Below are 244,757 nucleotides of genomic sequence, written 5' to 3' on the forward strand. Positions count from 1 at the left end.
TATTCTCCAAAGGAGAGATCCTGACAGCTTGCCTTGGGAAAGCATTGGCAGCAGATTGACTAAGTGCAGGAAGAGAAAGACTTATGATTTCCGTACAATATGATTTCCATACAAATAGATGCAAGATTTTCTCATCTATGGCCTTGCTAATATTTGTAGAAATGCAGTTTGTTTTCAGTGCTCTCAGTGTGGTGTACTATCACTTGTCTTGGTTTAAAAGTAATTTTAATGGGACAGGCATATAACATCAAAGCATGTTTTACACAAGGTAATGCTGTGTGCTTCCTCCTACCCTCCAGCTCTCTTGCTGTTGAGCATGGACATTTGTTCACAGGAAAGGAGCCATCTTTTCTGCTTCAGTTTTGGTAGACMCTCTGTCAAGATGTTGTAAGAACATCTTGTCTGCTCTCTGGTTTTATCCTTAAGAACATGGAATGTAATTGTAGAGTATAATTAACTGTGAAGGACTGAAAAAGCCCAAAAACTATCTGCCAGAAACTTGCTGGATTGGAACTAGAATAGCTGTGATTTCTCTCCCCTATACTTGTTATTTCTTTGGGAATCTGTGGTTTTTCTTGARCATGTAGATTCTGCCTCCTAAGCGGGGGAGAAATATTTGATGTATTACTCTAAAAACAGGTGGGAGAGACAATGGAAATTCTGTGGAACTTCCTTGACGTTTTTGACAGCTATTTTTGTCTCAACAGTACATGCCTTTGTCACCATCAAGGCAAACTTTTATGCCCTGTTCTCTTTGGTGTTGATGGCCTCAGATAACAATCCTTAAAGCAGAACTCTGAATYTTTGTGTGATAGAGAAAAAGAAGTGAAAACAGAGGGATCTCACAGGTGCCAAATTTCTATATTGCCCTTGTATTTAAAATTCTGTGAAAAGTACTTTTTGTTCGAGATGACACATGCAGCACATGGATTGASCTCTGAATTCCTTTGCCTGTGAATGAATTTATATTTTAAATATGCAGAGGAAGGAAATTGCCATTGTAAACAATGGCGGAAGGAAGTAGTACTTTCTGTTTTATGTAAGTTTGAGGTCTTTTCTAATCCATATTGGTATTATACAGCATAGAAGGTAAATACTTATTCTGAACTGTGAGGTATTCTCTATGAAAAGTGCCATTTGGRGACCTTGTCTTCAGTGTGTGATCCTGTTTGTCATATGCGACTCTTTCTAGTTGCAGCAGTGAAACTCAGACTGTTGTGGCTGCCAGAGATCTCAAGAGACTTCTTAGTCATATTCCAACTTTTAGTCATCATACACAGAGTATCTCTGATATGGTGAACTGCTGTTAATTAATTAATTACTTCAATAGTATTTTCAAGTAATTTTATACTATTTTGACCATCCTTACAATCAGCTTTCTGTATAGTCAAGCTCAATCTTCTTCATGCCTTCACTGTAGCTGCAACAGATAAATAGAAATGGCCATTTCATTTTTCAAGGCTTTTATGTTTTGGTAAACTATTTTCCTGTTCCCTTTGAGCGTTCTCATTTTTGGACTAAGCAACCCCACCCCTTTTCTCTTGTTTTTCCTGTTGGTTATATTTTAGGAGCTCCTAAYCCAGTCTAGCTGCTTTCTCTAAATTATCACCTTTCCTTTCAGGTTCTTATTTATTTTTTTTCCCCTGCTTTATGAACTATCAGTTCCTATGTAGGATTTTTGTATACTAAGGTAAAGGTTATGTAGCTGGGAACAGTAAAACCTGCCTTGGTACATAATTTTTATGGGCTGCCTGAAATGGCCTAATTTTTGTTTTCCCATTATTTTCACTTTCTTGAATCTTTGTTGTTAGTCTGAACTTGAAATAGAAATAAAATTCTGCAAAAGTTACTCTCCTAAAATATTTGTCTGCAGGTGAAAGCAATTCTGGGTGCTTCTCGCAGCATTTCAGAYACCTAAATTTTCTACATTTCTCTTGCAGTTAAAACCCAGTGCTTAGACTTGACCACAGGCAAAACAAAAATGCTGTAAAGGCTGTCTCTAAGGAAAAAAATGTCTTTTCGTGTTGCTATGGTCGAGGCGTAAAGTGGTTGCATTGGTTTGGACCAGCAGGTTTGGACACTGTGTAGTTAAACATGTGATGCCATGGTTTGCTGATGGCACTGAATTAGGAGCTGCAGATTCTATCAAGGGTAGAGAAGCCTTACAGAGAGTTCTGGACAGGCTAGGAAGCTGGGCCATCATTAGCAAAATTTAACAAAAGCAAGTGCTGGACTCTGTCCCTGGGATCAAATAATCCTGCTTATACCACACAAATTGTGAGGTGAGAGACTGGAGAGCAGCACTGTGGAGAGAGATCAGGAGGTCCTGGTCAAGAGTTGACCATGAGCCAGCCAGTGCCTTGGCCACCAGGAGGGCCAAACATGTCCTGGGGTGCATCAGGCACAGCATCGGCAGCCGGGCAAGGGAGGGGATTGTCCTGCTCTGCTCTGACCTGGTCAGCCTCCCATTAAATATTTTGTGTACTTTTGGGCACCTCAAGGACATCAGACTATTAAAATATGTCGAGGGTAAGGTGACCAAGTTAGTATCAGTGCCTTCTAACTTGAGATATTCTATGATTCTACAATTCTGTGATCCAAGATTCACATTATAAATTTTCTGGCTTTAACCTAACRATTAGCTGTACAGCTTCAGATGCAGGGTTTTTATATACCTTTATCAATAATTCAGAATGGGTTGATTTCCATGCCTTAAATGCTGGAACTTTTTTTTCACCTCTCAAATTAGATTCATCATAAAATAATGAAGATGTTGATTTTCAGTGCTTTCTGTTGCTGTGTGCAAAACCATCCAGTATGATGAACAGATTTGTCCTTGAGAATAAACAGATTATGCTCTTTGTAAAAGACTCACAAATTTGCTCTATGCTCAGCAGTATGCACTGGAAGGGCAGAGGAATCCCTGTGATTTTAATATTCTCAGAGAGGAAGCTCACATTGCAATGAAGTATGAGACAGACACATTTAAAACCTGAAATGTAGCTCTTGCAGAATTTCATTTATTTTACTGATGCTGCTTCCCATCAATTAACAGAAAACACTATTTCTGTGCTGAACTCTTATCATTCAAGTCTGCTGCTTTTGATTTGCATCATACTACATTCCATTTTTAATGGAATAGCTTGTGTCATGTGCCATGATTCTGGGGGCTGAAAGAGCATAGAAGAATGCATAGAAGAATGACACAAGAGCCTGGTCATTGACTTCTCACATCGTAGGCTGGGTCAAACTGAGCAAAAGGGCTGAAACGTTCTTTTAAAGTAAATTTATTTGACTCCATGAGGGAAAATTCTTACTTTATTTTAGGTTACAGTTCATTCTAAGACAAACAACACAGCTCTTTTTTTTTTTTTTATTTTGGTAGTTTGCTCCATCAGTGAAACTGAAGTTATTGAATTTTCTATATGTTGCTGAGGCTGCTGATACAGAGGCCAGCCCAGATGAGGATCATGTAACTGAAACAAGTACACTGAAAATCTAATGTCAGTATCTAGCGGAAATTTCCACAGATTTCATATCTGTTTCTGATTTCTCTGTTAGGCTTTAAGGAATTTGCAGCCTTCGACAGGCATAGAAGAAAAATCTGTAGGTATGATTTCTAGACACTTAAGTAAGGAGTGGTGGTCTGTACAGCCATAATCCCCAGGGATCTTCATATGGTTTTGTCACACTAGAAATCTGCTGATGCTTGAGAAAACAACTGTGCCCCCCCCCCCCCCCCCAGTGGTTAAGGCACGTTTTCTTTTATTTAATAGAATTTTTGTTATGTTTTGTTATGTTTTACTTCCCAGGTAGCAGCTGCTGGAGGACATCTGAAATTTACAGTCTCCTATGATATCACAGAAGAGGAAGAAGAAGAAGACACAGCTAAATTGATGGTTCAATCTGATGTCATCATAGAGGTAAAGCAATCATATTTTCAGCACAAGAAAGAAAGAGAAAGAAAGAGAAAGAAAGAGAAAGAAAGAGAAAGAAAGAGAAAGAAAGAGAAAGAAAGAGAAAGAAAGAAAGTGGCCTTCTCCAGATGTTCAGTGTGAAGTGGTTGAGGACACAAAACAGAAGGGTGCACATACTTTCAGCTAATACCTGGTATCAGAAAATGGACACACTTTCAGAGAACTAAAAGATTTAATATCTGAAGGAGTCTGGTGTTATTACATTAGTTTAGAAAACTGTAATACTTCTTGTTCATCAGGAGGAATGAAGAAATAAAATAATTGGTCATTTGAGGTAACACTTCGACATTCTTTCAGCAGATTTGTTCTTGTGCACCTTAGCATTGTATGAATTTACTTTTGCCTATGCAGAGCCATGACACCATGACACTAGATTTTATCTGAATAACCCAAACTTTCTTTTCCACTGCTTTTCAATTCTATCAGGCAAGGCCATTTCAGGTTTATGAAAAGTGAATATTATTCCTGATATTTGTTATTCTTGTAAAATACATCATTCAATAAATCATGTACCCCAATGGGCTTTTTTCCATGGCTTTTTTCATATTTAAATCTCTCTCTTTCATGGCTCTCTCTAGGGAGGTGACTTAAAAATCAGCACTCCAAAAGGGATAATTCACCTGCAGCCTTCTGAAGAGCACACTGAAGAAATTGTGCTGAAACCAGAATCTTTCTCAGTGCATGGCTCCGATGTTCCAGTCAGCAGGAGGGAGTTCATGACTATCCTTGCAAATGTAAAGAGAATCCTCATAAGAGCCACATACAGCAATGGGATGAATGCCATCTACAGGTGAATATGTGGAACGGGTCCCTTTGCTACAGGCAGCTTCTCAAGAGTTGTTTTCTCTCTTCAGAGAACGAAGCTGATATAATTTAAAACTCTCTAATTTATTATGATGAAACCCATAGCATTCATTTACTCTTTCAAACTCTTGTTAGTGTGTTTTTCATTTCGGGTAGGCAGGAGGAGGAAGGCAGCAGAAAGCAGCAGCATTTTAAGAAAATGAAATTACATGGACTATTAAGGCATGAATGACAGTTCTATAAATATGTTTGTTTTGTGAACACAGTAATTCCCATGTATATGDTAAATCATGGACTGCAGTAATAACATGTTGAAGTAGGAGATGATATATTGCTTATATATTGTTTTCCTGATTTAATGACCATACAGGGCCACATTAACAGTGGACCAGAGAATAATATCATGAGTCTCCAAGCTGGAAAAGTGCCTCAAGGGGAATTTTCTATGTTTTTAATCAGTACCACACACAGAACTGGCTAATCCCAAAGCCTTTCCCTTGATTTATGTCAGGRTGCTGCGTGGACTGCTTAAATCCACTGATTTGATGTGAACTCTTCTGAGCCCTCTGATAAAATTAAAGACATATGAGATGATGCAGTTGTTCTATTTCAGTGGCTGCAGTGTGGCTGAAACTGTGAAGCTCATCTTGCATTTCAAATTTCCATAAGTGCATGAACAAATACTCCAGATGGGCTGGAAGACAACCTCTCTCCTGATACTGTGTGATTAACATTAATAGTTAGGTGGCATAAGTAATATTTTTAAAATGTGCAATGGAATTGATTGCATAGTAGTTCTTTACTCAGAAGGCATGAAACCTGAAATGCTCTCTAATCTACACATCAGTTGATTCAGTGGCATAAGCCAATTTGGAATGGAGGGAGCTGATAGCACATTTAGTGATTATTTGCTGAGAGCACAGACACTGTTTTTGCTGCTGTGAAATTTCTTAAGCAATCTAACCATCATTTGAATACTTAGGTAATTAAAATATATCCTAAATTGAAAGGCAGGTTATGTCAACAGTGTGCAGTTTTCTGATTTGAGCTTTGGCAGTGTAAATTTCTTCCCTGCAAAAAGAATTAATATTTCTTCTGTCTCTGTCTTTTCCTCTAGTTAATTAGTATGTATTACATCTCTGTAAGTAAGTTTGTGAATCATAACTAACTTGAGTTTGGGCCAAACTKCTTCCTAATTTGCTCATTTAATCATCCACCTTGTATTTCTTTGCATCTCCTTGCATCCAGTTTGAAAGCCTTTTATGGCCCATCAGCTTCCCACTCTGGTGCTTGAGGAGAGCCAAAACTGAAAGTAGTGGGAGCTCAGTGAGTGATGATCCTCTGCTCTCCCCTCATTCGAATWAAAAAACCCTGAACCATTAGTCAGAATTTTCCAAACCAGAGGAGTGCAGGAGCAATTTTGGGGTGAACAACAGGGGCTTTCATACTATAGTGTTTTAAAGGAGRTATCTAAGTTTGACTTTCTTTGGGCCAGCAGTCTTCCTGAGTAGCATGGGAAATGCAAACTTTTACAGGAGATATGTATGATTGACTTTCCATAGGCCAAAGGTGTTACTAAGTATTGTGGGAAATGCAAACTTCAGTTATCAGAGGTKTACGTGTATTTGTGTACTGACACTGGTGCCTGTAGGAGAAGGGGGGCTTTATTACAAAAAGCACTTTGGCTGGGCAGTTAAAATCTGTGAGCAAAGTGCAGTGCTGGACATGTAATGGCTCCATCCTGCCTGTACTGTGGAACASTGGGGGTGGGATGGATGAGAGCCCCTCTGGGCAAGTGTAGAGCTCAGGTAAGCACACACATGCAGAACTGTCCCAGTCTATAGTGTGTGCCTTGTAAGTAAGAAATGCAAAGCTGCTTGTGGCACCTTTGGAAGGCTGTACATCACTGGCTGCATCCCAAATTACTGCTTTAGCCCTTTGGTCATGTGTGGTGCCTCACTGTTTCGTAGTCTTGTTCATATTCAGCCTTTGGAAACATTTTAGAGGTGTGTTGTAGCTAATTTTCTGAAAACATACTTTTTGGAAATAGTCTTTAAGAAGACCTCTGCAATACACATAAAATTTATGCTTTGCATGTTGGTAGCCACCAGCTTTTAGATGTAGTRACATTACAGTTAACATGAGTTAAAAGGGGGTTAGGTGAAGAAAGTGGAGGCATTTTGAAGAGGTTTTTTTTTCTAGAAATGTTCTTATATTGCTGGTACATTTCTAGCTCTCCCTATGATACCTCTTACCAGAGAAGAATGCAGTGGTTGCTGTATTAGTGTGATTGTTGTCAGCATGCCCAMAAATCTAAAATAAACCATTTTATTGAGTGCTGTCAGGGTGCTCATTGCAGTTTAGCATGACAGAACAGAGGATCAAATTCCAATCACAGTTAAACAAAATCAGTTTTTTCTCTTTGATTTATCTGTGGAAATCATAGTTTCACCCATTAAGGTGGGATTTACTGAGTACAGTTAAGTCTTCTGAAAACAGTTCATGCTCATCTGTTGGAGTAGCAGCAGCATCTACTGTCATCCAACCCAGTTAATGATCTGTTGTGTTGCTTTTTTAGGATGTGCCTCATTGCTGACTGCCTTATATTCTCTTTGACTTCCACTCATGCTAAAACATACTAAGTACAAAGCTGTGCTCATAACTCTTAAGATCATGCAAAATAACCCTTTTCTCCATAGCCTGCCCATTGAGTTCTTCAGGAAAAATGTAGCCCCAATGAAGAAGATATTCTTTGTGRTATCTAAGGCTGCTTAAGGACTGCTGTTGATGGTTTCCAAAGGAAGACATTTTTGAAAAGAAATAAGCCTTACATGGATAAGTTGATACGAACTAAAAGGTTTTTATTGTCTTTAAGCAGGTATGTGCAGTGGACAGATGGATATTCCTCTGAGAGGGTTAAGAGGGTCTGGCATAGAGACAGAAATATTACAGGGTTGTTAGATCCTTCATGAATGACAATTTCTGCCTCAAAGCACCAGTCGAATTATGCAACATACTAATTAGAGATTGCTATATTAAGCAACCTGTTCATTTGAATACTGGAAGTTTTCAAAATGGATAATGTCACCACATGTGTAAGGATTTCCAAGGGTGCTGTTATAATCTGTGCTTTAAAAGAGACCAGAATGGAGGCATAAAGTAACTTTCTTGTAGTCATGTAGAGAGACTTAAAAATTCAATGGAGCTGTCTGCAGCTGGGAAGAGCTTTTATTTAAAGATTCTATTTTTAACCCTTGTTTAGTTTAACCTACTTGAAGCATTACTWAATTGGTAATGCTTTCAAGTAGCCTCTAAACAATATTAATTCAGTAATGCTGGGTTTGACTCAACTGTGTACATTTTTGGGGTAATTTTAAGCTCGCCCTGTCGCTCTATGGCATAATTAGGAAGCTTTCTTATATGAGTGGGCAATTAGATGATCAAGTAGGCTAAAAAATGAGAGTACAGAAATGCAGCAATCAGTCTGAAACTGAACCCAGCTTCTGGGTTTATGTCCTAATCCTCTGACTTGACAGATCTTCCATACTGTTGCAGTTAAGTTCATCTGTGGTTGAAGCAATGGGCCAGGAAAAGATAACTCTGTCTTACTGTTTTCTTTGATCTAATACTGTTATCTTGTGCTTCAAAGAAAGTTCACTTGCACTGTTTATTCAGTTTAATATTCAGAGTGGTCAGTGGTGGYAAGTGTTGCAAACATGCAGATAGGCACTGGAAATTGTGGTGGTAAGGAGAACCACATATAGAAGAGTCAGAGGAGGAGGGAGAAAGAGGGGAGATGAGGCCAAGGGTTATTTTCCATATGCAGAATTGGCTTCAAGACAAATGAGCAATGATTGGGTCACTACTTCATGTGCCTTATGTAGCTGATGTGATTCAGATGCCTGGCACAGCAGACAGTAAACTATGCTGATACTGCCTGAAACGTCCCCTTCCCTTTTAATCTTGTTTGTTTTTAGAAGTCAACAGTTGCCTGCTGACAGTAACAGTCAGCTTAAATATTTGGTCTTGATGTCTAATCTCAAATTGTTCATGCATCTCCAGGATCCAGTGCCCCRTTACTGCCAGCATTATGTATTTTAATGAAGGCAGAATGGCATCGAGGAATCAAAATTGCAACATCAAAATGGGGGAAAAGAAAATCGCTGCAGCTTTCTTCACTGAGTAACTGTTAATGCTAAAAACTGTTAAACACATTAAAATCCCATTTAGCAAATAGSAGAACGTAATGAAAATTGGAACAATTCAGTGAATACAAATGTGGGATAATACAGGGTGGGTTGTTTCTGTGTGTTAGTGCTTCTCTTTGTTCCAGGATCTGTGCTGAGAGAGAACTAGCTGTAGTTCAAAGGAGAAATAAAATGTGGCCTTCTATTAGAAAAAATGCTTCTTCATTTACAGATTTTTTCCTTGAAATTTTAGATTTTTTATACTGGTAAAGTAATCACTATTTGATATCTAATATCGTAGTGATTGGTTATCTTACTGTAATGAAAACTCAAATGAATGATTGCAAAATAAATGTAAAGCACTRGAGTGAAGGGGATATACTGAAAAGCAAGAGAGAATTTCCTGAAGGTCTGAATAAGAATAAGCATCTGTCTCTTAAAACACTGTCAAGAGTCTTTTACAGAGGTTCTGTTATCACCAAAATCACATTCAAGTTTGTAACTGCATTATACACAATGGTMGTCTCTCCAAAGTCCAGTCATATTCCTAGTGGTGGTAAAATTTCTGTTTTTCTGAAGCTTCTGTCTTAATTTCAGAAATCTTCCCCTTTTTTCCCCATTGCCTTTCATGTGTGCCTCATTTGGAGTAGTGGTAAAATCGAGTGGAATAATATTCTGTCTTAAGCTTTCCTCCAACTTCTGCAGTAACAGCAAAATATTTTTCTTGGATGTTTTCTTGTCCAAGGTCATCCAAATAATTTTCAAGTTTTTTTTTTGCAGCCAAAAGATAAATGCTTTATTATGAAGCAAGGGGGGGGTGTTTAAAGTTTTCCAGAGAAAATGGTTTATTTTTTAACAAAATGTATGTCACGATAGAAAGGTATTTTCTATTTTCTGCTGAAAAAGACTTCAAAACAAGCTCTTCAAGTAGCTCTGTTTTTCAAACACTCTGTTACTGAGTGAAAATAGAAGCCATTTAACCTCTGTAATACCTTAATTTTTCTTCAAATTCTCATAAGRATTAAACTCCCAAATCCCAGTTTCTTTCCCCAAAAGGATACTCTCGATGTGGACAGTATCTGTTTCTGATAATAGCTATAGGATTATCAAAAGACTTCTGTTGTTTCTGTCATCCTATTTCTATGCTTTTGAAATAAAAATCATGGTCAGAGTTTGCCTAAGCAGCAGCTGTTTTTTTTTTTTCCTCTGGCATTGGGGAGACCAGGGTACTACAGAAGGTTTTCTTTAATGTACATACATTTTTCTTTCATATGCATAATACTTGGATCCTCAGTCGTTCTGGACAGTGCTGACATCTTTTCCAGAGGTCAAATCTTCAGAGTAAAAATACCCTGTTATCCAAAACTTGGTAATGTAATATTTTAGAAAGCTGGACTGGTGGCTCATAAATTTTGAAGACCCTGCTTAGTGTCAAATTTGCTCTGTCTGCAGCTGCAGTGCAAGTTGGCACATGTGGCTTGCAGGCCAGGAATAGCCTTCCATCTCCTGCTACAGTGCTGTGAGACTTTTTAAATCTATTTTTATCAATGTGTGTCTGACCATAGTCTCCCTCACATGATGAACAAAAATASTAACCAGCCTACAGACATGTAGTTTAGGAAAAAAATAGATGAATATGGAAACCTCCTTATTTTTAACAGGGAAACAGAACAAGCCACTGAATGTCACTATAAAATGTTTGTTGCGTTCAGCTACACAAATCCATCTAATTTGCTATCTTGCCTGTTTAATTCCTGTTACATCCAGACTAAGAAGCGTTATTATGGAAGCTGCTGACCAYACTTCAAGGGGGAGAAGAGTGGCATCTGCAGTGGAGTTGTGTGAGTGTCCTGCAGGCTATGATGGTACCTCCTGTGAGGTGAGTATCATGATGCAGTCTAGTTCAATTTTGCTAATGCTGTGATAGCTGGAAGCAGACACTGGACTTGTATTGGTAGAAAAATAGTAAGAGAGCTGTCCATTCCTGTTAGGAGTTTGCCATGGCTTGACTGGTTACCTTTATTTACAGGTGATGGTTCATTATATTTGATAATGTTTAAAATCTGAATTTTACACCTGTGTGGTGTTTTCTAAATTACGAAAACACATTTCAGTTAACGAAAAAGAAATGAAACAGTATTTGTACTCTTCAGCCAGTTGATGTTACAAATGGATGACTGTATCACATTTAGAAGGAAAATGGCAGTTATCTGACCTGTGCACAACAAAGCCGAATCAAATTATTTGAATTAATGAAGTTGAGTTTCCCCTTTTGTTTTTCCAGGGCTTTGCCATTTGCCTTGGATTGCTGAGAATTRCATGTGTGCTCTTCTGAGGATTGTGTCACTTTATTTTGCTCCTGTTACAGATAATGATGTAGACACATGCTCAGAAAATACCCACTTCCCTAACAAATTCATCAATTCACACAGAATGTGTTCATACAAGTATATGTATGATTAACTAGCTCAYGTGGGCATAGCTTGGGGTAAATAAAAACCAAAAAAAAAATGCTTCAAAAGCTTTGCCTTTAAGGAAATAGTTTCAAACACCAAGATGCTCTGCTTCACAAAACTACAAACAGTATGCCATTTACACAGGCACTCTAGGCATTTGCTTGTCAACTCTCTTTTTCTTTAAAAATTTTTATGCTTATATGTGATATTTAGGGCTTAGAGTCTAGTCTCATGCCAAATGTGGTTGCTTGTTGCTGGGGCTACATGAACTAATGTAGAAAGAAGGCCTGAAGGAATTAATGGATATTCCTATCACTTCCAAAATGGTACAGATGGAAAAATAACTGGCGAAGAACAGTTCTTACATGGGCTGAGAAATAATTTTAAAGTCTGGCCATTGTCTGTTCAATTATTTTAAGAAAAATGCTGGATGCAGTATCATTGTGCTTCACACTTTTTTTTCACTTGTTCATTTATTCTCCCAGTGCTGATTTAGGTGTAMTGTCCAAGAGAGCAATTGGAACAACCTTGATTGCAGATATTTCAATATCTACATTTGCTGTAGAAGCTGAAGGACTTCGRTAGAATGCCTGTTTTGGTTGCTGAAATTCTCTGTCCAACATTGTGTCCTTCAGTGTTAAATCTTCTCTTTGATCATAAATAGTCCCTGAAATTTGATAAATTAAGATCACACTCCACAAGAGAAAGCACGTATACATATATATATGTATATATATATATATATATGCACATAGCTGGAAATTGAAAGTTTCTATGCATGTTAGTGGGCATAGAAAAAAAAGGTGAAGTTTTAGATTTCCAGACAGACAGTAGCTATGATAGCATTGGTAGAGAGGTTGAAATTTTTTTTTTTGTTGTTTTTTAATTACCATTGTTATTTCTTCTTCCAAATACTTTCAGCCTTGTCTAACGTGTTATTTCTTCTGGTTTCAACCTAGTAGAGTTTCATCTTTATTGATTTTGTGCATTTTTCAGTTCCATTTTCCCTTCATTATTTAATTTAATGTATGTRTTTATCTCCTGCATAATGATGTTGTGGTACCTGGCATAGATGCTGCAACACTAAAACCAACTGTTACTTACTTATTTTCTTGTTGTGAATGTTTTGGCATAATCAGTCTTCCGAACACAACCAAGTCCATTTTAATTATGCTGTCACTTTTAAGACTGTTCTATTACATAAATTTGGAATTTATGTTTTACAAGATTCTGGCCAAATAAAATTCTTTAATTTTTGCATGTATATGAACACAGAATTGCATAAGCACAGRTAAAGCAGATAGAATTTTAAATTTCTAATACCAATTGGACTCCTTTGTTACCTTGCTCTGATTTTTCTTGCCTTTGTCAACATCTTCACGTCTAATTGCCCATTTCCCTCAGAGTTTTTCCCATTCTCTTCAGTACCTTTTTACTTGTGCTTCAGAAAAGGTTGTTTTTAACTTGTATTACTATGATAGGCAAGAACTTTTGAATGTTACATAATTTCTTTTCTTAAGATCTCAATCTGTAATCTTTTAGTTCTTTTCTAAACCTTGCTATTGATATTCCATGTCTACATTCTTAGTGACTTTTGGAGCTTTGTCTTGTGCAATATCATGTGTATCTTTGCATAAGACCATTATTATCAGTCACCAAAAGAGGGAGAAGATTTATAGATTTATGCAGAAACCACATGCCACAGAAAGAAAAATATACCAATTTCTTTTAATCTGTTTTAGGTTTTGGATTTTATAACTCTAGATTTTTATTTTTTGTATTTAGGGGTTTTATTTTAGGAATATATAACCAAGAATGTAAAGAAGGAAAAACAAGGATAATATCTCAGGTTTTGGACTATTTTTTTAAGAACAATTYCAATTAATATTTGGATTACTTCCACATTTTCAATAGTAAGACAAAAAGGGAAATCTTAATTTTTGTAAGAAAGAGTCTGCTACCTTTTTGGAGAGTGTATGTGAAGAGGAAAGTATTTTCTTTATTAAATGATACTTCTAATATTCTGTCGGTGCAAAACTTTGTATTAGATGCTTTTGAAGGTCATAACTCTGTCATACACTTTTTTATCTTATGCAAAGTCCTGGGATCACATGAGCAGTCTTACTGTAGAGGGATATAAAGCCATTGGTGAGATATATAGTAAGGAAGGCTGCTGCTTGACATCTTATTATGAGCAAATGGAGCGGCTGAATTTTYGCTGATGAATCACACTTGTGTGGTGTCACCTTTCTTACAAAATAACTGCCAATATATTTAATATTGATTTGAATTTTACATGTAAAAAAGAAAATTAAAAAAAAATCAGATCAGYTTCTTAAAGGGAAATTACTATCCTTTAAGGAGCACAATTTGTAAATAAAAGGATAGCCTTGTTTTCAGCCTGTGCTTTGTATCAGTGTAGCCTTTTGCTGGAGTCCTAACAAGACTAAATACTATTTTAATTGCTCTGAACTTCTCAGAAAACATTTTTTTTGTTCTCAGTTTTTTTTTTTTTTTCTCCTTCTCTCTCCTTCAGTATTTTACCTTCTGGCTGTTTTTCAGTCTGTACCTCTTGCTTTGATGCTGTCATATTTCAGTTCTTCATTTCTCTGCTTTATTTTACCATTTCAGAAGAGCGATCAAGTTAAGGCTTCCTCTAATCTCACACCTGCCACTAAGGCTAAGGTCAGTGCAAAGCCGCAGCACCAGAAAGAAGAATTTTCTAGAGCAATGTTGGTATTTTAATTCATTTGGCAAGTATGTTTTTTGTGTGTGCAAGCATCAAATCCAAAATTTTAGAAATCCCATTCCTTCCTCTGTTCAAGCAAGAGTTTAACTTTTTATCTAATTTGTCTTGCAGTCCTGCTGGCCTCGACACAGGCGTGTGAATGGCACAATTTTTGGTGGAGTCTGTGCACCATGTACATGCTTTGGTCATGCAGACGTGTGCGATGACATCACAGGAGCGTGTCTGGTAAGTGGCACTGCAGGAAACAATTGTCACGGCCAACATCAATTCAATATACCTGTGCATTTGAATTGGTGACCTCTGAGACCTGAAATCATCAAGGAGATAAAAAAGCCAGTGAGTAATAAGAGATCTTTATGTTGAAGTTAAGGATCCCCTCATATCAAGATATGGTGTCTTTAATGGTTAAAAAAAATCATTTATCGCATAGGATCTATGTTTTAAAATAGAATCAATAGTATTAGGGTATGACATGGAGAAAGCAGCAAATATATGAATGCTTTTTCATGTAAGATTTTTCTTCCYCTCCCCTTTGACTCCTGCAGTATATTCAATTTATAGTATGTATCAGGTAACTTCGTAAATTCTCTTCTTGTTTGATGAGAAGATATTGTTAAYGTCTTCTAAATTCATAGTAAACCTTAAAGGAACACTCAATGAATTGTACTTCAGAAAAATAATAAGACCATATGACGTCAGCAATTTTTTTTTCTTGGGTATGGAGATTTTGTATACTTACTTACTAATTCAGCAATTAAATCTGTGATATTATCCATAGCAAGSCTACCAGCACACCACTATTTCTAGCCTGTTCAGTAGCCTTTTGGAATGGATGAATTATGCTGAATATACTGTTSTGATTGACTCAAGGGCATTTTTAGTTTTATATTGTCTGACATGGCATGAAGCTTGAAACAACATGTCTAATTTCATTAGTCTTGCAGAAGCACAATTTAAGCCAGTGCCAGTTTAGTGGGATATTCTCTCATTTCCCTGCTGAATTTCAAGCAGACTCTGTAATGTGCATGTTTCTAAATGTTCYCTTTTATTTCCTTAAGAAAAACCTGCTGGGGAAATGCCAAAATGAAAATTCAGGCTTTTTCCAATGTAATTTGGCACTTAGAATTATTACTGTTCTTCCTGTTTTGCTCATAGAAGATGTTTAATTGCATTGCAGTGCAAAACAAGATATCCTTAATGTGTGGATCAGTGAATTTTTCAAATTGCTTTTTCGTGAATAGAAGCTTAAAATTATTCTCAATTTAATTATACTCTAAGCCTCAAAGAAGTACCTGGAATGAAAAACATGTTTGACGTGACAGTCATGTTTTGAATCCTTTGCTTAAGACTCAGTGAAAATGTTTATCACTGGGGTAATACGGATTTGTRTTTCCTGACAAAAATTTTTTGCATTAATGACCGTATTCTCCAGCTACAATGTTTATAGCATSAGTGTGTCATAAAATCAATTTACAGGAGAGAAAGGGAAGGAAGAATCTTGTTTAAGATTCTAATTTTAAGGTGTGCCGTAACTGTTGACTTARGGGTACATTGCCAGATGTAAGTTCTGAGGCTGTTAGCGTCTGTGTCTTCAAGTTCTAGCTCCTGCACAGCTTCCCTCTTTATTTTTGTCTGTAGCACCAGCCTAGATAAAAGAGAAGGCCACGTAGCTGCTTACTGCTTTTGGTGCTTTTCAGCTGATGTGAACTGTTGACTCAGACAGTGGAGCTCCCCCTTCTGATGTTTCAAGGGTGCTGGAGTAAGATAACACAGCACTGACAAGGAAGTGGAAAATAACCAGMTGAAGATGCACTTTCATCTATGCACATTATCAAGCACTCTGCATTTTATGTGTTCTGTAGCTTATAGTAGATCAGGCTGTAGAGTAAAGGCGCACTGGGAGCTTAAAATCAGTTCTGGATTTTCTTGCAACTTTGAAAGCGCTGTAAGTCAGATCGGTTAGTATCCATGCAGGCTATTAAATGCTGCTATTCAATTTGGATCATAAGCCTTTTGAAGTGAAAGAGAGAGAAGTCTGAATGCTGAAAAAGAGAAATGTTTCACATCAAAGGCATTCTTTCTATTGAGGTTTACACAGCCTTTTGGCCTCCTTATTATTATTCATGGTGTTTTTTCAGTAATACAACAGACAATTTAGGCACCTAATTTACTGATATGATACTTCTTTTTGCTCTTCCTTAGCTTTGAAATGTAGTTGAAAAGAAGCTGAAATGTGTTTTTGACTCGTGATAAAAGCTCAAATCATCTGCTTCGACACAGGCCTGTATAAAAAGCTCATTTTAACGTATATCTTGCAGTAACCTGCAAAGCCCTTTGATCCCCACAGCAGCCACAGAGAGCTGCACGATACCTCGCTCTCGTTACCATTGTGATATACATAACTGCTTTGGTATGCAGGGCAATTTCTAACATTCAGAAATAGTCTTTTGTACTATTACACACACACATTTACAGGAGCTTTAGGAGGTTGGTTAAAACTAAACCTTCTGAAAAGCAAAGCACATTTCAAGGTGTTTCATTAATTTCAGAATACTGTGTTCCTAATAGTAAGGCCAGACAAAGCAGATCTTTCTCCCCAAAGATACACCCAAATTGCTTAAGTGGACTGTCCCCAGTGGCATCCTTTCCATATTGTACTCCTCTGTGTATAAACAGCATATGCCATGGAGGATGAGGCCGGTGTCAATACTGCTGGACCTCTGCTTCAGACAGTGTTCATTACAAGAGCGACAAAATGTCKTTCCCCATCCTCATGCACACCCTAACAAAATTACATGTTCTAGCTAAATGCAGTACAGACTCTTGCTCAAGTGAAGATACGTAAAGCCTCTGCAACATCCTGATTACATTTGTAACACCAGGAAAGGGAATTGTCTGTGTCATCTTGACATTAAGGTAGTTTGAAAATGCTTGAAGAGCTTATTCATGCTTCCAAGGACGGAATACCATTGTCTGGTCTAAATGGCTCGGGAATATACTAAAATAGACACCCAGACTTACTTWCTATAGCTGGCTTTAACAGCTTCCCTGGCTGTGAAAGGTATCCAGAGGAAGGACTCTGTCATACTCCCTGTATAAGGTTTTATTTCCATCACTAGCAGTCTATTCTGAATGTTTGTTTCCATGTTCATATACACTCAGCTGCATATGCAGGAGTGGTTTTCAGTGTGAATTTAGGGTTCCCTAGTACTGAGTATAAAGAAGTTTGTTTGGTTTCTTCCAGAAAAGGACAGCTGGCTCAGTAGGAAATGGTGGAAAACACATTCCAGGATATCACCAAGGAAGTTTTTAGGGAACAAGGTTTGAGTCATATATAAACTTTTGGTCAAAAATTAAWCCTACCATTTTAATTACACAGAGGTTGTCTAACTGAAGTTGAATTACAGAGGTAAAAGAGGCCCAGAAAATCAATGCATTCAAAATAGTATGAGATAGAATATGTGGAATTTGGAAGCACAAGTATTTGGACATAAAATTGTTCCTGGACACGAAGTCTATGAATTCATGGAAAAAAGCATGGATTTTACCAAACCACTAGATCAATGTGTTGGAGCAACTTCTATTTCCATCAGAATAAMAAGAAAGCTGATATAATGTACTGAGCAGGTTAGAGAAGTTGATCACRTACTATTTTATACCCAGTGTTGTGACAAGAAAAAAAGGGTACAGTTTTCCTATGAATATGAAGTTAAGTCATCATAAGCTTAAGCATGCTTTAAGGAAATAATCTCAGTATAATTAGACATTGCTCAAACCAGATGATGTTCAAAACCATTGCTGTACATTTGGCAAGTTTCAAACTGAGATGCAGCYAATTGATATCAAGAAAGCACAAATGTTTTCATGGGTGTCGATAGTATTTTTAGCAGGATTTGTCTACTTCAGTACTTAAAGTACTGATCAGTAAACGTGGCAAATTAGCACGAAGCTTAATGCATCACTGAAGAGAACAGGCAGATCAGGTCACATCTACATACTACACAGTTCTTATTCTTTGTCCTGTAGGGTCCAAACTGGCTCMGGGAGAAAAGTACAGGATACACAAGATCATTATTTCTCAGATAAACTCTAACATACAGAGTATGGTATGGTCAGATTTTGGTACTACGTATGTGGGGCTCTGTTTTTCTGTTTGTTTTTAAATGTATTGATTCATTGCTTTTGAATATCAGTGGGGAAAAATTTGCGTGGCCAAAACTCAATTGGAGTTGAAGCTGGATGGAAATATGGTGGACAATGAAAAGAGGTTTTTAAATAGGTAATCCTAAAAGGCAGTTCAAAAATAGCATCAGCCCACTACAGGATGTGGATGGTCCCCTCAAAAACAGGGACACAGGACAGGCAGAGATGTTTAATTCTTTCTTTGCCTTTGTCTTCAACATTGATGATGGTCTAAAGGGGTCCCAGTGCCTTGAGCTGAAGAACCATGACTGTGAGCATGATAAATTCCACGAGTTAGTGTGGGGTCTACTGGATCCATATAAGTCTGTAGGGCCTGATTCATCCAAGAATACTCAGAACTGGCTGATACGATCATGAAGCCTCTCTCAATAATTTCTGAACAGCCTTGGGAATATGGAAAGGCCCCAGTAGAGATGAAGCTGGCTAATGTCCGAATTTTTAAAAAGGTCAAGAAGGATGGCATGGAAACTACAGGCCTGTCAGTCTCACTTCAGTGTGTGGTAAAATTATGGAGAAGATTTTYCTGAGAGGTATTGAAAAACACCTGAAGGATGGTGCAGTCATTGRTTACAGCCAGAATGGCTTCAAATCCAGCTTATAAAACTTAATTTCCTTTTATGAYAAAGTAGCCCACCTAGATATCAAGGGCARCCAGATGGTGAAATCTTKCTGGATTTCAGTAARGCTTTTCCTGCTGTTTCTCACAGGATCCTGCTGGACAAAATATCCAGCACRCAGCTGGATAAACACATCATGCAGTGGGTGAGCAATTGGCTCATGGGTAAAGCACCACAGAGGGCTGTAATGAATGGGGAGACATCAGACTGGGCACCTGTGGGGTAACACARGACTCSATYCTTGGCCCTGTGCTCTTATTGATAAACAACTTGGATGCAGAACTGGAAGGGGTGCTAAGTGASTTTGCTTGTCTTACTGAATTGGGTGAAGCTGTTGACTCCCTTGAGGGCAGGGAGGCTCTGCAGAGAGACCTTGGTGAATTAGTAAGATGGGCAATACTAGCCAAATGAAGCTTAACAAAGAAATGTGCCAGATTCTGTACCTGCCATGGGGCAACCCTGGCTGTATGTACAGGCTGGAGAATGAGGGGCTAGAAAGCAGCGTGGAAAGGAACCTGGGGGTCCTGATACATGGCATATTGAACATGAGTCAGCAGTGCCCTGGCACCCCGGGAGGGAGAAACATGTCCTGGGGGGCATCAGGCACAGCATCACCAGCCAGGCAAGGGAGGGGATTGTCCTGCTCTGCTCTGGGCTGGGGCGGTCTCACCCTAAATATTGTGTTCAGTTTCGGGTGCCATAGCATGAAAAAGAGCTATTAGAGCTATTCAGCTATTAGAGACTGTCCAAAAGAGGACCAAAAGGTGGTGAAGGGTCTTGAGGTGAAGTGTTATGAGGAGTGGCTGAGGTCACTTGGTCAGTTCCTCCTGGAGAAGAGGAGGCTGAGRGGACATTTCATTGCAGCCTGCAACTTCCTTTTGAGGGGAAGAGGAGGGGCAATTTCTCTGATTTCTCAGAGAAAAATCAGAGTGCTGATTTCTCTCTGGTGCCCAGTGACAGCACCCAAGGGAATGGCCTGAAGTTGTGTCAAGAGAGGWTTAGATTGAATATTAGATAAAGCTTCTTCATTTTCCCCAGGGCAGTGGTCACAGCAMCAGCCTGRCAGAGTTCAAGAGGCATTTGGACAATGCTCTCAAGGCACAGGGTGTGACTCTTGGGCTGTCCTGTGCAGGGTCAGGAGYTGGACTTGAAGATCCTACYAGCTGTGGATATTCTATGATTATATGATCGTGAGGAGGTGGACACAGGGATCTGGATTGAGTAGGATTAGAGACAGTACATGGAAGTGCTGATGTTAAAGTGCCAGAAAAGGTTTCATCAAAGTGAAGGTGGTCAGGTCTTTGTAATAAGAGTTGCTTTCCTACAAAATGGAAGGTTTCAGGTTTTTTACTTTAAAAAAAGCACAACCTGCAAATACCACTCAGCAAGAGACATGAAGCTTAAAAGTAGTGTATTAGSTTTTCTCACTTTAATAACATCCTTGACATATAAGCTGTTCATATTCTTCAAAAACGTTAAGATATGTCTGAGGATATTTAAAGCTAAACTTATCACAAAAGAAGAATCCATTATTTTTCWGAAAAGGTACAAATAATTTGACATGATGTCTTAAAAAAGTTGAATTGCAAAGGATTTTTCTTTTGAAACACTTAAATTATTTTTGTCACATCTTCTTTTAAAAGCATATTGTTCCTGGCTACTTTTTAGGTATGGCTGCTAGATTCTTTTTGCATGTCAACGCTTGAAATACCAATCAAATGGAATAATTTACTTATGGAAGTTTTTTTTAACCCAGCTGACTTTTCCAGAGCGTAATTTTAATTGGTTGTTTCAATATGTTGGTATTAAGGCATAGTCTACAAATTATGATAAAATAGAGTATTGTGATTAATGTTTTCATTTCAAAAATATACTTGGTTGTATGCGCTAGCAATAAGAATGCACCTTTTGAAACAACAGCTTTTTTGGGAGGTAGATGCCTTTGACTCCAATGTACTCGTGACTGAAAGGKTGTTGTGCTTTTTCATCTGCCCAGRTGCACAGTAATGGCTATGCAGAGCTMAGTGCTAAAAAGCTTTGTACAARTCATTGCAATCCTGTGAAGGAATCAGTGTTCCTTAGAATAGTCTGTTTCCTTATTGAGGATAAACTATGTCTTTCCGACAGTTAGGCTGTTAAGGAGCAATCAGTACCATATGCATAACTTACTAAAATGATAAAACAATTTTAAAGTGTTCCTAAAAAACAATTTTAAATTAAATCACAAGTTTGCGAGGGCCCACGCTTTAAAAAATACCCCAAGGTAAACGAACAAAAACAAACCTTCAGAGTTCTTAAGATRCAGCTTGGATAAAACATTGTAGATTTGATCTGACCCATTGTCTAAAACACAGAAGAACATTAAATAAAATATCTCCTGTGGCTTTCATTTTGGCCTTTTGAAGTTGACATATGCTTTTTCAATCCTTTTTTCACTCCATACCAAACATATCARTATGGCATTTAACATCCAAAATCATTCATACTGGTTTCCCTGTTTTTTCATTGTGAAAGGACTACACTTGGGTATCTTGTGGCTAATAATAGTGAAAGGAATAGTGGGGTATGCTAATAATGTGGGGGAAAGAAAGGAAATAGATTAAGCCAGAAAATTCATTTTCTGAATCTATTATGGAATCTGCAAAATTATTTTGAATTTCTAAAACCTATATGGTGAACGAAGAATAGAAAGGGTAATTACTCGTTAAAACTTGGTTCTTACAAGTCATCATGGGAAGCCTTTTCTCACAGGACCGATTTCCATTCTGCTAAAAGATTGTTTAATTCGAGATCAGCCAAAAGCTATATACAAAAATGCAAATCTCACACTGCCATTTTTAYACTGCATGTTTCATATGCTCAGCTTAATTTCTCTCCTATTATGAAAGCCAGTCACGTAGAGGAGCACAAACTGTCTGATTGCACCCTATACACAGTATATTTGTCCTTGCTTCTACTCATGAAACATTGTCTGGATTCTATTCTAGCAAATAAGTATTAATTAACTACTTCAGCTTTGCTACTGTTTATAAACACTGCTAGCCRTATACTTTGTGAAATGAACATTGCACTTACATGTGAAATGTAATAATTGCTTTTTATAAATAATATAGCCTGGGCTGTATTTTTGGAATCAACGTCTGAGAACAGTTGTCATAAAATATGGCCTGTTGCAATATTGCAATACTAAACCTGCTTTATGCTGCTTTGAAGGCTGGTTTTCTTTAAGCAAGCTMAAACAATAATACAGTTGTTATTTGCTGTTAAATATTGGTTTTGTTTTACATAGAAAAGAATTAKCCACATGAACATGTGAAGCACTGATTGTGACAGCTAACCTGTGGAACTGTTTCACCACCAGCAGCAGAAAATTACATTCTGTGCTGCAGATTGTTACAGTCCTGGTGTATGAGGATGAGCTAGGTGAATTTGTATGTAAGTTTCCATATGTAAGTTGCCTAACTGTCAGTTTGTATTTTCCATCTTCTGTTTAGGACTGCMAACACAACACAGGGGGTTCATATTGCGATAGGTGCCTTCCTGGCTTCTATGGTGATGCGACAAAAGGGACACCAGAAGACTGCCAGTTGTGCGCTTGCCCCCTAAATATACCTTCTAACAAGTAAGTTGTATATTTACTTGTATATTTACTTGCAGTATACTTTTGTATATTGCACTTTTTCATGTAGTAAATKACTTAGTTTTAAATTAATGTTTCTACATGTATGATTGAGATATTTTTTGTTTCAATAAAATAATATATTCTGCRATATAAACTTTTATTTTTACAATTGTGCAGAATGCTTAATTCCACTGACAGGCAGAKGAAGACAAAAGCTGGATGAGACAAACTAGAAAGAACAACACAGAATTTGGTTGACTGCTTTTCAAATTAATAACTAGCATTTGCTTTTCTGTCCTCCTTAAGAGTAATTGTTTCTAGTTTTAAAGCTGAATGTGSAGCTGAATATGCAGATTTGACATGTGGGTTTTTTCTGCTTTTTCTTTTACTTTTCTTCCAGTCTACATTCAGTGATTTGTTTGGATTTTGAATTCATCTTTAGAGCTTGCAAGTGAAAATATTTTGTCAGCATATCTCAGAAAAATTAGTTGACATTTATATTATTAAATAAAAATAACTAGTGAAAAGTTATTCAAAATTCTGATCTAGGAACCAAAGTTTAGTGCATTACAAAAGCTTGTCTATGCTGCTCGATAGCTTAACTTGATAGATCAAGTGGCTTTAACATTTTTTCATTGGTTTTGTCCCAGAAAACAGTACCTGGAAAATAACAGCACCAAAAGCATTTTACATGTTGTAGCTGAATAAAACCGTTCTGAATCTTGTCTGTGGCATTGCATCCTATTAAAATTGCACTATCAGAGCAGGAATAGTCTAAGCACTTACAAGYGGAAATTCCAGGGGATTGCAGAATGGGAGCCTGCCTTCCTGTTAACACAGCTCTTGAGTTGGTTTTATTTAGATATTAATATATATATGGGTTTATTATATCTGATGCCCAGGCATGGTTCCTCTGACATTCTCATTACTAAGTATTTCCTTACTTTGGTAATTAATTTTCTTTCTCTTGTTTGAGAATACTGTGCTCACAAAGCAGGAAAAACACTGTCACATTTCAGTCTTGCACAGATGTGCAGTAAATGAAGCCAAATAGATTAAATTTAGGTTTGACTGGTAAAATGCCTAGACATGTTCATTATGTATTCATCATAATTCTAGGTGCTTTAGTTTTCTTTTCTGAAGTTGAGGGTCCCCATTTTATTGTTCAGTTTCCTTGAAAAATACAGGCTACAAAACAAACACACAAAATAAATGTTCTTTGAACTGTGAAACTATGTGAGTCCTGAATCCTACAAAGTTTAGCTTTGTAGGACTCACTGTAAAGTTCAAGCTCTCGTGACATTACAGTTCTAGACCAATTATAAAATTTGTATGTGAGGAAAAAAGAGATTTTAAAGATTTTATGTGTTACCTGTATGCTGTTAAAACACTTCTTTTGCTTTCTTACTTAGTTACCAGTGAGTTTGTTATGCTAGGGATAATATTTGCAAACAATTCAGATTCCTTCACATGAAGAATAAACTACCAAGTTCATGTCACTGTACAGATGTAGCATATGTCWTGTTCTTTCTGAGTAACTGAATGGGGGAATAATTGTATGTACAAATTATTATAAATAGCTGGGTACAGATTTTGATTCCTGAAGTATTTAATTCCTAACATGACAGGACAGGATATTTGTAGGTTTCTAAGTTTAATACTAAGTTTCTGCTGCAAAGAGAATATTGTCCATGTCATGAGCCTGTGAGATATATTTCTATTAAGAAATACACTTTCTATTTAATAGCAGTGTCTTGTTTCTTTATGATGTTTATAGTGGTTCCTGTCACTGTTCTCATTGCACCTGGCTTACTTTCTTTGCAATGCCACTTTGCAATGAAGTGGAGAGCTGTTCTAACCATTGTAGAAATRATGTGGTGATTGTGTTGTTCTGTAGCTGATTTCAATGGATTTTGCTGCTGCTAATTCCCTTTCCTGTTTCCAAATGGCAGGAGTTTCCATATGCAGTCATTGAAGCCAGTCATGTGCCTTCTGAAGCACAACAGTCATAAGTGGCTTGCCATAAATCAGGAAAGAGCTCTTGGCCAAATCAGGAAACTAAATTTGAGCTGTCTAAGCTTGTTTTCTGTGTCCTGGGTTGTATTTTCCTGTTTTTGCATTTATCTCCATATATGTGCTTATGTGATGGAGATAAAATCAATACTCATGTTATAAATGGTCTGTGCAATGGACGCTTGACTTCTTTGTCCTATGTCTTCTATTAGCATATCACTTTTTAAACTGTTCTAACTTTCTTAGTCCTCAAGGAGTTCCAAATGGACTGATTTTTTCCCTGTAATTTCTAACAAATATAGATGTTAGAGATAATTGCTTCTCTTCTCTTGACATAGCCATAAATTTAATATGGGTAACAAAGACTCTGACAGGAATCCTCTACCACTGGAAACAGGAGATATATGGTCTCTCACTCAGCCTGGGAAGGAGGGGAATAAACTCATAGCATGGAAACTGGGAATTAGGGTTGATCTCAGAATTTCAATATTTTTGTTGAAGAATTAAATAAAATCACATATTGTCAGGGGTTATTTTCTATAACATACTAAGAAACTTTTAGGAAGCCCCGTCTCCCAGCATGGACTTATCACATACATATCCATACTGTGTATTCATACTTGTGCTGTGTCCTGATTGGTATTAGTGTTGTTACCCTATGTGAAAATTGCAAAGGGTAATGATAAATCAAGAGGAGGACTACAATTTTTGAAGCTTATTTTGACAAATCAATACTCACAGTTCATTAGTATTTAGCACTAGTGAGTAATGGTATTCTCAATAATCAGGAAGATAAAATCTTCTCAGCCTGCTCTCATATATTTCCTTTACAGCATGCAGACAGAAATTTCTCAAAATGTTAAGTGTTGAGATGTGAACTAATATTAAGTCAGAGAAAGAATCAGGGAGGTTTGGTTTTAGCATAACCCATAAACCATGGAAATTCTACTATTCGTAATTATTGCTTAGTAATAATGTGTTACATTATCAATGTGCTACATTATCATTATTATTATCATCATTATCATCCTTATTAATTATTATCATTATTATATTTAAAATTTATGCAGTTGAATTCAGAGCTCTTGGTGGAACTTTGGCACAATACTATAATGAGCTGTGATAGCATCTCTACAAAGTTTCCCRGGAAGCTCTTGGAAAGAGTGAGGTTGGGACTGACAAGTAGGAACTTACTTGAAGTGAGTCAAGTGCTGCTGATTGTATTCAGTGATAACATGTGCTTTCATTGCTGTTAAAGAATGGAATGAGCAATTATTGTTTCTTAACTGATTCTTCATCCATTTGTGAATCCRTTATTAAGTAAATGACATTGCAAAGTAGCACAAATGTAATTCTTATGGAAAAAGAAAAATCCCAGCACTTGTCTATGTTTATTGGACCTGACCTTCCCACATTTTTCTTACTGATCTCCTATATTTGTGGGATAACACAGAATAAAGAATAACAGGATAGATCATAGGATGAATGAYTCCTCAGAAGTCTGGTCACTAGCAGCTAATCACATCAAATGATGCTAATTAGGCTTTTCTGTCCTCCCTGAGCCTATTACTTTCCAGAAACTGTAATGGTATATTCTGCTTTAATATGTCCAAGGTCAAATTATGGCTGTTGGTTATTATTGTAGCATGAACTGTTACCTTGAATATACTTACCTTCTGATGTCTTTGTAGGAGCAATTCTGTTGCTTCTCAACTTCTCTTTTCCAAGGTTACAAAAGATAACTTAGTGGTTTTTTTCAGATAGGTGCTTTGTATTTCCCTTTTGAATAGTCCTCCAACTATGCACTTACTCCCATTCTATTTCTTTTTYYCCCCCTTTTTTCTATTTTTCTACTTGGTTGCCCAGAATTGATTACCATTATTTAAATGAGGCCTTATAAAGATGCTCATATGTCTCTGTCTCTAATAATCCTTACAGAATTACAGAAGAGCAGATTGCCTCTTCTTCTGTGTAGTGTCAGGAGGTTTCTTCAGAAAAGTGTGTTAAGGGAGAAAGATTATGGAAAGCAAAATGCTAAGAGTGAAGGAACACAGTTCAGAGTGAAACACAGGCATTGAGAAGTGGAGCTTGCAAATGGCTACAGTATCCTTATTTATAAAAAAGAGGGAAAAAAACAAGCCAGCCAAAAATAATTAGAGCACACCAAAGAGGTAAAGCTTTCTAGTCTGAAAGCTATTCTTAAACTTCAACGTGCCTGTGTGGCCTGTTGCTTGAGGTCATTRGCACTCGATTAACTCAAATACACTCTCTGGGAAGCTGTACCAGATATTTCCCATTTTGCCCCKCCCCTTTCTTGTTCACTGGGTTCCTTTCAGAGTTGATTGTAGACAAAGTTAACTGAGCTTTTAATCGGTTGTCCTTCAGTAGGATTTATATAGGGGCCACATTATGGCATAGATTGTTTTGCCAGGCCCTCGGGGGCACAAACAAACAGCTGTACATTCCTGCCTTTTTAATGGTATCCAGACCACTTGCTGGCAGGCTCAAGTCCTGTAATAACAGGCTATTGGGATGCTGCCATCCGCTGCTCTATATTCAGTGTCGCAGAAATAGCAGAGTCATTCCAAATTCAATTTGCTGGAGTCGAACTTAAGCCTGATGTCCTAGACCAGAATCACTTTTGCTGGGCGCTGTTTTGCAAATTAACAATCTCTGAAGTGGGAAGASAGCTATGCTGCTAACCATCTTTTCTTTATGTTTTTTCTTTGTTCCTCTTCTTTCTCATTATCAACAACACAGCTTTAGCCCAACGTGCCACTTTGACCGACATCGTGGATTAATATGCGATGAATGCCCAGCTGGCTACGTGGGACCACGCTGTGAAAGGTAAGCAGGCACYGTGCTTTTAGTCATATGAGACCTGAAACAGAAGTATTGATCACATGGAACTGTTCTACCTTTTTATTACCTCCCCTTCTCATCCCCATTCCTATTCTGAAACTTACTGAAAAAATTCCAATGCCTTTTCCTCTGATATTGAATTTGTATTTTYCTAATGCTTGTTTTGTTTTGTGGTGGAATGTAAAGTTTCCAAGAAGCATGTGCTTCTGAGAGTTGCAAATGCTACTCATAAGTAAGAGTCTTTGTTCAAACAGTTTCTAATAGCATTTCTGTCACTCATCCTGAAATTCTTATGAATTGTTTGTCTCTTTTGTCATTTGAATATTTAGGGGATAGTGAATCAAATATGCAGTAAACTACTGATGCTTCATTTAGAGAAGTTAATATGCAGCAAAAATACGGCTCCTCTAATAAGTTATTTGTGGATTTTAATTATTTTTAAAAGAATATTTTACTTTTTTGTTGCTTCTCGTTTGCCATTGCAGTCTTTATTTAGCAAGTAGAACAAACTAAAAAGATAATACTTCTTTGTCAGATACATAGAAAAGTCAATATATATTTGCTACACTTACTCCTATTTACAAAGGCATTATGCTGAAAGGATCCTATGAACAATTTAAATGACACAGAGAGCCAGTGTGAGTTCTAGTGCTAAGCTCCCAGGAACCCCCTTCCACAGGAGGTGAGACCACATAGKCAGGGGATATCACCACTGTGTCTGAATGCCTTTGATCCCTTGGGACTTCACATGGATGGGACAGAGCAGTTTGTGTGCCAGGGGTCCGTGATAGTTGATGATTCACTGTTGGCTTTGTCTCCATGATCTCAGTCTCCTGTGACCCTGCCAATGACACCTTTTAAGGAGGGGCTGGGGAAGCTGGATGACCTTATAGCTTTAGAGAGTTAAGGTGCATGAAAACATGGTGCTTGTGTTTCTTAGTAGGCTTTTGCCATTTGGCACTGAGCTGCCTGAGGCATTCTTCAAGGCAAGCTCTAAGAAAAGATAAGGCTTCTGAATGAAGACTTAAAATATTCAGGCTGGGATGAAAAGAAGTGGGAATAAACCAAGAGACAATGAGAAAAGCAGAAACCTGACCATACACTGTGAATCTCCCTATAGGCCCATCTTTCCAATTTACAACYACTTCCTTTGAAATCCCCTGTTGTGCTATATCTGTCCTGAAGTGAGAGTGCAGGCTGTCACCTGTTTCCACCCATCATCACCGAGTCTGCTCCTGCTGCTGCTATTTCTGCCTGTCTTTTCCTGTCTGTCTGGGAAGTCATCACCTTCTTTCAGCTAGTGGGCTGTGAAGTTAATGACGGCAGGAATAAATCACATCAAGAGCACTTTGGTGGCAGTTTGTCAATGCGGGGTCATTGACAGCTTCCATTAGCAACAAGTGCTGTTTCTGAGGGGAGCACAGGCTGTAGATGCAGTAGGACAGAATCTGAATAAATGGCTGGCTTGGATTTTAGCCTGAACTCCTAAGGAGTTCATTCCTACTGTCATCATTTTGTGCGTGTCTCTCTGGCTGCCTGCGAAGTCATCTGAACTTGTAGGTCGGTTTCAACCAAATTTGGCAGAAGGTAGGAGGTCTCAAAGATGATAATTGTTCCCAAAGGTTTTATGGAAAGAAATGGCTGAATAGAGGTTAATAAATCAGGACATGTCATAGCTAAGGGGGAGAACACTGTGTGAACTCACACCTGATTAAACAGATAGAGAGAGAACAAGAGAGATTACTAAATGTTCTGCCCATAAGAAAACTTTCACAGGGCAAGGAAAAAGTGCTGCTGTAGCCTGAGGGATTATTCCCTGCTGAATAGCAACATCCTGGAGCAAATAATCAGCCCTTAGCCTTGTAACCATGAGATATAAATCCGTTGGAAATTAGGCCATTMATTCCAAAGCTCAAAGAACTATTTGCTTTTAATTGTAACAAGTTGTTCTGAAATGTCTGCAGCTGTCAATAATAATGATCAGGAGAAAGCMTGTTGCCTTTTGCTATTAGCAGTGGCTGTATAATTGCTGAGAGAGTTTACATGAAATTCCATTTCATTTTGGCAGCTACAAARTGACAAGTGATCTGAGCCACGTGATTCATTAGCTGAACAATSCTAAATTATCATGACATATATTATGAAGTGAGCGTGCACAACACTGTACTTATTTGGCCTAAAAATATATCCTCTTTCCCCTAGGGAGACACATATATATATCTGATTTGTAAAATGTCAAAAAAAATTGCCACTTATCTCACTGGAACTCTTCAGGAAAATGGTTGCTCAATATCCTGAGGGGTCCAGCTCATAACACCATCAAAATAATTGCAGGTATGAACTGTGTTGAGAGTTACCASATAATTATAGAGAGAGCCCAGCTTTCCCATTTAATGTTTTTCCCTAACAAATTAGATATAGAAGTCTTTTCCTTTGCTCATTGTTCACTTTTTCAAAGGCATATGAGGTAGGATGGACATTCTCTTAACTTCATTAAAAGGATGTATGAGAATGACAAAAGATTGTCTTTTTAGCCGAGCACAGTTACAGGATGACAAAATCCATTTTCCAAATACAGTCTTGCCATGGAAAAGAAGCAAAATATGTGAGAGTCTGGCTTTTCCTGAAGCACTCCATTATTTATGTACATGGTTCCAGAGACCTTTTCCTCCTTGAAGGAGAGATGAGAGGTCAGTGTGCCTCATGTGCGAGGRGAAGAGTGAGCTGACCCTGGTGACAACACTTCTGCCCTTTCTTGCCCCCACCTCCCCCATTCCTCATCTAGCACACCGTGCCACCAGCCACAGCCTCTCATGAGTACTGTGCCTTCAAACTGCTGCYCACTGTAGCTAATATAATTCTTCCACTTGTGCCAGAGCAGCAAGTCTGTGTTGCTGTACTGATGGGAAAAGGGTCAAACATTTCAGGAGATTTGATACAACAAATGTGTTAGGCAGGATTGTTTGCAGCTTGCAAGAGCAGGCATTCTGCCATTCGAAAAGGCAAGATTTATAGTTGGTCACACAACAAGAACATCTGTGCTGTGCACCTGAGTTAAGATATCTCACTGTGTGCTCACAAGCCATTTCTCCACAGGGCTTTTGCCTGATTTTGTGCACAGGTTGAACCCACATAAATTTCAAATACTGTAAAAATARTGTTTCCAGACTTTAAAGTGTTTGGATTTGCAGGCTTAATTAACTCTGTCTCAAGGGCTTTTTTTTTCAGTAAAGAAAGGTATAAAATAGATCTGTGTTTCTGTGCATATATGTGTATATACAAAGCACTGTAGAGACTGCTATGGGRAATATTAACTCCACACTGACCAGGCCCAGTACACATTCATGCACATATATTTTGGCAGTAGCCCTGTATTTKGCACCACTTACACTAAATAAAACCAGCATCAGTCACAGATATACCTGCATTTGAGAAGAGGAAAACAAAGTGGAAGCAATGTTTTTTCACTGCTTTTACTTCTATTTTTGTTTATTTTTTAATCTCAGAKGTGTTATGTTATAGTTAGCAGTCATTTATTTATAGGTGCATTTTGTGTAATGCATAAAAGTAATTTTCCATGCTACATACTTATTGGTGTTTTTTAATCTAAACCTTGCCAAACATATAATGCCTTGGACTTAAGAAGCTGAAGTAGGAGGGATCAAAAATGGAACTAATGAAAGTGCATTTTTTTAATCTTCCCCTGCAACTTGAGGAGAAGTGGGAGAAAAAGAGCAAGAATTTACATAGGTATATGTACACAATTCTCTTTTAAGCTTTAACTGGTTTGCCTCTACTTTCAGAAYCATTTTCAATTGGATTCAAAATGATGTATGTGCATAAGTAGAATATGGCTACATGATGTTGGTGGGTTTTTCTAATTTCAATTACCAAAGTCTAAACTGATGAGAATACAAAGAGTTATCAAGGTCTCCTGCTATTAGTAGAAGGAAATTATTACCAGTGTATTTCACACAAATCTTTGGAGTATTCTTTCTGCGAACTGCTTGGTGAGTTTCTGAGAATGCTGTTAAATACTGAACTAACCCCTAAATGGAAGTGAAGGAGGAAAACAAACACATTAAGTGAAGTCAAATAGACGAGAAGGACCAAGAGATACAGCTTTATGACAAACACAGCAGTAGTAAGTTAGCAAAGCATGGGTTAACCTCAGATATAATCTGGTTTAGGTAAAGTAAGATAACTGCATAAATTATCCAGATACTCTTTCATTTTAATTAAGTGTGGCTATTAATTATTACATGTTAAGATACATTCCTGGCCTTTGTAACTAAGTTGTCATCACTTTTAAAAAAGCAATTTATTATGATGAAATTAAGCTAAAAATTAGTCTTTTGTGGTTGCTGAGATATCCTCCATGAGGGAAAAAATTATCTATTCCTTTGCAGGAAATACAATAAATTGGTACATTTATGACAGGTTCTGAAAATAAAATACTTAAATTATTCTAATGACAAGATTTTGATGTCTTGTTGCTTCGAGGAGATAATTTTGAGAGATGACTGTGCTAAAGGAGTGGGCTAGATTGTAGAAATTTTACTCATGGTCTTGAGTGCTTACATGCATCCAAACCACTGGACTATTTATGCATATTAGTTGTCTATGGTCTGCATGGTGGATATTTTGAGAAAATGGAAAAAAATCCTATTTTGTGTAAAATTACCAAAAGACATTCAATTAGTTCCCACTATTTTTTCGTCCCTGCTCTCAGTTATCCAGTTTTTATAATCTTTGTCATCTTTGCTAATATTGAGATTGAATAATATTTAATAAATGTTTAGACAGCTTAGCTTAGGATCAAATTGAAAGCTTCATGAGATATTCTGGAGCCAAGACAGAGGACAAGCTTGATGCAAATAAAGGGACAAGAGTGAAAGCATCGTGGAGCGCTGCATTCCTGTATTAGGATRATACACAAAATCTTTGTTCAACCATGCCATCCAGTACTGCTACAAAGTAGAGAGGGTATCTGTGTACATTGAAACTGCATTTAAACTGACTAAAATTGTAGGAAAAATTAATTTATGCAATGTGCTTTATGTACTTTGTTTTTTATTTATACTAATTGGAGTTCATCTGAGATGCACATGAATGAATTCATTAGCTAGAGCTGTGCAATTTTCCTTCTTTTTTTCTTCACTATCTACAAGTTGCTCTTACGATGAAGTGTGAGCAAATGCAATGGAAAGGAAAAGCAGACCAGAATATAAATAGGAAATAGGCTGTGAGATGAGTGGAAATTTGCTTTAAATACAGATTGATGTTAGGTCAGATTCAGTAACCTGCTTTACATGGTACTCACAGAAAACTGCAGGTGAGCAAGGTGGAAAAGAATGTGATATTTTCAAACAACTCTCTTAAAATATGAAAGGTACAATACAACCAGCATAGTTCCTATGATAATGAGCAATCTTTTTGTTACCTGTCCATACACAGAGATTAGCAATCCGTTAATGAAGCAAATATGAATATGCAGTAGATTGGGGAAGGCTAAATCAGGGGGGAATCTTGTTAGGTAAACAAATTTATGTCTGTACTACATTCCAAAGGTGTTCTTCTAAACTAAAGTTTTTAAGGCAGGGGTTAAAAAGTYGTCAGGCTTGCTGGTGATTGAGTAMAGAACATCTATACATAATGTGCTGAAATACAAAGTGTATCTAACATAGAGTCATAAAATATAGTTGGAAGGTCATCTAGTCTTTCAAGGTCATCTAGTCCAACCCCCCTTCCTCTAGAGTGCCACTAAGATTTCTTGCTATGCTTTGTCTCACCTTCAGTGCCWGTGACAGGATTTTTCTCCCACTGAAGTCTAATTACTAGCAGAAGTGGCAGGATTTCAGCTGGTACTGTATCYACAGTGTTGTTAAAATAGAGAAGGAGGGGGAAAGAAAAAAGATGCTTGAGACACACTCAAGAGAAGATCAGATTTTTTTTGTGATTAGGGAGGCTACAGAATTATGTGTTTCTAATGAGAAGATTATTTGAGGGTCCTAACTGATGATGTCTTTTATCTTAGGTGTGCAGAAGGCTATTTTGGACAACCTCTAATACCAGGGGGATCRTGCCAGCCATGCCAGTGTAATGACAACCTCGACTTCTCCGTTCCTGGCAGCTGTGACAGCTTGTCTGGTGCTTGTCTGATATGTAAGCCAGGTACAACAGGCCAATATTGTGAGAGGTGTGCTGATGGATATTTCGGTGATGCTCTTCATGCAAGGAACTGTCAGCGTAAGTCACGAACTTTTACAGCTTCTGACAGTATTGATCTATCCTGTAACTTTGTTCCTGAGAGGAGACTGTGCCTCTGTATGTGTGAGCAGGAGAATGATACAGCGTGCTCACAACTCTAATAATGATACTGTGCATCTGCATCTGGAAAGGGAGGCTTTAAAGTAAATAGAAAGAAGAACTTATTAAAAAAGCTGTAGTTGAAGAAYAGATGGAAAAAAACAATGAGCGCTGCATGGGTGCAAAAGGTTATACTSAATGTCAGATCTACAAAAATAAATACAAATAAATGAAAACTATTCCCTAAAAATGCTATAAACTATCCAGAAAAATCCTGTTAATTTGTGAGACTGAAAGCAGGGAGTGATATTTCAGTTTCAAGGTCTTGCTCTGGCAGTGTTTGTAGCCTATTTCCCACTTATATAACCTCGGGAAGAGCTGGGAGCTGCTGCTGCTTACAGGTCAAGATTCTCCCTCTTGCAAATCACACTCCAAAATCCCCAGACAATTTTTCCAAAGTGCTCTGGAGGAAGGTACCTGGCACTCCAGCAAGCTACCAATTCTCAGCTGAGCAGTGGCATGTTATTCAAATTCAGCCCCAGCACATCCTTTCCCATAGTGATTGCAAAAAATTATTCAGAGATGGGAGATTTGGAATGAACAGGAGCTTTTCCYTCTGTAGGAGGCAGTGGCGGTCTCTGAGCCATTGCTGGCACAATTCRGAAAGCAGAACAAGCACTTTTAACTTAAAAACATTCTTCACGTACCCTTCCTTCCCATTCTGAGAAGTGGAATGAAACTGTCCTGAAAGAGCACTGTCACAAGGATTTATTCCTCCTTGATCCACTGGAGTAAGTGTAACAGTAACTCTAATGAGTGCAACAGTGTTACAGCAGGATGGAATTATGCAAGTAAAGGAGTTGTGGCATTGTCTTCCATGTGTGGAAACGCGGGGAACATGTCTGCAGAATGTGTTGCCAGCACAGAAGTCTGAGGCACTGCCATCTGTTTCCAGGACTTGCCCTTTTTGCCGGTTTCAGTCTAAAAGTGAAAATCCTAAGTTCTGTTGGACCTCCTAAGAGTGTGTGGGAGCCAATGAGATGCAGAACAACACTGGGTTTCTCAACTAAGGGCAATAAGCACTGATGTACACAAAGTCATAGATAACCATGAAAACTTACCTGGGTAAATCCTTTCTGTACCTACTTTACACAATGCCAGCAAAAGGTTGGACAACCTTAAATATTCTCTCCCTTACTTAATAGGTCGTGATGAGTGATATCGTATAAGTTAGAATGTTAGGTGTGTAAAGTRATTTAAGAAGTGTATTTTAAAAATCATGGTTTCCAGTAGCTTRTCACCATTTTTGGGGCATCACTAGGAGTGCTGCTTTGACCATTTCCACATTAGTGAGAYGTTCATGACGAAGGTACTTTATATGAGGAGAGTTTAGAAAACCTACAATTCTAAAAAAAATATTAAAAAGAAATATGTGTTTTATGTTGAATTACAGGCTTTGCTTTTGTTGTTAGTATCATTGACAAAGAGAGCCCCTAATGTATTCATATCCTTGTGCTTGCAGTTACCTTGTATTCATCTGCTCTCTGCCTTTCATGTGGGTTTTCTTCTTTGCATATGATTTTTTATTTCCTTTGCAGACTTCCATGAAGTTTGCCCTGCAGCTACAATATCAGAGGGACTGTGCTTTTACTTTGYTGTTTTCAATTTTGTTCCTTATTAAAAAGCCAAATCCAAGAGTATTGCAAAGCATGAATTTGCTTTCAAATTATTGTTTGAAATGTTCATTGGTCTTTCACAGTACAGTGCTGTTGTGTGCATTAACCATTTCAAATGACAGCACAACTTTATGTCATTATATCAAGTCTGAATTTTTTGGTGTATCTGTACAAAACCATAAATATGAGAACAATGAGCAAATGTCCTGGGCTTATTTGATTTGATTCTAGTAGGTTGTTTTTTGGAGTGAAACTTCACAGTGTGCTGAAGCAAATACCTGGAGGTTGAGCTGATGGTAATAGAGCTCAGTGTCGTGAGATGAATTAAAGCAAATATTCAAGTCTGCCTATGTTCCAGTGCATAGGTACTGCTGTTGTAGGAGAGTAAGTGTGTAGCTTGATCATAAATACAAGCTCATAAATATTTATAGAAGTCTAGAGAGAATGAAGGGTCTTGACCAGTGTCATTTTGGAAGAAAGTAAGACAAATTTATCTGACAGAGAATAATGGTGTTATAACAACCATGTGGAGGTTTGGACAAGAGCTAATTTTCCCAGTAGAGGGGAATGAATGGAAGGCTTTAGGTGAGATAAATGCAATTTATTAGATTGAGTAACAGTTTATGAGATGAATAGCCCTGACTGTATGTTTCTTCTCTGTGTATGTTCTGCCAGAGCTAAGAAAAACARTCACAGTCCTGATATTCCAAATTCTCCCTTATCGTTGTGTTGCACCCAGTCATCTGTGACTGARTTAAGACACCATGGAGTGCTGCTTGTTGTAATATGTAACATAAATAGAACAAACTCTTCTGTTTATAAAATTAGTGTAAGTTTCCCTTGTGATTTTTATGTTGTCATATGCCTGATAAGCAAAACAATTCAAATCAGACTGAGTTTGGGTTTTGAGGTCTGTATAAAAATATCAGGGAAATACTTTTAATTTGTATTGAGGATTGTAGTTTGTTGAGTCTGAACTTTAGCATCATCTTTCCCCACGGACCATTTAATTAGACATATACTCAAAACATATTTATATCTGATACTCATTGCTGTGTATGGTTTGGAGTGTCAGCAGTTTTAAAACATGAATATCATGGTAAAGAGGACTGTATACAGGATGAAAGAGGTAAATTGTAGATTAGCTTTCAATATAGTATTGAAAGCTTAAAGTGAAAGGAAAAGATAAGCAATGTAATTACATCAGGAGGGTTTTCCAATTTTTACTTTTAAAAAGTGTATTGCAAAACAGAAGGAGATCAAAATTTTTGAAGGTATTGCATGACCTGAAGSTATAAACAGCAGAATCAGCATGTTTTTGTTACTTACTACAGAATTTTTGCAAACATTTGAGAAACAATGCCATGAACAGAATGGCAAGTCATAAAGCTGCTTTCATAAAAAAAAAGCAACTTTTACAGAATACCTCAAAAGCAGGGAGAAAAAACCCACACCATTCCATTTATAATTGGAAATTGTAAGTTCACAAGTCCAATGTAGTAATGAGGAAGGTTCTGTTGTAATAGTCTATGTATAGGAAAAATGTAACTGCCTTGTCTCATATAGCACTTTCTGACATAAGTATGTGACTGCCATGTGCTCGCTGTTGGGACTCAAGTGTTTCTTAAAATGAAGATATCAGGTTGAGAAAAAAAAACAGCACATGCAGATAGGGCAGTGCAGGAAGGCAAAATGTGGACTGGAGCACAAATTTACTGAGTGCATTGATAATTGATATAGAGATGTGGATTCATTCCCTTCTGGGAGGAAAAAAAGGGTGTGCAGGAGCCAGGTCATTGTGATGGAATCAAGGACTGCATGATTATAGCTCCTGTGACACCAATCATATCCCTGTTCTCTACTGAGAAAAATGCCTGCATCCCAAAAGGATTGAACAACGTTCTTCTTGTGGTTGAAGAACATAAAGGGTGATAGACATCTTCCCAAAAATTTGTCTTCWCCTAAAACATAAGAATTTAGGAGCAATAAGCATTGCTTTTTTTTCCTCAAGAAACAACATTTTTCATTGCCTTTTTAAATCTTTAAGGGAGCACTGTGATGACTTAGGCTGGTCAGTTGGGTTACATTTCCTCTGGAAACTGTGATGCTGTTGCAGAGACAGAAATCCTGGAGAGTCATGGTAGCAGATAATCCTTGGTATGTTTTTCAATGCAGCCTGAGGCATGAGAACATTAYTGCCCCTCTATAGAGTCAAACTTGTCCTGGCCTCTCAGCCTGCCAACATTCCCTGATTACATTAACAGGGAGTGAACTCCAGGACAGCAGAACCAGCATGCAGAGCAGTAACACTCCCACTGGCTGTAACTACATCYTGTACAAATCCCGTGTAAGGGTCTGTACCCTTTTTGTATTTTTCTCTCAGCCCTGCCCACTCTCTGTAATCTGCTCTCAACATCCTGATTTGATCTGAGACGAGCATCAAAAACAAGTTGCTAATGAACTTGAGGCAAAATTTCTGACTGCAATAATTTGGAGCAAAGTTCTGCATTAATCTGAGCAGGTTAATGTGTCTGTGTATGGGAGCAACACCTTCCTGCTTTACCCAGGCTGGGTGTTTCTCACGATGACAAAAGCTGCACTGGAAACATTTGGCTATCAGATTTAGCTTCAGGAATCACATTAACATCTCCTTCTTCTTCCTCTGCAGCCTGTCACTGTCACATGAATGGCTCTTTCTCAGAGATCTGTGACTCTCGGACGGGCCAGTGTGAGTGTAAAGCCAACGTCATCGGGCGCCGCTGTGACGTCTGCAAAGTGAGTGAGCAGAAATGGGGTTCCTTTCAGCTTTCTTCCCTGATTGTCATAACTGAATATCATTTGGTTCTGGATATGGTGTTTTTAATTCTGTTGTTTATTTTTCATTGAAAGAGCATATATGGATTTTTCTTGTGTAGAGAAAGGTAAAATGGTTGCTTTTTAAACGTATTCTAAGGCTTTTTAGAAAAAACACAAGACATTGCATTTACATACAATGAATACATTTTAAGCTTCACTGTATCTATGCATTGTATATACGTATATATAGATACATATATGTATATAGAMACATATGTATATAGATACAATGGTATCTATACCGTTGTATACATGTATATACACTTTATATTCTGAATATTTGTTATAAATAAATTAGTTTAAAATATTGCAGCTTTGCGAGATAATCCCTCTATGAAGAAAGTTGCAAAATATCTGGTAGCATCTGATTTTTTTTTAAGAAAAAAAAGCAGAATTCTAGTTTAGTTCTRCTGCAATGTTTTGCTTTTATAGTTTTTTTTTTCTTAGAGTTTCTTCTTGTGTTGTCCAAACAATGTATTACTTTTTGGTGAAAGTGTTTTTTGCCTTGACATTGTTTTCCTGTCTCATAAATCACTGCAGAGAAATATTGTTTCATAAACTTTCACAGAGTTGTCTTCAGGCGGCTAAGGAATATGCTATAGCTGGCTGCACATTTCTCCAGTTCAACATAAGGACTCCTGAGTTAGGCCTGTGTCCTCAGAACACCTCCACCTGTGTGCAATTTAAAGCCCATAAATAACTCTGCAGAAATCAAAAGGATCATTTTCATCCTTTAAAATTATGTAATTTCTGAAGGGGTTTGCTCACACTCCTCTTTCAACAGTATTTAAAGAGCCTGTTCAAAGAAAAATTGCTGATATCAGTGGAATTTGCAAATTGCATAAGGTACCCAGCAAAAGTCTCAAGCTCATAAATACAATACTGGTGCTCAATTGGAATTAATCTTTGTTTACTTCTGTGTTTACTCCTGTCTTTATTCCTGTACTCTTTTTATGTGGTGTTATCTTTTATGTGGTCTGTCTCATTATCTTCACTTTCTAACAGTCTTTACTTTTAATTTACTTTTCATTCTTTAAGCCCAACTACTTCTGGGCCYCCGAGAAGCTGTTTTGTATACCCTGTGGCTGCAGTGCTTTAGGATCCGTGTCACTGCAGTGTGATGCGTTGGGAAGATGTGTCTGCAAATCAGGATTCACRGGCAGACGCTGTGAAATGGGCACASAGGTGCCTAAATTGSAAGMAAATGCAGGAAGCAGTCAGCAGATTCGAGTACCCCCRCGGAGGTGGGGCACCGGCAGCGCCGGTGGGTGCCCACGAGGYGCTTACCGTCCTGCAGCTCTGGTAATGGGCAACTCTGCTTTGCATGGGCTGGAGTCCCTGTTTGCTTGTGTTTGGAACTCACAGAGTTTGCTTGTGGTTTTAATTTTTATTAATGTATAGTTATTTTAATGTTACAATATGAGAAGTTCTCGAGGAACAGCCAGGCTTGGAAGACAAGCGGCGTTTTAGGATGCTTCCCCAATCCTAAGGGTTCATCGTGCAAGTGGTGATATCAGAGAGAAATTAGATACCAGAATAAGTCCAAAACCAGCACCATCAACAGCAGTATGCACAAAATGCATGGGAGATGTACATAAAACAGTGGATTTTCTTGGACTTTGCAGCATAAGACATCCTTTTCTAACAATTCAAGTATCAATAGCTTAAGGAGTTTGCAAGAAGGATCATCCCCACAGGCAAAGAGTTAAGATCTAATTTTAAAATATTGATCATAACTGGTGTTAAAAGTTCTCATGAGTGAATGCAGCAAGTTGTGTGAGCCATTTTTAACTCAGTGCAGTGCCAGTTATGTGAGTGTAATGCCCAAAATGACAGGAGTGTTTGTTCCTTATCACAAACCAACAAAGCAACTTATTTACTAAAATTAAGTAATTGTGATACAACTGCTTCTAACAGAGCAGTATTTTAGGAATGTTGTTTGCTCCCCCTGCAATTCAAAACCTCCACACATATCACACCCTCTTTGAAAAATACCTGGCAGTGTTTTTCATCCTCAGCTAGACTCTCAGACCCATGGTGTATCCATTCATATGGATTCCTTTGGAGAAATGAGCTTTTTCCCATTAAATGTGTGTTGGCTTACTGTGTTGCCCACACAGCATACGGTTGTAGACATGATATAATACATTGAGAAAATCCACTATATTTCCTAATTGTAATCTAGGATCTTATCTCTTGTTCAGTAAAYGTAATTCTTAGAATTTCTGTGTGTAAACAAACTTTGCAGAGAATTTTAACTTTGCATGTCTGGTCAAAATATCTTTGTGTTAAGCCCTCCTCACAGAGTGCAACCCAGCATGCTGGTGGCCTTTTCCAACTTAATGCAGTGTGSAGTGCTAGTATCAGACCTTTTCTGACTGTCGCCCTCTCAAACAGAATTTATTAGATTCTATCTACATTGAGAACTGAGATGCATGCTGTGCATTGGTTGCTTCACTGCATTAATCTGAGTATCTGTCCTGAGATTRTGCATATTCACATTTCTGTGTGTTTCTCCCTGTGTAAATGAAATCTTTAGACACAGTCAGGTAATTTATTGAACCTTGAGTTTAATTAAATGAATTTGATGCACCATGTTTTGTCATGCAGAAGTATAACATTTGCAAAACATTTCGATATAGAATTTGGAAATGAAAATCAGTGTAGTTCTTAATTACATGTAAGATCAAGCATTCGCTTATGCATTTGCTCATATGATTCTTCAGGCCAAATTCTGACCATAGATGTGGTCCTATATTCTGACACCTATCAGCAGATTCTCTTATGTGAATGGGGAACTTCTGTATTAACCTCAGAGATCAGATTTCAGGACTTTTTTGTGGAAAGCTTCCGAAGTTTCAGAGAGTTCACCAATACAAGGGGTCCTACCGTGAATTTGCATATGAAGTATGATTTGTTCCAAGGAGCCTCCGTTGATTGGTGCAGTGAAACCCACGAGGTCTTTTGGTTGAACGTTTCATGCAGAACTCTGTATCACAGTATACAAATGAATGTGTCATTCACACACACTTTTTGCTCTCCACTAGTGAAGTTAAGGAGAAAATTTATTACTACAGTTGATAGCATCTACTCTGGTTCTGTAGAAACTATATTGATCAGTGCAAAAAGAGAGAAAAGGAAGAAAATAGAAGAGAAACAGAGGTCTAATCCAGAGTTTTTATCTTAAAAAAAATCCCCATTATTGTTTGTATTGTACACAAATACATTATCTCTATGTTGTTCTAAAGTTATTCCTATATATCATTCTAAAGAATTGCCCTCAAGTTACTGGATACAGATATTGCCTTTGCTCAGAGGAGATAAAATCTCATTGTTCAGAGGCTTTCCAGCTGAATTGATCTCCATTCATAGCTACAAATTTAAATTCACTCTCTTAGCAACAAACTCTGCCTGACATAACCTTACAGCCAGGGACAGGGTATGTATGCAGTGCTGACATACATTCCATTCCAAGTGAGARTTGTACTTAGGGAAACACAGCCTTGTAAGAAATGTGTTACATTGCAGCACATTCATGACAGCATCAGGTAACATGCTGAAATCTTTATTCTTTCTCAGTAGTGTAGGGCATTTAGGGTCCTTGCTCCAGGGTTTTACCACTACAGTTTCATTAAAAGTACTATTTCAGTGATGAAGAGGAAAGAGCAACCCTTTCAGCATTCCCTCTTTTCTCCTGGTCATCATTCCATGTACTAACTGCTTTTCCCCACTCTGTGGCAGCCTGGAACATTTGGCTTACAGTCTTCAAGAGGATGTGTTCCCTGCAACTGCAACTCTTTTGGTTCCAAATCCTTCGATTGCAATGGAGAAGGACAATGTTTTTGCCAGCCTGGAGTGACAGGAAAGAAGTGTGACCGCTGTGCACATGGATTTTACAACTTTCAAGAAGGAGGATGTACTCGTAYGTAAATTTTTTGCACGCAAGTGCAGATCGATTTATTTGTTTGTTTAGTTATTTATTAAATTATTCCTAAGATTCTAGTTTTGCTGGGTTTGGATTGCCTAACAAATTTTCCTGACATTTAGGGTGTTCATAGACATCCTTGTACATCATTCAGTTGGCAAGGGTGGTGATTGGCAAGKATGAAAGGCCCAAGCAATTTCTGCTATTTTGTGGGCAGTTTATGGCTAACCTGCTACATTTAGAAGGAACAGGAATGTCATTTACTCCAAGYAGTGTCTGCCAAAAATATCCTGTGCAGCTCCTATAATTTAGTAAAGGTGTCATAGAACTCTAATTAAAATTCTTGCCAAATCACATCAGCTTGAAGGGGTGTGAAAGGAAAACAACAACAAACCCTCTTTGCTTCTAGTTTTATCCAAAACCTTTTCATTGTCCTTATATGGCTGATCCTCTTGCATTACCACAATCATTTTCTGTATAATACTTAGTTTCTTGCAGACTTGTACTTTTTGTGTACAAGATCTTCAAGTAAAACTATCTTCAGTGTCCCTTATGTGAAGACATGAAAAGTCTTCTTTTCTAGATGCTGAAACTCTAGCATTGCACATAAATGTATTCAGCCACTTATTTACATTTATTTTTGTCCTTTTGGAAATTAGTTCAAAAACTGAATGAATGCTTCCTCTCCTTGAAGTACTACAGACTGCTATATCATAAAGAACTCAATCAATAGGTTTCTTCACAGGGAAATATCCATCTTTCCTGATAGAATTGTGTTTTTCAAGTCTCACAGAATCATTTAGGTGTGATCACAGGACATGTAGATAGTTGTCCAGTGTGACTGACTGCTRGGAATAATAGTCAGAATGCTGCTATTATTCTTCAGGTATAAAGCATATTTTTTCCAGAAGCAGAAATCACAATGACTGGTAACCTCTTCCTCCTTTCCTATCCAGAATGGCAGCAGAAGCAGCAAGCTTAGCTCTCTGCCTTTTCTTACTCCTCTTTTTTTTTAATGGAACGAGCATCAAGTCCTTAAGACCCACATTTGTGCAGCAAAATTCAATTTTACCTATGGTGTGGCTAAACCTTGAAACAGGGTGGATTATAGATTATGTTTGAAACCATTGCTCTGTGTTATTGTCTCCCATGGGAATGAAGGGTTCAAAAACACTGACAGGCCTGAAAAGTTCAGATACCTTGACACCTGGGAAAAGGGACAGATTGATTCACAAGCTCACTGATGATAGAGGTTGAAAGAAAATGCAAATGATATCTGCAGTCCTTTAGCACTTACATGAAGGGAAAAAATATGATTGTTTATGAATAGCATCTTATTTTAACATTCCATGGGTTAAAAGTACRTCACTATTGTGAAACATGACAAAAYRTTGATAGCTATAGTTGGGGAAAGAAARTGAGAGGSCTGTTAATAAAATTGCTCATTAGAATTTTAACTGTTCTCTTGGCGAACTTTGACATAGTTTAAGAAACAATGATGCAATGGTAAAGTACTGTAGATCCAAGCAACATTTTAAATAGAAATGTTTCAGCCTGTGGYCATCAGATGTTGAAAGCAACAGCAGCAGCTATAGATGATCAGAAAATTCAGATTTTTAAAGGTTTCAAAGTTAATAGAACAGATGGAGAGGAATTCTGTTTTCAATGTGCTGTTTTTTCCACAGTTATTTTTAGTAGGCTTCTTATGTATACCTTCAAATGACAAAAAATAAGAATTAAATTATGAATCACAAAGAAAATCAGAAATTTAATAGAATTCTATCAAATTGTGCTGGGAAGAAAAGTACAGAAAAATTAATTCCATTGTGACAGTTAAATATCAAATAAAATATTGGACTTCTTTTATCTAGCATTTATCCAAAAGGAATATAATTTGATTTTTTCTTGTCCAAAATAAATCCATGAAGTCTGAAAAAAAMCAAACACTGAAAGCATTGTCAGTGTTGACATTCTAGCAGAAAAGATACAAAAGAGATTTCTRTTTCATTATTGCTTGCAACARTTGTGTTGTATTTTTTCCTCTTAYTTAGAAAAATAATTTTAAAAGTAAAACCAGAAAAAAACTATTTGAGTGTCTCCTACCCCTCCATGCCTTTTAAGCTAATTTTGTTTAAGACCTGGAAAACCATACAAGAGCTGTCACACATGAAAGCCTCAGGCTCCCATTGAAATGTATTCTGAAAATTCAAGCTACAGTCTGTGAAAATACTTTAAGTAGRATGCAACACATTGTGTTCTTGGCATGATGGAGGCAAAACTTGTTATCTTCTTTGCATCAATTACCTTATCTTGAAGGCTTTGGTGGGGAAAAATAAAGGTCACTTCTTATTTGAGCTATCGATAGGAGCACATCCTATCTTTGCATATCCCTTGTTTTCTAGTTTCAATCTGAATTGAAGTATTTCAYAGTAAAGGCAATGAACAAAAATGAAGCACTCAATAATGAGGTTACATTGCCCTTTAACCACCCCAAGGAACAGGTTGTTTTTCTCTGCATTACCTTATGGGAAGTGTGGATGGTGGGTGTGAAAGCAACCWTGCACCAGTTCTGCTCTTCCAATTACTTATTGTCTTGTGCCCCATAACTGCTCATCACTTACTTGCCTTAAATCTGTATTTATCTCCAAAGAGTTGCTCACTTAATAATCCTTTAAGAGCCAAGACCGCTTCTGGAAGCACTTCCAAACTTGAAGTATTTTTAATTTAGTATAATCTGCAAAGAATACCAGTTTTCCATAGAGAGGAAATATCAGTTCGTTGATATCCTCCCAAGTCAGAGGATATGTAAGCTGAAAAAAGAAGGAACAGAAAGGGAAAAAAACCTTAAACTACCTTTTTTGCCCTGTAAGAAAAGTCTCTTTAGAGCAGCAGAAATTTCAGAAGGTATTTGTCAGGTTGCTGTAAGAGGTTAAATAGACTGTAAGTTCCCTGTGTGGATGGCTCTGAGGCACTCAGGTGTCTTCTTAGAGGAGACAGCATGGGCCCAGGAATTGTATAGCAGCACTCCTGCAGTTATGTCACAAGAGTGCACCATCTCAGAAGTCTTTGCACTCCTGGAGTTGGTGCCTTTATTTTTCCCATTCTGTTMTCATTGCAGTTACTTCGACCACAGTTAACCTGTGTTCCACTGCTACTGGTTTTGGTTTCTTGGGGTTTACCCTACCTTTACTGTCCCATTGTGTCCACTGATAACTGAGAGTTCACTGTACAGTAAAGAAATGATCCCTGTTAGGATTTGCTGTCCAGATGTCACATAAAGGGATGACTTTTCCTCTGCTGTATTTTTTTGTCTCTCCCATGAAGCCTGTGACTGTTCACGTTTTGGCAATAATTGTGATCCCGTCAGTGGACGCTGTATCTGCCCTCCCAACACTGTTGGAGAGATGTGTGACAAATGTGCACCAAATCACTGGGGCCATAACATTGTCAGTGGCTGCAAGGTGAGTTCATTTATATTTTCTCTATGTGCATTACCCCTTTCACAGCAATTTATAGCTGGGACAGAATTTTTGGTTTGCAAATCATGGTTTATCTCCATATTGCAAGTGTTGGTGTCAGACTGGTGCAAATGTTGGCAATCTGTTACTGTTACTGCTCTACAGATCCTCTGTCTCAGGTTTGCAGCCTGTTATACAAAACACCCTGTTGATTCTGCTGTCACACTGAGTCAGTGTCCAGTGCTTGAGCCTGGTTTTATTTTATTATAGCTGTGTTTAACATGATTGAGGAGATAACCACAGTATTGAATGATGTCTGTAGATGTATATTTACAGGTAATCAGCAGTGCCTTTGGGGGACAAATCTACTTTGGCCTTAATGGTGACACCACTGGGAATTTGTACACAAAGTTTTGCTTGAGAAAGGCTTCAATTTGTACATAAAAGACAGTCAGGAGAAAAGAAACACCCACCTAAGTTGTAAATTGCATTTTCTTCCCATGTTTTCAAAGGGAAAATAAATGTTCACATGAACATTTAAATCCTTCATATTCTAATATTTGACACAGAGTTAAAACATCTGAAGAGAAGGGAGAAGAAATAGGAAAACAATGACAGAATGTCAAGGAGGCCATGAAAGCCCCTGGAGTTGAGGGGTGCAGTATTTGATTAAGGTTGCAAACTGGTGACAGTGGACATCGTGCAAAGTTCAAATGCTTTCTTCCTCCCTGCTGGAGGATGATGAGGGATTTATAGCACTGCTACAATTGCTCAAAAAAACTGTATCTTTTCAGAACATAGTCATACACCATTAATACTTGTTCTTAAAGGCTGTTTGCCATGTAGCTCAGGCTGCAAAGCAATTGTCGAGAATGATTTCTTTTTTGTATGTATGAAAAGCTCCTGTGAAACCTCAGTGGTGCTGCTGTGATAGAGGCTCCTGGCTTCTGAAACCAGCCTAATGAGGTTGAAGACCTCCGTTTGAGCTCTGGAGTATATTCTCTGATTGTCTTTTATGTGAGCACATTAGTATGACAGTTCCATGGCACCATCTAAATTAATGATGATCTATCAGCCCACATCTCTTTCAGTATGTAGCTGCTAATTTCTKCAAAGTAAGATGTGAATCTCCTGCTTGCAGTCTTTGTTGAATATTTCCAAGGCTGTTGTAGTCTGGGGTAGAGAGCATTGCAGAAAACTGCATAAAACAAACACAGTGTCTTATTGTAATTTAATTTTTATATTGCACACCAAGCTATTTTGGAGAATGGTGAACTGTTTGCTTTCTAAGCTTTGTGTTTGTTCAAATATATCTTGAAGTATTAAGCTCTTTCTGTCAGAAGGTTTTATTTTTTAGGTTAGGTAGTAGTCTAGCAGACTAAYACTTAATCAGAGGTTAAATAGTTTTTCTTGCATTCACTAAAGATTTCACCTGTATATTTCCTGTATATATTCACCTTCTTTATAAATGGTGTTTTCAGATCAGAGGAAAGTTGCTCTTAGTCATGTAATAAGTTTTGCTTAGAAACTGAACCCGCATTTTCTTCCTCTCTTTTTTCAGCTTTGTCTGTAATTTTAGCAAGTCTATCCATGTCAGTTACTGTGGCAACCTCTACTCCTGGCACTGAGTTTGCTTTGTAAGCTGAACTTCTCCATATGACATTCTGGTCACACCRGTGATTACAGCTAGTGTCCTGTATTAACTGTGCAGTGCTGCCACAGTAATAGCACTGAGGGATTCTCCTGTTTTTTGGAAATCTGCAGTTTTCCCTGATACTTACTTCTCTATTCAATATCTAGACAAATAAACCCTGGAAAATCACCTATTCCTATCACTTGCCTGCACAAGTCTTACTCTGCGAGCAAGTTTACTTACAAATAGATCACAAGACTAAATCTCTAGCCCTTACTGTGTAAATTACTGTCATCTAGGAGCCTTRTTTGTACAAAGAGGATAGTTACCTGTCTGATGGATGAGTAATAGACATTGAACTAGATTCCTSTGGAACCACTGAACCAATTGCTCCYGAGCAATTSYAATTTTAGGAAAGTGTTCTGAAAAATCCTGCAGAGAATTTCCATACAAAATACTTTTTGGAGAGCGCTTGTAGTTTCTGAGTTAATTTTGTCTGCAGAGTATTCCAATGTCTTTGACCCTTTTAGGTTTATTTGTTTTCAATGTCTGACTTAGCAGTGATAGGTAATAACAATCAAAAAAAATCCCACCAGTGTTGTAAATGTATTTACTGTGAATGCTTGACCCTTGTTGAATAAAAATAAATTACCAGCCTTATAATTTAGATATGTTATTTATAGACAGTGGAAATTCACTGCTGTATTTGATTTATAGATACTCGAAAGAGGTGAATTGCTTTTTGGTTGGGTTTTGGTTTGGGTTGTTTTGTTTTTAGATTTGGTTGGTTTGGGGTGGGTTTGGGGTTTTTAGATTTGGTTGGTTTGGGGTGGGTTTTTTTTCAGAAGCACTATTGCAATTATCTCCTTGTTTCTCTCCTTTTCAGCCCTGTGAGTGCAGCCTCGTTGGAGCCCTAAGTTCTCAGTGTGACTTGAATACGGGCTGTTGCTTCTGCCGCCCTGAATTCTCTGGGGAAAAATGCACTGAGTGCAGGATGGGCTACTGGAACTATCCACATTGTGTTGCTTGTCAGTGCTTCCTGGCTGGGACTGATCCACAGAGCTGTGATGCAGAGGGGAAGTGCTCATGCACTGATCATTCTGGCCAGTGCAGCTGCAAGGTACGATAATGAAGGTTGTAAACCGATCTTATAACTGCTGAGTTTTTTCAGAATCCATTGACACTTGCACTTWCTTGTTCAAACAATATATGCAGAACAATTTCTTTGGTTTTCTTAGTGCATTTGCAAACTGTTGTGGGAGGAGTCCAACATAAACAAAGCCTTCAGTGCTTACCAGTTGCTTTTTCCTGTACTGGCACTGGCCAGGATGACATCCTCTTAAGCATTTTTCTCCATTTTTTATTTCTTTCTGTTCTTACAGTACTGTTGCCAGTTCCCCATAATACAATTCTTGTTCAGATACTGGGCACAACAAAAGCAAACACTTGAGTAATCACAGTGTGCCACAGTGCTAATTCAAAGTGCATTGACTTAGAGGAAGTCAATATTCATCATTTTATGCGAGAAATTCACTGCAATAGTATCTGTTCTGAGTAGACTTTATCCAGTTCAGGATCACTGAAACAAAGACTTTTGGCATCATCATCCACAACATTCTTATTTGGAAGCAGGCTTGGAAGAACAGCACATTTAGGTGGTTTGAGAATTGGCTGGATTAAAGGGCAAGAATTGGTGGTTTGATGTGCATTTGGTAGACAGCAGAGTATCCCAGAGCCAATACCTTCATCAGCGACACAGATGACAGAATTCACGATCGGCACATTTGAAAATACTGCTGACTTGGAGGAGGTCGAGGTTGACGTGCTGAACAGTAAAATTACAGTCTAGAGGCTTTTTGAAAAGCCTGATGCCTGGGAAAATAGAAAGATCATTAACTAGAGTAGAATGACCTCAAGAGCCAGTAGTTTYGGAGAAAAAAGCCTGAGTAACAATCCTGTTGGAAAGCACAATATAAACCAGCCAGGTTTTTTGGGGTGGGTGGGCTTTTTGCTGGAGAGCTCATGCACTGAAAAATGCTGGTTTAGGGAAGAAAATCATGAAGTCTTTGACAGGTAGGTCACGTCTGAGTAATAGTTACTTGTCAAAAAACCCATAGAGTTTGACTCTGATTTCCTAATTTAGGATATTTCCAGAACTGATGGTGCAGAGTTTATACTGTGATTTACTCTCATGGTAAATAAGRCAAACTGCCCACTGAGCTGGATGCAGTGAGCTGAGCAGTGAACACAGTGGCCAGTGCAGCTGCAAGGTGGACATCACAAGGAGCATGATGWGCAGAGGAAAGGCTTTATCTACTCAGTGCTCTACTCTAACTGCAGTCAGTGCTGGTAAGATTRCACTTGGAAGTGGTGTCCAGTTTTAGGACCTGATTCAAAAGGGTTGTTGAGAAATTGGAGAGGATCCAGAGAAGAATCCCACAGCAGATGATATGTGAGGATGTACTGAGAGAGCTGGACTCTCCTAGTCTGAAAAAAGACACTTAATAAGGGGAAGTGCAATTACAGCCTATATAGCCACTTCAAAGAGTAGTTGATGGAATCAAGTCCTTTCTGATGTTGACAGAAAATGTAACAAGGGACAACAGCTGCAAACAGAAGCTTGGGAATTTTGAGTTGGACATTAGGAAAAAAATATCAGAGTTATGCAGCACTGATACACATTATCCAGAAACATGTGAAATCTCCATTCTACGAGATTTTCTGACTAGAAAGAGGCATGGGTTACTTGAACTATCACTTGTATTGGTGASTCTTGCTTCTAGGAGGAGGTTTTTAAAAGTGACCCCTAGAGATTCTTTCTGTGATCCTGAAGATTCATTCATTCTTCTTTAGGTCTGCATTGAAACAAAGAGCTAGTAAAATGGAAGGATATGAATTTAATTTATTGAATTGCCAGGTAATTGTTTTGTTAAACGGACACCAGTCACTTTAATTCTGGATTTCAAGACTCAGAACTGGAGAACAAATTAGGTTGGATCTATGGAAGTCATTGAGTCCTGCACCTTGTGTAAAAGACATGCTGAGGCAGTGCTTCCAAGGATGGGGACCGATTTCACGACCTCTTTGTGCAAACTGCTTGACCACCCTCCCCTCTTTCTGGTATATTTGAACAGAAAACATCWTGTTTCACAAATACTGATTCATTTSATGATGATGACRCCRTAAGAAAACTGAACTGAGTTGACCACATGGACAGTCTGAATAAAACTCAGTGCTGTTTGCCCTGTGTCAGCCTCTGAAATGAAGAAATCAAAGTATMTCAATTCTTTCAGCCTCTCTGGACRCATGATAAGCAGCAGTCTCTCTAACCATCTTCGTGCCCCATTTCTAGGTTAGGTCCAGTATGTCACAGAATTACAGAAGGGTCAGGAAGGGGCCACTGGAGACCATCAAGTCCAACCCCCCTGTTCMAGCAGGGTCYCCTTAAGCACACKACTCAGGATTGTCTGGACTGCTATCTCYGGAAAAGTGGACTCCACAACTTCTCTGGGTCATCATCTTTCTTGTAGCTCTTGTAAGCACTAAGTAGAAAGAGCGGGTGTTCAGGGCATTTTAAAATGGAAATGTTTCTTTSTTGATTCTTTTAAGTCTGATAATATATTTACTTCTGTGTTTCTCTGAGTGCAGATGAACATCATATATTTAGCTGATGATTCATGATAAGGAAGTGCAACTGACATAAAATTCAAAGTGAGTAAAAATCACCATTTAAGAGAGGAAATGGACAAATAATACTGAATAAAGGAAGCATTTTTCCCCCCCCAGAATTTAAAATAAAGATTAAATTTAAATTTAGGGTTGGTTAATCTTTTGTGTAACTTTTTGGAAAGAGTTATATATTGAAGAAAATAGATTTTTTTAAAATGGTAATCATTCCCATTTAAACCTGCTGTTACAACTGCAGAAATGAGCTTTCAAAGGCTCAGGAGCCTCATTGTCAGCCCTGACAAAAAGCAGCAAAATCTAAGCTAAACACAGTGTAGGCACATTTGTTGATAGAGTTACATGTGGAAATGAGGGTTAAAACTGGTAAATCCTGAGGGATTATGTTGGTTTCTTGTATAAGCAGTGGAAAGTTCAATTTGTTTTTTGGATTGGCTTCTTTGCACTAGTCTCAAGAGAGAAAAAAAGATGTGTGGGGAGAAAAAGCCAACCCGCRCTTTCATATTGGTGTTTTTCTTTCTTTTTAATACCTTGGTCTCAGTATGAAAATGGTTTTAAAAGGCTCTGCATAAATTATTGTGTATCTGCCCTATCTGGAATGGCTTTTTACTTGGACTAATTGAAAAATGAAAATAAAAGCATTGACATTACAACAGTGAAACATTTCAGCCTTGTTAATACTGTTCAATGATGTGGAAAACAATCATGAAGAGGGGAAAGCTTTTCTCTACAGAATTTCCATTAAAATACGTTTCTCAGCAAGAACATTTAATGCTGTACCTTAAATATCTGAACATGTCAGTGCTAATTCCTGTTAAACAGAAGGCTTGATTAACATGGGCAATTTCAGAATAACTTATTTTTCTTATCTTATCAATCAGTTATTGAGCATGTCATGCCCAAAGTGCCATTTAATTTTTCTGTGCTTACAACTTTTAGTGTGAAGCCAGCATCTATTGCTCAGAGCTACTCAGTGAATACAAATGCAAATGCCTTAATTACATTAATTACATATGTTTGCATACACACGTGATGAGAAGCTAGAGAGTTCCTTGAACATTTCCTAACGCTTATTATTATTTCTTTCAGCACCCTGTTATTATCATTACAGTATGATTTTCTTTTTCTATCGCTACTTTGAAATAAGACTTTTTTTTTTTTTTTTTTTTTTTTTTTTTCCCTTTCAAAATATTCTCTCTCTTCCAGGTTAATGTGGAAGGTGTCCACTGCGACAGGTGCAAGTCTGGTACATTTGGTCTCTCTGCCAGAAACCCACTTGGCTGCAGCAGCTGCTATTGCTTTGGCCTGACTACGCAGTGCAGCGAGGCGAGGGGGCTGATCCGCGTGTGGGTGAGTAGGAAACTGCTGAGCCATGTAATGCGATAATGTTGTTTCCTGCTGGCATCTTTTAGTCAGGCACTGAGAGGTAGCTAGAAAATGGCCAAACATTTAAGCAATCACTTTCCTCTTTATGCTTTGAGGAKTGGTGAGAGCGATCTGTTCCATTAGACAATCAGGATCAAGACATTGAAAGGAAATAAGTAGATAAGAAAATGAGTGATAGGATAGCTGACATCCAGCCAAAGTAAAGCTATTAAACCTCAAGAAAGGGCAAGCTAGTCATGTGGGGAAATTATGTGGTCCAGTGCATTGCAACATAATCCCTGGTACGTGATACACAGTTTACCCAGGTGTATTCAGGGGTCACAAATACTTGCTGTCCAGCATAAATTTCCCATAGCTCAGTTAATCTGTTTATTTTCCTTATTGGTTTTGTTGTTTTGGTGGAGTTTTCCTTTATTTTTAAAAAAGAGCTTATTGAAGCTATATTTAAATTCAAGCATGGAAAGGTATAATCCATCAGAGCAAACAAAGAGCTCTACACCTGTTTGTGGAAGAGGACCTTGAGACCTGTGCTGGACTGATAAATAAGGCAGGCTGGATGTCTCTATTTATCTGTACAAGCACAAAACATGCATTGAGAGTGCTGCTGTGCCAGCTCCTCAGCTGCRTTCTGGAGGAGAGATTTCTGATGGAAAATGACCAGTTCTGTCCCCATGTATGGTCAGTGATATCTCTGCTCMAAAGCATGCCAGCCATAGAAGGAATGTCTGCCTAATGTTAATCAGCCACAGCCCCAGACTTGTCATGCACAAGCATCAGTTAGATAAGCATACTTCAGGCTGAAACCAAGTTAATCTCTCTTGCTTAATATAATATGGATAGCACTTATTCTCYCCTTCATTGTTCAGTCCCGTAACASCTCTTTCCCTTCCCAGTGGATGAAGTGATTTATTATGATCTGACCCAGTTTTTCTCATTATTTCAGTTTTGCCCATCATATGCTRCTAGACTGGAGATGAAAGGCTGTAGAAGGCTGACAAGTTATAAAATTTAATCAAGTTCRTACCAGCAACAGTTCTGGATAATTGTGCTTTGACCTTTGTGGCAGCACAAAGCAGAAACAGTTTAAACTGCCTGATTATTTTGTTTCTCTTGATAAATTTTCTTTTGTGTTCATGCTCAAATCTGAAGAAGTGTGTGTCCATGTCTCATCTAGTATTTGGTACTCTGATCTATTTCAGAATTGATACAGAGCTGTGAACTGTAGAGAGACTGTTCTGTGAGCTGCTAGTGGCTGTTTCAGATATTCTCAGGTGCTTCAAATGACATTAKACTTGTTTAAACAAGTCTTACATGACAATGAGGCATGGCTGATAAATGATCTGAAATTCAAATGTGTTGACCCTTTTCTTAAGAATTCTTAAGGTGAAGTATTAAATAGTAAAATTCAGTTGTGATATAAAATTAGTAAATCTCACTTAGGGCTATTAATGTTAGGAGTGCTTCCATGTGTGATCATTCCACAGATCCTGCCGTAAATGGAACTACCAGGATACTGAAAGTACAGTACAGGGCTTGGTTGATTCCTCATTACCTGACTCGTGTCACATGATTAGTTTGTTGAAGGGGTGACTGTTAACCTGCATTTGTTTTCTTTGTCTTCCTCACTCTTTGGGAGAAAATATTGATACCAGCCTTTTGCATCCACACATTCCCTGAGATAATTCCATTGGCACAGAATTACTGAGACACTTACTGCAGTTTTTGGTCAAAATCATTATTTCAGTATAATACTAATGTCAACCAATGTAGGAAAATTACAAGCATGTAAGTGGCAATCACGTGGTTTTTTAGTAAAGCTGAATTTAGAGTTACAGAAACCCTCACTGGGGCCTCACTCTTTGCATATTGCCTGGAGAGCATTTAGCTTGAATATTGCATGGAAGTATCAAGGGATCCAGCACTGTGTTCCACAGCTCCGTGATGTGTAATGACTGGTGGTGAGAACTCTGCTTCTTCGTAAGGTACATTTCTCACAATCTGAACAAAAGAGGCCTGAGACTGAAATAGCACTTTGAAAATCACTTTGATAAAATTCATAGAATCACTTGCTGATTAAAGTATTTTAACCAGTGCTACTACATTCTTTGTTAACRTGAGGACAAGGTGCAAAAGGCTCAAGGGGAAAGTCATTATTAGCACTGTTCATACCTCCAGTAGCAAGGCTGCTTTGTGACAAATTGCTCATGATGTGAAATGAAATTACCTAGAAGTAATTTTTTAAAGAGCTAGAATTTAAAGACTAACACTTCATGGGGAAAAATACAGTTAATTTTCTTCTCAATTTTTTCRAATATGCACAGGTGACCTTGAAGCCAGAGCAAATGATTCTGCCACTGGTGGATGAAAAGCTTCAGCGTAGCACTCTATCAGGGATTGCATTCCAGCCTCCTGAAATAGTAGCAAATATAGARCAGGTGATGCAGGATCTTCGGTCAGAACCTGTTTACTGGAGACTTCCAGAGCAGTTTGAGGGACGAAAGGTAAAACCAAAATTCCACTGAGCACTGACATACTGACATGGATTTTTTTTTTTTTAATCTTATATTACTATTTTACAGCACCTTTTATCCCTCCCAATAAGCATATCTTCACACAGTGGAAGGTTCTTCAAAAGAAAATAAATGCTATTCCATTATTAAAAATTGTGCTTTCTTATTATGGAAATTCATGAAGTAACACAAACAATATTTTACATGTTAATATCTGTAAATATGTATGTTATATGTTCCACAGGATACATTTGCTCATAAGAATGTTATTTGAAAAATTAAGCTGCACATACTTAATATAATACTCTTGCAATTTTTTSTTTCTCTCATTTTTAAACAAAAAATACCTGACATTTGAATATTACATAGGAGGAAATGATTGAAATAACCCTCCTTTTGGATGTTGCTATGCACCTCTGGGAAGATTTATTTTGCACTTATGATATTTCWTGGTTTGGGGGAACACCAAGGCACATACAAAGAAACAAATAACATACTGGTTTTACTGTTATGCAGTAACAAGTTGTTGATGGGTGTTTTTGTCCTTTTCCCCAGATAGTTCCACAATTGTTATGTATTGTGTATTGTTATTTTCTACCATGTATTCTAGCATTCATCAGGCTGCACATAGGTGCAGAGCACATCTAGCTCCTTCCCAGGAATTTATTTTTAGCTAACTGAAAATGAGATTTCTTTCTGTGCCTTGTCAGCTGACCGCTTATGGAGGGAAACTGAAATATGCCATCTACTTTGAAGCACGAGAAGAGACAGGTTTTACTACTTACCAYCCACAAGTCATCATAAGAGGCGGGCCTCCCACAAATACGAGAGTTATCGTCCGGCACATGGCAGCCCCTCTGATTGGGCAGCTGACGAGGCATGAGATAGAGATGACAGAGGTAATGTTTCCATCTGCTTTTTTTAGCCCCAAACTCAAGCATACAGTTCTTTTGAATATTGTTCTTTTGTGTTTCTGTCTTTCAGCATGAMTGGGAATATTATGGTGATGACACGAGAGCCAGAAACCCTGTGTTCTGGCAGTATTATCCTGGTAACCCAGGTCCCAACAGGACGATGTCCCAGGCAGATTTCACCTGGAGACAGTATGGAGATGACTCAAGACCAAGTAGGCCTGTATCCCGGGAAGACTTCATGAACGTGTTGTATGATGTTCATTACATCCTCATCAAGGCGACTCATGGCAATATCATGAGGCAGAGCAGGTAATTCTTTCATGCAGCGATCTGAAATAGTGCAGTAGTCACAGATAACCTCAGAGACCTCCCAGCTATTCCCAACAGAATTTGTATTCYTGACATTAGCTACAAGCCGTTGCTGAGAAAAAAGAGCAGAAGGAATTAGCGTTCGGCAAAGGAAAGACATAGGAGAGGGAAGTTTTATGCAATAGAAGATTTAAATCACAGCAGGCAAGCAGAATCTCTATTTTCAGGATCCTCTAAAAGAAAACACATGTAGGCACACATATTCTGAAACAAACAGTGTATTTTTTAATAAAGCTCTACTTTATGAAAACATGGTACTGTAATTAAATATAAATGTTAGCCTATGAAGGAGTTTTCTTCTGAGTGTGGGAAATAAAAAATTTTGGGGTCAGATATAACATTTTCTATTCCATCTATTAATTAATAAGTTATGCAAGGAAATAAAGATAAAACTAAATTTGAAGTGGACATCAGGCRGCAACATGACAGGAACAGTACCAGTGTGCTCCAGTCTAAAGGTCAGTAGTCACACTGATAGATTTTACACTGAAAGCAGCAGTCAACTGAACAAACAAAGAACAACTGCTTAGTTACCKATTCTTCAAAGAGAAGTCTGATGTTTACAACATATTGAACATGATTCAATAACAATGTTCTTGTTGAGAAACGCTAATTCTTTACCTGTGTGTATAAATAGATATGGCCTGCAAAGTGAAAAAAACAACCTCTTACTTCCATCCAACACCAGTACAGTCTAAACATGAAGTTCTGGTTCATGGAACTCAAGAAAAAAGTTATTAAAGATCTCAGAGGATATCAGTGAACATCATTGCAGGTTAGAAAATGTGACGTGAGAGAACATGTAAAGAAACAGRTATTTAGAAACTAGAAATTGCCTTAAGATGCTTAAAATTTTGTCACAGAGAGAAAGGAAAAAATAGTTCTATGCTGCCATGATGGGTAAGTCGAAAACAAAAATGAACTTAAACTTCAGCAGAAAAGATTCACATTAGACATGAAAGATAAACTGCTGGGGGTAAAGAAGTTCCAGAATAAATTACACAGACAATTTTGAAAAGTTTTTACTATTCAATTCACAATATCCTTTGCATTCAAAATTTATTGGCAAGGACATGGCAATAATCAGAGATAAACTCCATAGGTCTCCAGAGGTCCTTGTTATGATTCTGTCATAAAAGTGATAGGCTAAAATGATACCTATATTTTTAGGGTACAAATAGGTCTTCAAGAGCCTTGCCTTTGGAGTTTGAAGATGAGTCATAGGGACAGATACCATGCAACTTCACAGCACTGTGTGACAGAAAGCATTMATTGTTGCTGCTGTTGTCTCTCTTTAAAATATGTAATTTACAGAAAAGTATTCATGCAGCTTGCACTGGCTAGATGCTAAATATTGGTAACAGATGCCATAAGTGTTTAACATTGCTTTCATTTATTTTTGGCGCAGTCCATTTAGGATATTGTATTACAAGCATAGGGGATTCCCAGGAAAAGTGTTATGAAGGTAACTCCAATGCAATGTGGAAAATTTGAGAAGCATGTTCATGTTTCATGGATGTTTCTCTCTTCCCTTGAAGCAGTATAGATCTTAGTTCAGCTGCAGAAGCAAAAATTGAATACTATCTCAGCTCGAGTGTCAAAAGGAAAGTTACAAAAGCAAAGCTGATTTTGTTCTGGGGTGCGTGTGACTGCACTAGACCTGCACCATAATGCACCATCATTTTATCAAGGCTACCCAGTGTGAGGCAGTCAGAGCAGGGGGAGAATTCTCAGTTCCAAGGCAGGTTTGCAAGGTGTCACTTAAAGAATCAGWATATATTTTTACAGCATGGCATTTCAGAATGTGACATTTTATGACAGCAGGACTTAGCAAACAGTTCATCTGGTCTTTCTGGTAACTCTTCATCTGAAGTCATAACCTTGCATATAATTCTGTATTTGATTTTGGAGGCGGTAATGTTACAATGGATTTTTATGATCTGTCTAGTTAAAAAGTTAACATTTATCACATGGCATCTGAGACTTCAAGTAGAATATAGCAGGAATACATTTTGGGTTTTTTTTCAAGTAAGTGCCTTGAATGATTTCAGTGGAAGTTTTGTGTAAGACTACAAAATAAATCCCAAAAAATGTTTTTAAAGGTTAGTGGAATATTACCTTGCACAAGGATTGAAGGCTTTTATTAAAAATAAGCTGAGACCCTCTAAAGAACAATATTTGTACTCAAATTTAAACATATGTTTGAATTAAGTGACTTACAATAAAACATTTGTTTAAATAGTGTGTGTTGTGCATTCTAAATAAGGGCCTTGTTCTAAACTAGTAAAGCTTCTCTTTCCACCTGACTGCATAGTAGGAAAAGAGATATAAAGCAAAAGCATCTGCRGATGGGAGGAGGAAAATATATATATGAAGTGTTTTTACATTATTTTAGGTTTTAATAGTGCTTTAATTTCAATTGCAAAGTTTAAAAGCTGCAGGTAAGTGATAAACTATAGGAAAAACACTTTAAAATAAAACCAAACTAGCAGCAGCAGTTGGGAATATAAAAATAGTGTTAGCATTCTATTAGCTAAACAGTTTAGTGGCAATGCTAATGTTGTTGCTGCTTCAAAGCTGCAGCATTATTAGTGATTTAGAGGTTTCTGCTCAGAATTGAAACTCAAACATTTTTCTCCTGTATTGTTCATTTTGTTGCCCTCATTTTCACATTCAACACTCTAAATGGAAACATTGCTTTTATTAGATTTTGTTTTGCAACAGGGCTGTGATAATAAATTCCTTGAATTGAAGTATGTGTTCAATTTCACTGCGCATTATTTCAATATTCCCAACCATGATCAGGTTGCAGTTGTTTGACTGCTGCCTAATAGACAGTTTCCAAAAATCAACCAAGCCTGACCTTCCTTAAGTAACAAACAATAGGTAGCTTTGTGGACCTAGAGTGTATTGTTATCTAAATACAGCTGTATGACAGTAAACAGTTTTTCAGCTGTGCCCTCACTCTTGAGGATGATAAAGAGGCAGATTTCATTTTCTTTTCCCATTAAATGTACTGAGTTTTTAAGGTAACTTTACATTGGCATATCAGATCTGAATGGTTTTGTCCTCTTTATTTTCAGTCTTCTGTTTTGACCTGACTTTGTTTGCTTGGGGTTGTTTTTTGTTCAGTTTCCCTTCTTCAGTTTCCCTGAATCCTTTTCTTCAGGTAGTGAGAAGAGAGCACAGGGTTTAAGTTTCTCGATTGATTTGGGGAGTTTTATATTGACTCAAGGTTGTCAGGAGGTGTGGGTCTGGTCATGTAAGCTCAGTCACAAAACTCTCAACTAGTTCAGTGGTGGGTATTTGCTTTTCCCCCATTCATCCTGACATTGCTGCCTATATGCCAATGAGCAGAAGACTCAGGAGTCAAGGTCTGGGAGTAGATGAGCAGGCTGTGAGCACAAGGAGGAGGTGAGCAGCTCTGTGAGCTCCTCTCCATTAGCATCATGCTMAGACACTTGCTGAATAGGCTCTACCTCCATGATTGACATTTATTCAGCCAGTTAGTCAGACAAYCTTTGACATTTTATCTTAGGTTGGCATTATATTTGAAGCTTTATAATTTACACTATTCTGCACTTTTTGTTTCTCTGAGGCTGTAGATTTAAACAAACGAACAAATCCCGAAATAAAGAAGTAAGGTTAAAGTACAGCATTGTGGTACATAAGGATTAAGTGTATTTCATTAGAAGTTATATTTGTTGTCTTGTTCTATTATATACTCKACCCTATTTAGTAGGTCATCATTCATGTTGGAAAGACAAGGAGTGGTTGGGAGGCAAGTATATAATAATTATAAATGCAATAAAACAAATGTTTGAAAAGTTAAAATGTTAGAAATCTATCCCTTTCTGATATTAGCAGTTGCTTCTGTAGTAGGATTTCATGTTTGCTTTAAATTGTTTGTTTATATGTCTAAATAATCCTAAAGAAAAAAAAAAAAGAAATTATACCTGGCTGCTGCTCTTAAAACTCATGCTCAAAAGGCAAATGTCCAATGTCTTTGAAGTCTATTCTAGAGCTTGCTAGGCTGCTTTAGTTGCTGAGGATAGATTTTATTTTATTTTTTAAATAGTTGCCTCATTAAAAGCTCATTAAGTGAACAATTTTACTGCCATACCCCTGAGAGTCATGAATTGGAACTGCGTTAGGTAGTATGTGACTTCAGTTTCTTAATGAAGAATCAGATATGAATGTTTGTGTGTTAACATTTGTTAGTTTGGCTGAGAAGAAATTAAAGAAAGAGATAGAATCAATCTGGAGATTTAGTTATACTATTGTCTGGAACTAGAAAATGAGACCAGTGGTGGTGTTAACWTTGCAGTTTCCTTGGGAGATGCAAAAACTGGTGCTGTTTGTCTCCTGTAGATCAAGAATCCTACAAACAGCCAAATGAGAAWGTTTTCTCCCTTGCCAGCTGACTGAAGTAACTGGATTTGAGTTAATGCTTGACTAATCTCATTAGAGCTGTTTACTCCTCTTTTTCAGGATTTCTGAGATCTCACTGGAAGTTGCTGAAGGCGGCCCCGTGTCTGGGATGGCTCCTCAGGCTCACCTGATAGAGCAGTGTGACTGCCCCTTGGGTTATTCCGGCCTCTCCTGTGAGGTACAGTACTAACCTGACTCCCAGGAAAAGTCTTTGTGCCTTCTCTGGTCCATTCCTTGGCAAGGTGTGAAAAGTAATTGAGTGTGAATTAATTTAACTGGCAACAACTCTCCCTTAATKTAATTACTTCTTTAGTATCACAGGTGTTTCTCTCATAGGGAATTTCAACCCTTTTATTGCCATAGGCAAACATGCCACTGGAGCCACGGTAATGACTCAAATACTTAGAATACAGGAAAGTGAGCTTTGCTGGGACAGCATCACTGAGGCTGAATTGTGTGACTGATGCAAACAGATCAAGCCTTTTTGAACAAATAAGAGTAAAATACTGTTGTAATAGTAAAATTMTAGCTCACTGAACACCAAGACAAAAGTGTTTGTCAACTAAGTGAGGAAGGTGCTCCTTATACATGCACTGTATTTATTTTTTTACTTATGAAAATTGCATATTTCAAAAGTACCTAAGTGTTCTAGAGAATCAGCTGAGTTGTGTGTAAAATGGATTTCATGATRGGTACCAGAGAAAAATGTTAAGACATAATACCTTGCAGTATAGAAGTTAATATTTTTGACTGACTTTGCTCTTGATGATGAGCCAATCTTTCTGTGTGCTAAACACCATGTTTTCATTTTTAATCAGCGCTAGCAATTCTAAATTCACTGGTTGCAGTTGCTAAACRGAGGTAGCAGGGAACAACACCTTAAGTGTTCTGCAAATGCCTCAGACATCCTAAGTGGGATCTGGTAAGGATTTCCCCAAAACTAGCAATGGAAGAAAAATTGAAGTATGTAAATGAAGGGGAAGATGCCTTGTTATCTGTGAGAACTCTGCTCCCTTTGGATGTTATACATGATTGTGTTATGCAGCAAATGACTTAACAGGAGCACTAAGTTCATAGCAAATGTGTGCAAGGAAGCGAATGAAGTAATTTCTTTGCACATTATTCCAATAAGAGAATACACCTGAATTTGTGTAAATACATAAGAAATTAATGGACTCCAACATTTGCTTAGAAGTACAGTTTTTGGTTTTTTTTAATTAGTGTAGCAAATTGAATTTTTGAAGAAAAATATGTGATAATGTAATTAGAACTTTATTTTAATTCACACCCACCAGGGGCTGAATAAATGTCTCAATTGCAACCTGCATACTTCATTCTTAATTGTGTGATCTTCACATGCTCATAACTTAGTTTATTTTTAATGTGCTCACTGAAGGTTATGGTATGTTCTGTCAAGTTTTATTTAATTTTAGCAGGAAAAAACATCTGACACCCTGGTATTTTTAAAGCAGATGCTAACAGGGTGTATATATCTGTTTCATGCTTTATCCATATAATAGCATTGTGAAGTAGTAGGCTGCAAAAGCAGTGGTAAGAATTTTCCTAATGGCTGCTTCTGAAAAACTTCAAAACTGGCAAATAAAAATATAGTCTATTTTATCTTTTGTCTGTGTCTTATTTAATCTCAGAAATCCTTCAATCAAAATAGGTGATAAGAGTGTCAATGGCATATCAGAAAAAAAMCCCAGACATCAATCTTGCTTGAGAATGTACTATATATTTATAATTTGATTCTGGAGTTGCTCAGAACATGTAAAGCTGTGTTTTGCACCTTGCTTGGACGAGTCCACTTGTGGGGATAGAGAGGGAGAGGAAGAAAAGGATATTTTAGTACGAAACAGAATTACTTTCATTTGAGGTTATTTATGTAGGTTAGAATTCTTCACAAACCATGAAAAAGAAAATAGACTGTTTCCATGCTTCAGGGAACTTAGTGTTGTCTAAGTCAAAATAAGAGGGGAAAAGCAGAAATGAGTCAAGATTAATTTCTTTGTGATTCTAAAGAAAATAATTGTGTTTATGCTTTTTCCGTAACCTACTGTCCTGAAGGTTTTGGCAATGATTATAAAACTGTCAGAGTGGTGATGTATGAATAAATCWAGCATGTCAGCTAGTACTTCACTGAAGAATCCTGCTTGTGGTCACAAAAATTACTTACTCCAGATTCTCTTCTGTTTTATTTTGCATCCATTTTATTCCTGTGTGAAAAGTGGACTATTCCTGTTCTTTCCAAAAAGCAGGAAAGTGTGGTCAACAGTAGGGAATGACCTCATCAGAGAGCTTCACAGGCTCCTGGCACCACTAGGTGGTGGGATTTATACGTGGGACAAGTGACTTCTCTGTAGGCACTTWGCCCTAATGGTCTCAGCTGTCAAAATGTTCCTGTTTGTGTTTTTGTGCTGCCATAGCTGTGTGCTTTCTGAGAGCTGTGTAAGGGCTTCCACAGAATTGTGTAATAAGCCCGAAATAAAGATCAAGTGTTTGATTTTGCATGTGTCAGCTTTGCTGGCAATTTTTGAGTTATTCTCAGAACTTTATTGCCGAGCTGCATTGGAGAAGACTTAGTGATGGATAAACTTGGTTTGGAGCTGATAGTTTCAAGACATGGAAAACCTTTAACATTTTGAATTCTGTACTTTTATGGTCTTTAAATTATATAGYTATAAATAATGCAGCCATGCAGCCATTTTCTTGCTTATTACTTGGCTTTTGCTTGTTATCCATCAGGTAGTCTGTAGGTAGATACTAGCTTGTCGAACCTGAAAAAACATACCAGGGATAAAGGAAACAGAATCATCATGTTTGCTCTCCACAGTCCACGCAAAAAAACATTATTTTGAAAACAAACTCTTTTCTTAAGTAATGGAAGGAATGATGCTTGATGCACAGTGAGAAGAGAAAGGTGTTCTGCATGTGAATGAAAGATCTCTCAAGCTGTAGTATAAAAGCCTGATGCCAGTGGAGTGCTCCAGGGATTTTTTCAGCCATGTTTCCAATTAGAGCTGGCTCTTGTTATCTGTAAAGTACTGTATATTGTTTGTAACACAGCTGGAAGCCTGTCAGGTTCTTTTCACAAGTTGTGAAAACTGGTGATTGGAAAGATGAGCTTGCAGTGCACCCCRTACACAGTCCACTCTGTAATGATCTGTTTTCTTCTGCATCTTTCTTTTCTGCAGTCATGCTCTCCAGGATTTTACAGGCTTCCATCTCCACCTGCGGGAAGGACACCTGCTCAGACCTTAGGCACCTGTGTTATGTGTCAGTGTCATGGACACAGCACTATGTGTGACTCTGAAACATCAGTTTGTCAGGTATTACACTTCTAAACTTATGCACCAGATTATCTTAATGTAAAATTCCTAAGTTTTGCTACTAATATAAAAAAAAGAGAATGATATTTTAATACAATTTTGCCTTAAGTGTTAAGTTCAGGGAGAGTCATAAAAGCAAACTTTTGAAGTTTTCAGTCCTGATTCTCTAGAGTTCAGATTATGCAGTACTTTTTCATCCCTGAATTACTATTTGAGTAAAAAGAAAAACTAATCATCTTCAAAACAAAGAAGCAATGTACCATGTGTCATACAGTAGACACAAATATGCTCRTACAAGCAGTGATACACATGACCTGATACAGAAAGACTGAATTTTAATTATTTCTCCTCCAGTGGCTGGAACAAAGGAGGGAGGAAAGGATGAATGGGATGTGAGGTTCTGTAGGATACATCTGGGTAGCTACAAGACCTGTATTCTCTCTTCTTTTAAGCCCATATATTACTCAGCAGGCATTTGATAGATGCTTAAAGCAAGCATCCCCACTGAGAATCATATCAGGGAGAGAGAAATTATGTATTGAAGTAACTTTGAATCCCTAAGGCTGCGAACAAAATGCTGTCTTCTTTCTTGTAATTACCAAATACAGCTTTCATTCTGTCTTTTTCCTTGCAGAACTGTCAGCACAATACTGCTGGTCAGCACTGTGAGAGGTGTGCACCGGGATTTTACGGCGTTGTCCAAGGCTCTCCGGATGACTGTCAGCCTTGTGCTTGTCCCCTGCCCATTTCTAGTAACAAGTAAGTGAGCAAACCCRTGGTGCAGAATTGCCTTTGCAGCAAGCCAGAGCTTTGTTCTGGGCTCCCTCTGTCCTTTTTCAGGTGTCTACAGAATTGCCTCATGAAAGCTACACTAAAATTTTCTTATCTACTTTGGCTAATTGATCTTCCTTTAAAAGTTAGAAATTGCTCCCTTGCTAATTTGTGATGAATAAATTAATAAGTGCTAGAAAATGCAATACTCAAGATAATGAGTGTGTGTTATAAAGGTATTCTCATAATTGAGGCTAGAGCAGAACTCAAGTACAATGTAGCCACAAGGGAGCTGCAAAAAGTCCTATGCTCATATATTATGTTGGTATAAATGTGTTACAGTGCCTTTCTTGCTCCACTATGGAATTTATTGATTCCTTATTTAATGTTACATGAGTTTTAGGCAATTTGTGAAAGATAGAATAATTTAAAAGCAATATAGTTATTGCAGCATAAATTTTATTGGTTGCTTTATGCTAATGGGCCTTTCCACGATGCCTCTGCATGTGTTCCCAACAGATGATACTTTAGCACTTGAGTCTTGTTTGTTGTTTTGCTGAGAAGCTCCTAATGATATTTGGCATCATACTGTAGTAATGCTCTGAACAGGTTTGTGTTTCCTGATTGTTCTTTTGAAAAGCTGGAAATATTCCATAAAACCATTTTTCTGTGCTTCGTCTGGCCTTTAGGATGGTTTAGTGAGGATTTCAGTCAGTGTAGCTGAATTTGGGGGTTTTCTTTTTCTTCTTGCTTCTTCACTTTATCATTTGGGATTCATCTTGAGTTTATTTTGAAGGAGGAAAGTCCTTTCTCAAACATTACTAGATACAAACATCATGATCTTTCATCCACAGAAAGACTTTTTAAGAATACTTCCAAATCTCAGGTATTTAAAGAAATATCCTTTTTATCAGAAAATTATAATGCTGTCTTAACTGCCAGTTTTTCAGAGCTTTACCCGTTTCATGACCCGTTTCAAGTCATCTGCTATGACTTGATTATGTGTTCTGTCTCTTAGTATCAAAAAAGGACATTCAAGTCACAAAGAACAAGATCAACCAAGCTTCTCAGCTTTGCAAATCAGCAAATATATTGAAAAAAAAACCTTTTATGTTATTAACTGGCAGTATGAAGAGCTGAAAATATTCCATCTGGTTTTTGTTTGTTTTTTGTTTTTTGTTTTTTTTTTTCTGGGGCTTAGGGACTTTTGGTTGCCCAGAAATACACATATCAGATCAGAAAATGAGCAGGGGTCTTGACCTGGGTGTTTATGGCACCATGCTGCAAGAATTTAGAGAATATTCTCCACATTGTGCTCCCAAGATCATTTCAATATCTTATCAAAAAGCTAATATAAACTCAGGAAATGGGTGTTGCTGAAGTGCTGTTCAGGTGAGAAATGTGTGGACTGTGGGTAGTATGTGTATCACAGAGTCATGGAATAGTTTGGCTTGCAAGGGACCTTAAAGATCATCAGACTCCAACCCTCCTGCCAGAGGCAGGAACATCTTCCACTAGACCAGGTTGCTCAAAGCCCCATCCAACCTGGCCACAAATGCTTAAAGGGACTGGGACATCTACTACTTCACTGGCCAGCCTTTCCCAGTGTCTCACCATCCTCTGAGTAAAGCACTTCCGTCTAACATCTAATCCACATCTCCCCTCTTTTAGTTTAAAACCATTCCCTGGTGTCTTATCTCCATCTTTTCTTAAAAGCTCCCTGTAGGTGTCCTAGGTGCACACTCAAATTGCTGAGCTGYCTGAGGGAGGGCAAGCAAAGTGCCCATACCTCGTGCAGTCATGCAGCCTGCAGGGCTGTGGGTGTTGTCACAGCCTTTTGTGTCATGCTCACATTAAAGTGATCATGAGACTCTCTTGTTTCATAAACCCTCATGGGAGATACGAGAATAACACCTAGTCTGAATTTAATAAATGCACTTAATTATGAGATAGTCATCCAACTTCTTAGTGCTGTTGAGAAAGGAGTCAGACCTGCCTGTGTACAAGCACAGAAGTGCTTGTGTTTTATAGAGCTTTGCTCAGATGTCTCTAGGTGTCATGGAAGAGATTTCCATTTTTGTTCGCTGCAGCCATCAACAACTTTGGTAGCTGTATATAGTAAATACATGGTCAGATGACTCTGCCTCTCACTCATGTTAAACCTGAAGGAAAACACCACTGGAGAGAGGGCAGGGAAAGAGATGTTTCAAATGTTTGTGTAAGTCTATCTGTGCATTTCCATTTTCCAGTGCTGATGGAGGATGCCCAAACAATTGGTTTAGACTAAATGCCTACCTTCTAGAGTGGCATAGATCCATTCCACAAAGCTGCAGTGTTAGGTGAAAATGAGAGTGTCAGACCTTAGATTTGCATCYTGTGCAGATCAGTTAAAGCTCTTCAAGATGCCATTAAAGAAAAAGTTTACCTGCAGCTATTGTACGGTAGTCAAGTAATCATCATCTGCGTTAAATGCAGATACTAATGAGCTATCTTATTAGYTTTCTGTGTCATGACTCGCATGATAGTATTTTGAATGGTATAATGCAATTATTTTTATTTATGAAATCGTATAAAACTCCACTAAAGTTTTAAATACTGTGTTTACACTGCTGTACAATCAGCAGTCAGCTTCTAACATGATGAGGTGGGGAAGAAAAAAAAAGAACAGAGAGAATGAATTGTTCCTAGCATGGATCTATTTTTATGGAGTTGAAAATGTGTTGGATAATGAGTTTGTGAGTAGATCAATTTGTTTGCRTTTTTTTGCAAAGGCATAATTTTATATACTCATTCAAGCAGTATTGATTTAATGCATTATAAGCAAGTTAGATGAGGATGCTGAGTGTACTGTACTAAAAAGGAGGCATGGGCTCACCATGAGCCCCCTCYGTGCTTTTCTCGTTCTTCTTCCACAAAAAGCTGAAAGTGTTTTACAGTTTTGCACCATCTTAACATTTGGTTCTGTTTTTTCCTCTACCTACCTTTTTTGCTTGTGTTACCTGCCTGTGCAGGTGTGTGATATCCTAACATTTCAACTAAATACTGCTTTGCACAGCGCCCATAGGTACACACTACAATCAGTAGTAAAGTGACTTAGTAAAGATAATCTAGTGTCTTCAATGAAACACCTCTCCCTGATCATGAAGGAGGCAGGTTTTAGGGATTTTTTCTCCATAGACTGGTGCTTTTTCTTCGATACATCATTGAGATCATCTGATGCTGYCTTTTTGGAAGATTCTGCAGAGCTATGACTTGGGTTCCTTTCCCCCTCTTTATGTCTTAACTTGAGTAAACTCTTYGTGGCTTATCTCCTTTAATTCAAAATAAAATTAAATTGATCTGGAAAGGTTGGATGTTCATTAGCTTGGTTTCTAAATCTTTTGTTTCACATGCTACCCAGTGCTTCCTTTTCTTTTCCACTGTGAATGACAGCACCAKTCAATCACACAGGCTACAGCATGGRCATTGGTCACTCCATCCCTTTGGATACAGCCCTTAGAGCCTTTGTCCAAACTGCAGGTATCACRGCAAGGCATTTGCAAAAATTGTTATAGAAAGGAGGGACCTCTCCCTTGCCATTTCATGTAAATGCCATTTACATTAAGAGCRGAACTTCTTGGGCCCTTCTGTACTGCTGATTGAAGTGATGCAACAGAGTAGAAAAAAAACATTCTTTATTTGCTTTTGTTTTAGTTTTAGCCCTACTTGTGTTGCTGAAGGACCTGGTGATTACCGGTGTACTGCYTGCCCACCTGGATATGAAGGCCAGTACTGTGAAAGGTAGGGTGAATAGAAAGAACAGAAAGAGGGACAATGAAATGAGGAAAAAGCATGAAGGAGATGAATGTTTTCCCACATTACAAGTGTGTACTTACTACTGTTTAAATACATGCCTTTGGATAATTTATTTCTTTTTTATATGCAGTTAAAATTCAGSCAACATAAACAGTTTTTACATACAACACTGTACATTTATAATCGATGWAATTTATATCACAGTTTTTGTCCTAGTCTTACTTTCTGATGCGTGAGGGCGTATTTTCCTCCAGGGCTCAGAAGTTAAATGGAAAAATCCTAATTTATCTAAAATTAGCTGCCATGCTAATAGTGTATCTTGATGTCATTTGTACCCTTTGTTTTAGTTGTGTTCTCATGGGCATTGGCTGTGAAAGACAGTTAYATACAAACATTTTAATGCTGAATTGTGAGTTAATAACCTAAACAGCCTCTCTTGTCCCATCCATCACAACACTGAGGGATTAAGATAATCAAAATTGGAAAATATCCACCAGGATCTTTCATGTCTGACACAAAACACAGGTGGCTAGGTCTATAGGCCAAACAATGATGGTGGAWTTTTTTTGTTGTGGTATAATACAAGTTTAACTGAAAGGTGTTAAGGAAGTGGAATCACTTTCACATACTCCCTCCATCCAGACTGTTCTGTGTCCTGATTTAGAAGTCAGTTTGTTGGACAGTTGCAGTATTTCTCTCTTGGTCATGAAGAAAAAAAGTTGTTTTTTTTTTTTTAAATGGTTCATGAATATTCATATAAATGACATTTATAATACTCCCAAGTATTCTTTGTGCACTACATCTCAGCTGTACAAATCCTGTTTTGTTTTTGCAATGTCTAGATGTTCTTCTGGCTACACGGGAAACCCACAGATCCCAGGAGGGTCCTGCCAGCCATGTGAGTGTGATCCMTATGGTTCCCTGCCTGTCCCCTGTGACCCTGTCACTGGACAGTGCACCTGCAAGCCTGGATTCACGGGGTGGAAGTGTGCTGGCTGTGAACATCGGCATGCACGGGATGGCATGAAATGCATCTGTACGTATACTAACGGAATTGTGGATAACTTTTGATTGTTTGTCAAACCTTCTTGTGTAACAGTGAGTGGTGTGGGTTTCTTTGAAAATAATTGCCAGGTTTCTTACTACTTTGGCATCTGGTCCAGTTATTTTCACAAGCCTTGAAATGGTAAGAAAACTCTGAACAATTTTTAATCAATAATTTATCACTGAAAATTGACAACAAAACTTCAAAGGATTTCTTTTTGACTTTTTGGAGTCTGTAGTTTTGCTAAATGTTGTCGCTGCTATTGTGACAATATTCGGTCTTAGTGAACTTTTTAACTGTTGTCCTAAATGTTTAACCAGTAATTGCATACTATGAGGCACACACAAAATCTTTACTAAGGGTTACTTGATCATGTTGATTCAAGAACCATCTACTGGAATTTAAAAGACATAAGCAATGACAATACATCATATCCAGCAAATAACCTATTTTGTTTAAAATAGAAAACTAATAACTTAAATCACCCTTTTGTGTTTAYAGTACTAGTATCTTTGTCCTACCCTCAATTTTGACATGTACAAAGTGATTATCTTGTATTTTTGTTTGGAATCTTTTTTCATGAAATTGGATAGTGCTTGTTTTGAGCCACAATCTCATATCACGTAATGCTGTATGCTTATATCTTACAAAAAAAAAAAAGTAGCAAAGTCTTTCTAGAGCACWTGGTCAGCCCTGACTGAAGGAAGGCATCTTCCTCTTTTCCATCTCCTCCAGATGTGAATAGAYTAACTTTATTGTGATTTTCTTTTCCCCATCAATGCCATGGTTGTTAAATTTAAAGTAGAATATTAGTAGAATTCCAGTAAATCCACAGCATATAATATTTAATAATGTGTGCATATTTGAATTTATTGGCAAGGCACAGTGAACTGGTTTAAATGTTTTAACTTTAACTGGAGCTTTTTCATAGAGATTGGAGTGTCTATGTGAGAAACATGTAACATCCAGAAAAGTAGGTACCATCTACTTTTTTTTTTCATTTGCTTCTCTAAAGAATTCATTTCTTTTGTACTTCAATACCCAGAGGCATACAGGTCTCTAGTGTGAGAATCAAATGGTAAAGTAAAAACAAATTGCTAACATTTTAAAAGCAAATCGAAAAAATAAAATAGGAAGTGTTTAAAATGAAGATATCATATAAGTCAAGAATGGAATGCATGGCTTCTTTGAGTGGTTAAAGAGGAAGATATTAGGCACATAGGGTGAGGAACTACATGGGAAAGAATATTTTTTCACTCATCTTAATAGTTGTGAGCAGCTCTCAGTCAGTCACCCGGACTTAGCAGAACTAAGCTTCGAAGTCTGTTGAAATCAGTGCTTTTACATTAGTCCTGAATCCCAGGTAGAGATTATAGGTTACTGGGAATGTAGACATACCTGCTTCTACTTCTTTATTATTAACAATATGGCATTGATGCATTGATTAAAAGCTTAGTGTACTTAAGGAAGATAAACTTCTAATGTCCTAATGGGATGTAGTTTAGGACTTAATTCTGAACTTAGTATCTGAAGCGCTATTTTGAACAACAGCAAAGTGATTGCAAATAGAGTCAGTAGTCCTTTTGCTGAAATAACTACATTTTGAGTTCCATTTAGTGGCCTATGTGTCAAGGAGAATTGTAATTGTGAGTTAAGTCCGTAAGTGCTGCAGCTACAAAATTTTCAAATAAGAACTGTGTTTTCCAGAGTGGCATCTAAATGAAAATGACTTCGTTTTTCAGTATCCTGAATAGCTCTTACGTTATTGCCAGTATTACCCCATTTTTGCAATCTCAAGCATGACTTACTATGTTTTTTATTAGTCTTTTACCTTATCAGTATTCTGAAAATTCTTTTGGGTATCCAGGATGACAGAGTTTCATTGTACAAAACAGCCTAAGTGCGAGTTATCATTTATAATGGTTTTCCAATTTGTTAATCAGGCTATTTCATTGTGTGGATAATGAGGTTAAAAATCCTCTCTGTGAATGGAAAAAGCTGTTTGCAGGCAAATGAAATTTTCCACCTTTTTGCTTTGAAAGATGTTATTTGCTATTATCTCTGATTTAACTGCAACTTATTTGAATGCAGGTGTTGAAATATATCTGCGCTATCTTTAGTGACATTTTTCTTCTAACTAGGTAATCAGTTTCCACTATTAAAAGAGCCCTTCATGTGTGCATATGCACGTTTAATTTGACCACTACAAGTGAGGGATCAAATAAGACTTATTTTCTTTAGTCATAAAAATTAGAACCACCTATAGGAACAGAAGAGAGGTTCTTTAAATCTCCCCTATCACAGGAAATAGTGTTTTACTGTTGATACCGTATCAATAACAACTGAGTCATAAATTGCAAAAATTGCAGTTAAATATTTCAGTAGACACTTTATATGCCTTTTAGCTCTTACTATATGATCTTCCTCTTGTTTAAAAGTTCCTCAAAATGCTATTACTCCAAATCTGCCTTAGGTAATGCAGTGCAATACCCCTGACATGGTAGAAAATAAACCAGATCAARCACCTGCCCACCTGTGGTGGACACAGGGCTTTGGCAAAGGGCGTGTGGCAAGCATAGATTTGGTGGGAATTTGGCCATGGTTTACATTGTCTAGTGTGTCAAAGCTTCRGAATGCAGCTCTTGGTAGGGATTCATTGCTGCAGCCCCTCATGTGCTTTGATATTCCTTGTCCTGTCAAAGAACCATTAGAAACAAGGTTCTTGCCCCACTTTGGGGCAACTTTGGAGCTTTCCTTCCTTAYGCTCAGAATACTGTTCCAATCTGAGTTTCATGCAGCTGAGAATTTGGTTCTGTATACAATGTATTTTTACTTTCATGTATCAACCAACTTCAATATACTCAGTAAATTCTCTTCTGGCAAACTTCAGTTGTAACAAAACCTTTAAAAACAGCGATACTCTCAATGTACAGAAAACTAGCGTCAAGAGCAGAATCCTGCTTGCATGGAATACCTAAAATGAGCTGAATGCATGTACCTACTTTTGCTCATTTGCAGTTCCTTTTCAACTACTGCAATTGCATTGTACCTGTCAGAATTGTGAAGAAYCCCTAGATGGGTGGTAAAGTGGTCTAACTTAAAGAAAATACAAGCAAATACAGAAAATACAGTCACCCATGTTTGAAAAAGTGTATTTTAAAATAGTATAAGACATAGTGTGTTTAAGCTCTCCTGTTAGTATGRTATAGTTAATGTTTAAGAAAGAGAAATTTTATTTTGAATGTTTAACAAAGAATAACTTTGAGAATAATGATTTTTTTTGCAAATTCTGTAAAAGGTCACCACAGAGTATGACCTGAAAAACCAAACAGWGTATATTTAAATCAGATTAGAGAGGTATTTTAGCCAAAATATGCATTCTTYCTTAAATATAACATTTTGATTTTCACATAGCCCATTTTCAGTGAAAAGGTTGGGGGGAGAAGCAAAGAAGCATGCATGTTCACTAAATTGATCTATTTCTGATGTAGTTGAAAATCTGTTTTACCAGGTTCTTACTGGTTTTTTTTTTTATAATGTGTCATTTTTAGTTGCTTAGTGCATGTCACTTTTCAGTGCTGTGTTATAACAGTTATATTTTAGTGAGCTACAGGTAAAATAGAAAGGGAATATATATATTTTTAAAGCTGCTGTTCAAAGGGGAAGATTTCACTTAATGCTAAATAACAATGATAAGATTATTACGGGTGCATGGCACAGGCATAATCCCATCCCCATTATATTCTTAGAACAGAACAATGTTTTTTTTTTTTTGTCTAGGATACCATCAGGGAATGAAAAGTTATATCMAAAAAGTAGATTTTTAAAAAAATAAATAATATGAGAGTATTGTCTACTACACATCATAAAAATTCTATTTCTTTTTTATTAGTATGGCTAGTRGCTGGATTTTTTCCCCAGCTAAAGTAACCATCCGGGTTGTCTTTTACAGATATTCATAACACTCTGTTGATGAATACTTTCTTATAAATTTTGTAAATTCACTTTCTCTTCTYTTTTGAAAAGGTCAGTAGCCAATTTAAAAAACAGTGTGATGATTGCAAATTAATTGTAATAATGCTGCCAGCATCTTTGTATACTGTCAAGTATGACAAAAGTTCTCCTGAATCTTCTCTCAGATTTTGAACCAAGCCTGTGGCAAATGTGCATTTTCTTAGAACTAGTAATCCTCTTGTGTGTTTTTTGTTACGCCTTGTGACGTTCCACTTCAGTTGCAGAGTTTGTAGTACATAAAATGAGGAAACTTAGATTGCAATGTTATTGGAACAATGACTGTGCTCACTACTGTGCCGTATTTACGGAACAAAACGATCCTGGTGAGAACTTCAAGGCTTTATTGTTGTCTGGCTCTATATATTATATGGCAAGTCAGATCTCACCTTCTGAATGATTTCAGGGTATCTGGCATAACCACATGGAGACTTCAAAAAAAAGTCCTCAATATTATGAGCTTTGTTTTAACACAAACTACAAAACTTTTCCTTGAATGTATGCTCCTGTCACAAATGTTGCTTGGGGTCRAGCAAAAGCCTAAATGTAAAGCAGTTGATGTGACTGAACAGGAACCAACCATGACACAAGGASATCAAGCAGATATTTCATTGTTAGGAGTGTTTTCTTCACTCAGTCCTGTGGGGGCAAAAAAAAGGACCCTTAGCCTTGCTGCAGCCAACAAATTTTCATCTTTATGAATATAAATATTGGTAGAAGAAGAAAATTATAGAATTATAAGAAAATTATATAATGAGATTCTTTTGATACCAGGTCTTGGGCACTTGAGAGTGATGCTTGCAATGAGAGGGTTTTTTCCCAGCTGACAATCAGTCCTAGACCAAGAAAAACAAGGGAGCTCCCAGCCACTAGTCATGGCAGAATCAGTGTTTTCCCTTTAAAAGAGTGAGTAGCTCCACGATCTCAGCCCTTCCAAATTCAGAATTAGGCAGAGATGCTGTCTCTGTCAGAGACAGATCTTGTAGAATCTGTGGAACAAAGCCTCTCCCAGATCCTACACAATGTTTAATTCAGCAGGAGCTGGGAGTTTCTCATTGCAAACTTTTACAGAGTGAGCTGGAAGATCCCATGTGTAACACCACATCTATGAAGCCTTGAATGAGCTTCTGCAGCATTCTGAGTTTGGTTGTGTGTCCTTGTGTCTCAGCTGTAAGGATTAAATTTGCTTCCTTGTTGGACAACTGCTTCTCAGGCTGCATGGGCTCAGTTAGGACATCTCTGCTTGGCCTAGAAGCTGATAAGCTATCACTTGTTCTTCCTTGTTATGATACATGAGCTCCTGCTTAGTTTAGACCCAAACTCCTCTCTTTCACCCAACTCAAGCAGTCTTTAAACTCAGCTGCTACTGGTATGTATTTGAACCAGCAGATGAGGATTTCTAGATAGTAGAAATCAGAAATAAACCTGATTAGGTGTTTTAGACCCTGATCTGGATGTGAATTTGCCCAGATTTTGGAGACTCATTGATTTTGTAAGCTGAAACAGCAGCAGTGGCAAGGAAGCTAAAGCTTTCAGCCCTCTACTGGGGTTTTGTTTTGGAGGGCATAGGAAGGCTATTTTGTTATTTGGTGTGAGACTAGTGCCAAAATGGGAAAAATTATGTAATAGCCAACAGATCAATGAGGTAGAAGTACTTCAGGGCTTTATTGTGAATTGACAGGAAGCTGAGAATGAAGAGTCACTGATTATCATGGGATACCTCCTTGTATCAGAGATGCATGGCTGCCTTTGGACCAAAAATTACCTAGTCATAACACAGTCCTCCAAATCTTCACAGAAATGAATGTATTAAAGCAAAATTGTGTCAGATAATCACTCAGTTGGAGGAACACATTGTGACTCAGACATATTTCTTTTATTGTACATTATCTCTCTTTGTAAGATGGAATAAATGTTTAGAGGTCTGTAAACTTAAAAGAATTTCTTTTGGCATGCATACTTTGGACATCTCACAAGAGGTAAGTCAGAATCCTCAGAGACTTAGTGTGCATGGAAAAGTGTGATGAAAATGGAAAATACAGTAATTTGCATTAATTGCTTGTTGAACTATTGTAATATTGATTGCATGATTTGCCTCTTACATGCTTGCACTTCTGTAATGATCTGAATTTAGTGCTGCATTTGTTAATATTARACACAAATTTATCCTGACAGCTTTATAGATAGACACAGAAGTATTGTATTGCAAAATATAATCAYGCTCTTGAAATATTTCCCATAGCTACAGTATGTTACAGACTGCATGCTGGAGTAGCTTAGTCCTGTCTCATCTACTCAGCTGTGGTCTCATTTGATGCAGTTCCTCTTTTCAACCTGATTATTGTGCAAGAAGTATTAATTTGTACGGAATTCTCACTTATCAATTGCTTACTCATTGGGAATACTTCATCTCTTCATGGGCAGTTCATTTTTTTCCTATTCATGTGAATTGAATTTATCTTTAACACGTAAAAATTTTTTAGAAATTTATTACCAACCACCAGGAAAATCTTGAAGGTGAATAGATTTCACTTATTTCATAAGTGAAGTAATATATCAGAAAAAACAAACACATCAAAAACCAAACTATGAAGGGCAACTCTTTTCAGGCCCAAGGTCACTTATTTTCATCCTGCAAAATGCTTATCAGGTCTCCTTATCATCTTGATCAGCTACAGAACAGGTGTTTGTTACATGAAACATAGTTTGCTGTAAAACTTACTTTTTCTTTAATTTTCTCAGACTGCTAAAGGCGAGCACACAGATGGCAAGAACTGGGATGGTAATAAGTTGGGGGGAAGGTTAAACTTGATGTAGAAGMATAAATCAGCATCTATCATGCCCACAGTTATTGACTGCAATTCCAGTGCAGTTCGGTTTATGTAACAAAATGCTGTGAAATAGGAGGAAGAAGTCTGCAAATGGAAGCAATGAAAATGCAAAAAGAATCTTAAAAYAACAGTAGTATCTAGCTTTCTGCACCCACTTCTTACTACACTAATCCAGCATCTACCTTGTCTCCTTTTCAATCATCACTTGAGTTTCATGGTGTATTGAAATGGTTTTCTTTTTTTCTCCTCTGTATTTGACTCTACTCTTTGTCTTTGCTATATTGAACAGTCAGCAAAATAAAAAACATATTTAGGTAACTGTAAAAACTTTAATGAGCAGAAAAGATTTAATCTACATGAAGAATAGATTTTGGGGAAAAAAGAAGTAATTCTCTTTTGAAAACTACTTCCCCTTTTCTACAAAAATGTACACTTTGCTTAGTGGGAGGTTTTTTAGCTATTAAATTGCCTAGCGTTGCTGAAATGAATAATTACATACTTGTAAAACTTTAGGTACAACTCTCCATGTCTCTTAACATCACTAGTGAATTCATTGTTTCACAGTTTGCTTCATCTCCTGAGATGTTTGGATTTGCCAGTCCTGTGTAGAGTCTTTATGCAGGGAAACTGAAAGGTATTCCCACAACTCAGTTCTAAAGGATAAAGAATTCTCCTGTCTGCTGCATAAATGATGCAAGATGAGAATTTCTTGTGATAGTTAATCGAAAGCAAAGGGGAGAAAAATGCAAACTCCTTTTGATATGTGCAGCACACAACAATATTTTTCATCCTGAAGGATATTTGTAAGGAAAGAAGCATACATGAAAAGCTTAAAAGCTGGTTACTGAAATATGGTAGGGAAAAGCATTTTTTTAAGAAAACTGTAAGTATTTTTACCTGGCTGCATTCAACTGTCTGCATTACAGGTTTAGTATGCTTGACCATGCTGTTATATGGAGATTTCTTTAGATTTTTTTTTTTTGCATTCAAGTCCATAATTATAGTGTGTTTCTTACAGCACTCATTAGATTTTCCAAATTGCCCCTCCGCTTTTCTCAAACTTGATCCAAATTGCCTGTCCAATTTGATATTTTATATTGGGTAGTCCATAATCAACAGCATTGATTATTTCCTCTTTTTGTGAGGTAAGCCTATCAATTTTGATCTTTGTCTTTTATATTAAACTGTCCCAATTGCTAAGTCCTAAGCAATCGCAACTTTCCTATTCCCTTGTTGTTGCTTCCATTTTCTCTCACACTACACTTTCAAGGTAATATATGTTAGGTAATATATGAGGAAACCAGTGTTACCTCCCACAGGTATGTGTGCCATACAATTTCTGAATCAAACATATGTCTCAAATGTTTAGCAAGAAGAAATGAGCTTTGTTGTTCTTCCCGCAGCTTGTGATGATGAATGCACAGGACTCCTTCTCAATGACCTGGATCGGCTAAACCAGATGATCCTGAGTGTGAACCTCAGTGGTCCACTGCCTGCTCCTTATAAAATGTTACAAGGCTTTGAGAACACAACACAGGAATTAAAGGTATGTTGGCAGTATTCATATACCTAAATAACAGAGCTGTACTTGAATCTGTTCAAACATACAGCTCTGAGTAGGTCCAGGGAAGAAGGAAAATGCAATATTTAATTATTTCAGGCTTGCTTTGGTTGATAAATAAGTATTACAGTTCTTAATCTTTGCTTACTTTGATAACTAAACCTTGCAGCAGTAATTTCTGAACAYATGTGCAAGGAGTTATACTTCAGGYGTAGAAAAGCAATGTTGCATACAAATAAAATGGTTTTCATGCTGATGGTCTATAAAGTGGTTATGTATTTTATATACTGTATGTTCCCTACCATACTTACAAGTTATGTAAAGTTGTCAAGATTCCTGAAAAAAGTCTGTTGGATGAGTGTGACAAGAGTCAGTGACAAAAGGGATTGCATATTATAATGAAATGTCTGATGCTTCTTCTCTTCAATATTTGGAAGCACCGACATCCATTACATACCRATTTTTCACTCTCCCATCTCTTTCCCAACAGCATTTGCTTTCACCTCAGCGAGCACCAGAGAGATTTCTTCAGCTAGCACGAGAAAATCTGGATACCCTGGTGACAGAAATGGATGAGCTACTGACAAGGGTATGTCTGTGATCACATTGAGGTCTATGGGTTTGGTTAAGGCTGCATAATGACAGAAATCTTCTGAGTATGAATTAAACATGAATGAATAGATGAATTGTAAGATGCTTCTCAATCTCAGTGTTTGAAATGGCAGCAACTCCTCTAACAGTCTCTTTCTGTGGRCCAATTTATTGACATATATTTTCTGCAATACTTCCTAATAAGGTAAGAAAGCTTTTTCATGTCCGTAGAGATCACCCAAGAATGAGCTTATCTGGAAAAGTTGACACTAAAGAGGTGTGTGAGTTTAGTTCAATATATGTATTCTAGACTTCATTTATGAGGATAGTTAAAGTCTTCTGGATTCCAATAAATGTGCTATGTACTCTTTTTAWTACAAAAGTTTTACTTCGATACTGACCTCATTTTGGTCAGTAAAGACAATGTCTAAGAAAATAATATAAATTGTGCCACCTAGTGGCGCCAAAAATAGGAAATAAACCAGCCTCAGTATAACTAAAGCTGTCCAAACTACATTGATGTGAAGTACTACCAGAAGTCATGCTTGTGAGTAGAAAGAACCAGATAAGAAAGTTGTGGAGTGTTGTACTCATCCATATGTACCTCAGAAAATCACATAAACTCCATGCAGTTTTTGCATCATGTCTCTGAATTGTACATGGCTTAGAGAACTAAAATTCTCAGAGAAACTGTTTTCTTTGTGTGGATTTTATTCAATTTTGAAATGGGTAGTGGGTACGAAAGCATCTGTGTTTGCATATGTAGGAACCCATATGCGTGTACAYACACAAGCATGTATCTGTACATAGCCTGATTGTGGGAAAGCTTGCTTTTCCACTTCTGCTTGATCTTTTATTTTTCTGCAAAAAGCAACTGTGGTAGTTTAAAGTCTAGCTGGAATTTTAACACATGTCAGCTCTACAAGCAGGGGAGATTATATTTCTTCTATTAAGATTTGTCAATCTTAGGCTAAGACAAGTTTTTTCAACTTCTAATATTGCTCTTTTTAGTATCCTTTTCCAATTGCCCCCATGGAGATGACCTAAAATAATGCAAATTCTGACCTTCTGTAGACTAYTCTTGGAAGGAAAAACATATCGAAAGTGTAATCTAAGGGGAGTTATTGTAGTGGCCACATTATCACCACTCTTTTTCTGCAGTTTTTCATCGTTGTGATGTCCAAGTGGCCTTATGATTTCCAGTTGTCCTTACAGAGTTGTTTGGGRTGGGCTTTCTTTTAATTTGGGGACTGGCAGCAGGTGACAGGTCCTACCWTTCTCTTTCTGTGTTTGTAAATAAGAATAATGTTCCAAAAAGAAGCATAAGTCCTGATACAGTGTTCATGTCATTTCCAAAAGAAGATGCAGGTGAYTACTACATAATGGCTGGCATTTAGAGTGCATAGTACTAGCGCAGATACCAAAGTTTTTCCCTGTATCTGATTTGCAGGCTCACTATATTTTCAAAGTGTAACCATTACTGATGAAAAAAAAGGCTGGTGAGGATTGGTGAGGAGTCTATTTCTGTGAAAAAAAAAATWCTAACCATTTTAAGATAAAGTGTAGAAGATTTTTATTTAGTGATTTATTTAATCACTACAAAACCTTTGGGGATTTTGCTTCCCTGTGGTCTCTTTTCAGCCAATGATCTCTTGATTCAGTGCAGCACTCCTTTCCCTTTCTTCACATTATTCTGTGCTTCAATTACTTTGCTATGTAAAACATCCTYATGTCTTCCTTACATTAATAACTTTCACATATTTGCATGCACATTCCCACACTTAGAATCAGAGGAAGGCCTGAGATCTTCTATTCCTCTCAGTTCACTGCATTTCATCAAAACCCCCACTTCCCTTCTAATTAGAGGTACCTTCAGAGCCTTCAAGAAAGACAGGGATCAGAATCACTCATCTTGACTGAAAACATTTACCTTTCTCCTAGAGTACTGAATTTGTCAAACTTGAACATTTCTGGAAATAGTAGCAGAGGCCACTTAGTTTGCAATAGCTGGAATCATTTGGAGGGAGAGCGAAGAACTTCCATCTAGGCAGTGACATCTGTGTTTACACATCCTTCTGTGGTCTGAAGCTCACTAGCTGGAGAAATTCCTGTAGGACACCCTCTAGACAGTATCTAGAGGAGTTCCTTAAGGCTTATTTAAGTCCTCAGACTAAATAAACATAGAAACAAAAACAAAACCAAACAAAAATGTGTGTGCATAGTTGTTAGTAGTTTATAGTTTAAATTGTCTACTCGAGACTGGGACAAGGCCTTCCATGGAACCTCCATCACTAAGTATGAGCATGTTCACTGATCTTACATACTTTCTTTACTGGATTTCTCCTTTATGCCAAAAAGTCTTATTTGTGTCCAGACTTCYTGAAGATTCATTCCAAACCCTTGCTCTCTGTGCAGTCTACCTGACCCTTATTGTTCCCACAGGAAGAGTTTGTTGGGCATGTTGAAAATCTTAGAATATGCTGAAAACTGACCATATAGAAATGGTGACCTGTAGTAAATTGAATATGTAGAAAATTAGTAGGACCTTATTAACAAATGAAAACATTTAATTAGTCATGAAATGGCCASCTACAGTATGAAGGATGTTTGCCATTTGATTTGGTTTACAGAGTTAAAGCTTGACCACATAATGAAGCAAAAGCCTATTTTTCAGCAAAGCAGATTCTGTTAAAATGCAGAAAGCCTTCAGTGGACCTGAATGGGATTTAAGTACTAAAGAGAACTGTCACTGAAAGGAAATGAAAATTGTTCAGTGACAGATTAATTTTCACAAAAATGTAGCACGTGCTATTCRGTCATAAATAGAGAGGTTAAAGTGGTCAACTTGAATTAGCATGAATGTGGAAAAAGTAATCAAAACTAAGAAAGGTACATGTCGTTATAGAACACCATTTGTAGCAGAGGACTTAGAAATATTACAGAATATAATAAAACTAAATGTGAATATTCCAAGCAAATAAAACTCAAATAATTAAAGCCTGCTTGTGGAGGGTTTGACAATAAATAATAAGGTATTCTCAATTACATGAAGAATTAAATGACATCAGAAACGCCAAGCAGGGTTAGAGCAGTGGTCCATCAAGACCGTTTGTAATTTTTGCCTTTTTTCCATCCCAGTTGCCTCTTACAGCTCACTGTAACAATATTTTACTATATCCAGCCAGATAAAAAGCGTTTTTAAATCTCAGGGGAAGTAATCAATAATATGATTAAAGCTGTATAAAGTGTGAAAAGAYATGTTCTACTGATAGAGGAATGGAATAGAACAAACTCCCCCCAGCCTGTATGGGTTCTTAATTCTTCCTGTATGATTCTATTTACCTGAACCATTTTCATATAAATTACTTTCAGTGTAAATTACTTTCGGTGTAACTACTCTGAAGTAGCCCAAAACTGTATGTGGTATGATAATGCCAGGAATTTCATTTCAGAAACCCATCTGTCCTAAAGTATCTCAAGGGCTTCCACCTAGAATCTAATCAGGCAAAAATAAATGCATTTAAGTGCTACTATTTCTCTTTGACTGTTACTGRAAAGGGTGGGGTTTTTTGGTAAATGAGAAACAATTTGCTCAATTTAAGTCAGGGAAAACCTAAGCTCATTTTAAATTATTGACCTTTTAGCCATTTCACAGAGACTGGGAAGTTCATAATGCCATATTTGGAGATACTTTTTGGGAATGTAATCCCTAAAGAAAAAAGCTAGGATTTTATTTGATTGGTTTGTGTTTTTTTTCTTTTTTTGCTTTACAGTACAGATCAACAAGCTTTGTGTCTTGAAATGTTCAGCTTCTTCCTTATAAAAAAGGGTCCATTTTGTACACAGGGACCTCAAGAGCTAAGTGGAAYGTACTAAGATGATTTCTTTCCTCGGCATGTTTTTCAGGCCTGCAGCAGATGTCTGTCTTCCTGCTTCTGCTGTGATTCAATACAATTATAAAACAGTTAGTAACACAAAGCTAAGATTTTACTGAGCACCCCAATATGTTATAAATGAACAACTTCAAGCATTAGAGCTGAAAAAACCTACTTTTTTTTCTCTCTCTCTTTCTTGGTCCAATTAATGTATTGATTTAGCGTTCTTCTTGCTTGTTGGCATGAGCTCTCTCTCTTTGAGAACTCCTCCAGGGAAGAAGCAAAGAGGTCATGATACCTGCTGCACTTTGTCAATCGAAAAGTACACAGTTGTGAAACTATGGAAAGTATTCCCTGAAGAATCTATTAAAAGGTTCCAAACAACATTTCTTTAAGCAAAGATATGTATTAGTCGGTTGATAATTATTTCATCCTGTCTCCATTGGTGTGCTGCTGCACTCATGTAGGGTTTCTAAGAACCTAAAATAAAGCCTTCCAATTTCCATTTAAAGGAAAAGGTAATAAAATTTAATTGTGTGCTTGAAGAGAGCATTTCATTTCCCATGCATCTGATCAATAATTCATTGATTGCCTCTGGCCTGAGGAAAGTTTTGTACATAGACTCAACCAGTAGGAATATAACATAGTGCAGCCTTGTCCTGTTCATTAATTATATTTTTCCTCAATTTGTATCACCAGGCTACTAAGGTGACAGCAGATGGTGAGCAGACCAGGCAGGATGCCGAGAGGACTAATGACAGAGCRAAATCTCTTGGACAGTTTGTCAAAGGCATTCTTCAAGCTGCTGAAGGTATTGGAAAAACAAAAATACTTGAGTTGTTTCTCAAGAAGACTGGAGGATTATMGGGGAAGAGGGTCTGAGGGACAGTGAGGTGCTTTAAATGTTGAGTGAAGAAAAGACAGCAAACTGTCTTAAGATTTTTTCAAATCTGYGTATGCAGTTTGTATAAACATTCAGTGTATTGCTAATTATGAACAAAGAGTATCAGAAAAATAAGCATGTTTCTTCAGGATTTTTGCAGTTATCTGACAAGCTGTTAGGACGAAATAACAAACAGGGCTTAGCTTTTGTTTATTTTCAAAGCAGTTAAAAATACCTATTGGTAAAGCTTAATGTAATTTTAGCACTTGGTATATTAACACTTCATCTTAATTCTCAACTTTACTTCCAAAATGCATTACTTCTTGCAGTTAATGAACATCTGCTGCTTGGAATTTGCAAGTGACTCCTAACCCTACCTATGCATGGAGCTAAGCCAGGTCTGTCTCTGCCACAGACTGATTCACTGCACTTACACTGCAGTAAATACTTGTGRGAAAAACTATTGTAGATGGCCTTAAGAAGCAAGATCTATATATTGCATACAGCTATTAAATAGTGGCTGAAAATATGAAAATAATTAGCAAATATAGGCAGGTTTTTTGCGTGAAAAATACTTGTCAGTTCTTTCCTCCTCCAAATTTTCACTACAGTACCAATTTTAGTGGCTATTCTTCTAAAGACGCATTTCATTGAAAGGGAAAGTTTCTATTTCTGTCCAAGTGCTATAAAATACACTTTGTATTGCCTTTTGTGTAGCACATCCCTGTACATGCTTTGGAGGTGAACTGAACAGCAGTTTARGGTATCTTTAAGACTTGTAACTTTGACAAGAAAAAAATRTGGGAAAAGCAACAAGAAAAAGTGAGCAAGTTTTTGAAATTTTTTTTAAACAGAACAACAGGTTTCTCATACTTTAGGATGAATTTGGGATGATGAGCAAAACCAATTCTTTGACTCTACAAAGTTTATGCCCAGTGTTTGTAACCCAAATAAAATTTCCCTAAACAGGTTTAGTAGTGGGAAATACACAGTTAGAAAACTGAGGGAGTGAAATAAATGTATGTAGTATCTTAGAAATAGACAATCAATGTGTTTGCTTAGTGACCAAGTTAGCATTTTAAGAATACATAAATACAAATACAAGAGCATGGGGTTGAGACATACCTTCTAGGTTAAGGCATCCACTCCCCTCTTATCAAAAACTTTCCTAATCTTCAAAGTAGTTTCCACAAATACACACAATCTGGATAGRAGGTATTTTCAGCAGTCTTCGTAATTACAATCATTCACATTTCTAGCAAAAAATATYCATGTATAGTTTATCATCATGGGTTCATTTGCAAACCTTGTTCTTTGGTACGAATAGATTTTCTTTTCCTCTCCCTAATACTTCTCCTCCCACCACCAACTGTTTGCAGAGAGGAATCATGATCCACTTTGGCCCTTTTTTTTCTACACTGAATCACAAAAAAGCATTTTCTCTCAAATCTCCTACTACCTTTCATGTAATTTCCTTTCCTCTGTTGAAAACTGTGATTWACCTGTGTTTCCTGACCACAGGCAAAAAAGCATGAAATGAGGTTTCTTCAGTGTCTTGCTCTTCAGAAAGAGTAAAACTTACCTGTATCAGCTCTCCTAATAGTGTCMCAATAACTTTTTTTTTACAGCTGGGTGCCATTGGTGATTCATAACACAGCTACATTCTTCCCATTCATAGCTTTTATCTAACTGACAAAACTCCTCATTGAAAGCGAGACGTTTGTGGTGATTTGTTCTAATGATCATACTCTGACCACTTCTACTGAACTAACTGCTGACTTTCASAACATCTGAGTATCTGTAACTAATTTTCCTTCTCAGCTACAGAATTTCCCTGCTTTGCACTTCCTAGCATTTGCCTATATCAGTGCACCCAAACCTTTTACCACCACCGGACTCTGATATTTGCAATACACCAAGATGCAAAACAAAACATGGTTAGGAGAAGAGAAGGCTAAAACTAGGTATGATTTTTTTCTGAACCTAAGAAAAGCTTAGATAACATATTCATTTTCTCTTTTAAGGTAAATATTCAGGGAGGTTACTCATTGTTTTTTTTTATTCCAGAATTTTTTAAAAAAGTTAATATAGACCTATTCCTGGCCTGAGGTAACTTAGTAAAAATACATAATAGAAATATAAAAATAAAATACATATAGAAGTGATCCACAATCCATTTGAGCAAAGTCTAGTCTTCCTTAGTACCTTAGTACCCCCCACATAGGCATTCATGATTAAAGATACAAATCTCTGTTCTCACCAGCTAATCAAAGACATCATTTGATTAGAATTTTCTTCTAAATTTGCTCAAAACCTATGTGATGTGTAGATAAAATAGTAATTTATTTGAAGTTTGAAAGAATTTTTTTTTAATTTCTTTAATTTAAGATTTAATTTTAAATATTCAGAAGTATCCATGTGACCAGGAGCAGTTCCATTTTGGACAAATCAGTTACTCAGGAGCTCTGTTGAAGGCAGCAGTACTTTTCAAAATTGAAAGTGGAACTGATTGTCATAAATTACCTGGTTGCTTCTGAAAGTGTGTATTCTAATATGCTGTGGTATGCTAAGACAGAAAGACTTCAGTCAGTCCTTCTTATATTCCACCTTTCATATTTTCTTTTCCATTTCTGGATGCTGACTTCTAAACACATGAGTGAGTTTAGACATCTGTGGGTGTCTTTCACTCCTCTTCTGCTTCATTTTCTAAAATTTCACAATTGTTGATTCTTCCTAGTACTGTTAAGTCTGAATGCTAAAAATGACATATTTTGAKATTCTSCAAAAGTAATTTAAGTCTAATTTTYGTTGCTTGTACTGCCTGCTCCTTAATTCAACAAGCAATATAGTAAACTATCTTCTGCTTGTTTTGAAGGTTCAGTGCAAATTCTAAAGTGAACTATAATAAAAAGTTTGATGAAACATATATTACTTTCTCATTTGTTACTGATCATTGGATTAACTGTCCTTTATATTTCACAGSAGAAATAACCAATGCAAGTTGTGTTCCACTTGCTGATAGCATTGATGGGCAGATGCTTAAAGCATCTCTATTGTTTTTAATTACTAACTCCTTACATAAGTATGCTTTGGTCCCCTGCAGCTGCAAATGAAGATGCTATAAAACTGAATGAGATACTCAGAACTCAAGACGAGACTTTGGAGAAGAGTCTTCCAGAACTGCAGAGTGAGGCTGAAGGAATGATCATAGAGATGAGAAACAGAGASCTCAATATGCAAGAAAAAATAGCTCAAGATGAATTAAAGTGAGTAGAGAGACCCCAGTCTTCAGCCTCTTAATGACAGTATCTGACTTTTGTACATATAATTTTCGTGTTTGCAGATCAGGTTTTCTCACTGAGGTTTACCGAAATGTGAAAGAAAGTAAAGTCTAATACTTCATATTTGTTAATGTAGCATTTGCACTTTTGGAAATGCTTCCATATGTGGAAATCCCTAGGAAATTACTTTTTTGCTCCACAGGTRCCAGCAACATTTCTAATTGAATTCTAATTGTTCTGGCTTTAGCTTCTGCTTCAGGCGTGATGTATGGCTTTTGTACTAAAAGTCTCATCTGGATGCTTGGGGTTTTGTTCTGGAAAATTAGTTGGTCTAATAAAAACATTATCTGTGTGCAAAGTTTATTCARTAGTGTAGGCATTCAAAAAATTGTATTTTGCCGTGTTTAGAATAAGTGCAGATCAGAATATCCCATCTCTGTGGCATAGTTCAGCAGCCCASAGTTTAGTTATTTAGTTATCTGTAAATGTATGTATATCTATAATTATACTGGCAGCTGTTTTTAAAGCATTTTGCCAAATCCTGAAAACTTATCTGATCCAGGAAAATGCTTGTCTTGAAGTTAGAGTTGTGGTAGTCTGTAACTTCTGTGTAAGATGAGGCATATTTCTAGAGCTAGGCTTTGCTTAGCTCTTCACCAGTGTAAACAACTAGGAGGGAGTCCAGCTGAGCAGCGACATGGTCCACTGAGCTTGTGATGGATCAGAAAACTGTCTGGGATAGAGTTAGTCTGGCCTGAAGATGTCACTTATCAGGTGCGTGAATAMTTTAAGGAGATATAAATAGAATATAAGATTAGCTAACAATTCCAAGCAGTATAGAATCAGATTTGCACTGCCTAYCTTAGGCTTTATAAACCAAATCATTTTCTGGAAATTCTGCCACTRCAGTATTTCTTCCCATAACTCTGATACCTTTGCTTTCTGTTCTCTTGAGAAAGAATATATTGCAAACTTATTTWTGAGCAATGTTTTATTGCTTTTTCATCTGATTCCACTGAGCYTCTTCTACGCATTCTGTACTCACACACAGAAATAAACCAGGAAAAAGTAGGGATGAGAAAAATTTAGCCAGACCTTTGAAAGTGCTGCCTGGAAATTTAGGACAGGCTGGAGAAGGACCTTTCAAACAAGGTGCTATTAGTCCTCAAATGCTACAGCCAACATAAAACTGCCAGACTACGGTGAAATAATTTCCTACTCTAGCCCAACAGCTAGAGTAGAAGATGCAGTAGGCCTGTTTTGAGAGAAAGAACTTTTCTCCTTCTTCCATTCTTCCTAAAATRTAYGAAGTGWGTRTTTAAATTTCTTGATAAAGGAATAYATTTTATACTAAGAGATACATGAATATATTCATTTATTTCAATCAAAGTTGTATGGTTTATCTTAAGGATAGGGTTATGTCTTTACCTCAGGCAGTCATTGAAATCCAAGGAATTTTGGCAGTGAACTCAACAGAAGGAAAACTAGTCACTGTGGATTACAGGGTGCRAAAGAAAGGACCCTAGATGTTGTTTTGTGAAACTGTCTCTTAAAGAAAATGTTACAAAACTATTAAAATAATGTGGTAAGATAGTGGATTCTTCCTCTGCAAGGAAGAAGGATGAAGAAAAATTAATCATTCTTTGAAGACATGCGTGTGTGTGAATCTCTGTACTCATGTATTCTCTACAGACCCATTTAKAATTTCTTTTGAATAAAATAACGCTCTTGCAAGCCTCATGATCAGTTTGAGGTAGYTAATCATGCTTATTCTTAGCTGAGAAATCTTTTATCAGAATTATATTTTGTTTTTAGAATTTTGTCCAAGGACAGAATGACAAGAGTCAGTGGATTCTCTCCTGTTTTGAGTGAATTCTCAAAACTTAAATGAAGAAGACAAATGAAGTTTTGCTTTCATAGATGGCAAAGCTTCTCTTACATAGGCAGTTTTTTTCTCTTATTTTCCTTCAAACTTTTCAAATCCAGATTGTAATCTGATTGCCTTAGTGTACTGAAATGGCACATTAGTCAATAATTTCTCTCTGAAAGTGAAATATATAGAGAAATACACCAGTTGCTTTCTGAACTGCTGTGATTTTCATATTTACGAAATATATCTTTCACTATTTTATAATATTTCTACATGTTTTCTCAGATGCCAGTGAGTTGCTATCAAGGGATGCTGTGAGCCAGAATTCTATCTTTCTGTTYAGTATTTTGAGTAGCTTTATTTTTGTGTGACTTGTTCTCCCACAAATTTGTCTGATGGCTTTTGAGGCTCTGTGAACTTATCCAGTCTCCTGAGAGAATGAATTGCATAACTCAGCAATTCAAAAGTGCAGTATTTGAAGATATAACTCCTGTGTTATGACACTGCTTCCTGATATCTTCATTTTTGTGTTTGGAGAGACATTGGACCGCTGATCACCTTATCCATGCTATTTATGATCCTATAATCCTTAATTCTTCTCCTGATAGGCCAGTTCTAACATATTTAGACTCGAATATGCAGTTGGTGGGTTTTAATCACTTTGTCATCAGTATCTAAACTCTCAAGTTTGTTCTCTTGCACTCATTTTGAGGCTCCAGACCATCTCGTATTCCAGGTGTTAAGCCACATCTCTGATTGCTTCTTCTAAAACTTCAACCATTTTGTAGAAGTTTTGTTCATTTTCTAGGATAGTATCCAGTGAAAGTAGTGCAGTTTAAATGTACCAGAGAGTATTTCAAGAAATGTGGCGCAGTCCAGTCACACAGAAATTCTGAAGCAAGGGATTACATGGAACAGATTGCTTCACACTTCKTTAGAGAGAGCATTGGGAAAAATGCACAACAGATCAATACGAAAGTGTTATCTTTAGAGCACCGAGAGTTTTGAGGTAGACTAGTGGATGGATAAGTTGTTTGAACTATGCTGTGAGGCAAGGGAATAAAAAGGAAATCCATCTGGTTTGTACTGTTCCTCCGYACTGCAGAGTCGTAAGGGTGTCAAAATTTGCCAGAAGTGTAAGACAGGAGCTTCTTATAGAAGAATAATGGAGGAGGTATGAGAGGGAAATCCTGAATTTCTTTCTACACTTGTGTGACAGGGTGTCAATATTGGGATTTAGTTTTTGATTAAATATTTTGTCCTCAGAAGTTGCAAAAATTATGAATAATTCTTTTCAACAGAACCAAAGTCAGAACTGATGGGGAAAAAAACCCCAATCCATCTCAGAAAATCCCAAGGCTAAGATAACAATTTGACTTTCCTTGGCTCCMCTTCAAACCCTTCATCTAAATTATGTCGAGTGTCAACATATCTTTTCCTCCTGTCCYAWATCTTTTTGGTGTGCATTTATTTAWGTGTTTATTTTTACAGCATTCCTAATGGAACYGACTATAGGCAGGCCAAACCGCAGCACTTTTCAGAAAAGTTCTTGTTTTCCACACTTTGGCRTAATGAAACAGGAAGAAAAACTTAATCTGTCCTAGGTGGAAGCSTGATAAATTTCTTCTGTAGTTATTATCTATCCTACACATTCCTGTTTACTTAGGATTTCTCTTATCTCTAAAGCATCATTTTGAAAGTGCCTGAAGTGCCTCTTTTTTTCCCTGTCCTTGACAAATCATTGGATTGACATGGTGGAGTTGCCTTGTGTGAAGCTGATTCCAGGCAGACAGTTGACAATTCTCCAGTCCCTTAAAACGGGGGTCAGCAAAATCAGTTAAAAATATTCCAGAATTTATTTTACATAAGCAGAACTTTTGACTACTGGAAGTCATAAATCCAAGGGTCTAGGTTTGTTTTTTTTTTTTTTTTATTTCACCGGAAAGCCTTTATGATTTTTGACTGTTTAGTCAAAAGCAGTTGTCTGCTTCAAGACAGCTTCAAACTGGGGCTGTCTACAAATTCTCCTCTTTTCAAGGTAGAAAACCATTTTGTGTCACATGTTAAATTAATGTGAGTGAAGGAAATCTTTTAGACAAGTTGAAATGTTTCAGAAAACCTCACTTTGCTAGTCATATCTCAAGAATGGAAATTTACAAAAAAAATGGGAAAAAAAGTCTTCAGTTTAAAAAARGTCTTCATTTGAATATTTTCTGCTTCATAAATAGGACCTTAGTGGAATTGAAAAACCTCTTTTAATAAAAGGGCTTGAAAACAACTGTTTCACTTTATTCAACATATATCATATCATCTTGAAAATTACTTTGAGACTTAACTGAATTTTATTTTCTTTGAGATTTAATTTTTCTATTTYATTTGCATGTTATTGAGACTATTCAGATTATTTGATGTAGGCAATGTGAACACAATGTCTTCATGGGTGGCAATGTGTTGCAGGAATGCAGAAGATCTTTTGGACAAGGTGAAGAAATTATTTGGTGAGCTCGGTGAGAAAAATGAAGATCTAAAAAATGAAGTCCGGGACAAGCTGGCAGATTACCACAGCAAAATTGATGATGCTCGAGATCTGCTAAGAGAAGCTGCAAGTAAAATTTGGGAGGCTGATCGTTTATCTGCAGTCAACCAAAATAATATGACCATGCTAGAGGTGAGTGCTGACAAGTTTTATCCTYGATTACTTGGATTCTGATTAAAGATTGAACCTTTGCATGGTTAAATATTGAAACACAAATATAAGCAAAACAAAAGTATTATTAAAATATAACTATATCTGATGTAATTTAAAAGGAAYATGTTCCTCAGGATGAGGAAATGCAGTGACTTTTAAAAGTAGAGTTACTCCCCAGCTTTATTGAAATAATACCATCTGCTTTGTGGAAGATACATTGGATTTATTATTCTGAGGGAAATTAAATTCATCCCACTATAAATAGTCATGTAAAATTCAAATMGTGTGCTCAATATTTAAATAGGAGTTCAGTTAAAATCTTTGCTGTCATATATTTGCTTCTAGAAAACTTACATTTTCATCTCCCAATCCAACCCCTGGGAAGAAGACTGAGGGGGTATGTGGATATTACAGAGTAATAAATCAAACTCTATCCTCTGTAGTTAGTAGCTGTTATAAATTATTTCACKCATAGAAGAGGGGTCTGCTTGTGATTTAATTTAAATTGCAGAGACTTAAAGAGCATATTATACTGTACATTARCATGGATTTAACCAAGACATAAAGAGCAGAGTCAACCTGATGAAGATAAATGTTCAACTCTATCTCGGTGAGCTTTCACCTCAAGTGCAATGTGAGGTTAGAGTTCCGAGACCTCCATTCTCAGCAGAGATTTCTCARCTTGATTGAATTAAGGAAATACAGTGATTTGGCAAATTTAGGTGATCTCTGTTCTGTGCATTTTCTTCTCARAGGTGGATGGATAAAGGTTGGAGAAATTACTTACTGTCTAAGTTTATAAAATATTCTCTGCATTGCTGTAGCAGAGTGCCTTCCCAGCTGTCCTGCCCACATGGCTGCCATGGCCTCCTATCAAATTGATCTGTGATACTCGGTGGATCTTGTACATAAAATTGCCAATTCTTTATTCAGAAGTGCATCCTCACCACACAATATACAGTATTTTTACTAGTTGRAAAAGCAAGAATCCCTAGGTTACTCCAAACCTTTTATTTTGCATTCAGCAGTTAATGAAATACCAGTGGATGGGAGTAGGAAAGCAGCAGATTATTTTTATAATTTTTTCCTTCATAGTCGGAGGTGATTTACGAAATATGGAACTTACACATCTGCGTGATGATTAGGATTTATAACTTTCTGATTTATTTTGCAATAGTRCTTCAGCCAATTCTCTGTTAGAGAGCAGCAAAATCTCTGCCATGTGGGAGGGCAATACAAAGCTGGGGATAGGAGAACAAAGGAAAGATACCTCACATGTGCTTTAYTGTTGTCACTGTCTGGGCTCTGAGAGCTCAGGGAATTCCAGACAGGGGCATTGTGGCATGGTGACAAAATGCAGTCTTATTCTGAGATGCTGGCATTTGAACTGTTCTAGTAAACAATTCACCCTTTTCTTTCTGTGAACTCATCCCATAGAAAAGGAAGCAAGCTGTAGAAGATGGCAGACAAGATGTGGAGAAGACCCTTCAGGAAGGGAATGATATCCTTGATGAAGCCCATAAACTTGCAAATGACATCAGCCTAGCTGTAGAGGTGAGTATTTTATCATCCTTWCCTGAGAATTAGTACACCAAAGCATCATTATGGAAGCAAAGTAGGTAATTAAAGTAACACCTAATTTTTCATTGTGTTTTTCAATGCTGTAATATTTGACTTGGWATAAATATTTTTTCAGTTGCTGTATGACAGAAAAAATAGTCTGTTATATAAAATTTAATAACTTGGAGTTTTAAGTGAGTCATTGGATTACATATGAGGTAGGTCATAATGTTTCATGGACTCTGCCATTTATAAATATGGTATTCTGATTGTGGTACTGACTTTATCCTGAGAATTACAGATGCAGCAGACCCATTAATCTCACTACGACTCTGTAATCTAGATGTATCTGCACAAAAACTCTGTGTGAATATCAGAAGGTAACTTCAGAAATAATTTGTTGCCTGTGGCCACAATTTAAAGTTTAGATAGATCAGAGAGAGGAGAAGATTGCACTCTCACTTTACATAATATTTCTGAAAATTCTCCCTTAAAAGTTTTATCAGCAGAATTTGAGATCAGTGCCTTAACTATCAAAAAAAACCCCAAAAAAACCACATTTCTTGAAGTATCATTGGTTTTGGAGGTATTTCCAGCATTCAGTGAAGCTTGTTGTAATGAATGGGAAAATGCTCTTTGGAAGATGGGAAATTAAAACCATTGAGATGGCTTATTGGAACAGGAATGGCAGGTCTTCAAAAACTTTGGTTCTTACTAAGATGCTTTAATAAGCAAAAATACATTGCAATCACTCAAAGGGTCCTGAAAGATGAAACTTCTGCCATTTATTAGTTATYATTTTGGAGCTCAGCAACAATATCATATAACTGTGCATTCATCTACATTTAGGAAATAAATCCAGATCTGCATTTATAGGCTTTTAAACTGTGCAGTTCCTTAATTGTAAAWTAAAAGCTTCTAATAAGCTCAAGAGAGGGAAGTAGCTCTTGGAATATTGTTTATCTCCTCTCTACTTTCCAGTCCAGCCATTCCTGTTAATCTTTCTGTGTTAATTCCTGAAGTTTTGATGCGTGAGTAAGTTGAAATAATAGCTTACCAGAAAAGAAAAAAAAGACATTGTATATATGCAGGGCTACAAAATGATTGCATTCAGCAATTTAAAGGCTTTTCTTTTTTCATTTTCAGTATGTAGAAGGTGTTGCAGATAAGATACAGCCAATGTCTGATCAGCTGAAAGATAAAACAGATGACTTATCACAAGAAATTCGTGACAGGATGCTTCCAGAAAAGGTGTTGCAAGCTGAGARCCATGCAGGCCAGCTGAATGAATCATCTGCAGTGCTGGATGGGTAAGGCAGGCACTCTCTGGTAATGTTAAAATCATGAAGCAGGTTTGCAAAATTGCTTCACAGAACTTGAAGGGCATTCTTTCACTTCAATCAGTCACTGGGGGTGTACAAATAACCAGTGATCTGTACAGGTATGCAGCTATTGAGCTGGTCGATTTGTGTATCTCTTGTAAATGGTTTCATATGTTTGGTGTTTCTTACAGGCTGCATGGACAGCAAACAGTGCCCTCAGATGCTCTCATAGCACTTAACTTATCAAATGCATACTACTATATCGTGAAAAAAAATGAAAATTCTTAAAGAGCTCACTGCATGTTTTCATGTTAAAAAGTAGTATTTTCCTTTTTAAGATGACCATTTTGGTAAGAGACTATTATTGTGATGCTAAATTATTTGTTGTCAGAAATTCCCTAAAGTAATGGACAGTAATTCCTCTACTGGTTTCAAAACACTCTCCCAAAACCAGCAGRTGTCCTGGACCAAAATGCTTAAACCTAAGTACAGAAACTTTAGTTTCTGTTTACCACTATCACATTCCTAAATATAAGTGAGAATTGCAGTGAGTGAGAATATAAGTGAGACTGCAGCCCTTTCAGAAGAGTGATACTTTATAACTCATAATGAAAATAGTTTTCTGGAAAGAATATAAAACAAGGGTTTGTTGGTTTTGTTGGAATTTTTGGGTAGAAAGAGAGAGGTGTCTTTTGTTTTATCGCATTCTATGCATTTAAGAGAGCAAGCCATDAATAGTAACTGTAATTTGCAATAGTAATAGTCAGAAATAGATCGTGGGTATTCTGCSTGTTGGATCGGTCCCCAGCATAACTTCAGAGTTCCAGTATTTTCTAGAAGCACTGCATGAAAAAAAAAAARAKWKWTTTTTTTTWWAAATATCAAAAGYATGCTACKTTTWTTCTCRTTYACACTTTATTCAGTAAAATCAACATAGGCATTGGTARCAATGACTACTGAGATAGTTGTCTTCAAGTTCATTCTGTAGGTGCAGTAATTCTTTTTAGACAATGYTTGAATACATCATACAGAGAGAGTKCAAGAAAAGTTGTGTCCCCAGCCTGCTGACTAGAAATTCCCCTAGGAAGGAGGTTAGCTGAGCTCTGTTCCTGAACCAGCAAATATTAACTGTTTAGAATTATCTTTTAATCTATTTACAGCATTCAGTACTGCTTATGTTTTTTATTTTGGTCAGTGAAATTAGCATTTAGGATTTGGACTGTGAGATCTTCAAAACTACAAAACTTCAAAATTCTGTGTTTGGCAGGCAGACCAAGAGATTCTACTTTRGAACATGTCTCTGATGATCCTTCATGTTCCTACAGTGCAGATTTCATTGAATTTGCCTGGTTCAGCACATAGCCTTGAAACCCACTTTATTAATATGTTACTTGTATTAGAGCAGTAAGCACARTGCTGTCTTTTCTCAGTGTCTGATCTATTTTTATCTCACAGGACCTCCTCTTTTAGAGAACAYTATTCTTTATATCTTTCTCCACAGATAAAATGTGAGTTCCATTAAACACGTGATGTCAGATCTCTTGAAATCTCAAGTGTAGCACTGCTCTCTAAAGAAACACCATAGAAAAAGCCTTAGAAATACAGGCCATTGGRTTTGAAAAAGTAGAATACTCTGTTCTGCTGAGCTCTGAAAGCAGGTTTAATGGTGTGTTTACTTTTCCCATTCCAACAGAATCCTTATTGAAGCCAAAAACCTCTCTTTCAATGCCACACGTGCTTTCAATGCTTACACTAACATCAAAGATAACATAGATGAAGCTGAAAGAGTTGCCAAGGAAGCCAAGGCTCTCGCAAACGAAGCCATGCAAGAGGTAAGGWAAATGAGTAGATTGAGAAGAAGGTTTATATTTTCTATGGAACATGTGACACCTTATCTCAGATCCATGTTTTGCCATCGTAGGACTTCAAGTGCAGACCTTTGCCATCAAGCATTCTCATGTTGTGATCAGAAAGCTATGCCTCTCTCAGAGCTACATGTGCCTTCAGACAACATCCCTATTTGTTCCTAACTCACGTTCTTTACTTTTCTTTCCCATTTTATTTACTGTCCTTCCTCCCTCTGTTTTCCACCTTTTGGCCTCTGCATATGGCTCCAGCCAACAACTTGGAGTCAGGAGTGTAGGCCATTTGATATTCARTAATGCTATTTTAGACGTGTGCAATACATTCATTAAAGATAAAGAACTCTGTACCTTAATTAACTCTTCAACCTAGTTCCATGAAAATGCTTGGAGGCACTTCCCTGCACATCAGATGAACTGCATGCACCTGGCCAGAATTCTAGAAATGGAGAATTGTAGGAGGGGAGTGGAAAGTTTTATTCACTTTGTGAACTTTACCATAGTTTTTGCAGAGAAATTTTATTCTCACTAGGAGGTAGTACATGCATATTTTCAGAGAAAATTGAGAGAACTTTTAAAAATAGGGTTGTAAGGTAACACCAGCTCTCCAGCCTGAGTCATAATGAGGATCTCAGCTCCTCAATGCGTATATACTGTGAGCAGAAAACATTCTGAGCATAGCCAAAAGTATCTTTTATGTCAAATATCAAAGGAGTTAATGGCTCATTTGTAGGAGTTGTTCAGAGAGTAACAGACATGCACTTCACAGGCACTCAGAAACGTGGGGCAATGAGAGTATAATATGAGATTGCCAGAACCTATATTTGATATAGAAACATATAGATGAACAGAAACAACGTAGTTACAGCACTTGTACTGTATGAATAAAGGCAGTTTGCAGAAAGCTACTTTAGTCGAATGGATTATGATAATAGCAAAATCAATCACATGCTGTAAAGGTCTGTATTTATCAGAGGGATAAARGGACCTGGCCACTGCACAAAAAATTTAATATTTTTAGGCTCTTTACATTTTCAGTGTTTTTTCAAATAACATGAATTACTATATTTCTCTTTTGGTGAAAAAAATTCACCTCACACATTAGTATCTGCTAGTTGTCTGTAAATAGTTCTTTGTTTCACCAGAATGCCTAATTACACTGCAAAAGTAAATAAGGTCCTGGCCCTTTTTTTTTTGGTTTTTTTTTTTCTCATTAGAATGTAATACATACTGTCTTTTTCTCCTTTGATGACTTGGAGTGAGTGAGACAGGCAGCTGTTTGAAAAGGGAAAAAGCTGATTGAAAAGGGAAAAAAACTACACATAGAGCAGTAAAGAAACAAAGCTGGCAATTACAGGATGGAGACAAAAGTGTATATATCACTGGGTGATTATAGTGTAGAGAGAAAGGGGATAGATAATTTAAGAGATGGAGGTCAAGATGGGCAATATGATGCAAATAGGAGCAAGAGAGTAGCAAGGAAAGAGATGAAAAAATTAAGGTGATGTTTTCAGCATCTCCATTGCATGTATTCATTAGAGGGAGCTTGGTTTTTTACGAGCAGTATATGTGAAATGGGGATCTAGTTGATGAGGAAGAAAATTGAGGCAGCTGATGCCTTTTAAATGTAATTGACTTGATATAGAGGTCATCAGTGGTTTACTGTCAAACTGCTGCAGAGCAATAGATTTAGCTGTTATTTTTTAAATGATCATGTGAGGATTTTGAGCCAGGTTTTAAAAATATGTCAGTTGTGAACTACAGCCATCATTTTGCTATTCTATTTCCTTGTTTTTATTTACAGACTGTTGAATGTTTGCTCATCCTAGGTGAAAAGTTTAACTGGTAACCAGGTAAATCAGGGTCCCACTTTCTAGAGGTCCCAAGGAGCTTTTAGCTGAGCTTCAGCACAAGACCAGCAATGTACCCTCGGTCAGGGCTGTCTGGAGCACAATGGTTCAGTCTCCTAGAAGGCATCATGTGTGAATTTAAGCCCCCTCAGACTGATAAGTCCCTGGAAACTGTGTCCCCAACTGTCTGAGAAGTTGACCTGGGGACCCTGTGTAGAAGACGGAGTTCATGTTTTTCCCCTCCTTTTGAAAGATGGAGCCATGCTCTCTTTTTTATGAGGTTTTGTGGATGCCTGTCTTCTGTAAGAGATTCTGAGCTCCAGCTGCTGGCAGATAATGAAGACAAGTGCTGTAGCTCACATGCACCCCTGATCCTCACCTTTCCCATTCACCAGCTATAATGTTGGGGCAGGGGGATGAAGGTTTCCCAACAGCAACAAGATTGTGTATGAGCCAGAGTCTGAGGGACAAGTTTTCATTTCAGGTTCTGTCCTGTACATCACTGGATCAAATTATTTGCCAGAACCTTAGTGATATCTCAGAGGTTTTTAGGTTTTTGGTTTGTAATGGGAAAAAAACCCTTTGTTTTCAAATTAAGCTAATGTTGCTAAAAGCATGAGTGAAAATATGTTTAAAATCCATCGTGATTATCAGAAGCCTGATAAATGACTGGGAAAAAATGTATTAAAAATATGACAGAAAAATTCCTCCTGAGCTTTTTATGATGGATTTGCTCTCCCCTTTGAAACCAAAATAAATTCATCACAAATGAGAAATCTTTAGCATTCAGGCAGTTTCAGCATTCCATTACTTAGCCAAGGCAGTAACTGACTAGAAAGGAGTCACATTAACAGATTCTGTTCACATCTCACAGATAAGAACCATGCTTTTACAGTATATCTTGAAAAAGTCTGATTATTCTTAGGCTTTTTAGAGAGGACTTACCGGACCTGGAAGCACAGGGGACACATTGAATGTTTAGAGTCCTGCTTCCTTCTTTGATTTTGACTTTCTTTGTAAGTAAACCCCAGCAGTTGTGTTGGGTGTCTGGATTTCCTTGGGTTGGAATGTCTTAGACATCCTTGTGAGGATGTCCTGAGGTGCAAATCACTCATAACATTTTTGGTATCTATCTCCCAGACTGGTAGAAATGAGAGTAACCCTAACTCTTGCATAGGGGAAAACTTCACAACCTAAATGCATGTAAAAAGAAAATAATTTAAGAATAAGGCATAACTATTTTTCACTGATCTACATTAACACTTATGCCTATAAAACCTTGTCCCTGTATAAGTTTGTGATCCTCAAAAATTGCCCCAGTGCATTTATGCCTCTAAACCATGATTGAGACAGCACTGTTTGGATACATAAAATGGTGCCACTTCTGCCATGAGATGCAGCAGGGATTCAAACTGCRCAGAGTTTGCATGGGGAAGGTAGAGGCCATGAGGAAAGGCACAGGGAGATGAAGGTGCCATCCACAGGTTTTGGACACTCTGGAAGAGGCAGAATTAGAACAAATTAGATTCCAGAGACCCTGCAATTTTCAAATTTATTTTGAGTCACAATTTTTTTATCTTTTTTTTTTTTGTTTTCCTTTTTTATTCTTTTTTATTCTTTTTTCCTTTTACAGTATTTGTTTTTTTTTTTTCCTTTTTTATTTTTTTTTATTCTTTTTTCCTTTTACAGTATTTGTCCCAAGTTAGAAAATAACATCAAAGAGTCTTGGCTGTAAATTCTGCTAAATCATAAAGTGATTCACCATAATCCAAGCTTACCACAAGCATACAAACTCACCTTACACAAAATCATAAAATGTTTGTTTTAATTACTGACCGCTTCATAAATTGATATCTCATGAACCACAAGAGGAGCTAATAAAAAAGGACATTTTCTATCAGATGTCTTGATTAATACTCATTTAGAATTGTTTTTTAAAAATATAAAAGAAACCTTTTAATCAATACAAGTTTGTTTATCTCTGAAAGGGCTTTTCTAGTATTTACATCRTGCTGAAATCTGTTTCTGACTAATTGTCAGCACATGCCCAATTACTGTCCTTGATTTGATTAATTTCTTGGTTTTGCATTGTAAATCTGACCTTCTAATTTCATTTTATTGACTCTAAGCTGCTTCAAGAGCCAGTCAGCCATGCTTAGTCTTAAAATAATAACAATAATAATAACAACAATTTTTATTTTGAAGTCCATGGTCACAGAGTGATCATACCCTGGGTACTATTGCTAGTGGGAAAACAAATTTTAAAGTATTATCTGATTTGACAGGTGCATCTGCCACAAAATCTGGCCAAACATTTTTCCTTCAGGATCCATCTTTTGCTTCACTTCATAGTTTTTTTTTTAATTTTTTTTTTCCTTTTTTTTTGTATTTTTCTGTTGCCTGTGCTACTTGTTGTTATGTGGTAGAGAAAATCTACAAGGAACTAATTTTGTTCATCTTTTGAATATGTATGTTTCTACTGTTGTTGAAAGGAGTGTGTACACAGCTTAATATTTCAGGTGAACTTGGAAAATGGCAGTCATGTGTGCCTTAGTTCTTAAAATCCCATTAAAACTTACATTTACATCCCATTTGAACACAGGAATCTTTAATCGCTATATCCTTGTGACATGGCAACATATACCAAGACATATCTCAGAACAAAAAGCTTGGTTCTGAATTTTAAAAGTTTCCAAAGCATTCTTTAAGATTGTTAAAAGGAAAAGAAATGGCAAGTTCATGATACGTTTTTTACAGTGTCATTGAAAAACATCAGAGCTTCAGTAGTATGTGAATCGTCACCTCTGGGCTTGYTCATTATATAAATAATGAATAGCAATAATAATTGTGTCATTTAATTGACACACAGTTAATTTTTGAGTATATGTATCTGCCCTGGAAAATGAAAAGTAGCTGCTTCTTAATTACATACTACTTACAAGGCTATGACCCATGACTAATATAGAATGTTATCTGGCTGTCAGGAGTATTCTCAAAGAAATGTATTCACTRTGATGTGTGACCTGAGTTCAGTTTTACAAACTGAACAGTAAGTGGTTCAGAACCTGGAGCATTTCCTACCGACTGAAAACGCTAATCTAATTTAGAAAAATCATTCCATCTATTGATCAGCCTCTGCACTGAAGGTAGGGATGGATGTCTTTCAGAARAAAGATCTTTAAGTAGCATGATATGATGAAGGATGGTTACTTAGTAATAAAACTCTGTCAGAATAACTGCAGTTTGCCTTTCTTGTAAAACTCTATTTTTTATTTCTTTACTCACCTAGCAATTGTAATTCTTTAATTTAACCACAAATGAATCTCAGTTGTCATTATTAGAGTCATCAGAGCCAATCTGGCCTCTAAAGTTTCTGTAGCTGCAGTTTGAGAGAAATACTGTACTGYATGGTGTTCTGTCCATAGCTGGAMGGATAAATGCACATTTTAARTTGAAATATRTTYTGTTTGTCTRTKKRKAKWKTTTYKCTYWKAGWKYWMAMMCMYWTYKTYWWYAWKRTARWRAWWRTYKYYYYTMWTTRWWGWMKYYKSTKKTCYWMMRRRGRKSWKSTKKCYYMYMAWAAAWAAKAAWWAAAAAAAAWWWRRWYMWTTTTTTTKCTCTTTTAGACCAATATAATGGCAATGGGATGTAATTCAGAGCACAATGATGTGCATTTAAAATTTAGATGGCTGTTCCCTTAGATCATGTTCATATGTCTTATGACCTCAGACTTTCCTGTGTGTTTGACACTGCTTKTTTGTCTACAGACGTCGGGTCCTGAAGGATCGTTGAAGGATGGCGCCAAGAACTCTCTGCAGAAAAGCTTCAGGGTCCTTAATGAGGCCAAGATGTTAGAAAGTGATGTAAAAGGTATGTGCAGTATATGGCATTCAGACACATTAAACAGAGAAAAAAACCCATTGTGAGACTGCTGTGCTTCTGGTATGAAGAAGCTGTATCAGTAGGAAAAAAGTATAATTCATTAATTGATTCGAAATTGAACAGTGTATTTAACAATGAATGAACAAATATTGAACAAATGAATTGAACAATGTATCAGTGAAGAAGATTCTCCTGTTTTATGTCCAGGCATTGTGCAGGAGTTCTTGTCCTCTCTGTCCGTTTCTTGGACARGAAGGCTGAGGAGAAGGGAGCTTAGGTCTGCTCTTGCTAACTACAATGAGGGCAAGAGTAAGTGGGGGGAAGAGGGGCGTGGAAATACTGATTCTGATTTGCTCTAGCAGAAAACTAGTACCAAAATCAAACCCAATGTTAAATTTTTATTCTTGTCAATACACATCTGGTTTTGCAATGGTAGCAGGAGATTCGTCTCTTGAGAGTGTATAAAGGGGTTTTGCCTGGAAATGGAAGCATGGGGAGGTCTAATGAAGCTGTTTGACAAACAGAGTAATGGGCGAGAATTGCTMAACATTTCCTTTAAGAGAACAAAAAGCAAACAAAAGACTGAGAAAATGTCTGTAGAGAAAAAATTTCAAACACTCAAGAAGATTTCTGTTTCTAAAGCATCAACACATGTCTAAATGCAAGCTAACTCATAAGATTCATAGGTGCCAAATCAAATGCTTTGGTTTCCTAGTGAAAAATAAAACATCTTTCATTTCTCTTTGGTATTTTCCACGGGGGACCAAAAAATAAGGTTTTGATCCATGGTGTTCAGTGTGCTGTAAAAGCTAATAATTCAGGTCACACTGTGTATCATTTCCTTAGTATTTTCTCATTAGTAACTGGGAGTATTCCTAATGGATGCCATAGTGTGAGAAGGTGGGACAGTAGTAAGTGGAGACACATAGGAGGTCTTACATGAATAATGAGCTGCAGAAATGCAGAATGGTGAGCAATTGTTTGAGTAGCCTTTCTGTAAAACACAACTAAAGAGATGCATGGATCRTGTGTTGGGTAGAGGTGGTAAAGGCAGATGTCGCAGAGGAATGCATGAATAGGTACATGCTTTCCAAAACATTTGAAACAATACTTCCCGCTGTTCGGGGTTTCTCATGCCTTAGCAAAGATACTGCCTACAGTGATGAGCACTGAACTTTATGAGGGCTGAGGTGGTTGGCAGAGTCCTGAAAACACCATGAAGACTAATTAGTGATCTTGCAGAGGAGAGATGAGGAGAAAGATTGAAATAATGTAGATTTGGAATGTRGCTAGAGAAATAATCAAGAGGGTTTAATATTCTTCAATAAGTCATGGTTTCTCCAAAGCAGATGGGACTGACATATCACAAATGCACTGATACCAAAAACATATTCGGCAAATCTTCATTGTGATTAAAATACAGATGTACTGCATTTGATTGCTGAGAAGATTAGGGAGATAACAACCTTTGAAAATCTTTGAAAACAGCTTAGATGAACATCAGTGAGGAATGGCTGTTGGTCAGAAGAAGAAAAATGATCTTTGGACAAATACTTGTTCAGAGCCTCTGATTAAATTATCTGATCATTGAAACCAAAAAACAGTTTATTTCTTGGGTCTTTATCCAGACAGATTGTTTTATAGGTCCTGTAAGAAAATACTTGTTGCAACACTAATGAAGCATTTGTTTAACAGTACTCAATACTTCTTTCTCCACAGCACTCCTAGGAAGGAATTGAAAAAATAATTCTTTTCTACTAAACCTGAGGGGAAACAAATATGATACAATTATCCACTTTTGAGTAGGCCAAAAAATGTGAAAAATGTTAAATGTTACTGCTTTAATTACTTTAATTTTGCATATAACAAAGAAAGCAATTTAGGAGCGTTGAGTGTGTCAGTGGTATAGYGAAGTCTGAGAGGAGGATCAGTTAACTGAGTCCTCTGTACAACTATTTGAAAGTCTTCCATCTGAATACTAAGTCCAAGTTGATGCTTTTGAGAATTATGTCAAATTAGTGAATTGTAATCCCCTCCTTTTAGTAATTTGAAATTTTGGTGCGTGTATTTTGAGAAGCTTATGTCCTGTAACTGTAGTTTTTGAAAAATTCCTTCATATTAAATGCATTATAGTTCAGTCTGATTGAACTAGCTGAAGCTATAATTGGGTTAACCTGGAGTTAACCACAAGGATGGAAGAAGCACAGCACCTGGAAACTGCTGTGAGAGAACAGATTTAGGACTTGGAAGAAATAAAGACAAGGGGGAAAAAGCAGGTTCTGAAAATCAAGCTGGCCTTTCTCGTGTTCTCTTTTTTTAWTTTTTTGTTTTCATGCATCAGAACTTGAAAAATTGCATACAGTAAATATTAGAGGCTGAGTTTTAAAATAGTCACAGAGATGATGCATGAAGTTCCCTGTCCTGCTAGCTTAGTTAAAATACTTCTTACTAGAAGCAAGACAGATTTTCATAATAGAGCCCTATCTTTCATGTTTTTGCTTACAAAATTCTCTTTGGCCTCCTGGGAGATACATTAAGAGCATACAGCATAAAGGAGGAGATCCATACAGCTTAGTCATCTTTTGGCTATTACTACACTTTAATTTAGTTTTGGCAGMTTTAGGATTTCCAACTGCAGAACTAGTTAACAAGTAAACATTATGTTTAATAAGGTTGTAAAGCATAATGCTTCATAAGGTCATTAATTGCATTTCACTGTCATACACTGTTTGAAAGTGAGAAACATCATTACTTGCTTGTAGCCGAACTGAGGGAGAGAAATGTRTCTGAGTTTCTAGTAAATCTTGGATGTATATTTAGGGTCTTCTTTATTGAGACTCTCCACTGCCAGATTCAGTACAGATTTAGGGCTGGAGGAACATATTTCAGGAAATATGTTATAGAAAATCACAAGAGTGTGAGAAGAGGCCAGTGTGCAATTTCAGTAGTATGGCTGAAGTAGACAAAAATAGAGATGCTTTCTGGAATGCAAACTGCTGCAGTTTGCCATGGCTGGTGTATAAGAAACAGTAAAACAGCCACAGCATTTCAGGGAGCAGACTGGACACCTCACAGTGGAGTCCACAGCTCTCTGCCCCCCAGGCAGRTGTAATGGAGTAAAGCACAGTGCTGTGCTTTCAAGGACAAATTAAAATGGTATCTCTACGAGGATGCATGTGAATTCCATGTGTCCACAAGACTGTTCAATTTAACCCTGAAACAAGAGATATTACAATCATTACTGCAGAAAATTTTGAAAAAAAAGTAAGTTTTCGCATCGTACCAGTGAGAATTTGTGTTGATAACAGTTTTATAATTCAGAAGCAAATGTCCAAACACACCAAAGATTCATTAAGCAAACTTAATGCAAGCAGGCAGCAGTGCTTAAAATTCACATATTAGATCTTTGTCTATGTTTTTGCCCCAAACGGAAGGGTAATGAGATTGAGCTTTCTTAATGCTCTCCAACACATCTTAAAGTGCTTTATAAAGACAAACATTCTGGACTTGAACAGGGTGCCTTTTTACATCTGATAAAACATGTCCGTRCTCCACAGCTCAACCCATGGAGCTCAGTTAACATTGTGCCCAGAATCTAGATGTGTAGGAAGAAAACACAGTGTCAGATTTCTATTCCCCACTCTGCTTTTGCACCAAAGTGGTGATATTATTAGTATTGTGAGTAACATAGAACATATTTTACTATTATTATGAASATAATCCCTTCTGGAAGTCTTGAGTTTCATACGACAGAAAGTGAGAGTTCAGTGGCAAACTAATGGAAAGATGTTTTCTTAGAATCCTTATAAAGCCACCCTTTCAGAGCCTCAGCTGGAAATGCAGGATGGCTAATGGGCACTCCATAAAGATCTGGTAGACAGAAGTAATGACTAGCTTAAAATTTCTCTGTCTGCACTACAGGAAGTACATTAGTTAAAGTAATAAAGACCCATAAGCCACTCAACTAATACACACTCCAAAAATCCAGCCTGGGCCATGGTACAGATGGGGGTGTTTTCTTCCTACATTATGGCATTCGCCTGATTTGTGGCCAATTACCTGAGTTATAAAATAGCTGTTAATCATGAAAATGTTTTATACTAYCACTAAAGACTGCTGAAACAGTCCTTACAAAGCAAAGCTTCTGACAGAAGCTATTAAAATAGAGATTTAGTCATTTCTCTCTCTATGTGGCTAGGAGTTAGAAAGAATAACCCTGGTGGGAGAGGCAAAATCTGTGTGTAGTGTTGTGGCTAAGATGGAATTTTGAAACTTTGGCTACCAGTGAGTAAATGCTGCTGCCTGCTAGCTTCATTTTCTCTATGCCTTGAGGGATTTTTCAGTTTGCCAGGAGCAGTTTTTCTTCCTTATAATTTTGAATTCATAGTTTTAAAAATATACTTACTCCAGTGCATATTTGAGACTGYATACAGACTTTGTCAAAACTGATCAATGAAAAGTGAAAATAAGATGCATAAACTCCTCTTCAGCCAGAGACTGCTGTCAGGTGGCTACTGAAATTCTGCTCRTGTAATTTCTTTTGCTTAAGAATTGCAACTTGAGGAGGACTCGGCTTGTCTGACAACACATGAATATTTTTAACTAAAACATTTTCTAGCTGATAGGCAACATAGCCAGCTGATAGATCGTTGTTTGTGTATTCTCCTCTGCTTTGTCTTTCTGCTGACCTGGCRTATTACATTCACCAGGTTGCTGCAGTTAGTGATGAAAGTACTCTTTTTAAAAAGTTAAACTTAATTAGCTGCATTTCTCTAGTTMCTTCTCTTTCTTCTATTTGTTCCTAATGCCAGTTTCTAAGTCTTGCTTGGTTTAGGGAAGAAAAATTGAATTTGTGACCCATGTTCCTCTTTATAGGATGAGACTGTGGGGAGCAAGAATGCTATTTGGAAGTAATACAAATGTAACAGAAAGGGATGTGTGTAACAGTCAGTTCATTCCTGCAGTTTCCAGTCAATAAAAACAGATGCATTTGTTGCTCCTTGGTAGATTTCCACCTTTAGTCTGATTTTGGGATATGTGCGTTTGGTAGCATAGCCTTATGGATATTTTCTTGGACAGTTTCATGTTGAAAAACTGTGTTTATCCATACCATCACAAGATACCTGTTTCCATCATGTTCCACTATGATGGTGACACATCATCAGCAATTAACCAGTGTCACCTKTGTATGTGATCTGCAGAGACTTGTAAAAACAGTATCTCCTGTAAGAGTAAAGCACTCTGTATAAACAGTAACAAAATTCTTGAGTGCATTTTAAGATGAAATATATGCACACAGTGTTGTTTGGGTTTTTTTTTTCATTTGGCTCACTTCAATTTATTCACTCAGAGGAATAAGGAATGATGGTTTATCCTGTAATGCTCGGTTTAATTTAAACAGAAATTGAAAACCTTTGTTGATGTTAACCAAGCCAGCAAAYCTATAGGCTGATACATGCAAAGTCCTTCAGGTTCCTGCTTTAGGTTTTAGTTTCAGCAATGCATGACTGGTTTTGCTGATTTGAACTACAAACAGTGCATTTATTGGCATCTTGTGCCATCTCTGTGCAGAGCTAATCAAGTGGARACAGGATTGAGAGAAATTTCTCATGATACTCCTCAACCTACACTTTAATGAGAGTTGACAGTGCCTGGMATCTTTCAGTGCAGACCTTCCAACCTCTTCCGAGTCAGATAGGCTCTGTAGTTTGGAAAAACTTAGATTGTAACTGCCTGTATTTTGACTAACTTTAGTGCTTAACTGGAAGATCTTGGGCATTCAAATCATTGTCCCAGCTTTTTTCATAAATGCTAATAATTAAAGGATGTGGAAAAGCTGATGTGAAGTCAGTTTAGTTTGTGAKTCATGGAACAAATTAGTCCAGTGCTTAGTGAAGAGGCTATCTGGATTACAAGATAAAAAGTTACTTYAAAACAAAAACTTAATATCTCTGTGAAAAATCCACTATTTCCTTGAAAAGCTGRCACAGGACATAGTATCTCCTCAATTCTCTTTGTGTAAAAGCCTCCCTAGGAACACTTATTTATGGCTTTATTACTGTAATTTTAAAAAAAATGTATTTGAGGGATTAAAGGAAAAAATATTTAACAGGTAGCGTCTCAATATTCAATTTCCCTAGAAGTGAAACTTCTAGGAAAACTTCCTTTGAGAAATGCCATAAAAACCAGTTTGCTGCCATGGTTACAAAGATGAAAACAGAAGTCTGGAAACATGATTCTTCAGAAATACAACCGGGGGATAATTAGCATGTTGGATATGGCAGAGTAAAGAGGAGAAAAAGAGATAATTTAGAAGTAKTCTACAAAGTTAGAACACCACCACCATGAAGGAGTCAAACTTCTTAGAAATATTGACACACTTTATAAACACTAACATCCCACCAGAGACACCATGAAATATCAGTCAGACTGTAATTTCAGAGTTAGATGGTGGAAATTAAAACAGTTTTGTCAGTATTATTACTTAACAAGAGAAGAGCTCAGATGAAATCTCAGGACATACAGGACCAGAATCTCATGAGTTCATCCTGGTTTAACAATATCACATTACCAATAGCCACATTCAGCAGTGAGGACAAAACCTTTCATTTAAAAATAAAGCTGTTTTTAAGGAGAAGAATGATCATATAATATATGCAATTCTTCCAAACTTTATTCTAGTGCTAACTGTGCCTCTCACAGTTCACAATATTCTGGTTCCTCTGTCCTGTTCCTCGGCAAAACTTTTGCTGGAGTGAAGGRTTATCTCCCAGCACTCCTGCAGTCCTGTATGTTGCTCTAATTTAAATAAAAGAAACAGGTGTCTTCCTCAATGACATTTCAAAAGGTCTAACAACAAAAGTCTAGTTCTCATTTAAATTCTATGTGCTGTTTCAGCCTTGCTATAGCCTTGGAAAATTTAATTAATAATTTCTTACAGGCAATAWAATTTTTGTTTGATTTTTCTTTTTACAAATTGCTTCTTGCACATCTAATTTTAAGAAAWCATACTTTTTTAGAGTTTGTGGAATGTGAACCACATAGATGTTTATTTTCAGCAACCTGTCATGTACCTGAAGGTCACAGTCATAGCTTGTATCCTGAACTCCTTTTCTACAAATTCTTCTTTTCTTCTGGCTATCAAGCTCAGTGATGTTGAATTAGTTTCTCAGTAGGATATGCCTTTAAGGTAAGGAATTACCTGCTGTCTGTTCCAAAGAGCTTCATGTTGATACAAAGAAATAGAGAAATGCCCACTACAATAGTAGCTTAAGCATTAACTACATTTTTTTTTGTGTCAAACTTTACTTCTGAATTTTGGAATAATCTCTGTTTCAATAGCCTTATGGCTTAACTGGGATCTCAGTTTTGATATTGCTGTATTGCTCTGCTGGATACTGTTCAAAGGACCCCCTGTAATTGTTATTCAAAGTAAATGCTGAAAAATAGGAACTTATTTGTAAACGAGGACAGCAGTTTCAACTGTAATGTACCAAATATCTGTGCCTTCGATTTGTACTAGAAATTTGATTTGATGGATGTTATTTAGTAGATGGGCATTTATTTAATAATAATAATAATAATAATAATAATAATAATAATAATAATAATTTTTAGTGCATTCATCTCATATTGAAGCTCAGTGATCTTGTGTTTTCTTCAAATGTTATGTCAACATCTTTGAGAAAATCCAAGAGAACAAGGCTCTGGACACTCAAATTTCAGCAGCAAGCTGGCCTAATCGGTCTTGTCTTTTTCTCAACTCATTCAACTCAGGCAACCACCTTAGAGAGAAGAAAGGCAGTAGCTTAATCTAGGAATCAAAACTATKACTAACATCACAGTTGAATCTATCAGTGCACCTTCATGTGAATTGGTCTAAATCATAACATGATAATCATAAGCCATTCTTTCCTCTGCACACCTTTGAAAAAACTTTGATAAATATACAACAGTACAAGGAACTCAAGCATTTAGATACCATGGAAATAGGGAACTTAAAGAAACCAATGAAGATGATTAGTGAACCCCGCAACAAGTTCTGCTYGACTTCCTTATTTACACAATTTGATATCTCAATGGAAAATGGCCAGCTTATTGTGCATTTTAAATTATGTGCCAAGAAAGGATAGTGAAAACAAAGAGTTAAAGCTTCTATATCATATGCACTTTTTACAGAAGAGGATGATAATCTGGACAGCATGCAGAACAGGCTGAAAGATGCTGATGAGAAGAATTCCATTCTCCTGAAAGCTTTGAATGAAACCTTAGGAAAGCTGTCAGCCATTCCAAATGGTAAGTTGGAAAAGTGTTGCAACATTTGACTCAGTCCTGCTCGTCTGTTTCTTTTTCCATCACTTTACCTTTATCTCATCAGTCTTTGCCTGTATCCACACTGGGTCCACTTTGACCATTGGCTGTTATAAAATGAAGATGAGCAATGCAAGAGAGAAAGCTGAACTGAAAATATTTGCATGGTATCAGTTTGAATTTTGGGATGGTAAAAGGTGCCATGCTTCTGCAGTTTGCAGAAATTTCTTTTCTGAAAGAAAATTATGATATCAGGAATTATGATACACTCCAAGACAGTCCTTTGTTTATACGTGAAAAGTCTTTCTGAAGCTACTGTTTRTGAACCACTGTAATTTCAAGTGTTATGTAAGTGTAATTTAACCCAAGAAGAATAGGACTTACTGACTTTACAGAAAAAGYAGGGTGAAATTTGCTGGGTTTTGTCTTACCTTTTCACCCCACTCTCAGCATTCCCAGCTGCTGTTTGGTGCTGTACATCTTTTTAGCCTGTARATTGCTTAGAACTGGAACAAGTTTTCCTCAATGGGCTCTGGAGTGCTGTGCTCTTATGACCCATTTCTGAAGGCAAGGGTGACTGAGGCTCTTGTTAATAGATCACTGGGGCAGGTTAGAATGAAATCATACTGAATGACCAGTGTTCATTAGATATATAGATAGATGGATAGATAGATAGATAGATAGATAGATAGATACATACATACATACATACATACATACATACATACATACATACATACATACATACATAGATGTATATGTACATAAATATAGCAGGTTTATTTTAGTACAATTGGATTTCAGTAAAAAGGGGAAAGTAATGTAATAGCCATTTTAGTTATTAACTATAGAAATATGACAATATAAAAGTATAAAAATATCACTGAAGAAAATATGTAAGGAAAATAAAGAAAGGAAGAAAGAAAAGGTAAGAGTAGTTAGKGGAGAGGAAAGATAAGATCACATGCAGATCAGTCAGAGATTTGGTTGTTGCAATTTAGATAAATTAGTTCCTTGATCAAAGTGATGRTCACAGTCTTGATCCATCCAAGGTGGGGGAAGCCCCACACAACATAAAGTTCAGTGGGTTAAGATGCCTTCAGGTTCAGGTGGGCACATCCAGGTACCTCCCCTGGAAGGGAGTTTTAAACTGATGGGACACTCCACTCGGGATCATGTTCTGTGCTCTGGTGAAAAGCCCCAGAAATKAGTCTGAGGTCTTTGATGACMCTTTCTAAGGCMTGATTGCTGTTTCTCCCACCAKTGTAGTTGGRYCAGGTATGYCTTATCAGAAGGGATGAGCACTTCAGGCCTATGTGTGAATGTCCCAATATATCCCCCAGGGTATATACCTTACCAGCTGTGTAAGGAAGGATATTGGCATGATAAAAAGCATTATCCCACCTCCACARCATTTGCTTCTTATCAGYCTTTTTCCTTATCTGGCAGAAAAAACATCTTGTTGCTGAGCAAGGGGTTTTTTTTGTTTTAGTCATCCTCTGATGATGGGTGATCACCCCCAGGACACTGAGCTGTTCTTATGCAAATCAGAGGTTTCACCACCACACACSCAAAAACTCCAACCCCATACCTCAGCATAGCAACCTGCTGTGTTTGCCAATGGACATTGCTTGAGTCGTTAACCTTTAACATTTCAGTGTCTCACATTTGTCATTCTAGGTGGACTTTTTTCTTTTTCAAAATGTAGTACACATCAAAATCCCAAAGTCCTGGGATGTTAGTTACATCACATTGTGATAGCAAGGGATAGGGAGCTACAACGCAGTTTCAGTCTAATGAACAGTGAAAGATAAAATGAATGTTTAAAAAAAACAAAAKATTTTAAATCAATGTATTTTGCTGTGAATTTCTCTCCAAGGAGCACTTTATAAACTGAAGTTAGGCCATGAGAAAAGTCTCTGAAGACAATCTRTATTCTTCTGATTTTTGATGGTCTAGAAATTTCAGACTGCAAGTAAACCCTTAGCATGAAAAACAATTTTCTATTCATCTTGTATATTTTTGTGACTTTAAGATTCCAGCTAACTGAAAAGTTTTAGATATAATAATCCTTGAATTCAGGCATTCACGAAATAAATTGTTTAATTTTTCATGCTCATCATGTACCATTCCTTGGATTTTGGTCACAGATATTGATGTGGGTATTTGTCTTCTTGTGCACAGATAGATGTCGCCGTCAACTGAAATGGACCTCTAAGGCCTGTTAACCTTAGGACACAGAATGCTAAATATGGARCAAGTAAAAGTAATGTGAAATATGCAATCATTAGCAGTCATAAACTCTTGGCAGATTAGAGTTACAGGGTGCTTGCTCTTGGCACAAGGACACTCAGAAAAATAAGCACATGAGTATTAAGACTGGAATTCAGAGCAAATAAATGGCATGGATAAGAAAATGCAATAAATTCCAACAGGAAAATAATCAAATGAGGAAGGGAGAGAAAATGACCCTGTCATATATCTCGTTCAAGGATTTGAGAAAACAGAGAGCAGCTTAAACTAATAATTCTTGTGTCCCTGCTATACTCACAGTCACATAAAAGCAGAAAGATTCAGAATGAGATTGACAGATTGCATGTGGGACAAGGACCCACATATGCAGGGATGGCATAATATGAAGTGTGGCTGAAAATAATTTGTAGGACTAATAGAAGGTGGTAACACAGTAACTCCAAGTTTCACTCAACCAGAAAGGTGCATGATCTCTACTAATGACCCCAAAAGGAACTGCTCAGATATGATGAAAAAAGGAAGTGAAAAAAGGCATTCAGGGTTACCTTTTCTTTCTCTTGTCAGGCCTGACAATGATGATGGTTTATTAAAGATTCAGTTGTATTTCTCAGGTGCTATTGTATTTTGAGGGTTTTTCAGAGCCACAACTTCAGAAATAAGGGTGGAGTTTTTTGGACCACAGGCATAATATATCTTTACTCAAAAAGTTCCTTCTTTACTCTGGTCACTCATAATTTTCTACCTACAGATACAGCTATAAAGGTACAGGCAGCCAAGGACAAAGCAAGACAAGCCAATGATACTGCAAATGACGTCCTGGCCCAGATTAAAGACCTCAATCGGAATCTCTTRGGCTTGAGAAAAAACTACAGTAAACTTACAGACGATGTGGCCAAAACAAATGCAGTTGTGAAGGACCCAATCAAGAACAGTAAGTTTTGGGTTTTTTTTTATTTGGTGTTGTTATTTTTTCAGTTTGTGTTTTTCATTTCATATCTCAAGCTGAGACACTCCAGAATTTAACTTCCATGGTATTACTGCAGTATGCTGGGATAAAAGGACTTTCTATCACTTCAGTTTTCTGGGCTTCTTATATGTGAAAAGGGACCAAAGATCCCCTTGAACCCTAACAATTCTGTGATTCTGTGAAAAGAGTTTTAAATCTTAAYGACTAGTGCTAGTAGTTGGAAGAAAAGCTAATGTCAGCGGGATGAACATGTGGATAGATTTGTTCCTCAGACTACTTTTTAAAGTKTTTAGGAGGTGAATAATCAAAGATTCTGACTGGCAATTCACTGCTTGATTCAAGAAAAATACCCCTCACTAAATCTGTCTTCAGTCAATCAGATAATCAGTCCTGGGAGAAATGCATGACTTCTTTCATATACGTTCCTATTTTTGGTAGAACACTGAAGACACTTAAAGAAAAGAAAGAAAGAAGATTCTGGGAATGGGGTTTTGTCTGCATTCTTTCTTTTTCTTTTTTTTTTTTTCCCATGAATTCTTTTATCAAATGTGACAATTACTTTTGTATTTTCACTTCGGTTAGGATGGATAAAAATGAGTTCTAGATTACAATACATTTTRTGGTACATTGCTAGACCATCCATATAATATAGGAGTAGACAGCCACAGARCTAGAGTGTCTTTAGAAAATGATTGAAGAACTAATTTCTCAGCTATTTTGAGTTCCCCAGATTGTTATCAGCTTGATGAAGCTGGGCACCTAAAAACATATAGTTTTGGAGGCTGTCATTCYCGTTCTGTGGACAAATGTGCTCTTCCAGTTGTTGCTGTAGCAGTGAAAGAAGTTAATCCCAGTGGTTGTTTGTCACTGCCTGTCTATTGCAAGTTCCCCATCCCTCATCAGCTGAGATACATGTGTGAGACCCAGTACACTTCCCACTGGGCAGGCTGATCCATACAAGTTTAGACAATATGGAAAGGAGTTATTGATTGAAATAGTGTGGGGAGATTACAGCTGGGTTATAGAAGCAGCAGATCTTTGAGGATTCTTGCAGTGTAACCTCTTGCAGGGTAGTAAGAACCAACAGAGAAACAGTCTTAAAGCAGTAATTTCCTGGCACTGCTGAATCTAGACTAAGCTGTCTGTCCCAGCACAAGTATTCTARTTGAGATTAGGAGTGATAATTTAAAATTTAATCTCTTGACTGTCCCCAGTCACCATTATTCTGTTTGCATTGAAGAGTGGTCTTAACACTTGCAAACCGTTTCATGTCAGATAAAGCTAAACTGTAAAATGTTCTCCAGAAGTACACTTCCTCATTGTCCAAATGTTARTGGATACTCAGATTACAGAATGAAATTAAAGTTATGCAGGGTGAACCATTCCAGATATGTAAAGTAATTATGCTGGCACTCATGATTACATGCAAAAGTAGGCATAGCCTCTCTTCCATGTCAAAATTCAGGCCCTGAATTCTCATTTTGATAGAWATGCAGTATTTAAAAGGCAGAAAGTTATTTATAGGCTCATCCTGTCCCTTACTTTACTTTACTTTTCTGTTTAGGTCTTCAAAACATTCTCTTAAGTTATCTTCTGTCTCTTAYATTATCCTCTGTTTTTTCTCTTTTCTTTGTCTCCATATCTTGCCTGCAGAAATCTGTACGTACATTTTCTTACTTGCAGCTTTTAGTGTGTGTTTTCCAGTAAACAATGATTCACTGCTTACCACCACAGCTTCTGCATGGTGCTCAATGTTTCCCATTCATTGAAATAGCTAAATAATTGTTTTCTGAAAACTTTGAGGTAAAGTGACTTGGTAGCTAGTTTAACTTAAACGTCAAGAAGCTTCTTGAAGCTTTTGGTATGAGTGTTTGGGTCAAAAACTATGCAGTTTTTCATGCTTTATCTAAGCATTATTTTTATTGCTATTATCATGACTATTATTTTTATGTAMTATGCGTCTTTCTGGTGGTAAATGCATGTTTATCCCTTTCAGTGTCATCCACAAACACCCACACCCTCATGTGAGCTGAGTAGTCACTAGTTGTATGTTGAGAGGCAAAAAAAGGAATTTCAGGCTTAAAAAAAAGAGAAGCAAAAATATCCTTGTAAAATTAATTAATTCATTTGAAAAAAATATTATTTAGTTCATTTGAAAAAGAAAAACATTTGTAATTTACTGTCACTGCTTTTAAATCTGCTCTCAGTAACACACAGAATTTTAAGCTTGGAACYAGAATAATACCTTTTTGTATTTGTGCCCATTATAGTTAGTTCAAKAATTAATTTCAAGGTAATTTTAACCCAGTAATTTCAGAAATTACTAATGGAAACTAACCAGTTTTCATTAATCTAGCATTTTACTTCAAAATTTGAGGCTTTTTAAAAGAAGAAAGCAAATATTTMTTTCATAAATGTATTTTGCTACAGGAAATGTTTTCCGTAACTATTATCCTGATACGAAGCATAGTTACCTCTCCAGAATCCTGCTTTAACACCAATGTTTGCTGTTACTGCTACTTTAACTTGATTCTAAACATTCTGGAACTACCTTATTCTGTTCAGGTATCTTCCTGGCCTGTGTGTATCTCATAGTAGCCTAAACAATCACCTGAGCATTGTGTATGCAGAATTTCCTTGGATTTTATTATTGCAATGTGTAATAGACTCTGACACTATTGTCTAAAGCTCTGCCTTGTTCTTTCTTATGAAGTTGCTGATGCAGACTCCAGTATTAAAAACCTAGAAAAGGAAGCAGATCGCCTGTTAGATAAAATCAAGCCAATCAAAGAGCTTCAGGATAATTTAGGGAAAAACATTTCTCAGATAAAAGAGCTGATAAACCAAGCTCGGAAGCAAGCCAATTCGGTAAGTCCTATTTCTCAAAAAAAATGGCCTTTTGTGTATTGATGGGATTTATTTTCTATTTTTTTATTTCTTTTCTACAATGTGAATCCTTCCTAATTTTAAACATGTGTGAAGAGAGCAAATAAGGGAGTGTAATTTCTCAGATAAAAAGAATACTCTGATGATTTTTCACTGTGTGTCTTGTTTCTTCCTTTAAAACATGCACTTGTTAAATGAATAACATCTGTTGGAATGGATCTCAAAAGGCTATTTTCTAAGAAGTACTGTAAGTGATAGTACAGCAGAAGAGTCACAATATTGATTTTTTTGTGAAAACAAAAATGTGTTTTTCTGCTTCAGCACTGATATTAAGCCCCTGRTTTCATTTCATAGAACTTCTATTACTCAAGAATGACACCATCTCAGACTCACTGAAATTGCTGAGTATATCTGCTTTTCCCRTATTTTTGATTTTTCTCTGTCCAGTAGCAGCACTGAGGACTTGAACTTGAGTTAAGAATAAATATATCTCTAGTCCATTTAGTGAGTTTGGAGTCCATCTCCCTGATTCAGTAATCCTATCAACTTAAGGATCATCTGGTTAATATTGAGGTTATTCAGCTTCTGACCTAATTAGCAAAGGAAAAAAATCATGTAGGTGGTACTGGAGAAATGTTCCTGAAAATGGTTGAAAAATAGTTGACAAAAATAATCTAAAAGAATAGGATATTGGGAAAGAAATGTATTCCACATATGTGATGAAATAAAAAGACAGGCTGCAGTAATGATATGTTTGGCACATCCATCCTCTGTCTGAAGGCTATGAAGTATTTAACTGCTCAGTATTCCTGAGATCAGGAAATTTTGAATTTGGTCCTATAATGGGTCTCCTTTTTAGCAGAGCTTGCCYTAAGCAGAAGATGATTATGTACATTATGTACATTTCTTCTAATGCATAAACACGTCTAGCTGGGATTGAAACACCGTTGTACTGTCATTATGTCTGTGCTGGCATCGTGAAAGCAAACAGGGAAGTGTTTTTATCTGTGCTCAGAGCCTGAGGAAACCAGCACATGTATCCAAAYGCATATGTCACTCATTTGTGGAAATAAAACTTAGTTATGAATGCCAATGCCATTAGGGGACCATGTAAAAGCAGTGATAGACATAACTGTTGGTTTAAAAARTAATTGTGAAAAGATGTCTTAAATTGGCATAATCAAAGATATTACAAGGGGAAAATWGATAAATCTTCTCACTAGCCAATAGCAATATGCTGTAATTCCTTCAGGAGAGCTGCTTATTTTCCTAGCATATTCTACTTATAGACTATCTGTACTGCTAGAATTCCACTGTTACTTGCATTAGACCAGTATATCTTCTAGTTATTTTTAATATACGCAGTTGATCCTTTAAATGTGAATGCCGGAAAGAGATTTTATTTCCTTTTAACGAACAATCCCAGAAAGAAAATTCCATTTCTACCTTCTTCGCATATTCAAGCAACTCCCTGGTACATGTAACAAAAAAAAAATTGAAGGACAAAGAAATGTATGATAGTTTTATGATTATTTGGAAGCATCTATGGTTAATTCTGGAATAACAAGCAGTGAATTGAATTCTTTCTGTGGTGCTTTTTTTTTTTTTTTTTTTAGTTTTTTTTTTTTTTTTTTAAGATCAAAGTGTCCGTGTCCTCTGGAGGCAATTGTATTCGCACATACAGACCAGAAATAAAGAAGGGAACTTACAACACYGTCGTTCTCAATGTGAAGACTGTAGTTGCTGACAATCTGCTTTTTTACCTTGGAAGTGCCAAGTTTGTGAGTCTGTCTCCTGCTTTTCATGTCAGAGTTGCTCGATCAAATCAGCCTACTGACAAATACAGATGAGAAAGGCGTTTTTTTCCGCCCAGAGTCTTCAAAGCAGTTGTAGAGGGTCTAAGATAATCTAAACATTTACAGTCTTTGGGATTTATATAGAGATTTCTAAAATATGACCATCACATTTTTTACATAAATCTTTATTTTAACCAGATATGAAATAACACGCTTGTACATGAACTACTTTAGAGCTTTAAAATTCACAGTGCAACCGAGTAATTTTGGAGTTGGTTGTGGGTTTTCCCTTGGGAATGAAGTAGCTAATCATATTGCATCTGTCAAAGCTCCTATTTATTGTAATTTTAAGTCAAGACTACAATTTCAAGCATAATAATGGTGAATGATTCAGTTTCCCATGAGGCCTGTAGCAGACAGTCTTCTAGAATAACCAATAATAATTCACTAAATGGGAAAAGTATTCTATTTCCAACATTTTGAACTATGTATTTTATTTACCTAATACAAAATGAAAAGGCTAGGTGGCATCAGGTATCTCAACATCATTCTGCCATCCAATGGATGTTTCACAGTGTTCCACTGAGTTAAATCCTTCTATGGATGGCTGCAGTATTAACATTTCTGTAAGCCTGGCAGTCATTTATGGCATATCATTGAGAGAAATAATTTTCTGTCTTTGGCTTAGATTCTTTGTTTGAGTCAATAAAAACAGGAAAAAGGGAGTCTCATTTTAAAGCAATGTGAGAATTAATGTTAATACTCTACTGTCTACGTGTGGGTTTCTGATGCTTCATTAGGCCTTCTGAAATGTGAAAAATTCTGGAAAGCTTACTCAATTAAAGTATGAAATAGCTTCTATTTCCATATTTTGCATGTAGACTGACTTCTTGGCCATAGAGATGCGCAAGGGCAAGGTGAGCTTCCTGTGGGATGTGGGATCTGGAGTTGGACGGGTGGAGTATCCAGATCTGACCATTGATGATGGGTTTTGGTACCGGATTGAAGCCTCTAGGTAAGTATRTATTGCACTTCCAAGATTTTAGAAAAAAATTACTAAGATGAGAAATTCTAGTCTGATTTAACAAAAGCTTTTGAACCTGCATCCATTAGTACCAGAAGTCTATACACTACAATTACTATTGAAATGTCAATTGTTCTGTGTCAAGAATTTACTTTAATCACATATTCCCCTCTAGCATCAACAGTCTCTCACTGCTTATATTTATTCCTTTTTGTTTATCTATCACTCTATCTATTGTCTTCTTGTCTTTTAAAATCAGTTACAGGTTTTGGCATCGAATAACTGCCATTCTTTTCTCCTTGAATTTTAAAGAGGAGCAGCTTTTCTGAATTTCTGGTTTTGATACAGAACTGCAAATGAATGGTCTGTCACACAGTAGTATCTTGATTTTTACTCAGAATGCCATTTCCATAGGCAAAATGTCTCATCAAACTGGAAATATTAATAAAATATACAGTTTATGAAAATTGAAGGAGGAGATATTCTGGAAAGTTAAAATATATTTTGCAATTTGAGATCAGCTGTGTAATGTTTTTGAACTTTAGAAATACAGGTATATAAATATTCAAATCCCAAATTTGTTAGTTGAAGCTTGTATTTTCCATTCAAATAGCAAACACATGGCATATGGCCTAGTAATCACAGCATAAGGATTGCATACACAACTTTAGAGCCTTTGTCTTGAATAAATCTTAGTAATTTAGATAACATCAGCTGTACTGTAATTTGGTAGAAAGCTGAGTAATTTCTCTTGCATCATTACAGTTAATTTCACATAGTATTAAACATAGAATGGAAAATATASTCAGAGAATGAGAGAATGAAGTAGGAAGAAAACAAAGCACTCTCATTCTGGTTACATGCATAGCTCCCAGAGGAGGAAATGGCATCCAGTTTAAATAATTTAGTGAAATCACAGAAATCAGCCATTCAGAGCAGAGAATTAAATAAAGTTATGGCAGGGTCTCCAGAAGCTGGCTTAATGAAACCTCACTGCTAGGAAAGTACAAACTGGGGTACAAAACAAATTGTTTAAATCTTTTCCAGTTCATATTATGCATACCAAAGCAGCTTCATGACACAGTAATGCCAGWCTTTCATTTACAGGAAAGCTGTTTCAGCAGAATACGGAGCCAGGACATGGTATAAAATTCACACATCCTACAAAAGCCCATTACCTATTAGCTGGTTGTTCTGGATATATAGGATGTGCATGCCATTAGTTTCTAACAGAGTGCTGGATCAGCAATTTAGAATGATTACAGCTGCACAAATCAGAAGTACAGAGCAGTGTTTAGGAGAATTACATTGCAGAGGCRTTAGTTGGATTTGTGGGATTAAGAGGAAGAGCTTGGGACTGATTTTGCATTCTTAAGGCAGACTTCACAAATCACATACCCTACAGAAGAGTCTTCAACTCTGAACATTTTAGTCCATTTGATAACTCCCCTCTAACTCCCTTCATAAGCTGTTGGAGAGTTTTACTCGTTTCATTTCCTCACACATTTTCTCCAAATTTCTGCTCAGTTCCAGCCACAGACATTTTCAGCCTGACAGAGCTGCCTGAGTAGCTGGAGCAGAGCATGTGCTTAGCATGTGGACRTAGGATGAAACTCTGGTCTTGCTGAATTTTGCCATTGTTTTAGTGGTGACAAGGATTGACTATAATAATGATATGGTGTTAAATCCACCATAGGTTGATGGTCATTCTTAATCAAGGATCCCAAAGGGCCTTAAAAAGATATTGTGGCATAGAGGTTGGAAAATTCTCAAGTTCACTCAGCATTCTGAATGAAATCTAAATATGAAAATCTGACCATTGASTAATGACCAGAGATGGTCAGTTGATGCATGCACCAACATTTTCATTTAGTTTGACTGAATTGGTAATTATTGCATCACTTTTCCAGGGACACTTAATTTTCATCACCTTTTTTATTTAAAGCATACTGAACCTTTCATTTTATTTTATATTCAGAGGTTATAATGGAAATACTTTGAATTATTTTAATGGAATTTTACTTCATTTTTTTCCTATAAGATTTTTCTAAAGGAATTCCTTATACTTTGGTGTAACAGGAGTTTAGCAAATGCACTTACAAGTTACTTACCTGCTTACAGAAGCAAATCTAATTGGCATCAAGAACTGCAGTCAATCCAAGTATCAATTAACAAAGGAAAACCTGGCMTAATAGTATGTGACAAAACTATTTAAAGCAGATTTACAACACACAAATAATGTCAATTTCGTGAGACAGTCAAATGGATGAGAGAATATTTTTGAGACTCACTAGACCAGTGTTACTTGACTTCAGCAGGCCTCAGTTAGGAGCAGGACCTGATTAATTGTGATTTTAATGAACTGTGATTGAAATATTGCCATCGTTTTGATTGTTAATGACAGAGTTTAAGCACTGCCCTTCCTCTGAGGACTGCCTGAATCACAAGTCCATTGTAGACACATCCAGTTTAGCTCAGCAAGAATTCAGTCTTAAACTACTGTAGCACATACAAGCCATGCTTTTCAGTGAAGATTYTCTGAGCTTTCAAGGGGTCAAGGAACAGAGTTTACCACCTGGTGTTTTAAAATTTAATGCTGATGACTTGCACAAGTAATCTCATTTATATCATGCATCTCCTCAGGAGCAGACACTGTGTGGCATTACATAAACTTTTCATAGAATTTTATAATATGCTGAGTTGGAGGGGCTTCTCAGGATAGTCAAGCCCAGCTCCTGGCCCTACACAGGACACCCCTAGAAGTCACACCATGTACCTGAGAGCATTGTCCAAACATTTCTTGAACTCTGCCAGGCTTGGTGCTGTGACCGCTTCCCTGGGGAGCCTGTTCCAGGGCTCAATCATTCTCTGGATGGAAAGCTTTTTTCTGATACCAGTCCTGCCACTGATCACAGGAGTAAAGAGATCAGTACCTGCCCGTCCATTTCCCCTCATGAGGATCCTGAAGTCTGCAGTGAGGTTTCCCCACAGTCTCCTCCAGGCTGCCCAAACCAAGTGACCTCGGCCACTCCCCATAAGGCTTCCCTTCCAGACTCTTCACCATTCCTGCTTTGAACATGGYCCTCATTTGGACACTCTCTAATACTTTAAAGTCTTTCTTATATTGTGGCACCAAAACTGCCCTCAGCACTCTAAGTGAGGCTGTCCCAGGTCAGAACAGAGCAGGACAATCCCCTCCTTTGCCCGGCTGCCGATGCTGTGCCTGATGCCCCCCAGGACAGGGTTGCCCCTCCTGGCTGCCAGACACTGCTGGCTCATGTTCAACTTGCCATTGACCAGGACCTGCTGATCCCTTTCTGCAGGGCAGCTCCAGCTCATTCCTCAGTCTATACACACAACCAGGGTTGCTCCATCCCAGGTATGGAATCCAGCCCTTGCCTGTGTCAAATTTCATATGGTTGGTGATTGCCCACCTCTCTAGGTTGTCAAGGTCTCTCTACAGGGCCTCTCTGCCTTTGAGGGAGTCGACAGCTCTTCCAAATTTAGTGCCCTATCAGTGTCTTTTTGCATATCTGCCACAGAGTGCTGATATGTCTGTAATYCTCCAGTTTTACAGAAGTAACTATCACTAGAACAATATCTTCTAACCTGATGACTTGTCATGCACGGGATAGCAATGTCTTTTTGCTGTCAAGTTAGCCAAGATCTTCCTTCAATCTCCATTGTCCTCCCTTAATAAGAGAGAATTATTTATAGGAGAGACTCCATTGTTAGCATTTCAGTCTGTTTGAAGATTAAAGACATCTGTACTATTTGTGAATTATTAGACACCCTAAAAAGTGTCAGTCTGCTCAGTGACTTTTGCATTATTGTACTTGTGTGTTTTTAAACTGTAATCCCGATTTCAGCACAATATATACTGAAAGTGCCAATAACTTTCTTTCAGAAAGCATCAGATTTCAGCACTTTAAAAAGAGTTTTTAGTGACTTTTAGTCTTTYAAGAACTATTACATTGAAAACTTTCATCCCTTAAAGGGCTTTACATTGGTAAACCTTCTACTATAAATCAGTTGCACCTTAGACCCACACAAGTCCATGGGAATGGGATTCATCCAAGACAACTGAGGGAGCCACTTTCAATCGTTTGCCAGCAGTCCTGTGTTGATTCTGGTGTGTGTGGGATGAAACASTCGTTTATGATGTGATTATAAAATTATTAATAGTTTACTTCCGTTAAGTAAGTAATAACCTTGCTATGGAGAGCTACTATCCATACTGCTGTAAGCTCAATTAATATTAAGCAATTTATTTTAAAGGGTTCAAATTATTCAAGTTTCCTTTGATATACCTTTCTRTATACCTGAAAGACTAGGAAGAATCATATCACTCCACTGTGTTCCTTCTGTTGTAAAAATATGTCAGCAAACTCTTTCCATGCCGGTTGCTACATTAATATAACCAAGGGAATAGAAAACAAACTGATGCAGAAACTGTCAGGCAAAGTCCACTGTTGTTGTTACCCTCAGTATCTGATGTGATTCATAGAGGACAATGAGGTAATATTCTTCAACATAATGGGGTTTTTGCCTGTTTGAAAAGCAACCTTACAATTCCACTGCAGGAAATGCAAATTCTGTGCCTCAGTGAAAGAAACTGAAGTACTTTATCACTTCATTTCAGTTCAAATATAATCTTATAAACATTCTTTGCTTTAGTCAATGCAAGGTCCACATCATGTATATAGTGAATTTTGTTTTAAAAAGACATTCAGGTGAGGAGCAAATCTCATTCTGTGATCATGTCTTTAACTTATGCTGGCATAAGTGTTTGTTCATTTGTACCAAAGTAAAGCATCATCAGGTCACTCATGTACTTCTGTTAAAAGGTACCATATAAAATAGAGTTTTCCTATGTTTGGTGTAGTTACTGACTTTTTATGCTTAAATTMTTTTTTAAAAATCTCTAGGACTGGAAAAAATGGCACAATATCGGTGCGAGCTCTGGATGGTCCTAAAGCCAGCATCGTGCCAGCCATATTCAGGGCTGTCTCCCCACCTGGATATACCATTCTGGATGTAGATGTTAATGCTGTGCTGTTTGTTGGTGGTTTAACTGAAAAAATTAAGGTAATGCTTTGTCCAGTTTTTCTGTGTTAGCTGACTGTTTGTATGGGCAAATTTTGTTATTGCTTAATATAGGAACAGTCAGTTTTTATATTCTGGTGTCATTGTAGTAGGTGCTTTAATTGCAAGTAGTACACCTGCACTTTTGACAGATTATTGGGATTTGCTTCTGTGAGGAGCACAGATGTGAGATTTCACTAGGCATGATGCTGCCCTCTCATCAGAAGCCCTGTAGCTGGCTGTATTGATGCAGCRTTTAGCCCAAACAGCTAATTCCTGCTGGACAGAGGGATGCTTTGCCTTGGACACACTGCTGCCCTGACGAGCTTCCAGTTCCTGAGTGACAGGAACTCATTTCTGTTTCCCTACATTTCTGCTCTCCTAGTAATGTATATAACATACATTCTCCTTTGCATTTGAGGTTTTTCCTTTGTCATGTAACCACAGTATCACTTCCTCCTTTGCAGTCTGCTTTTGGTGTTTCTGCTTTATTTTCTTCATTTTTGTTCCAGTTTCCTCCCCTGTACTACCCATCTTTTTAATTGCTATCTACATCATAGCCCTGATCTCTTTTCTCTTCTTTTTGTCTGTTCATTTTTCTGGTGACTTCTTCTGCCATGCTAAATATCATGAGATTAATAGAATATTTCTACCAAATACAATAGATGGAAATCTGTTTTTAAAATGTTCTCCAATATAAGTTAATTAGCACTTATTTTCCAATTCTTTACAAAACAATTTAAAATAAGTATTTTGTTCCTGATCAGGATTTTAGCATTTGAAAAGAAGCTAAAATTTAGACCTTTCCAAATAGTGAACTCAYTGAACCTCTTTTACTCTAAAGATTGCATATGTCCTCAAGTGTTAAACAATATGCAAAAAAATGGAAGTGTAAAACTCTGATGCCAGAACAGCTCCTTTCAACCTCAGTAAGAGTTSTCCAAATATAATCTGAAGAACTCTSTATTTTTTTTTGTCTTAGCCAGGAAAATCTTCCTGAATTCTTTTTTTCTCCAGGTAGGTAAAGGCAAGGGCAGCAATAGGAAGGGAGTGTGTTGTAAATTTGRTAGGGCTGGTATATTCGCAATTTACAATTTTAAACACTGTCAGATTTGTTTTGTTCAAATACAATCTCTGAATTAAAATATAACTTCAGTTAATTTCTGTCATCATGTGGTACAGTTGTAAGGTTCTCGAAATGAAGACCTTAATGAAGACTTTTCTAAAACTATGCAGCTCTTTGGACATTTAATGAAGATGACTAATATATCTTCAGTCTTTGAGAAATCTGCTTTTTCATATTATTGGGGTTTGGAGTGCTTTAGATTTGTCCTACGATATTGTCCTTATCCCTTTCTACATCCATCTCTGTAGGGTATTCAAAAAGAAAGTTCATTTTCACTTTTTAAAAACATCTTTCATCTTGCTTGTCGACTATGATACTTAGATGTCATGAATTTCTTAGAAGTGACATTAAGTTCATCCTTGTTGCTAATTAAAACCTTTCCAATTACTCTGGGAAATATCAGTATCACATTAAGTCTTTTGAGTCATACTTTTCCTTGAGTATTTTCAAATTACACTTCTCCATATTCTCTTGCAAGATCTTAATATTTGTAATTGCTGTAAAAACAGCAGGTGTTTGTCTATCTCAAATAGCTAAGTATATAGATTTTTAATCAGCTCATATTGATGAACTGAAATTTAAATGAATCACGGTATTTTTAGAAGAATAATTTTGAGCTGAGTACTCTATGTACTGTGAATTATTACCACCTTCATCATGGTACCATGTTATGATCTAAGGAGCATTACTCTATGTGCATGACCCTRGCTTAATGAGTTTTGATGGGACATGTGTTTTAATTGCCTTGCCATCTGCACTTCTTTCTGCATTCAAAATTCAGCATGAGCTGTACAGGTGTAACACTTGGGTTCTCAGTCTTTTGGCTTGGACAGTCTGCTCAGTTTCCAGGATTTTGAGCATTACAAGAGAAACACTTTGCATATTGTGTTGTGGACAAGATGGCTCATAGTCCTTTCTAGAAAGTGTTAAATGAAAACACAGCTAGGCCTTGGGCAGTTGAGAGCAGGCAGCTCTCTGAGCAGACAGAAAAACTGACCGTGAAACCAGAGCAGCTCCTTCTTCTTCAGGACTTGTTCTGCCTAAGCCTTCCCAATTGACACAAAGCTTAGATCACATTATCACTGATCAATTGTTCTATAGGAAGGCTTGTCATATCTAAAATATTAAAAAGCATCTTATGGTGGGTTTTGAAATTATTTTATATGGTACTATATATGGCATTTATTTTTATTATTTTTGTAACAGTTATATTTTCAGATGCAGTAGATCACKTTTAATCCAATTCTAAGGAAGTTTGTGTTTCCTGTTGCAGAAGTCAGATGCTGTAAGAGTCACCACCTTCACTGGCTGCATGGGTGAAACCTTTCTAGACAGCAAACCCATAGGACTCTGGAATTTCAGGGATATTGAAGGCGACTGCAAAGGGTGTGCCGTCAGGTAGGTAAAGAGCTGACTGTTCCTTGTACTTCTTTAGGGAATGACATGATATTCAGCAGATACAGCAGGAATTTCCCCAGTAACCATCAAGTTCCAGTGCGAATGCAGCAGAAGTTACGCTGCAATTACACCAAGAGAGGACACAGCTGGTCTGGGTTGTAAATGGGGTCAGAGCATTATCAGAATTGAGATGGTGCAATAGGGATGTGCTAAAAGGGCTCCTGACAGCCACTAACCAGAAACAGTCAGAGCATGAGAACCACAGTGGGACTGGGTGTGGCTCATGAGCAGCTGGGRTGTGGGTGCCTGCATTTCTTACATGGCAAGGAGCAGAGTCCTGTGCCTCAAGGTGGCTTTCACAGCCACCAGGGTAGTGAGCTGAGACCCCACAAGAAGAAAGTTTTCACATTGTTGAAATAGAATGGGAAATCCTGTCCCTGTCAGTGGGAGGTTTGATAAGCAAACCAAGTTCAGGAAGACTCCCAGGAGGTGACCCCACACTTCCTTAGCCCTGCACTTTTTTCTTATAACTTCACATGGGAAAGGATAATGGTTGGAATTGTCCCTTTTCAGCCCACAGGTGGCAGACAGTGAAGGGACAGTGCAGTTTGATGGTGACAGCTATGCCATGGTGAGCCGCCCAATCCGCTGGAACCCCAAYATTTCCACAGTCATGTTCAAGTTCAGAACCTTCTCCTCAAATGCCCTGCTGATGTATCTTGCTACTGATGATTTGGTAAGAACAGCCAGCTAACTCTATGCTCCTTGCAGGTTTCATGCCATCTTTGCAGTGAATTAATTCATCAGAACATGAAAACAACTTGTATTTTTTGTGTACCACAGTCCTGGTGTGATGTTACATGGTGTGATGCTTTACTGCTGGCCAAGCAAAGACAGTGTGCAGTGTGGAGGTTGACTACCTTATGTTTAATGAATGGGGATCATTATGTTAGTCTGGGGAGAATTCCAGCTTTTCTGAAATTATTAGCTAATTTTCCTTTATCCCAAATGTTCATTTGTGTTGACATTTTAAGTTGTGTTTGTCTATGAGATGAGTCTTATGTAGATATCCCACTAATAAAAAGAAAATGCTTATGTTTTATGTGAGTAGGATAATTCATATGCAATGAATGAAATATAATAGTGATCATGTTTTTCCAAGATCTGCAAATGGTTCCTCCTACAGCTAAGAGAATAGAAACATTAGTTTAAAGTTGTTCAAGGTTTTCATTCACACATTGTATCAAATGTGTGTGAAGAGAAGGCAGAAATTTTTTATAAAGACACCTGTCCAAATCTGAATAACTCATCTTCAGCATCTCTGATCCAGATTAATTTGCATGACTGACAGGGAGCAGAGTCCTTCCCTTAGCTTCTTCATATGGACCATAAATTATGGACAGTAGTTTTCAATGATGTCTTGAAGAATTACTGAGCACCCACTATTTTTTAAAAAATGTGTTTGTATAAATCAGTCTTATTTCAGATTCCTGTATTTTGAAAAGAATTATCAAAATAGCTGGAATTATCAAGGAGAAGGGTGCTCCTTCTGACTAACTATAGCAAAAGCTAGAATTTTATTATGATAATGAAGTAGTTATGTAGTTTTTTAATGAACTTTTATAATTGAATATTTTAAGTATAATTAATGTAATTATTTTAGATTTTGTATAATTATTATTAATCTATGTATTTTTCTACAAAAAATTATTTATTTGAATTCTGAAAAACATAGGCAACTGATCCCTGATATATTTTAGGCAACTGATCCATGATATATTTTGTCTCTTATGATACTGTCCCAGTCCCAGATTGCCATCATTACTATTTTTGTTTTCTACCTTGTAAGTTTAAGTCTAGCTRAGGTATGTAATAAATACACTAGCTATAGTACAAACATATACTCAAAACTGAGTATTAGTTTCAGGTAATTATTATCTATTTTTATCTTCAATCTAAGAAAATAAAAGTACAGCTATGTCATCAAAACTCCAGCTAAAATGCTAGCAAAATTACAACTAAATTAGCAATCCAGAAGAGAATAAAAAGGAAAAAAAAAACTTGGCTTCAGACTTTGTACATGAGGGTCCTGAGTTGTAAATGCATAAGTTGTAGGGGTTTTTTTAAAGCTTAAAAAAAAWTTTGTTTTCCCCCATAATTAGAAAGTGTTTATTTAATGTCTTATGCCACTTGCCAAAATGAACAAGAATTGTAATAGTGTATCTAATCCTTTTCATTAACAGAAGGACTTCATGAGTGTAGAACTCAGTGGTGGACGAATAAAAGTCAGCTATGACCTGGGTTCAGGTACAGCTTCAGTTATCAGCAACCAAAATCATAATGATGGCAGATGGAAATCTTTCACCCTGTCAAGAATTCAAAAGCAAGGTAAGTTCCTGTGGTGTCAGCACTAGAGCTTTTCCAGTTACCTGTGCAATACAGCTAACCATCTAATCACAGAGATGATGCTATGGGAATTATAAGTTCTAGTGATCTAGCAGCTTCTTTTGTTTAGATTATGGATGTGTTGAGTTGCAGGTGAGCAGTTGCACTGTCAAACAGGCCTTTATGAACAGGTAGCGTATTTTTCAGGCATAATTCTTTTATAAGGTTGCATAAATTGCATTCTAAAATTCTTCTGAGTGGGGAAAAAAGAAGCCTTTTCATCAGTTCCCTGGTGTTGTTGCAACTCATGAAACACACTTCTGAGATTTTTGTTGGGACAGTGATAGCTTTCTTGCTGTACAATCCTCTCATGTTCAGCATATACCAAAGTGCTTAAAAAAAAGCAGTGACTTTAGTTCTGACAGTGCAGTATATCTCTAGACAAAAACGACTACTTTATCTTCCCTAATGATGTGTGCCRTGAACAGAATCTGCATGGAACATGTCCAGAAGTTCTACTAATTCTTTAACCTGTTACAGGCACAAAATGTAAAGTGGTGGCATCTGATAAGATCACAAAGAATGGTGGTTGTCATGCTACCCTTTTTGTATTTTGTAATCTGGTTATAGGGCTGGTAGGATCTTACCTGAGCCGAATTAATTTTATTTATGGTAATTGTGACATATTCTGTGCTTTTGCAGTTTGAATTTTTAYTGCATTCTGAATCTTCAGGGTCACCACAAGCCCCTAAACACATTCCTCTACCCCGTGCAGTGCCAGCTCTCTACCTGGCCCTCACACCTCATACACAGTCTCTCTCCCTTGTCATTTGGCTCAAGTAGGCTTGGGAGTTGGGACAGTGGCCAAAATAATTTAGAGATGCAGTTTTTCTGCACCTTTAGAGGAGGAATGCCTTACTCCTAGCCAGTCATTTTAGTTCATACTTAACCCAGGAGGTATTAAGATAAAATAAATTAATAAATAATAATAAAATAAATATAATAAATATAATAATAAAATAAATTAAATGTCATTTAATTGTAATTGTTCAATAGCATTCAAACATCATGTGTTTATAAAGAAAATACAGATATAGAAATGAAAGGGAAATTAATCTGGTTTTGATAAGGTGTAGCAGAAAGCCTGTCCTTATTCAATTCTCAAGGAAGGAAAGAAACCCTTCCTTTTCATCCCTATGGGTAGAACACCTCTTTCTATCTTAGGGCCTGCTCAGCATTTTCACTGAGTCTTATGTCTTTTATTGAACCTTATATTCTGTACTAATCCATATATTAAAAATATATATGGAACGAGCACCTAAATGTGATGGCTGTGTGTAGCACATCACTAATTCCAGACTGAGATGAGACATGACAGCAACTGACTGCTTTGGGTTTGAAAATGGTTTAGAGTGACTGATCACCRATCTCTAAGGCATGTAATGACAATGCTTAACAAACTTTTAYACTAAAAMACCCTGCTCAAGTGGCAATCTYTGGACTGAGATCACAAATTAAATGTAAAACGATCTCTTGTCATGACTTTGTGCTGATGTGTTAGCACCAGATTACAGGGACATAAAGAAGGCACCAAACTGAAACAGGTTTAGAGAATATATAAAAATAAAGCGAAATAAAGCCATAGCTTTTCAAGTTGTTATGGAAACAGAGGAAAGAGCAGCTTTCTTCCCCTGCCCATAACTGACAATGTGGAAATCCAGTATCTTAATTGCAAAATACAGCCCTCTTTGCTTCTTCCCTCACCTGCTAACCCTACAAGTATTTCTCTGTTGGATTCTTACATGAAGACATCATTGTTCATGAYTGATATTTTGTAACTAATCCCAAATGTCTTTTAGCCAACATATCGATTGTAGACATAGACACCAATGAAGAGGAGACCATAGCAACAACTTCTGCAGGCAGCCACTTTGGACTCAATTTAAAAGGGCATGAGAAAATATATTTTGGGGGATTGCCAACCCTGAGAAATCTAAGGTAAAGTGGCTCAAACCAATTTCTTTAATCTTGGTGAGGGGATGTAAATACAATGTAATTTTATTCTCTGCATTTATTTCTCAAGTTCACTTGCAGTAAGCAAATGGTGATTTCCAGTGTACCCTGTACTGCCACAGCAGAATAGTGCTTTACTTGCATATGTTACGTATTCACCTTACACAGATACAATGGAAATAACACTTGCAGTGCAGTGCATCTTTCTGATCCTCTGCAAGAGCCATGATGTAGCTGACTTTTTAAGTATTTATTTAGTTATTTATTTGATGTATAAAATTTGTGGCAGCAGATTCAGAGAACTGGCTCCATACCTCCACGAAATTAAGGACAAGTGTTTACTTTGTGCATGAGTAGAAAAATTGACCTACAAACTACACCTCATGGGATTACTGTTTCATGGGTATTTATGTTTTTGCATAATCGGTGTCAGTATACTTTAAATATGTATTAAAATAGTTTGCTTAGATGTAATTCAAAGTTATTTGTAGTTATTAGTTCTAGGTCTCCTTAGTTAAAATTCTTCCTGTATTGATAACTCAAAGTATATGATATGATACTCTTGATATATTTAATGTGAGTACAATGAAGTATGACAACCTTTTCCCTTCAGAAGTCTGATCCTGAATTTCTTACACAAATAAAATTCCCAGTAATTATTTGTTAAGTATTGCATAGTAATATTCATAAATGTAACTTCAGCTCAAACTGAAGAAACGGGCTAACAGATACTTGAGTTTAGTGACTTTATTACATGCCTTTAAATAGACCAAAAAACTTACTTGAAGTTTAAATGAATATTCAGCAGTTTTGCAATGACAAGAACAAGAGTATTCTGCGCCACAATGAACAGATGAGCAGCMCAGAAACAAGCCCATTAATCTATGTCAGCTTTAACTACATGGCGTAATGAGAGCCTTGAAGTGGTCTTGTGCACAAGGAGCTGTTGTGTTTAATCCACAGACTCTTCTGCAACTAAAAGAATGGACGTATTTGTTAATTTATTAGGATAATAATTGACCTTTGATGTCAAATCACCCAGCAGTGAAAGATCTAAGATCTATTTTACTCATGAAATATAACATTGATAACATTGTATTATGTAATTGTGAAATCACACCAGGGCATAACAAAATGTCCAGAGCAATTATCTTCCACTTCCTTTGTGGTTGCCCAGAAAATCAGTGTACCACATCTACTTTGACCTGTGGTAACCATTTTGCCTACAGCCACGATTCATCAGTGCCTGAGGCAAGATTAATGTTATGGTACATTAGAATCAAAAGTAGTGAAAGGGGGATTAGGGCAAAGCTGAGCTMCTGCAAACAATAGAGACTGAGGTATCCATGACTTTGTAATTACCAGGTCATGTCAGTTCTGCCACATTCTTTTACATGGTTTGCTTTTGCTCATGACCAAGTATAGTATCAAGTTACAAAAGCCCTCTGATGAATTATATTTTAAGGTAGCTGTTTGCAGAGTAAACCTGTTGTTATAACCTGATAGTGTACATAGAGTCTTCTCTGTATTATATGTTGTTTGTAAATGGTGGTTGAACCTCGCTAATAAGTACCACAGAACAATACAAGAAGCACCATTTGCTGTAATTAATGCAATTTTGTTGTTTTCTCTTTTTTGTCTTTCTTTCTCCCCCCAGTATGAAAGCAAGGTAAAAACAGATTATTTGCATGACTTGCATGTGTCTAGTAAGTGCAGCTTGAAAGCACGGGTGACACCGCAGCAGCARCAATGTTTAGAGCAGCTGCTACGCTCAGGCTCTTAGTTCAGCTTAGAATTCATCTTAGAGCTGCTCCTGCCACAGCTTAAAGCTGCTCCCAAGTGCTCACCACCAGCACACCACACTCTGTGCACACCTACATGAGCACCTTCTGTTTTCCTCACGCAGCTGCTTTACTTCAGCTGTGTTTTGCTTGTGACACCGGAACACCTCGGAGGCAGAGCTCCAGCCAGCTCTGGGGCTGACTTTGGCTCCAGCCTCAGGTTGTAAGAGCGGTGTAGTCCCATGTGAGGTGAGGAGTGCTGTGATTGGAGGCAGTGAAGGAGTTACTGAGGAGAGCATGAAAGCAAGGTGGAGATTTTTGTGAAATTTGCCACTTCTCATAAAAACAGGACAACGAGGGGAGAGAGTGGAGGTCACCTATTTATGACTGCATTTTCAGTTTGCAGCTCTTTGTATCCATTGCTTTTGCTTTGGTATGCTCAGATATGAACTGAACTTCACTTTGTTTTGCAGCCTTATTCCTGGCTTGAATTGGAAAAATACAACTTCATCCCCATTCCCCTGCCCTGATCCTCAGAAAGATGATTTCCTCCCAAGCTCCAGAAATTGCTGTTTGTTTTCCCTTAAAATTGGCCCTATCTTGGCAAAAATAAAAACCAACCAAAAAAACCAAAAAACAAAGAATAATGCAAGATCTTAGTGAATTTGGGCATTGTTTGGAATCTTTTGGAAGGGAAAAAGGGAAAAAAGAACTCTTAAGAAAACATTAAGAAAGTGTTCAGTGGTTGCAAAGAGGTTGAGCCAGATGACCCAYGSTGGTCYCTTCCAGCCTTGCCCATTCTGTGATTCTGTGATATGGGTTGGGAACTGCAAGGTAACAGCAGCTTCTTGCAGCAGGACAGGATGAGGACAGTCTGACACTGGACAAGGCAGGAAAGGATTGGAGCAGGAATGGTTTCTAGATGGCAAACATGTCTAGACATGTGGGCACCACTGACAATGATAACAGCAAAACTGTTTTTTCACTGGGAAGATAAGTCCGTAAAGGAACCAGAGAAGAGCTAGGAAAAATTAAAAAAGAAAAATGAAAGGTGACCAAAGCTACTTGACTGCAAATAAAGCAGCATATGGATCATTTTAGTACACCAGATGCTTGCTTTAACTTATGCAGAGGGTACTAATTTGCCATCACGCTTGCTAGGTTGGCTATAATGCAAAGAATGGCTTTCAGTGCCAAAACATGCAGCTGATTAGTATCTGTGTAAAATGGTTTTATTTTGTAATTAATATTCTTTAAYATTTTTTGTTTCCTTYCAGGGAACTGAAGTGTTTGTTCCTTCCCCRCTTCCCCACCCCATCTCAGTTTTAACTCCTTATTTATTTCCAAAGTTAATTTTTCTCTCTTTCAGCTATTCATACTATTCAGATATTCTAGTAAACGCTTATGGGTAATATTTTTTGTGAATTAAATAGTGCTTTTTTTGCTGTTGARATTTACTCTCCATGGTATGAGTGGCAGCTTTTTTTCTGAAGTGACCTTATAAGGCTTTTCTTCTGTCAAGCCTGGTTCAAGTGTTACCAGCAGTTATGGTCTCACTCTGGTGTTCCCAGGCCTGGGAAATCATACTTTTGTTAGCAAGYATGATAGCTTTGGTGTTATTTTCACGGGGTGTTTCATTTCTTTTCATYTGCCAGCTAATGAGTCAAACATGGGACTTGAATTCCATTACAATATTTTCCAGTCTTGGGTGGGCATTCTGTAACAAACCCAAGTGCTTTGTTTGTTTAACTGCCTGAAAAAGTCGGATGTATTGCTGTGTCCTAAGAAAATATTTTTCTTAGCAGCAGTTTTCATAAGAAAGATACTCAAAATATAAAATAAATGTCAGACCCCCTGATTGCATTCCCAAAGTGTATTGGTAAAAACTTTATTCAAAATCTTCAAAATGCTGATAAAGTTCCTCTTTCATTGTCTCTATCATACAAAAAAGAGGAAAGAAAAATGTCTGCCAATTAAGGTCTCTCCTCACTGTTATGATTTCCTAGGTTGCATCTTTCTGCTTTGCCTAAGGAACAATAATTTCCTTATTTCATAGCTCACTGCATTTTAACACCAAAGGTGATAGCACTCCTTTACTTAAGGAAAAACACCAAAAAAAAACCCCAAAAACAAAACAAACAACCAAAAAATATTGAGAAATGAAAAAAAAAAATGAGAAGGGGACTGGTGTCAGTTGGACATGAGATGAACCTCCTTTTACACCTTTGAGTGATGCAAGACAGAGTGCAATGTGTGCTGATAGATGGTAGAAGGCAACATGAATTCATTTCAGTGTATGTGTGTAGTTAAAATAAAAATAAAAATCAAGCATCTGTGCATCTGAAAGTGTATGTATGTGTGTGTGTCTGGCCGACTGTTCTCCCTAAACTCTATCTTTGAAAGCACATTGTACTTCTAAATGTTTTTTTCAGGCCTGAAGTGAACTTAGAGAAATACACAGGTTGCCTCAAAGACATTGAAATATCGAGGACACCTTATAACATATTGAGTAGTCCTGACTTTGTTGGTCTAACCAAAGGATGCACACTAGAGGTTAGTCCAATTTCCATGTATTTTGGCATTAATTTATATCAATGTATAKCAAAACTTTCTGTTTTCTGATTTTATGGCATAATAGATTAATTGTATATAGTCTATTCCTTAGACAGGAATCTACTCTTAAAATCCAAACAATTACATTTAAAGGAAAGACAGATGAACAATTCTAATCAGCAAGTAGACCTGTTTCTGAGACCCTAACTTCTTGCACAGTATCCCTGGCCACTTGTGATATCCTTATCCCTAAAGGGTAGGATTTTCTGAACTGCTTAGCAGTGATTTAGCTTTGTTTCAACTGATTAAAATTGGAATTACTGACATTAATGAGGATAGGCACTGACAACATTGCAAAAACTAAAAAAATTGATAGACATAAACCCCAAGGATTTAAATTATTTTTTAATTGTTATTATAAAAGTCATTTGCTACATAAAACCTCAGGTTTTATGACTTACTGTCATGAGCTACCACTGAGCTGGAAGACATACTTCTTACCAGTCACTCAGAATGTGCAAAATTGGTGTTGTTATTTTAGCTTTAAATGCAACTCAGGCCTGTTTATTTTCAATTATTTCTACTTGCAATTAACAACCTTTCAGTGCATATAGAATTCAAGGAATCTGACCTGAAATTTTGGAGAGAATGTAGTAATTTTCCATGGGAAAAAAAAAATCTGCGTATATAAAAAAATACTTCCAGTGACCTCTATCTCCCAATAAAGAGTTTGTATTTCTTCCCTTGAAATCTGTACTATCTAAGATAGTTTTACAAGCAGATAGAAGATCTAGTGTTCCATGTCAGATACCACTACAGTAAATCCAAATTATTTTTGTTAACCTGATGCTCTCCAAATATTTTTTTTACTACAAAACATCAAAAATTTACTTTGAACAGTAAGTGGAACTTGGCCAGACCACAATAAAGACAAGGGCCCTATTTTGCTGTGTTTGTCTTCTGTACCTCTGTTTTCATCAGAGCAAAAAGTATGAAACAGTAGAACTCAGGATATTAGACTAGATCTGTTATGAGATCCATATTTTAAGATTTCCAGTTTGTGGTAAAGCTAAACCATAAACAAGCAGATTGCTCAAATGCTCTTAAATCTTACAGATTTGGTTTCAGCAAAAATTTGATAGAGAGGTTCATATTTGTTTTGATTTATAGGAGATTCTTTCAGGAACAGGAAAGAAGGATAGTTGTGTTCATTTTCTTCTATTGCTATGAATCTTAGAARGTACTTTGCTTTTCACATTATTTTTTAACACTTGAGGTCTCAGAGTATGAAATCTAATTGGATTAACCCTTTTGTTGGGGAAATAAATAAAAAATTCTAGTTGTACAAAACAATATATGTAGAAAAATTAAAAAGAATTGAAGCAAAAGTAAAYGATAAAGACTGGATATGTGTTCAATTATTTAAATGCCCTCAGATTTCAAAGAAAGGTGAGCACCACCAGCAGTGATTTTATCTGGCATAACAWTTTATATCTAGACCTTAAAACAATTCTACCATACTGAAAAAATGGTGCATTGCTTTAGAAAAAGTCTGTGTTTCTATAGACTGGTCTTCCACATCTGGAAGAATACACAGGTTGGCAGTGAGAATAGAAAATCTTTGGGAGTATGCACTGATTTATTATTTGATGACATATTCTACTTYTAAATTGTGTTAATGACTACCAATATCCAAAGAGTTGGGCCAAGTGCAACAAGTGYTTCATTTATGACTCTGAGTAACCAAGAAAGCCATGGTGCTTAGTGAAGCAGTAGTGACTTGATTAATGAAAAGTATTTTCTCAGCACATTTGATGAATAATAAATTCTAGTTTGCATTCATATTGGTTGTTGTTACCCATTGTATGTATAGGTTTAAAATCAAAATCCAGCTATAGTAACTAAATGGAAAACATTTATATAAAAGAAAACCAACCTTGAGCAGTTTTTTTTTTAATCTAAGAGGATATATCGACATAGAGCTGTAACTTTGCTTCCTGTAGGACAGGGTTCCACAAATACACTAATGATAACAGATGTAAATGGGTAAGTTAGTGTTTGCAGAACACTTTAAGGAGTAAATTGCTAAGTGTTCATTATTTTTTTCCATCTTTTCACACTAGTTGTATTTACATAGTTTATTTTAGTTCAGGAATCTTCCCGTGCGTTCATTCTCTTGTTTTTATTTTTACTTTTCCGTCCTCTTCTTCCTACAGAACATTCATACAGTTAGCTTCTCCAAGCCAGGTTTTGTGGAACTGCAACCTGTCTCCTTTGATGTGGGCACAGAAATCAACCTCTCCTTCAGCACCAGGAATGAGTCYGGGATCATCTTGTTTGGCACAAGTGGCACAATTGTCCCCCCCAGGAGAAAGCGCAGGCACTCTGCAAGGAAAGCTTCCCCTCTGAGGAGAAAGCGCAGGCAGACAGGACAGGTATGAGGAACCTGGCAAAAGATTAAGAAAACCCACAGTTTTACTGATCTTCCACTGTTTGTTTCAAGACACTGTCAGATATTAAAATTCTATAATTGGGAATAAATTATTTCTAATGTTACCCTTTATCTGGTGAAGAATCTACTAGAAGCTCAGAATTGGGGTTTTTTGCCTTGGAGAAATTGTTTCTCTTACAGATTTACAGTAAGACATCCATTGCTTGTTGCTAAGCAGCAGATTTGGTTTTTTTTGTTATATTCTGTGTTGGGTTTTTTAACCAAACCTAAATATKAGAGAATACTGTTCATCACTCATTTTGAGGACTACTTATGCACTATTAGTGCTTGGAAACTCCCTCATTCCTGTTCATAGAGACATAAATGAGGATCRTTCTAATTTCCCTAAGACCAAAAGAATAAAAAAAAACTGGTGAACACAGTGTAAGATAAGCCCCTTGTTTGGGATCACTGCTGTGGAATTTAAGACTTGAGTGCTCTGGYTTCTCCTTCTCTCTCATAAAATACAAATTCGCTGTAAGGGTCTGCAGTGCCTGAGTGGTAAAAGTGTGATTGCTGTTAGAAATTATTCAAGTCTTGATTAAATCTTGATTAAAGTCCTGCCAGACACACTACAACAGCAATAAACAGAATGTTTTGATGCATTCTTTGTTCAGGACTTCTGGGAAATGATATTTCATTATTATCCTTTCTGCCTCTTTTGGAAGAGAGCTCTCAGTGCCCTGGAGTAACACGCACCAGGGACTGCACATTGTAATGGCTCACCTACGTGACATTAACTTTAGGATAGGGGCTTCTTTATCATTTCCCAGCTCTTCAGGTCACAGAAGTGAACATGACCACTTATTGCTATAGTAACTGGAGTTTAGATCCTGAAATCTGCCACAATATGATATTGGTGCTGGAGTAACTACTGGCATTATTTGCCAGCCTTCCAAACAAAGAACTCAAGCCAAAATCAGTGCACTCCAGGGCCTGATAAGAGCAGGTCTCGTAATAATATAAATCAGAAGAATAGTTGGTCAGAAGTCTCCATCCTTCCCTGAAAATAGATAGAGAGTTAAAACATTTTGTTGATGTTCTCCAGCATGACCTCATTTTACCCCTTTCTCGTTATAAAAATGCCAGAATCTGAGTGTAGCAGCAGCAGCAGAACTCAAACAGYGGTGTCTTGTCTGTGGTGASCAAATTGAAAGCCAGTGTAAGACAATAAAATGAGACACTAATATAAAACTAAGTGAAATAATTTCTTTCCAAATGTAACTTAACTTTTTACACCAACATGTACCTTGCAGGCCTACTATGCTGTGTTCCTGAACAGAGGTCGGCTGGAGGTGCATCTCTCCACTGGGATGCGGGATCCCCACAGGATCACCATCAGACCAGAGGCTGGCGAGTTTCAYGACGGCAGAGCACATTCCATCAGGATAGAACGAGCTAGAGGGTAACAAATACCTGTGCTACAGACCACACAGTACAGCTAATCCAACCAAGCAAATGTATTGATGGCTCTGGCAATCCGTGTAAATGCTTCTGCTGAGACAAAAAGAATTTAGTGTAATTCCGTCATTACCCAGAAATTCTTAGAAATAAGTTTCTGACAGTAGTTTTTCTGAAGGGCTGGGTTTACATGCTTACTTAGGCTGTCAGCCTGTTTCTCCAGAGACCTACATTTGTCTGAACTGGCATCTTTCACTTTCTGATTCCTGGCAAATGTATTTTATTAAAGAATCTGTGGATGAGGAATTCTACTGAGGTGCAGTAAATCACCTTTTCAGGACATKTAGAAAAACACCTTTTCAAAGGAYRTAAACTGCAACAGCRCAGCAGCTTGTAGCCTTTTCAAGATGCCACGTGCTGGGCACAGTGGTGCCCAGCTAAATATCATAAAACTGAAAATACACAGTCCTACTTGGACTGGAAAAGCCCTTGCAGACCTGAGCATGTTGTTTGGCACTGAATCTCACTTGAATTTGTTTGTCCTTTCTCAGACATAGAAAAAACTTTTTATTACACTTCCCCATTCAGAAGATTATTACAAACAGCACTGCTGTAGTGTGTAGGACTCAGGCTGGCAGTGTTATTAGCTCTTGTTCCAAGCAGGGTTTATTACAGACATTTGAACATACAAATGAGTACATCCCATACAGACATTCATTGGATTGGTGCACTATGCACAATGTTCTGTGCACTCTTTGTTAAAAGAAATCAGGAAGATGTGACATCCAGCGTGTTACAAAAGGCACTTACCCACTTCACCTCTTACCCCCAAAGCACTGCAGCTTTCTTGACCAACCATTTCTGTCTAGTCCCGAGATGCCCTTCTGTCCTCTCTGTAATTTGCTTTCCTTTCTGTATAATTTTCTGGCTGAATTTCTATTATATTGTTAAAAAAGCTCTTGTTAATAATGCCTCTAGTCAATAAGTCTCCTCTACTTTGGTGACTAGATCAAAGACAAACCGTGAATGCTTTGGAAGAAAAAGTTATTTTGGAAATGGATGAGTGCATTTTGTAATAYGTTTTGTGTCACTGTTACAGAACACAGATATGCAGATGATAATAAAAAGCTTAAACAACAAAGTAAGTTCTTTTATGCAGTGCTGTAGCGAGTACAGTAGCTTGACCCTATGAGGATACATGTGAGAGTACATCAAGGCAAAATTGCTTTACAATGCCATCCAGTGATGATGCTTGYTCAGATGAGACCTCTGTGTTTTCAAAATAGCTTTGTTGCAAAATGAATTGCCTGAACTCTGAAGTTTCAGTAACCTGAAATGGATGTCAAAAGACATAACTTAAGGTTAACCCTTTGATGTCTATTACTCTGGYCCTAGAATTATGAGCCAGACACAGTTAAGGGCATAAAAAAGGGGTTATCTSTTTYAWTAAGGATCCTTAGGTGCACAATTTGTCAAGGTGGAAAATGCCRAAGATGCACACRACATRTGATATRTATAYAATTTTTATAGACTTTGCAAATCAGYGTATCTGGCAAAAATTCCCCAAGGAGAAGCTTAATAGATGAAATAATGTTCCYCCAGTTCTGGTTCTTTCTGGATTCCCCCCCTCAGATGAGGCTTGAACCCTGTTTACAAAAATATGTCTCRARGAGCTGGTTTCAACCTTGGTTTCTATGGAGAACTAAGATAGCAGAGGGGCTTCAGGCYCTCAGCTGGGAGGCTTTCAGAATGTTTTGTCTTTCTGCMTGGAAAAATACCGGAACTTAGTTACAACARTGGGCTATAAAAGCTACAAATATTTGTGCTAAAGATACAGAAAATATGAAAGGCATATATAGAAAAAGGAAAAAAATCAACATGACATCACCTTCCTCTGCTCATCATGAACTCAAGCTTTATTTTTTCCAATGTGAGGAACATTCTGTGAAAACTCTGCAGAGAGATGATTTTCCMTAAAATTAAGAAATACAGTCCTGTTGAAGACTAATGTACATCATTGCTTGGTTCTGCTTGGACCCCAAAATGTTTACCGTGGTTAGCCATGGCTAAGATTCAGCAGCACAAAGGATGACTCAAGTCCTAACAGTCTGATTTCCCTACACTTCCTCTGAAGGYAGACAAGGGAAGTGTCCTCTCCGGGACACTTCATGGAACCTAAATTCATCTTCTGCTCTGATCTCCCTCCAGAGAAATCTCTCTCCTCCTGTTTCCACTATTGAAGGGTCTAGGAGATATCATAGGGATTGTCCTGAAAGAGAAGTCCTTTAATACCTGCTTTCTCTAACCCTTTWAAAAAATTACATTTCTTACTCTTTCCAGACCAAATTAATCCATCCAAAACTATGAGGAAACTGGAAAATTTGCATGTATTAGAGCAGTTATTTATTTTTACAGTTACRAATTCAGGTGCTTAAGTCACTATCCAGTTCTGTCTAGGATGTGTGTAAATAACAAAGCCAAGCATTTTATATTTGAAAACAGGCCTCTTTTCAAGAAAAATTTTCAATATACAGTTGTTAGCAATTGTAATTATAGTTAAGAAAGAATAATGGAGTTCCATATAATTTTACAGTTGACAAAAAGGAGTTTATTTGATAGAAACTGATTGGTCAGCAGTGGTGCTSTGCTTCAGAGGCTCCTACTTTCCTCTCTTCAGCCTTAACAGTAACCATAGGACTGCTTTGTCTGTGGCTTGTGCTGTGTGGAATAATCATGGGAATGAATTACAGCTCATGTATCAGTACATGGTGAACAATCAGCAATTTTCCTACTCTGCCATCTCCCCCAGAAAAAGCTACCAGATCTTTCAAAAGTGTGCCATATGTCTGCAGTTGATCCTGCAGTCAGAGCAGTTGGTAGCAGTGGTGGTGCCCCAGCAAGAAGATAATAGGGAAACAGGGAGTCCAAAYAAAATGTGACTCCGTGCTGTTCCCATCCTGCTGAGCTCAGATGATTATATCCACGATCACAGCTCATCCCTTACTATGCCAGCGGTGCCACACCACAAACCACTTCTTCCTTTGCAGCCACAGTCTGGCATTATCACCCCTCAACAGCACACTTTTGCCAGGCTGTGTCAAGAAATGACCAAGGAAGCAGAGCAGCAGCTGAAAACCCTCCMGTGGTTAATATGCATTTAATGTGAGCTGCCAGTTGCATAATTTGAGTTGCTCATTGTTGCAGCTGGTGTAGGAWTGGGGCCTGCAAAGGGGTGACTTCAATAGAAGCCATAGCCAGAGTAAAATAAATATTTMTTTCAAATCTTTTTCACAGGATGTTCACTGTTCAAGTCGATGAAGACAAAGTCCAGACTCAGAGGTTGCCATCAGACCAGCCCATCTCTGTTAAGAGACTCTTTGTGGGGGGTACTACTRCTCAGTTTCAGACTGCACCTCTCAGAAACATACCACCATTTGAGGGCTGTATATGGAATCTTGTCATTAATGCCACGTAAGTCTCAATGAYGCTGACAAATGTCCAGTTAATGAGATCTGGTTAACGACCTTGTTTGCCAGAAGAAAGCTAATTGTTGTAATGAATCATACTAGCAGCAGATCCTAGAATATAATCTGTTTTCTTTATATGCTATTCCTTTTTTTGTCTACAATATATGCTTCATAGGCAATTAATGAGCTGTTTTACAGACAAGCCAATACTGTTTATCCATGAAATCTGAGAATTTCAATGGTAACACTGCTGTAAGGTGTGCACCAGCGATAGGTATTTACTATAACACTTTCTTTTAGGCAAGGTTGACTTCCAAGAGAAGTCAAAATTCTTCCAAGAGAAGTCAAGAAGTAGTTGCAGAACCACCATGGGAATCAATTTACTTTGTGGAAAGTGCAGTAATCTGGAAGGAACATTTAAGTAAAAGAAAAGACAATGAATAAAATAAAACCTCTATAGAAAGTTTCCATCTAAATCTTTCTTTYACATACCTGAAGTACCTAAATTAGGATTTTATCACTCCACATCAGAGTAAAGGACTTCTCTGCAATACCATTGAAGTTATGTAGGCCTGTAAAGTTTGCCAAAGAGGGTATCTGTCTCTCTGCACTGACTGGAGGAAGGAAAGCCAATGGTCATTATCAACTCTAGTTTAATGAGTTCTGTTCCTGTACCTACTTATACAGGATGGGATGAGTCCTGGCATTTATGTCCTGTGAAGTGAAATTACACAGTAGCATATAGCTGTTCTTTATAAGTGGGTGGTAAAAAGACAGAAAAAGTAAAAACAGACATCACTCTTGTTGTGTGTTCTCAGCCCCATGGACTTTGCCCAACCCGTGTCCTTTGAAAATGCCGATATTGGCCGATGTCCCAYGCTAGAACCTGAAGTTAGGCCACCTGAGGATGAAGATAAACCAACTCGTGCAACAGTTCTGGTCCAGCCTGAACCAGACACTAATGGGGAGAAAGAAAGGCCAAGAATTCCTCCTGCTTCTCCTCCTCCAACACCATCTCTATTGCCAGCACTTGTAAGTATAAATCACTTCAGTCAAGTAGAGTTTGAAAAGTTTCTTTTTCCAGACAAAATTGAAAGGCTATTCATCAAGAATAATGAAGCACTTTGCCACAAAAATAGTAACAATTCAGCATGATACTGTAAAGGAACACCTTGTTGCAGGTCAGTAAAACCTGTGGATAATGGAAAAGTGGTTGATGTTGTTTGTTTGGATTATCACAACAGTAACTTAAAGAATGGTATAGCTTTAGAATTCTCTTTGGCATGCGTGCTTAGCTGTAATCCCTTGCACTTCAGGGTGTAAGCCAAGCAATATCTGCTTGGGATTGGAAGGGAAATCTTCCCACAGGAAATCCATTTCATTATGATGTTTCTTGTGCTGTTCTCAGATGTGCATGATAACAGCCATGTCAGTGACAGGATGAAGAAAAAGATAAACCAGGAGGTCTATTTGATACAGCAATTCCCCCATTGCTATTTCATAACTTTAGTCGGGAGAATTACAAAATGAAACTCCAGTCACTGCTAAATTGAGCACAACTCCCAGAAATKAACCACTAGATAGTGGCAAGCAGTCTTATACAGCAAAATTTAGGGAAGAAACTTCTTCTCTCACTCTCTCAAGTGTAGTAGTTTTATAAGTTGATGCAACATTTTTTTGTTCACAAACCATGTTTACCTATCTGAATATTAAAATGTATAATACATACTCTAAAAGATATTATTGAGGGGAAAATTATTTGCATTTTGGTAGACCTGAATACAAACCCTCAGGTTTATGCAGGCTGTAGTTCAGTATCAGAGAGCTTTCAAAACTGTGTGAAAAGCCTGCACATTCCCCAGTTAGGAGCCTATTTGCATTACTGGAATTTACACTTCAATAAAACAGTTTGAGAAGTTAAGAGCTGTAATTACATTTGAGATACATGACCGTCTTTGTTGGCCAGGTATATATGGCACAGTTTTATCTAGAAGGACTTGTCAGGCACTACTGAAATCTCCAAACCACATGGAAATGGGAGCCTTGGGTTCGAGACAGGCAAGCTCCATCTCAGTTATTACTGTGTCCCAAGCCCCACAATTTAAATATCGGCCTCGCAGTGCTCTGGGGCAGCGGCTGTGATTCGTTCCCACAAGGTGGAGTAGTTGCAGCACAAGGGCTCCAGTGCAGCTTTTCTGTTTGGAGTTCAACGCAAATTTGCAGTGCAGTAAGGCTGCAACAGAAAGGTAAGGAGCCTGACAACAAAAGATAAAAAGGATTATCTGGTGTAATGCTCTGTGTTGTGAAGGAATTTAGTCATAGTATCCCTTGACCAAGCCTTATAAACAAAACAGAAAAAAACCACAGTGGAGCATGAAAGAGCAAGTGAACACTTTCTAAGACTATAAACACTAACTTTAAAAATAGCAAAATTGAGAGGAAGAGATCTCCTTATTAATATCAGAAACTAGTCCCATTGTAACTAGGTAGTTTTGTATATTGCATATCCAGAGCAGTAATAATTGAAAACAGGAATTAAAAATAAAAATCTAAAATAAAAATAAAAATCTAAAAATCTAAAACACCACTACTCCACTTCTCTTTTGGAAATAATGAAACTGTTTTCATATACTGAAGACTATTATAGTGTATTTTAGTATGCTGGAAACTATTTTAAATAAGGCAAACTTTTGGATAGCTGTTGCATTTCATATTAGTCAGTTCTTCGAAGTATTTTTCAGGTGACTGTTGCACTAAAGTAACTACAGTCTGGTAATGAGGTAGCACTCATGAGATGGCACTCATACAACAGTAAATTATACAGAATCTCACTGTAGAAGGACTGTATACGGAAAATGTGCAGCAGAATAAAGTTTTTTCACATACGAGGCTTAAATAAGGTTTGTATTCTATTTAAGTTCTTTTTGGACCTTTTTTATCTACATGTGTCCATCTGCATGTAAAAGGGGAGGGCAGTTAACTCCAAATGAGAAAAATGGGGAGATACTACCCTGTACTAAACACAAGACAAGATCCAGAAGTAGGAGATTTGGGGAATACACCAGCCAGCAGTTAGCTTTTTCTTGCTAGGAATGCCAGAATGTTTCTGAGCCCTGGGTAACTGCTGCTTCTGCCTCACGTTATTCCCGGCCCCTCAGGGTTCGCTTGCCGCTGAAACGAAGAGTGCCCGCTTTACTCCTGCTTTTGACTCCACGACGGTATCTTTGCTTTTGATGCACACATTTCTGCATTGTGTTATTAACAGTGTTCAGTGACCTGTGGGCAWTGCTTCAGTGCTCCCTTTCCCTACTAATTGCTTTCTTTGTAATTACTAACACAGCAAGTGAGAATATGGAAAATGTGTGACAATCCACCGGTGGCCTTTTCTGTTCTTCATTTCCACTGCCGTGTACACTGAGCTTCTTGACCTACCAGTCAAGTCCCTGACATTTTACCAGACTGATGTAAAGAGCAGCTGTAGAGTTCAGGCTCCCATGTAATATGGGAGATTATTAAAGCAGCCAGGGCACATTAAGGCCACTGCTCAAAAAACAAAGCTGACATATTTTAATACAGGCTGATGATCCATGCTTAGTGCACAGTCTTGTGAAGGCTGCAAAGCTGGCCGTCCTTAGATAAAACAAAAGTGAATAAAATATGTAAGATTTTTAAACACACGMTATTGAATTTTTTTTTCCTTTTGCTGGCTTTTCCATATCGGCCTAAAGAATGCTTACTATTGTAAGTAGTTAGTAAATAATCAGTGTATGCTATGATTCCAACCGCCATGGTGTGTTGGCCAGTCCTTGCCCTTTCTTAAAATAATCCTGCTGGAATGAAATAAAACTGCAGTGTTTGCTGATGCYGGGGAGCAACTTGTGTCAGGGTCAGACCCTTTACTAACATACCCCAGCCTAGGATTTAATTTACTGTCAAAATATCTCCTTTTACCTTGAAAAATGTAARAGTGTGCCAGACAGAAGCATGTGAATGTATTTTCCATTTTTTTCCAGTACCAGTTGTTCCCTGTCTTCAAATTTTAGCAAGCTCTAATGTTACCAAAGGTATTATATGCATAATATTGTTATTAACATAGTTGCTAAACTTCTAGATAAGCATGTAAATCTTAAAATAACTCAAAAYTTCACCCTGTATTATGGGAATATATTTTTTTTCCTTTTTGATGATCACTGGAAGACTGGTATCATGCATTCATAACCTTGCTTGGTCCTAGTGAATTTTCATTTCTTCTCTCCATTGCACATTGATGTATCAATTGTTCTTGTCATAATTGCATGGTGTTCTATTCTGTCATATTCAAACCAGAGCATTCATTATGGAAAAATGTATTTTTGAAGTGGTCTATTCTGTTAGGAAGATTTTTGTGACGTGTGAAAGCAAAAAATATAACATTACTGACAAACTCAGTGAGAGGGAAAAGGTATTTCCTTTTTGCAGTTGAAATCTCAGTGCTTAAGCCATTCACAACATTTTCAAAATGTTTCAGAGAAAGAACTCTGTCAGCAAGGCACCACACCTTGTGCGTTGCAGGTCCCTGCTGAGTCAGGTCTTAAATAAGAGACTGTCACCAATCCAAAATTACAGCAGCCATAGTGCTTAAAAACAGAGCTTGCAGCTATCAAAGTTTGTTTCTTTCCCAGCGGTATTGTCTGATATTGTGTTGWGTTAGATCCTTTGAGCAGTTTCTTCACAATACTCTCAGTGGGAGGCAAAAGCCAGACATGAGTAGACGCTGGTAATTACCRTGGTCTCGCATTGCCCCAGGCACCCCCTGTACAAGAGCTTTAGGACCAGAGATTAAAAGACCTGCTGAAATTAAAAGGAGAAGATTATAGTGGATGGAAGATATTTTACCTTGCATTGTTGCACCACTTCAAGATTAATAGAAGTGGAACGACAGGGAGGGGTTTCTGTCTTTGCCGCCTGGGTGATGTCTCTGCATCAGACAGCTGGGGGAGTTCAACAGTTGTTGCGTCTGTCCATCAGTTATTCGAATTCCCTGATCGTTTGTGGGGGGCTTTCAACAGCACCGGGGGAAACAACAGCACATTAGGCAGAGAATACAATTGTAAAACAATATAAAGAAGTAAAATGAAGARCTCATTGACAGCTGCAGGATCTGAAATTACTTTTAACTCATTATTTTTAAGGTGACTAGCTTTCAAGTTGACAACAAAGCATCTCTTTAAAACTTAAATCTTGCTTCRTTTCTGTAAGAGGGCATACTACTGTGTAGAACTCAGTTATGTGTGCTAAGAGTACACTGAGCTGCCTGGAAATCACTTAAGACTCTAGTAAATGTCCACTGGTGAAAGCATGAAAGCAGCAATGTTCATATATTACTTTTATTTGCTTTTACAGCCAGCTTAATGAGCTCTGCTTTTACACCAAGTTCCTGTCRTACTGGTTTATTACTTTAGCTGGTGTGATGAGACATCAGCACACTGGAAAATTGTAGGGCCCGTCTCTAGACTAGGTGCAATATTCTCAGTCCTGAGCAGTTGGAAGACTCCCAGCATATCCACAGCTGAGACAGATACAAAATATGAAGTTTGTATAATTGCTGTATATTTTGCAGGATTCCTGTGCTGCTGACACAGAACCATCAATTTTAGAAGGTGGCAAGCAGTTTGGTCTTTCAAGGAACAGCCACATTGCAGTTGCATTTGATGACACCAAAGTGAAGAACAGGTWTGTTCGTTCCAGCAGTGAGTTTTGATGGAATAATGTCACAATAAAATGTCCCTCCTGATTCTCTCAAAGGCTATGACATATCTCCCAAAACTATGGACATAATCTGAAAAAGATCACATCCCATGACTAATTAATTTTATTAAGCAAATCTAAAAAGGCATTAAAGTATGAAATCTAGGCAATGAATTGCCCACCTAAGTAGCTCTCACAAAAACAGTTTATCTCTCTGTTTGTAAAGGTTTGGGCACACACAGATCCCAGCCTGACTTGCAAAAGATCATACAGAATAATGGCACCAGGTTGTGCAGCTGAGTTCATAGATTGCTTTTTCAAAAGAAAGTTTTTTTTGTTCAGTAACTTGGTAATTTCTTCTAATAAGCAAAACTCTTTCCCCCTTTCTTCCAATAGCTAAGATCGAGCTTGCACAATAAACAGGAAAAATGACATTGCCACCCCAAAGTATAACAACATATACATATAGGCGTTGCCATGCAAAGGAATTCTATTAATTTCTTTTATGAATGTTTATAAAAATGCAGCTTTTTAATGGATTTGTGAAGCAACAACTTGTTTGTTGTTCATTTTTGCTCTGAAGGCACATGGTTATAAACAATGTGCCATGTCACACCACGAAGCAATTTTGCTGCTTATCATTTCCTAATCTATCTTAGCCTCACACTCATTTGTCCCTATAAAGATGTTGCACCCCATATTTCCACATACGCTAATTTTGGAAAACTGCAAGTGATCCTGGACTGATCATTTCCATGCAATGATTTTTCACATTTATATTATCAGTTGCTTTCAGGTACTGACTTTGCAGCTCAGCTTGAGCAGGGTTAGTGATGTGTTGCCAGTATTTCAGCATGAGAGAATCTAAATAATTTCTTCACAGGCTCTTTGCTGTAGAGGAGGTTTTTCAGCATTACCATTCTGTCCAAAGGGTCAGCAGGTTTGCTCAGACACAGCCTCATTTTCTCCTGGGAGAAATCAGGATAAGTGTTTTATATCCTCAYTGTAAACTCTTCTCTCTGCATCTTWAAAAGTTTTGMATCCTGTCTTCAGGCAATACAACTCATTAGAAAGTCAGCATTTGCCAGCTGTCACTACAGCTCTCTCCTCTTTGTGAGCATTATGTGTGTGGATGATGGATAATGCTGCTGGAATTTTACAAGTGCTGGGGTTTTCTRGCTGCTACAGCTGCAGCTGAGAATTATATCTTGAAATTCTGTGCCAAGATTGTAGGTTTGTATCTCCACAGCAAAGGAGCTAATGAATGCTCACTTGCCAGGGATCAGATAGGTGTGAAATGCAATTTGCATRTAASCAAATTATTTTTCTTGAACTCTAAYGGACAGGTAAAATTGGCTRCTRACTRTATAAATTTTTTTTAGCAAAACACAAAAATGTAAAGCAGATGAATTTGTCTAGTGTCTGACTCCAGTTTTCTTTTCCTTTGTTACTGTTTCCTGTGTGTTTGATTTCTAGGCTGACAATTGAATTTGAAGTCCGAACAACAGCTGATTCTGGCTTGCTGTTTTATATGGCCCGCATCAACCACGCTGACTTTGCTACAGTTCAGATAAAGAACGGTCTGCCTTACTTCAGCTATGATCTGGGGAGTGGAAACACCAGCACAATGATTTCCAACAAAATAAATGATGGCCAGTGGCACCAGGTATAATAGTCTCAATGCTAAATTATTCTTTGTAACRCTAATGGTGAGCTTTGTTTTGCCTTGAGATATTTGTAAAATGTAGAGTACAGAAGCCCAACTTTACAACCAGGATTTTCTGGGGAAAATAAAATCATCTAGCAAACTTTGTGTCAGATGCATTGGTACACAGGAATTTATTCTTCAGTAAGCACATATTTTTGAACATATTTAAAATATGTCCCACATATAGTAAAGAACAGCAGAAAATGTTCCTTCMTGCTTAATAGGGCTCATGTGAATATCGGCTCAGGATGATGGAATACATCATTAAAACCAGTTSTTTCTACATTAATAATATCATTGTTGAGCCAGAGTGCGAAGAACAAAGGAAAAAAAAACTAGTTATTTGTAAGTAAACCTACCCTGGATTATTAATTCAGTAGAGAATAAATATGATATTYGTGGATGTATTTGGCAGCRCTTTCTGTGACTTTATGAGAGGGARCATTATATGCAATGCCTGTGGCATTAGGATGCTAAGAGAAGGAATACTATCACAGCCATGAAATATATTATTTGCTGGGCCAAGGGCAACAGGCACACAGTGTATTCATCAGGTGACATTCTGGAAGGCACCATTAAAGACAGAGAAAACAARGATACATATAACTATGTGTTGAATTTATATCCTGTAAGTTACATTGAATTTTAAAAGTACAGATATTTAGAAATTCAGCATCCACATCTCATACCCAAATGAGAAAAAAAAATCTAATTGCATTTTCTCTTACACTTTAATTGCCTCATTCCCACTCTGTTCAGGAATTTTATTTTCATGAGATTTTTAGTCATGAACTTTTTGATGATAGCAACTGCTCTACACTAAGGTATTTCATAAGGGGAAAAATACGAAGTTGTAGTAATCATTTATCTCTTTCATATGATGCCTAGGAGCACTGGCAGCAGACCAAGGCCCCTTTCTGCTGTTCTCTCTGTACATACAGAAATGATCCTTTTGCTTCTTTAGCYATTTCCTCTTTATTCTAAGAGAACTAAATGGAGCATATATTTCTTAATGGACAATTGTGCTCTTTGGGCATGCAGCACAAGAGAAAGCCCCTTGTTGTAGATCCTGTTTCTGTAGGGGAGAATGGAGACAAAGTCACAGTTCCCAAAAAGCACAAAAAAAATTTGAGAAGGGGGAGGAGGGAAAGCTATATTTTTTAGGAAATGCCACAGTCTTTGTTTCTGAGAAAGCAGGGCCTTCTCCTTAAAATAACCCTTTTAGCGACAACCTTTTCTGCACATGGAATGATTTAGGTTAAAACACTTCCATCAGGCTTACAGAAGTCACTTGGTGCTTTTGCTATCCTGGTATTTATTTAGTTGTTCTGTAAGAATGTCTGTTCCCAGGTCCTGCCTCACTCACCTAATCTTCCTTCTGCCCAAGGTGTAGTTGTCCATCTCCAATTTACAGTTGCCTGTAACCACCAAGTTCAGCACCTCACCTTCAGGCCACCCTTGTCAGTGTTGTCATTCCTACTGCATGACAGATAAGCTGTCACACTGGAGCAGAAGCAGCCGTGCTAAAGAAAAGCCAAAAAATGCTGTTTGTCTCTCTTTGATAGTCTGGTGAGCCAACTACTGTGCTGTTTAGAAATCTGCTAACATGCATGATGCATTTTACATTTATGCCCCTTTTTATTCCAGACCATTACTTTTACTGATTTGTAGAGATTTCAGTATACACCTTTGGAAAGACATTGGCCTAGAATTTCCTCAGCTCTCCAGCAACTGCACTCACTCCATGAGATTCACAGCCCATTTGTCTGAACAGAARCCACAATACCAACAGAACATAGTTGGTATTATATTTACTCCATCATGAACTATCATCTGAGGCATGTCCAAGCTAGTGGAATCATAAACTCAATATTGTCTGCAAACATGTGCTGCTATAAAGATTTGCAAACCGGTGCCATAACATTCAGCATTTATTCTGAAGTACTTATCTATTCTCAGTACTTAAAATTACTGTCTGATTCCAGGAAAAAAAAAATACTGTGCTGTGTATATTATAACAATGAAGCATTTTAAARGCATCTCAAGTCTTTTCAGTATTTCTAATAAATAATAGCCATGGTGCTTTCTGACCCAGATGCAATTAAAAGACAGTCAGATGTTGGCACAAAACCTGGCTCAGGAGCTTTGTTCTGTAAATTTTATCCATATGGTACTTCTGTAACCACTCCTACTATTTTCTCATGTATTGTTCTATATTTTGGACTGWAAGATTAGTTACAATCTGGAAATGCTTGGTTGTCAGAAAGCTGTCTATAATTGTATTGCATTTTTCTGTCTTTCCAGATAAAAGTAATGCGAGTGAAGCAAGAAGGAAACCTCATAGTAGATGGTGTTTCAAACAGGACTGTGAGCCCCAAGAAGGCCGATATATTGGATGTTGTAGGAATGCTCTATGTGGGAGGATTGCCCATTAACTACACAACCAGGAGAATTGGTCCAGTAAGCAACTTTGTTTAAGTTATCTTATACTCCTTAAGTATGACTTGATTGGTACCAGTGTTTTCCCAGTTGTTTTTTTCCTTGCTTTTCCCTCAAACTGCTCAAGAATATGGATAAAATGGACCTTAGTGGTACACAACATTCTTTCAAAAAAAAAAAAAAAAAAAAAAAAAAAAAAAAAAAAAAAAAAAACCCACAACAGTAATAGTAGTTATTTACTGTTTGGAAAAGCAGAAAGTCAGAAAGTTGCAAAGACTTGAATCCACTTGGATAACTGCACAGCTAGAGTATAGGTTCCTGGGTACCTCTTGGCTGTAATTAATGTAGCAGCAAATGCTAATAAAGAGTGAAAGAATCTCCTACAAGGARCAGCAGAAGCCAAAATTACCCTGGAAAAAGTACCAGTTCTGCTTACTGTAATAATCAGTTTTGTGTTGCTGTTACTAAAAGAGGAGAGAGTGTTTTTGAAAGAAGGCCATGAAAATTCTGTTGTGCTCTTGCTGTTTCCAAATTACATGTTCCAGATTATCACTGTTTGGTTCAAATGCCCRGCTTCCGTGCATACATGGAAGATGGCAAACAGAGAGCCCAGAGAAATAAACATAATTTTGACCTAAATTTTGTGCAGTTAACTACGAACACTGTATTCTTTCACCCAGGCCATTTACTGTCTCTGCACAACTCCATGCCAGTCACCTCACTGATGCCCTTCCAACCTCCCAAGATACACCAGTACCACAATGGGAGAAAAAACCCTTCTGTGCTTTCTTTTGCTCTCTGTGCAGAAGGKTCTTTCAAAGCAGAAGCCAGAGCTTGAGTGAATTTATTACATTATATATATTTTATATATGTTTGCTACAATTATAATTGTAGCAAACAACATATCAGACATCTAGTGCAGCACAATTCAGATACACAAAACGATGGAATGGCAGTAGGAGCTCTGTCTGGGTTCATCCTGGGCAGCAGCAGAGAATCTATGAAGAGGAGGCAAGACACAAATGTGGGAAGGAAACAAAACAGACTCCCAAAAAAGCTGCACATGAATAAATACCACTGTACCAAGATGTTTATGGAATGGAAAATACCAGTGTGGATAGGCAAGAGTCCTCTTCTTCAGGAGGACAAAATAAATACAGAAAAGGAATTCTAGATCCTGCTTAAGTCCCTGTATTGACTCATAGATAAGGAATGAAGGGGATGAGTAARCACCCTACATCTGAGAGATGTATTCCATAAAGAAAACTGACCTGTAAGATGATATTTCTTAGTAAATAATAGATTGTGCAGAAAGCCCAAATTGAGGCAAATCTACTGATCATTTGGATTTACCAAACCAAATCTGAGGYACTGAAAAGTGAAAGCAATACTTAACTGTCCACAACATATAATTCCTAGTAGTATTAAATTATACTCTCTGAAATATCTGCAATTTACAAATACTAATCTAAGGAGAAAGATGACACTAAGTCCTTACCTATTGTTATTTGTCAGAGGTAATGGAAGGAACTCATGMAGATAAATGGCTCAGTCTGGCAATGAGAGTCATGTCAGGTCCTGACAATCTTATGTGCTTTGGGATTTAAATGAAGCTGTGACTTCAAATATTGTGTGAAAACCAGTGCTTGCTTTCCAGTCCCTCTCAGTGAAATACACCRTGATGTCAGACAGTCTTGTGTTGTACCTTCATGTGAAGGCTCTGAAGCAAACTCAGTTAAAAGGAGGTGTTACCTTAGTTAGGACTTTCTTCAAAATACACATTTGCCTTTTAGACAGTAATCCATTATGTAACCATAGGTGGGTTGGCTTCCTTTTCAGCGTAGAAGACTGATACCCACTTCTTTAGCTTCAGCAGATGTCACATTTTAAGCACTCAAAACTCTGCTTTCATCAAAAGAGGTCATATTACCTGTTACCATGCTAAAGTATAACTGGATTTGCTTTTCCATAGGGAAAAGAAAATTGTAAACTTAGGGAATGTTATCAAATTGTCTACAAATCTTGCATTTCTGTGGTTTATTCTTGCTGTGACAATTTGGGGGTTTTTCTGACATTCCTCTATTTTGATAACAAAATTTGTTGATCTGGAGATGACTTTCACTTAGAAATTACAGAAAGGTCTATTTATGAAGAATGACAGAAAGCATTGTTCAGCTCAGAACTGAATTTATTCACTGATACTGCTCAAGTTCTCATGCAAATACTGTACAGGTGTATTTAGCTGTAATAAGCTATATAATTTCACAATACATACAGTTTTGATTTGCAAGAAAATAAATTATTGGAAATTCTTTCCAATTACGAGTTGGCATATTGCTAGAGGAGGTAGTGTGCAGAGTCAAGTCTTCTCTCTGCAGGTGTGCCTTTTTCCTTTTTGTATTTGTGCATATTTCTAGGCTGGATTTTATACACTGATGTTTATTTTCCTCCTTTCTACTGCACTGCTTATGAAAATATCTTCTTTTTCTTCCTCGAAGTACATGTTCTATCATTTTCCTCTCTCCCAGTGGTATCAGGGATAGATTTTCATAACTCTTTAAGTCAAAGATCAAAGCCTCTCTCTGAATCTGAGAACCAAAATGCAGCTTTGCAGACCTTGGAGGGGAAAAGGGAGGGAGAACTCTGGAGGAGATGCCAGTGGCTTTCAGAGGTCCCACTGGGATGTCCTGGTCACATGCAGGTGCCCCCTGCCCCAGGCAGGATYGTGGGTGCTTACACAACTGTTCTAAGTGTGCCCCTCTAAGAGCCCTGTGGGGGTCACAGTCGTGTGTGCCAAACTGAGCTGCAGTTTGCTAACCTGCACAGGAGCTTCAGCCTCCACAGCACATCCCCCCCTCAGCACATTCCCCACCTCCACGTCCCTCTCTGGCCACCTGAGTGGCCCTGATCACTGCAGGCATCAGACTATGTGCAGTCACCAACCTTTACAGAGGCTTTATTCATTTTAGTAGCAATGTTTCCTGCATTACCTCTGTCTTACCATGCAACATTAGGCCCAGAGTAAAGTGATTAAAGGGAGAAAAAAAGAAAACCCACCTAGTAAAATTTCCAGCAGCCCAGAGAACTATATCCACTATCTTCATCTGCTTGCAAAGCCCATAACCTAGTCAATTAAAAAGGCAAAGTATAGGCCATTAAATTCCTGCATTGCTGATGTAATTTGCTATGTTTCATTATGCGGTGTATTATTTTATGTCTTCTCCATTAAGCCGAATAGATGTGACTCAGATCACATCCCTGAAAAGTAATGTAATTCATCCTCAGTATGACTAAGAGTAGATTCCAATTACAATCAGRTATTAAGGATTAGCCATGTAAAATTCAAGTTTTATTCAGCTCCATAAATCCAGCAGAGAAGCAGAGGAAAAGCATTAGTTGATTGCATACTTTAGGCTTGCTTCTCATAGTTTTACATTCTGTTTGAAATATTGACTGCAGGTCCTTCATAGCATTGATGGCTGCATCAGAAATTTTAAAATGACAGAATCACCTGTTGACCTGGATAATCCAACTTCCAGCTTCAACGTTGGGAAATGCTTTGTCACTGCACAGAAGGGAACATACTTCGATGGAACAGGCTTTGCCAAAACAGGTAATGAACAATTCTGGTGATAGTCAAAGAACAGAGAAAGAGGAGATTCTGCTTTCAAAAGCTCCTGTTGGCTGGAGGCAAATTGGGACCAATCCTTGAATCTCTCACTGATCATTTTTAGTTGTCTCACCTAAGGAGAGACTGTATGACTTCCTGGCAAGCTCTTGCACTAAGCACAATTGCCATAAAAGTTATTTACATGGTTTCACATGAAATGGAGTGCACTAACAATGCTGAGTTAGTTATTTTGCCTTTATCTCAGCATACTTTGAGTGATGATGATTATTAGAAATAATGTATTAGGTACWTATCTTCATTTTATTGTGCTTCCCCTTTTCTCTCCAAGTCGGTGCATACAGAGTGGGAACAGACCTGCTTGTGGAATTTGAATTCCGTACAACACGAATGAACGGTGTTCTCCTAGGGGTCAGCAGCCAGAAAATGGATGGGCTTGGCATCGAATTAGYAGGTGGAAAAGTAAGTAACAAAGCAGTTTTGTCTCTTCATAAAGACTGGTTTCAGACAGCACAGGTAGTTTAAATGCAAGGTTACTACCCCAATCTCAAGGTTTTTGGAACAATGTCAGAACTCTTGAAGGAGAGCTACACTTACAACTTTCCATACATCTGGATGCTCTTAGACTTTTAAAAGATTCTTTAAAAGATTCTGTAACACTTGAGTCTCCTGAAACTGCAGGAGTCTTAAATTAGTGACCGTAGAAGAAGAGGAGAGGCTTTGTCATTAATAATACTAGTTTCTGTTGTGGATATCTTTTCATTCAGTCTGGAAAACCAGTCATTATTCAGTCACTGTARAGGTTTTGAAAGGGTGTAAAACACCATAAAACTAAGAATGAAAAAAGTGGGAAAATGGCAACTTAGAAAGCAATTTTGCATATTTCTAGTTGTGTTTAGCTCAGTGATAGAAGTCAGATCCCAGAGGGGCAGCAGTCCACATAAAGTCTAGTATCAAATCAGTGCTTTGGTGTGTACAGCCAAACCATGTTGACTTCAAACAAACCAAAAGAACTGTAGAACTGTTTTGAAAACTCTCTGACTTCTATGCCATGCTTTTCAGGTGCTGTTTCACGTTGACAATGGTGCAGGCCGATTCTCTGCTGTCTATGAGCCTGACRCACCAGGCAGCCTGTGTGACGGACAGTGGCACCAGGTTCTTGCAAACAAGATCAAACACCGCTTGGAGCTGACTGTGGATGGCAAACAGGTGGAGACTGAGAGCCCGAGCAGGGCCTCGACCTCGGCGGACACCAACGACCCTCTCTTTGTTGGAGGCTACCCTGGTGAGCGTGCAATGCACAAATTGTGCTTTACCTATGCTCCAGTAGCACTGCCTTGGTAATGGCTGAAGTGTAGTTAGGACTGGTGTGCTAAAAATGATGGATAAGACAGACCAAGTTTGTATCAGTTGGCATGGATGCTCATTTCTGCATTCAGATGCATTTCAGAACAAGGAGTTCTGCAACAAGAGACGTTCACAGATACCCCTGCCCCATTTCAAATTTAAGCACTGTTACAGAGCATCAGACAGACTTTGTGCCTTCTGCTGCTCACACACACACACCCTCCCTCTTAAAACTTTCTGTTTAGTAAGAGCACAATAGTTATGTTGTGGTAGTAACAGCATTTGGCATATTTAAATTTAACTCAAGAATAGCAAAGAACATATATATGCCCTTGAGGGGGCAGTGCACAGTGTGTTTAAATCAGCCTGTAAAACCTGAGGAACTGAGGAATATGAACAACAGCTTGCACAGAGCCGTAAGAAGACACCATCTGATTAATTCCTTTGCTTGTGGTCTGCTGGGTTTCAAAGGGAAAAAAAAACATAATCTACATTTGCTAATCAGTATTCTGGAAGCCCTCAAGAGAACTTGCTTTATGCAGAGTTAATTGAACAGTATCGAGAATGGGCTGAGCTCTGTAGCTGGCTTCATCTCCCACTAAGCTGATAATGAATTCTAGTGTTCATCTCTTCATAGACAGTCAATAAGTATTYTAACAACAGTTTACTTTCTGMAAATACAGTTAATATTTTTGCAAAKTACCAWTTTTRTTGCATTTATAATAAATTTTCCCTCTAGCTTGAAAACTAAAAAGCAAAGTGTGTTTGCAGTATGTGTCTGCTCTAGTGCATACTGAGGTCCATGGCAAGACACCTCTGCATTAGTTAATTCCCAAATTTTCTGGAAGTTGTTTTTTCYCCCATTCTAATGTCGGATACAATGCATCCAAAAAGCCTCTCTCCCAAGCTTTGGAACACTTTAAAACATTGTCCTTTGTATGGAGATATGAGAGTTGTGCTTCAGTCACAATGACTACTGATAAAGACCAACAACTTTGTGCCAGAAGGAAGACGGCTTTGTGGCAGCCTTTTTATAACAAAACAAGATTTTAGCATATGAGCCAGCACTGAAAGAACACTGCAGATGGAGTTACTGTCTCRTTCTGGACTGGGTATCAAGAGGAGAGGCACAAATCGCACTAACACTGCAATCTGTACAGAGCAAGCCTACACTTACAACAGGTTGAAGTGACATTCATGAGTTCAGCCACATGGAAAGTTATGAAGTTATTTAATAAACCTACTGCACGTGTAAACACTTCACTCTTCTTTTGCTGTCTAGTCTAGCTCATCCACAATTTGTTTTAGCATTGTCTAGATRTTGAGAATATATTGAGAATATTTGAAATAAAGTATTAAGCGTTTTGTAAAATTAGTATTTGTATTTTCCAGTCTTCTTGAAGGTTCTCATGGCTACATAAACAGTGCAAAASAGTTGTAAACCAGCTAGAATTAGCTGATGGAGAGTTTTCTGTGTAGAGAAAATTTTCACCACCATAGTGTGGACAAGAATTCCTGGGTACCCATAAAAGATAACATTCATCTCCTGGTATCACTCTTCCCTGTGCAAGGAGAGACAGATGGATTCAGCCACCTTATCCTCTGTGAAACAGAATAATGCTATGGCCAGACGTTCTCCACAAGTGTTAAGTTACTTCTGCAACTCTTACTTTATCAATCACATAGATTTGTATCATAGTGCACCCCTGTAGCCACTTTTTCACTTGGAAGAACACTGAGAAATGAGCTGAGCCATGAATTTCAAGCAGTTGAGAGAAGTATTTCCAGCTTCCCAGTCAAACCACCCTCACTTCCATCCCCTCCTTCATTAGTGGAAGAGATTAGCCAGTAAACCCCTGGCTTTGCTATCAGCAAGGGGAAAAAAACCACTTTAAAAAAATGAATACTTAAAAACTGCCAAAACCAGTCTGTAAATGACTTCTGAAATCCATCCTGAGGAACTGGCTTTCGTGTGATGTTAGAGCAGAGAATTGGAACCATTTTGGCCTTCTTTTTCCCTCTGTTTTTCTGTGGATAAATAGCTTGAGACATTGAATATCTGCAGAGCAGCAAGTATGCATCGTATGTACACCGTTTGTAGGTAGCACGCTTCATATATGAGTTACAGTGGCAGTTTATATGTGCTCAGATTCTGCCACTGTCAGAGTAGCATGGAAAAAGAAAAGAAGTCTGGATTGTTATCTGACATAAGCATTCATCATATTTACTCATAATGTTTGTAATTTTTTAATAATGAATATTTGCAGCAGATAAAACATCCGTATATTGCTGGGGACATCTGTTCCCGTGCAGGACTCTCAAAGAACAAAATCGAGTATCAACTCAAAGTAACATAATTCCTTTTTCATTTTTTTCCCTCCTTCAGATGGTGTGACCCAGTTTGGGCTGACGACTAATATCCGTTTCAAAGGATGTATTCGATCTCTGAAGCTCACCAAGGGTACTGCAAAACCTCAAGAGATCAACTTTAGCAAAGCTTTGGAGCTGAAGGGTGTCCAACCACTGTCRTGCCCTGCAGACTAAATGTCATTCAGCCATTATGGGGCTGTTTATATAAACACCTCAGATTTAAAAAAAAATCTATATCTACATTGCATTCATAATAAAATGTCTTTATGCAAATATTTGAGTCGTGTTTGTGTTATATTCCAATGGCTATTTCAGTGTGCCTCCCAGGAATGCATGAACTGATCCCTTCCCTCCATCCCCTTCATTTAGGGAGTAGAACAGTTATTTTTATCTGTCTCTTTCGTTATAGCTTGAAATGGAAATGTTTCATCATTCTTATGATGAGTGAGACCACATATTTTGCAGAGTGTTCCTGTTTCGTGGAACACAGAATTACAGAATATCTCAAGTTGGAAGGGAACCATAAAGATCATTCAATCCAACTCTTTGAAATGCTCCCTAAATGCTTTGGTGAGGTAAATCACTAAATTTGTGTTCCTTCACAATTCTAAATACAATGCACTTGTGTCCAAGCACAACTTTATCCTTCATTAGCATATTAATTTACTTCCAAAAATTATGCTTTGGTCACTCCCAAGAGCTTTTAGAAAACTTTCCTGATCATAATATTTCCCATGAACTTTCACTGAAAAATTAATTTTTTTTGTAGTCTACATGGCTGCTGTGATGCTATAGTTGTGGAACCATGTGCAGGAAGGAAAATGTTAGTATTTCATTAATTTAATGGGGATTATTGACAAAAATATGTTGCACCTAAAATCCCTGCTGTGTCATTTGCACTGAATTTTAACAGAGATTACATGTTTTGGTGTTGGGACATCAAGTCTCCAATGGAGGGAGAAGAACTGAGTTCTATTACTTACCTCAAAATACAGCTTTAAATGATCCTAAATAAATAAAGTTTACATTGCTACTCTCTCCTACATGATATTGAAGTTATACATAGCAAAATCTCCGACCAAATTTCTATAGGGAGATGAAATCTTGTCACTTGGAGCAGAATAGAGGTGAAGCAGAAATTTTCCAGAGATCATTAGCGTGGCACCTACCACAGATTCATAGTGTTATCGATTAGTGGAATTCTTACCTTAAAAGTAGGTTCCAAAGTTCAACTGTACTGCTTCTGCTTGATGCTGTCAGTTTGTGAGGAATACTGAATGAAGAAGCCACCCCAAATCCTCCTKAAATAAAATTTATAGTGCTATGGGGATAGCAGTTTAAATATAGCTGGAGAGAGGAAAGTTGCTTCCTTGATTCCCACTACCATGCTAAATCCTAGGGATWTTCCCTGTGCTTTTTCTGTTTCAGAGGACTATGAAATAATCACTGAAAAGTGGATTATATTTTCTGTGGATTGTTTCAAGTTGTTAAACTGTAGTTTTGCAAAGGTTGTGATTGAACATGCAGAACTGGACATGCAGCTGCTGTACAAATGTAAAAAAAAAAAAAAAAACCCTACCTACACAAAAGAAAAAAGAACAACAGAAAACCAGTATGGTAGCACAACCATGCAATTAAATTAAAGAGATTTTTAAAATTATTTTGTTCTGCCCACAAAGAGCCTTGAATACACATTTTCAGAATTTCTGACATTACTAAAAAAGGCAGCTGCAAAATTTGTGCATAGGCTAGCTGCAAAATTTGTGCTTGCCAGGRAGCAGTCCTGCAGGAGTGCTTTGTATTTTAGAAAAAGCTTTTTTGGCATACAATGTTTCTTAAAACTGCCATGGGAGAAGAAAAAACTTTTACACTGGGAAAGTGCATTAAAGAGACAGYAATAAATATGTATACTGGCACTCTAACAATTTGGGGAGTCTACATCAATCAGATACACCTAAAGAAAAACCACCTAACTCSTGTGAAGTCTTGAAGTAATTGCCTTCAGCAAGTGTTCCAGTTTTAGTTGCAACTGGCCCTTAATGTTAACAAACAGTTAATGGCTGTGCAGTGTTGTCTGTGTTCAAAGTGCTAAGAATTAGGAAAGCGTGCATTTGTCTCTGAAAAAGCCTAATTATTGGACATGKGCTGTCTTTAACTTCTACATGGTTGTGCTTCTAACAAGCACACTGTAAAATATTCATGTGTTTCTATTTTATTTTTTATGCCTACTCTCATCCCTATAATAYTTCAGGATAGTTTGAGCAGCTCAAGAAAAGCAGGCCACAGCACTTCAACTACAGTTGATATTTCCAAAAGTCTTAAAAATATAAACAAATGAAGCCCCAAGACAATGTTATTGTTATGAATTTCTCGCAACACCCAACAGCCAATTGTTGCCATACTACATTACCTAGGCATATTTCGTAGCCTCTACATTCAACATATTGGATTCTTTTTTAACCCAAACTTGCTTGCAAAGTGTTTGGGCACTAGGGGTTTGGGGKTTTTCTTTGGGGGCAGGTTTGAAGACACAAGGGAAATTTGAACAACTCAACCTAGAGCTCCATGAGTTAAACCATGCCCAGCCTCAGAGACAGGAAATTACCACTGCTCTGGCCAGTGCTGCATCAGCAATGGTCTTTCACATAAATATGTCCTTGCCTTTGAAACAATTACTGGAGTTTCTGAATAAAAGAAGTGGAATGGGAAAAAAGAAAAATAGAAGCCTTTATGTTCTTAGCTCTGTTGAATTATTTCTCTCTTGCATGACCTTCCAGGAATGCGTGGGACACAGCAGAAACAATGAAACAATGCACATTATTACATTTCTTGAACTTTCAAGTGGAAAAAATCAACCATCTGCTGTCCTCTGCTAAAGGAAATACACTCAGTAGGCTGAAACAACAGCTACTTCAGCAAACAGGCAAGCTAAAACGAAACAGAAAAACCTGACTAATTTGTTTTCATACATCACTGAGTGGATGCACCAAGTACTGTTAGTAAAGCTTTCTGCCTTTGAAGATTCAGCAGAGCATCTGGGAATGATCCCAGCTCCCTGTTACTCCCTTTTGCCATACTTGAGATTAATAGCTTGTCAGATTTCAGATAAAGACTGAAATTGGCTGAAACCAGCAGGTTATGAGCTTCAGAGCCACATGTGACTGCTAGAGATTRTGCCACTGCTGACTGTGCTGGGAACAATGCAATTGAACACTTTTCCAATTCAAGACTGCAAACTAATATAGGTCTACAAGGCACAAGTATTTTAAACCTTATTTTGGTGGATATTTTGCATGCAGAGGTTTTTACTGCCTTTTTTTTTCCCTCACACTTTAAATACTCAGTTGCTAAATTTCARAACAAAAAACTTGCATCCAGRTGTTYTTAAAATTGTTTTAAAATTGATCTTGTCAAGTGATGTCACTTTTAGGCATTTATGATGAACAGTCACTCTGAAGAGACAAATCAGGCCAACTGCTATGTTGAAAAAAGTTGTGTTTTCAATTTTAAATACAAGCAGTTCTCAACTTAAACTTTTTGCAAAGAATAATTTCATTTTTCATTCCATTAAATCATACTTTCACCTCTTTATAGAAGCTTATAAAGAGAACATTTTTCCAGCTTAGTATTTTTCTTTAGAATGCACAAGAAAAAATGCTAAAAAACCCAAACCATTTTTTCTATCTCTTTTTTTTATGAGAGAAACCACCAGAAATGTCAGTTCTAGGCCTTCCTTTGTTCAGCCTCTGGGCAGTATCAGATGTGTGCTGAGGGGTTCCTCAGCACATGCAATTTGAATTTTTCACTGACTTGTTTCTGACCAACAAGAAAAGTGTATTCCATACCTTTCATAAGGGCACATCTACTGAAGGAAACCAAAAGTTCCAAATGCCCACAAACACACCACTTTTTAAACTTTTAAGAAGACCTCGCAGTTTTCAGCTGTCTAAGATTTTATAAAAACAAATCAAACTCTTCTGAAAATATCCTCACTGGATTTTTAACCTTTTTTCTTCTTTTTATCATGTACATTTCCTAATGACGAAAGTCTACCAGTTCTTTTCATCATCATGTCAGTCAGTCATCCATCAAGTCTCAGAGCATACACACAGGGTGAACTTCTGGTGTAAATAAGTAGAAAGGATTATCACTGTCACCTTTTCAGCCTTCATAAATAGACACAAAAACATACAGACCTTTCTTCAAAAGAACGTAAGAATGTCTTAAATACACAGCTGGTGTGTCATACTATGAAACTGAAACAAGATCCCAAATATTTCAGGTTATATATTTCTATGGAGTTATTCTTTATACTCAAGGGTACAAATAATTTCTTCAGGTACCTGAAGTCCCAGATAATTCCCAATATGATCCATCTGTTTCAACTCCAAAAAAAAATCCTTTCCTGTTCAAATTTACTGGGCAAAATGGGAGCATTTCAGAAACTAAAATATCTAATTTAAGCAAAGGAAGAAAACTCTAGGGAAAAATCTCCAACAGTCAGTGCTCTCATACATTTTTAATGCTCCCACAGGAAMCAACATCATTCTTTAGYCCAAATCTAACACCTATCTCACAGKTCTCACTKGACTATGGACTTGATTCTTCCCTTRTTTTGAAGACACTKCACAAMACTSTCCTAATGCTACAGTCCCCACCTTTTRCTCCATCTTTTTTAAAAGTATGTTTGAATACAAAATTAAACTGCTGCTTCCTGCCTGCCCAGCATTTATCCATCGCTCCGTAATGAAGATAATAATAAAAGTAGGTATCTAGAGTTTCAAAGACTATCTTTTATGATATACAGTATTTGCAAAAAGATCTGCAAAGCTGAATAAACTGCTGTGACATCTCCCCTTTTAAACATAATTTATTTTGACAACTTTGGTTCTTGTAGTTGGCATGAGCAAGGAAGGATGACTGGCAGTTGAGGCCCTAGAGTAGCTACATTTCCTGTGGTTTTCTTCATTGCAATTCTGTACCACAATACAGCATGAATTTGATTCAAACAGCCAAAGGCCTCACTCTTTCACTGAGTTTCATGTCAACAGAATGGCTCTCTGGGAGATGAAAAACTGCCCATCTCTGCATTGAGGGAACAAAGCACAGAGTGATGTGGACTCCTGTGACCCCCAGAGGCAGAGGGCTGAGTGGAATCAACCAGAGTCCTTTTCTCCACAACTTTGAATTATATGAAGTTACAGTCATCTTAAGCACTGAGGTGCCTGGAGGTGTAGAGTGGCCTAAGACAGCAGGGAATGACACCTCTACAGTTTTCATCAGTTTACACCACAGGAAGATCCAAGAAAGATGCAAATATTACAGGTTATTCAAATGTTTCTTATTTAGCACCTGTTCAAGCTACAGCTCTATTTCATTCCTTATTTAAAGATTCTGGTTTTATGTTTGTTTGCTTAAGGGAAAGTCATTGCTCCTCTTACTTTTTTCTGGGMTTGTTTTTTCTCTGCCTTGTGGACAGTTATGTTGAGAGGAGAGTAAACCTTCAGCTGGAAAKAAATATTGCTGCTTAGAAACCAATGACATCATGTCAAACTGTTATTGATAAACCCATCAGACTAGACTTGCTACTTCAAATGACCAGAGGAAACTACAGGCTGTCCTTCACTTTGTCTGCAAATTCCACCTCCAGAGCTCTTCTACTGCCCCAGAATCCAAATTATAAACCTGATCCATCGACTGGAACAGCAGGGCTGTCTGGGCTGACTGTACCCTCGACCAACGAGCAGTAAACTTTGTTCACTGCAGAAGCTGCAGACAGCCCTGCTGCCACCCTGGGTGTGTTGTTTCACTTAATGTCACTGCTAAAACCTTTCTTCCTACTTAGACTCAGTAGTTCTGCTGCAATCTACTACAGCACCCAGTATTAGGGTTACTCTTGACAGAACACAGCAGAACCCAGGTTAAGGAAAAACTTCTGGATCCAGGTAATATCAAACATTAGCAGTTACTTTCCTTCTCCACAAAAAAATCCGACACCTGAACACTCAACCCAAGCTGCAAGCACAACCTCTTACCTCTTTCTCACAGAGCTGCAGCATTAAGAAAGTGAGAAATAAATCTTGTACATGTATTCCCTCATGCCCACTTCTGTCTGTTAATGGCTGCATTATTGCTGCTATTCAGTCCATTTCGACAATCTGAACAAATCTCCCCATTAAATAACAGAAGGTTTAACAAAGGGGGTGAATTTGGCTTGAATAGCTGATTGGATTGGCTCAGAATTCACTGATACTGAGGAAAGCAGGAAAATCTAACTTCTTAACTGCTCTTACAAAGCCACTGCCTTGTGCAAAGTCTCAAGGTCAAAGGGCCTGGGTATTTTAATACTCTGCTGCATCTCCTCCAGGCCGTGGACAGCTGGGCAGAAGAGTGAACATCCCAGCCAAAATCTACTCACGACAGTGGGTTGCCCTAAATTATAAAACCTGGCTTTCACCCCATGCTGCATACAGCTGGTGCACACTGAAGGAAAAGGTTACAACATGCAAAACACTAAAATCACATCTCCAWACGAGAGTAACATTCATGCAGCCAAAGGGACAGCAGGGAAATGAGCAGGTCAGGAATGTCATTGCAGCAGGGCAGAGAAAAAGGTTGCTACAGATAGCAGTAATTCATCGGCAAATCTGCACCAGGGTCAGATACAAAATAGCTCTCTGTGGTTTGCTTCTGGCTTTTGTCATGTAAATGAAATAATGGAAAAAAAAATAAAAAATTATACTCATTGTTTCTGTATACTCTGTTTACTCTCCTGAAGATTACAGCTATTCAACAAGCAGTTAGTGGCTATGGGACTAAAGGTTTTTCAACAGTGTTTCTAAACTACAATAGGCCAGCAAATTCAAGACTGCTTCTTATGCTATTAAGTTGCYTATTGGCCATCCTACAAAGGGAAAACAGAGAGGGAAAGAACCCTGTATCCAGACATTTCACTTGGAAATAAAAAGGAAAGACAGCAGTGCTTTTTCCAGTTACATTAAAGAAGGATTAAGCAGTCATCAGTGATCAAAATCCAACGTATCCACTTTAAACCTAACAAGGAAAGTTTAAAGAGAGAGAGACCTCGATGTCCATCCACACTGTGACTCCAGGTTTGTGAGGTGTGAATACATTCAGTGCAAGACGGAGGCAAGCATGGCCACGGTTCACAAGCACACCGTTGTATACGTTGTCCATAAGGTATCTGCTATTTTAATCCTCCAAGCAGTCTTACAAACTGAACTGCAGCAGGAGTGTGCTTTCAAACACCAGCTGGCAGTGGCACATGGGGTTGTGAAGTCTCTAAAATGCAATTCCATAAAAGACATTGGATGTTGCTGCTGCTTGGAAACTGTTAAAAGTACTAGAACAGATGGAGAATTAAGTTTACCATTTAGCTGCCTAGTTCATGGACTGYCTTCTATTCCCCGCACCAAACATTTTCAAAACTGAAAATCTTATCGTTTAGCTGCCCTTTCTCTTTTCCATGGTGTTTTTAATAAACCATTTCTCTCTGTAATMTTCTGCTTTTTGGTATATAAAACCTGACAGTTTTGTCTGGTAGTATTCTGCACCAATGATCAGATAATCAGCCATCTTCAGAATATCAACAGTTGTCTTTCTTCATAGATATAGAAGATTTTCAGAATTTAAATAAATTCTTAATTACAAATAAAAAAACTGTCCATAAAAAATCTGCCCAATAAAAATCTGATTTTTCTACCATTTATTATTTGGCCTATTTGAGGCAATTAAGAAAGCAAAAAATTCCTGTACCGTGGGGGATACTCTTGAAAGAGGTGTGGATGGCCCTAGCTCTAGAGGAAACAATCACACAGCAAAGAAAACCCCAAACAATCAAAAGCCTCCAGCTCACAGTAGAAAGGGCTTGAAGAGGGTGCCAAGTTCACTCTCATATTTGCAGAGCAATGGCCTAGGCAGTAATTCCCCATTTGTGTTTGAGCACAAGGCTTCTCCTGTGATAATGCCTTTCCCTAACAGGCACCAGCACTCCATGCCTGTACTTGGCAAGTGTTCCACTGAGCAGGAGACCAAGGAGCAGAGGAAGAAGAGATGGGTAGCTTATATACTTGGAAAGATTCTTCTTGTCTTTTTTTAATGTAGTAATTCCAGCTTTGGAGAGATTTCTCTCTCCTGAGCCAGTTCAAGACAGCAGCCATAACAAGCACTTGAGCTCTGTAGCTGGCTAAATGCGAGCACACTTCAAGATAAGGGCAATTTTACAGTCCTGCTTCATTTATCAAACCTGACGTGTACTGCACATTATGATTTCCATGTAATGGTTTGACTGTAAATTTACCCTCAGCAAGATCCTTTTACATGCGTTCAAACTAATTTACCTCTTGCTGATCGAGTCCTAAGTTGTAATTTGCTTAAATGCAGAGCCTAAAATTGACTAAATCAAATGCATTTGCGCAAACTCAATAAACAGAACCATTATCCACTGAAATAAGCAAGTCTCCTAAGAGCGTCAAATGCTTCCTCACAGTGGAAGAGTTGGCTCAGGAGCCAGCCACCACTCCAGCTAATGTTTCTCCCTCTATTTCATTAGCCAGTCTGAGGGCTCTAATGTTTTTTCCCCTCTAAAMGGAAGGGCAAGAGGCACTCATAGCTTTATTAAGTACTGCAACCAAAGCAACTAAAGCTAATTTTCCAGTGTATTAAAAAGGAACCAGTGGAGRAAGATACATTGAATATCCCTGTTAATGCAAATGTTAGTTAGGCCAGCGATCTCAACCTGAAAGATCTCCACCACAAAGATCTCAACCACCCGACACACGAGATCCGTTTGCAGAAAAGGCCATAAAATTATTGTCCACTACATGTTTTATACAGTGCAAACACAACTGAGTCAGACTGAAAGGGACACTGATTTGCAAYTGCAAAGCAACCATATAAAAATTAACACACTGGCATCAGGCAAGAGGGCATTCAGCCTCTTTATGAAGGATGCCCAAACCAGGATCCACCCAAAAGGGATTGAAGGATTATTACTGCAGGGCAGTACTGCTACACTGAGTATTCTCATAAGAAGTTATTGCCACGATAACACCTTCAAGATATGATGCAAGGAAAGTTAAATGTACAAGTTCATGTAAAACTTCAAACCTCGGCTAAAATTCAAACTTTGTGCATCTAGTTGTCATGAAGAAAAAGGTCTTACCAAAATGAGTAAGACAATAAAACATTTTTTGCTGATATGCATAAAATAAATATATAGCTAGAACTGAAAGTCTTAAAACTTGCAAACTAATTTTGGTAACAACTGCTAAGTATTTAATACAAAATAGTARCAAATGATAGTATTCAATAAGTATTTGACTTTAAGATGCTTTAGGAATATTAATTCATCTGTTTTCCTGTTAACAACCCAATGTCATAATTCCGATTTACTACGAAGAGCACACCTACGGCAAATTCATAAAACCAGGAAATTGTTACCCAATGCAAAAAACACCACCATTCTATTTTATTTGTTTGTCCTTTGAAACTTCTGCTTTGAATTCCCCATCTCCTAATTTCCATTAAAAAAATGAAAAAAATAATTAAAAAAAAATTAAAAAAAAAAAATCACAACCTAAAATAACCCAAGACTCTTTTGTGGTTTCCTAGATAACATGTCAAAGAATTATGCACAGGTCTGCCAAAGACAGATTTTCCTCAGACATGCCTGAGTAGCTTTGGTGCAGCYCCATGTAGATTGGCACCGAACAGAGACAGAAATGACAAAGGGTGTCCAGTGACAGAAATTGTTCCATACTTGGGGTTTTGCCTCTCCCTAGCGCAGCTGAAGAACATGAAGGGTCTAGGAATCTAGGAATTACCAGTGCTTTGTAACTACTGTTACTTCTTTTAATATTTCTGTTAAGGATTAAGGCACATCTTTCCTTGGCAGTAGGAAAAATTGCCAAAAGGCAATACTTCTTATAAAGATCTGTGTATGTGGCCAATGTCTTGTATGACAGGTCCTCACCCAGGAACTGGGATTGAAAAGAAAAGAGGAAAGGGACACTGCAAAGACAGGCAGGTAAGGGAACAGGAGGTAAGGGGGAGGCAACTTTGAGTGACAGCAGAGAAAACTTTTATGAAAGAATTTCTTCAAACAGCAGCCACTGAGGGAATTSTGCCTGCTGGACTGAAATTGTAGCTATCTAAACACTAAAATTAGGAAGTCTGAACACATCTTCTTGCTTATTTTGTTTACTAAGTTTGCAGTTAATGTTTACTAGGTCTACCTTGCCTACAAACGGCACATAAATCCCAACCAGCCTACTCAGCAAGGTTCTTCTCTGGTAAATGAGGGAAAACACGACTTCTAAATACTATGAATAGAAATTCACTGAGTCTAGGACTTAGTGTCTTTAGCCACTTAAGACTTCTTAGAAAATGTACTACTTTTCCATACTGATCTTTCCTCTTATTTTTCATTGTCTTTATGGAATTTTACTGGAAATGATTGTCCAGTAAATAGTATACTGGAATGTATCCACTGGAATAGATCCAGGATTAATCRCATCTTTCACAGACCCCAGTCTCAAAGACTTTAAATTCTGGATATGTGCCAGCTGCAATTAGGACAGCTTGGGCACTAGGGGAATTTCATGCATTAAGTTGCTGCATCCTAAGGAAGGAAGTGGGGTAAAGAACCAGCAAAGCCATAAAGAAARCCACAGCAGTGTTACTGCCTTAATGCCAGTGCAGACAGAGGTTTATCAAAACCCATCAGCTGTTCTTCCATCCTTTATGAAAAACCAGTAACCACTCTCAGAAATCTCCTGTCCAAAGSCAGCTCACCTGAAGCACAAGAGGTGCAATAGGTCTAGAAAACAAAATGAGCTGTAGTGTTTTAACCATTTTCTTTTTTCCTCAGGAGTGGCTGCCACTGGCATTACCTTGCCTATCAAAGGCTAAAGCACTGTGTGATCCATGACTGCATTCTGAGGCTGGAAATTGCTAAAGGAGCAAATGCTGCAGCCATGACACAGCTATGAGACAAGATACTCGAGTACCTCTTGAAAAATCAGCCTCTCATCAAAGAGATGATATAGCTGCAGATTTTCAGGAGGTTAAAGCCAGGGAGGGGTGTGTGGGAGTGAGGGGGAGTGTGTGTGAGGAGGGCCATGAGTGTGTGCTGTTTCTTCCTTCTGGACTGCTGCCATCTCTGTGACTACCACGCTGTCATCAGCCACACAGTCTCTTCAAGCACATGGACATCTCATAAAAATGTAACCTCGTGTGACACAAAACTTATATATAACCTCATGTTCCCCTCTCCAGTTGTGGGAAGACAGCTGCCAACTGAGTGACTGTAAAGAATGCCCACATACCCTGCAAACCCTCTTGCACTTGCACAGTACATAACAGCATCGGCTTGAAAAAGAAAATCAATTAAATCCAATTCAACCCCTCTCTTTCCCCATGTGCCTTCCCTCAAAACCAGACATCCGTGTCTACAGCAACGAACAAGAACAAACTTACTTAGCAATGGTGCATGTTCTTCATTTTTCACAGCAGTTAGACACACACGCTCTGCCASTCTGTCTCTTGCTGATCTGCTTATGGTTAGTGCTGTTTCAAAGTAAYAAACAGAATAAATATTCATCACTCWCTCCCTTGCCTTGAAGCCCATTTAGTGTGACTGGAGAGGCAAGGGCATGGAGGAATCAGCCATTGTAGCAGTACAGCTACAATCATTCTCTTCACGGGTAATGAGCAACGGCATTAAGGAACTGGTGTTTTTTTCTAGTTGGCTTCTTTCACTGTAAAGGAGACAAGATTTTTTCACATTGTCTCCAGACCCAATTTGAACGAGCTGATGAAGAGCTACTGTCCCTCCGAGGCAATGATGCAATTAAAGGAAACACTGTGGAATCCAATAAAGAGGCAAATATCTTGGAATTAATTCACTGTGAGAAAGACTCCAGTCAGTAGCACCCATTGTATTACTGCCTTTCCAAACGATCCTCTTGCAGTTCTCTATCAGACACTCTATTCAATCCCCCTATTTTAAACAGACTGTTTAAARCAATGCCAACTGACTAAAACACAATTATTGTATGTACAGCACATGTTAAGCTTGTCAGAGTGCTTTTTTCTCTGGAAGCATCAGAGGCTGGATGAGGATGGAGCTAAGCAGCCAGGCACTGCCCAGGTCTTGCCCACCTGCAAGAAGCACAGTCTGGTTTCCCTCCCCTGCCAAGGGAAATTGCTAGCCCATTCTCCCCTTCTTAGCTGTTAATAAAAAATCAAACACAGTTTAGCCCTTTCAGAAGGAGAAGGCAATTGATCATRTGTCTGACACACAGAAYRCAAGCCTTGTCCCTCTCTGGATTTKCTTAGGCCTGGAGCAAGGGAGTAGGCAAAATGCTGGTGCTTCTCCAAGTGCACTGTGACAAAGCCAAAGCCACAAGATGGAACTGAAACTTAATTTCCTCCCTTCCGCAGATGCTCAGGACCAGGCTTTTTCTTCTGCTTTGCAGCTGGGTGGTACCAGAGTGAGGGGAAGAAGGGTAACAGGTCCTTCCACTGACTTGCCTCCTGAARAGCATTTACTGATGCCACCACTGGCATGGTTCTGTTCTTTCCCACAGCCTGGAAAGGTATATCTCCTGTGCTGATCACGTTAAAGCTGTCCTGGTTGGTTGGAAGTGGGGGGAGATAAAGGTGACATGGGAGTGGCTGAGTGTTCTGGGTACATTAAACTTCTTTATTCCAACATATTATGGAGAAGATTCAACTTTCAGAGTCAAAAAGATTGACATTTATGATGTTTTCACCTTCTCTGTCACCAAAGAAACACAATTCAGCACACCTACAGTGGTTTCATTCATGGATCCCAGACTGGGTGAGGCTTTTCATAAACAACTAATGGCTGTGACCGCCTCTAGATACCCAGCTTGGGACACAGCGAGAAGAGTCAATGAAAAAACACACTCGTCTGAGCCCTGATCTACTGAAAAACCACATCTTTCTGAGGTGCCCTGCTTTGGGGGCCAAGTCAGCCAACTTTAATTACCACTCACACTTTGCAAATTCAGCCAGAGTTTGAAAGATGGATTTGCTTGCCATATAACCCTACAGAAAGGTCCCCTGCTTCATTTTTCTGACATAAATTTCTGTGCATGTCAGTTTGCATAAATATCATCATATTAGCTATATTTCTCCAATATTTCTGCAAACAGACTGCCAAAATATACTCACAAGCCCAGTGGAAGGGCTACTTAGAACCAAGAAAATAATAGTGGAAAAAACCAAACTATTTTCAGGATTATGTATGCGCAGGAGGAGAAGTTTTGAGCAATTCATTAGTCCTCACAAGCAGTTATTTTAGACAAAAGAGAATTAGATTATTTTCTAATGAGAAAGAAAGTTGTTCTGCTTGACAAGGTAGTAATGAGTAGTGGCTTTTCTACTGCTGTTGCTGCTGCTGCTGCTAAAAGCAATATAAATGGATTTAAAAAAAAACAAGTAAGATCCATCTCTTTCACCAGCAGAAAACAAACTAGTAAGTCTGTAAGCAATATCTTCTCAATATTCCTTTTATATATTTTAATATTTCTTGTTCTACTTCTCAACTTTGAGCAAGTGAAAATAATTTTGTTTATAAGATATTGCAAACTTCATTTGAATGGTGGCCAGAAGACAAGAACTGAAAGCACATATAGATACTGTGGAGAGAGTTGCACTGCAAGCACATGGAAAATCAGAGTAGAAAGACATTACTGAAATTAAACTCACTTCAGTATACCTTATATTTCTAACTATAGAAATAACAATGTCATAGGACAAGAAGAACAGGAACAATTTTGTGGAGCAAAAAAAAGATTAAATGCTCCAGATGTACRAACAATTTGATTATACTCTTTTCCAACTGTCTCCCTACCCAATTTTTGGGAGCTGCCAGATGCTACTAGAAATCTTTATACATTTGTACMCTGCATATTTCATTGCTAAATAGAATTAACATATAGAGCTGCAAATAAGGTTATCTGTCTCTCTTCTGTGTTGTACCATAAACAYAACAGATTGCCAGCTGGAAGTAAGAGTTCTTCAAAGTTCTCTAGACATCCACACCCAGAGAATAACAGGACAACATCAACTACATTGAGAAGAAAAGAAAAGCAATTTGGATGCTGTAAAGCCCTCTCAGTGGCTTTGACTTACAGTACACTTTTAAATCTAAGGAAAGAARCACCTTTTACTGACAGTCCTTCTGTAAGATGTTCCATGGTTGATTTTCAGTCTGGTGTTTGGTGACATCAGGTGAGAACCTCCATATTAACAAAAAAAATGGAACTATACAGTTTCTCTGTTCCCAGCTGCAAGTTAGGGCATCACAGATGCAGAATTAAAGGCTAGCATGGCTTTCACCTCTTTAAAGCAATGGCAAATCCTTGCATGAATGAGTTCCAAATACTTGAAGAGAATTTTTTTTCTTACTTTCTTAAGTAAGAAAGCCCTTTTTTCCTAAGGATCTGAAAGGGCCATGAAAGGTGCAGAGTTGGCAGACATGGCAAATATTGTATTCATGAGAGAAATTTTAAAAGCCTGAATAAATGTAGCTCTCTAACTCTTTTGTATTCATTTTTAAGCACGCTGATGTCTGGAAATCTTTGCGGAAAGAGATTTTGGGTCTCAATCTGCATCTCAACTATTTCTCATGATGAGAAATGTGTAATTCAACCCACTCTAAACTAAAATTGCAGCAAGACCATGTCACTGATACAAAGGACATTATCCATGACATCCTCTGTATTACTGCAGCTTGATCCAGTCTAGTGGTAAAGATCTGGAAGTATTACTAATGTGTAACAAAGCTGTACACAGTGTGCATTTCATAATTCTCCTTTCATCCATATTGCTGCAATTGTCTGCAGAAGTAGGAACAGACTGATTTTGTTGTTACAAGATATTTTTCTTATTGGAGGGTTTGAATTATTTTTCCTTCTGGTACATTCTGAGAAGTAGCTCTGCTCCACCATTGGAGGCGGGGTGGGGATGGGGAGCAGAATGTTTGCCCCCTGCAATATGCTGGTCCAGAAGATGCTGGCTCTGTTTCTACCACAGCCTTGGGAGTTKGGCAGGCCAGCAGCTCAAGAGCCCTACAAACACTCTGCCTAGGTCCATTACTCCAAAGGGTCTAATCTTTCCCTGTCACAYTGCCAATGCAGTTTATCATTTCTATCAACTTCTTGCACTGTGAGACATCAGCAGCTCCTCAGGACACAGGAATTGTCACTTTCAGTCACCCTGGACAGAGAAGGCAGCCACTGACACATCCATGTTAGGTTTAAGGATGCTCCAGAGGGCTGACAGGGACTCGTGGGTCCCCAGACTCAGTCGTGCCTCTGGCAACTGCAGAATGGCCCACAGCAATTGAGCAGGGAGAAGGAGCTCTCTTCTGAAGCTCCAACACAGCAGACTTTTAACACAGCAGACTTTCTCACAGACTGGCCTTGCTTCTACTTTTTTCCAAAGACATGGAAATTATGTAAAAAAAACTTCCAGCATCTTTCAGGAAAAGGATTATTGGCATTGGAGGACACACATAACACAAGAGAGWTTATGAAAAGAGATGAAAACCTATACGTACCTTTCCCAGCAGTTTTCATTATGCCCAAAGCTTTTGCTCAAAACCATTTTCTTCTCAGTTGTCTCTGCCATCCTGGTGTACTTTATATCTCTGTGGGGCCTAGAGCAAGCAGGGAGAGCCCCTTCTCAACAGAACGAACACCACAAACCTCCACCTCTTCAGAGAGATGTGTAGAGAAGCTGAACTGGTTCAGCTCCAAGCAAACAAGGTCCCATGTCAGCCTGCTGTCACTTCCAGCTGTACAAACCAGCATTCAGTACAAACCAAAGAAAGTTCAAATTTTCCTTCCTTTGCTACATCAYCAGGGCCTTGTTATTTATATAAACATTCAAATTCTTATTTTGATTGGCATTGATTTCACAGTGTTCAGTTTTGGTGAATGTTCCCTTCTGCCCATRTAATCAAGCAAGGAATGGGGTTGCTTCATTTTGGATTACATTTCACAGCATAAATCTTTGTTTAAATCTTTTTCAGACCCACAGAACTGAGACATAATCTCATTTTCTACAATGCTGAGCAAAGAAAACGAGAAGCTCACTCTGCCATGCAGGCTTTTCAAAGTGCACACCCCTGGACTGCAGGGTACTGTTGATATTTGTTCAATACAGGTGGGTGGTTTTGTTTCAGTTTACTTCTAATAGATTCTGCTAGAATGTGAAATCCAAACATGAACAAGTAGATTTAGAGACAAGGGCATAAACATTTTGAGAAAGTAACCATCTAAAAATGTGGTTAAGTGCCTGTATTTGGAAATTGCTTGACCAGTTAGTTGCCTCCAGCTCCCAAAAATACTCCAATACAATACAAAAAGGAAGCATTTTCCACGTGACATATACAATGAATGAGTGAATATAAAATCAAAACTTTTTTGTGACAACTTTGTAACAAATTATGCCAAATAATTTGTAAATACAAGGAGAGAAAAAGAAAAGGTGCTATTTACTATAAATTGGTTGCTACAAAGAATTAATTGCTTGCCAACCAGTCTCTCATTGCTTAAGCATCAATGTTTAATGAGAGTGTGGGATCAGGGTTTTGGGGAAAACAGAGGCAAACCACACACTCAGAACCAAGTTTACAGTGTGACACATCCAGCATTAAGAAGACATCTGGCAATATACTAAACTCTTTAAAAAAATCTGGCCCACAGAAGTTAGAGCTGGCCCTTCTGTTCCTTAATAAACTTCAGTGAGGCCCCAGAGACAACCAGGTTGAATAATTCTGCTTACTTCATGTTTTTCATTCTTCTGAGATAAGATTAGTCAACTTTTTCTGAGGTCTTTTTGTTGTTTGTTTGGGTTTTTTTCACAGGCAGCTGGCTACACTTTGAGGACATTCTGAAGGAGAATAACAACAATCTATTCCTGGGAGAAGGGACACAAGGAATTGCTCTATCAGGGCAAATTTGCAAAGGTGTCTGCTTCAGAAATAGTATTTTAAATAGATTTAATAGTTCTCTTCAAACTTTGTATCAAATTGCTCTCACTCAGTCTTCTGGAATTGCTGCACATCTCCCAGCTGATGCAGATTTCTACACTAAACCAAAGGGCAAAACTAGGGCTCTGCATTGAAGACCTGGCCATTGCCATGACTTCTGAGATTAGGATGTGTATCCAACACTAAAAACGATTTCTTCCTTGCTCTCACACGCCCTTGCCAGAGGGTAGACAGGAGGTGCATTKATAGGGGACCAATTAAACTAAATGAAGCCAAAAGCAGATAAAAGCCACGCTGAAACCAGTGAGACAAGGCATTCCTGACACCGTAAATATTTAAAAGTGGTACAGAAGGTCAGAAGAGAAATAAATTAATAGCTCAAGAACAGATAATTTATGCCTATGCTGCTTCATTCAGAAATGAATGGCATCTGTGGCAAATGTGACACAGATGAAAAAGGATTTAAGAAAGACTGAGTAATTACAGCAGTTGTTTAACATTTCTAAGCAGCTCTTTGGATGATCATTTAGAAGAATGAAGAGACAAAGCTTAAAGGCAAAGAACTGCTGATGGTTTGCAGTCTCTGAATGTGCTGAAGGTCTGTAGCAGCTTAACTGTGGTGTTACAACATCTGCCCTTCCTCCTGTCCCRTGGGGTGCCTGCCTTCAAGGTCACTGGGATGCTGAAACAGCGTGGATGGACTGGAGCACAACAAAAGCCACGGAAGGAGAAGAAAGATAGAAAACAGAATCAGGTGGGAAAGAAAATACACTGTTCCTAGGTGGGAGTGWCACAAAGAAATACTACATTAGGTTTCAAACAGTTCAAGAAGAGAAAGTGTTCCATTCCATACAGGGTTTTTTTAAAGTAGTAATTAATAATTGAATTGTGAAGGAGCAGAGGATCAATGTCAGAATAAAACTTTGACAATAAAGGCAACAGTCCAGTGAGAGTTTGTGGAATGCTGCCCTGAGGGACCCCATCAAAACACATACACCCTGGAGGGACACAGTACTGACTCCTGGGTGCACCACTGACTCCCCAGACACTCACTCTTCCTAAAAAGTGGTCAGAAAACAGGCATTTGCTTGCTCATTTAGATCTTAAGCAGAAACCCTTGCAGCAAGCTCTTRGTAGGGGAAGAGATGATGGAAGGGTTTTCTGTGGTTTCAGATGTGACCTGGAGCCCTGAATGTGGAGTGAGAGGAGTGAATGCTTCAAAACTCACACCTGCACTTGTGATACAGCCTGTAAGCTAGAAAAACCTCCACCTCAACTGCACAACTGGGGGGAGGGAAAGAAAACAAAAAACAAACAAAAAAAAAAGTACTTTGCTAACCATGATAAATGGTTATAAAATGCTATCTAGAGAGCACAGACGCTCCTGACTTGGTTTACCAAAACACACCATGACATTAAACTGTCAGGTTGCCACAGTGTCAGAGCCCCAGACTYTTTCTCTTTACCTGAATTTCAGGAGAGAATTGATGTGTTTTTGTGAAGTGGGACTACTCCATCAAGGAGCCCAACAGAGACTGGCAGCGAAGCTTAAAAGCAAAATAGCTAAAAGGCAAAGAAAAGCAGAGCTGGCCACATGTGGCAATAAGATCCTTTGAGTAGCACAGTACAGGGAAGGTGTTAGAAGAGAACAGAGATCCTAAAGCTGCACTGATGTTCCTGAAGCAAAATTTACATATATATATATATATATATATTTAGTAGCAGTAGAGGCATGTGCATTCAAAGGCAAACTCATCAGGGACCTGGACACTCTAACTCTCTTCCCTCCCTGTGTGCTGTGTACCACAACACAGCAAAGGCACAGGCCAGCACTGCTGATCCTACAAACAATACCCTAAATGCCAATCATGGCAGCAGCCTCAAAACATTCCCTGTATACTGAAGAAGAGAGAAAAGCAGCTGAGGCACAGCTCAGAGGCCAGAAATAACAATGATTCCTCAAGGGCCCCAGGACTGGGTCCAGCCCGGGCTAGGCATGAAATTTGGCTCCAGGGCACTCTGGCAGTGTCAGCACCTGCAACTTCCCTGGCTCAACTTGCCCAAAACAAAAAAAATAGATAAGCAGCAGCAGCTTGGGTGTCACAGCAGCTTGGGTGTCACAGCAGCTTGGTGTCTATCCAGGTGCTAGAAACTCAGTCTCCCTGAAGTGCTCAGAGAATTCCTCAGCTGAACACTAACAAGACACAAAATCCCAAAGTTGGAGTCTCTCCCATCATGAATAAGCCACAGCCACAACACAGTGAAGGAGAGGGAGAAACTGAATAATCTTCTGGACATCAAATAAAATGAAATCATGATGGAAGTCGATCCCGTGGCAGAAAGTTTCCCAGACATCTGCATAATTGTCACACGTGAAATCTTCTGCTCTGTGGCCAAGTGAGAGGTGCACACTGACAAAAAATCTCATCTCTTTGACTAGCGTGAGAGGAACACAGGGATAGAGATGCACTCTAGAAAGATGACTAGAAATCTCAGCATATACACATATACACACATGCACACACATGTTTGGATTTGATGAAGAATCCATATATACAATTACTATATCCATATAKACTATGACACATGTATTGAGCACCTGGAAGTAGAGGCCAATAGGCTGCAGAACAGTAACAGATAAAAACTCCATACACAAGGAAGTGAGRCACACATGCACAAAGAAATAACAGATTCCCTATCAGAAACACATTGGACTCCAGCTCTAGGCAGAGAGAGAAGAAGAATGTGCTACATGGGACCAATCATGAGCACAACAGCAARAGCCATATCCTGAAAGAGGCTTGGAGGACAGAGGGCTGCAAGCTGAGCAATCGGAGTGCCAGCTACCCCTGAGCTTATGAGATAGGACACTACCCAWTGAAACACATATCAAGCACATTGCCTGCAGAGTGATTACTCAGAAAATGCTCAGAGGCAAAGCAATTCCTGACTTAATTCTGAGAAATGTGCAGGATCCTCCTGTTTCAAATGCTGCAGAGATTCATTCTGCTACTCCTCAGACACGCTAAACTGCAGGAGCARCAACAGTACCTTCCCACATATCATACAATTGCATTTTCTTTAGGTAAGACTAAAGGGAAGAAAAAACTCCAGCTATTTAAAACAATAACTTCAAAGATGTAAGTCAACAGTTCATGTTTGCATGAAGGCTATAATGAAGGCTAGCTGAATTAATATATTTAACCCTTTTGTTATTCAATCATTCTAACAAAAGAATGAATTCCTTGACAATTTAAAAACATGTCCATCTAGGAAAAGAATTTAAAAAATAAAAAATCAAACCAAATCACACGTACCGTCGTATTTGATGTAAGATTATACACAGCAGCCCAAGAAGGGCTTTTGAGGAGTAACTTTCTAAACTGGAATAAAACCAGTTACTCCTTTCCCAGTAGTAGGAGGTATGACAGAAATCCATAGGACCAATAATTAAAATGTAAATGGAGTGACCGAAGAAGAGACCACAACAGAAAAACTATATTAATTTTTGGCATATATCTTTCACACTGTTGCATCATCTGCAACAGTGTGTACTCGCTGCTCAGAAATCCAAAAGTGTCCTGGGCCTCATCCACAGCAGAGTGGGCAGCAGGGCCAGGAGGTAATTCTGCCCCTCTGCTCTGCTCTGCTGTGCTCTGCTCTGCTGAGACCCCACCTGGAACACTGCACCCAGCTCTGGGGTCCTGCACAGGAAGGACAGGGACCTGTTGGAGCGAGTCCAGGGGAGGGACACAAATGATCAGAGGGCTGGAGCACCTCYCTGATGAAAACAGGCTGAGAGAGCTGGGGCTGTTCTGTCTGAAGAGGGGGCTCCAGGGAGACCTTATTGAAGCCTTCCTGTACCCTAAGAGGCTTAAAAAAGGAGGGAGAGGAACTTTTTATAGCACAGTGACAGGACAAAGGGGAGTGGTTTTAAAAGGAAAGAGGGTAGGTAAGGATTAGATGTTAGGAAACATCTAATGATGTGAGGTTGTTGACACACTGGAACAGGTTGACAAGAGAAGTTAYAGATGCTCCATCCCTGGAAATGTTCAGTACCAGGTTGGATGGGGCTCTGAACAATCTAGTCTAATGAGAGACATCCCTACTCTTGACAGGAGGGTTGGAACTTGATCTTTAAGGTCCCTCCTGACCCAAGCCATTCTGTGATTATATATTACCTGTTTAGGATTTACAGGAGTGACTCCAGAGGAGTTAYCTCACACTGAATTTCAGTAAAACGTTGCAACACAAATTGAGAAAAATAGCACTGGCTAATAACCAGCACCAGATGGTCTTCACCCACAAATTAAACAGAGCTCAAGTATRACACAGTTGAATTGTTAACTGTAGTAACCCCTCACTGAAGAGAACACATTTCTTTTATAAAGCCATGACTCATGACCTTATTGGAGAGTTTTTGRGGAATTTTATAAGCATGTGCATGAGAAAGACAAAAAATAAAAATAAACATCAAATTTCTTAATTAAGTTTTCATGGGAAAGAAAAAAAAAAAAAGGTGTTCACATGGATAAACAAGTTTAAGGGACAAGAAAGAAAATGAAAGAATGCACAGTCTCATTGCAGGCAGGTCACCAGGGTAGCACTTTGAGCCCACACTGTTCAACATACACCTGATCTCAAGTGATCCCAATGAACTGATAAGGTAGGTTACTGACACTAAATTATTGAAGGGTTTAAAGAAACAAACTGCAGACCTCATGATACTGCTGTCCTCATGGCTGGCGAAAAAATGGCAGATGAAATTCAGTGTTAAGTACACAGCAACTGAGAAAATGAGAAAAATTTTCATACTGCATTCACAGTGATTGAATCTGAACTACCATGGGATATGAAAGATCATTTACTGCATTAATAACTATGAAAATGTTGACTCGGTGATTAAAATAGAAAAAGAAACCCAAACAAAATAGTATCAGAAGTCATCAAGGTACAGAGAAAAATAAAATTACTGTCCCACTTCTTGGTAAGATGTAAATACAAGGTATATATCTGATTTTCCCTTACCTGTGAAGACARAACAGAGTAAGAAAAGGTTTAAGAAGGGCAACAAAAATGACCRAAGTTCTGCAATGGCTCCCACACACAGGACAATAAAAAGAGCTGTTACTCTTTGCCCACATGTGAGGACAATCAAGAAGATCTGTAAAAACCTAAGTAGCATGGCAAAGAGAAACATGTAGGGTGTTCCTTGAGCAAAGAAATCCCTGCCAAAGGGACAATTCAGATACACCATGAAACCTACTCCCACAGGATGTACTGAATGCCATGAGTTTACAGGGATCCAAAACCAATTATGAAAATTAGTGAAATTTAATGAAAACCTCATTAAACCTCATTACCTCATCAAACCTCAGGYACATGGTGTGATTCCTGGGGCTGTCCTGTGCAGYKCCAAGAGCTGGACTTTGAKGATYCTACTGGATCCCTTCCCAGTGAGGACATTCWGTGATTCTGTAAAGGCTACTGAACACAGGGAAGTGACCAGCTCACCGAGAAAACATACCAGGGAATTACAGCTTGTTCTGTGCTTGTTCTTGTCCAGTGCTTCAACCTTCATAGGTAGGGCACCTTCACAGGCAGGTAACAAAACTATTCAGACCTTCAATTTAGCCAAATGCAATCGTTCTGACARCCTACACGCTTTGCTGAAAAACTCCAATTTGGATTCAGAGACGAGAGAGGTGGCAAGTCACAGCGCATGCCTACACAAAAGTTGTAGTGTTCCAAGCCCAGTGACATCATGCTGAAGCAGCCAGCGCTAATCACTCTGCCAATTCTGCTAATGGCACGGATGAGGTCATTTCGCTCCAGAAACAGTCACTTCACACTCACTCAGCAATGCTGGAGGAATAGTGGGTCATCCTTCAGCACAGCCTACAGGCACACTGCCAGCAGCAAAGGCTCCTACAGACCCAGACTCCCCGTGCTCAGGAACGCCTTTTGCAGCATCCCTAGAGAACACCAGCTCCTCCTTAAAACTGTTTGGAACAGCTATGCCTTCTGGGGTTTCACAGATGAATATTATTTCTGGTGTTTTCCTCTGTACATGGTGTAGGTGAAGCACGCTGGCACAGATGGAAACACCATAAGGGTGGACTTTTTTTACTGACTGCTTAAATAATGCTAAAGGGCCCTCTAAAAGAGTAGGAGGGTTAAAATAACCTAAAAGTAAGGGTACAGACAAGTTAAGAATAGCTACTCTAAACAGGATTGCTCACACTCAGCATTTCTTGAGGAATCTTCAGGAAGTTATTTTGTGACCTTAAGCACATCTCACCAGTACACAGACTTGCAAGACTTGTCATAGACTGACCTGGGACCCCAGTCCCGTCATTATCAGCATATCTAATTATGCAATTYAGCTGTACGGTTTATTCACTAATTATTTTTTCCAAGAACAAAGCATTTTTAGAATTTATTGTGCCACAGTCACAGGTGTACTGGTAGAAAAAAAATTGTTTATTCCTAGCTTTACTGATGGTTTCTCACTTGTTTAGCAAGTATTTCTGTACTTGCTCAATTCTCTTTGTAATGATCCAAGCGGATTTGATATAAGCAACTTACAAATTCTTTGGAAAAAATTCAGAGCAGAGCACTGCAATCCTCTGTATTCTATTCATAAACCCCAAACACCCACATTGTGGTTGTACAGAAAAAAACCTATTTATGCTGAGCTTTCACAATAATTTTCATTATTCCCAACAACAACAGCATTCAAAGAGAAAAATTAGCCAATTTAAAAAGAAAAAAAAGAAAAAGAAAAAAAAAACACCGCTCAGCCACATGCTGTTCTCATGCTGCCTTTGAGTGCCAGCAACACCACCTACAGGAGAACATCTCCTCATTCCAGAGTGGGGAATGTGGGCATTTTCTTCTGATTCTTCCTAGAAGACCTGGGGTGAAACAGTTCTGCATGGAATGACAGATRCATTTGGTCTACAGACTTGGCTGTCACATTTTCTCAACTTTGAGGGAACCAGAATAAAAAAAAYCCTCTTCTGAAGTACTCCATTTCATGTTCACATGATGGCCTATCATTACCTTAACAATACTTTGACAATAAAACTTTTATTAAGTTAAAAAACCCAAACTATCAACAGGGTAATTCTCTCACATTTCCTTCTGCCATCTAGCCACGGCAAAAATGTAAGGAAAATTCAGGATAACCTCTCAGCAGAGATCTAAAAAAATAAAAACACATCACCTTGGTAGAAAAAAAATGAAACATTTAAAAGGTTTTTGATTAGTATGTTTTCTAATATACCTTTTTTCAAAAAATACATCTGAACTCCTAACTGTATCAGAACTGTCTGTTCTCTCACTGCTAAACACAATGAGAAGAAAATTTTTATCTTTTTTTTTTTCAGTTCGCAATGGCACTTTAAAAGCACCAGCAGATATTTTTACCAGTACTCGAAGGTTGCACAATAAGATTCCAGCTTTATCATAACCTAAAAAAAMCCTGCTTATTTCAAGATCAGCAGTATTCCAACGGGTATCACCTGGCTTCATCCTAAGATTTTGCAAYCATGGAAGCAAAATGTTGCACTGAATGAGGCCAATGCCCAGCAGGAAGACAGGAATTCTGCAGTGGACACCTCTCTGTCTTTCTCAGACATGCAAAGTCTCAGCACTACTTCAGATTCCTGCTGGAAGACGCTCTCTTTACAGAGGCTGAAGGAAAATTAGGAATAAAGACAGCTTCTGGCAGACTGTAGCAGAGGAGGAAGATCCAGAATAAGGGCTCAGAAGCTCGCTAGCCTTACAACTAACAGAGCACAATTTATGATTAGAATATAATCAAGACAAATTAGTTTAGACACACTATAAATTTGAACTTACATAAAAATCAGAAGGTGGTAAGATTTAAAACAAAAAAATCTTCTCAGACTAAGGGGAAAAGAGAAGAAGCAAGAAACCAGTTTCCAATTGCACATCCAACAGAGCTCAGGGTTTGAAACCTCAGATGTTTCCAAGCAATTATGTATTCCTTCGTTTATTCTGGATCATTTGAAGTGTGTTGTACAACTGCATCTTGATAACCAGCGAGGCATATTCAGTAATCTTCTCAAGTTTGTGATTTTCTGCTGTGCAAAGATTTCTCTACTCAGTTTCACAAAGAACTGGACATCGCGGTTCTCCCTGCTTGATGCATCATCTCAGATACACAAATTATGTACTGTGTGACCATCCACAGGCATGAGAATAAAATGAATTAAATTAAATACATGGCTTGGTGCAGCTGCCAGGGTGGACGGCATGAAAGCAGACAGGAACACACGGCCACCACTTCTCCAAACGAAGCCTCCAAACGCCCTGATGCCAAATCCCGCTGGCTGGCTCCGAGCTGCAAGCACAGCCTTCCTGCACGGCCAGAGCATGTGCACGGTCTCTCTCACGCTTGTTCTGCCTAAATAAAAGTGGAGCTGATGCTGTCACCCCCGCACGGAACGGACCGGAGCGGGCGGAGCGCGGCCCCTCACCGCCACCTGCCGCCATCCCGCCGGGAATAAACACACGGATCAAGCGCGGCGGGGGCGGGCCAGGACAGGACACCGAGCTACAGCCGCCCCTGGCAGCCTCCAGGGATTTCTGCCCCCGAGGCGGCCCTCGGAGACGGAATAGGACCGCGCGTGGTGTCGGAGTGACCCTCCGCTTGTCCCCTGCAGGCGGTGAATGGCAACGGAGGGCAGCCGCACATCCCCGTGTGGGGACAACCAAGTGGCCGTGTCACCGCTCGGAAGGCACAGGGAATCCCATGGGAAAGAAGCACAAAACTGGCTGCCCTGCAGGACCTGATCTGACGACACAGCATGTGAGCCGACTGCTCACGGGAACCGCGACAATTTGTCCTCAAGTGTAACCGCATTACAGAGTCACAATGGCAACRCAGAGGGCAAAGCTCATTCGATACATGAAATACAGAGACTGTGGCTCTCAGTGCCAGGGAGCATTAGTTACAGGTTTTGCAGTGCTGCAGGGATGATGAAGGATCCTTTCACTCATCCTAAAATGGACTATCAAGGAGTGATAGTATCTGTGGGGCTTTTGAACCACCATCACCACCACATACACATGATCTSTGAGTGGCAGGTTATATTCCCACGATGCTGAAAAACCTGCAAGTGAAGGCTGTCCTTCCATACTGCCCAGTTTTGGATCAGATTAGAGGTACTTAGATCAGAGGTGCTTTTAGATCAGACAAGAGGCACTTTACCCACCTCCTCACCTGTGCCAATGCTTTCAGCCGCAGGTACAGCTCAGGCTGGAAAGGTGCTCAATCCATAGGGAGGGTATGGCGACCAAAAGCTGTAGAGGCTGCACCCCAAAAGCCAGCCCAGGAGAAGAACTGCAGCTTCAGCAACAATCACCCACATCATGTCAACAAAGAAGACTCAGAAAGCAGGTGGCAAGACAAGCAAGTGCTTTCTCAGCCTCCAAAGGCCTGATGCCAAATCCTTCTGGCTGGCTGTGAGGTCTGAGGACAGCTGTCCTCCATGGCCACAGCACATGCAGAGTTTTCTCTCACTCATTCCTCAGTAAAAGTGGAGCTTATGCTGTCATCTCCCCATTGAATCAAGGACTTCTACCCAGTTTTATGAAGTTCGTAGAAGCTTAATTATTTTTTGACACATGCCTTCCCTCCCAATGCATTTGCCAAAAATTACTAAAGTCTGCCAATAGACTCAAAAGTAATTAGGGGAAGACACACACAAGGTAGCAAGATTACCCSAGACAAAATTTCCTTTTGAAACCAGGCTAAAAATTACAGCATTGTATTTATTAAAAGAATCCCCTGAAGCCATATTCGTGATTGCTGTACTGCTGTTACTGGCAATATAGCAGATTTTTAAGGCAATTTTTGGAGGATCATATGTAGTTTCTACAAATCAGATTGATTTCACCCTCCTAGCCACAAACCAGCCATAGATGAACACTTTTCCCATCTGTTAAATGGAGATGATAGGTACTTACCTACCTCAGATGTGGTCTGTGTGTAAACACAAACAGCAGTATGAACATCTTTAAAGCATTGCTTTACATAAAAAATATTATTATAAATATTGCTGTAAGATTAGCACATTGACATTTTATCCTTTTTGAATGGCTGCAACCTTTTAAAGATAGAAGCACAGCAGAGAACTAATCCTAAGACACATTTAAGTGTGACACTGAGAAAATAATTCCTTTAGCAATCTTTCGCCAGGTTAGCTTGCTGCTGCAATTTAACTCAATACTTAGACAGTGTGTTTTATTGGACAATTCCATTGCTTTTAAGAATGTCTGACAAAGAAATAATGGGCTGGGAAAAGTTTCAAGCAGGCCTTTCTCAAACATTTCTTTGTTGGTCCTCATTGCAAGAAAGTGCATCTCCTTATCCTTGAATTCATCTCAGTCATGCTGATGCATTACCCATCAGGCTAACCTGAAACAGAGGCCAGACAAACTTAAGAGAATGAGAACAGACAACTTTAATACAGGCCTAACAGGCCTAGTGGTACATTAGGGCAGACAAAAGCCTCCTCCTGAGGCTACACCCAAAATGGACCCCAAGTCACGAGATCTTCACCTTTTATAGGTTCTGCCTTATTAACATATTGGGTCTTGATTCTCCAGTGATCTTCAGGTCATGATGTCAACCACCCCAGACTTGCTCCCCTCCACAACTCGTTGTTGTTTCCATATTTTGGGGCTCTGAGGCAGTGAGGTGTCCTTGGATTCAGGCTCAGAGAGGAATTGTTTTGTCTAAAGATGGGAGAACAGCAGTTTTTAGTGCTGTACTAGGGAAGTACAAGAATACAGATGCATGAAAATAGAGWAACTAAAAATCCTAAGGCATCAATGCCACTGCATAGTGAAAGGCCTGACAGAAACTCAACCAATATTTCCAACACATCCAGACCCATTCATCTTCCTGCCCCCCACTGTCTTCTTGAAACCTCCATGGAACGCTCACAGACGCTGCCTGCTGATTTGCAACGTGAGATAAACCTGCCTCRCTGCTTCTCACACAGGGGGCAGGTGGTTGGGATCACACCTTTCCTCCTGGCACCCATGGAGATCCAGGGATGGTGCATGTGCTTCACACAAGGTGGGGAAGAACAGGAGATTATGGAAAACGAGTGCAAACTCTGCAGTCTCTGAAGAACAGGCAATGTAAGAAATGTGTCTGTACCCCATATGAGCATTGTGGACCTTTCCCCTCCCTCTCCCAACACACACCAGAAGATGATTTTTGAGCACAAAACCATCCTTACATGCTCCACAATACCCAGGCAGTGGTAAGAGGGTCCATCACACTTAACATGCAAATYATTCATCTGTCAGCTGGGTGAAAAACACCCTGTGTGTGTGCTCCCCAAGCCATCAGTCAAACAAGGGTCCCAAATTACCCCAAATAAACAACTAGTGCAGCATTGTCTTTTTAATTATAAAAGATGCTTATCAGCTTACCTGAWTGCGTTTTGGACTTCCCACTTGTGCCCTAATTTAATTACTTAATTATGAGGAATTAAGAGCCAGTATTTTCAATGAGCACTGAGAAGTCTCCTGTTCCTTCACATATACCCAGTAACTGCTATATTACAGATTGAGCAAATAAAGGTGTATTACAATTGCAGCAAAGTTCTAAACTTCTAGCCAGTTATTTCCTTTTCCAGCAGACATTCATTATGCAAGACTTTAAGTTAATGGCTCTTGTCATACACGAAACTACAAGCTCTCTACAAGATGTAAAATGTGACATTACAGAATAATCATCGCTTAGTGTCATTTGAGTATGCTTTATGCACAAATAGAAGAATTCAAATGAGAAAAGAAGTCAGAAAAAACAACATTTAATTACAAAAGAACTTTCTTAAATTAGAAAAAAAATAATGGCACTAAACCAAAACCAAAGTTATTTAGGAGATCATAACCACAGGTTGGTTGCAATTATATACTGAAAATGTTAGGAACAGCTGTTCCTATCATCTGCACTTTTCTCCTGATTAAAATAACACCTAGAGTTCCAGTAACAAGTAATCTTTTACRGAACTATAATGCATTAGGAAAACACACATCATTTTTGTATTACATGTCAAAAAAACCCTTATATTTATTACATTAGATTCATAAACGTTTTCCTAAGCACTGTACTGTTCTGCTACTCTATTCCTTACATTTGAAGAACAAGAAATGTGGTTTGTTCTGCAGACAAAAGTGATTTGTCTTAGAGGATTTGCCCAYAGTGGCACAGTGCTGTACCACGTGGGGATACCCAACTAGATGGAGGATCGAGGGCAGTAGAGTCACATTAGAACAATTTYCTGTTTTACTCATCCTGCTTTCCAGAGCCAACCAGTGCTTCCTCTTCATATGAAGACAACCTTTGACTCTAAGAAACAATAAATACAAATGGTCCCAAAATTGTTCATATGCTGTGGWTAACTAATCAGCAGATGTCTAATTTTCCTATAACCTTTCAGAATTCTATCTCAATGTTTATATATAAAAGGGAGTCTTCCAGTGGTTACTCTGTCGATACAGTCAGGGCCTATATACAAAGCTCAGCAAAAARGTCCTTTACTCCTTTATTTAGCTTTGATCACTTAAAAAATTTTAATTCAGGCCTTGATTGTATGTAGAACATTCCCTATGAGGTCAATATAATTCTGTGCATTGAAAGGAAGTATTTCATTCCGAGGATACAGTTTCACAGTAGTTACTTCAGGTAGTCAGCACGCAGGTGTAAACACTTGAGCACAGCTGAGCAAGTTTACAAATAAATTGTGAAGTGGTACACAAGCTAGTGAGCCCAAAGTGTYGCTGTGGGACTGGGGCTCTGGAGCTCCAGGCCACAGCTCTTTGTGTTGCAGCAAGCCTCATCAGTCTATAATTCATTATCAGAGAATTCCAYGGGGAGCTTTCAGTCCTTCCCTGCAAAGAGATGGATTTGCAACAGTTCTGTGTTGGACTATCCATTTCTGAAGTGGTTTAGAGAGTATCTATCAGCATGAGGGAAATCAGAACTTGATTTCTAGCCTCATCCAGGATAGACCAGATACAAAGCTGATGGTAGGTAATGTCCACAGCAGACCCTTACACTGGTTTTGAGYAAAAGGTTTAGTGGTTTGCTACCCATGAAGTTTAGACTACAGTTTCCTTCCACAGTTTTGTTTTTCCTGAAACTTTTTATTGTGCTAGTAATCAAAAAGTTTTGGCAGTTCACAAAACTCAATCTATCAGATGTCCAAAAAACCTGAATTTGGTGTATGTAACATGGCWGCATATCACTACTGAAAAACCTAAAAGGTCTTTCTAGTGCGTGATAATATGCCAGAAAGGACAATGCCAAGAGTAGTGAGCTTTAAAAAGACTCACCTTGTCACATGATCTTTGCTTTGCTTTTTCTTTCMTTTTTTAAAAACAATCTCAAGAGTACAATCAAGTGGAGTAAGAACAAAATTACTTAAAAGATCTAGCAAAAAAGCTGCATAGAAAGCATTTTCACAGTTGTTTTTAAATAGTTCTCATCAAACTTTAAATTAGGACTTTCAAAGACAAAACTTATTGCATTGCATTTTTTTTCCCTGTGAAATTCACTTATTTGGGAAATTCATATGACTGGGTTAGGTATTTTTAATACTGTACCATTCAGAAGCGCTGATTGGGATTTGGTTCTCTATTGTACTAGGATTGAAAAGACCTATACAAACACAAAATGCTACACAAACAGATTGTAGATCTCTAATACAAAGAGGTTAAACACCTGTTTGAAAAATAAATCCTTCTTAAACAAGATCTACCAGATGGGAGGTAGATTAGTGCCATTAAAATATTTAAGGTACTTATATATGAAATATATAAGGTACTTATGTTCATTTCAAACATGAGYGGGAAAACGGTGCTATCTCCAAAATTTTGCTGCAAGTAAAACAGGAAGTTAACTGGTTATCACTGGTGGGTCACCACCGCTTTTTTTTTTTTTTTTTCCAACTGGATAAAGTTCTATTAATATACATGATGGTTGAATGCTGAAAGGACACACTATCCCTTTGAAACATTCAKCCTTACAACGTAAGTCCACAGGCTGGAGGTTCTGCCATTAGTTGTGAGCTTAGCTCTGCTTGGATTTTATAACCCACTCAGCATTTGGATTGAGCTGGTATAGGTCCTTCATGTAGGTGTCATCATCAAGGCAGCGTTCTCCTAGAAGGAGAAAATACATGTGGTTATACCAATACCAAAACAGAAACAACAATCAAAGTTCCTGTTACTGTTTTACTCTATTTCCATTTTCCAGGTTTCTCTGTGGTGTTCAACAAAGGACAATGCAAATAAAAGTTGGAAGTGCTCTTACCCTTCCTGKCTGCCTTGAGGAGGAAGGAGAATAAGAGGAAGAAGGAAGGTGAGGAGGGGCTATTCTACCTCTGCGGCACATTCTAGATTAGATTCTTCACACAGGATGGGAGCTCCCCTCTGTGAGGGTTTAGGAAAACAGGAGCAATTCCTGGTCTTCTCATGATTATATGCAAAACTATGTTCATACTATGCATAGAAGCCCATTAAAATTTCAGGTTATTTCCCCCTTTTAAAATGCTAAGTTCCTGCAGGGCTTTTCCTTGCTAAGAAGGTGTTGCTCCGTATCCAGCTCATCCTAAGTCACCCGTTCCGCATAGCACTTGCAACTGTTGCTGTCCTAGGAGGGGAAAGCAGTATACTGCTCATGGTGCATTACAAGCAATTAATTTATGTCTACTAGCTATGACAAAAATAGCATATGCTGATCCATCAAGAGCTGCACACTCTTCCCATTCCCCTTCAGGCAAAGCAMTGTCTCATGCATTTGCAGCTCTACATCACAGCCCCTCTTCTACTCCTCYGTGCCAGTGGTTGGGGCCATGGCTCGTGCCAGACAGTTACCTGTTTCCAGTACTTGCACTCCTGACACGGGACACAAGCATGGATGGAATGCTGCAGCTGAGTTTGTCTGCCAGCAATTTGGGCTCCCTGTGCAGAGCAGGCAAGCAGGCAAGATTCCCTGCTCAACCAGGCACAGMCTCCATCTGCTCTCTCTAGGATTTTGATCCCAGTCTCCGTGGCCAGCACTGCCCATATTGCTGAACAGGGCTGTCTCCTCCACACTGTGCAGCATGTTCAGGCAGTGAGAGCACAGGGACAGGGCTTTGCCACATCCCTATCCAGCCAGTCCTGGGCACAAACCAGTGGCAGAARTCCCATCCAGTGCCCTGGAACCCCATGGTGTACTGAGTACTCAAAAAATGTCTGGAGATTTCAGCAGCTCCATCTGCTAGGGGACAGGATTATAGCACTGTGTGTCGCAATCATGGGTGTAAGCGTAAGGATATGAGTTTGCCATGAGCTCCTTAAGTCTCCCTGCTTTTGGGCTCCCTCTACACGAGTGAAGCACATGGGGCAGAGAGACAGATGGCAAAGGTCCGGAGAGCTGGTTTACTCAAACCTGTACAACAGGTTAAAGGCAGGGAGTCTCTCTTACCTCAACTGAGTATTAATAAGGGCTAGTAAGGACTGATTAAAGTTGGAATTCTCTGGAAGTAAACCATTAAGACAGAGAAAACATAGGCTTTCTAACTTACATCATAACAAAACAAAACAAATCTGCAACTACTCATGCACTTTCTCCACGAGAAGTACAATTTCTGTCACATGTTTAAAGTWACAGTAGTTTGTTTCAGTTTCACTGGAATTCTGTTACGAAACCTTTTTTCTCTGCAATGATTACACCTCTGTATAACAAACAAGATATTCTTCTCCTTCAAAAAAGTCTTACATCTGGGATTGCAACCTGCTTTAAACAGGCACAGGAAACATTTGTACATACTGGATTTGCAAGAGAACGTGTAATACATTTGTCTGGCATCCAGATATCTTGGCAATTTCTTTTTTCTTTTTTGCTATCAGATTTAGTAAAAACACTAAAACATACCTGTTGCAGGAAAGACAGCGAAATACTACTTTTAATTAAGTATTTTGGTTTAGACACACACACAAAAATGATTTATAATAGTGATTAGGTAAAAAGGAAAAATACTAGAAGTAGCAATTTATATACTGGATTTAAACTTGCAGATGGCAGAAGTACTGCATGTAATTTTATAAATTCAAATAAGTGTAACAGGTCACAGTTAAGAAAAAAGTAAATGGAAGTCCAATCTATTACTGTTTTCTAGTTCTCTTTTTGTTTGAGCATATGAAGAATACTGTGATTAGAAACTGATTCCTAATGCAAAAATACTCTTGCATTTGTCAAAGAAAATTTCAGAAATGTGCTCAAAATTATCCTTGGCATTAACTTTGCTGATCTGCTATTTACTTTAATCAAAAGTGTCTGGGATAGGCAGAGCAGGAAAGACTAACAGTTAGAAAATTTTATCGCACCATCATCTTTCTGGCTGAGCTTTTTTTTCCCTCACAGGAACCTGCAGGACTGTAAGTTCACTTATTATGCCTCAATACAAAGATATGAATAATACGAACTTCAAGCACCTTTGTATCCAACCTTTCTGTGCTTATTCACAGGATATTCTGTGCATACATATCAGGAATATCTGTTACAGCTGCCAACTTCCTTGGATAGATAGGATAATAAGATACTACTAATAAAATGATCACACCAACATCTCTGCTGCCTTCTCCCCAAGGTTAACTGTTTGCCTTAGTGTCAGGAGAACTAGGGACATGGATAAAAATGCAAACACAGTTAAGCCCATGTACAATGTGCCAAGGAATCATAATCCAGCAAAAGAAGTTGTTCAGAAACCATTCTTACCAATATTTCCTCCTACTTCATAAAGGAAGACCTCTTCTCTCTTGATTGTTTGGACATTTCCACTGTAAGGAACAGAACACAATGAATGATGATATCATGAAGGAGCTTGTAGATCAGCCACCAAGCCAGGTCTAGGAGAAGTCAYGCTAATTAACATCAGCAGTGTCCCTGTCACAAATCCTTTGTGTGTATGCTTACTGATACAGTCAGTGAACAAGAATACCCTTSCATGCTAGTGCAAATGAACAGTCCTGCAAGTGAACAATACACCACAGAAAAGGCAAAATAAGGCAAATGTGAAGCAACTGCRGTTTTAGAAAGGAATTTAATGGTCATTAGCAAGTAGCTTGATATTTACCCTCTGATTTTTCTTTTACTGCGGCTGCAAAAATAAGTATTTCCCTCAAATACTCCGTATTTCAAAAAACGTGTTATGGTTAGGTGGGAGAAACCACATTCTTGCTGGTTTTAATTGTACTGCAATTAAAAGAAGTAAAAAACAGACAGTGGAAGAATAAAGCCCCTGTGTTACAAAGGGATTCTATTATTCTCACTGCTTAATTGTAATAATATATGCCAAAGCCCAGACAGAAAATAACTTTCTGACAATGGTGTAAACTTCTAAAAACAGCATTTAGGAAAAAAAAACAGCTTCTTAACCTCAGCTAGTATACCACATTATTGCTATACCTAAATATTTACATAAGATGGAGATGTGTGTTAATTTTACTTTTTTTTTTTTTCAAAAGATTAAAATTTCTCCCCYTCTAAATGGATTTGAACAACTAAAATGTAGCTTTCCTTTTAAATCATTTTATGTGCATGATATCTGCACATCACTATGCTCCAATACCTATTATGCTGCTATTTATAAATACATTATTTTTAAAAAATATTTTCTTTCACCTTTCTTCATTCCTTTGTTTACTTGGAGTTCCCTTCTGACATGTCCCCAGAAAATTACAAAACTATTCCTGACCCATCAGAATAAACAGCAATTAATTTTTTACTATCAGCACTCATGTATTCCTGAAGGCTTCCTGAGCTTTAATGACATCAGAAGCGTTAATTCCTCAAGTATGTATTTTGATGGCTAAATTCAGCCAAAAAGTTCATGAACTGACCTAGACTTCAAGTATTTTAAAACTTTTTTCCTGATGTAATAAATGAGAGACACTTCTCCCGAAATGATAACAGAACAGAGACGTGTTTATACCTTTTCTGGCTGAGAAACCTGGCTACTATATCACCGGCTCTCAGTTCTTCTGTCAGCTGTATTGCCATGGAAACTTTGGAAAGATGAGGCGCTTGCACCCGTATCACTCCCTGAGGAACATCAGTCTGCAAAGCAATAAGAGTGTTGGAACAAAGCTGCTAGCAGCTGGCTTTGATGAGCTTCTCAAAATACAGTATGGAATAAGTAAGTAAGTACAGTGCTCTGTACTCCACTGCCGACTGCACTTCACTACAAACACACAGCAGTAACTACACAGCAGTTCAGCAAATTACACCCGACCTTCAAAGCTCCTTTTGACAACAGGGAGAACTTCAGAACAAAAGAACAGTGGTGTTTAATTATTTTTCAAAGATGTTAAGAATAACAATAACTATTATGGTATATTAAGAACACACATGGGTGTGATAAGAAGCATGTGATATTGATATRGAAAAGTCCTGCTGCAGGCATGAAAACCAGGCAATACCCCTGCCCCGACCCTCTGCTAAAACTTCTGGAAGAAATCTTTCCAGTTTCATTTAATCTGAACTGCCTGCAAAAAAAAACAAAAAGGAAAATATTAAGTACTCATGGATCATTCCACATTAGGTGATTCTTCCTTCCTCTTAGTAATTTTCATTTTTTTAAAAACAGATATTCACTACTGCAGCTCTTTTTCTCTATTTCTTATTGTCCAGATCATATTCAGCTAGCCAACCTGCAGGATTCCATTTGTATTTTATTTCAACACACAACTACTTAATGATGAATGTTAATCATATTAGCTACAGAGAAGAAGGRCTCCAAAGGACAGATTTTCTGTTCAACTTGCAGGTACGTGATATTAAAGTTACAAAAAGCATAATTTATTTGTGAATAAGGTGCTAATTTCTGGGAATTTTTCTATTTGTATAACATGATCATATACCCAGATGTATTCATTTTGATAGGAAAAGGTACTCTGCAGTCAGGATTGCTTATGACAGTTCATTCTCTTCTTTCCCACCCCATCCCCTCMATTTACCCAACTGCAAGGCTGAACACTTCTTCCTCCATAATCAATGAACAAATCTGGGCACCTGTGAATCTAGAACAGCTTCTCTGAAACCATGGATTAAAAGGGTATAGAACAAGTACAAATGTGAGCAGAATCAGAAGAACAGCTTCCTGAGAAAGCTAAAAGCTTATTACAGTTGATGAGTTATGGCAAGAAATTTTAACCAAACAACCCTTTTGTATCCAGTCTCATAATTTATTGATTTAAAAATACTAGYCATCATAACTATTTCTGTCTAAAGCATTAAGGATCATCATATTGAGAATTTTCTATGCAGTAATTGTGGAATCAAAGATTCATAAGATTGCAAGAGATCTCTATTAGATTTCCCCTAGACTTATCTCTAAATTAGTCAAATCTGTTCTTTAGGGCCACCACCTATGGAAACAGTGYCTGTAGCCTTCTGCTAGGTAGTAGATTCTGCTTAGATTTTTACCTCTTTCCAAACTTTTAGGATCCTGTCAAAAAGAAATGAAATTTTTCTGGATGAAATTATTATTTATAGACGTCCCTAACAGGTCTTCCATCAAATTCAGCATGGTAAATTTGAACTAGCTTTCATTTTTGTATACAGTTCTTTACCATTTTGTGTCAGTTGATTTTAGTGGAGTTTCTCCAACTTTCAGCTGGATAACTTTATTTTTGCTACACAGCAGGCATATGATAAATTATTTAAAATGCAGTCTGCTTTGAGTATATGAGAGAAAGAACAAGAAATGTCCACAGAGCTCTAACATTACGGTCACAGATCAAACAGAATAATTACTTTGTTTATTCAGAGAATCATTATTAGCTCAGCTAATTAATGCATTTTGCCACTTTCACCACCTGCATTTCCAGGAGAAATCATGTTCAGCTGCACAATATGTTCATGCTGCCAAACTATAGAGAGAGAACAGAACCTGAGCATCCCCTAGCCCATACACGGTGCAAGTTGGTGGGAAAGAAAATGTGGCCTGAAACCTCTAAGAGCTGAATGACAGAAGGATGTATTCTCTGAACAGCGCAGCTTGAAATACCCCAATATATAAACCATGAACATGTGAGAGGACTGACAGAGTGGGTCACCTATGCTGCTCAGTTTGTGAGTTCCCTCTCCTGCCTCACAGGCCCTCTCAGGTCGGATTTAAAACACTGCAACCCTTGGCTGAATTAGGGTTGCACTCTAAAAAATACTGAAAAGACATTACATCCTTAATCGATGGAAAACATAGTAGCCTACAAGATATAGTCTGCAGCAGGCACAGCAGTCACCTGTGAGATCCTAATCTTCTCTCAAGCCCTTTCTTTTCAGAAGGACTTCCATCCATACATCACAAAGAAGAGCAGCTGCCTGGCTATAGGATCTGGGGTGGGTCTCTCCCAGTTTGTTCTATTCCATTTTTCTGACACAGTTAATATTTTTCACTCTAGATGCAGAGAGGAATTAAGTGACTACACAATATTTTCACWAATAATGGAATAGTAGATATACTTATTAAATGTGCAAATTTTAGCAAGCAGGAAGAGGGCATTATGAAGAACAAAACTGATTTTCAAAAGGTTCTTGCTACATGGGGGCAAGGTCTGAAAGAAATGCCAAGCAGCTATTGTCTTTGCACTGCAAAACGTTGCACCTAGTTTGGGACAAAAATCTGGAAAACCATACAAAGAGAAATAATTTACTAAAAAAAAAATTGCTACCTGCTAAATAATCTGGCATTGCAGTGAATGACAAATTTAGCAGGAGTCAGGAATATTACTCTGTGTAAATTCAAACAGATCATACAACAGCAGGGCCATGGGATACAATGGTTTTGCTAACCTRCAGTAGCTGAGCCCAGTGCATTGTGTTGTGCTGCTCCCTTTTCTGGAACAATCTCTCCATACAGAGGAATATGACAGCAGATGGTATAAACCTGGCTAAAGGCAGYAGGTAAATTTCCAGTCCTGAGGGCATCTCTCTGCCTCTAGAGCATTATTCAGCACAACACCAACACAAAGACTGAATCCCTAACACTGACTTGGGGCCATAGGTATACATAGGTATCCAAAAAGCAGTCAACCCTCACAAGCCCTCTAATATTAACCAGTCTCAGCACTGTACAGAGATCTCACCTGAAGTTTGCAGTAAATGTTATTTAACCTCTGTCTCAAAAGGCGAAATGTGATTGATAGAGAGGCCTCAGCAGAGCTAAGATGAAATTTTATCCAAATGAGCTCTATTAAGAATGAAGATACTGAGTTATTTCTAGAGAGYATGGAAGTGACTCAGGCTGTGTCCATCTATGTTTAATCATGTGGGATGCCACAGCAAGTRTTAGAAAATAGAAACTTTCCTCAGCTTTTATTCAGCACACAAGATAATTAGTTTCAAACAGGTTTCACTGTAGTGAGAATTGACACATCTGGGTGCCTCACTTCCCATCTAATAGTGAAATGTAGTTCAGGAACTGCACAGGACCTACCTAATTTTTAAATTAAAGCAGCTTAAATTGAAAACTGGGGACAAAAAAAACCCATACCAATAAATTTTCCTTAAAAAAATGAGACAGTTTTTTACTTGGAAAAATRTATAAAATTGCCATTCACAATGAAGCATTATCGATTTCTGATTATGATTTTAAGAGTAATATGTTCTCAAGCACCGAAAATTACTGAATGCTTGAAATAAGCATGAAGGGTTTGTAAAAAATTGTTCCATTTAATTGTGAAGAAAATCCCCACAGAATTCTAGAGCTTAAAGAAAATTATTGAATAGTAACTTTACATTTACATTTGAGTAAGAACATATTACATGAGACTTCAGTTCTAGCTCCCCAGTCAATTAGAAAGGCATAATTTACTCTCAAAGACCTCAGCCCTAATTCCCCAGAGGATTAAAAAGACATCTCTTACTCTAAAAGACCAAGAGCACTGAATTATTAAAAAAAAAAAACCAGATATCTGAACTTGCAATAGCATTTACTTCTGTGTGTTTGCTGTTATTTCTAAGTTGAACACAGGATGGCAGCAATAAGTATCATCTCATCATAACTCAGTTGAATTGAATTCAAAGAATTCTTTTCTTATTAGACCAAGAAAAACAAATTCCAGTGCTTAATTAGATTTATTTTACAATTATATGTAAGTCTTTCTGTGAAAAAAATCCTTCATGTAGASAGATATGAAAGTAAGGCAAAGTGATGCCTGGGGAATTAATTAATTTAGGACATTAAAGATATGTATCAAATACTGCATACAAAATGAAGTAGGAAWGCTGAAATATAGGTCTCCAGCAGACTCTGGATACACAGCATTTTCACTTGCCGCATTATATTTCTTTTGGCTTAAAAGCTTAAAAAATGCCTTTACAAGAATATGACAACCCTTTTTTTGGTACCAGTCTCACATACACACACACTTGGTAAGAAAATCAGCCTGCTCAGAGCACTGCATTTCTACCCGTGACCACAAGATGCCTCTACCTCACCAGAATCCTCACTGTGACTCCAACCCACAAGGGGCTGCTTTCACACCACCCGGATACGAGATTTACATACCACCCAAATCTGTTACGTTTTCATTATGTTATCAGAACAAACATATTTGGCATTACCTGTTCGTGTATTTAAACTAACTTTGGAATAATGTAGTTAAAATGCTTTATAATTAAGATACCATACTGTATAGTCTAAAAAGTCTCCAAAAATTGTAATCATAAAAATGATAAACAATTTCAATGCACGAGATGTAGTTTTAAAGTTTTGATGCCAGTGGGAACAGCTCAACTAAAATATTTCTGAACTACAGGAAAAATTGACACTRTAATTGCCACAGGATTTTTGTACTTTAAAGAATGTGTGAATTATGTTATGCTGAAACTGATGCCTCAAAATCAATAATGGGTCTGGTAGAAGCCAATGACCTGAAGGAGRGATACTGAACTGGATTATATAGACTGGGGTAAGTTGGCAGTAGCCATTTGGTCAACAGCTGAGTAAGATGCAGTTTATCAGTTTTTCATGTTTGTTYMATCCTTTGGAGTTTCCTGGGTTTARCAGGTTGTGCATGTTCTACCTAAWGACTGAGACAAAGAGTTCAGTGGTTTTGGARCTCCTGTAGATGGGAGAATTAAATGCTAGATTTGTTTCCAAACATTTTCAAATATCAAATAGTGAAATCTAGGTATTTAGTTGTTAAATAAATGCACTGTCTGCTGTGATTTCCACTGGGCAACACCACATCTCAATATGAGTTCAGAAGTACTGAGTCTTGTCACRAAACTTGCTCTCTCTACAGATGCACACCTAATGCACACTTATTTCAGATGCCCAAATTGAAACAACCCTTGGGATATCATTTTTCAGAATAGAAATATTYTGAAAAATCTGTGAAAACAAACAAAACAACACTACAATCCTCTAAATGTGACATGCCAGTAACCCATAACCTGTGAAATCCACACTAAATTGCTATCTATTGGAATTCTCAGTTAAATAAACATATATATCCCCTCTGCTACATCCATTTTTTCACTAAAAATTATTTTCCTATTAATAAAGCATTTCAGACGTATGTTTCCTTACATCATTAGGAGTCTTCTCCTGTTTCTCATGCTTTTCCCGGTCATATGCCATCTTTTTCAGAAGTTTTTTCATAGCTTTGTCCTTTTTCTCCTTCTTCTGGCTTTCAGTGTTTTGTTTCCTCACTTGGTTAACAATAAACTTCGGAATCTAGATAAATATAGAGAGCAAGCATGAAAAGCTACATAATTTTCTGAAGTAACTTACCAAAACTTAGTAAATGGGCAGATTATCAGGTAGAACTCAAAAATATTGTTTATTTCCATTAATAACTAATGATTCAAATAACATAAAACTCAAACAATTTTAAAACCACTCAGTTTGTGATATAATATTCCATTCAGTAAGTTCTCAGGGGAAGAGAGGTGGAATCATACAGTGTTTTTACTTTTCTCAGCCAAAAAAATCACTTGACACTTAGTGGGTAAAATGGTGATAATTATTTCTCCTCACACGCAGCAAAGGTCAAAATTGTTTCAAGTTGCTGATGGACAACAAACCTCCAACTTGTCCAGCTTATCTAAGCTAGAGCTTTGCTTAAGACCATGACACAACTTCAGGTTTTATCAAAAAATGTTTTATATAATATTAAGTTTGGCCCAGAAGGGCAATGAGTTTAAACACTGTTTCCTGCTAACATCTCTAAGCCAAAAAGAATTGCCCATAGCAATACTGGTAGACCAACTCAAAATATCCCCCAAAGACTTATTTTTTTGAGTTCACATGTAGTACATACMATATTAAAACTTTGACCACCAGAGCTTAACATCAGATGCAATGTTTTTCTTTTACTCCCACAAGTTATCTGTGAGCAAGAGCCCAGCTGGATCGGTCTGATCCTTCTCTAAATCATGGCTGTAACTYGACAGACTTCCCTATTCAGATACCTTGTTGTGAAATTTATCATCCTCTGCCCCACTAAAAACACACACTTACTGTCCAGAGAAGTTTTTGGTACTGAATCATAAAGCGCATGACATTTGCTGTCCCAGCTGCCATAACAAACTCGCTTTGTTCAATRGTCTTTGAGCCAAACCCATGAAACGTGAAAAGGTTCGGGGCCATCACCATCGCAACATTCTTTAATGTCATTTTATTTTTGTCTCGGTGATCAATTACCCTTTGGAGGAATTCAAGCAGTACCTGAAATAAGAGCAGAAATTACAGCTCAACTCTGCATGTGAAAAGTGAAGCACATGCAGAGCTGAAAATGAACATATGAGTGAAATGTGAAGTTRAATATTTTTTTAAAAAAGCTCATTTAAAGCACTCAGTAATAGAAATTTGAATATATTTATTCACAGAATGCTAATTCAAGTTTTGTTTTCTTTAAGTAATGAAGTAAAACATTCTTTTTGGTTTTGTCAGTAACATTTTCAAAAGCATTCTTGTGACTTTGAGGCCCTGCACAGTAAATTTTTTTTTCAAAACCTTTGTTATGTAGGTGCATAAGTAGCATCCCACAGATGCTTGTGAAGACATTACTGTTGGCATTTCTTAAATGGAAAGTGAACACAATAGTGCCAGCTGTCATGGTTATGGAAACATGGAGTGGCTAATTCTGTAAGGTAAGCAACTCACGAGTGAAGCACTGCATTGTGAATGACAGGTAGCCAGTCAGAAACTGGCAATTTTCAATTAATTCAGTTCCAGATATTTGTAGCTCAACTCAGAAGCCTTCTTGACTGCCTCCACACAATAAACAAACCCAAAATAAAGTCTTGTTTGAACAATAAGACCTAATAGGATTTCTGCCTGCAATAGATGATGTTCTGCATCCTACACAAATGCTGCATTCATTCTTGATTTTAACAATTTTAACAGTAAACATATTCTGAAAAAAAACCAATAATAGCTTCGCTAAAAAAGGACAAGTGCCCATTGGAAGAATCCACGTAACAAGCTACAAATAGAAACAGGAAGTATAAATTTCTAGTTTACTGAGAGCAGAAACAAACAGCACAGAGGAAAGTGAGGAATAGAAAATGAAAACCTAAACCCACTTCATAAAAGGAAACTCACATCCCTTGTATTCTAACACTGTTTGCTTTTTGCACTGGAAATAATGACTGCTGCAAAAAAACAGGGAGCCAAACTTCTAAGAGAAAAGGTTGCTCACTGGGAGATTACTATTGCAATATCCTGGAAAAAATTCAAGTCACATTCTTAAAAGTCATTTGGGAGGAATTAGGGCCCTAAGTTGTTTTTTCTTTGCTCCCAAAGTTATGTGAAATATGGGGGAAAAGAAACTAATTACTAGTTTCATCATTAACTTGGAACTGAAAGAAAAAAGAATGCTAAAAAGACAACAGGATTCATTACAGTGGATTCACAGAAACAGGCAAAATATTCAGGCAGGAAAATAGTATTAACAATTCTAACCTTCAGGGTGTCTCTGTTTGCTTCAGGTAGAAGGATAACCAAAAGATTCAAAGCTTGCAGTTGCTGTTTCCTCGTTGGGAGATCTGCCAGTAAAGCACACAGACCTCAGTATTTTGAAATTGTTATTTGTGCTCTTCAAAAAGCACGATTTCAAAGTTGAAACCTCTTGCAAAATGCTGAATGCATACACATGGCTCATTATCATAGTATGACAAAGGACTGGCAGATCCTGGTTTTCTGATACTCATTTCCAAATGTTCTTTTAGAATTCAGTTGTGTGTGACTCAGCAGTCTTTTGGCAATGTTTTCTAGATGCCTTGTGATTTCTTCTTTATTTTGCAACACTCCAAGAAGGAATAGCTAACGGTTCGTCCCTTCCTGCGCCGGTGCCCAACACATGAAAGGGTATATTCAACACTGCTTTCACAGTTTCTCTGGTTGCCTTCACAGTTGCACGATCTCCCAAGTCACCCACACGGAATGAATACCACATGTTACTGAGTAAGGCAGGTCTCCAGCGACATAACCAGCAGCAGCTGCAACGGCGAAGCAGCGCGGATAAAACCAAGAGCAGAGACACTGAACGCGTCTCCACAGCAGAGAGAGAGTGCTGTACCAGATGAGGGGAGCTATAATTAAAGAAAAGTAACGCTGGTCCTGCCTTTTACCCATTGCTCAGTGGTGCATCATTCCCCCAAACTGCACAGTGAGTGCATTCCTACACTCCTCCACCTCCTAGAAGAGCTCCTACGTTCTGGCAGTGGAGAAAGCCCAAACTTTCTCACATTTGTCACTTGTGATAAACTTCTTCCTGTCACGCTTTAGAGGACATGCTCTGGCAACTCTTCTCAGAAGATTCCTAATGCATCAGGCCATACATAAAACAAGAGAGGAAGGAGGTACCTGTACAACATAGTTTTATCACACTATTTGAATATTCAACAGGGYTATTCTCATGCATCCTGCTGGGATTCCAACTGAATTGCTATTTCAAATACATTTCATCCAGATCAACTCAGGAGACACCGCCAAACAAAAGTTTATTGATGAAATTAAAAAAACTCGCACCTTGCTGACTACTTTCTTCCATACTAAWGATTAAGAATTGGAATAAATGAGTGGCAAATTGTACAGCCATTTAAAACATCAAGTAGTGAGAGCAGTGTATCTACCTACAGAAAGACACATATTAAAAACAAGGCTTAAATTCAAAACACCGTATGTCACAATGTTCAAAAAGCAATGAGAATCACTCTTTTCCTAGGAAAGTAAGCCAAAATACAACTGCAAAYCAATTAAAATTCATTACTTAAATCAGGAGTTTGTGTCTGCTCACCTAAGTAACAATTGAATTTTAGTAGCTTACATTACCTAAATTAGCAAATGAAATTGTTCAAATTATGTAGTTTAAATATTTAATACTAACCACACCACTTAGTCACAGTGTCATGAAAAACACTGATTACTGCCCCAAAGATGGTCCTTTTTCTCTGCCACCTAATCAAGAGATACAATTTAAACAATGGAAGGCTATGAAGTGTTATGTCTGTTYTGAAGCAAATCCTGTGGTTCAATGTAGAAAGTGGTTTGGATCCTCGCATCTGAGTAATCCTGGGTAAGTAAAACCACATAAGCCTTCAGACAGCTCAGGAGCACAAGCAGAAACCCTCCTGGCTCCAATCACTCTCCAGTAAATGAAACAACCTTGTGGACCTCTTTGCTGCCAGCACCATCTGAAAGCGTTCTGGCCAGTTTTAACCTGACACTCAGTATTGCAAAATCAACAGCACTGTGCAGCAGGCTAAAGCACCAGCCCCCTCCTCCAACCAACCTAACAGCACTGAAWGGCAGCTCACAGCTGGGAGAATCAATGCTGTCCATGGTTTTTAAGAGTATTTGTCAGTCTCTCTGTCCATGGGAATTCTCTGACCCTGAGTTTAGCTCAGCTGGTTGGAGCACAGTGCTAATAATGGCAAGGTTGATGGCTTGATCCCCACACAGATCATTAATTTAAAAGTTGGACTTGATGGTCCTTGTGGTCCCTTCCAACTCAGAATATTCTGTGATTATGTGAAAGCCCCTSTTAGAAATGAGCCATTGCTCTGCCTGCAGACAAGGAGAATGGCCCTTGCAGTCCTGTGTTGACTGGGGAGTTAATGCATGTGGGTTTTCACTCTGGATTCATTATCACCAAGCCATTCTCTTTGAGTCACAGCTGCTGTCTTCTGTCTTGGTGACCAGTTGGGCAGGAGCACATTTCCACAAGAACTTGCTGACCTCAAGGGACCATAGATGACYAGCAGTGCCAACTATTCTGCTCTAACTTTTCCTTTTATAAATACATAAAAGACCCTAAACAATATCAATTATCATCTGTTGCATTTCCTGGAGAACTGCTTATCTTTGCTGTGGTTTTCTTTTGAAGCAAACACTATTTATAAACTGATACTGTAATATGCATTTTCTGTATAGCCCTTGTATAACTCCTAGCTACTATCAGGAAGTGAAAATATGCTTTCATTGTATGTGTAAGCTATTAAAACAGTTGTTACATGAAAGATGTTATATGCACATTAGCAAAATTATGCCCATCTTTTCTCAGGAGAACTCATATTGTTGGTACTCAATTTGTTTCTCAGTAAAGAGGCATTTWTTTCACAGGTATCAATTCTTTCAGCAGAAACAGAAAGGACAGTACTCACTCTGMACATCTTGGAAAGCTTTGAGATATTCTACAGTGAGGAGTGGCTGAGGCAGTTCACGGATGAAGAGTTTTAAAAGACTTGCTGCATCATGTTGCTTTACGTTTTCCCAGTTGAAAGTCCCTTCATAAAATTTTGCTTCCAGTTCTTGGCAAAGACCCTGAAAGGCAGTAGATACAGAGAGCACCAGTMATACTTGGCTGCTGGAAGTCGTGCAAGCGTTACACACACAGCAATATTTTCCACAAAGAAGSGGGGAGGAAAAGCACATCTGAAATATCACTTAATTCCAGCTGCTGCTGGTCTTTAGCTACAAAAAAGATAAATTTGGAATCCAAAGTACTGCAAGCAAGCACACAGTAATAGGCAGCAGTCAAATAATATGGGAAGAAATCCCATGGGCCTGAGTCAGGGCCATTTGCAATACACAGTAAGAAAGAGATATCATACTCAGGAAYATAAGGGTCATGACTTCCCCTCCATCCAAATATTAAGACTTGTCTGATATACAGAGCAATTCTGAAACTACTACCCAAGGGTGTTGCTGCAACGCATACATGRCCATTTCCATAAACAAATAAGGCAATTATGTGTGTTGACACACAGCTTCTTATCAAAATATACACTAAGGTGAGGCTGGTTCTCTTTTGAAAACACAGGGAATGATTTGTGCAGCCAAATAGCTGAATGTCTTGTCATCCTCAGGGAATTCCATGTTGCTGGGCACACACACAGCTTTGCCCAGCACTGAGTCAAATATGTCCTGTGTGGAAGGGGACTGTCCTGCAAATCATRAGGTTCTGCAGCAGAGTGAACAGCACTGACAGTCTCAGTGGAAGGCTGAAACTCTGGGGTTGGGAAAGGGTGGGACACTGTTGGCAGCAGACATTACCGTGCTACACCTGCCCTGCTCCCATGCAGTGCCACTACTGGGCTGGGACAGATGTACAAATGATAGCACGCTGCAAGGGCCAAGTCCTTCTCAGTTTGCTGCTAAGCATCAGCCCTGATCTCACACCCACTTCATTTATTTCCTAGTCTGGCAGAGTGAGAAGTAACCTCAGTATAGGGCCAGGGGCCCTGAGGCTCCTCTCACCGGTCCCTTCCTTCTTCTACTTCATTTATTCTGGACAGAAAAAGAGCACAGAGACACTGACTTGTTTGGTAAAATATGTGCTGTGCAAAAATATGGCCATAATTATTTATCTGGACAAGAAGGGCACACTGAAGAGAGGATATTAGACACATTTTCAAGATAYCATTCTCATTAAATTTAACTTTGTCCAAATGGAAAATGGATCTATTTCCAAAGAAAATGTGGACACTTAGTTTGATATAAAAGCTGGGTGTTCTCAACTGTCCTCCAGAGAGATCTTCTGTCTCCACTGACAATACTGGAGGTTCAAAGCTGCAACAGTCATAAAACTCAGATGTSTAAAGTCAAGGGGGTATAATTTCCTGATCAGCAAAAATAGCAAGCTTTAGAAACAGAGATGAAAATTCTCCCCCTGAGGCTCATCACCTTCTCCATCCACATTCAAATCAAATCTTTGCAGCAAGTACAATATTAAACATATAGATACAATTATTTTATATGAGAGGCAAAGGCAGAAATTTCAACTATGTGTCCTCATGCTCCAATACTTACATTTTAAAGTAAATGTATTTGACTATGGGGTATATCTAATGCATTTTTAATAATAACAACTCTAAAATCTATAGAATATGATAGCAAAGTATTTTTCTGTGTATTTTTATTAAACTGTATAATGAGGAAAATACTTTTTTWAATTCCAGTTTATGAAAATTAAGGGAAAGCTTCAGTCCTCTAGTGTGATAAATCTCCRGGTTTTTAAAACATTTTCTTTTTGAACAGGAACTTAACATATTCGCTAATAAAACTATTGCTTATTTTAAAGTAGTTCCTGCAAGTAGAGAGGTAAAAAATAAATGAAAGACAACAGTAAATGAGCCACTGCCTGGGAAATTGTATTAAGCCAATAAAATCAAAGAGCAAACAAATAAACAAAATCACTAAGAAATCATTCCAGTYTGCAGAACTGATGGGAAGTTCAAAATAAAGAAAGGAGGAAAATTGAAGAAAAAAATCAGTATCTTAGTTACTGGTAAATAAACACAACCAATTTCCGTAATATTCCCTTCTTTTAGTSGTTTCTAATGAACCAGCAGCTGGACCAAGTTCCACACAACAGAGGCTGGCAGACGTCTTCAGACAGCTGAATCCACTTAAATGGTCCTTTCTGTTTAGAATTTAGGGCCAGTTCAGACCATCTTTTGAACACATTGAGTCTTGGCATGAACCATGCTGTGTATTTAGCTCCCYGCACTAAGGCGAGCGCTGGGAAGAGCCTGCGTGTAATTGGCACTCGCCCTGCGAAGTGTCGCAGCGCACAGACGCGCCTAACAAGAYCTGCTCATAAAAATAAACGTGAGAGGTTCTTCAGTGCACGCTGCCTGCCTTGCCCTGCAACACAGGTTAAGTCTAGCTATTAAAAAAGGCTCACAATGCCAGAGGAAAGCTTCCTCCTGGGGTAGAAAGACTGTATATGAACTGTTTGGATGATTAAGCTGGTTCGGGGAAAAAGCAAAAGGCTGGAAAGCTCCTGCCAAGAATTAATGAGATTTTGGCACAACTGAATTTGAAATGTAGCTTTGACTCTCCTTCAAACTTGAACTCCAGTCTTCCCCCCAGAACTACACTGGGTGAAATCATCATGTCTCTGGCTAATACAATTCAGTTTTCTTTGTAAAGATATTTTGCTTTCTGTTTTTCAAGATTTTCATAACAGTGGGATGCTAAAATACATTTGCATGACAAAATAAAATCAACAAACAGACACATTTCGGGATGTTAATAMCCTATGCAATGTTTTACCTTCACTCTTGTTGCAACTCCTGGTATTCGAAGAAGTCCTTCCGTATCCAGAGTTGTCTCTTCTATCTGGGCAATCAGCTGTCAAACACAAACCAAACTGGCATGAATAAAGATGCCAATTAAAAATTACTGGCACTCAGTTCTCATATATTGGAGCCTTTATGCTTGTATCTCTCTCTCTGTGCATATGTATYTGTGCACACACATATGCAACAAACAGGGCCCAAAGATGGTTTGCAAATGGATTACAGTTGTTGCAGGAGAAAACTTCAATGTGGTTCTTACCTTTTCTTATGAATACTATTAAAGAAGAGTTTGTCTCTTTTATTAAAAAAAAAATTATGGCTTTCACCTCCTTTAAGAACTCCCCTGAAGTTCTTGACTCCCCTGAAGAGCAAAGAATTCTTTCCAGAAATTATCATGGCTTCAAAATGATATCCCRATTACTACCCTTGTTAAAATGTCTCCAAATCAAAATAATTAAGGTAACATTCTCATAAATAMACTAGAGAAGAACTAAGAACTTCTAGGCTTTAAAGAAACCTCTGATTTGCAAATTCTGACAGTCTCCTAACAAACTCAAAGTTTGCAACCCTTCACATGGATAAATTTGCATGYACTGAAAACCCATATGACAATCTTTTTTTCTCTAAAAGATATGCCTAGAAGTATTCACTGAATCAATTCACGGAAGGATGGATTTAAGAGTACTCAAAAGAAATCTGTAAACGTCAAAAGCTGATGACATAATTTCAGCACAAACAGTTCCCACGATGTTTAACTAGGGCAGTGCCTTTGTTACATGCCTTCCTGCACCAGCTCTTGATTAGGAAAAATTGTGCAACACAGTTGCGTTTTCTTCCAGTTGCAGAAATTGAAGGGAGTTTACCTATCATTGTATTAATGTAACAGATAAAGGCCATAAAAAAGATCAGACAGAAAAATTTAGAAAACAGCACAAATGTCACCCGAGTGTATTTAAAAAAAGTGGCCCCATCCAACTCACASTGTACCTGGGTTACACCAGAGCAGTGGCTGCCACTCACATCTGCTGGGCACAAAAACGCTGTGGGCAGTGTGTGACCTGTCACCATCACCACTTCCAGGGAAGGCAAGGACTGGTGGCATGACTGGTGCCCATGATTCTGTCACAGTCACTCACAAGTGTCCCATGGCCACCAGCCACCACCACCAGCCTCCTGCCCCCTCTTCATCTCTATCAGGACTGCTTTGCATGGCTTCATTAGCAGGCCAGAGACTGGAATTACTCAGCAGAAACTTCTGATGAAGATACATGAATTAGTATTACCGTTAGATTTTCCAGTTGGAAAACCCCTGACTAAATGATGTCACTACTTTGAATTTAAATTCCTCAATGAAATAAAGACTAAGTGTGCTCTTATTTTTAATTAAGGAGTTCTCTTGTTACTTTGCTTTGTTTATTTCACTGATAAACAAGGTACATTTATGAACTAACAAAAAAAGCAGAATGAAAAAAATTGTTTTTTCTTGCACTTTATATAAATTCCCCATTCTTGAAAAGCCTCTGCTGCAGAGAACAGGCAGAACAAATGGGAAACTTTCTATTTTCATATTCTCATTTGAAGTAAGACTGTATTCCAAAWGATGTCTGCACCTTGCAAAACGAATGACATCTATAAGCTATTAATGTTTATACAGAACTTTCAATATTGCTAGGATAGCAGAATGATCAATCACTGTTTGCAATTTGATTTCTTAGTTTATAGACAGCATCCTTTACAGAAATGTGTTTTTATGATCCTGAGGAAGTAATTTCTGGCATGAATGACACTGCAGTAGTTTTCAGACCACGATGCAAAACTACTCTGAGATTTCTGTTTCTCAAAAAATAACAATCACATCCACAAACACACTGAAATAGTGGTGATAGATCACTGAGCTTCTGTCAGTGTAAGGACAGGTCCACACACAGTAGTTTCTTTTCTTCTCATGAAATGAGATGTGCTATGTGTGGGCAGTAAATCCAGGGTCTCCATCATTTTTCCAATTATCTCCCCCATTACCAAGACCTCTTAYGAGCCAAAGCACACCCCCACGTACTAACAAGCAACAAGACTTCTGGAAAAGCACCTGCCCTGTGAGTTTATTTCTTTAATTCAAAATAAGTCTGATATACAATGCAAAGCATCACATTTACTCAGTTAGTAAGTAAAGTTGCAAAAAAATGTTACAATAGCTCAGATGCATTAGAGTGTTATAATGAAAACTGCCACAGGAAGCAAATAAACACAGGACAAAATGTTCTGCTGTTGTCATTTACATGTATATAAAAAGTTGACTTCTTATTTACCTTTTGAAAAATCAGTGGGATCTTGGTTCCTGGGACCTTCTTCTGATCCTGTTCCAGTAAAAGTGACAGTGGGACACCAAACAAGCCAGAGTCTGAAGAATAAAGCAAAAGAAACTGAGATATTATCCACATCTTTTTCAGGGCATGTAAAACTGGCATAAACCCACATTTCTAAAGCAGAAAGTCTATTCAACACATTCAGAGATATTGACYTTTTGTTTAAATTGTTTTAATGTCTTTGTCAATCAAGTTATTACAAAATATTCTGGTTAAGAGAATTCATCATCTCTTCCTCAGGAGTCCTCTGTTTTGATTTCAGTTTGCCAACCACACATTCTGCGGCACAGTAAAGCAAATTGCATAAATGAACCATCTGCACAGTTCTGGTTTGCAGAATGGGTGTGATGATGACCCTGCCATGCAGATTCTTTACTCAACACAAGTTTTAGAGTTAAGGGGGAAATGGCATGAGTAAAGTATCCAGAACTTGGTCACTAAAATGAGACAAATACAATTAGCACCCAGAGTTACTCTGAACACTTTTCTCTAGGAGGGTTTAGAAATAACAGCTTTTCAACTCCAATGCTTTTGAATTATAGAGCATTGGCAGTATAGCAAGATAACCAACCCACAGTTGGTTTGGGGTTTTTGTAAAAAGCGAAAGTACAGTTAATTCTTGGTTAGAAAATAACTTTTACAATAGGGCTAAAGCAATTCAATTTTTTTTAAAACAAATTCAGTCACAGTTAATTTAGCCCTGATGAAAAATGAACCTTAGTCTTCACGTAAATGGGACTCTCGTGTTATGGCCCAGTTGAATAGAAGTGAATGACCATTTAAAGAGAGCAATGCTAAAATGACTAACCCAAAGTTTGCTGACACAGAACTTCTCTGTCAGGAGTACTGATAATTGCTGTATGTGCAATTTTTCTGGAACAGCATATAACAATACATGTAGTTAAAAAGTACTGCTTGGTACGATGCCRTGCCAATATTGAACACAGAACAGATGCAATTACTAAAAAAARCTGTCAGCCCTTGAGGAAATATGATATACGTCAAAGAAAAATCAATTTCAGTGTCGAACCAGAAGTTCTTGTATCTCTGTCAGCATAAACGTCTACCTATACAATACAAGGGACTCATACATACAATATCCATACCCCCAAAGCTTTATTATATTGAAGGGATTGTCAATAATAAAAGTTCCCATTGAGATGTGGTTGAAAAAAGAAACTCCAGGAGGTCAATAAAAAGGCTGGGTGCAGCACTGCCCAGAAGAATGATGTTTTCATCATCTTTACATACTCAAGCACAAAGGGGAAAGCGAATAGTCCCACCACTGTATGAATCAATTGGTCAAACAACATTCAGGGGTGAAGAGGTAAGGGTCAGACAGAGCAACAAGGCACTGAAGGCAGTACATTGCAATACCAGATTTGCTTGGCAGAAAAGGTGGCATTATTGTGTATTTCCTACACGTTGCAACAAGTCTAACCTATCTTTTTTACCTTTTAAAAGAGCCTGTAATCAATTCAACATTTTATGAATGYCTGTCATTCAGATAATAATGCTGAGAGTGAAATTCAATAAACAATTAATTTTGTAAGAAGCAGGTAAAACCATGACCCAAAATGCAAGARAAGAAAGTGCTTTGTCTCTGTTTATTAGTGACAGCACGAGCACTTCTGCAAGAACAAAATGCATTCAAGCGATCAAGGTCTTGTAGATGTTTCATGTATGCCTTTTGCATTAAAAAAGCTATTTACGACAACTGTAAAGTGAAAAGCATATTCTGAAGAATCTATTGCACCTTGCTGTGTATCTCTCAATGYTCTCTGTTGCATTCAATTATTTAAAGTGAGCTATTGCACTGTCACATTCACTGAACCTTGACAACAGAGCTTTGGCCAAAGCAGGCTAGTGATTAACTGGTAACACATTTCAAGCTCTTGTAAAGCATTTAGCAGAAGCCAAAAATACAAAAACCAAACAAAGCACTGAAAACCTCTAGCATCCTGAAGCTGTTTTCCATGTTTTCTGTGCTCCCAAGAAAAGCACTGTAATTACACATATACTCCAATGGCTTGCAGAGGAAAATGAAGTGTTGCAGCTGTSTCTGCCTCCCTGCAACAGTTTAAATCTTCCACTTTATATGATGACAGTCAGTGTAAGAACTGCATTACAGCCTAAGCCAACACTGGATGGGAAGGCCTATATGACACAAGAAAGGCTGTGCCAGACAGAATAGGACACAAGTGTCAAAGGTTCCCAGTATCTCCCACCCAGAGCAACAAAAACAAAAAGTCAGGTAGACTAACAGAATAATTTAGATTGAAAAAGAYCTTTAAGATTATTTAGTCCAACAGTGAAAGTAGACCAGCACCCACCTTCAAGAAATCAGGAATATACCCACAAAGAGCATATGCACATGTTCTTCGGGAATAAATCAACATACACAAACTTCTGTGAAGCAATTCTTGTTACATGAAATGCTACTAAGATTGTTTCCCCTCACTCCTTTATCTGCTCAGTGACTGTCTTGAGTTTTAACTATAGACAAAAATCTGGAGATATTTTGCCACTGAGCTTGTTTAAAACTTTCCTTGAGTTAAGGTGTAAAATTAAACATTGCTCAGGACCTACGTTACTGTTTTTACATTATATATAAATTTTCTGCTGGAAAATCATAAAGAACAGGGTGCATTTGTTGGATTAAACAGATTCAATTGGTTTGGAATACAAAACACCAACTTACCTTTGGTTTTCATTTTTACAGCTTTYTGCTGCTTGAATTCTGTCCCAAGTATGTCATAGAGGGCAGTTAATTCAATCAGTGCTAAAGAATAAACTTTCTTCATGTCCTGAGGAGCTAGGTCACCRATCTTTGTGGTACCTGTTTTGTCCTTTGGCAGTCTGAAATTCTAAAAGCAGAGATTTGCAGCATGGTGATTAATCCAAGTCATGACCAATTACTTAGCTCAAAGGTTGGCTTCCTTCAGGGTACAACCTTTCATCAMGAAGCCTGCTGTTACTGACTAAATCATGGGAGAATCCCCCAAACAGGTTAAAAAGCAGAAGATCTTAAAATAATRAGAAGATTTAGGTTCCCAGTGATTCCTGGAGGTCACCTAATTCAGCTGCTGCTCAAAGCAAGGCTAAATTCAAAGTCTGATCAGATTGCTTGTTGTGCTGTTCAAACGAATTTTGAAAATTCGCCATAACCCATGCAGAAACTCGTTTCAGTGCGGAACATGGGGACTTTCTCAACTTTGCAAAACAAAATTTCCCCATTAGTCACTTGTGTCCTTTAATTCTTGCCCTTTTTCTTGGCACCCCCAAAAAGAGTCTGCATTTGTCCTGCTCACAATCACCTACTTTCCACCTTCTGCATCCTTTGCCAGTTGACAGTGGTGGAAATGGCCGTCCACAAACAATCCTATGCATGTGCAATAAGGATAGAAATCCCTTTGCATTTGTGCACACAAAATATCTGGCTGCCACAATAATAAAATAAAGGGGTTTTCTTCTTGGGGACGAGGGACACTTAATTATGGCTCATTTCCACTGCACAAGATACTCAGAGGCTGCAGTCAGGGACCAATACAAGGTTTATAGGGTGAGGGAGAGAGATTCTTTCTTTCAGGAAAAGTCCCTTTCCCTCACCCTTATTTGAAAGGGTAAGGGAGAGGGACTTCCMAACTCATTGAGCTTTCTAACTCCATCTCTCACCAGCAGGTTTCTATGTACCCATRACTCAAAACAGGAAGGTTAACAAGACTTTCTTCCACGTGAAAAGACATATTACACTCCCGAATTTTTTCTTATCCTGTACAAACCCAATAATGGCACAGATGAATTGCTGATTATGGTACCTGACTACAAGGGCACATACCAAAGCATAAACATAATTTACAAATGGTAGATATGTAGTCAGTTCCCCACCATTAGCTTTCATTTACTTGCACAAACATGTTCGTTTAAAAATAGCTGCCAATGATGAAGGTGCAACCAATCAATTGTAGCTTTGAACAGGTAACTCCCTTTCCGTCACTTTGCAGTTCCTTTTGTAACTGAAGAAGAAATCCCACAGCCATGTCTTTGAGCAATCCTTCACAAACCCAGCCAGAAGCARAGCTAATGTATGAAATATGCACATATATATGCATATATCCAAGAGTTAGAGCATAGCCTTTATCTCCTTGTTATAGGCTGCATTAGAGAAACATGACTCAAACACTTTAGAAMCCATCTCTAAATATCCATTWAAGTCTGGTTTATAATGTTTAAACTAGGATACACAGGTTAATTACTACTTGAAGAATTGCATATGTCCTTATCTAAATTAAGTGTCTGAAGAACTGGGAAACATGAATTCAGAAACTGTGTTTACCCAGACATGTGTGCATATAGAGTCAGAAAAAAAAAATCAAAAAGGATGATTTTCACACCAGTCATTAGTTCACAGGTCATATGTAACTGCATGTTCATGGACTTAGGCAGAAAGAGATCCTCAGATATTTCTGAGGATTGACAACCAAATCCCTTGGAGGTTTTCTTTTTTATTTATATGGATTAATTCAGTAACAGCCTTTTAAAATTAAGAGTTGGAAAGAAAACTGAGTTTAAATTAATCCTTAATTTCCTGCCTTTTGACTTCAGACCTCCAACTTCTAAACACAATTCTAAACACAATGAACTCTTCATCTCATCCCTCACCTACCTGCACACAAGGTTTCTACAGGCATCCACCAACCCTTTTAAAATTACAACAGAGTTTATTCTTAGAGGCAAAGCATCTCACCTCAGATAACAGGAGAAGGGGTGGCAAACAAAGCAAGACACAGTTTATGTACAACTACCACTATACCACCATTCCAGCTTAATATTACCAGTTCATTATTGCTTACATATAGAGTGCATTTTGTCAGAAACACAGGTACATAAATAGGCATAAATGTAGCWATTTTCATGTTATTGAGCATAAAATTCCCAAAAATTAGATACCTTGAGAAGCTCTGTCTCTACAAAGCTTCTAAGACTAATTCCCTATCAGATAAATTTCACCCAAACAGTACCTCTAGTTAAAAAAAAAAGGGGAATAAATAAGAAACACCTACCGGGAGAAGAGTGTCACTCCCTCCACCTTTGCACATTTTGCCTACTGAGCTGTCTTTGAGATTAGCTGCCTGTTCTGCAAATGATATCTCCAAATTGATGTCAGTGTCTGAAGATGGCATGTCTTCAAGTAGGCTCTTCTGCTCATCTGTTCCAAGACTGAACTTTGGACCTGTGGTGAAAACACCATAAAAGAAAAAGCTAAAAATCAACAGCAGCACAAYTGAGCACCACTCAGTGCATAAGAGTAAGTTTTAAACCAAGTAGAAGTAAATCCTGTGTAAGCAGTGGACTTTCTGGTTGTAAAGTCACTATTTTCTGTATTTTTTGTATCAGTTGTAGCTACTGAAAAGGGTTCAGTTTTGCAGGTTTTCTTCAACAATTTTGCCAAGGCAGGAGATTTTCTCACCTATTTACCTATACTGAAAAGGGTTCAGCTTTGTAGGCTTTCTTCTTCGATTTTGCCAAGGCATGAGGTTTTCTCTCCTATTTACCTATTATGAAAAGATAGAGCAATCCACCTCAAACAAACAGCAGACTCCCAGAATCTTGCAGAGCCAAAGAGCTTTGGCATCAGAAGTTTCTTGCCGTCAAACACTCTCCAGCCTGAAAGACTGTAACATCYTACAAACAAATCAGCAAATTTTTCTGCTGACAAAATTTGAAAAGCAAGAGAATGTGTCCTCTGTGATCCAAAGCATTAACATCTGAGAATAATAGGGAGTACACAGATCATATATTTCTTCCATCATTCCTGTTCTCACCTCAGCCTGAGGAGTCTGGATTCCTCAAAATTGTTTGGGCATGCTTCCATGACATAGGGAAGGGCTAAGTACACAACAATGGCCTTACTTCTCCTTCTTTGTTCCTTAAGCAAATCAAACACCAGACAAATATAGAACATTTTTTGTTACAGGAATAAAGAATCAAAAAAAAAAGGAGAGGCAGTTCTGCTTTTAGAAAAATGAGTTTCCCAATTTCACAGCAAATCAACCACTGYTTTTAGTCTGAAGTTAAAATATATCGCAAAAGAAACAAGAGGAAAATTAGATTGCAAAAAACACTAATACAAAGCATCAAAGCCTAAGGAAGTTTTCAGTCTCTCCACCATCTCTCTAATGATGGTGTATCCAAAAATATACATCAAGGACTAGGTTCCCTGTACAAGACATTACTTGTTCCTTGTACAGAATCACAGAAGGTTTCCAGGCTTCAGTACTACAAAAAAGTAAAGTCACAGAATCATTTTGGTTGGAAAACACGTTTGAGATCATGGAGCCCAACCTATGACCAAACACCACTATGTCAACTACACCACRGCATTGCCCAGTCTTTCCTTAAATGCCTCCAGGGACTCCACAATCTCCCTGGGCAGTCCACTCAAATATCTGATCAGCCCTTCTGTGAAGAACTTCTCCTTAATATCCAACCTAAACCTCTCCTGGCATGGCTTGAGGCCATTTCCTCTTGTCCTGTCACTGGCTGCCTGGGAGAAGAGGAAGAGGCCACATGGCTACACCCTCCTTTCCAGGCAGTGGTACAGAGTGGTAAGATTCCCCTGAGCCTCTTTTTGTCCAGGCCAAACAACCTCAGCTCCCTCAGCCTCTCCTCATAAAATTTATGCTGCAGACCTTTCACCAGCTCTGTTATCCTCCTCTGGACATGTTCCAGCCCCTAAATGTCCTTCCTGAACTGAGGGGCTCAGAACTGGACACAGAACTTGACGTGTAGCCTCCCCAGTACTGAGTACAGAGGAAGAATCACTTCCCCAGTCCTGGGACCATGATTCTGCCACTGGCACCTACTCAGAGGTGACTGCAGCCTGTTCAAAGCTAGTGCACCACAAGTGCAGGAAAAGTGGATGGAAATGGGCATGAGTTGAGAAGGAGAACCATGAGCAGTGAATGTTTCAGAGTCAGAATGTTGTATAACATCATAAACTAATTCTTCGATGCTGCTGCAGGAAATTTTTGTTTCGTCTGGACTAACTGCTCTGAGCCAAAACAGAAACCAGTTCCCAGGAAATAGTTACAAGTACAGCAAAAGCTGATCCTGAGGCAGGGGGAGGCCTGCAGATGGGCTGATTAAGAGGAGTCAGGGAAGTGCTGCTCTCCACTGATAGCATCAGCAGTCTGTAAAAGAACTGAGCTGCACGCATGCAAATCCTAACACCACATAAAGCAGGAAGTTTGAAAAAAATCACACCAACTTGACAATTTTTCTAAATTATATCTGTATCTCATTGAAAAACACAAAACTAAGACTATTCTCTGAMATTCTTTAGAGCAAGTCCTGAAAATAACCTCAGTTACCCAGGGCCACAGTCAGGGGACCTGACAGACAAGCAAATGGCTGAAGCCACCACAGCCACTCTCTGGTAAGGCTCAGTGCTTCACACAACCACTCCCATGTCAAAGTAYTTACCTAAGCTGAGACCCTTTCAGAGAGGGAAGGTGGATTTGAGTTAATACTTTGACTCTACTTACAACCAAGCAATGCTGTGAGAAGTAGAATAAAACATTTCTAAATTTTGCTGGTTGTGTGTGCTACTCATCACTTGCTTTTTCCAGAGTGGCTTCTGCTCACTTTCCACAGACCCCAAAATGCCTAGGGCATACACTAAAGATTAAGCTGATCTTGAAACTAGAGCTGCTCCTTTTGGTAAAGGGATATCCGAGTCCTCATAGGCAAACATATCTAAGGTCAAATTCATCTCTGACTGTGATCCTTGGCCTCCCTGTGTATAGATCCATACATATCATATAAACTGYTTAATGCATCCAAACTGAATGAAGACAGTTTCCTGTTCTCCCAAAACTGTTGTCATGCTAATGTGGCCTATACCTGACCTACATACCTCCTACCAGCCCAGGAGGGATCTGATGTTAACAAACAAAAAAGCAGTAGCTCCTATTTCAGTCCTCTGGTCATACCAAGGTGTCATGTAAAGCAGATGTCTCAGTAATGCTCTGCACATTTTAAAGGTTCTGGAAATGCTGCTGTTGTGGGGAGTTTCTTCTCAGTTGCCTTGCTCCTATTGTTGTACATTCCTGAACTAGGCAGCAGCTGTAAGAGGAAGTAGCCTTGGTGTTCTGCCAAGCTGCCAACTACAYGCAGTATTTAATGAGAGAAATGCAAATGTGATACCGAAACATGTAAATATTGTCTATGAGGAAGTGGAAACCATATTTTACATGMGTTCTGTACACTTTCCTTAGTTCACAGAGCTATTAAAAGATCACATAAAATGATGTGAAKAAAACAAGGAAACATTGCAAATGCCAACCATGCTATAACTTWAGTTTTGCTAGAGAATCTTGAGAATAGACCAATGGAGCTAATCTGACAGACCTTAATTTACAATTGGAAAGGCAGAATGATTTTTTCTCTTTGACTGACAAAGCATTTTGCTAAAATGCTAGTTYATAGATGGTTATAAATTGAAAACAAAAAACTCTGTAATCTTTTCACTGACACTATTACTTCAGCAATAGGTTTCTCATTTATCATGCAAAATGAAAAGCAAAAACAAACTCTTTAATTAAAAACCACRACCACATTTCAGTTTTTTTTCCCTATCAAGAAACAAACATTATTGCTCTTTATCCTCATATTACACACAATTCCTTCATCCACTCTAGATTGTTAGGCTTTGAAACTGCCCTTATACAGAGGTCTTATCTATTATTCTTCCCCTGTAGCTAATCCTATGTTCAGAAAGACAACTGTAGTCATAGTAAACTGACTTCTGCTGCTCCCCTATTTAAGCTAATAAGTAATTAGCTTTTCATATGTTTTATTATTTCCTTTTAGTTTTGAGAGGTCTCAACCAACACAATTATTTACTCCTTTTCACAGGATTCCAAAAAAATTACTTTTTTCCTCTGTATGCACTGAACATATTGCTAGCTTTGCAGGCCTTTGGTGAGTGTTATGGATTGTTAAAATCATAATGCCTTTTGAGAGCTTAATTTATGATTCTGAATTTTTGTTTCCTGTAGCCATACTCCATACCTACAGGAAAGAAAGGCACTTACTATTCTGTGAGTTTGCATATACTATTTAGTCAAGRAAGAAGGTTGGACAGGTAAAAAAGGAGAAGTGATCACAGGTTCACACAGCCCAGGTGTGCTCTAAGGGCAAACCACTAACATCTAGAGTCTGGCAGAAGCACTTGGGAATGCAGTATTCAAATATCACATTAGGAACAGTCATCACCTTTGAAGTATGAACAAGAAGAGTTTTTTACCAGAACAATTTTAAGATGTCTCAATTTAAGYTTTTTGTAATAATGTCTGAGACTATGTTCATATTCTTCCAGGTAGAACTGGGACTACTTCTGTGTCAATGAGGGTTTCTATTTTTAAAAAAATGTCCTTGGATTTGGATTTCATAAATATTTCATATCTCTGAAGTATCAGACACTGTTTACTTCTTGCCTGAAATTCATTCACTGTTTGTATAACACTAATTTGCTCATCATTCTGGAGGAAAGATCACAGCAYAGCACTGAAACAGGTGTGGTGCTTTTAACGCCACCAAACTTCCATGGTTTGACTGCAAATTGAACTGATTTTTCCTTCCTTCTCCAATCCTGGGATCAGAGCCCACTGTAGCATGTTGACTAGAGCAGGAGTGTATCAGGATGTAAGCAGACTGCATTTACCATCCCCATCACAATCTGTGCTGAGGAGAGCTACCATATGGGATTTGCCTTTCAGAACTTCCCATTTCTGAAGAGTTCATCAGGGCCACAGGGAAAAAAAAAAGAACCAGATGTGATAAAAACTCAGTAATAATTGCTTGGTAATTTTCCAGCTCTGAATCCTAYAGTGAAGTTTATTGACACAAGCACCAGGCATCTCTTCCTTCCCTTGTGCTGAACCAGCAGTCTGGCAGTCCTCCCAATTTTTTTTTCTGCTCTTATTGGAGTGAGGTATGCTGGGAGGGCAGGAGGGAAATACACAGGTCTGGAAACACACACAGATACAGTGTTACTCAGGGCTGGTTTATATTCACGTCTCCCACTTCAACTTCGATGCACATTCTGTATTGTCCATTACTGTTTTCCAAGTCTAATTCTAAATTAACAATTTTTTCAAAAATGCTACTGCTACAGAATTCTAGAACTGAAGCAGAACTTTATTTGGTGGCTTAATTACAGCTAACTAACTTGCACTAGGTAACTTKATCTGCCTGCTTAATGTGGGYATAGGGTTCAGYGTAACAYCCATATACTATCCARTCCCCCAGAAAGTAAAAAAGGCAATATACAAACAAAGCAGAGTAACAGTGCAGCATCTTAAAGCTTAAATGRCTGCAGGTAAATAACCTGATCTTTACAGGAGTGGGTATGGTGGTATCRCAGACATAGTGCAACCCTTACTTTGAAAACACCTAACCTGAGGCAGGACAGCCACCCTTCTATTATTGGACCTGAAGAACAGCAGAAAGCTCTGTCAAAGTCTTTCATGAAAATGCATGCCCTCAAAACAGAAACTATGGAATCAGCTAAGGACTTCTGTGATGCATTATCCTGGCAGTGAGAGGAAAGAGTGCTCCATGGGCACTGCACCTCTCGTATGATCACACACCACTGAACACAACCTCTACACACARAATGCTATTTCATTTCCATTTTCCTTGAAAAAGTAAACAATTTTTTTTTTCTTTAATATCTGTTTTTCTTCTAATTTGAGCTACAGCTATATAGCCAGTTCTCACAGTTTTTTTTGATGCTTATAGTCCAGTCCTCTTTTTTTTTTGCTTATAGTCCATTTGGTTTTATTCTTTTGTATGCATTGATGAGTTTGTGCATAGGCCTACATTTCCTGTACTGTAGAGCAGAGATAGACCAGAAGGGATAAATTAAGGATCATAAACCATGAGAGAMGACATCTCACAGATAGCTTAAGATGGTCTCTAATAATAAACAGGGTTTCTCAGGTGGCTCAGAGAATACTACTTCAAGGCACACTTAAAATTTTACATAGCAACAATGCAGTACAGAACAGGTTTCTCATTATAATTTATTTTGCTGAAAAGTTACTAAAATATGGACCCATGTAGTAGCTTGTGTAGATGAACATATACAAACCAAAAGAACAACAAATAAAACAGAGAGTAATTTGGCATTACCTTTTGTTYCATCATGTGTCTCACTTTTGTTTTCAGTTGTTCTCACAGTTGAAGGTTCACTTCCATCACAGACCTAAGAAAGGAACAATAAATATGCATGCCTAGAAAAACCTAGGGCATAGTTGCAGAAACTCCTTTGACTCTGTGCAGGATTACAGCACACACTCCTGCAATTCGGGTATGCAAAAGTACATCCTGTGTTTCAGCAGAAAACCCCTGCCCAAAGGCTAAGGGGATCTGAAAAATAGGTAATTAAAAGAGTAATAATTAAGTCAATTCTTCCTCTTCCTAGAAGGCTAAGCAGATGAAGGACTTTATTTTCCAGAGTGGGAAAGAATAAGAAAATTAAGTCTGACCTGAAGCCGTGGTTTGCACYGGAAAAGATACGGAAAGGCAGTCTGGAGGAGACATTTTGACTAACTCAGACCAAATTCCTTWCTCTTGAAAAAGCTGACATGGTTCCCCTAGAGAGCAATCCCATCCCTTTTACAGGGCAGCCTGGCATTAATATCCATGCTTACAGCTTAGATTTCTAACAGCAAAACCAGGACACTTTCAAGAGATGAAAAAGGACAAAGGAATTGAACCATCCTCTCCTTTCTACAATGCTGCCCTACCCACTCTCAAGATGTGACACATTCTGTGAACTGGATGACACCTGCTATACACAAAAATATTTCAGAACATGTAGAAAATCCATGCCCATACATAGGGATATACATATATACATTTTTACCTACATACCATTTTCATTCTCTTTTTGGCAACTCAAATTAACAATGAATGTTTAGCACTCTGTATTTCTAATTRTATTTTACTCAAGCAATTTATAACTCCATACTTACTGTGAAGACAAATTCAAGTTTTAATGATTTATCCTATTGAATATACAATATATATATTCACTTCTCTTTTTTTTTTAAATCAGGGATCTGGAGAGGAGGAAGAAGTTAGCACGACTGCCCAGAAAATTATATCTGTTTCACAAAGCAGCAGAAGCAGACTGGAAAGCTGTCAAGGTACCAAAAGTCTTGCTTCTCTTYGGGAATATGGCAGGAAATTTAGGAGAAACATCAACACAATTGTGTTGATACAAAACATCAACAYTATTGTTTTACCTTTCCTCCTGCTTTCCTCCAGATGAAGGGAGGTTACAGGATTTTTGGAGGCTATTATTAAACTGGAATGACTTCATACAGCTGCAGGTGGCTTCAGTACTCTTTTGTTATATAAAAAGCTTTCTAATGATGGGACAGTAACACAGCACTGAGACAAGTTACCTAGGAAGGCAGTGGAGGATACTTCACTACAGGCTTTTGTGACAGATTAGATGTGTAACTACAAGCAATGATTTCTGAATAATTATCTTCCTTTGGAGAAAGGAATGAAGTAAAGGTCTGAGGATCTATACTTGTATTACTTTATTTCTGTCAAGGAGACAGGTTTGGAATTGTTATTTTCTAAATATTTCCATATTTAATAAATATTTTAACCATCTGTTTTATACATCTTAAATGCCTACAATTATTTGTCTGTTTGCATTACTTCTCAGTGGTGTCTTCAATATCAAAACATGTTGTTTAAGAGTAACAAAAATCTACCAAACACCATGACATAGAATTTTCAAACATTACAGTGTGAAGCTTACGTACAGGAACATGAATATTTCTTGTGCTTTGCTGAAATAACACACTCACAAGAGAAATTGCACTGCTTTAAGCTACATGATATTTTACCTAAATTGCTCTGCTATTAGATCTTGTAATTTCCAGGTAGAGTCAATTACAAATCAGATCCCAGAAAGCTTTTATGGAGTTAATATCTCTTCTGCAACCACAGGCAAAGCAGAACAGTGAARGGGAAGTTGTGCCTCCAGAATATACCACTTCCCCCACTACACTTCACTTCAACTGAGTTTAAAAGGAGTTGCTGAAGGAGAGGAAGCTGTTGAGGGAAGGAGGAAGTTAAACCCCCTCAAAATTCACTGTMCTTTCCATCACCACAACCACGGCACTGATGGCAGTGTCAGCAGCGAGAACAAGGGACAGAGCAGAGGTCAGGTAATCCAGTCACKAACTTCCATCAGGTCTCATTCTCATGGCTGAACATCTCAGAGTTCTGAGGGAGCAGGCAGGACACATACCCTTCTCCATGGAAAAGGAATTCTAATCATAGTCTCCATTTCCCTCCTTCCTCTTTCCTGTATATGGGAGAGGAATTCTCTTCAATATCCCATGACGGGAAACTGGGACCCTTTGGAGCTGTCAGAGCAACTTCCCACACACAGTTTAACACACACACAAGCCCTGGGAACTAGTATGGGTTTTAAGACTCCAGCTGATAGGCACAAAGCCCTAGCCCAAACCAAGGAGGTAAGGTTGATGTCTCTTTTCCCCCYCTTTTTCTAAAAACAGACAAACAAACAAACAAAAGCACCAGTAAGAGGTAACCATTCAAAGTTAAAAGTGGGCTTTTCATAGCTCTTTGGGTGATTGCTGTCATGAGTTTTGCATCTGTGTGAACATTAATTCAGATTAATATCTTGACCACAGAGAGATTGTTCTATTCATCATCTTTAAGATGAAGCCAATATACATACTCTTATAAATACTAAAATTTAGTGAAACATTTCCACGGAAATCAGTGAAAACTCTGACGCAGATCTTCTGGAAATATCCCTTCTGAATGCCACTCTGCTCTCCCCCTATCCTTACATGTCCCTCTYTTCACTCTGCCAGAATCAAACCAAACAACAGACAGGAACTCACTTTTCCCTTTGAGTCATTTTGTAGCCTGAAGATATCTCTGACATCAGGAATCTGGTGCTGTTTGTTTTTTTTCCTCATGGTTTGTGTGACAGTCTCTACTCGCTTTTCCACCGCAGCTTTCTGGGTTCGGGTCAGTGTGGACAAAAACACCATRCTTTCCAGGGAGTCTCCAGAGCTCTCTCCAAACAGATTTGACAGACCTGCCTCCTTCAGCCAYTCTTCTTCCAGTTCTCCCTCTGAGCAAGTCAAACAGAAAAAGGCATAAACATTGGCTTTTCACCCCTGCCAAGCACACTGGATGTTAATGGCATGATACAGTTAGTATAATTCACAGAAAAGTATTAAGGCGATACACAATTAAGAATTACTTACACTGTCATGACTTGGAAAAAAGCTATTGTTTCTAAAGAGCCTCAAAAGGTTTAATAAATGACATCAAAGCTTTTAAAGTAGTTAATCCTATACAGATTGCTGTGTGGCAATCTTTATAATAATCTACAGCACTTCCATTAAAATCATACACCATTTTATAAATGTACYTAGATAAAAATGTGTATGGGTAAGTCTGAAAGCCAGATCATTGCTGCTTCGTTGATTTTTAGTTCGATACTCAATCTTTTTAGCTCCCTTACTGACATGGTTCTGCCCACTTTTCTTGATACATTAATCCTATAGCMCTCCACTAGCTCAATTTAATGAAGGGCAAACCAGCCTACAGGAGTCACCTTAATACTATTTTTTCATCAGTTCTTATGACATGGTCTCCAGCCTGCTGACAGCCACAAAACAATTTTTGTTTTAGTCTTAGAGCTGATAAAATATCCCTTATTGACAGATCACTGCACATGAAAGAGGAGAAAGCTATTAAATATTGTCACTGATGGCAAAAACGTCTGAAATCTGTATCTCCCTAATGATATTTTCTATAAAACACCAAGTTCTGTCTGTGGCAGCTGAGGTTGTGCTGAATGCCAACAACCCTCACAAATGTTCAAGCAATATTTCCATTTATCAGATATCTAAAAATTCTCCAAAGACGGCAYGTCAACTTCACTATTGATTGCATTTTACCACTATGTCCAGTGCATGTCCAAGTGGGCACCCTAATATTAACAGCATCCAGAAAAAAACAGACAAAATTTAAGCATGAATTTTGCTATGACTGTGCAGCCAAATGCTGAGCCTCTGACGAGACTCTCAGGTTTTGTTACCTGGGCTGGAAAGAAGGGCTACAGTCCAGAGCAGCTGTGAGCAAGGTTGTCTCCTCCCTCCCCTGCCTTGCCTTTGCACAGYCCAGTTTCAGGCCAGCCCCTGCCCGTTCAGCCCTATCAGCAGCATCCCACAGGAATACTCATGCGCAGGAGAGGTGCTGCACGAGGTGTGGGGCACACAAACGTGCTCGAGATGAGAACTCAGCTGCGCTGACCCACTCAGGCTTCACCCCAGAGCCAGCTGCAGTAACCCAGGGAACAAGGCTGCACATGAAACCAATGGGAACGGTGGGGCTGGGGGTGCAGAGCCTACAGGCACAGCCACATCTGTGAGCTGCAGTAGGAGAAGAGGCTCATGCACTGCACAACAATGGGCTCTACTGCTCTGGAGAAAGCTCTGTGGCTCCCCAGTCACAAGAGTTGGAAGCCTTGCTGTTTTCTGCGGGGCCCACGTTATGCTCTTCAGAGCAGTGACATTTCAAAGTGCTCAGGGAGGCTGAAGTGCAAATCTCTTTGAAAGCTCATGGAGCACATTCTTCTTCCTCATGTGGAGGCCATACCAAAATGCCAAATCCACCGCTTTAATTTACTGAAACTTGAGAGAAAAAAATTGCCCAGCTTTTGAGACCATGCCCAAAGGAGTGGCCCATAATTTATGCTTCTGAGAAACAAAAATAGTACAGCTGAACAATCACAATAGTTTCAAGTGTAGAAAGTTACTCACTATACTTAAACCAGTTAATCATTGGCTTGTCTTCTAAAGCATGAGGTTTCTATCCACAATAGCTACAATAACAAACAATATACACAAAGAGCGAAAGGGTAAGTTAGTTCAACAGTAAACTGCAAATAAAGTTTCAATTGCTGTGACTGGCAAGTACAGGCATCTTTCTGATATTCTGCAAATCCCATTCAAAGGAAAACCAGCCTTTTATTMGTCTCTGATAAAACTCTTTCAGGGCACTGCCTGTTTCTGGTGACATGCATCAGTGGCAACAGAATTTTCAAAGCAGATGTTCAGGAAAGTGACCTCCTTTTTTGATCTGTGTTAGGTGGCTGCCAGGTGGGTGCCAACTCTTGAAATAAGACTTGAAGAAAAATCCCTAAATCAGCAAACTGATGAACATTCACAGAATAGATTTCGTTACCATCTGGCTCTTTCACTACAAGTGCTCGTTCCTCGTGATTATTTCCTCTGGTTTCATGGATGTTTTCAAGTTCTTTCCAGTAGTCATCCATAGACAGTTCATCCAAGGAATCCTGGGATCCTGAGCGGTCAAACGATGCTCCATCGGGRATCTTTTTGGAATGGTCATGGTTCATCGTATACTGTCCAGACCGACGGCTGTAAACATAAATCAAAAAGGAATTCTTGGTTAGCATAAYAGATACAGGATGTATTAATATGTGTGAAGGCAGCATGAATTGTGTCAAAGTATCAAAGCAAACCACTGTCAACAAGCAAACCAAGATATTAAAAATTACTTTTAATATCTGAAATATATTTTCAATTTAGTGTTTCTGCTATATGTATATCCCAATGCAGAACAGCATGGGAGTCAGTCTTAAGAAAASGAAATAATGAATCCAAGTTCTAGTAAGCCTCGTTAACAAACCATTCAACTCTCAACAGTCAGGTCCATTCATGGCAWCTGTCTTCCTATCATCACCACTTAAAAGAATTTTTCAAAAGTGCATTTCCGCCTGAGTAAATTCTCACACCTTGACAATACAATTACTGCTTCCATTTGCTATTCTGATTTTATTTATTATTATTTACTCTGGTATCTATGACCTTAATTACAGCTGGAAAAGGACAACATAGAATTACTACAGTTACAGTTTGTGAAGTAAACCAAAATATTAAAMATTATTATTACTATCTGGCATATCATTTAAATTTAATATTTCTGCTATATTTATCTTTCAATATGGAACAGCACAAGAGTCAGTCTTAAAAAAGAAATAATGAGTCCAAATGTGTAATAAAGACCATAGAAACYACTTCTTGTATCTTGCTGCCTCTTTGACTGAAAGCTTACCATTTTTATAGTTTGATGTTACTGGTTTTTGGTTCACCCTGCTGAATGAATATTGCTAAGGCTACCACAAGGGATCTTTCACTTTYATCAAGTGTAGCTGCAGCTACTAAAGAGAAACCTGCAAGCTGAAACCTCTAGGTCTCATCTTGACCTCATTAAGTCACTTGCAAAAATGACCACTGACCTAGTAAAGAATTCAGYTTAAAAAGGACAAAGGTTGTAATGATGTCATTGATGTCACCCACACAATCAAATATACCAAATCAAAAGCTACAAGCTGATTCAGAGTATCGGCTGATTACATGAGTAGCAGCAATTTGATTTAACCTCAGAGTTATTCCTGCTTCGGAGGAGGTAAGATTGGACACTATGATCTCCAGTGACCTTTTTCTAAACTAAGTCACTCTACAACTGCAATAGTATATCCAAATTCTTCCTTATATTAAAAAATAGCAATTTCTTTGTATTTTAGAATGAGATTCAGAGTCCCATATGTCTGAATTTGTCTCCATATTCTAAAAAAGAAGACATGATTTGGGGTTAAGTAATAAATAGCACTTACTCCTAGAGAAAAAAAACAGATCAAAGAACAAGCATTGTGGATTTATCACAATGTAAACACAGTAAATTAAATCCTACCTTCTATCTAGCTGACTTGGCAAGTTTACATAGTATTAAAATGGAAGTCTCTTGTCCTTACGTTTTATCTCAGGACAACTGATGCTTGTTGGCTGCCCCTAGGTAAAAAAGCCATGCCTTTCCCTCTGAAGATAAGCTCCTTGTGTCCAAGGCACAAATCCTTTCACACCATACATGCCTGATTCTCTGATAAGAAACACAAACCATATGGCCTTTGCCTTTCAAAGTAAAGCACCTTATGGAAGGACTATGAGTTTCTATCTGCCCTGTCTCTCGGCTCCAAGTGCAAGTTAATAAATGACAATTAATCACCACGCTAATATGCAYCTCAACACCATTGCTTAACCCGCCCTTTCTTGAAAGCCCACGGGAAAAAAAAAAAAAAAACCATTAAGGGGACTGCTTAGTTTTTGCATCAATGGTAATAATGCCATCATGCTAGCAGTGCATGTTACTCAATAAATACAACTTTTCTGTGTAGCTACCTCAGCTCCTAAACTTCTCCCAGCAGGCGTGTCCCATGTGTGACCTGTGCTATTTGTGAATTCAGCACTAATCACTGCAGAAAGGTGTTCATGGGGACACAGAAATGTCCCCAGCAGGCAACCTGGGTGCTGAGTGTGGTCAAAGCAGGTCAGACTCCCCAGCTCTTGGCCAGCCTTCCCTCCTCCTTCAGCTGGAGGTGCTCAGTGCAGACTGGGTCTCTCCCACAAATATTCTGGACACCTGAATCGGTGCCTAAAGGAGGTCAGACTTCAGTTCATCATCACTCAGTTTAACCCTGTGGAGCTGCTCAGCAGCTCTTGGGTGGCCTCTTACCTTTGGAACAACCTGCTCTCACTGATCCACCTCAGCTGAAATTTAACCACCACTGCACACCATGAAAAAATAAAACTAACTCACTGAATACATTACAAATGTGCACTTTGAGGGGCTCTGGCAGGCTGAGGTGGGATAGAGCCATGGCATGGTGGAGCCTATGCCACACTGACAGGGCAGAGCTCCTCCAATCCTTCTACGCAAGCCGGGCTTGTAACCTTCCCCAGAGCAGGCTGTGTTTCTGAGAAGAGAAGSCTGTGTCCTGAAATGCATGGCTGACACAGCACAGAGCACTCAAGGCCATTTTCAGGGTCCTGTGAACATTTGCTGTACATTACAAACACTCCATTAACTCTCAGAGACAGCACCCTGCCCTTCAGTCTCTGGTCACAGGGCTGCTCTGCTTGACCAAATGTAAGCAGCTTTTCTTGTAAAGCTCCTCCTGGCCTGACCTTTCCACCCTCACCAACAAACCCATACAGCAACTCCTAATTTTGATCAGGCAGTTCTGTCATGTCGTGTTGTGAAAGTCCTCCAAGACAGAAAGACATCAATGACCAGGGGATCCTGACAAGAAATATTCATACAGAAACCTCACTACTCTGCTGTGAATCTTTGAATCTCTCCTTCAACATCTGTGYTGCTTTAGGCCCATTCCTGGCTGCCAGCCTCAGCCTCAGCCCCAGCCCCAGCAATGCTTGGGCTCCTGATGAGCCAAATGCCACACCACTCCCATTGCACCCACTGATTCCTTGTATTCCCTTACTACACTCAATCCCTCCTCTAGTTTCTGTTCAGACTGCAAACTCTCTCAAAGCCATCTGCCTTCGTCCATAGCCACAGTTCACATTTCTGTGGACTAGGAGAGAGGCTCAGGCTCAGAGAGAGCAACTGCTAAAGCTCCAGCTGACAGAGCAGATCATATCTTTTTTTTTTTTCACTTCACTTGGTTCAAGGTTTCTTAGCTTGCATACTCCACCAGAGAAAGTGAAGCAATACTTGGTGCATAATCTGCACAGCAGTGGCTCCAGGCATCTTCATCTCCATCTCTGTCTCTCATATGAACCTCTCCCAGTCTACAAAAATGCACAAACAAGACCTTTTGAGGATAATAAGGACTGTCTTGGTACCACTTTAGTCTTCCACTAAATTCACTCCTTCTCCAAACTTATACTTAGTAAGCACTTGTTGTATATAATACAATAGAAAAGCATAGGTGGAAACATGTTAAGGCCAAGAACAACAGAGGGGAGAAAGGGAAAAGCAATCACTCTTAATAATAGTATTACAAGGACTCTGAAAGAGAGATTTTTAAAAAATAATTAATCCCACAATTATAGACTCTTTTAAAATTATTTTTAAAGTTTTTCAGATGCCCCATCTTACAAAGTTTGAAATCTTGTAGAAGACTGCTTTCCAAAAAGCTATCAGTTGGAAATAAATATAGCTCATTAAAAAAAAAAAAGAGCTATTACTGCAGTTGTAGAAAATAGGTTACTTCTCCAGTACATTGTTGTTCTCAGGTGTCCAGTTTATCTATTTGCAATTTTTAAAATGCAGCTGCTTTTCACAAGTATCTTAAAGGAGATCTCTTTTTTCCCCCCTAGAAAATGCACAGTATTGCTAACACACACTTGGAAGTAATTTTCAAGCACTTCAGATGACTAAATGGCAAGCTTACTCACCAGCAGTTTCTTTACCCCCAGAAAATTCTCATTTCCATTCAGGTCTTCACTAACAACATGCTCAAACCCCATTAAAATCTTATTAACATCTATTTTCACCCACTTGTAAATAGTTTGCTCTTCAAATAGCTTTACAGGGAGTAGTGCAATACTCTCATTTCCAAATGGCACAGTCAGTTCTGACCTCTCATACTCAGGCACTGCCCTTTGCAGCCGATGAGATTTTTTTGCCTGTTTATCTCAGTACAAAACAGAGCCCCCAGGCATAAAATCATTCTTCAATATAGTTATTGCAGTGTCTTACCAGATTTAATCTTCTTGTCCCACCCACCAGAGATGCACTTTTTTATCGGAAACATCAAGGATGCCAGACAAAGCACTCCTGCTCTTACAGAAGGGAGCCATTAAAAACAATACTTGTCATGAACATCATTCATTGTATTTACAAGGAAAGAAACCAGATTTGGGTTATTTTACTAAGTACTTAAGGGAGAAGAACTGTACGCAAATGTTTTCTTCGCAGCCTTTTCTTTTGTGACCAACTGTGTGTCCTTTCTCAGCCTTCAAGAAAATATGATTCCTTACATTAATCACTGATTTATACCATAATAAATATGTGGTTTTTTCCCGGTTCTGTCAACCTGATTTTGATTTCATCAATAGCCATTTTTAAGAAGTTGTCTTCATTGTTTATCTTCTTCCCTGTGAAAACTATATCTCCTGTCTGTTCCATTGGCTTTTTAGCCATTCGTAACTGCTATTTGTCATGTATAAACTACAGCCACTAGATATGAATCAGTTAGTAATGTGCGCTTCCACTGGCATTTCAGATACATACACTTTGCAGAAAGCTAATTTTTTCCTTAATCCCATTTTTTCTCACTTAAAAATGAGGGCTGTGTTGTGCTCTAAAACAGTGAGTGATGGGGGAAAATATAATCTTTGTCATCTCTGTAGAGCTAACCACTAGTTTTGCATCTGAATATGATCTTTCTACATCACAAAAATGTAAGTGTACAGGCACCATAACTGTATGATATTCTTATATACTACATGTGTGTGTATGCATATATTAGATGTGTAAATATACTGAAAGGCAGAAATACTAAATTCAAGGATACTCACGGTCACCAAAAGTAGGAATATGAATGTACTTTTATGTTGAACCAAAAACAAAAAAATCAACGCTGCTACAAGAGATGTGCAGCTCCTCTAACAGGATTATTGCAGGAATGCTCACTGACTCTAGGAAAGGACAAAGTCCAGCTACTAAATACAGTACGAGCATGAAGCAAAAAGACACCAGTTTCTACAATCTGTTATTTCTTCTTGGAAAAAAAATTGCAATAATGGATGAAATACAAGTGAAAGAGAGGAGAGAGAAACATGTTTTGCAGCATAAAATTTGAGAATTTCTGTACAAGGGGTCCTTTTCTCTGCCCACTTTTGCCATACTTTGGAATTCGAAATTCAGAGCTGGATCTTTCCTGAATAAAAACTTTCACACCTATAAAGAGTGTCATGAAGGCAACAAGGGAAAAAGCCATCAACTTAATTACTGGGTCTAAACTCAATTTGGATTCAACTCTTTGGCATTAAACAAATATGGTCCTTTTCCACACCTGCCAAACAAAACTTATCAGTTTTAAACACTGTCTTTAACTCACTGTTCTACAAGACTAAGAGTTTCCAAAACACTTGTTTTTATCAGCCAATTTCCAATATTGATAACACTAAAGAACATTGCATTACTAAGTGTGCTGAGTTTGGGGTAGATAATTTTCTTCATGATGGCGAGGATGGGGCTATGTTGAATTTGTGCTGAACACACACTCATAATAGAGAAGGTTTTGTCATTGCTATTTTGTTATTGTTATTTTGTTATGGCCTCTTCTGCTTTTTGTACTGTTGCACTGGCAAGGGATGATAGTGTGGATGGGAAATTGGGAATAGACACAACCAGGACAGCAGACCCAAACTAACAAAAGGGATATTACAGACCAAATGACATCATGCTCAGTATATAAAGTAGAGGCAGGAAGGAGAAAGGGGGGAACATTTGGAGTGATGGAGTTTGTTTTCTCAAGTAACCATTACATGTGCACACCTGCCTGGCCATGGGACACAGGGAATTAATTGTTTTGCTTTGTTTGTGTGCACAGCTTTYGATTCCCCATTGAACCGTCTCTATCTCAATGAGTTCTCCAGCTTTTACCCTTCTGATTCTCTCCCCAGTCCCATTTGTGGGGAAGAGAGCAAGTGGCTGAGTGGTGCTTGATTGCTGGCTGGGCTTAAACTTCAACATCAAGTGATGTAATTATTTGTCAAACTGAGCTATTACACATCCTTGAGCTGTACACTGAAAATACAACGTTTAGCCTTAAAAGTATCTTTAAATCGTAGCCATGAAGCGCRTTTATTGGAAATCTTGTACAGGCAATGTCTTGAGCACTGCTGCCCTTCAGATACATTGTCTGGCACCGCAATAAACCAGCACCTTACTTGGAGTTGTATAAAATAACAAAAACACACCTGACTGTGGCTACATTACAGCAGCAGCTTCCAAAATGCCCATGCAGAGAGAGTCTTGGAAGCTATTAGCAGTATTACTGCAGCCATACACTGAGCTGATGCTGCAGATCACTGAGTCTGGCCATCACACCAACACGTGCTTAGATCTGTTAATCTGATAAAGAAGACACAAAAGATTATGAGATAGGGGAAAAAGGAGTGGGTACTTGGCTCAGAGAGGTGAAGCCTGCTGTTCAAACTCATAGTGTAAATCTGTGACAGAAACAAAAATAATTCTCAGATCCTCTGGAGTCTTTCACCACCGGACCACTGAGTGTTAAAGATTGAGATCTGACCCCATGTCATACTGCAAGACAGATAAAAGGAAGCTTTGCTCTTGTGGGTTTGTGACAGACTCCAGCACTGTGGCTATAAATAAAATAGCACMCTCAAAGAACAATTATCTTGTTGACATAGGAGTTACAAAGTACAGTAATCTGTGTAAGTCATTCAAGTTTGTCCAAAGGCTAGCCAGATTGAAACAACAACAAAAAATGCCTACAAGTACTGTGGTTCATTTTGAAAATTATTTACCGAGTAATCACATACATGAGATGCTGTGCCCTTAAACATAAATACAGCACTTAAGTCCTGTCTAATCTAAACTACTAAACAGATAAGGAGAGGGAAACAGTGTGATCTCCTGTCCCACTTGTCATTCTGAATGCTGAGCTACAAGAAGTGTGGGAATAAGCCAAGCTCCTAAACTCAAAGCTCTCCCATCCCTCCCCTACTTTCAAGAACCCAAGCAGCACCACAAGATGCRAAAACTTCTTAACTGAATTAAGCAAGAAAGCTCTAATCCAATGGCTACAGCAGTTGCCAGGCTTCAGCTCCCCATTCTTGGCTGGATCACTGGCCTGGGAAATGACTGCCCAACCTTCCTATAGCCATGGTGCCTACCAGAAGGGCATCCTGATTTTTCATGGTTTCTAGGCAAAGCTGCAGAGGTCTTTTATTCCCTAATTGCTTATTCTAATGATTTCAGCCCAATGTTTGAGACACTTTTGACACACCACCCCTTCACACACCAGCACTTTGCACTGCAGTTTTGAGCAATTTTCAAAGTCCGGTCAAAAAAAAAAAAAAATTGGAATTGATGTGCCTATCAAAGCAGGTTGTCCTAAAATAACTGAACTTTGCATAAAGCCATAGAGTTGTGACTACCTAAACAAAGTTAATTGTTTTTTTTAAAATGAAAATGCCTTCACCTTTTTATAAAGACTTAAAATGTTAAAACGAATCTGTCTATTTAATTGATAATGAAAACCTCCCATCAAACAAAAGCCAGTATCACAACCTTTCACAAGTAACAGGTAACMCTTGAGCAAGACCCAAGTCTGAACATTTGATGTCCAGAACGATGAAAAAATACTTCTCACCACCTTTAAAGTGCTTCATAACTTTTACAAGGCATTAGAGAAACTTCAGTCTTGACTTGTATGGCTGCTTTTCAATTTACCTCCTAAATCCTGTCACCTGTTGYAACAGCTGCATGCTTTCTTTTCTACCTTTTGTGACATTTGTTCTTTCCATGACTGACTGCAAACTCTCCTGCAATTCAGTCTTTTCAAGAGAATCATACAGAACATGGAAAAAGAACAGTAAAGATGCAACGTAATTTACAGTATTTTTTGTATTTTGAAAATTAAAATTCCTTCTCTCCCAAATTAAATAGTTTCATTTTGGCTACTCTGTGACCTTGTGGAACATTTTGAATGTCAACTGCAATCAAACTTCYCCAAATCCCCTTTAAGCTCCAAAGAAAAGCCAGAGAAGTAGGAACTRAGGCAAAGCTCTGTTTTCTTTCCAGAGAGTACAAAGTAATTGCAGAGAGGGTATAAAACAGTACTCACTTTCTAAATTAGCATAAAAAAGGCTGAGCAAAGARAATCAGGTCTCTCAGGATTTTTTGTAATACCATCAGCTGCTGTTAATACCTGCTCAAAACTGCTCTGGAGATTAAYAACAACAACCAAACAAAAAAMCAACAMAGAAAACCGAAACCCAACAAAACCAAAAATCCAGAAAACCCCACCAACTGACATTTTAAACCCCTCCATGAATAATAAATAYAAAACAGGGCAAAGTTAGGGTTGTCAGACTCTAAAAAGTGGATATACATACATATGAACATTGTGCTGCTTCCAGCCACATCCACATTACTATTTATATAAGATTTTTTTAACCTTYGTGCACATAATCTTACTTCTTTCCCTACCCCAGCCTGTCACTAAAGAAAATAGAAAGAAAATTATGGCAATGGCACAGGGTATTATGCTTAATATTCTAATCCAATGGACCAGAAATGGGAGATTCCAGATATGATGCCAAAACTTAATCTGCCTGAACTATATGAAGCACCTCTAAGAAGATTAAAATATTTCACAACATTTCATTTAATAGGACATCGTGTTCCTACACAGCCATTTAGACTCTATTTTCTACTTCCAGTGAGACAAATTATAATTATGGAAAGCTGATATATACTCTATCTAAAATTAGTAATAAACTCACCTTGAATATTGTGTGCAGTTTTGGCCAYRGCAATGYAAGAATGATAATTAACTATTTRAGARARTCCAAAGSAGGGCAAAGAARATGGTGAAGGGCCTTGAGGGGAAGCCATGTGAGGAGCAGCTGAGGACACATGGTCTATCCATCCTGGAGGAGACCAAGAGGAGACCTCATTGCAGTCTGTAACTTCCTTGTGAAAGGAGGAGGAGGGGCAGGCTCTGATCTCTTCTCTGAGGTGACCAGTGGGAATGGCCTGAAGTTGTGTCAGGKGAGGTTTAGGCTGGATATCAGGAAAAGGTTTTTCACCCAGAGGGTGGTTGGGCACTGGAACAGCTCCCCAGGGAAGTGGTCACAGCACCAAAACTGACAGAGTTCAAGAAGTGTTTGGACAATGCTCTCAGGCACATGGTGTGACTCTTGAAAGTGTCCTGTGCAGGGCTGAGAGTTGGACTTAATGATCCTTGTGGGACCCATCCAGCTCAGCATATTCTGTGATTCTGTGGCTCTGATACAGATCATCAGTGCTCCATGTATGATTTATGAAGTGAAATTATTTATTAGCAGAAGAGGTGCTAGAACTAAAACATGTACACTTTTGAACAGTTGCCAAAGGAGTTACTTGCTGTGCCACCTCAGGTTGTTTCAGGAAAAACATGACCTTGTTCCACTCCACACAAAGCGAGGAGGAATTCAGGATTGACAAGTACAGCCTTAAAGCCTCTCGCCACAATATGACTGCACCAGCTCTGTTTCCTTGTTTTTTTGGGGGACTGCTGCATTCCAGCACCCAAGCTGTTCAACTCATTGCATGCTTTTACCCTTATTCTCCAACMATAAAATGSAGAAGSCTGTTTATTTCTTTTAGAGAAAGAWAAGTCTCATTGACTCAGATTTGGAGATTATTTAAAACTCARAAACATCATGACATAATGTATTATCAGATTTGCAATAAAATTCTCACAGTTTAGCTAAAYTCAGAAGTTTCGGAAGTATTCAGTTTTGGTTTTACTTCTGTATTGACAAAATGAAGTAGACCACATTGCCTCAGGTGCTGTCATTCTGACCCTCTTATTTCTCATTTGAATGAAGATTCTCAGATGCTCAGGATTCACATTCCTATTTTTTGCCCATMTATATCAATTTTTGTTCAAAATCATACACTCCAAAGAAAGACAGATASCTATTCCTGGGAGAGCAAAATCCACCAGAAGGGAAAACAAGGGGACAAGGGAATGACATGTATAGGTAAAATCACCTAAAGTGGCACCACATTAGGAGCAGATTTGCAAGTCATGTATACCTTTAGAAGAGCTGAAGAATGTCACAGAATCCCATGTCCCATAGAATGAAAACAGAAGTCAATTTCCAAACTCAACAAACTAGCAGTATATTTCCCTTATACTCAATCCTAATTGTGTTTAAAGCTATAGTTTAAAAAAAATTGCCTACAGCTAGGAAAATAAGGAAAGGAAGGGCCTGGCTTGAATCTCCTTTGTCACATTTTTGGCTCGGTCCCATGGTCAACTGACCTACCTTTCTCATTCCTTCCAAATGCCTTCTGTATCATCTTGCTTCATACGGGCACAGATGTTTTCCTTTGCAGTTTTGATTCTTTTCATTCTCTACAATACGTATCAATGACAAAAATGTATGCAAAATATGTTGTTTGTAACCACCCTCATGCTGCTTATTGGGMAAATACTCAAGCATATAATACACATTTTAAAATACACTTTTTTCTGTAATCTTCTAAGAAAACCACTGGAACTAATCTTATCGCAAAGAAGAGAATAAAGCCTGTGTGAGATCACTTCAGGCTTCACAAATATCAAAGAGAATAAACCAGGAAGTGAAACAGATACAGTATTTGTAATTCCATTATTGAGAGGCAGAGAGGAAAGATTTAAATAATTTATTTTTCTTTTCACACTGGAAAAAATAAGCATGGCAACAAAGCCCGATTTAAGATACCCTGATAAATACCAAAACCACTTAGTAAAGTACAGTTACAGCCATGAAATGAGACTGCAGTTACTTTTGTGCCTTTAAAAGCAATTAGTTCTCTAAAATCATTAGCTCTTACCATTTTAAAAGACCTGTTAGTTAGGCCTATAACCCTGTTACTTGCTAATACAAGGCTTACAGCACAATTCAGTAATTTTGTTTATGCTTGAAGGAAATTGGCAGGCATTCACAGTCAATTTATTACAATATAATCCTTACATTCAGAAGAAATTGTAAATGAATTTTTATGAGCATTCCCAAACAAGGAAATTCACGCAGGAGTCTAAAGACCTTTTGTAACAAAACAGCTTTCATTTTCCAAAAAAAACCAGCAACATTGTCCAAAGACCCAGTAAGACAAAGCAGACAAAGGTGGTCTCAGGGAAGCTGGACAAGAGAGGGTGAGGAGGAAGCAGGAAGGACTGAGGAGAGCAGCATGTGCAAGGTGGGCCAGCACTCAAGAGTTCTGAGGGTACAGAAGCAAAATATCAGAGAGATGCTTAAGGGCAAGGGGATAGGAGAGGGAGGCCTCAARGACGCTGCACAGAATGGATTTTCTCAGTTTAGTTCAGGGTCAGCATAAGGAAAGTGGCGTTTGCAAACAGCTTCAGAGGTTGGGCTGGGATTTTACTCATTGCCAGAGGAGATAACACAAAATGCTGCACGTGCCTCTGCACATGAGGCAAACCTGCTCTGAGAAATTCCTCTAGCAGGAGCCAGGCAGGGTGTGCCATAGCAGGAGCAAAGGGCAATGCAGATGTGCCCTGATCCAGCTGTTTCCACACACTCCCTCCCCACAGATCCACCACACAGGGAGCAGCGGAAAAGTCCATCATCACCTCAGCAAAAAGAAAGGGCACCCAGTCACAATCCTTATGTTTTTTTTTCATTTCAGGGCAACTAAAAGAAAAACAGAAACAGCTAAAGCTGTGAGACTTTGCAATCTTTCCTTTCCTACCAGCTTCCTTCTTCTAAGCAAATATTCCTGGGAAATAAATGTTCCTGGGGTGCAACCGCTGAACTGCCTGCAGTAAGAGCACTGCAGACCTACGCTAACCTATGCTCTGTTATCCACGCTAACGAGCGCTTCCAAAGGCTTAAGTGTCCTATGACCAAGCAAGGAACCCACTAAACAAAACAGAATTACAATAATATATTCCCTCCCTCCTCATTTTTTTTGGGAAGCTCTTAAATGTCAATAGGCAACCAAGCAAGCACTAAGGAGCTCAGAATCACAGATTTTCTTYATCCCTCTCACCCTTTGTTATGTTTTCTGAACATAGGCAGAAAAGAAAAAAAAGGTGAGGTGTTTTTTTTTTCAGCCAAGGTCCCTGCAAATCTTTATTGGCACCTGTATACATAGGTATACTTACWAATAAGAAATTTTCACTTACAAATGAAAATACAGATGTACAGCCACCAGTCTGAATGTACAGATGTGTTCATGTGCAAGTTTGGAAGGCAGCCTACCACAGGGTTCACTACTATGCTATCTGTCCACAAGCTTTGAGCACCAGGGCTTGAGTACAAAAACAAAACTTCAAGGGAATGGATGTGAAAGAACTTTGGTTTGTTCCAGGAGAGGGGGATGAAAAAAGAAGATGTAATACAAACCAAACAACAGTGTTGTAGACATGAAATGAACACTGGAAATTAAGAAAAAAATAAACAAAACATGCAAATTAACTATCGATCATTTAACAGAAACAGCTGTTCAAAATGAAAAACAAACCCTAAAAAAGCCTTCTCATACGTATTTTATTATTTGTTGATCATGATTTCACATATATAGTCCTTGTTTCTCATTTCCACTATCAGMATTTCATTTTTTTGTTTTTTACTCCTGGATGTGATTCTTTTTTGTGTAAGCAGCCTCCATTCCATGTGGGTACCTAGGCAGCAAGTTCATGRAAACTTAACGTGGTCAGGAAAGACTGCTGTCAAATTTTAAGGCAGCAAAAGGAAATGCACAGGTCTGGTCAGAAAGAGAAATCTGACAGAGAAATCTACTTGCTCTGCAGCTGAAAGAAAATAACGTGCTACTAGTAAAATGAGGAAAAGTAACCCAGAAAATCAAGAGCTTTTAGCAACTTCAGTTTGAATTACATTCATCAAAGAAGATGCAGATGGGGACTGCAAGAATTCTGGTATTTCAATATCAAATACAAGTAGTAATTAAAAAAAAAAGCTCCATTTGTAGATTTACAAATTATCTAGATGATATCTCTTAATACAAATTATTTAGGAAAATCCTTTGTTTTCCTCCCTAACCAACATCCCTTTCTTTACCAGCATCTTACAAACATGAAAGGTACTAGTTTCTATGTCAACACACAGGTCCCTTATGTGGTTTTTTGAGCTGATAACATTCTCCATGATGATTGTTCAAAAAAGATACCAGTCTATTTTGGATTGTATCAACCAGTTATAGGAAACAACATGAATCTGGCTTTTCAAAATCATTGCATCACTAATATTAGCCCTATCTCTTACTCTGCATTTCCAAACAAAACACTTCAGAGGAGGGCTAAGTGCYAGCAAAAAATGCAAGTAAAAATTACATTGTACTCCTAAGTTTCCCCATGTATCTAGAGGTTCTATCCTCGGCTTCAACTTCAGGCATATTCCTTTGCATAAACAGGGAAAAAAAGAGCACCTATTTGTAATACTAAGTAGCTACAATTACAGATCCCAGTAATAATAAAGGAAAATGCAATACAATGCTTCACACATTACACATTAAACCTGAAGTAARGCACAATCCATATGCAGATGCTTCTATAAATACAAATCCGTATTTTCTTTTGCCATGTGTACACACACACGGTGTACAGAAGAACAAAAGAAATGTTAAAGCACTCTTGAGTACTGCTATCCATGATTTCTAGTTACAGGACCAAGCTCCTCATGCTAGACAGCTGTACTTCCCATTATGAGACACATCTACAAATGAATACCACATGCTCTTGTACGATATAATACGTACACAGGGAAACAAAAAACATTTGCTGCATGCAATATGAAGTCATATATAAAAACTCCATTTCAATTAAATTGAAAACATCATATAATGACAGTGACCCAAGCCTGCAGTTTGGGGAGAAAGGGCAGGGAGCGGGTGGGTGGAGGAAGGGACGGCACCCTGGATGAGGCTGACCTTGGTGCMCAGAGCAGACACATTTCTAGGCAGTGAAGAGAACCAGGTGTGAGGCAAACCAGAGCAGAAGCTGAAGGGCTCTTCAAGAGTCCTCCACCCCCAGCTCCCTGCTGCACTGCCTGACCACTTTGTTCTGTCAGCCCTCATGACACCCCACCACACTGGGCAGGCTTTCCAGCACTGAAGTGCTCACTAATGCACCCTAAAAATTAGGGAGCCAGTACATAGCAACAGTGCAGGGGAGGTGGTGAGGGAAATGAACGTCTCTGGGCCAGAGCTGGGTGACAAATAAATCCTCTGAGCTCAGGCACAGYGACACGGTTAAGTCCCTTCCTACCAGAGGTATTAAAGTAAACTGCTTTTTAATACTGTCTGCACTGAAAGTGCATACTTGCAATCTTAAAAGTTTATGTGGATACAAGAAATATTTGATCATATAAGTAGCCAGTTCTATCTCGGAGGATAAAGAATAATTCCTTTGCCAAAATAAGGCACCTGGGCAAAGTCATTTGTAAAGAACTATAGAAGTGCTGACAGACTGACACAGAAACRGAATCACATACTTGTCAGCATGAAAAGGGTTTAAAACCTCCAATAAAAGTCAACAGAGCAATAGCAATTGATGTAGAAACTGTAACAGGAAATTTACAACACATTTTAACATAAAGATGAAAAGGAGACTTTCAAAGAAGGACAAATGCCTGTATACCAAAATTACACTACTTTCTCAATTATCAGTTCTGTAAATGCAAAACTGGTGTGTGTACTTTATAGCTTCTGCCACCCTCATTTAGTGTTTTCACCAGAGGCGCTCAGATCTCCTTCATCTTTGAAAGTCAGGAAAGTACAGTGAAGAATTTAGGGATATTTTCATTAACTGTGCTCTCTAGGCAACAGACGTAATTTTCCCTTTTTTTTGTCTCATAACACCTCACTTGGAAGTAAATTAGTTAGAATTATTTGCGCAATGCCCATTCAGAATAAATATGACCTTTACTACCACTATTGTTTTAAACAATCAGGCAATACACTGAAGCTGCCTCTTCACCAAGAGTTCCAAAGCAGCSCTTTGGCTCCAGTTCCTTCTTTGTTCACACAAGCTTCACACCTGTGCAGCCTCCGAGTACCCCAAGGGATGTTCCCAAGCACGACAGCTCCAGGCCACCTCACCTCACATGAGGCCAACACTTCTCGGAGCAGCCTAAATCCACAGCCCAAAACAACCACATGCAAGACCCTGGATCTCCCCAACCTTACCGACAGACTTCACCAAGACAGCACAAGCAGTAGGGCAGCCAGCCTGTTGYACATCCAGTATAACTCAGGGGAAGGGCAAAGGTGTCTCTTTACTCGCAGAGATTAAATGGGAAATTGCTGCCAGGACTCTTCGAGGATCACGTGCTAACACTGAGCACAGCCTACTAAATGTACAGCTGAATCATGCCACCAGCCCAGTGCAAAAGTTAACTCTCTGAGGCYACAGCAGAGAATAATTCTGTATTCAGAAATAGTGATGGAAACAGCATCAGCATCAACAGCCAACAGCTAGGCTTTCTTCCACTAGCAAACATCCAAACTAGCACAGTCACCTTTTGAATAATTAAGCCACTTCCCACAGAATATTGCTCATTAATCCTGACACAGCAGAAGACTCGAATTCCARAACTGTACAAAGGATTTGGAATCGACTTTGTCATTAGCTTTTCCTCAATCTCATTTAATCCCAGTGGTAATTAGGTATCCTAATGCATCCTATTGCAAGGCATCCTTTAAGGGAAGCAGTGTATGTAGATGGTCACATCTGTCCAGTAGCCTGCCATAACTGAATACAACAGACACCTTGCCCTTCTTCCAAACWATCAAACCAGCGAATCAGAGGCCAGTAGACCCTGGTGTACCTGGCTGAAGGAACATGCAAAATGTGCTCCTCATATCTCCTTGGCTGTAACCACTTCCTCMGTGTTATGAAGAGATCACTTAGGCAGAGAACAAGCCGGGAAATTCCCACCTGCCCAGCACAGCAGATTGGTGACAAACACACAAAGCAGATGCTCTGAGAAARAAATAACAGTGGCATGAGGGATCCTCCATAACAGAAAAGGACAAAGCAGTATCCTCTTCTCCTCTTAGGGCCACAAGCTTCCTCCTTAAGAAACTAAACAGATATGAATCTCCTTTTAGAAGCCTGGCACAACTGAATCTCCCATGATAACGGTAGTACCACTCTCAAATTTTTCTCTGAAGAAGCTACCAGCAATCAGCTGGAAGCAGACTGGGCAACACATGGACTCAGAGAGCATGAAAAGCTTTTGGTGAAGGTGGACTTCCTGAACTAAAATTGCCAAGCTGTTTGACCCTGGAGAACTGCTATCAGCAATGCATACATTGTGCTAAGGSATCAAAAAGAAGACCTGGGAAACTCATGCTCTGCACCTTGAGAGCTAGTGAGTCAGCTACGGGGCAGCTTACATATCAATAATGTCTTTCTCTTGAAGATGACAAGGCACATTGGGATTTATTTTAAGTCATTTCCTTGTTTAAGGAACTAGCAATGGTTTCTCGTGAAAGCAGCAGCTTGAAATGGGACAAAGGATCATCTCTGGTTAGCTAACAAGACACACAACCAAAGGAATAGTTAACAATAAAAATCAAAKCTTTGAAATACTACAATTCCCTCACTGGTTACGGTGCAAAGCATTCATCCTGCTTGCAAAAGCATTTTATGCTTTTAGGGTATGTTTACCTGAAGAGTCTTAATTTCCCACCTTAAGTAAAAAAATCTAAATTTATACTAATATTTTGACTCAGATCAATGTCATCAGTCTTCAGAAGTATCTTGCTATAACTTAAAACAACAGGTAAGTGACTAAAAGTTCTTAACACCAGACAGAAAATCATGCCATAATGATACAAAGACTATACTGGTAATGTATCTTTCAATTAAAAAAAATAGTAATGCATTAAAAAAAAACCCACAAAAACCAAACATGTATGAAACATGTTTAGCAATTCCAGAGTCCTTCAAAAGTAAGGTAATATCACCTGAAACAGAAACAGAGAATACTTTCTCATGTCAACAGTGTGGTGGTATAATGGAGTAACTTACTTCAATGACCTTCAAAGTTTTGCATGAAAGTGACAAGCCTGTATAACTATAGGAACAGTGTGTGTAAAATGAAAAATTGTCCAGTCATTTTTCATTTCTAGACTTTCAACTTTCTAAATAATCTTAAGAACAAGGTTTTTATTTGTTAGGGGGTTTTTTGTTTGGTTTTTTTTTTTTTTT

At 38.1% G+C, this 244,757-nt stretch overlaps 2 protein-coding genes across 2 annotated transcripts in view; one reads left to right on the plus strand and one right to left on the minus strand.

The window, feature by feature from the left end:
- Positions 1-3,812: 3,812 nt before the first annotated feature.
- LAMA2 (laminin subunit alpha 2) lies at positions 3,813-160,083 on the plus strand (the record flags this gene model as incomplete). The annotated part of the gene is made up of 51 exons (XM_057364457.1): positions 3,813-3,923; positions 4,556-4,767; positions 10,736-10,847; positions 14,285-14,398; positions 22,488-22,615; positions 27,389-27,475; positions 33,528-33,739; positions 38,144-38,250; positions 42,073-42,253; positions 45,581-45,717; positions 48,234-48,467; positions 52,238-52,381; positions 54,739-54,918; positions 55,638-55,826; positions 55,912-56,150; positions 60,702-60,819; positions 63,839-63,973; positions 64,608-64,732; positions 68,438-68,524; positions 69,382-69,575; positions 77,830-77,972; positions 78,478-78,576; positions 83,153-83,264; positions 86,440-86,602; positions 90,945-91,155; positions 92,614-92,730; positions 93,883-94,046; positions 95,752-95,890; positions 101,538-101,640; positions 109,831-109,947; positions 112,964-113,146; positions 115,896-116,050; positions 117,706-117,849; positions 118,746-118,879; positions 123,817-123,976; positions 126,373-126,497; positions 127,071-127,233; positions 128,741-128,885; positions 130,742-130,880; positions 135,109-135,229; positions 137,446-137,664; positions 138,977-139,125; positions 142,416-142,592; positions 143,407-143,620; positions 148,188-148,300; positions 149,792-149,981; positions 152,328-152,483; positions 155,922-156,075; positions 156,422-156,552; positions 157,153-157,375; positions 159,824-160,083. Coding segments are annotated over 51 exons (7,767 nt in total), but the record flags the coding sequence as incomplete, so codon positions are not given.
- A 27,319-nt stretch (positions 160,084-187,402) lies between these two features.
- ARHGAP18 (Rho GTPase activating protein 18) overlaps positions 187,403-244,757 on the minus strand; it is a 69,678-nt gene continuing 12,323 nt past the window's right edge. Inside the window, exons 2-15 of the mRNA XM_057364352.1 lie at positions 227,186-227,382; positions 224,827-225,062; positions 222,059-222,131; positions 215,923-216,092; positions 213,561-213,726; positions 210,803-210,894; positions 208,471-208,548; positions 205,575-205,734; positions 202,873-202,955; positions 201,427-201,633; positions 200,494-200,640; positions 194,890-195,014; positions 193,674-193,735; positions 187,403-191,071 (exon numbers count right to left, since the gene is read on the minus strand). Of these exons, the coding sequence (XP_057220335.1) occupies positions 190,980-191,071; positions 193,674-193,735; positions 194,890-195,014; positions 200,494-200,640; positions 201,427-201,633; positions 202,873-202,955; positions 205,575-205,734; positions 208,471-208,548; positions 210,803-210,894; positions 213,561-213,726; positions 215,923-216,092; positions 222,059-222,131; positions 224,827-225,062; positions 227,186-227,382 (1,888 nt within the window). The 3' untranslated portion in view covers positions 187,403-190,979. The remainder of the gene's footprint in view (positions 191,072-193,673; positions 193,736-194,889; positions 195,015-200,493; positions 200,641-201,426; positions 201,634-202,872; positions 202,956-205,574; positions 205,735-208,470; positions 208,549-210,802; positions 210,895-213,560; positions 213,727-215,922; positions 216,093-222,058; positions 222,132-224,826; positions 225,063-227,185; positions 227,383-244,757) is intronic.

The sequence above is a fragment of the Malurus melanocephalus genome, unplaced genomic scaffold, assembly GCF_030028575.1.
Source record: "Malurus melanocephalus ecotype Western Australia unplaced genomic scaffold, MMel_1.1 scaffold_38, whole genome shotgun sequence".
NCBI lineage: Eukaryota > Metazoa > Chordata > Aves > Passeriformes > Maluridae > Malurus > Malurus melanocephalus.